This window comes from Sorex araneus, chromosome 3 (assembly GCF_027595985.1).
Source record: "Sorex araneus isolate mSorAra2 chromosome 3, mSorAra2.pri, whole genome shotgun sequence".
Taxonomy (NCBI): Eukaryota; Metazoa; Chordata; class Mammalia; order Eulipotyphla; family Soricidae; genus Sorex; species Sorex araneus.
The window spans coordinates 122,985,959-123,242,313 of record NC_073304.1 but is presented as its reverse complement, the minus strand read 5'-3'; the positions used below and the strand labels follow the sequence as shown (position 1 = coordinate 123,242,313).

The 256,355-nt window shown below is 48.5% G+C and overlaps 10 protein-coding genes across 16 annotated transcripts in view; 3 read left to right on the top strand and 7 right to left on the bottom strand.

Annotated features, from left to right (window-relative positions):
* The first annotated feature begins 15,776 nt into the window (after nucleotides 1-15,776).
* On the top strand, nucleotides 15,777-17,436 carry AVP (arginine vasopressin). Its single transcript, XM_055132739.1, has 3 exons — nucleotides 15,777-16,016; nucleotides 16,872-17,073; nucleotides 17,204-17,436. Exons 1-3 carry the CDS (start codon nucleotides 15,897-15,899, stop codon nucleotides 17,374-17,376), a joined length of 495 nt encoding a protein of 164 aa, XP_054988714.1. The 5' UTR covers nucleotides 15,777-15,896; the 3' UTR covers nucleotides 17,377-17,436.
* Nucleotides 17,437-21,608: 4,172 nt separating this feature from the next.
* Nucleotides 21,609-22,298, bottom strand: OXT (oxytocin/neurophysin I prepropeptide). The gene is made up of 3 exons (XM_055132894.1): nucleotides 22,163-22,298; nucleotides 21,812-22,013; nucleotides 21,609-21,717 (listed from the first exon to the last, which is right to left on the bottom strand). The coding sequence occupies exons 1-3, from the start codon at nucleotides 22,280-22,282 to the stop codon at nucleotides 21,662-21,664; spliced, it is 378 nt and encodes a 125-aa protein (XP_054988869.1). The 5' UTR covers nucleotides 22,283-22,298; the 3' UTR covers nucleotides 21,609-21,661.
* Nucleotides 22,299-32,237: 9,939 nt separating this feature from the next.
* Nucleotides 32,238-34,369, bottom strand: MRPS26 (mitochondrial ribosomal protein S26). The gene is made up of 4 exons (XM_055131486.1): nucleotides 34,121-34,369; nucleotides 33,894-34,040; nucleotides 33,639-33,762; nucleotides 32,238-32,477 (listed from the first exon to the last, which is right to left on the bottom strand). Exons 1-4 carry the CDS (start codon nucleotides 34,330-34,332, stop codon nucleotides 32,358-32,360), a joined length of 603 nt encoding a protein of 200 aa, XP_054987461.1. The 5' UTR covers nucleotides 34,333-34,369; the 3' UTR covers nucleotides 32,238-32,357.
* A 215-nt stretch (nucleotides 34,370-34,584) lies between these two features.
* Nucleotides 34,585-37,678, bottom strand: LOC101544793 (progonadoliberin-2). Of its 3 annotated transcripts, none has more exons than XM_055133564.1 (4): nucleotides 36,931-37,678; nucleotides 35,963-36,129; nucleotides 35,721-35,857; nucleotides 34,585-34,659 (listed from the first exon to the last, which is right to left on the bottom strand). In XM_055133564.1, the coding sequence occupies exons 2-4, from the start codon at nucleotides 36,120-36,122 to the stop codon at nucleotides 34,612-34,614; spliced, it is 345 nt and encodes a 114-aa protein (XP_054989539.1). In that variant the 5' UTR covers nucleotides 36,123-36,129; nucleotides 36,931-37,678; the 3' UTR covers nucleotides 34,585-34,611. The 3 variants fall into 3 exon arrangements, with proteins under 3 accessions (XP_054989539.1, XP_054989541.1, XP_054989540.1); XM_055133566.1 differs by having other exon boundaries at nucleotides 35,721-35,854; XM_055133565.1 differs by having other exon boundaries at nucleotides 34,596-34,656.
* A 2,753-nt stretch (nucleotides 37,679-40,431) lies between these two features.
* Nucleotides 40,432-181,426, bottom strand: PTPRA (protein tyrosine phosphatase receptor type A). 4 transcript variants are annotated; one of them, XM_055133227.1, is made up of 24 exons: nucleotides 181,213-181,426; nucleotides 146,703-146,772; nucleotides 130,111-130,215; nucleotides 110,009-110,087; nucleotides 109,143-109,466; nucleotides 98,519-98,545; nucleotides 82,715-82,799; nucleotides 80,569-80,642; nucleotides 80,226-80,362; nucleotides 63,715-63,805; nucleotides 62,912-62,988; nucleotides 57,196-57,232; nucleotides 54,270-54,367; nucleotides 52,745-52,864; nucleotides 51,587-51,753; nucleotides 51,001-51,136; nucleotides 50,186-50,335; nucleotides 48,549-48,642; nucleotides 48,151-48,227; nucleotides 47,641-47,775; nucleotides 44,707-44,832; nucleotides 44,477-44,628; nucleotides 42,203-42,338; nucleotides 40,432-41,045 (listed from the first exon to the last, which is right to left on the bottom strand). In XM_055133227.1, exons 2-24 carry the CDS (start codon nucleotides 146,727-146,729, stop codon nucleotides 40,971-40,973), a joined length of 2,529 nt encoding a protein of 842 aa, XP_054989202.1. In that variant the 5' UTR covers nucleotides 146,730-146,772; nucleotides 181,213-181,426; the 3' UTR covers nucleotides 40,432-40,970. The 4 variants fall into 4 exon arrangements, with proteins under 4 accessions (XP_054989202.1, XP_054989203.1, XP_054989204.1 ...); XM_055133228.1 differs by lacking the exon at nucleotides 130,111-130,215 and having other exon boundaries at nucleotides 181,213-181,367; XM_055133229.1 differs by lacking the exons at nucleotides 130,111-130,215; nucleotides 146,703-146,772.
* Nucleotides 181,427-189,112: 7,686 nt separating this feature from the next.
* VPS16 (VPS16 core subunit of CORVET and HOPS complexes) lies at nucleotides 189,113-216,229 on the bottom strand. The gene is made up of 24 exons (XM_004610959.3): nucleotides 216,057-216,229; nucleotides 196,471-196,559; nucleotides 196,136-196,233; nucleotides 195,919-196,047; nucleotides 195,692-195,836; nucleotides 195,471-195,586; nucleotides 195,247-195,369; nucleotides 195,062-195,117; nucleotides 194,259-194,348; nucleotides 194,067-194,161; nucleotides 193,903-193,979; nucleotides 193,335-193,466; nucleotides 193,116-193,243; nucleotides 192,764-192,799; nucleotides 192,373-192,481; nucleotides 192,078-192,212; nucleotides 191,869-191,977; nucleotides 191,677-191,774; nucleotides 191,486-191,593; nucleotides 190,784-190,861; nucleotides 190,519-190,688; nucleotides 190,343-190,439; nucleotides 189,508-189,611; nucleotides 189,113-189,392 (listed from the first exon to the last, which is right to left on the bottom strand). The coding sequence occupies exons 1-24, from the start codon at nucleotides 216,227-216,229 to the stop codon at nucleotides 189,248-189,250; spliced, it is 2,640 nt and encodes an 879-aa protein (XP_004611016.2). The 3' UTR covers nucleotides 189,113-189,247.
* Nucleotides 216,230-216,523: 294 nt separating this feature from the next.
* Nucleotides 216,524-220,992, top strand: PCED1A (PC-esterase domain containing 1A). Its single transcript, XM_004610961.2, has 8 exons — nucleotides 216,524-216,658; nucleotides 216,994-217,147; nucleotides 217,716-217,795; nucleotides 217,905-218,143; nucleotides 218,227-218,377; nucleotides 218,493-218,739; nucleotides 220,045-220,317; nucleotides 220,612-220,992. Exons 2-8 carry the CDS (start codon nucleotides 217,024-217,026, stop codon nucleotides 220,848-220,850), a joined length of 1,353 nt encoding a protein of 450 aa, XP_004611018.1. The 5' UTR covers nucleotides 216,524-216,658; nucleotides 216,994-217,023; the 3' UTR covers nucleotides 220,851-220,992.
* Nucleotides 220,993-237,004: 16,012 nt separating this feature from the next.
* TMEM239 (transmembrane protein 239) lies at nucleotides 237,005-237,695 on the bottom strand. Its single transcript, XM_004610963.2, has 2 exons — nucleotides 237,676-237,695; nucleotides 237,005-237,527 (listed from the first exon to the last, which is right to left on the bottom strand). Exons 1-2 carry the CDS (start codon nucleotides 237,693-237,695, stop codon nucleotides 237,005-237,007), a joined length of 543 nt encoding a protein of 180 aa, XP_004611020.2.
* Nucleotides 237,696-238,187: 492 nt separating this feature from the next.
* C3H20orf141 (chromosome 3 C20orf141 homolog) lies at nucleotides 238,188-238,788 on the bottom strand. The gene is made up of 2 exons (XM_004610999.2): nucleotides 238,520-238,788; nucleotides 238,188-238,425 (listed from the first exon to the last, which is right to left on the bottom strand). The coding sequence occupies exons 1-2, from the start codon at nucleotides 238,786-238,788 to the stop codon at nucleotides 238,188-238,190; spliced, it is 507 nt and encodes a 168-aa protein (XP_004611056.2).
* Nucleotides 238,789-249,236: 10,448 nt separating this feature from the next.
* The window catches only part of CPXM1 (carboxypeptidase X, M14 family member 1), a 7,266-nt gene continuing 147 nt past the window's right edge, over nucleotides 249,237-256,355 (top strand). Inside the window, exons 1-14 of one of the 2 annotated variants that reach the window (XM_055132489.1) lie at nucleotides 249,237-249,589; nucleotides 251,300-251,446; nucleotides 251,553-251,662; nucleotides 251,749-251,888; nucleotides 251,972-252,062; nucleotides 252,595-252,745; nucleotides 252,825-252,913; nucleotides 253,162-253,285; nucleotides 253,361-253,557; nucleotides 253,651-253,830; nucleotides 253,914-254,148; nucleotides 254,374-254,513; nucleotides 256,001-256,103; nucleotides 256,207-256,355. The exon at nucleotides 256,207-256,355 is cut by the window's right edge and continues 147 nt beyond it. In XM_055132489.1, coding sequence (XP_054988464.1) covers nucleotides 249,421-249,589; nucleotides 251,300-251,446; nucleotides 251,553-251,662; nucleotides 251,749-251,888; nucleotides 251,972-252,062; nucleotides 252,595-252,745; nucleotides 252,825-252,913; nucleotides 253,162-253,285; nucleotides 253,361-253,557; nucleotides 253,651-253,830; nucleotides 253,914-254,148; nucleotides 254,374-254,513; nucleotides 256,001-256,103; nucleotides 256,207-256,355 — 2,025 coding nt within the window. In that variant the 5' untranslated portion in view covers nucleotides 249,237-249,420. Of the gene's footprint in view, nucleotides 249,590-251,299; nucleotides 251,447-251,552; nucleotides 251,663-251,748; nucleotides 251,889-251,971; nucleotides 252,063-252,594; nucleotides 252,746-252,824; nucleotides 252,914-253,161; nucleotides 253,286-253,360; nucleotides 253,558-253,650; nucleotides 253,831-253,913; nucleotides 254,212-254,373; nucleotides 254,514-256,000; nucleotides 256,104-256,206 lie in introns of both variants that reach the window. The other variant, XM_004611000.2, reaches the window with a different exon arrangement.

The window sequence follows — 256,355 nt, the reverse complement described above, 5'->3', positions numbered from 1 at the left end:
AGGGAGCACACCCGCCAGTGACCCATGTCTCTGTCCTGTATTTTATCTTGGGGTTCCCCCAAGGAAGGAGGCCGGTGTTCTTTCTGGCAGAGGGGCACAGGGATGGGGAGGGAGGCACGTGCTAAGAGTTAGATGCCCAGGGACTGGAGTGATAATACAGTGGGTAGGGTGTTTGCCTTGCACATGGCTGACCTGGGTTCAATTTCCAGCATCTTATATGGTCCCCTGAGCACTGCCAGGAGTAATTTCTGAGCACAATCCCCTGTGCATCGCCAGGTGTCACACACACACACACACAAATTAGGCGCAAAGCCAGGAGTATCCCCTGTGCATCGCCAGGTGTCACACACACACATGAATTAGGTGCCCAGGCTGCCCACCCAGGAATCAGCCTGAGGAGTGGGTTAGGCAGCTGGGTAGCTGATGGGGGGTCAGTTGTGGTGCCCAGGACCAAATCCGGGAACTCTACAGTGAGCCGCCACCAAGGCGCTGTGGAGAAGAGAGGGCCGCCTGGGGCCTGCACTGGCCGTCTGGGCCCGCTGCCCTCCAGCCGTCTTTGCTGGTGCTCTTGATGCCCCGCTCCGCAAGGTGCCAAGCCTAGTACCGCGACACAGCCCGTGCTCGCCAGCAGGTGGCGCCCTCTGCCCTGCCTGGTGGCCACCAGGCCACTGTGGAGGCAGAAGGAGCAGAGCTGCCCAGGTTCGGTTGCTGCAGGGGGAACAACGGGGCCCAGGAGCCCCTGGGATGGACAGGTCTGCCCTGCATCTGGGTGGCGTGTCCCCCACAGCGATGGGACCCCAGGCCGATTTCCCCTCCAAAAGTGGTTTCTCTCTGCCCCTGCCTCACCACACGGAGGCTGCTCTCCCCGTGGTGCCTCTCCCGGAAGTGGGGGTCAGTTTTCTCTCACTGCCGGCCAGGGCCCAGGGCGGGTCACTTCCCAGCAGAGCCCAGACAAACCGCGGGGCCCCACCGTGAGGCAGAGGCCCTTCTCTCGCCCCCCTCCGGCAGCCCTGGGTCCTCGGCAGGGCGGCCTTGAGGCACTGTGCCCTGGTCTGGCTGTGGCCCCCAACCTCCAACTGGGCCCCAGTCTCCGCAGGAGGGTCACCTCAGAAGTAGCCGGAGAGATGAGCCGTGTGCCATGTGGCCAGGAAGAGGAGCTGCTGTGTCCCCCCCGCCCCCCCCTCCGTGGGGCCTCCCAGCTGCAGGGAGCTTCTCCTGCCCTGGAAACGGGGCTGCTGTAAGTAGGTCTGAGACACAGGCCTGCCCTGCCCGCTCTCAGGCCACTGCCCTCCCGTCGGGCCACTGTGAGGCCTCCCAGCGGGCGGCTGCCTGGCCGGGCTGCCTCGCTCCGGCCCACCTCTCGCCTTGGCTCACTGGCAGACAGCAGCGGGCCGGAGAGAAGGGGCTGGGTTGGGAGGTGGCTGGGGCACCAGCATCACGCACAGCCCACACGTGGTGCTGCAGTGACCCCACGGGCGCGTGTCCTGTGCTAGGGTGCAGCCCTGGCACCACTGACCTCCAGGGCGCCTCCGACCCCTGAGCACCCAAGCGGTTGACCCAGGCCTTCAGCACCGCACACGCCCTCTGGCCTCGCACTGCGCTGCTGACACACTGGGCCCCGTGTCACCGGAAGGGACCCGGGCCGCCCTGTCCCCCACCGCGCCCAGCACTGCTTGGAAGGATCAGGACGATGGAATAGGAAGGGAATTTTAAATGTAGCTTCTCCGTCACCCCAGTCACAGTTCAGTTGCTTAGTAGCCACAACACTGATTGTGGATATTTTCACCCTTCCAGAAAGTTCCACCGTGTAGTATAGGAACAAAATAGGAACTTGGGGACTCTGCCTCGTGTCCCTGATCTCTGTGGAGCACATCCCTTTGGAGAGCAGGGAAATGGGAGCAAGGGATGCCGATGACAAAAAGTCTGACAGTGGGACCCAGAACCAGACGCGATAGCACAGTGGGGAGGGCGTTTGTCTTGCACGTGACCAACCTGGGTTCGATTCCCAGCATCCCATATGGTCCCCCGAGCACTGCCAGGAGTAATTCCTGAGTGCGTGCGCCAGGAGTAACCCCTGAGCCCGGCCCAGTGTCACCCAAAACGGAAAAAAAAAAAATAGAACCATACGCTCTGTACCCAGGGGCCAGAGAGCTAACACAAGTGGCTTGTGGCTTGCTTTGCACATGGCCCAAATTAAACCTCCATTTTAATCCCCAGTACTACATGATTCCCCAGCATCACTGGGGCAAGCCCTGAGCACTCCCAGGTGTGGCCCCGCCCCCCTCCCCAAGCCAAAAGCAGGTGTGTGGGCTAGAGCCATCGAACAGTGGGAAGGGGGCTTGCCTTCACTTGGTCAACCCAGGTTCAATCCCCAGCATCTCATATGGCCTCTGAGCGCTCCCAGGAGTGATTCCTAAGCACAGAGTGGGGAGTAACCCCCGAGCATCACTGGGTGTGGCCCAAAATCAAAAAAGGAGAGTTTAAAAGGAAAGCCTCTTAGATGGCCAAACAAGGCCAACTACTCACAAATATCAAATCACAAGCTGGGAAGTACGTTGGTTACTTGTATTCCGAAGACAGAGCTTCTAAAAAAGAGCGACCAATGGCCTGGCCTTGCCTGTGGGAGGCCCGAGTTTCCATCCCAGGAGCGGCAGTAAATAGCCACAAGGAAATGCAAATGTTTCTTTCAGCAGGTCAAAAGACACTCAACCTCGTATACACACATGCTCTGCATGAGGGAGCCGCTGGTCTGTCCCCAGCACCGCACGGCATGGAGCAATGCTAAGAGTGACCCCCGAGCACTGTGCTGGGAGCAGTCCCTGACCACCACTCGGTGTGGTCCCCTAAAGCATCAAACTCTGGGGGGCCAGAGGATAGTATAACAGGTAGCGCATTTGTCTTGCACTCGGCTGACCCGGGTTCAATCCCCAGCATCCCATAGGGTCGTCCCAGTATGGCCAGGAGTAACCTCTGAGTGCAGAGCCGGGAGGGACTCATGAGCACTGGGGGGTGTGGCCCCCAAACTAAAACAAAACAAATTGTAGCAGAGGAGCAGAAATCTGAAACTATGTCCCCAGCCAGCCAGCCTCCTTTCAGGATCCTAGCAGATGGCACAAACACCGAACTAATAACTGCCGTGGCCTGTGGGGCCATACTGTCCCCCACAGAGGGGCCAGCTGTGCCAAGCTGGCAGGCCAAGAAAGCTGATTCACACTGACATGATCTTGCATATATTATCAAGACAATTACTGAGGCTTTGGAGGCCGGCCATGTGATTTGCTTTAAAGGAGAAAACTGGGCTGGAGAGACAGCAGGGGTCCAGGCCCTGGCCATGCCGGGCTGACCCAGCTTTAACCCTAAGCACTCACTGCATATGGTTCCCTGAGCCCGCCAGGGGTAATCCCTGAGCACTGAGCCAGGAGTAAGCTTTGAGCTCCACTGGATATGGCCCCCAAACAAACAAAAAGTAAGAAAGAAAGAATAAAAGGAATCCTAAAAGGTCTTTTAAGGTTATGAATTGGGGGCTAGAGTGACGGTAGTAGGTGAGTGAAGGCACTTGCCTTGCTCACAGCTGACCCGGTTCCACCCCCAGCAGGACTCACGGTCCCCATTCTCACGTGCACCCCCAAATCACCAGGAGTAACCTGAGCACAGAGCCAGGAGTCAGCTCTGAGCCCGTTCAGGTTATGGCTCAGACCAGAATAAATAAGTACTGACATACAGCCTGAGCTGGTGCAAGGGGCTTTGCTGGTCTTTTTGTGAAACTTTCATAAATCTTGCAGAGGTGCGGAAGTTGAAACTCTGTTCCCTAAGTTGCTCATCTGACTGCAACTCGGGTAGGGACTGGGGGGAGCTGGGAACCGCCCCGGGACCTCCCACCCTACCACTGGGCCTCATCTTCTGCCTTCAGGGACCAGCATCTCTTTTTCTTTCCTTTATTTTTGGGGGCTTCCCCCCATGCAGTGCTCCAAGGGTCCCGCCACTATTCCAATGATGCTTGGACGGTCTGTCCAGACGGTTCAGTGCTCGGGTCAGTGATACGGTGCTGGGGGCCCCTAGGACCCCACCCAGTGGTGCTCCAGGGGACTGTGCAGTGCCAGAGACAGAGCTCGGGGGCCTTGGGCAGCCCCTGATCCTTGCGCTAGCTCACTGACCACCAACTCTTGTTCACTGGGCCTGGGGGCCACACTTGGTACTGGGGGCTTCTCTCAACTTGGAGCTCAGGGGTCCAGCACAATGCTCAGGGGTTGGTTGAGGGGCTGGCAGGGAGGAGACAGCTATGTTGTGTCAGGGATGGAGCCCAGGGCCCACATGCAAAGCTGGAGGAGCCCTTGAAGCTATCCCGGATCTAAGCCCCTACGACCCTTCCCCACCAAGGGCCTGTTGGGCTGCACAAGTGGGGAAGAAGCAGACTGTCCCCGTGGCAGGAGTGGCCACTACTGGGCCCCCAGCGTCCCTCCCTTGAGCTGGAACACACACACACACACGCATCCCCCCCTTGATGCATAATATAGCAAACCTCTCCTCACACACACACACACACACACACACACACACACACACACCATGCATAATATAGCAAACTTCTCCTCACACACATGCACACCCCCCCCCTTGATGCATAATATAGCAAACCTCTCCTTTCACACACACACACACACACACACACACACACACACACACCCTCCCTTTGATGCATAATATAGCAAACCTCTCCTCACACACACACACACACACACACACGCACCCCCCATGCATAATATAGCAAACTTCTCCTCACACACACACGCACACACCCCCCCTTGATGCATAATATAGCAAACCTTTTCTTTCACACACACACACACACACACACACACACACACACACACACACCTCACCCCCCTCCCTTTGATGCATAATATAGCAAACCTCTCCTCACACACACACACACACACACACGCACCCCCCATGCATAATATAGCAAACTTCTCCTCACACACACACGCACATACCCCCCCTTGATGCATAATATAGCAAACCTTTTCTTTGACACACACACACACACACACACACCTCACCCCCCTCCCTTTGATGCATAATATAGCAAACCTCTCCTCTGGCCCAAACCCTCCCCAAAGGCCCTGACTCTGGAATCATAGCTCAGGGTCAAGCTGCAGATTTTGAAAATCCACCATCTCACTGTTCGAGAGTAAATAAAACCAAAACTGTCCCCCCTTCCCCGCAACCAGGAGGGGAACTTGAACCCCGGAAGATCTGAGGTCAGAGCGAGAGTACAGCGGGGAGGGCACTTGCCTTGCACGCGGCAAACCTGGGTCCGATCTCCAGTGTCCCATATGGCCCCTCGGGCACCGCCAGGAGTGACCCTGAGTGCACAGCCAGGAGTAGCCCCTGGGCATCGCCAGGTGTGGCCCGAAAGCAAACAGAAACGGGAAGAAGACAGAGCGAGGGAGATGCACCTGTGCCTCGAGCCTGCCGCTCCTGCATGGCAGCTATGCCGGCTCGGGAGAGGCCAAGGACACCCCCCACGTGGGTCCAGGCTGAGGCAGTGAGCCGGCTGTGTGGCGTCCGTCGCTGAGAGGCCCAGTCTGAGGGAGAAATGGGTTGTTTGGGAATTAGGCAGCCAGTGTGGGAAAGCCTGAGAGACGGGCACAAGAAACCCTGACTCCTCCAACACAGGTTCCTTCTGTTTGAGGGGCTGGCCCCCCAGGCTGTGCCAGGGCTTACTCCCGGCTTGGGGGACCATCGGCAGAGCTGGTGACCAAACCCAGGTCAGTCCCTTGCGAGGCTGACGTCTCATCTCCTGTGCTAGCTCTCCAGACCCAAAACACACAGATTTTTTTTTTGCTTTTGTGTTCGAGCCACACCTGGTAGTGCTCCAGGTTTACTCCTGGCTCTGCACTCAGGGATCACACCTGGTGAAGCTCGGGGCCCAGACGGGGTTCTGGGGATAGAATCTGGGTCTGCTGTGTGCAAGGTAAGCGCCTCACCATATTATCTCTCGGGCCCTTTTGTACTTAAAACTTCTCACCCCTTTGGTCTTAGCTTTGTCTGGTTTTGTTTGTTGTTGTTGGGGTTTTTTTTTTTTTTTTTTTTTGCTTTTTGGGTCACACCCGGCAATGCACAGGGGTTACTCCTGGCTCTTCACTCAGGAATTACCCCTGGTGGTGCTCAGGGGACCATATGGGATGCTGGGAATCGAACCTGGTCGGCCACATGCAAGGCAAATGCCCTACCCGCTGTGCTATTGCTCCAGCCCCTGGTTTTTTATTTTCTTTCTGGGATTTCTTTTCTGAGGGTGGAGGGTGTGTCTGGGGGGCAGGGGTTGGGCCACACCCGGCTGTGTTCGGGGCTTCCCCCAGCTCTGCACTCTGCAGTCACTCCTGGTGGAGCTTGGAGGACCATACAAGACCAAACCCAAGCTGGTCCCTCGCAAGGCGAGTGCCTGACCCGCTGTGCACAGAGGAGGATTTTCGTACATTGTGTTCTGGGGTTGAGCCTGGAGAGGGCGGGGGGATAGCTCCAAGGGCTGGAGAACAAGCCGGGCATGTACAAGGCCCCAGATTCTCTCCCCAGCACTCCACGGCCACTTGGGCATCACTAAGAGTGGCCCTGGTGGCCCCCCGAATTGCCAGGCCCAAGCATCTAAACTTAGGGCCTGGCACTACAGGCCAGTCTCATGGGGAGTGGCCCCGGGCTTCCGGCACTGCTGGAAGAACCCCAACCCACCCAGGAGCGACTGTTGTGGAAATTCTCACCCAAAGCCAGTGGGAAAACCCTGCAGCATATTTCAGGGGCGGGAGACTCGGTTTACCACGCCAGGTTTACCACGCCAGGGAGCTTTGCTCCAGAACTGGGCTCAGAGCAAAGGCAAGAACTCTGCTATAGAATAGCTGATAGGGCTTCGCAGGCAGCTGGCAGGGGAGAACAGAAGCATAAATTCCAAAGCATGTTACTTTGCAAGGCCAAGCAACGTGGACCACCTCAAGGTCAAGAGCACGTTTGGGTAACGTTCCTGTTCCCGGACCTCCTGAATGCACTTAAAGGTCACGTCTCCCAGACTCAGCTGCCCCTGGCAGCTCCTGCCCTCTGAAGTTAGCCCGTCTGAAACATGGGCAGGGGGCTCTTCTTCATCACAACAGGAGTCTTTTGTTTCTGTTGTTGTTGTTGTTGGGGGGGGGGCACACCCAGCCATGCTCAGAGCTGACTCCTGGCTCTGCACTTGGAATCACTCCGGGTGGTGCTCCAGGACAGTATGGGATGTGGGGACCATTGAACCCGCCCTGCCTGCTTTACTATTGCTCCAGCCCCACAACCAGGACAGTGAATGGAAAATAAGGTCCCGCCACTGGCTGCCCTGGAAGAGCTGTGAAGGCTGCCCGCAGGCCATTGGAGACAGAAGGTGTGAAAGATTTGCCCAGAAGCTGAGCAAACCTCGGGGCACTGAGCCCCTTCCCACAACCCCTCCCCTGTACCCCAGAGGAAGCTGGTCTGGGGCCCCCGCAAGCCCCCAGGGTGCCAGCCCCTGAAAGGTTTGTTTTTTCTCTCACCAACTCTGGTCTCCTGTGTTGGGCTCCAGCCAGCCGTGAGCCTCCAACCCTTGGGTCCTGTCTCCGGGTGTTGGGAAGCAGAGGCAGGAGGAAGATGGAGGGGTGCTGCCCCCCGCAAACCAGTGGGGAGGAACTGGGTTTGCAAAAGGGAATGTGGGGCAGGGGGAGGCGTGGAGGCGCAGGCTGGGCGCCCTCCCTCCCTCGCCCCCTCCCTGTGGGCCCAGAACCAGACTTCCGCCATGATTCAGCTCTGAGCACGCCCCGGACGGCTGGCTCGATCTTTGGGAAGTCAGTAATTAGCCCATCTCAGGAGTCAGGGTTCCCCCAGAGAGCGCCCCCTCTCAGCTGCCTTGCTCTGACTCCCGCTCAGAGGATGAGATCAGCCTGAGGGGGGCTCTGGCCCCTGGGAGGCAGGGCGGGGAGCTGAGGGGGATGAACACCGGTGCAATGAGATGCAGGAACACGCAGCCACACTCTCACGCAGGCAAAGGCCCCGGGTAATTGACCTCTTCCGTAATGAGATGATGGGATAATGCTGCATCTCAAACCCCGAACATTGCCTCCACTTAAGAAACAGGGGCGGCAGGGGAGGGGGGTGCCCCCCTGGGCATGGCTTGGCTGATCTGTGTGACCCTGCGGAACGGTGAGCCATGTGGCTCAGCTCAGAGGGAGCCAGAGCCACATCCCCAACACGCGAGCATGGATGCCCCTGAGCCTCCCGTGCAAAGCCTGGGGCTGGGGAACAGGACAGGGAAGAGAACTACAGCAGCGGGGGACGGGGTGGTCAGCCGGCAGGAAGAGGGGAGCGGAGAGGGGCTCAAGTGTTATGCACGTACCCCTTCAGCCCTGCACAGTAAACCACAGTGCCAAGAGCTTGTTTAAAAAGTGCAGGATTGGGGCTGGAGAGACAGCACAGCGGGTAGGGCGTTTGCCTTGCCGACCTGGGTTTGATTCCCAGCATCCCATATGGTCTCCCCAAGCACCGCCAGGAGTAATTCCTGAGTGCATGGGCCAGGAGTAACCCCTGTGCATGTGATGTGATGTGACCCCCCCTACCAAAAAAAAAAAGTGCAGGGCCAGGGCTGGAGCGATTGTATGGTGGGTAGGACATTTGCTTTGCATGCGGCCGACCCAGGTTCAATCCCTGGCATCCCATATGGTCCCCCAGCCAAGAGTGATTCCTGAGTTGCAGAGCCAGTAGTAACCCCTGAGCATTGCCAGGTGTGACTCAAAAGCCAAAAAAAAAAAAAAAAAAAAAAAAAAAGCAGGGCCGGAGTGATAGTACAGTGGGTAGAGTGCTTGCCTTGCACACAGCTGACCTGGATTTAATTCCCGCAGCCCATATGGTCCCTCACCAAGCCTGCTAGAACGAAGCTCTGAGCTCGGCCAGGAGTCAGCCCTGAGCACCACCAGCTGAGAACCAAGCTCTGAGCTCGGCCAGGAGTCAGCCCTGAGCACCACCAGCTGAGAACCAAGCTCTGAGCTCGGCCAGGAGTCAGCCCTGAGCACCACCAGCTGAGAACCAAGCTCTGAGCTCGGCCAGGAGTCAGCCCTGAGCACCACCAGCTGAGAACCAAGCTCTGAGCTCGGCCAGGAGTCAGCCCTGAGCACCACCAGCTGAGAACCAAGCTCTGAGCTCGGCCAGGAGTCAGCCCTGAGCACCACCAGCTGAGAACTAAGCTCTGAGCTCGGCCAGGAGTCAGCCCTGAGCACCACCAGCTGAGAACTAAGCTCTGAGCTCGGCCAGGAGTCAGCCCTGAGCACCACCAGCTGTGGGCCAGGAGGCTGTTAGGGACAAGCTGGTGGGTGGGGGAAACTGGGGGCAATGGCAGAGGGACGTGACACTGGTGAAGGGACGGGTGTTGGAATGCCTGAATCCCAATCGTGAATGATTTTGTAATTCACAGTGACTAAATAAAAACACAAAGAACAAAAAGCGCCCCAAACCCCTGTCCTCGCCTGCTCCTGACGCACACTTGGCATCTCTTCCTGGCATCTGCTCACATGGCCCGTCTCCCACCGCCGCCCAGCCGGCTGGCACCGGGCGCAGCCAAGGCCTCCAGTCCCGCGGGAACACTCTGAAGCTCTGAGCCACCGTGCACGCCTCACCTTCCCGAGGCCACCAGAAACGCAGAGGTCACAGCAGCCGGTGGGGCACAGCCCACTCCGGGTGACTCCAGCACGGGGCCGCAGAGCAGGCGGCCCTAGCTGCTGACCAGCAGAGGTGGACAGCAGGAAGCAGTTCACAGGGCTGCAGCGACAGCACCAGGGAGGGCTCCTGCCGTGCGTGCAGCCAACTGGGCTCTGTCCCTGGCACCACGGAAGGTCCCTGAGCCCTGCCAGGAGTGAAGCAGGACAGAGCCAGAGGGCCCTGAACACAGAACACTGAGGGGTGTGGCCCAGAGCCCGCCTCACGTACACCCCCTACACACACACACACACACACACACACACACACACACACACACACACACTCTGGGACAGGCTGAGGCCTTGTTCCACTGCCCGCCCCCCCAGAGGCCCCGCCTCCGTCCCCCCCTCCCCCCCGCAGCACAGGCGCCCGCTTTCCTCATCTGGGGCTCTCCAGGACCCTTTACGTTTCCAAGACTTTCCTCTCACCTCCCAGTAACTTCCTTTGAAACAAATTTTCCTGAACTTGAAAAACATGGAGCTGAGCGTGGAGGGCTGGCCCCCAGGTCCGTGACAGGGCACGGGAGGGAAGTTCTGAGCTCAGCCAGGAGTCGGCCCCGAGCACCGCCAGCTGTGCGCCTAGAAAAAAAACGAAAAAGGAGCCACACACACACACACACACACACATACATTCACACACACACACCATACACACATTCACACACACTGCATCCACACACTCACACACACTCCACACACACACTCCACACACACACTGCATACACTCACACACACTACATACACACACTCCACACATGCACTTCGTACACACACACTCCACACACACGCACTCCATACACACACACACTACATACACACACACTCCACACACACACTCCACACACACACTGCATACACTCACACACACTACACACACACACTCCACACACACACACTCCATACACACACACACTCCACACACACACACTCCACACACACGCACTCCATACACACACACTCCACACACACACTCCACACACACTCCATACACTCACATACACTACATACACACACTCCATACACACAGACTTCATACACACTCACACACACTTCACACACTCTCCATACATACACACTCCATACACTCACACACACTACATACACTCCACACACAGACTTCACAGGCACTCACACACACTCCATACACACACTCACACACTGCATACACATATACACACACTCACACTACATACATACACTCGCACACAACTACATACACACACTCACATGCACGCTACAGAGTAGACCCCTTCCCAGCAGCCCCCCCCCAGCTTCTTCCCTGAATCGCCCACTCCCCATTGCCCCCCCCAGAGCCCCTGCCCAGCCCCTCCCCGCAGCCCCCGCGCGCTCATGCGGCTCTCAGCATTCGGGGCACAGCCCGCCCGCCCCTCGTCAGCCCGCGGTCGTGCGCCCGGGCGGCGCGGCCCAATTTGCGCGGCTCCCGGGGGCGGGGGCGCTAATGTGCGGCTCCCGCCCCCCAGCCCGCCGCGCTTCCTCCCGGCCTCTCGGCCCTCGCCCCCGCAGCCGCTGTCATCCGCGGGGCTCCTGCGGCCAGCAGAGCAGGGGGCTGCGGGCGTGCTGGGGCAGCAGTCCTTTTTCTCTCCTCTGGTTCGGGGGTTACACGCCGCCCTGCTCAGGGGTCGCTCCTGGGGGCGGTGGGCGCGTACTTGGTGCCGGGAGTCCAACGGGCCGCTGTGTGCAAGGCCGGCGCCTTGCTCTGGGCCTTGGGTTTCACAAGGGACTCACGGGGGGGAGGGCCAGGCCACAGCTGGCCTGCAGATGCCCACAATTAGGGCTTTCACCGGAGAGGGCTGGGGCCGGGGGCACACCTGGCACTGCTCAGGACTGAAGCCGGCGGGTGGAGGGGCCGTGCTCCCCTTCTGCACGCTTCACAGCACTGCTCAGCCCCTTCGGGTTTACCTCAAGCTTCAGTGTGTCCCCTCCAGGGACCTGACATACGGCCTTGAACACCACCCGCCATGGCTTTCTAGCTGCTCCTCATCGCATGTGCTGTCCCTCCCCCCCTCACGCCACACCCCAGAGCTGACTCCTGGCTCTGTGCTCAAGGATCACTTCTGATGGGACTCAGGGATCCAGATAGATGCTGAGGGTCGAACCCCGGGTCGGCTACATGCAAGGCAAGCCCCCTACCCACGGGGCCATCGCTCCAGGCCTGCACCTGCTCCCTTTTGTGCTTGTCTGCCTAGGCTGAATTGGTATCTCACCTGCAGGTCGAGCAAACTCTGGTTCAATTAAGTGAGCAGGTGTTGGGGCCCTGCAGCTCTTGTTTCGGCTTGTTCTTCAGTTCACAGACTGTGCCCGTCTGTCCTGCTGAGGGCCAGCCAGTGGCAGTGACGGAAAGGAGAGGAAGATGTTCCTGCTGACCCAGGGTCTCCTGCGAATGAGGGCAGCTCCCCAGCGCAGAGTGGACCACAGGCCCTGGGCAGATGCTGAGATGGGAGGGGGCAGGACAGGCAGGACACCCCTCAGGGAAGGTGGTCTGAAGGGTAAGCAGGCACTGCACAGAAGAGTTCAAGAACTTCAAAGATTGTTCTAGAACATTCACAGAAGAGTTCAAGAAGTTCAAAGACGGTTAATCTGGAGGTTTAATCTAGTGCTTTCCAGTGCTTTCTCGTGCAGAGTTCAGAAAAGATGAACCCTTCTAGAATTTTCACCTATTCCCTTAAGAGTGGATGGGGCGGGAGAGGGGTCGAGAGAAAGTACAATGGGTAAGACATTGCCTTGCATGTGTCCAGCTAAGGTTCAATCCCTGGCACCCTTACAGGTCTCTGAACTAAGCCGCGAGGCATCTAATGATCTGTTGCTGAGCTACTTCTGTGTTTCCTGCAGTTAGTGATGGCCTTCATTTTCATTGTAGTCGCTTGGCCTTTTATTCCCTATTCCTTCCCTGCGTTCTTTCCTCTTTATTGATTTTTTGGGGGGTCAGGGGGAACACCTGGTTGTGCTCAGGGCTTACTCCTGCACTCAGGATCACTCATAGCAGGCTCAGGGGACTATATGGGATGCCGGGGATCAAACCTGGGTCGGCAGTGTGCAAGGCAAGCACCCTACCCATTGTACTGTCTCTCTGGTTCCTCTTCATTATGCTACCGATGCTGTTAGCAGGCTGAGCAGTGCAGCACACACACATGGCTCGGTGCGGTGCTCACACACCTTGGTTGTGGTGCTTACTGGGCATCACACTCTTTACTCCAGGCACACGGTCCTGGTTATGGTGCTCAACCGGGAAAGCAGTGACTCTCACAGTGCTCCCTGGGGTCACAGTTCTTGTTGAAGGTGCTCACTGGAGGGCCACGCCCCTTTGTAGTGCTTATACACACCTGGCTAAAAACCACTTGTAGTTTCCAGGATCTCAGACAGCAGGACGGCCAGGTTCCTGTTTGCCACATGTGGTGATGCTAGGATTTGAACTCATGACCAAACACTTGCAAGCACGCACCTCTGGAGGTGGCCCCCAAATGAACAAACACACAAAATAAATTTGTAAAAACTCCACCACCCCGGGTGATCTTTACCAGTCCTCTTTACAGGCTCTTCCTCCCCACACCCTGTGGTGCTCAGGACTTACCCCTGGCTGGGTGATCCGGGATCACTCCCGGCAAGTTTAGAATGGCGATGCTATCGGGCAGGGCTGCAGGACTGGGTGTCCCGAGCCCTCGCCCAGTTTCAGATAATAACTAAGAAAGCTGGAGTGTGTGGGGGGGAAGCTGGGGTGCAGGCTGAGGGCACGTGGCCAACCGAAGCCAGACCTCCACCCCTTCCCAGACACCCCATCTATACTCCATCTGACGTGGTGAAGCCCCCCCAAGTCTCAGCTGCATCTACACTCCCCCTGCGGCACCCCCCGTCTGCAATCACCCCACCACCCAACCAGCTGCTCCCCGCAGCCCTTGGGATTCAGCTGCCCCCCTCTTCCCCTCTAAATCACCCTGGGTGGGTCCTCCAGCTCTGGCTCTTGGGATGTCTGAACCCGCTGTTTGCTGATCCTAGGATCCTGCTCCCGCCCCCACCTCACCCCCACTCGATCCCCAGACTCACCTGGCGGCCGTCCGAGTGATATCTCCAAAGAGGAGCCTTTCCTGAGTGCCACTCGCACCCTGCCCCCAGGCACCCTCACGCCCATCCGGGTGATCGCTAACCTGAGTGTTGCTGACAGCGCCGGCCACCGTAATCTGCAGTGCGTTAGTCTCTGTGTGGCCGCATATAGCCAGACCCCCTATCCATATGGCCGGACCCCCGTATGGATCCCACTCTCCAGATGGTCCCGACACTGAGGCTCCCCCTCCTGGGACAATGCTCACACTGAACCCCAGAGGAAACCCTCACACTGGGTTTCCCATATAGGAGAGAAAAGAGGGGGTGAAGCCTGGCCTGGGCACCAGCCTCTGCCCTTCTCGGAGTAGCTGTGACCTTGGGCAAGGCCCACCTGTCCCTGGGTTTACCTGCTTTGCGCACTAACCGCCGCTCCCACCCGGGTCTGAGGGGAAATCAGAGGGGACTCAGGGGCAAGTGCTGGGATCAAGGCTCGGCTCTGAATCGGATGAAAACGACCCTCTGGGGTTCACTCAGGAAGCTGCTCTGTGGAAAAATCTCTTCAGCTCTTAACAAGAAAGATGGGATCAATAACGCGATAGTGCTATAAATCAACATCACAGCTCTGCAGACACATTTCTAAAGCTTCCCTAGGTTACTCTTTCAGTCCTGTCAACCCTCAGGGCTTCTAGAATCTTCTTTACTTTACATGGAGCCTGGAAAACTCAGAGGGCCTACCATGAAATTTCAAGCAACAAAGGCCGGGTTCAAACAGCCCCCAAGAGGAGAGTGTTCTGGAAACGTCTATTGTTTGGCTTAGAAGTGGGGGGGGGGGGCAGCGGGTAGCAGGGAATGTTGGAGAGATGGCTCAGTGGGTAGGGCACTTGCCTTGCATGCAACTGGCCCAGTTCAATCCTCAGCACCCCAGATGGTCCTCCAAGCCCTCCAGGAATGACCCCTGAGTACAGTGCAGAGCCAGGAGTGCACCCCTTCATAACACTGAGGCGGGGGACGGCAGCCAGGACCTGGGGGCGGGCAGAGCTGGAGTGAGCTAGCCTGGGCACCAGAGGGAGGCTGTGGACCCTTCACATGGGCAGCCTGAGGCTCGGAGCAAAGGCTACTGGGGCCTAGCTCCCCCCCGACACCTCCTAGGCCTCCCCACCTGGGACGGTCAGAGATGGGACTTGCCCTCCCTCCAACCTACGGTCCTGGAGGGAGTAGGAATTGGGACAGATTGGTTTCTGGGGCTCCCCTAATCTCTCCCGGACCCCAGGACTTCAGGCATGCAATACTGTGCTCTACGCTGAGCTACAGCCCCCCACGCCCCCTCCCACACAGAGGCCTAACTTTTCTTTCTTTCTTTCTTTTTTTTTTTTTTTTTTTTTTGCTTTTTGGGTCACACCTGGAGATGCTCAGGGGTTACTCCTGGCTCTGCACTCAGAAATAAGCCCTGGCGGTGCTCAGGGGACCGTATGGGATACTGGGAATCGAACGCGGGTCGGCCGCGTGCAAGGCAAACGCCCTACCCGCTGTGCTATCACTCCAGCCCTGAGGCCTAACTCTTCTCCCAAGGAAGCACCCCCATCCTCACAGTCCAGCCTGGGAGGGAGCGGTGGGGGCCTAGAAATGTCCCCAAAGCCCCCAGTAGCAGCATCCCTGGCTTCCACTCCGGGTGTGTACATGGCCTGGGAGTGCCCCCTCCACCCCCTACTCCAACCCGGACCTGCCCATTGTGGAGACAGGAGCAGTAGGAAGGTGGGGTGCAGCGACACCCCCAGTCTCTTCTGCGCAGCTAGAAAGCTCGGGGAGAGCCTCCAGGTGACCCTCCTCTGTCTGTGTCCCTCTCTGAGTCCGGCTCGTCCCTGCAGCTCCTGTCTCATCCAGCCATCACACCGCCACCGGTGACAGCTCCTCCCCCACGCCCCCTGCACCGGCAGGCCCACGTGTGTCCCCAGACGCCTGATTCACCGCTGACAGCTCAGGGACCTGGTGGCCCTGGGCTCCTGGGGAGCCGTTGGGGAGGGGGGCGCGAGCACCTGCCGGTATAAATAGCCGGCGGCCGCGGCAGTGAGCAGTGGCCTCCCCGCACCATCCCGCACCACCATGGCCCTGCCCGCCTGTGCCCTCGGCCTGCTGGTGCTCACCTCCCTCGCCTCCGCCTGCTACTTCCAGAACTGCCCGCGGGGCGGCAAGAGGGCCGTGTCCGACCTGGAGCTGAGACAGGTACAGCCCCCCGCTGGGAAAGCGGGGAATGGGGGAGCAGTGGGGCTCCAAGGGAGGGTTGTCGGGGCAGGCCGAGGGTACGCCCTGCTCCCGGCCACTGTCCCTGTGGGTGCGGGGCCCCAGGAACAGGTGGGAACAGGACCAGGGAGCACGGGGCCCCCAAGAGCTCTTCAGCCTGGCTTCTCTCCCAAAGCCTCTCTCCCTTCCCCCCGAGTCTCATCCTACCCTCCATCTCTTAGCCGTCCCCTGTCTCTTATCTGTCCCCCCCAGTGACCCGTGCTGAGTTCAGCTGAGTTCAGTGGGCTCCCCTAATACACCCACAGGACAGTCCTGCAGGGTGCCGGGCCCAGTTTCCCCCTCTGCGTGCCCCGTCCAGCCCCCTGGTCCCCAATTTTCCAAAGAACAGTCAGTGGGGACTGGGTCAGCTCTGAGCCCCTAGTAACCCCAAGTCTTGGGGCGTCCCCCTTCCTCACTCCTTCTGCTCACTCCCCCAACGCCCCTCCCTGGGGAGCCTGGGCCCCTCCAGGGCTCAGAGCCTACCTGCTGGGCAAGCAGAGGCCGGGGCCTGGGTGGAGGTTGGCCTGCCGGTGTTGGGGGAGAGGGGGGCACCTTGAGAGGGGTGTTGCTAGAAACCCAGCTGACAGAAAGGGGACAGGAGAGGAAGCCAGCCCTGAAGAAAGGAAGCTGGCCAGAGGGGCGCCTTGCTGTGGCCGGGGAGACCCTGGTCCCAGATACCCCCTGAAGCACCAAGGGAGCGAGTCTCAGCCCCACGCTTAGGACCAACCCAGCACCCCGCGCCCGCCGCCCCAACCCCCACACCCCCACCCAGCGCGCCCTCACCCTCCCGCCCCGCAGTGCCTGCCCTGCGGCCCCGGGGGCAAGGGCCGCTGCTTCGGGCCCAGCATCTGCTGCGGGGACGAGCTGGGCTGCTTCGTGGGCACGGCCGAGGCGCTGCGCTGCCAGGAGGAGTCTTTCCTGCCGTCCCCCTGCCAGTCGGGCCAGAAGCCGTGCGGGAGCGGGGGCCGCTGCGCCGCCGCCGGCATCTGCTGCAACGAAGGTGCGGGGCGCGGGGAGCCGGGAGTGGGGTGGGGGGCTCGCGGGGCGAGGGGGGCGCTGGCCGCGGTCTCGGGCACGTGCCCACCCCGGCCCCCCGCCTCGCGCTCACGCTCGCCCCCTGCCCCCCGCAGAGAGCTGCGTGACGGCGCCGGAGTGCGAGGAGGACGAGGGCCCCCAGCGCCGCGCGCGCCCCGCCGAGAGGAGCAACGCGACCCAGCTGGACGGGCCGGCCGGGGCGCTGCTGCTGCGCCTGGTGCAGCTGGTGGCGGCGCCCCGCGAGCCCGCGCAGCCCGGAGGCTACTGAGTCGGCACCGCCCGCGGCACCAGGAGCCCCAGAACCCCAGAAACCGCTGCCCCAATAAACCTTTCCAATGCACCGTCCGTGTCCGCCTCTGATTGGGGGATGTGGAGGGAGGGAGAGGGAGGACAAGGGACGCGCGCGCATCTGGACCTCCACCCCCAGCGAGGGCAGGTCTGGGGAAGTCCCTCGGACAGAGCCGGCCGCAGGGACCCCACTGAGTGCCCTGGGCAGTGCCCCGCCCTGGACTGCACCCGGCAGTCAGCGCCTGTCTCTTGCTCAGTGCTCAGGGATCAATCCTGGCTGGGCTCAGCGGACCCTATGGCAGCGGGAAGAGTCACTGTCAACCTTGTCCCCGCCCTGGCTCAGCCACAGTCACGCTGGTGGGTCCAGCCACCACTTCACGGTCCCAATCCTGCTAGTGCCCAGTATGACTCAATCTGGGGGCTCGGGGAGGGGAGGGCAGAGTCGTGAGGAGACGTGATAGAGGCAATTATCAGGGTCACCAAGCAGACAGGGGGTGGGTCGAGACAGGCTCTGGACATCAGGCTGGATGGCTTCAGGGGGACACCCAGGCCTTGGTGTCCTGGTGCAGAGTCAGAGACCCCCACATCTGTCAGGAGTGTCTGCCCTTGCCAAGGCACTCCCCCCACCCAGAGACCCTCCACGCCCTTCCTCCGCCGGAGTCTCCGACCGTCGGGGGTGCTCTGTCTGCTCACCTCTCCCCACCAGGTTCGACAATGCACAAAACTCAGCCTGATGCATCTTTGCTTCGAACAGCTGGAAAATCTCTTTTTAGGGGCTCCCAAGCTGCGCCCTGGGAGTGGCACTTGGCCCTCTGGGCAGGGGGGTGGGGTCAAGGCTGGATCCTAAAGGTGTGAGCTGCCTGGGCCCCGCCATGCTGGGGCTGCTGAGGCCTCCCCACTGATGCTCTGGTCTCCTGGGCTGGCCCTGGTGGTGTTGGCGGGCCGGCAGGATGCTGGAGTTCAACCCAGCCCCTAAACTGTCTACCCAGCCCCTCAGTGAGAATTGGTGTTTTGGGGGAGGGGGCACTCAGCAGTGCTCGGGGATTATTTATTCCTGGCTCTACATCAGGAGCTCAGGGGACCGTAGGAGATGCCGGGATGGAACCTGACCCACCGTACTCTCTCCAGCCCCCGCAACGGGGAATTCTTGGTCGGCATCTCCCAAACCTTGGAGGCTGGCTCAGAGCGTCATTTTCAGAGGAGATGCTGCTGTGTGTGCTGAGGGTCACAGCCAGGGCCCCCCAGAGGAGAGACAGGCAGAGTGTTAACCAGTGCTGCCCCAGGCATCTGCTGGGAGCCTAGGGCATGGCACTCTCCCGATTGGTCTTTCCCAAAAGCTTTTGGCTGTTTTAGCTCCTTTGTCATTTTTCCTGCGAGTTTTAAAGCAGTGTTGTGATTTCTGCACCACAACTCCTTCTGGGTGTTTGACCGCAATCGTGTTGAACTTAGAGATTAATTTAGGGGCAAGTGACCTGTCTGCTATGATGGGTCTTCTAAACTTTGTCTTTTTTTAAGACACAGAAGAGAACTTTGATCCTCATGCCTTTTCTACCTTTTCTTTTTCTTTTTTAAATTATTATTTTTTATTTGTGTGTGTGTGTGTGTGTGTGTGTGTCACCTGGTGATGCTCAAGGGCTACTCCCGTGAGTAGCACTCAGGAATTACTCCTGGTGGTGCTTAGGGAACCATAGTAGATGCTGGGGATCGAACCCAGGTTGGCTGTGTGCAAGGTAAATGCCCTCCCTGCTATATTATCACTCCAGCCCCTCTATCTTTTATTTTCCTTCTCACAAGGAATGGCTCCCGATATTATTTTCTTATATTTATTCAAAGCAGGTGACTTTAGGTGTGGATATCACACTGTATAGACTTCTCTGTTTAGTTGCTAATTAGAACATTGTCATTATTGTGTGTGGTTTTTTGGCCACACCCAGAAGTGCTCACGGCTCACTCCTGACTCTGTCCTTAGGGCTCACTCCTGGCCGGGCTCAGAGGACCCTGTGGGTGCTGGGGATTGAACCCAGGTCTGTTCTATAAAAGGAAAGCACCTAGCTGCTTTCTTGTCCCTCTGGCCCTGTTACTATTTTGTAATAATTTTCCTTTTCTCTGTGTCATGACTAAGACTCCTAAGATTCAAAAGCTTTTTGAAGCGATGAGTAAATGGGGCACATGATCTAGCTGCTTTATTTCCCAACTCCTTCCAAAGACACAGCCAAGAATCCTTGCTTTGGGCTTGGGAACAAGGACCCAAGCCCTTTGGTTTTGGAGTTACACCCAGAGGCACTCAGGGCTGACTCCTGACTCCGTGTTCAAGGACCACTCTTGGTGGGCCAGGAACTGAGCCCTACTCCCTGTACTACCCCACATCCCTTCGGAGGCTTCAAGGGGCCAGTCTAGTGAGGACCCTGGTCAAGGACTGTGGGGGAAGAATAAAAGGTGAGGCCAGAGATAAAGCAGGACATAGGCTGCCTTGCCTGTGGCCGACCCTGGGTCAGTCCCAGGAACTGCATGGTCCCTGAGCACTGTGGGAGCAATCCCTGAGCACAGGGCAAAAAGTAGCCCCTGAGCACCCCTGGATGTGGTGGTTCAAACCTTCCCTGGCAAACAGAATAAAGAATAAGTGCACCCCCCCAAAAAAAAAGGGGGCCAAGAAGAGAGGCCAAGTGGTAGAGTGCATACCTAGCATGTGTGAGACCCCAAGTTTGATCCTGGACACTGCCTGGTCCCACCTGCACTGCTGGGTGTGGCCCTGGTGAGCCCTGAGCACTGACCTGCTGGGTCCACACTGCTAGGCGGATACTGGAGCACTGCCAGGGAGTTCTCCCAGCCCCTCCCCACCCCGAGGACAGCTGCAGTTGGGGGTGGTCCCCACAGGAAAGGAAAAAGAATTCAGATGTGATTCAGTGGAAAGCCAGAACTTTACATGCATGAGATCTTGGTCCTACCCCTGACACCAGAAAGAAAGTTAAAAAAACAAACAAAAAAAAAACCAGAACGAACAAAGCCTGCAGCTTCCACCCCTGGCTGATCACCCCAGCGGCACATCTGACTTCCCCCTCACCCTGGGAACACACTCCCGCCCCCTGCTGCCCTGGGACCCGAGAGCAGGAGTGGGCAAAGAGAGGATGAGGCGAGGGGACTCCGGACGCCACCCCGTGGCAGGGAAACTCAGGCTGCCACTTTCTGCTGAGTAGAAGCCAGAGGGGTGGGAGGCAGAGGGCTCTCGGGAGACAGAGGGAGGTCAGGGGTGGGTCCGCAGGGGCCTAGCACCAGTCTCTGCCCGGGCGTGGTCCTCCAGTTTAGGACCCCAAGGCTCTGGCTGCCTCTGTGTACGTGGTCACAATGGATCGAACACAACCGGCTCTGCGTGGGCCTCACTTCCGAGTCCACCCTGCTCACCCCCCCAGGATGAACACGGGGAGGCTGGTTCTCCCAGCCACGGCGAGAACCTTGTCCTGGTCTCTGATGGCCTTTCACGAGTCTCATCTCTGCCCTCTTCATCTGACATGTGATGTGGGGACACTAGGGAAAACTCCCCCTCCCGCCCCAGGGTCTTCTAGCCTGGGCAGATGGACAGATGGACATCAGACAGGGCCAGAGAGAGGGCGCAAAGGACTGAGTGTGGGCTTTGCGCGTGGACCCCTGGCTTTGATCCCCGTACCACATCCTCCCATGAGCACTGAGCTCAGAGGGAGTGACCTCTGGGCACTGCTGGACATGGTCCCTAAAGTAAAATGAAATGAAAATCAGACAGATTAGTAGGAAACTCAGACTAAACTTGGGGCCAGAGAGACAGTAAGGCAGGTAGGGCACTGGCCTTGCATGGCATCCCGTAGGGTTCCCTGAGCCCTGCCAGAGTGACCCCTGAGAGCAGAGCCAGGAGTGACCCCTGAGCACCGCCAAGTGTTACTGGGCTCAGTCTGAGAAGTAAATCCAGAACCCCGACATGCAAGGCACGGAGACAGGTCCGCTGTCCAAAGCAAGTCCCACTGCTGTCCAGCCTGCTGTGGCCCCAGCCCTGAGACATCGTTGGACACTAGGGTTTTCAGTGTCACCCCTGGGGAGCAGACCCAGGCACTTTTCTGGGCATTTTCTTGCTCTGAGCTGTCCCTTTCGAGAATTCCAACGCAAAACCAGGCGCGACCTTACACTTCCCTCTCCCCTCCCTGCGCCCCCCCCCCTATCAGATACAAAAGACGCCAGTCAAGTGGAGGGGGAGATACGGGACTTTATTAGCATCATCTCAGGGTGCCTAGGGCAGGGGTTCAGCGCTGTGAGAAGGCGGCTTCGGGGTCGCAGGCGGGATCCATCCGGCAGCCGTCTGGAAGGGGAGGCGCTGGGTCAGGGGCGGCCGCGGGCCCTCGCGCTGCCCTCCGTACCCGGACCCGGCGCGGGAGCCCCCACCCCCGGCTCACCCGGGCTGCAGCAGATGCCGGCGGCGGCGCAGCGGCCCCCGCTCCCGCACGGCTTCTGGCCCGACTGGCAGGGGGACGGCAGGAAAGACTCCTCCTGGCAGCGCAGCGCCTCGGCCGTGCCCACGAAGCAGCCCAGCTCGTCCCCGCAGCAGATGCTGGGCCCGAAGCAGCGGCCCTTGCCCCCGGGGCCGCAGGGCAGGCACTGCGGGGCGGGAGGGTGAGGGCGCGCTGGGCGGGCTCGGGGAGGGGGGCGGGTTGGGAGACCAGGGCCGGGGCGGGGGTGGGGGGCCGGGTCCCTGGGTCGGGGCCGGGGATCGGGGTCCGGGGTCCCGGCAGGCTCCCTGGGCTCACCTTGCGCACGTCGAGGTCCCGCGCGGCGCGCTTGCCCCCTAGCGGGCAGTTCTGGATGTAGCAGGCCGAGGACAGCGCCAGCAGGGCCAGCAGGCAGCAGGCGACACGCGGGGCCAGCATGCTTGCGAGGGCGTTGGTCCCGGCTCTGCCACCCGCTCCGCAGCCCGGGCCTTTTATGCCCGGGGGTCCGCGCGGGTGGGGGAGCGTCTAAGAGGGCGACTTGCATGGCTGGTCACAGCAGGTCGCGGCGGGTCAGGCTCCGTGGCCCCGCGTCTGGCCAGCTCATTTGCGGGGTCAAGGTCAGCGCGTGGCTCAAGGGGTGAGAGCGGTGAGCGCTGCCTTGCAGGGGAGGAAGTCCGCGGGGGCGAGGAATATGCAATGGGACAAAGAATACCCGGCGTGGGGAGGGTGGGGCGGCAGGGCAGCTACTGGTGTGTGTGTTTGGGGGTGGGGGGAAGGGGTTCTCCATCTGCTTCTGCCCCCTCGACCTGTCCCCTCTGTTAAGAAGGTCACATATGGCCCAAGCAATAGCACAGCAGCTGGGGCGTTTGCCTTGCGCTCTGGTGACCTGGGTTTTATCCCCGCTATCCCGTATAGTTCCCCTAACACCACCAGTGAGTCCTGAGTGCAGAGCCAGGGACAACCGCTGAGCATCGTCGGGTGTGGTCCAGAAACAAACAAAGTCACGTTTTCCTGATTCTGAATTCCTTGGAGCTCTGTCTGGCTCCCACTTTGCTCCAAGCCCCTGGAACCTGCAGAGGAACAAGATCTTTCTTTTCCCCACTCCCACCAGCTCATTCCTCAGTGATGAGGCAGGCACAGCACAAGACTTAATAGCACCTGTGCCTTTGTCACATCTCAAAACGTTCGGCGACCTCCCATCACTTCACAGCTACCGCAAATGTCACGGAGTAAAAATCTTTTAAATTAGACTCATTACTAACTCAAGTTCCAGTGCTGACCACTTTTGAAGGCCAGTCAGGCAAGGACAACCTTTGATGCAAGAAATCATAAAAATGGTGGGTTTATTCCAGTGCTAGCAACCCAAGAAGATGGTAGACTTAGCACCAAAATATCTTACTGGGCTGGAGAGACAGCGGGAGGGGTTCCATCCCTGTCACCCCATATGGGCCCCCGAGCACCTCCAGAAGTAATCCCTAAGCACAGAGCCAGGAGGAAGCCCTGAGGGTCCTCAAACAAAACAAAACAAAAATCTTATTCTCGGGGCTGGAGCAATAGCACGGCGGGTAGGGCGTTTGCCTTGCATGCGGCCAACCCAGGTTCGATTCCCAGCATCCCATACGGTCCCCTGAGCACCGCCGGGAGTAATTCCTGAGTGTAAAGCCAGGAGTAACCCCTGTGCATCACCAGGTGTGACCCCCCCAAAAAAAATCTTATTCTCAGGTCGGGGCTGGGGCTTAAATAGGTCTGCCTGGGAGGGTGAGGGGGGAGGAGTCCTACACAGGGGTGGGGGTTCTGCATCAGTGGTTAGCAGTTGAAGGATGAGGAGTCCTGCTCCTTGAAAAAATTCACACAGGGTCAGAGAGATAGTACAGCCTGTATCCCTATGTAATTGGCATCCCATTTGGTCCCCTGAGCACTGCCAGGAGTGATCCTTGAGTGCAGAGCCAGGAGAGAACCCTGGGCACTGCCAGGGGTGGCTGCAAAACCAAGACAACAAGAGGAGGAACTGCCCGCTGAGCTGCAGGGGTGTGCCGGGAGGGCGGGAGCCCAGGCCTAGCTGCCCGGGGCAGCTCACCCGCACCTCTTCCATGGGGCTCTTGCCGGTGCCCAGCCGCTGGGTCATTTTAGCTTTCCACCTCCCTGTGGGGTTCAGCCGAGGCCCGCTGGCAGCCTCCTCCCTGCCCCTCCCCTGCCTCCCCCCCCCCCCCGGTGAGATAAGGTGCATGATGATGGCCTCCGTGGGGAGGCTGACTTACAGCCTTACTGACTTACAGGGAGAGTTCACACTCGGGGACATCCCTCAGTCCCTCTGTCCCTCAGACCCTCCATCTCTCCATCCCTCCGTCTCTCTCTCTCTCTCTCTCTCTCTCTCTCCATCCCTATCCCTCTGTTCCTCTGTCCCTCAGTCGCTCTGTCCCTCCGTCCCTCCATCCCTTAGACTCTATCCCTCAGTCCCTCCATGTCCCCGTCCATTAAGTCTCTCCGTCTCACCATCCCTCCGTCTCTCTGTCCCCCCATCCTTCAGGCCCCCAGTGCTGCCCTGGGGAGAGGAGGGCAGGGAGGGGCTCAGGCTGGTCCTGCTGCTCTGGTGAGCCGTGGGCACTGGCTGTGGGACAGGCTGACCAAGCGTCCCCCTGCCACCTCGCCCAAATCAGCTCACTCATCGGCATTTCCTGGCTGGGAGGCACACTGGCCTCCCTGGAGAGAAGGGCAGAGCCAGCCCTCAGCACTGTGCTCCCTGGCCGGCTGGCCTGCCTCTGCCCACCCCCCATCTGAGGACGGTGTTTCCAGGCTTGGTACCCCCAAGCCTGGAAACACCGACCTAGGCCCACCACAGTCCTGCCCTCAGAGCGGGGATCTTCTGGGCACTCATGTAGGAGGCGGAAGTGCCAGGCAGAGAGGGGGCACAAGCAGCTGGTCTTGGGATGCTGGCCTCTGGGTGGAGATGACCCCTGACAATAGGTGGGAGGTGAGGCCAGAAGTGGGGGGCTGGGGTGTCTGTGTTCTCTGACTGTAACAGATGGCCTCAAATCTGGCTGCTTAAAGCCACCCCCACTCATCCCCCCATCTCTGTGCTGGGGTGTCAGGGGGCTCCCAGGGCCCTAGAGCTCCCTGTTCATTGGAGAGCACCGAGGGCACTGGCCAGAGTCACTGCCTGCTAACTCGAGAGGGGCGGGCAGAGGGGCGGGCTCCCTTCACAGCCCCAGCAGAGTCCGATGCTTCAAGTGGGGGAGACGGATCTCTCGGGAGGGTTGGGCCACGCAGGGCGCAGGTTCTCCTCCTGGCTCTGTGCTCCGGACCACTCCTGGCAGGGGCTCGGGGGGACACCCGGGGATGCCAGGGATGGAGGCTGGCTCAGTCACACGTGAGGCAAGCACTTCTATCCAGTTCCCCAGCCCCTTACAGAGGCTTTTATCCCAAGCCGGGGGAGGAGCAGAGCTGTCGCGGGCTGGGCTGAGGGTGCTGAGGGGACACGGATATGTGTCATGAAGGACAGCTCAGCACGGGCTACGAGGACAGAATGCCCACTGCCCTCTAGAGGAGGCTTGGCCCTGTCGTTTGCCCAGGGGTCCAAGCCAGGGCCTCATGCATGCCAGGCATGTGCTCTACTGCCACGCTGCCTCCCTGCCTGCCAGGCCCTCACTGAAGGCTCAGTCCTGGGAGTTTGTGTAGGGAAGCAGGGACGGAGAGAAGAGTGAGGCTGGAGCCTCTGAGGTGGGAGAAGATGAGCATGGAGTGAAGACAGGCTCTAGGGGCCAGAGGGAGAGTATGGGGCTAAGGCCTTGTACATAGCTCGAGTCTGGGTACCACCTGGTCACTTGTGTACTGCTGGGAGTAAGCCCTGAGCACATATCCAGGAGCCCCTAGCACCACTGGGGGCAAGCCATCCCACTCCTCCATCCCCCAAGAAACAGAGTTTCAAAAAGAGGCATGGAACCAACCTGCTGAAAAACTCAGGTGTGCGGTTTGGTGACAGAATCTCCAGCTTTCGTGGGCTACCTCCCCCCATCTCCCTGAACTTCTGGAATCCCAGACAGTCATGCTCATGAACCATCTTGGTGTCATGTAAGTTCCTTCACCAGTTATGATCCAGAGACTCACAAATAAACCTCGAGAGAGATCAACAAGTACCAGAAGACTCTCCTGGATGCCTGTGTGAGGCTGAGTCATCTGGGGCCCCGCCCAAACAGAGCTCTGACAGCCAAAAACTCCCACACTTCACAATTGCAAGTTATGTTTCCGACTGGACCCCACTGCTTGGGACGAGCCTCACTCGGAAATTAACCTGCGGAAAAACTGGTGTGAGTTCACAAGGTGTGGGGGTGTGAGGTTTGCATTTGGTGGTTGAGAGCCGCTTCCCCATCCTCCCCAGGCCTCCCCAGCAGAGGAACAAGAGACAGGGGACCACAGACTGATGGCAAAAATGGCCCGTTTAGTGCAGAGCTGTTAGCAGGCCTACAGCACATCTGGAGGGGTTCGAGGTACAGGACTGCACATGGGTGTGATTGATCACTCACAGAGGTAAAGCGTTTTGGTGGAGGCAGTTCTCTTGGGGTGATTAACTCGAGGAGATGCCTTGTCTCTCAGAGACATCTATATTGCCTTTCTCTTTCCCTATAGCTGTACCTATTAAACAATTAAGTTTACTTCCTATTAATACTTACAGTTATTTGGATAAACAAAGTAAAAGATACAGGTTCTGAAACGTAGTTCTCTGGGTTCTGAGAGTAAGCAAGGCTTTTATTTTAAATCCCAGACTAAGTCCTCAGAACAGTTCAGTTGCCCTTCCCCAGGGGGTCCTGCCTCTTAACTCATAATGGCTTGCATCAAGACTGTACTTTCATGCTTTCTAGGCTGTCATTTCCATGCCTGGGTAGCTTTGCTGCTCACCTCGGGTCCATCCCCGCCCCCTTTTGGGGTGTTAGGACCTACAGCAACCAAAGCCTGAGTTAAGTTATTATGACGGATGCTCAGGAGTAGATGCATTTCAGAGTCAATCAACTCCCAAATATTAGGAGCATAGCATTAATGGTCTTTCTGTAATGCTCTGTGGCAAAATATGAAAAGGCTATAGGGGAAAGAGAAAGCGGTAATTCACTTCAAATACAAAGCCCAGAGTCACCTAAGTTTTGACTTATAAGTGACAAAGACTGCCTTGGGGAGCTGTGACAATGAGAGGTAAAACACAAAGGAAAGGTTAAAGATAAACTCAGGGGACTAGGGGTGCTCACAAGAGCACTATAAGCTTCTCTGGGAGGAGAAAAAAGGGCAATTCTCTGATGAAGCCTAAAACACAGGGTTAATATCCAACACTCTGCTATGTTGGTTTTGTGACTGATATCTCCAGGTTTTCCCAGAGTTGGGATTGGCTACTTCCCCCCATTTCCCTGTACTACTGGGAAGCCCTCTCTCTCTCTCTCTCTCTCTCTCTCACACACACACACACACACACACACACACACACACACACACACCAAAGCCTCCCTCCACTCAGTCAAAAATTTAACTCCAGATGTACCACTCTTCAAAACTCTTTAAAAAATTTGAACTTCCTGGAGGAAGTTTGTGGCCGGACAACATCTCAAACTCTACAACACTGATAAACTAGTAGTAGCACACTAGATTGAATGGGATGTAACCGATTAATATAAACACGGAAGGCTTAACAAGTAACAGCACGTTAGTAATCTCTCATATGAGGACTTAATGGCTTCAAGATGAGCTACAACAATCTTCACTAACTTTTTTTTGTGTGTGTGTGGGCATCACACCTGGCAATTCTCAGAAGGGCAATTCTCCAGGCTCCGCGCTCAGGAATTACTCCTGGCAGTGCTCAGGGGACCATATGGGTATTGAAGATCAAATCCAGGTCACCTCATGCAAGGCAAATGCCCTACCCACTGTGCTATCACTCTGGCCCCACTCTCTCTCTCTCTCTTTTTTTTTTTTTTTTGATTTTTGGGTCACACCCAGAGATGCTAAGTGGTTACTCCTGGCTCTGCACTCAGGAATTACTCCTGGTGGTGCTCAGGGGACCATACAGGATGCTGGGAATTGAACCCAGGTCGGCCGTGTACAAGGCAAACACCCTACCTGCTGTACTATTGCTCCAGCCCCTAAGAAAACATTTTTGATCATTCTTCTTAGCAAATTATTGATAACAAGCACTATTAAATAAATTATTGATGACCTGCTATAGGAGCACGTGTAAGGGGTGGTTGGGAAAACTGGAGATAGTGATGGAGGGGAGGTGTAATGGTGGTGGGATTGCCATTAAAATATTGAATGCCTACAACAAATCATCATGGACAACTTTGTAAACTACAGTGCTTACATAAAGTGTAAAGGGCACATTGGAAGATATAAATAAATTAAATGGCAAAAAAAGAAAAGAAGGGGATGGCGTGGTGGGAGGTGGGAACACAGCTGCTGGGTCACAGGAGAGGAAACTGCAAGGTCAGCGCTTTGCTTTAAGCAGCTCCAATAGGTGTCATTCCTCACAGGAAATACAGGCAGTGTGGGGCTGGAGCGACGTACAAAGTCTGGGGCACTTGCCTTGCTAGCAGCTGACCCGGCTTTGACCAACACCACTTAAGGTCCCTGGAGTCCCACCAGGAGTGACCCCTGGGCGGTCCCTGAGTGTCCCGCCATCCCTGACCAAAAAAAAAAAAGTGAGAGGGTTCAAATTCAGAGAACAACCAATTTAAGGGACAGGGAGACTTTATTTGTTTGGGGGCCACATGCAGTAATGTTCGGGGGTTACTCCTGGCTCTGCACTCAGGAATTACTCCTGGCCGTGTTCAGGGGATCAAACCCAGGTCACGAGCAAGGCAAACGTCCTCCCCTCTGTACTACCAGTCCGGCCTCCAAAACAGGGTGATTTTAGAGACAGACTGAGATGACCACCACAGGGACTCCTCCTGCCATTACTCTTTATTCTTTCCTTTCCTTTAGAAATAGCTGATTCACCAGGCTCTGCTCTAGGTGCCTGGGCACCCAGCCACTGTCTTGGAGAGACTGCCCCCTGGAGGCCGGCAGAGCTGCAGCCCTTCTGGTCTCCAGCTGTTTCTGACCTGAATCAGTATTCCATCTGTGCCGAGAGTTTGGTGTTACACGAATGACTCCTGGAGTCACCTCAGTAATTTCAGGCACAGGGACCGGGAAGAAGGTAAGACACTCGGCCACTCGGCTTGCATGCAGTCGAGCTGGTTTCAATCCCCAATATCCCCCCAATATGGTCCCCTGAGCACTGCCAGGAGTCAGTCCTGAGCACAGAGCCAGGAGTAAGCGCTGAGCACCGCTGGGTGTGGCCCCCAAACAAACAAAAAATTTCAGCCAAAGACACCAGCACAATCCCTATTTTGCTTTGTGGAAATGGGTGTAGGCAAACTAAGAAATGTTCCAAGGACGCTCAGAGCAGGAGACGCAGGGCTGAGCTCCGGGGGGACACACTAGGCTAGTGACCATGATGCTCTACGGCCTCACGGTCTCCTGTTAGAGAACTCAGTGATGCCCGCCTCTCCTGGGGAACTGCAGCCGATGGTATGTCTGTTGCCAGCTCCCAGAGGGCCCCGGAAGTTAGGAGGCGCCAGGCCATCATCAGCCTGTGGCCCTCCCATCCGTCTTCCTTGCCAGCAGCTAACAGTCTTGCAAAGATCATCTAAAAACAAACACAATCGCAAGTTTTGCCAGGTCAGGAAGTAACTGAAATACTAGGAATCTGTTATTACATTTTTACCCTAAGTGCTGAATGTCACAGGCAGCAATAAAATATTCAGAGGGAAAAAAAGAAGCCCCGTGTCTTCCGCAGGAAGCGAAAATCCTGATAAATGATGATAAAGAGGATATAGAACAACTGCTTATAAGTAGCTGCTTAAAAAACAGGCTTTAATGGTAATTTTTGCCCCATGTCACGGAGAGGTATTTTAAAATAAAACTTTGTTTTCTATATATAAACATATTGCATTTTACTGATGCATATATGAAACATAGAATGTAGTAATGCAATGCTACTTCAATAACACATGAATCAACAAGACGGTAGAATTAAAGTAAAATTGTGCTAACTTCAGGTAGTATATTTAACAGCCGCAACTACATCCTGTTGTGATCCTGGTCTGATTGGTAGTAGTTTAGGTAGTTCTAAATATAAAATGAAGCTTGAACAGCTTTATATTTCAGTAAGAGGGGAGTGATATATTCTCTTAATGTGTGTTATTTTGTGGCATACTGGGAGTTAGTGAACCCAGCACCATTACTCTTCTGTCATCTTCGAAAATCTCAAAGTTTGTATTTAAAAAAAAGTTTGTTTTTTTTTGGGGGGAGGACTGAAAGATTTTTAATTTTTCTTTTTTAATTAGTGAGGGTACTGTCACAGATTTACACATTTTCGTGCTTGTTTCCCTCATACAGTGCTCGTGAGCCATCCCTCCACCAGTGTCCATTCTCCACCACCAATGAACCCAGTATCCCTCCCACCCCCCCAAGAAAACGTTCTTGACAAATACAATTTATTATAAAACTGTCATTTTATAGACAAAATAATCATTAGAAGCGTTGGAATGGGTTTTCAGTGTAAAGGTAGGTTGGTGCTCACACATCTTTCAGTTGAGGTGCTGGCTGGGCTAACCCCTTTGCTCTCACACCTCGCAGGCATGTCCTACAGGGCCTGGGTGGTGCTGGGGACAGACAGCAAGGCAGCAGCGTCGCATGCCCTGGCATGGTATCGTGGTGGTTCGGGGGTTCGTGACTTCCTTCCAAGCTGCTGAGCTAGACCCAAGGGCTGCAACTTCACTTCGGTATCAGACCATGGGTGCATGTGCTGGGTGCTCAGATAATGGCGTTTGTGAAGAGAAGGCGCTTCTCACTGTAAGCTCCACCACAGTGAGCTTAGACCCCTGGGGTTGAACTCCCTGTTTCTTTGTGTCAGGAGCCTTTTTTAAGAACAGAGGTGAGGGGCTGGAGCGATAGCACAGCGGGTAGGGTGTTTGCCTTGCATGCAGCCAACCAGGGTTCGATTCCCAGCATCCCATATGGTCCCCCGAGCACCACCAGGAGTAAATCCTGAGTGCATGAGCCAGGAGTAACCCCTGTGCAGTGCTGGGTGTGACCCAAAAAGGAAAAAGAAAAGAACAGAGGGGAGAGGTCAGGAATGTGGGGATCTCAGCCTGGCAGCTTCTGATTGGTTCAACCCGTTTCCTCCTCTCCCTCCCCACCTTTTGCCAAGGCCAACTCTGTGGCACCAGAAAGGGAGAAAACCAACCTCTTTGGCACAGACACCTCTGCTGTGCCTGCATTTCCTCAGGCCAACACGGGTGGGAAGGCCAGGCCAGGAGCCAGACACGCTGCGGCCACTGCCTGGCCATGTGGAGTCTTGTCACGGGGCAGTGGGCACACTGGCCACTACGGCAGACACTCCGGACCTCTGCCTGTGCCAGCCTGAGGGATGGAGCTAGGGACGGGGGGTGGGGGGGGTGCTCCTTCTTGGCCTCACGGTGAACTTGCTTCCCAAGTCACTTCTCCCTGCCCTCTCCTGTCTCCTACTCTCAGGGACGTCTCATCTTGGCCTGCTGGGACCTTGCCATCTTGCAAGAAGTCCACTTTGTTTTGGTGCCCAGGGATCACTCCTGGCGGGCATGAGGGACTGATTGTGCCAGGTTTGGCTGTGTGCAAGGGAAGGGCCCTATGCACTGTACCATCGATCCGGTCCCATGACTCCACCTCAGCAGGGAGATGCCCAGGGGTTCTCCAAGCCGGGAGACGAGGGGCTCGGCGGGACTGTGCGGGGGGAGGGCAGGAAAAGGGCCGCAGGACCTGCTCTCTTTGGCAGAGAACTCGAGTCCTTCATGGTCCTCACTATAGCACTTTTTCTAGCATGTTCTGAGGAATCAGTCCCTTCCTCCGTGTGTGCGGTTATTTGCCTTTTGGACCACACCTGGGGGTGCTCAGGGCTTACTCCTGAGGCTGTGTTCAGGCATCACTCCTGGCAAGGCTCGGGGGACCATATGGGATGCCCGGGACTGAACCCACATAATGGCCAACAGCCTACGGTACTATCTGTACTATTGCACCGGTCCCCAGGCCGGTGGTTTTTGCTGTAAATGCTCATCCCTGTTGGAGTCTCACTGAGTGAGTGCAGCTGTATTCCAGTAAGCCTGATTTATAAAGAGCAGGCCACACTCGGACCATGGGCTGCATCTTGCCCACCACAACCCTTGACAATACCTGGGAGGCGACCTAAGGGAGAGCGAATGAACCTGTCTGCTCCCCTGAGACGGATCCTTTAGCGTCTGGCGTTACGCCGAGAGCTGTACACGGGGCTACACAGGGCGCCGAGGGTGGGAACTGGTGCCCAGGTGGTGAGGGAAGGAAAGAGACTCTGAGGCCCACACAGGATGTAGCTTATTTATAAGAAATACCGACTTTACTCCCGGTCAGGCTCAACTCGCCCACCCCAGACGGTGTGGCCCCAGGCAGGTGCGGGCCGGGTGGGCCGCTAGGAGCCCTTGTGCTAGGGCCTGACCACCTGGCCTTCCTTGGTGATGGCCCAGTTGTAGCTCTTCGGGGAGTCCAGTGCTTCCTGAATCTTCGCCTCCAGGTTCTCGTGGGTGATGAAGTTTTTTGCCTCCTCCTGTTGGGAGAGCAGCAGCTGTTGAAAGGGGCTCGGGCACACGAATGTGGACAGGCTCCAGCACTCCCTGGGGAAGACGTCTGGACCCCGTGACCTTCCCCTGAGAACACTGGGGGGACCTGCCACATTTTCTGTTTTTTCTTTTTGGGTCACACCAGGTGATGCTCAGGGGCTACTCCTGGCTTTGCACTCAGGAATTACTCCTGGCGGTGCTTGGGGGACCATATGGGATGCTGAGGATCGAACCCGGGTCGGCCGCGTGCAAGGCAAACGCCCTACCCGCTGTGCTATCGCTCCAGCCCTGCTTACTCCTGGCTTTGCACTCAGGAATTACTCCTGGTAATGCTCAGGGTACTATATGGGATGCTGGGAATCAAACCCGGGTCAACTGCATGCAAGGCAAATGCCCTATTTGCTGTGCTATCGCTCCAGCCCCCAGCCCTGCCACATTTTCTTATTTTAGATGCCTCAGCCAGGCCCTCCATCTGACACAGCAGCCCCGACCAGCCTGGCCCCACCCAGCAGAGCCAGCCCCTTAATGCTGCGAGGCCCCTCTTGCTCTCTGGAACCCAGCACTCTACCCACATTTTTTCTTTCCTTTTTGGTTTTCGAGGCACAGTGGGTGGCACTCGGGTAAGCGTGAGGTGCCAGGAACAGGAAACAAACCTCAGGCATGCAAGCCTTGTTCCTGTCATGGAGATCTCCCTCCAGCCCTGTGGGATTACTTTGTGTGTGTGTGTGTGTGTGTGTGTGTGTGTGTGTGTGTGTGTGTGTGTGAGAGGTCCTGCAGGGAGAGGGAGAAGCACCTGGGGTGCTCAGGGGTCACTCATGGCGGGGCTCAGAGGGGCATAGGAGATGCCACCACTGAATCCGGTCTGCCAGGTGCCAGGCAAGCGCCTTACCCACGGTCCTCCCTCTCCGGCCCTGTCAGATTACTGGAATCCTGCCACCTGCCACCCTGGCCTGAAGTCACCCTTCCGATAACCTGACCACGGGAGCAACAGAAGCCGACTCCCCCGGAATGTGCAGCCGGGCCCACGTCCACGCTGCCTTCCAGGGGGCGGGCCGGTGGCTCTAGCCCTCGCAAACCCTCCCCCAGCTAACGCTGTGCCCGGGTCCCCGCGGGGCAGCTGCTCCACCCCCGACCCCCACGATACCCACCTGCAGCTGTTGCACCTCGCGCTCCTTGAGCTGCGCCCAAGCCTGCGCCTCCTGGGCCCGGCGCGCCGCCTTCTCCGCCCGCCGCTGCTCCAGCTCCTGCGCCTCGCGGAGCTGCCGGGCTATCCTGGGGGCCGCGGGGCGGTGAGCACGCGGGACGCGAAGGTGGGGCGGGGCCCCGCCCCCTCCGCCCCGCCCCTCGCCCGGCCCCGCCCCTCGCCCGGCCCCGCCCCGCCCCCGCCCCGCCCCCCGGCTCACCGCAGCTCGTGCAGCCGCTGGTTCTCGGCGCGGTTCCAGGCCATGAGCTCGCGGTGCTCGGCCGCGTCCTCCGAGGCCTTGCGCTCCGCCTCGCTCCCGACGCGCGCCTCGTGCAGCTTCCTCCGCACCTCGGTCACGAACTCGTGCCTGGGCGCACACGCACCGGGTGGGCTCGCCGGCCGCCCCCCGCCCGCGCCCCGCGCCCCGCGCCCCGCGCCCCCACGCACCGGAGGGCGCCCACGGTCTGCCGGTACAGCCGGTAGCGCTCCGTCAGCACGTAGAACTCGGCGGGGTCCACGGCGGGCGGGGTCGCCACGCGCCCCGCCTTGGACTTGGCCGGCGGGTCATGGCGGGACTTGCGGCCGCGCAGCTGCTGCACCTGCAGGGCCCGGGGACTGCACGCGAGCCGCGGCCCCGGGCAGCGCAGCGCGCCCAGCATGTCGGAAGCCGCCGGGGCCCGCCCCGCCCCGCCGCGGGGCATCACGGGAGCCCGGTCGGCCGCGGGGCATCACGGGACTTGTAGTTCGGGATCTCTTTCCCTCCTCCCCCCCACCCCCCGGCTGGGTTGGCTCTGGCTGGACCATACCTGCCAGCTCGGCTAAGTCCCCTCCCCGCCGGCGAACCTTGAGTCCCCGCCACGGAGACGGGACTTTAATGGGGATGGGAAAGGGAGGGGGAAAAGAAGACAACTCGGGCAACGACTTCGGAGACCGCATCTTTATTGGAGGGCCGAGGGGCGTCGGGGGACAGCTCGGGCACGGCTCTGCTGCGGCGGGGGCAAGGAGGGAAGAAGGAGACGGTTATTCCAGTGCGTGCTCCGGCTCGCCGGCTCCTGCCTCCTGCGCTGACTCCCCTCTTCCCCCGGATCCCCTTCCTCCCGCTCTCTTTGGGCTCGCCCTGGGGTGGGGGGTTTCCAGCTTCCTGGACCTGCAGTGTGGCCCGCGCTAAACGGAGTTGATAACATAAGGACTCGAGTTCACGTCCCTCGAATGAGATAGGTTTTGCCTTCTGGGAATGGATCACTTTCTCCTTTATAGAGCCCCCTGGTGCGCTTTCTTATTGGGGCAGTGCGGAGATCAGCCCAGGGCCCCCCACACGCAGAGCAGTGCTCTGGCCCTGCGAGCCAGCTCTCCAGGGAACCTCTGCTGCACCTGAAGTCCAATTTGTAAGTTAGTGATACAACGTCTCTCCACTCCCTTTTTTTTTGGGGGGGGGGCGGGGCGGTGTAGGGGCACACCCAGCGAGCGCAGGGGTTACTCCTGGATCAGGAATTACTCCTGGCTGCTGGGGACCAGGAATGTCAGGAATGTCAGGAATCGAACTGGGTGGACTGCAGCAAGGCAAACGTCCTCCCCGCTGTACAATTGCTTGGGCCTCCACTCCATCCTCTTTCCTTCTTCATGGCCTTGGGGAACACGCGATCATTCCTAGTGCACCTTTTTCTGTTGACTATTTTTTTGGAGGATGGGGTAGGCAAGTTGGACCGCAACCGGGGATGCTCAGGAATTGGAAACGGCCTCAGCCATGTGCAAGGCAAGCACCTTACCCCTGTACAATCTCTGCCCATGCTACCTGTTATGTGAGGCGGCAGCCCTCACTTCTGTCCATTGGCAGACTGAGGGCTGCACTCTTAGCTTTTAGTCTAACCACCTCCTGTTCTGTTAGTGACTTCTGATCATTCGCACAGCATAAGTGTCCTATCACAGAATCCTGGAAGTGGGAAGGCTATCGAGATGGAGATGCTGTGGCAAGGGGATCTCATCCACCTCCCACTTCAGTCCCAGCCCTCAGCCATGGTGCCCCCTGGTGGCTCCTCACAGCACTTACCAGCAATGTCTGCATCAGGCGCTGCTTCTCTCGGAGGGGCCCCAGGGCCATGGTCTTGCCCTCCCAGAGCTCCACGTCCTCAGGAGGTGCCAGGGCACTGCTTGGGAGACCCTCTGCAGTCTGGCCCGGGTTGCCTGCTGCAGGGCCCAGCCAGAGTAAGTCACGGTGGCAGCCTGCCCTCCGTGCTAGCACCCTGGGCTCAAGGTAGGGGACGGAGCAAGGTGGGGAGACCCATCACCCACCTGGGAGCCTTGGGGCAGGCAGAGGGTCCTGGGGTGAGTCGGAGGCTCGCTTTCCTCCAGGGTACCAACCGTGGGACCAGTGCTGAGCCGTCAGGGGTCCCGGGTGGGCTGTCAGCAGCAGCAGCAGCAGCAGCAGCAAGCCTTGCCCAGTGCTGGCCATGGCAGAGCTGCCCGCGTGGACAGGGGACGGCACTCAGGGCACCTGATTCGACGCTACACACCCGTTTCCTCTTCTCCCGGGGCCCCTTTGAACTGGCACTTTAGGGGCAGACTCAGTGTCTTCTGCCACTGCTCATGCCAGGACTACAGGCATCCAGACCCTGTGTGTTCCCAGAGCTCTGGGACATAAAGATTCTGCAGCCTGTGTAGCTGCGTGCATGTGTGTGTCTGTGTGTGCGTGTGTGTGTATGTGCACATACACCCACATGCATCTCACATCCAGCTGTCTGGCTTCATAGATTACACCTGGCTCTAAGCTCAGGGATCACTCTTGGTGGGGCTCAGGGAAACGTGGTGCCAGGGATAGAACCCAGGTTAGCAGCGTGCAAGCAACCGCCCTATTCACTGCACCATTTCTCTAGCCCATCTTCCAGATCTGGGACCATCCCGCTAGGTGAGACCCAATCTCTGCTTCCCTTTGACTCCAGTGAGTCCCAGAAGTGGAAGAAGGTTGGGGCGGAGAAGACTCCAAGCCCATGGCTGAGGGGAGCCCTCCGCCAGAGACGATGTGGGGAGCCCTCCCTCTACTTTCCCCTTCCCCCCAGAGCGTGGGGATGTGAGGGGCTGTCTGGTGGTGACAGTTGCCTCATCCTTGGTCCCTCCTGCACTTAGGGCAGCACGTCCAGAAATAAAGTCGGGGAGAGCCAAGGGAAAGGTGGCATTGGGCGTCATGCTGTGGGAGTCAAGGGGGGATGAAGGCAGGCACCCAGGATGCAGCCCCAGCCTTGGAGGCCAGCCTCCTCACTCACCTGGGCAGGATGTGGACGAGGCGGCTCCCGAGACAGCAGTGGCAGCCCCGAGACCGCCTGATTTATTGGTCAGGCGACTCCGCCCTCTGCTCCTCGTCCAGCTCCAGTGACGTTGCAGAGGGGAGGGGAGCCGCTGGCCACCCAGCCCAGGGGTCACCAGACATGCACCCTCCCGTCCTCTTCCCAGGAATCTGAAGTCTCCTTAGACCAGAGGGAGGACTCTTGCTCATCCTTAGATCGGAAAGCCCTCACTGCCCCCTCAACCAAAAAGGAGACAGAAGCTTGGAGGGGGGAGGCAGAGAAAAAGCAGCGGGTAGGGCACTTGCCTTCCACACTGCTGATCCCCCAGCATCCACATGGTCTCCGAGCACTCAGGAGTAGTTTCTGAGTGCAGCGCCAGGAGTAAGCCCCGAGCACTGTCAGGTGTGACTGAAAAACCGTAAAAAAAAAAAAAAGCCTGGAAATGGAGGGGTGCAAGGCATCATGCCTCAGGACTTCCTGAGCCCCAAGCGCTCAGGTGGGAAGCAAGAGGTCTGTGAACGAGTGGGAGCGCGTGAGGCTGTGAAGAGGCAGAGGGAGGCTGTGCCCACCTGCAAAATGGCTTGGGGAGTGTTCTTTAGTCTGTGTCACTCCAGGTGGAGGTGGGTTGGGGAAGGGCTTGTTCGCCCACTGCCCAGGAGAGGGTCCAGCCAAGGGTCAGAGGCGCTGGGGCTGAGAGCAGGAGGGAAATAAGGGTGCTCTCGAATTCCCACCTCTCCCCGCCCGGGCTCAGTTCAGGACTAGTGTGGGATTGCGTCATGGCTGTTCAGGCTCCGCTTTCCACCTCCAGCCATCAGCCTGGGGTCGGGAAAGACACAAGTCTGTCGACAAGGTTAACAGCCAATCTCCGCCGGAGGGCTCAACAGCGAGTCTGAGGGCCAGGGTCAGGCTGGGCATCCTCGTGGCCAGCTTCTGGGTGAGTACGTCAGATCCTGTGGCAGACAGGAGAGGGTGTAACAGGCGCCGGTGAGAGTCAAGGGCAGCCCTGCTGGAAAGGACAGGCAGGAGATTTCTAGATTTCTTCACCAGGACATCTGCAATGAATGTGTGGGTTTACCTGTTCAGTTAAATTGTTTTGGGAAATGGGTTTTATGTTTCTGTACGCACCGGTGAACCAAATAATTAAAAATTCTTTAAAAAAATTTTTTCTTTTTTTCTTTTTGGGTCACACCTGGTGATGCACAGGGGTTACTCCTGGCTCTGCATTCAGGAATTACTCCTGGCGGTACTCAGGGGACCATATGGGGTGCTGGGAATCGAACCCTGGTTGGCTGCATGCAAGGCAAATGCCCCATCCGCTGTGCTATCGCTCCAGCCCCTAAAATTTTATTTTTTGTTTTTGGACCACACCCAGCCGTGCTCAGGGATCACGCCTGGCAGTGTTCACGGGGCCATGTGGGATGCCAGGGATTAAACCTGGGTTGGCCGCATGCAAGGCAAGTGCCCTACCCGCTGTGCTATCATCGCTCTGGCCCTGCAAGTAATTACATCTTAACATATTCCCTTTCCCCTCCTGTTGTGATGATTGGGGGGGAGATGAGTACTAGGTTATGGGGCTGACACTTCTGACAATACAATTTGTCAGAATTGTATTCAGGGGGCCAGAGATTCCCAGCACCTAGAGGGTCCTTTGAGCTGGCCAGGTGTGATCCTCGAGTGCAGAGCCAGGAGTAACCCCTGAGCATCGCTGGGCGTGGCTCCCTAGCCCCCAAAACAAATAAACGGAAGTGTGTTCAGTATAAGTGATGCCGGGGATGTCTCAGGCTTCCAAGCCAGGACCTCTGGTCACTGAGCCACCCTTAGGCCCAACCAAACCATTTTTGGGAAAACATTTGCTTTGTGGTTTAATGACTATGAGTTCAATAAACCAGCTCAGTTCTGGTTGGGTTTTACAAAATGTTTTACTCAAAGTCACTGGTGTTTATTTAAAAGGAAACAGGATGCCCTTTTTTTTTTCTGATTTGACTGTAACCCAAGCCAGAAGGACTAAACTACTAAGCGTGGGCTATGCTCTGGTCCCTTTCCTTCTGGCGACACATGTTAGCTTTTTGGTGGGGAGGGGATACCTGTCTGTACTCAGGGATCACTCCTGGCAGGCTCAGGGCACATTATGGGGTGCTGGGGCTCGAACCTGAGTCAGCCGTGTGCAAAGCAAGTGCCTTATTTGCTGCAAGGGCTCCGGCCCCAAGCTTTTCAGGAAAGTGTGGTCCCCTTCTAGAGCATAAACTCTAGAATTCATCTTCTCTCTCAGAACACAGAAAGCCATTTCTTCACATCTTTCAGCTTCCAATAGTGCTCCGCCCCAGGACCCAGCACCTGACAGTCACTTGGGAGAATAGAGGCTTCGAGTTGAGTGCTCAGGCGGTGTTGGGGCAGACTTCTGACTGAGATGGAGATGCTAACAGAGGACAGGGGACTCTGGGAACTCCCGGGTGTGGGAGAGGCGAGGCTGGTGCTTCTCTGGAGTCATGTGGCAGGGAGCAGACTCTGGTCCTGGGGCCCCGGGTCCACAACATGCACTCGGGGATGCCCGAGAAAGGAGACCAAGGAGAAGCAGCTGAAGAGTGGGGCTGAACGTCAGGAGGGAGCGACAGCAGGGGGGGCTACAGGCAGACAGTGGGTTTCTACGGCTTGGCCACCTTGGTGAGAAGGGGGAGAGAGAAACGTGTGGGGGTGAGGTGAAGCGGGACGAGTGAGAGTATGCATCTTCTCAAGAAGTCCAGCACAGTAGAGGAAGAGCTCAGATTTGGGGGAAGTGTTTTGTTTTTTTTTTAAATTTATTTTTTACATGAAAGTCTGAGTGCTTACCAAGAGGTTTTGATGAAGGAAACGGAAAGCCCAGGAGAAACGGAGTGAAGTGAGAGCTGGGAGAGTGGCCAGCCCAGAGCTTCGGGGTGCAATGGGCACTGGACTCTCCTGAGAATCCCTGGCCCCAGATTTGGTCTTCTGGGGACCCAGCAGGCGGGTGGTGGCAGGACTGGTGCGCCCCCCCTGCAGGGGCCACACAGCCCCCAAACACTTACTCCCTCAGTCTAGAGCTCCATTTCTTATGGAAGAGGTTTGGGCCACACCTGGTGCTGACCAGGGCTTATTCTTGGCTGTGAGCTCAGGGGTCACTCCTGGCAGGTCTTAGGGGCCACATCGGGTGCTGGGGCAAGCGCCTTACTTGTACTACCTCTTTGGACCCCAGTTCTGCGAAGCTTCTACTGATTTCTGTATCCCTTGGAACCTTGTTAGCCCTGGCCTACACACGAGAAAGGGATGGGGTGATACCCTGCACACTGAGGGGAGAAGGGAGGAGCTGAGGAATAATTCTCGTTAAAGAAATGTCCAACAGGGGCTGGAGCCATAGCACAGCGGGTAGGGCGTTTGCCTTGCACGCAGCCGACCCGGGTTCAATTCCCAGTATCCCATATGGTCCTGGTATGCAAACCCACCTCAGACAAAGGGAGAGACACTTCCTCAGGGAGTCAAAGCTTTTATTACCTGATAATCCCTAGTGTGGTGCCAGAGATACCGCTCTGGTCCCTTTCATCCCCGTGAGGGTGGTGGAGTGGGGGAGGGGTGAGGGATTATTTACAGAGCAGATGGGGAACATGATTTGAGGGGGAGAGGGTGGGGCCAGGGGACAACCAATTTCCTCAAGAGCTCAGAGAACTTGTGCTTTTTTTCACTTCCTTGATGATGAGCCACCTGGACAGGCTTTGCTTCTTCTTCAGGAGAGGATGTATGAACCAAAGAACAATGCAGCCCTATTTCCAGGCTGAGGAGTGCACGATATCAATCCAAACATCACACTATTAATTCTCCAATAAAACATTGGAAAAAGGACTATCAGTGCTAACACATTTACATAAAAAATCTCCACCTAATAGGTAATAGAAGCCTATGTACCAATTTCTAAAACAGTTATAAGATATATACACAATTTTGGGTATATTAACAAAACAGAATATTACAAAATATTAAAGGCAATTCTGTCCACGGGGTCTTGTCGCCTCTTACTTGAAGTTGGCATAATCTGAGAACGCGTCGATATATTCCTGCACCACCTTGTAGCAGAATTCGTACTGTTCCTGGAGAGGAAGTTGTGGGGGAGAGGTCAGTTATTAAAGAGCACAATATCCCTGGAGCTCCTAATAGATTAAAAAAGAAAAGGAAACTGAGGGGAATGTTGTGGGACCTCCACGGGATGTGTGCCCGCGATCCTGTGTAATCTCTCCGGGGCGGGCGGGGGCTGGGGGAGCAGCTGCTCCGTGCAGTGGTACCATGTGGTGCCAGGGGCTGGAGGCGGGCTCGAGCTCAGCCAAGGAGCTCGCTCCCAGCCCTATTGCCAAAGTTTGACAGCTTTTTCCTGCAGGGCCCGCTGAGCACAGCCAATTTTCTAAGCGCTCGTCCCGAAGGTGCTGGCCCCAGGCCTGCAGGCCAGGCAGCAGGGGGAGGTGGCATCTGGCCCACACCTCACTGTGCCCGCTTAGGCACCGGGGCTCACAGGCCACAGCCACTTCCGAACTGTGTAAAATGCACTTTTCTTTCCCTTCCAGACGGTTAACCCTAGCTCCGTGGAGTCAGGACTCTCTTGAATGTCAGTCTGTTCCATATTCAGTGCTAACTGCAAAGACCGTTGATGTTCTCTGGGAGAAGGGGAGGAGTTCCCTGAGTGGAGATCAGGGGGCCTGAGGGTCACTCTCAGCCAACCTGTCCAGGCAGTTCAATGTGAGGCCCGAGTCCTCATTGCCGTTTTATCCCCTGGCTCAAGACTGCAGACGACTTCTGTTATTTGGCCACAACTAGCTGTGCTCAGCACTTATTCCTGGCTCTGCACTCAGGGATCACTTCTGACAGGGCCTGGCTGGGCGGGGGGCCCAGACGTGGTGCCAGGGATCGGACCTGGGTCGGCTGCATGCAAGGCAAGGGTCCTATCTGCTTCGCTACCTCTCTGGACCCCCCCCACCCCCCGTCAGCCGTAATGGGGGGCCTGAGCAGGACTCTCAAGTCCCCACCCAGCGCTCTCTAGGACAAGGGCTCCCGAGAGGTAGAGGCACCCAATTCTGGCCTAGAGGGTCACTGCACCTCTTCCTGCGGGTGGCTGTGCTCCCACTGATGTCCTGGGGAGCTCAGGACAGGGCGCGTCTGTGGTCAGTGTCTGCAGGAAGAGCCTGCCCTGGGCTGGTCCTGACAGCGGGGCAGACGGTGTGGTGTGGGGCCGGGAAAAGCGCGTGGGGCAGCATACCAGTGTCTGGACCATGTGTGGTCTCTGCAGCCGTAGGCTCTTGACGGTCTGGAAGACATCCAGGATCCCCTCTGCTTTCACCCGTTCCAGGACTGTGCTGAGAGCACAGAAGGTCCCCGTCCGTCCTGCCCCGGCGCTGAAACAGAGGACACACACTGACCGCTCCAGCCACAGGCTCAGTGCAGGGGGCGGGGGCGCGAGACTGTGGCAATAAGCAGAGGGAGGGCTGAGGCGGGCGGCTCCTGACACAGGCACCCCATGAACGGATGCCCCCCCACCTGGTACTGCCCACTTGGCCTGCTGGCCTGCACCTGCTGTGTGACCGTGAAGAACCTCCTCTCACCTTCCCAGAATTGCACCTGCCCCGCACTCCCTCACAGCAGAAGCCTCGTCTCTCCAGCCCCGACAACCCTGCTATGTGAGTGTGGACCCAGGGACTCTTCTCAAGGCCTCTCACTCCGCTTCTAAATCCCGGGAATCCAGACCTGACCGTGGCACTACTCATTCACTCTATATCTCCTGGAAGACCCTTACTGAGTACCTGTGTGTAAGGCCGGGGCATGGAGACATGCAGTCTGGGAAGGGAAGACAGAAACAGGAGTTGCAGGTGGGGCAGGAAGAGCTGCAACTGTCAAAGTGTCAGGGAAGGCTCCCGAACAGGGTGCCAAGAAATACCCAAAGCAGGCGAGGGCCAGGCCCAGTGGCTACCTGGGGCAGGAGCACCTCAGGAACAAGGCTGAGGCCGGGCGGTGGCCCAAGCAGGGAAGGGAGAGTGAGGTGGGGCTGAGGCGAGAGCCCTCGGCTCATGTGGGGCCGAGGGAACTGTCACTAGGATTCTGAGCAAGAGACAGGCCTCAAGTGTGAAAGCCGCTTTCTGGCTGCAAGGCTGAAAAGAGATGACGGGGAAATAAGTGGGGAGTGGGGCAACCAGTGAGGCCCATATGGATACTGGACACAGGGCTCTGGTGAGGGGCGTGAAATGCACTTGATGCCAAAATGATGGGGCGTGTAGGGCGAGTCCATGCATCAGGGGCACACGTGTCAGAGCGAAAGAATAGGTTGGCTCAAAGATTTCTTGAATGGGTTCAACAGATGTCTGAATTGCCTTTTTCCCCTTCTTTTGTAAGTCCTGCAGTTCTCAGGGCTCACTCTTGGCTCTGTGCAGACGGATCACTCCTGACAGTGCTCGGGCGACCATATAGGATGTTGGGGATTAACAACATCCTGTTTGTTGTTAATATAGGGTCAACCACCTGCACAGCGAGCACCTCACTCACTGTGCTATCTCTCTGGCCCCACAGTCCCCCCAACCCATCCACTTTCTTCCCTCAGCGACACCAGTACTGGTAGCGGCTTTGAGCCCGAGACATCCTTGCTCCTCTTTCATGGCTGGTTTTGGTTTTTTCCCTGGCACTCCCTGTCCTTCCCTTCTGCTGTCCCATGTCTCAGTCCCCACACTTGTCTGCAGTATGTGCTCGCTGGGCCAAGGCAAGACAGTGCCACTGGGGTCTTATTTGATGATGTGGGGAGGTGCCGGGGATCAAATCTGTGATCTCATGCTTCCAAGGCGAACATTTTACCACTGAGCCACACACACCCTCAAGCCCCTGACTACAGTTTGCTCATTTCTCTCCAGATTATGTTCAAATCAGTTCTTTCCTCTCTTCCAGTTCCTCTTCTCTCCTTTTTGTTTTGGGTTACACCTGGCAGTGTTCAGGGGACCTTATTTAGACCAGGGCTATGGCCTCAGCTGCATGCTAGGCAAGTACCTTAATCTGTTTTTGGGCAATGCTCAGGGGTTACTCCTGGCTCTGTGCTCAGGAATTACTCCTGGAGGTGCTTGGGGGATGATATGGGATGCTGGCGTCAACCCTGGGTTGGTGCCACATGCAAGGCAAGTGGCATGCCTATGTATCACCTTTCCTGTCCCAGCAAAAACCCTTATCTTTGGATTATCTCTTGGGCACTTTCTGGTGTTTCTTTCTTTCTTTTTTTTTTTTTGGACACACCTGGCTGTGCACAGAGCTTACTCCTAGAGCTACGTTCAGCAAGGATCACTCCTCGCAGTTCTTGGGAGACCATATGGGTGCTGGGTTCAAACTTGGGCCAGCCACTTGCAAAGCAAGTGCTCTACCTGCTGAACTCTCTCTCTGGCCCCTTCTAGTGATTCTTAAGGAGGCTTACCTAATACGCTGTCCTGGTCCTCAAGCGAGGGCCGTGCTCCTGGCCCCTCCCAGCCCGCTCACTTCCCTCGAGAGCTTAGGCCAGCAGTACCTGCAATGCACAGTGATGGGGTGGTTCCCTGACTGCTGCTGCTGCTTCTGCACCGCCGCGATGATGCTGATCATGCCCTTCCCGTCACTGGGGATGCCCACTTCAGGCCAGCCGTGGAAGTGGAACTGTCGGATCTGCCGGCTCTTATTCTCCTTTAGAGAAACAGGGGTCAGCGAAGGGAAGGCCACCTGCTTTCCCCAAGGAGGCAGCTACCCAGCCGACGGCTTTACCCTGGTGTTGGTGACCAGCAGGTCCCTGACAGTGTAGCTCTCACATTCCTCTTCCTTCTTCAGCTCCACCGTGATGTCGCCATAGGACACCAGTCCGTCAGAGGGCCAGTACTGAGCACATTTCTCCTGGAGGGAGACATGGGGGGAGGGAGGTGAGACTCCAAATACCATGGACAGAGAGGCAGTGCTGCCCCATGGTACTTGGATGAGAAGCCTCTCAGCACAGCACCCGCTTACCCCAGCACATTTCATCCCCCGGGTGAAAAACTTCGAGGGTCCTTCATTCATTTGTCTTTTTGAGGGGGGGAAGACAGCAGTCGGGGCTATTCCTTCCTGGCTCTGAGCTCAGGAACAACCCCTGGTGGTACTTGGGACTGTATGTGGTGCCAGAGATCAAACCAGGGCTGGTCAAGTGCAAGACAAGTGCATCAACCACTGTACTATCTCCCCAGCCCTGGCCATTGTTTCCTTTCTGGTGGTTATTCTGGACTCAGTGATACTCAGGGCCTACTCCTGGCTCTGAGCTCAGGGATCACTCCTGGAGGAACTTGGGGGACCATGTGGGGTGCTGGGGATTGAACCTGGGTTGGCTATGTGCAAGGCAAGTGCCTTTCTCACTGTACTATTTCTCAGGCCCCTCTGGTGATTATTTTATAACACGACTTCAATTGATTTTTCATCTTCTCCAGGACACATATATTTAAATACTTGATCCCACTTTCAGACACGACCACTTTTTTTTGGTTTTGTTTTTGTCACCATCTGGCAGTGATGACCCCTGGCTCTGAGCTCAGGGATCACTCCTGGCAGGTCTGAGAGGCTGTATGTGGTGCCGGAGATCAGCTCCTAGTAATCACATTTCTTGTATTATTTATTTACAATCATTTACATTATTAACAGGGTCTTTAATATAGTCCTGACCAATGGTCATAGCTACTATAATCCTCAACAGCAGAGCTGAGAGAAAGGAAGAGAGAATGTCCCAATTCCCTTTTCCCCTCGGGGAGCCCATCATGGTGGGGCTCGGGAGAACATGCAGGAATAAAGAATGTATTCCATTCCTTGGAGCCACCTGCCCAGAACCTTTCTCCTTTGTTCTCCCTGGGGTTGTTTCCATTCCACGTTTCTTTTTTTTTTTTTTTGGTGGTGGTGGTGGTGGTCATGGTGAGGCTCACACCTGACTGCTCAGGGCCTACTCCTGGCTCTGCACTCAGGGGTCACTCCTGGTGATGCATGGGAGACCATGCAGGGTGCCGGGGATCAAACACAGGCGGGCTGTATGCAAGATAAGAGCTTCATCCGCTGTACGGGCTCTGGCTTCTGTTTTCAGGTTTTCCATATGCTTTCCACACATCATTTCCCTCCGAGGCCAGAATCTCCTCATCCCCTTTCTCTTGACCCCAGTCTGCAGAGCACCACATAGTCGCTGGGACCCACATTCTCCCTGTGCCCGTGCTCGGGAGCAGGTGCTGATTTCTGGTCTGCTGTTGCCGCAGGAGGTTCAGTTCCCTCCACTGCTCTCTAGGCAGAAACAGCCTCTCTTCATCTGTGTTCTCAGACCCTTGCTCACTGCCTGCATAAAGCAGGCTCTCAGCATGCGTCTAGTAGATACATTTGTTCAGTGATGCTGAACACAACAGTATAAATAAAACAAAATATATTCCCATTTCTTTATAATTAAAGAAATTGTATATATATATATATATATATATTTTTTTTTTTTGGAGGGGGAGGGGTGTGCCCGCACACGGCAGTGTTGGAGCTGCTCTTGCTCTGGCACCACCACCACAAAACTGAACGGATCTGATATTTTTAAGGGCTCTTACACTACTCTGTAAGGTGCAAACTCTTAGGACCTTTATCACGAGAGCCTTCTTGGTTTCTCTTGGCTCATTCTCTTGATTATCTCCTGATACACTGTGTACTAGGCATGAGGAAGTGCCTATGCTGCCATGCAGAATCTCAACAGTTTTAAGATAATAGGTACTTGTCTGAACAATAACTGGGCCACCCAGTAACACAAAACAGGGATGGGGGGAGATTCCTGAGACTGAGTACTCAGTAGAGGCAGCAAAGTATTGACTCAGGAACAGAGCTGAGACTTCCTATAGTAAGCAAGGGCTGACTGAGGGAACAACACTACATTTTAAATGACTTGAGGTCTTTTTCTCTCTTGAAACAATTTTGTTGTTATTTAGTGTGTGCGTGCGTGCGTGCATGTGTGTGTGTGTGTGTGTGTGTGTGTGTGTGTGTGTCTCCCCCATCTTTGACTCACACCTGGTGGTGCTCAGGGATCACTCCTGGCAGAGCTTGGGGACATATGTGGTATCAGCTTACTTATTATACTATTGCTCTGTTCCCTGTTTTTGTTATTTCTAATTCCACTCTTTTGTGTAATCAGAAAGAGGCGACTGTGCTCACAAGCCCTGAAGCTGATTGCTCTGTCCTGGGAGGCCTCCTTTTTAGGGATATTTCTATCAATGCACTGCTTGGAAACGGCTCTGCGGATAGTTTAAATGAACCCCACCTTCTGCTCTCTATACCATCCCCTTGCCGTCCTGTCTCCCAGGAGTTCCGTATCAGAGCCTGGCTCTGGCTCTGCAGCCCTAACCCAAGTTCTGCCCTGCCTGACTGAGCAGGCTAGGGAGAAGTGGGTGTACATGAAGGGGGGCTGGGACTGGAGCACACATGCGAGGACAGCGTGAACTAATCAAATGGAGGTTCAGGAACATATTCGTCTTCCAGTTCTGAGAAAAGCTACTGCTTGCTTATACACCAACTTGCTGGGCAATATTGCCCAGAAACAGTTCCTTGAACAACTTAAGTCAAAGTGAAAACAACTTAAGTCAGTTTAATCCAGAGATCTAGTCCCCACTTGCAATCCCTTTTTTTCATGTTGTCTATCTCCCATGGCCTAGGACCTTTGGGGCTCACCTGGCCTCTCTCCTCCAGTTCTGTCAGCATCACGATAGAGCAGGATTTCCACTCCCAGATCATCCTCCAGAAGTCCTCAATGGTGTGGAGAAGAGGGCCCTGGCTGGCAATGTAGGAATCTTTCTGGCGGTAACCCTATACACCAGGTCAAAGGAACAGCGAAGTGGTTATCAGAACAGGCTAGTGGACAAGCCAGGCCTCTGAAAGACATGGCAAGGCTTGGAAGCAAATCCCTCCCAGGTAGTGCTCCCCTAAGGACCAAACTTTTCCTGACCAGCCTGAGGAAAATGGGGGAAAGAGGTTATTAGGGCAAGGATGAAGAGAGTTGAATGGGAAAGACCAGGACTCAAATTTTCAGTATTTGGCTATCATTAGTTTTGGGGGAATGTGCATTACTGAGGGTCAAACACAATGGAAAGCATGCCCACTTGTATAAACACTTTACAGACTTAAAGAAAATCCGCCCAAGTACGAGATTCAGTTGGAATGCTAGGCACAGTTACCACTTACATCAATGAAGGAAGCATTCACGTAGTCTGTGTTTTCCTCACCCCTCTTGACTGGAATGATCACCCTGTTGAACTCATCTGCAGAAAGAATAATGGTTTGTGGCACCCTCACACCATCTGCTTTCTCTTGCCTCTCTTTTCATCTTTCTCCCCCTGTCCCTACAATTAACACCAGGTGGCAAAAATATGACAGTGTCCAGCCCAAGAGGGAGAGAACTTTTTGCTCTTCGTGCTCTTTTAGTGGCTCTCCTGGAAAGAAGCCATTAAGGAACTGGGGCCAGTACGGTGTACTGTCACAGGACTTGTTTCTAGTATAATCAGTCTAGTACTGACATACGGAAAGGTGGAGGGAGGGGGGATGGGAAACTTTGGGGTCTGGGGTAGGGAGAAGGCTCTTACATGGAATGATCTGTAAAACCCGGTTCTTCTTCATATTGGCCGGGAGGTTTCCAGTTCGCATCTTGTCATTCTGGATTTTGATAGATGTTAATTTCTGATTTTGGGAGAGAAGGAAAAATGTAACTGAATTTGACAAGATAATCCGTGTCACTGGACCTGTGTTTCTAGGTCACTTTTTTTTTCTTTTTGGGTCACACCTGGCTATGCACAGGGGTTACTCCTGGCTCTACACTCAGGAATTACTCCTGGCGGTGCTCAGGGGACCATATGGAATGCTGGGAATAGAACTCGGATTGGCCGCATGCAAGGCAAACACCCTACCCACTGTGCTATTGCTCCAGCCCCTCTAGGTCACTTTTACTACACATTGCTACCCTCTCCAGAGCCTGGTTCTCCATTTCCACATGTTTTTGCTGGGACACTGCTGACTCTGCCATTAAGCTCAACACAGAAGCTGAAAGAATGCTAAGTATGGCCATCTGTGTTTCTACAGACTTGTCTGAGTCTTTTGGACCTGAACTTCATGAGGACTGCAACAAGGATCCCAGTTCCACAGGAAGGAATAGGACTTTCCTCCATTCTCCCCATAGTGTTCCATGTGGCTCTCTGGAAAAAACTCCTGTTTGGGGAGGGGGGGAGGGGAGAAGGGAGGCAAGGCAGCAGCCTTCAAGTAGTGCTCAGGCTCCTGAGAGGCAATACTTGGCCCAGCTACTGGTCTCAGCATTCACCACACAGGCCTGGTGATGTGGGTCTGCTTGGGCCCAGCTGTGCTGAAGTCCCAATTTTGCTCTGGCTATGTCGATGGCCTTGAGGGACCAGAAACTGAACTTTGGGTCTAGTGAATGCAAGGCAGGCATCTCAGCCCTTTGAGTGATCTCCTGGGCTCCTATCAGACTTTTATGAAGTATTCTTCAAATATAAATTCTCTTCCCTTAATTCAGGTGCCAAAACATGCCATAAACCAGCATAAACTTCATCTTGTTAAAAATGGAGAGTCTCAGGTCCTACTAACTCAGACCTGACTCAACCTGTGTTGTCAAAGGATCTGAGGTACTTCCTATGAACAATGTTAGAGAAGAATTACTTTAAGTGAAGCTTTCCCCAAGCTATCTTGCTTCTGGAAGCGCTTCCATTGGTGAGACATTCCCTAGCTGTGCTGAGAACCAGTTTAAGCACATACCTCAAGGACGAGCAATCTATGGTCCATGGAGCAAATGTGGTGTTGCTATCTGTATAAAAATCTTACAGAAATACAGCCATGCTTATTTGTTTTATGTATGGCTATTTTTATGACACAACAATAGTATGAAGTAGTACTGAACGAGATTGGATAGCCTTCAAAATGTTAAATATTTACTATCTTAGGTTCGTTTTTGTCCTACACTAGAAACACTGGGAGGGGGTGGAATTGGGAGATTTTAAGAAATAACTTGCCTGCTTATCCCTCCACCCAACACCACCCAAGTGATTCTAGTGCACAGCATGGGTTGAGGAGACTAGGGTTTGGGTAAAAGGTTAGAGACCCACCTCCTTAACCACTTACAGCTCATAGGGGTTTGCGGTAAAGTCAAGCTCCCCACTTTACCCAGATCACACAGACTGTTTAAGCTGAAAGAGGTGATTCAGTTCCAACTCACCTTGAACTCTTCCTCTAGCCCATTGTTGCTGGTCCCTGGAATTTTGTTGTAAATTTTCTGCAGGTGTGTTTCTAGAGAGGTCACTTCCAGTTCCGTATCTCCGTAGAGATAATGCTCTAGAAGGGCTTGGTATATGAAGACATACTGCATCTGAAATGTGGATGATGCCCGAGTTTCCAGTTATACACAGCATGGCTCTTGGGGTACCCAGACCATTGCCCCCCCCCCCCAATTCTTTCCAGTTCACTTCTCCTCTGACCCTAGTAGGGATAAAATGATTGGCTCTTATCCCAGTCCACTCAGGAGGGAATTAAAATGTCTGAGACCCCCTGGGGGTGGGACCCCTTGGGAGGTAGGGCCCTATTTTGGCACCCATCTGGAGCGTAATCTGGAGTGGACAAACTCAAGTCCTGATCACTCCAAGAGCACAAATCCAACAGTCTGTAGACATTTCCTGTCTGTTGAAACACCAAGGCGTGAACCCTTGCCCTAAGCACACAGTCAATCTGTCTGCTGTTCCTGAACACGCTCACCTGCGTCACACTGGGCAAAGAGTAGGTACAGCTTCTCTCGGCTGCCCACACGCCTATTTCCCTAAGGGCCTGCTGCTTCAAGTCCAGAGCAAATAAATGACAAACACTCTTTCAATTCTCCTGACACACCCTCCTCTACGCTTGGTTAGTTTTAATACATAATTTACAATGGCCCTCTATCATACCGCATGGATATTTACAATAACCTGGGACGCTGAGTAAGCCATGGTCGGGCAGACGTCCTGGAATGTCCCTCCCTCACTTCACCCAGAAATCACTCACATCCGTTTGCACCATCTGGCAGCGCTGTGCCCGGATCCGGCTCACAAAGCCATATACGTCGACCTTCCGCTCTGTATGCATCATGTCCAGCATGGCATCGATGACGACAAAGGTGCCAGTACGCCCTACACCAGCACTGTATCAGAGAGCAGGGCAGTTACCAGGATGGACAGAACTTCTTGTGGGAATACAGAAAGAGGGGTAAGTACAGGCTGAGGCTTTCTTTTGGCTTCCAGCGTTTAATTCTGACTAGGGTAGAACTCAGTACACCCACCGCCCCACTGGACCTTGATCACTTTACCTCTAGCTAACAGTTCTGGAGGTTCCAAATTGTACAAGGCAAACTTAACCTAGTTTCTTGGTTTCACAGCTGCAGACCTCCCACCCTCAATCCTTTCTTCCCTTTTTCTTCAGGAGCTCTCGACCCAGCACTGGAACTTGAGGAGTCTCTGATAGCACTCCCAGAGGCTCCAGAAACTCCCCTCTCTGCTAATCTCATAAGCCAGAACTTAGGGGTATGCCCTCACTTTGGTCATGGGAGCAAAATGTTCTATGAGTGAGAAGCCAAGAGTTGGGCCACACTGACCTGCAGTGGACGACGATGGCCCCTGCATACTGCGGGTTACAGGCCTTCACCTTCTTGAGGAACTTGAGCATGCCGATTGGGGTGAAAGGCACTCCGAAGTCTGGCCAGCTGGTGAAGTGGAACTGAGTGATGAGGCGCTGTGGTTTCCTGTTGGTCATGTCACCCACCTGTGAAGTGAGGAGATTCTGTGTGTTGACCCGGGAAGGGTGAAGACAAAGATGAGGAGTAGGGTCCAAGGTCAGTGAGGAAGGGAGAATATACCCAAGAGAGCTTTAGCCATGGACAGAGGAGCGTCCCAAGAACCCCACGGGAAGGCACTGTCCTACATTTACTACGTGAAACTCAGATGTTAAATGAAATGAACTAGTAAATGGCAAGGTCAAGACGAAAAAGCATAACTTCTGATTACAGGTAAGCCCCCCTTTCACAGCATCAGGCTGCTCCTTGGCTGACGGTGATCTTTGCTCTAGTCTGCTGGGCTGCCCTGGAGGGGCAGGACCAGGGCCTACTGCAGTCTCAACAGGGGAGGCTTTGGAGTAATGAAGCAGGAGTGGTGAGACAAGTCCTCACAGATTATAACTGAGGCACCAGGTTTATACACAGAAATTCCATTCTCTCCTGGTCATAAATATACTGATCCCTCATGGTTTCTTTCTTTCGTCACATCCAGTGATACTCAGGGCTTACTCCTGACTCTGCACTCAGGAATCACTCCTAGCAGTGTTCAGGGTTCCATATGGGATGCTGGGGACTAGACGCGGCTGGCCACTCCCCACTGGACTGTCTCAGGCCCTGTTCCTTCAAGTTTTGACAAAGAAGTTCCCTAGAAGCCCAGGTCTCAGGATTCAGAATACACAACCACAACTTACTGAATCTTGATCACTTTTTAGTTAGTTTTTGGGCCATACCAGGTGGTACTCAGGGCTTACTCCTGGCTCTATGCTCAGGAATCACTCCTGGAGGTGTTTTGGGGTTGAACCTGGGTTGGCCACAGGTAAGGTAAATGCCCTTTCTTGTATACTATCTCTCTGCAACCTCCCTGCACCCCTACAGCCTTCACTCTTGAATAACGGGGTGACAGGCACAGACTGGGAAATGACAAGACTGCCCCACCCCCTTAGTATAGCAGAATCCTAAGGAGAACTAAAAAAGGGGTACCTGCTGAATGCAGAACTTTCGCACTGTGTAGTCCACAAGAACGGTCACATCCTCTACCGACACACGAATATTCCCGTAGGTCCAGCAGCCTTGGTCTGGCCAGTACTGGGCACACTTGCACTGTAAAGGAACAGACACACATTCCTTTACCCCAGATCTCCCACGCATGGCACATGCAAAGGGTCTAAAAAGAAAGGAGCAGGTGAAAACCCCAGAAACCCTGACTATCTCTTATCTCATCTCAGCAAGGGGCACAAATTATTTAGAACAATCTCTTAAACATATGTGGTTCCAGCCCTATATCGTTAGCTCTTCCCTTCTACTTCCTCAGATGAGGGCAAAACAGAAGTCATTTTACCTTCAAAATCTGTACTTTCACCACTCATGCTCTAAGGGCACGCCTATCTGAAACTTGGCAACCTGCTACGAGGAGTCACCAGGTAATCTGATGCAGGCCAAAACTGCCATCAGAGGTTCAAGGCCTTGTCTGGTGTCTTCTAAGTATCAGCGGTCTGGTTGGAAATGACCTTAAGTCCAGCCCTACAAGACTCTCCTTATCATGTTGCAGTTGCTGATCAACACACCCAATAACCTTGCGCTGGGATCAAGGTGATGGAAGGTCCTAGACTAAGTCCCAGAATGGGAACTCCTCTCTGGGACACAGTCCAGGACTCAGGACCCATGCTAGCTATGGACCAGTGATGGAGCTGCCAGACAGGATGTAGCACCGTTGTCCCACTGTTCATCGATTTGCTCAAGCGGGCACCAGTAACATCTCCATTGTGAGACTAGTTGTTACTGTTTTTGGCATATCTAATACGCCATGGGTAGCTTATCAGGGATACTCTTGGTAGCTTGCCAGTCTCCCCGAGAGGAACGGAGACATCGAACCCGGGTCAGCCCCATGCAAGGCAAATGCCCTACCCACTGTGCTATTGCTCCAGTCCAGACAGATGTGTAGAACCACAACAATAAAAGGATCAGTTAGAAGGCTGTCTGCAGATCATGCTTGGACCTTAGATGCCCTTGTACCCTGATGTCAGTTCATATAGCTCCTTTGCCAAGTCAGAAGGATCAGCAGGAAACCAGAGGAATGAATGTCGAGACACTGGGGGGTGCGAGTAGGATGGGGGGTGGGGAAGCTCCGTTGTGTTTTGGACTTGGGTAAAGCCCCAAGTCCTTTCTTTCAGTTGGGGGGAGGCGCAGTGTATGTGTGGGGGCACTGCTAGTGGTGCCAGGAGGACAACGTGGGTGCCAGAGGCAGACTCTCAGTAGCATGCACTCCAGCCTTCCCACACTCTCTGCCCCCCAGTCATTCAGGTTTCTCTGGAAGCAGAGTGCCAGACACAGGGAATGTGTACCTGAGGGCCACTGGGCATTTTGAGGTGTGTAGCCTGGCAGGCACACTGCACTCAGGTTCTATCTGGATGAAGGTGGCATGGTAGTCACAGGGTAAACAGCACAGCTCAATCTTACTCCTTCTGCTCATCAGGTCTATGGGCCTGCATAGAATTTTTCCACTCACCTCCTTTCTCTCCTTCAGGTTGGTTACCATTACAATGGTGGCTGTGTTTTGCTCCCAGATCATCCTCCAGAAATCATTCACTGTTTCTTCTTTTGGTCCTAAAGCAGCCCAGACAAAAGATGAGGAAAACATAAACCAAAGCAGAGAGAGATGAGAGGAAATTTGGAACACTCATTCCTGACTTTGAGATCCATGTGCCCCCAGCTACATATACAATCCACTTATCCTAACTGAACATTTCTTTTTCTTTTTTTTTTTTTTTTGGTTTTTGGGTCACACCTGGCGATGCACAGGGGTTACTCCTGGCTCTGCACTCAGGAATTACTCCTGGCGGTGCTCAGGGGACCATATGGGATGCTGGTATTTGAACCCGGGTCGGCCGCATGCAAGGCAAATGCCCTACCCGCTATGCTATCACTCCAGCCCCTGAACATTTCTTATACATCTATCATACACAAGGGTCAGAGGCTGTCAAAATATAAATAATATACAATGTCTCCCAAGGATGTTTATTGTTGAACATTAGACGTCATTAAAGCTCATGCAATACTTAACATGGGCCAGACAGTGAGTTGAAATTCTTTACATCTTTTATTTGATATAAAAAATTTGGGGGAGAGGCATAGCGGGTAGGGCGTTTGCCTTGCATACAGCTGACCTGGGTTGATTCCCATCATCCCATATGGTCCTCCGAGCTCGCCAGGAGTAATTCCTGAGTGCAGAGCCAGGAGTAACCCCTGTGCATTGGTGGGTGTGACCCAAAATGCAAACTGAAAAAAAAAAAAATTGGGGGAGGTTTTAGGCCATACCTGGTTATGCTCAGAGCTTACTCCTGAGCCTGTGCTCAGGGAACTTATGTGGTTCTGAGGATTGAACCCAGGTCAACTGCATGGAAGTCAAGCACTATACCTCCTGTACCATCTCTCCAGCCCCAAAGTTCTTTATATTTTGTTAGTCGGCCCTACCATGCTCTGAGACTGTCAAAAGAAATACTGGCGACCTGCTCAGGTTGCAATTTAAAACCTATGTCTCCCAATATTTTCCGGAGACACATTAGAATTCTATGTATCTATTCTTTTTCTTTTTCTTTCTATTAGGGATGCTGGGGATCGAGCCTGTGTTGGCCATGTGCACAAGGCAAGCACTCTACCTGTTATACTATCTCTCTACCTGTTATACTATCTCTTTGGCCCCAACACTACAGATTATGAAGTAAAAATGAGGGCACAAACACAGAGAAAACTGGGGCCTGACATAGGAGAGAGGCTAACAACTCTCAAGGTATTGTTTAAGGGAAGACTCAGGAAGATAACTCTATCAGAGGCTTAAATTCAACCAATTCAGAATGGAGAGATGTTTCTAGAACAATTCCCAAATAAAAATTAAATCTCATGTATGTGAAGGTACTCAAGAGGATATGCTTACTTTTAAACTATAAATTTTGGGGAAAAATTATTGCTGTTTATAAAATACTAAGAGGATAAGAAAAGGGCAATGATTAATTTCTTACAAAGAGAAAAACTTTTTTAAAAAAAGGAATATAGGGGCCGGAGCGATAGCACAGCGGGTAGGGCGTTTGCCTTGCACGCGGCTGACCCGGGTTCGATCCCCGGCATCCCATATGGTCCCCCAAACACCGCCAGGAGTAATTCCTGAGTGCAGAGCCAGGAGTAACCCCTGAGCATCGCTGGGTTGTGACCCAAAAAAAAAAAAAAAAAAAAAGAATATATAAAAAGACAGTATTCGGTGCTTCGGCTGATTAACATTTGTATAATCATAATAATGTACATAACAAACCTTCTCTGAGGTGGTGGGGTGGTTTGGGCCACACCTGAGTGGTGCTCAGGAGTGACCCTTGGTGGTGCTTGGGGGACGACATGTGGTGCTGGGGGATTTAAATCAGGGCCAGTGGGAGGCAAGGCAAGTATCTTAACCTCTGTACTATCTCTCCATCCCAATGAACATTATGTTAACCCCAAATCTGACTTAACTTAATCATAGTGTTTTTAATAGAATTTTAGAGGTGAAGACATCTGTTAGCAGGCTATGAAATGAGTGCTGAGTGTGTACAGGATCTAGGGATCCTGCTCTAAGGGTCCCTAAACTACTTAGGTGTGACTGAAAGTAGAACTCAGGTAGAGGGAGATGAGTCTGGTGGACCTGGTGAGGATCCTTTCTGGAGACTAACTCCAAGTGGTGCTTTGGGTCTGGCAGTGCCCAGGGGCCACCAAGGCTGCATCCTGTGATGCTTGGGAGACCATGTGATGTCAGACTTCAAACGGAGTTGGTCACATGTAAGGCAAGTGCTTTAACCCCATACTATCTCTCTAGCACCCTGATTCCAAACTATACTCTGAGTAGCCTGACTAGAAGTAAATGCTCCTGAAGAGTCCCAAGACATAGGGCCTTTTCAAACCGTGTGTGCACTTAAAGGAAAGAAGACTCTCCAATCTTTTTTGGTAGCACTGTAGCTCTGTCGTCCCATTGTTCATCGATTTGCTTGAGCGGGCACCAGTAATGTCTCCATTGTGAGACTTCTTCTTACTGGTTTCAGCATATCGAATATGCCCTGGGGAGCTTGCCAGGCTCTGCCATGAGGGCGGGATACTTACATAAAAGAACTTCCCACCCCATACATTCCGCTGACCTTACCTCATCCCAGAGAGAGCCCAAACCCAGAGCTAGCACACACAACAGGTGCTCTCCCAAGAGGCCAGAAACTCCAGCCCCCAGAAGGATTTCTTTTCAAGGATTTTTGATAGAGGCAGGCTCTCAGCTCTAAACCTGAAGAGAAATCATATTTCTTTCAAGTGGTATGAAAACGGAACAGCTATTGCATTCTTATTAATCTCTTTAGCATCTGGAAGGAAAAACTCAAAACCACTGGGAGTTAAGCCCAAGAGTAAAAAATTTTTCATTACTTTACCTTGTGCAGCAATGAATTTGTTCTTTTCTTGGTATCCCTGCAAAGTGGGAGAGGAAAAGAGGTGAAAACAAAAAAACTCTTTAGAATTTTTTTTGAAACAGAAAAACTGAAAACAAGTTAACAAAGACTTCCTTGTAAAAAAAAAAGTTCAGGCAACGAGCAAGGATTTCCATTCTAGAAATTTCCAGGGATTAGCTTTGGATAACAGTAATCAAAGATAACATGACCTAGGCAGCCCCTGCTCAAAGTAATTCTGTTTTTTTTTTTTTTTTTTTTTGCTTTTTGGGTCACACCCAGCAATGTACAGGGGTTACTCCTGGCTCTTGCACTCAGAAATTACTCCTGGAGGTGCTCAGGGAACCATATGGGATGCTGGGAATAGAACCTGGGTCGGCTACGTACAAGGCAAATGCCCTACTCACTGTGCTATCACTCCAGCCCCTCTCAAAGTAATTCTTTTGTTGTTGGGCCATATTCAGTGGTGCTCAGGGTCTATAAACATATGCTACAGCCACACCCCATACTGCTTTCTCAAAGGAAATTAATGAGCACTGGTACAAAATACCTGAATATTAACTCCTAGCTGGTCCCTGTTTTGACAACACGGGCTTTAATGTGAATGGAGAACACACTAAGGTAGCCTAAGGAGTATATGCAGGAGTATAAGGGTGAAGCTGGGTTCACACTAGAAAGGAAAAGGATTCTTTTTCTCTTTTTTTAAGGATTATTTTTAGTTGTTCATTTGACATTTTTTTTTTTTTTTTTGCTTTTTTGGGTCACACCTAGTGATGCACGGGGTTTACTCCTGGCTCTACACTCAGGAATTACTCCTGGTGGTGGTCGGGGGACCAGATGGGGTGCTGGGAATTGAACCCGGGTAGGCCGCATGCAAGGCAAATGCCCTACCCGTTGTTCTATCACTCCAGCCCCTAATTTTTAGTTTTTAATTTTAAACTTTATTTATTTTTTGTTTTTTGGGCCACACCCAGCAATGCTCAGGTTTACTTCTCACTCTGGATGCAGGAATTACTCCTGGCAGTGCTCAGGGAACAACGTGGGATGCTGGGGATAGAAGCTAGATTAGTGGCTTTCAAGGCCAGTGCCTATCTACTGTACTGTCCTTCCAGCCCTCTCCCACAGACACTGCAAGCTACCCAATTAACAGATAATAAAATCCTTTTGCTTAAAAGAATAAATTTAAAAAGTACAGTGTTTTTTTTTTTTTTTCTTTTTGGGTCACACCTGGTGATGCATAGGGGTTACTCCTGGCTCTGCACTCAGGAATTACTCCTGGCGGTGCCCAGGGGACCATATGAAGTGCTGGAAATCAAACCCAGGTTGGCCATGTGCAAGGCAAACGCCCTATCCGCTGTGCTATTTCTCCAGCCCCCAAAAAGTACAGTGTTTTCTGCAACAAAGAACCCCAACAAATACATTTAACATTTAATGCCTTCCAAGATCAAATACCTATCAATTTCCCAAAACCTCACCTCTTTCAATTTCCCATCTTATACTTTATAACCTAAGACTGCTTTTTTCCTGGACTTTGCTCAGGCTCTTCTCCTTTTTACTCTGAAGTTTTGGACTATCTTTCTTCTCTTGAACTTGGATTTAGTCTTCAACATCAAGCCGTATTAGGTCACCAGGTTGGCTGAATGTTTCTTTGTCTAAGCCCCACAAAACCTGGCGATCCTATCCACATACTTCACATTCATTGCGCATTACAGGAAACAACGGAATGTGTTGTTACCAGGACCATATCTTCTCTCTGTAACATCTGAGCATTTTCCTTCATTGGCTTGGAAGAAGATATTTCTAAGAACTGGGCAATACTAGTACCCAAGACAGTGACAAAAGTGTAAGCATGGGGTAACTTATGGGCTGTTGGCCCTGAAGGCACTGGAGAGACTTCTGGGAAAGATCATGCTCTTTATTTCAAAAACTTATTATTTTTGGGGGTGGGGGAGGGTTTACCCATCTGGCGATGCTCAGGGGATCCTGTATGAAATGCTGGGGTTCAAACTAGCATGCCATAAGGAATGCAAGCACCCTCCCCTCTGTACTCTCTCCAGTCCCAGGTCATGTTCTTTAATAGATAAAGGTATATGCAAAAACTTCTTTGCAATGCATGCTGTACTGATAAGAAATGCTTAAAACTGCTACAACCCTCTTGTAACAAGACTTTGTTAATAGGCTCAAGTTATCCAAGCAGGAAAGATGGAAGTATCTGGATTCTATTCATTTTGGGGGACCATACCACTAGGGCTCAGGGTCCAGCAGTGCTCAGGTGACCATGGGGACTAAAGAACCACAAGGTATCAAAGCTCGAACTCAGGCCTGCATGCAAAGCAAGAGTACCAGCCCTTTGCCTTCTCTCTTGGTGGAGCTCTTCCTGGCACAGCTCCCTGACCAGCTTGGCTGCTGTGCTCCTGTGGGGAACCCTGAGTCTCGGCCTTGAGGAGGCTGAGCTGTTGCCAGGGGAACCAGCATTCCCCGGCGATTAGCATGGCTCAGTGGCCTTGCAATTGTCTGTGGCCAGGGTTTGAGATTAAGGAGTGTCAGCACCTGTAGTGTCTGTAGAGTTTATTGTTGCGCCTCTGTGTTAGCTCATAGAAATCCCGTGACACCTCGTCATATGTCCCATCTAGCTCATGTAAACTATAGATTTCACCTTCCTCTCCCCGTCTTGTGATCTGCACATCATGCATCCCTTTCCTATCTATATCTATCTACCTAACCATTATCCTCCCCAATAAACTTTGTCACATAACCAGTCTGTGACCCGAGTGGATGGTATCTCCCAGCTAATCCATGGAGTGTATCTTTGAGCCATTAGCCATCGATTACATAATAGTTTCTGTATTGCCAGGTCTTGTAGCTGCGAGGAGAGCTCCATCTTTGGTCCCCAGATTTCTTTTTTTGTGTTTTGAACCACAGCCAGGGGTACTGGGCTGGAGGTGGTGCTCAGGAGACCATGTGGGGTTGGTTGAACCAGGGGCTCTCACATGCAAAGCAAGAGCTCTACCCCTTCAAATCATTTGGATTTTTGGGAATTGATTTTAGAGTCACAAACTCACTAACCCTAGAACTGACCTCTACCTGCATTCATATTATTAGATACATAAACATACTGACATATATCACTTTCAGTTTAGCACTATCTGTAGATTGCAACATTCCGATATACCCTGCCTCATAATGCTGAAACCAACCTATTTCCCGGAGCCCGTCATAATCCTTGATGGCAGCAGTCCCAAGCTGACCACTCACCATCTCATTTCTTTACCAAGGTTCTCTCTTTCAAATTACAAACATGACCATCACTGTGAAATATATACAGGCTCTCAGGAATGGGCTGGGGGAGATAGCTCAAAGGGCTGAAGCACATGGTTTGCACGCAGGAAGCCCAGTTTGATCCTCTGGCAGCACTGGGTCTCCTAGGCACACAACAAACTAGGAGTAGCCTGAGCACTGCTGATGTGGTCTGCCCCAAACACAGCAAAATCAGACACAGAACAGTTCACCAAATTCATTCTGGTGATCTTTCATTCACTGGCTCCACCTAGGCAACAAATACACACACACACAAGGACCCGATCACTGGCTCCATGTAGGCAACTAATACACACACACACACACATACACACAGACCAGATCACTGGCTCCACCTAGGCAACAAATACACACACACACACACACACACACAGACCAGATCACTGGCTCCACCTAGGCAACAAATACACACACACACACACACACACACACACACACAGACCAGATCACTGGCTCCACCTACGCAACAAATACACACACACACACACACACACACACACACAGACCAGATCACTGGCTCCACCTAGGCAACAAATACACACACACACACACACACACACACACACACGGAACAGATCCAGCCGTGCTCAGTCAGGGCTTCCTGCACCTGATGCAAGGCAAACATTCACTGGCTCCACCTAGGCAACAAATACACACAGACACACACAGACAGACAGACAGACAGACAGACAGACACACACCCAAGATGGGGGACCAGATCCAGCAGTGCTCCAGCAGTGCTCAGACAGGGCAACCACCCTACTAGCCCTAGGTAATGGTTAAGACTACCCCTCCGGAACTTTTTAACCAGACTCTTGTACCCATTAGATAATTATTCCTCATTTGTCTGTCCCCTTCACCCCTGGCAAGCACCATTTGTACTTTCTATAGATTTGACTGCTGAGGTATGTAAGTGAAATCACACATTGCGTCTTTTGTGATTGTCTTATTTCACTGAGCATAATGTTCTCAAGATTCATTCGTGTAGCAGCATGTGCCACAATTTCCTCCTTTTTTAAAGGTACATATCAGTTTTTGCTCATCTATTCTTCCACTTATGGATATTTGGGTTGCTTTCACCATCTGGTTGTGATTAATGCTGCTATATACATGGGTGTAGACATAAATCTTGAAAGACATCAACAAATTGCAGAGATGCTCCTGGACCCTGTGCAAGGCTGAGGTTGTCCAGAGCACCCTGTAGGGGGTGGGGCAGGTAAGCCCACCATCTGCACAAACAGGAGCTGAAAACCTCCACAGCCCACAATCGCTGCCATGTTCATGGCCAGTGGACTTTGTGACTGGAATCTCCAGGCACTCACGGAATTGGGGATGGGCTACCTTCCCCCATCTCCCTGTACTTCCCAAAGCCTCGGTAGTCACACCTATGAACAGCCTTGGGTACAAAATATGTACATGAGTATACAAATTCCATCAGTATTCTCTTCATGCATCCTGCTCTAGTAGTTAGGCTTGCTCTTGCCAGCTTGCTTTCTCTTTGAATACTCTCTATAAGCTCCTTCCCCTAGTGCACACAACATATTCAAGTTTACTATGCCTTCTTCATAAACATTTTCTAAATTACCCTTACACTCCATCCAGTTCCCCCACCCACCAATTTTACTTCTGCTTTCAGGTCTTGGTTCCTAGGTCTTGGTTCCTAGTAGAGAGAAATAACCAAATTTACCTGGTTTTAAAAAGTCATGTCCTGTTCTCTCTTATTATAGAAAGCAAGACCTGCTTTTGTTCTTAGTTCTTTGAAACAAACTTAATAAAAGATTTATCAATTCTTGGGGCCGGAGCGATAGCACAGCGGGTAGGGCGTTTGCCTTGCACGCGGCCGACCCGGGTTCGATCCCCGGCATCCCATATGGTCCCCCAAGCACCGCCAGGAGTAGTTCCTGAGTGCAAAGCCAGGAGTAACCCCTGAGCATCGCTGGGTGTGACCCAAAAAGCAAAAAAAAAAAAAAAAAAAAAAAAAAAAGATTTATCAATTCTTACAGAAAGTACACTTTTTTTTTTTTTTTTTTTGCTTTTTGGGTCACCCCCGGCGATGCACAGGGGTCACTCCTGGCTCTGCACTCAGGAATCACCCCTGGCGGTGCTCAGGGGACCATATGGGATGCTGGGAATCAAACCCGGGTTGGCCGTGTTCAAGGCAAACGCCCTACCTGCTCCAGCCCCCAGAAAGCACATATTTAAGCTCATATTTCTGCATTAGGAAACTTTTAGAAATGATGATACGATAAACACAACAATATACTTAAAATTATCCACTTGATCTTTAAAACTGAAATAACAAAATATGCTTCCTAACATGCAGTTGGATGAGGAGAGCATCCAGTGGTCACTCAAAGTAATGAGGAAAGCTCATGTTCCTTACATTTATGAATGAAGCATTGATGTAATCAGAATCTGGAACTCCTTCAACAGGTGTTAGGTGAACTCTAGAGTGGTCGTCTACGGAAAAAAAAAAGAGCACTGGTTAAATTTCATTTACATTCAATTTTATTTCTTACTGATCCTGATGCAACCCAAGTCAGAGGAGATATCTATGTCTACAGCTACAGAGGCATGTGTGGATTTTACATATATAAATAAAGTCATTGCAGCACTATTTGACAGCAGTAAGTTGGATATATCTCAACCATCACTAGAGAACAGTGAAACTGAACCCAGGGGCTTTTATGTACTTGAAGCATGCATTCTACCACTGATTGTGGACATCCTCGACCCCCTCCATACCAGAAACTTTGAAAGAAAGATAGTCCTTGGGGCCCTTCAGGACTGTGTCTGGTGATGCTTGTTGGATTATATGGAGTTAGGGTCAACTGTACACAAGGCGTGTGCCTTAACCCCTGAGCTATCTCTCTGGAACCTCAGTCCCAAAGCTTCAACCTGTTCTTTTTTTTTTTTTCTTTTTGGGTCACACCTGGCGATGTACAGGGGTTACTCCTGGCTCTGCACCCAGGAATCACTCCTGGTGGTGCTCAGGGGACCATATGGGATGCTGGGAATCGAACCTGGGTCGGCTGCATGCAAGGCAAACGCCCTACCCGCTGTCCTATCACTCCAGCCCCTCAACCTGTTCTTAATAATAATCTTTCTACCACACACAAGATTCTTTCTATCCTTAGAAAATCTGCAGTTTCAGGAGATATCCCAAGAAACCCTATAGACACTCACAAGGCAAGATGTTCACATATCGATTTTTTTCCTTATTTTCCTCCTTGGAGGCAGCTTCACAGGTGGCCTGAATAGGACAAGCAGGGAGAGCCTGTAAAGTTAGGAGAAACCAGAGAAATTAGTACCAGGCTACGCCCAATCATGCAACCTGATGTACCAAATCCTAACTTGGCAGTTAAGGTCTACCTTTTCTTGAGGTGGGGAGGAACGAAGACCAACCCCGGATAAATACTTTGAGCCTAACACAGAGTGCCTCTCCTCCACATAGCCTGCCAGTGCTTAGGGAAGTGTTTCTCAATGTTTTTCTGACCACAGCCCTCTCCTAACCTTGTTTCCTTCCTGTGGTTCCCCTCCCTATCCTATGCTGGTCCCTCAGCCTTGTGCCATGGTCCCTCATTAATGAGATTTTTCACCTGTTGGATCCCTTGGAATATCCTGAGGGGACTTGGCTGAAAAAGGCCGGCTTAGAGTTTAAAACCAAGAATCCCCAAGGAACAGGATGTCTTTCATGTCACTTCTTAAGTCTAGCGTGATCTTTATAGGATTACTGTAGGTTAAGGGAACTATTACAATGCTACGTAAAAATGAAGCACCCTGTTTTTTTTTTTTTTTTTAAAAAAAAGGGAACACAATAGAAGGGATGAACATTTACTCAATGCTAACTACCAAGCAAATGTGAACTAAATCTTGTAAACCACAAAGTGGGCCCTAAATAGTCAACTGAGTTAGGTCTTTTTTAGGGGTCTGATTATGGGTTTGACGAGAGCCTGTCAGCCTCAAGACACAGATGGGTAGAAGGGTATTCACACAGATTCAGAAGCCAGGAAGCCAAGGGATTAGATGAGGTGACACTGAGCATGCAGCAGTTCTGGAGCAAAGTTAAATGTACTAGTGCTGGAGGTATGTGGATGAACACAGAACAGTTTGACAGAAGACAGTCTGAGGTTACATGATTTAAAAAATTTGTTTTTGGGCCACACCCGGCGATGCTCAGGGCTTACTACTGGCTTGTGCTCAGGGATCGTTTCTGGCTTTGCTCAGGGGACCATATGGGATGCTGGGGATGGAACCCAGGTCAGCCACATGCAAGGCAATCACCCTACTGCTGAACTACTGCTCCAGCCCCTGAGGTCACATGATCTTTAGTAAATCTGTTAAACTTTCTAGGTCCATGTTTTCTCATTTGTAAAACCAGGATAATATTAGTCACAGAAGGAATAAGATAAACTCATATATGGCAAGAGTTCAATAAATTAGTTTTATAAGAACAGAAAGCTTAGTTTCATTGTTTTAAATATCCTCTTTCGATGTTTTATGTATTATATATATATATTGAAAACGCAGAAAACAAAAAGGGACATAGTTTTAGATTATAACCAGACTAGTTTTCTATTTGGATACATTTTATAAGCTTCAGAAATATTCATACTCTCCGACTAAGCAACTGCACTCCTGAGAATTTAACCTAAAAGAAATAAAAACCTGTATACAAATTATTTTACTTTCATCATTGTTTAAAATGATTCCAAGCCGAAAAACAATCCCACTATTTAGCAGTAGGGAAATAAAGTTTCTGTATTACTTCTCAGTCACTTTGCCAATAAATTCACATGTGTATCCATAAGGTACAGAGTAAAATATGGTGAATCCATCATATACAGTCATTATTTTCATGGATAATACAAATTTGTGGGCAATACCAAGACAGACATTATACAAATACAACAAAAATTATAGTCACCTAGCATGACAAACGCAAGGAAATTATTACAGAAAATATCAGATAGTCCAAGAAATATCCAAAAATACATATTTGGCAGATCTCGATGAGGAAGAAAGTGTGTGGAAAATAGTATTCTGAGTATTGAGATCAGCATGTGATAATCCAGAAACGAGGAAACTGTGGCTTGTATGAGGAACTAAAAGGTCAATGAGGGTATTACATAGGAGTGGTTGGAGGGATGGGGAGACAAAGTGGGAAAACAGTCTGGCGAGACTAACTCCTATGTTTCCACACAGATCCTTGAACCAGGTGTTTAATTTTGGATTTTAAGTGCATGAGTGAATCATCCAAGATTTTAAAAGTGCAATATAATTTACATATTGAGTAATCACTCTGGCTGCCAGGCAGAAAATGGACTTGGAGGAAGGCAGAGGAAGGCAAGAATGTAAATATGGGAAGAGGATAATACAAAGAGTAATAATACATTAGAATTACTAGGTTTGAAGATAAAATGGAGGGAAGGTGAATTGGGCAGAAAGACATAAATGAAGACAGGTTTCTGACTTCCAGTATGAAAATTTAAAGGAAATGCCAACCTGAACAGAATCAGTGCTGTCAGATATAAACAAAAGCTTTATGGAGGGAGCAAACAGATTTTATGGAAACCAGCAACACAAAGGTAGGAGAAGTTAGAGTGAAAGACTCGAAGATAAAGAGAGTCAAGGACTCCATCTGCTCTCATTTGCTCAAGGATGTCCTTTTAGAACTAAAATCCTGTTGGCTCAGCATGTTATCCTGAGAGGCAATTTCCTTACTCGGATGCTGTCAACACACAAGATGGGTAGGATGGAGAAAAGTTTTCTGAGCTACACTTTGCACATGGAACTGAGACAACACAATAGAGTGAAATTTCACAATTCACCTGTTTTTCTTCATCCATAGAGACTAGATTTTCACACGTTTTCACCAAGGGCAGGATGAGTTATACACACTCAAACCTCTTAAAACTGGTGCAGAGGAATTATTTTTCCTGTATCTATCCATTCCCCAAAATGATGTAAAACAGATGTTGTAACAGCAAGACATTTAAAAGTAGTCCTCAGAAATAATGACCACACCTTACAGTCCTCCCCACAACCACCCCAGGCTTTTGGATCACACCTGGGTGATGCTCAGGTGTTACTTCTAGCTCTGCACTCAGAAACTACTCCTGGCTGGGCACAAGGGACCATATGCGATGCCAGGGATCAAACCAGAGTTGGCTGTGTGCAAGGTAAACACCCTAATCACTGTACTATCACTCTGGTCCCACACCTCACAGTCCAATCAGCACCTCTAGTCATGATGAAGAAACACTAGAGATTCCTAGTTAGGATGAGAATCCTAAAGGAAAGATAGGAAGAAGAGGAGCCACCATTTGAGACGGGAAAGGAAAGGACCTGTTAAGAGAATATATGTGGAATATAACAGCAGGTTTAAGCCACCAAGCAAGCAAGGGGGGCCTTGGAGGACTTCACTCTTCAGGCTGGGGTTCTCCCCTGAACAGGTACCCTGCTTGTTAGTCTCCGTATTTCTCTGCGTGCTTCTTTCCACTCTGGAGAAGCCTGTGTTCTCTCTCAAATACCTACTTCTCCCTCTCTGTAACCTTGAATCTTTCTAGATAAGTTTCAGTAAAAACTACTTTTCTTCACACACACACACACACACACACACACACACACACGCACGCACACACACACACACACACACGCACACACACACACACACACACACACACGCACGCATACACATATACATACACACACGAAAGAAAAATCTAGAAAGAGAGAAAAGGAAAAAGAAACAAGGAGATCCCTGCTTTGAGTATTTATTCTGAGCAGCTGGACCAGAGGCTGGGCCTTAATATATGAAAATCTCTATAAACACTAGGTGGCATCAAACACCATTGAAGCCTTTATAGGCAGCAAGATTTTTAAAGATGTCAGTTACAATTTTTTTTTTCCTATTTCTAGATGAAAAAAGTAAGATACCTATCACCCATGTTTACTAGAAGCCTTTTGGTTTTTGTTTTGGGCTATACCAGAAGATGCTCAGGGGTTGCTCCTAGCTTGCACTCAGGAATTAGCTTGCACTCTTGGAGGTGCTTGGGGACCAGATGGGATGCCGGGGATTGAACTGCACTACCTCTCCAGCCCCTTGGTTGACCCTTTACCTCCTTCTTTTTCCTCTCAAGAGGAACCTTGGGGTAGTGTTCATCACTATCTTGCTTTATTTTAGCTTTTTAGTTATGGAGCCACACCCAGAGGTGCTCAGGGATCACTCCTGGCAGTGCTTGGGGGACCATTATGTGGTGCCAGATATCAAGTCTGGGTCAGCTGTGTGAAAGGAAGTGCCCTACCTGCTCTGCTATATTTGTATCCTCTATGTTTTGTATCCTAAACTATATATAAACACATATACATATATATATAGCATATATATTAAGTTTTGTTTTGAGGCCAAAACCCAATAGCACTCAAGGCTTATTCCTCTTGGCTCTGTGCTTAGGAATCACTTCTGGTAGGGATCAGGGATCATATTTGGGGCTGGGGATTGAACTGGGGTCAGCTGTATATAAGGAAAGTGACCTACCCACCGAACTAAGTCTCCAGCTCTTTATATGCAAATTTTTGGTTTGGGGTTCTCAAAAGGCAGTTCTGGAGGTACTGGGAAGATGACTATGAGGTGCCAGTGATCAAACTCAGAGCTCCTGCAGGCAAGGTATATGCTCTTATGTCTACTGAGGCAGCTCCCTGGCCCTTTAGCAATGTATTTTCATTGTAAATCTTTTTTTTTTTTTTAAAGCAGTGACTTGGTTCATGTAGACAAAGTTCAATTGTTCACATTAACTATACTGTAATGCCCCACTTTGTAAAGGAAAAGCTGTGACAAACCAAAAGTTATTTATCCACTCCACTACTGACAGGTAATTTAGGTTATTTACAATTAACAATTCAATTTTAAGCACCAATTTGTGTTTCCTCATGCACACATGCAAGAGTGACAATGGTTAAGTATCTTTAGTTCTACCAGATAAAGTTATTTTTCAAAGTAGCTGTACCAATTTACCTGTCAATAGCAACGCAAACTATTACAATTGTTCTGTATATAACATTTGAAAAGCAGATTTCAATTAACCAAATGTAATTGCTTTAATTTATATGACTGCAATTATTGAGGTCCATCATTTTTCATAGTTTATTGATAAACAGGGGTCCCTCCCTGAAGTACCTAGTCATGTTACTTCCTCACTTTCCTGCTGCATGTTTATTTTCTTATTGTTTTGTATTCCTGGCGGGGCTCGGGGACCATATGGGATGCTTGGAATGGAATTCGGATAGGCTGTTTTCAGAGCAAGCTCCATATCCACTGTACTAGCTCTCCAGCCCCAGTCTGTTGCAGCTCTTTATATATTTTGGATACCCATCCTCTTTCGTATCAGTTGTTCTATAAAAATAATTTATCAAGTTCCTGAAATGTTCTTTTGTTTTATCTGTTTATGCAAAAAAGTTCTATATTTTAAAGGAGTCAAATTGGGGGCTGGAGCAATAGTATGGCGAGTAAGGTTTTTGCCTCGCTTGTGGCCAACTCAGGAATTCTGGCATCCCATATGGTCCCTTGGGTATTGCCAGGAATAATTTCTAAGTGCAGAGCCAGGAGTAACCCATGAGCATCACTGTAAGTGGCCCCCAAACCAAAACAAACAAAAATAGCCAAATTATTCTTTTCCACTGAGACATCACAAGTATAGAGTTCTACATCACTGTCTCTATGTTTTAACATTTAGCCCTTCACATTTCAATCAATTCAACTGGAACTGATTTTTGTGTTTGGTATGAGAGAAGAATTCAATATCATTCATTCCCTTAGGGTCACAACTGTCCTGGCAGTATTTATTGTAAAGGCCATCTTTCCCCCGCTCCAAACCACTATTTCTGTCATAAAAAAGTTCTCACACATGAGTCTGCTTTTGGACTTCCTATTTCACAGGTCAATCCATCTATCCCAGTGTTAACACATAACTGTTTTATTTACTAAATTTTGTAATAACTCTTTATATCTGGTAAGGTAGGTCTCCTCACCTTGTTCTTCTTCTTCGGGAATGTCTTGGCTATTCTTGAATCTTTTCTCCTCCATATAAATTTTAGAATCAGCTTGTCAAGTTCCACAAAAAAACCTGTTGGGATTTTTATTGGAATTGCATTGAATCTACATATCAGTTTGGGGAGAAATGACATCTTTACAATAGTGAGTCTTCTAAGATACTGATCTTATCTTTTCACTAATTTAATTTAGGTGTTTTTTCCCTCTAGTCTTCAAACATTTTTATAATTTCTTCAAAGATTTTCTAAATTTTTTGTAAATTTAATCCTAAGAATTTACAGTGTATATACATTTTGGATGCTATTGTAAATGGCATCCTTTAATTATTCAATTTTTGACTGTGGCTTATACATAGAAAAGCACTGATTTCATTCTATTTTTATCTCTAACTCTACTAACTTATTAATTCTAATAATTTGGTGGTGGGTCTCTGAATTTCTGAGATAATATAATCCTCTACAAAAATGTATTATTTTATTTTTCCCTTTACAATCTTTTCACTTATTTTCTTTCCACTGTTTACTCTGCTGTCTAAGGTATACAGCCCCCCTCATTCACTGTTAAGTTTGAATCCCTTTGCAAATACTCCCTCCTAATAGTCACCAGTGCTGGGACACTCAAATGGGGAATCTATTGCCCTTCCAAGGCAGTCAGTTCATCTCAACTTGGAACATTTCTGTCTAGAAGGACCCAATACCTAGATAAACAACTTCTCTTGTATTTCACTTGTACTAACTAGCGTAAAATCCAAATTAGCAGTTACAGTTTTCCTTACCATGTGCAAAGTCTGAATCTCCAGTCCCCTGAACTACTGGATACCAAAGCTCTTGACACAGTTCTTGCTAATTCCTATAGAACTTGGATTCTGAGATAAATTATCAATGTAGAGGCCAGGAAGATAGTACAGTGCGTGGGGTGTTTGCCATGCATAAGGCTTACTCAGGTTGGATCCCCTGGCATCCCATATGGTTCCTTGGGCACCACAAGAGTGATTCCTAAGCAGAGCCAAGAGTAACCCCCAAGCCTTGGGGTGGCCCCCAAACACAACAACAAATTATCAATGTACAGGCTGTTTTGTCTCTCCACAACTCTGATGCCACATTGTCCTGTTACCACATTACATATATGTGCATTATTCACCTGAAAATCCAAACTCTCTCTACTAAAGATGTGGAGTCCTAAGGAAAGGAAAGTTTATACATCACATCTTGCAAATGCAGGTTTTCCAGCTCTTACAGGCTTCAATGCTATCTCTTTCTGGTATCCGAGCCTCTTCCTCTCAGGTGCCAATTAAAAAAAACGTAAGCCTTGAACATGTCTTAGGAACCAAACTGTCATTTGAAAGTGATTCTTCTTTTTTTTTTTTTTTTTTTGCTTTTTGGGTCACACCCAGCGATGCTCAGGGGTTACTCCTGGCTTTGCACTCAGGAATTACTCCTGGCGGTGCTTGGGGGACCATATGGGATGCCGGGGATCGAACCCGGGTCGGCCGCGTGCAAGGCAAACGCCCTACCCGCTGTGCTATCGCTCCGGCCCCTGAAAGTGATTCTTCTAAATAAATTCAATACTTCCTTCTACAGTAAATGCTGGTGAATAAAAAAGTTTCAATTTGTAACTCTAAGATGAAAACTTAATTCACTTAAAACTTTCAACCACTGTGGGGAGTCACAAAAATGCTAGAGTCCTTGTAGCCTATCAAGTATCTGTAAGCAGCTGTTATGCCCTATTGCCTTCCTTCAGCTGCTCACCCCAATGGTCCAGTGTTTGTCCAGAACAAATTCCCATTTAGTGACATTCATTTTCACAAAGACCTGACCACAAGGTTCCTGGCACAGTTCAAACTGGGAACATCCACTCTTTATTCTACATTGTATGTGTCCATTAAAGCATAACAGATACTATGCCAAAGCTAAGGTCCATTAGCTTTTATTACCATATTAAATTTGGCTTCAAAAGTGTCCTACGAAAAAGCTTGTTAAAGGAAGTCAAATAATTTGGTATAAGGTAGAAATTCTATCGTGTTTCTTCTATCTCTGCACCCTCCTTTTGTAGGCCATGCTCATAGTACTCCTCTAAAATAAAGTACTCTTTTAAAAATGGTGCTAACTCTCAAACACAGATACTGCTTTATTTACTGGGCCACCCCCAGTAATGCTCTGTGGTGCTGGAAAAAAAGCATTATCATGGCATGTGCTTTACACTTGAGCACACCCCACTCCCTGTGCCCCCAAGCCCCAGTTTATTTTTTGTGGGAATCATGCCATGCATTGTCCTTTGTTTTCTCCTCTAACAAGATGGCTTGAAGAATATTTGAACACATTTATTTTAATGACAATAGAGAAACTAATAATGGATGCAAGAAATCATTTAAACATTTTTCTATGTAAAAGACACGGCCTTTTATTTCCCTTTTCTTCTATTATAATACAATCATGAACATCCTTGCACAAATACATCTTAGTGCAGACGAGTTCTCTGTCCAGTCTTGAAAGTTAGGTCAGAAAGAGTAAGCATTTAAGACCTGCCGCACCTTCCTTCCCACTGTACAAGTCAACCTCCCTGCACCTGAGCACATCTATGTCTCTATATCTTTACCAACCTGATATCTTAAAGTTTTTTAAGGTGTATGTATATGCTGCCCCTGCCCATGTGCTGTTTGTGCCCATGTGGCCGAGCACCTGTGTGTCTGAGCACCTGTGTTGCCCACATCTCCCCTCGAGATGTGTGCTTTTGTGCTTTCATGTCTAATGCCGGGGTGTGCGTAGGGGCTCTCTCCACTCTTGGAGAAGCTCGAGTTCTCTCTCTCTTCTTTTTTTTTTTTGGGTCACACCCGGCAATGCACAGGGGTTACTCCTGGCTCTTCACTCAGGAATTACCCCTGGCGGTGCTCAGGGGACCATATGGGATGCTGGGATTAGAACCTGGGTCGGCCGCGTGCAAGGCAAACGCCCTACCCGCTGTGCTATCGCTCCAACCCCTCGAGTTCTCTCTTGAGGCATTACTCTCTCCCCTCTCCACCCCCACCCTCTTCCCCTCCACACTTTCAAAAGCCCTCCAAATAAAATCTATTTACTTAATAAAAGAAAAAGTTTCTTAATCCGATAGGCCCTAAAACAGGGTGAGTTTTAATGTATATATTTCTGGCACTACCACTATCACAACAAATCGAACTTTTTTCTTTAAACCATTTCTTTTCTGAGAACTACAAATTTTTCTACTGCATTTTTCCTTTTAGTTCACAAATTAGTAGAAACTTTTTTTGTCTCCCCACACCTGCAATAACTTGTATGGGGGCCACACTGTGATGACATCTGTGACCAGGGGCTACTCCTGGCTCTGTACTTAGAAATTACTCCTGGTGGTGCCTGGGGAACCAGATGGGATGCCTGAATAGAACCTGGGTCTGCCATGTGCAAGGCAAGTGCTCTCCCCACTGTGCTATCTTTCTGGCCCTAAAGCTCTTTTATAGTATTAAAAATTCTATGTGAAAAATTCTGTTTCTTCCAATTGCCCATTATTCTTCAGCATCTTTTGTCAGAGACATTTAATATTTAAGTGTATTTACTATCTTGTAACTATTCTGGTATCTGAACTCATGTTCTGCTTAGTTTCCATAATTGTAAGATTATTTTGTGATAGAAGCACAAACTGGGAATATTTGTTCTGTGTTATTGTTACTCTTTTCCTCTCCCAGTGCTGACTGATTCAAGCATAATCAATATTTGACCCCAAACTATGACAAATAGATTCTATTTTCCAGGATTTTGAAATCCATAAAGGCACAGGTTTCCCTCGAGAAGCCTGGGTGCGGCCTGCTCTCCCCAAGGCTGTGTGGTCTAGAACAGTTTCTGGTTCTGCCAGCCTGCCTAGTGTTTTCCCCACTACACCACCTGATTTTGTGCTTAACTTGTCAACTTCTCTTGTTTTCATATGAAAGATCTCAACCAACTTAGCAGCTAGTACTATCACAGAGAATGGGCTGCAGTTCAAAGTCCGTTCAGAAAAATGCAGGTGATATGAACTTATTTGGTTGGGTTCAGATGATGGGAAAAGAACTGTTAATTTCCAGGACGAGAAATGTAGCTCAAAACTGTGTAACACACACTTCAGATATTGCTTATATTACTTGGGATGTGTTGTAATAGGTAATAAAAGGGGGAAGGAACTCCTAAAGAAAGGATGAGAAACATTGAAACCAAAGAGGATTCCTCAATACTAGATAACAAAGCTAGAAAAAGTCCAGCTCCGACCACCGAGATGTGATCCCGGGGGCCACACGCATGTGCGGCCTCTCCGCAGCTGTACAAGCGTGAATCCAGACCCAGCAAAACCTCTTTCGGCGTGGGCAACTCCTCGCAGAATGTCTCCACCCTGAGAACTAAGCCTTGGCCCCGTGCCCGCCCAGGAGGGGAAAGGTATTTCTCTCTCTCGCCTCTTTCTCTCCGGGGATGAAGGGCGCGGTGGCCGCCATATTAAGACGACCACAGATGGGATTTATGACAAAAACTGCAGCAAAAGGACACGAGGGTGCTCTTGGGAAGGTGGGAGGCACCGGCCCCTCTCACTGCCGAGATGTGATCCCGGGGGCTGCACGCATGTGCGGCCTCTCCGCAGCTGTACAAGTGTGAATCCAGACCCAGCAAAACCTCTTTCGGCGTGGGCAACTCCTCGCAGAATGTCTCCAGCCTGAGAACTAAGCCTCGGCCCCGTGCCCACCCAGGAGGGGAAAGGTATTTCTCTCTCTCGCCTCTTTCTCTCCGGGGATGAAGGGCGCGGTGGCCGCCATATTAAGACGACCACAGATGGGATTTACGACAAAAACTGCAGCAAAAGGACACGAGGGTGCTCTTGGGAAGGTGGGAGGCACCGGCCCCTCCCACCGCCGAGATGTGATCCCAGGGGCCGCACGCATGTGCGGCCTCTCCGCAGCTGTACAAGCGTGAATCCAGACCCAGCAAAACCTCTTTCGGCGTGGGCAACTCCTCACAGAATGTCTCCAGCCTGAGAACTAAGCCTCGGCCCCGTGCCCGCCCAGGAGGGGAAAGGTATTTCTCTCTCTCGCCTCTTTCTCTCCGGGGATGAAGGGCGCGGTGGCCGCCATATTAAGATGACCACAGATTGGGTTTTCAAGCCTGCAATTATCTAATATCTGGAAGAAATCTCCCTGGACTTCTTGTTAAAGTACAGAAATTCAAAACCGCGCGGCTGCTACTGCGGCCGCGCGACCTGATTTGTCTTCACAGTAGGTCTGAATCTAGTGGGGTACTCCTAACAACAATAGTGAGGTTTGTGTTGAAATATTGAATGTAATCAAAGTAAACAGAATGTAAAATGAAACTTATCAGTTACAAGGTAGGGGGTGGGGAGACGGGATGGGAGGTGTACTGTGTGGGTTTTTTGTTTTTGTTTTTTTTTTTTGGTGGTGGTATATGGGCACTGGTGAAGGGATGGTTGTTTCAGCATTGTATAACTGAGACCTAAGCCCGAAAGCATTGTAATCTTCCACACGGTGATTTAATAAAATAATAATAATAATAATAATAATAATAAAAAAGAAAAAGTCCAGCTCCAATATCAAACACTCATTTCCAAAGATAGCAAAAGATTTAAGTCCCTCCACCCCATAACCTCAGGGTCCAAAAAAAATAATGCCTGAGCATCACTGCATCCTTGGCCTTTCCAATATATACTTTTATTTTATGGTTTGGGGGCCACACCCAGAGGTGCTCAGGGATTGAGAATTCAGTTAGTTTTAATATCAATTGCTTTTTTTTTATTTGCTGGATTTGATATTTTGGTTTTGGGCCACATCTGGTGGTGCTTAGGGGATCATACGTGGTGCTGGGGATCAAACTCGGATCAATTTTGTGCAAGGCAAGTGCCCTACCTGCTATACTACTATCTCTTTGGCCCCTGTTTTCCTGGACTTTATACTATCACTTGTTTTGGTATTGATTTGCTAGATTTTAATATCAATATAATTCACATCTTCCCTACATTTAAATTGCTCATTGAAAAATAGCTTTAAGTTAGACAACTGAAATGATATGAAAAGGAATTTGAAAAAAATTAACTTCTAAAAGTGTTTACTATGTTCTGAAACATATCTAACTTTCACATTAAAACTGTTGGCAATTATCTTTCTTTTTTCCTTTGACTTTTGCTTTCTGAGTCACACTAGGAGGTACTTGGGGAATTAAATGTACTGGGATCTCATCAAGGGCTACTGCATGCAAAACAGGCCTTCAGCCCACTAAGTTTATCTGGCCCACACCCATATCTTATCACTCCTGGACGATCAGGATATACAAGCATAACCAGACTGGGCTGGAGTAATAGCATAAGGCAAGGTAGGGCTCTTGCCTTGCATGCAGTCGACCCAGGTCTGATCCTTGGCATCCCGTATGGTTCCCTTATAAGAACCACCAGGAGTGATTCATGACTGCAGAGCCAGGTGTGCGCCCTGCCCCGCCGCAAAATAGAAAAAAGAAAACAAGCATAACCTGATCTTCAAAGTTACATACGTAAACAAGGTAGAAAAGTAAAGAGCTAATGCCTAAAAGAAAACACAGGAATTTACTGACTTGGATCATTAAAAATTACAGAAATAAGCTATTGATATAGATTTAGACGATATTATATCAAAAAGGGCAGAGCATATTTTTTAAGTTAAGGCCAACATATTGGTTATGGTATGGTGAACAAGGCAAGCCCAAGGAAACCTGGAACGAGGCAACTAGGCCACAATAGAAAAATAGAAAAATTTTTGGCATGTTAGGAGAGCAGTGTTACATGGGATCTTTCCGACTCGACTTTTCATCATATTCCTAATGGAACCAACATGTCCTTTGATTACACTGGAGAGGAGAGCACGGACTTCAAAATAGGAAGATTTTTTCAGGGATGGAGTAGGTGGATCAGACCACATCCAGCGGTATTAAGGATCTACCTCTGGCTTCAGGTTCAGCGGACCCCAGGAGGTGCTGGGAATTAAACTGGAGGCAGCCGCAAGCAAGGCAGATACTTTTTTTAAATTTTTTTTTTTGCTTTTTGGGTCAGACCCGGTGTTGCACAGGGGTTACTCCTTGCTCATGCACTCAGGAGTTACTCCTAGCGGTGCTCAGGGGACCGTATGGGGTTCTGGGGATCGAACCTGGGTCGGCTGCATGCAAGGCAAACGCCCTACACGCTATGCTATCACTCCAGCCCCCAAGGCAGATACTTTTAACCCCTGTACTATTTCTCTGGACCCTAATACAGGGTTATTTATTTTAATATGATGGAAGAAACCTCAGAAATGACAGTCATCAGGGTTCACATAATTCAGGTTGTAAATAACTCAGTGCTACCAGAAATGAAAGAGGTAGGCAGTGAGGCGAGGCACGCCGAACCAGCCCAGGTCAGGTCTGATTAGACTGTATGGTAGAGAAATGGTCACTTCTCATCCAGGTCTGGGTGAGTTCACAAACCCAGAGCTTTCAATGGTGGGTGATTAGAATGAAGTGTTCCTATGGCATAGGAACACTTACGTACATGAAACCTTCTTCCGGGGCCGGAAGATAGGACATCGGGGAGGGCGTTTGCCTTGCACATGGCCGACCCAGGTTCGTTCCCCAGCATCCCATATGGTTTACCTGAGCACCTCCAGGAGCAATTCCTGAGTGCAGAGCCAGAAGTAAACCCCGGGCATCACTGGGTGTTACCCAAAAAGTTAAAAAAAAAAAAAAAAAAAAAAGAAATCTTCTTCCTCATCATCCCTAAAATAATCGACAGCCATTTATCTTGGTGAATCTGAAAATATATCTTTTGGTGTCTACTGGGAATCTTGAGCTAATTTGCGGTAATCCCAGATGCCACTCATCTGAGCTGGTTAGAATGGAGTCTTTGTAGACCAATCAACGGCAGGGAATTGGCTTCACATTAGGAACTGTGTTTTTCCCACTATATGTTTGGAATAGATCTCTGCAGCAAACAATTGAATACTCATACCAGCTCCACACCTTATAATGGATAAACAGCAGGAACAAATAAAAGTGGTTTAGAACAACTGCCTAAGTCCCTACCTAAGTAAAGGAGATGCTAAGTGCTATCGAAAATCAAAAGTTACACAATAATCCTGAGATAATTTAAATACCTGTGGTTAGTTAGTGATGGTTTGTTGAGAGTTATCAAATAACTGTTGTTTAGCAAAGTTATATAATTATACAGCAAAGAACACCAGACATTCTATTTCCTACAGATTATGATAGTGTTCAGTATCTAGAAAATAGCTTTTAATGGAGGCTGGAGAACTAGTACATGTTCCTTGCACACTGCCAAGTGCACAGCTTAGAGCACCACAAGGTGTGTCCAAAGCAAACAAAAACAAAATAGCTTTTAATGAGATAAATACAAAGTTTCTTCTTTATGTTATACAAAGACTGAATGAAACAGTTTTTCTTTCTCACTCCAGTGATATAGACCTTGATACCTATTTGCTGAGACCTGGCTCACTGGGATTTTTATTTCAAATGAAGTCATCCAACTAGGCTAATGATGTCAAACTGACAGGACTTGAAGAGTAGGAAGGTATAAATCTTTTTTTTTTTTTTTTTTGCTTTGTAGGTCACACCCAGCAATGCACAGGGGTTACTCCTGGCTCATGCACTCAGGAATAACTCCTGGCAGTGCTCAGAGGACCATATGGGATGCCGGGAATTGAACCCGGGTCGGCTACATGAAAGGCAAACGCCCTACCTGCTGTGCTATGTCTCCAGCCAGGAAGTTGTAAATCTTACATGCATACATTAAATTTAGTAAAATAAACAAACAAAAAGGTCTGCTACCTAAAGTTTGCTGAAAGTCACAGTCCTACATCAAGTCATGATTTCCCCTCTGAGATGAAGGTTAAGTTGCTGCTATCTGAAACCTCCATCCAGAAAGGTGTGGTATTTGTTGAGCCATTTTGGAAATAGCATATATAACATGCTGGAATCCAGTGCCAATTTATTTAAGTGACCAGAAAGGGCTCCTCAGTTGACAGAATCCACAGGAAAACTGGCCGTGGTAGGAGTCTATGAGTTTCTAAATGTCTGTATTAAGGCTGAGCAGGAGAAACATGATGAGAAACTTTACATTTGGGGACAAGATCCTGATCCAGTTAGCATGAGAAAATTTCCTAGTTTAGCACAGAGCTTTAATGGAGATTGTAAGCCCCTGGAAATTAGATGTTAAAACTGACTACAAATGCCCATCACCAACTGTTAGGGGATTCCATAGCCATAACTCTGAATATACTGCTTCAGTCCTTCTCTCTATTCCCCATATCACAAAAAGTGATTTTTGTCAAAATGCAAGTTTTACTTCATTACTCTCTATTTCTTTGAGCTATTCAGTGGGCGAATAGATGTAAATGGCTTCCTCTTTTCCTTCCTGCTATTAGGGGTCTCCTATTCTGTGGGCTTGTATGCTTATCCACATGACTCAGAAATAATCTGGATTGGTAAAGCCAGTTGTAATCCTTCAATTGCAACAAGAAACAATCTATATCTCACTTCTATGACTGACTTAAGATGGAATATGTGACAGAGGAAGTCTCCAAAAGTGTTTTTGAGTTTTCCTCACCAATAAAAGGAAACACACAAGAAAAAAAAAATTACTGCCTATATTCACTGAATCTATTCTGGTCTCCCCAGATGTGATTCTCAAGAGATAAGCCAGAGCCATTTTGCTCCAAAATATAAATCTGACTGGTCTGTGGTTTTCTAATTCTCTCATGACAAAAATGAGATGAAGGCCTGGTCCAATCTTCTAATTCCACTTCTAACTACTCCAATGGGACTCTTTGCCCTTCAAACACACACAAGCCTGCTTTAATTTTTTTGAGTGTGCATGTTCCTCACCTATCCTCATTACTGATTAAGTCTGCTTCTGCTATTTCCAGTGCCTGGATTGCTCCCCATCCACTTTTTCCTGGTGCACTTGCCGATAATTAGGTCTCAACTGAAATAAGATTTTCTGATCTGGAATCAGAACTGGCTGGCTGAGATCACCAACTGACAGAATAACAATCATGTTCTACTTTACAACGGGCATTACATAACTGCAGGCTTAAACACCCAGGATGAGACCAGTTCTCTGCAATCACTATGGTTCGCATTTTCCACAATGATCTAATTTACTCCCATTGTCCCTGCCCTGGACTCTAAAAGGCCACCTGCTACCAGTGCATGACAATTCTGTGTCCGGTGACTGCTGCTTGAACTTAAAGTTACTTTGTTGTTTGATGGTTTTCCCTTACTGACCGGTGAATTCCTGAGCAGGAACTGGATCCATTTTTAATCCTCATCAAATTCACAGTATGTAGAGTGCTACCTGGTAGATATTAGAGATTTGATAAGAACTTTAATCAAACAAAAGAAATAACATGAGATGATGAATGGATGGATGCATGAGTGGATGGAGAGATAAGCAGGTGAGGAAGGTGAGGCGAACAGTTTTTTCACTTCCTGTCAATGATCACACAGGAGAGGAGTCAGATACCCCTGGTAAACATTTCTCACCTTTTTATCTGTTAGAAACTTGTTTACTACCGCATGACTTGGTAGTGAAAGGTCTGACCTGGGTTTGCCTTCCCCCTGTTGGTATACCAATAGACAGAACTCACGTTGAATTCCTCTCTGAAGAGCTTATTATCATCTGCCATTCGCCGGTTGATTTCTTCTTCCAACTTGTCCACAGGCAGGGGTGGGTACTTCCTGTTGGTGCTGGGGGACCTGGCCAGAAGTGGTACACTCTGGGGTTCTGCGGTGTACAGAGAGAAGGTATGTTAAGTATCTTCAGGGGTCCAGCTCTTTCTCTAGAGATTAAATCTGAAATTCCACCTCATGGAACAGGACTTCCAAGAGCTAGAGATGCTCTCTCCAATTTCTTTTTTTCTTTTAAATGGACAAGAAATCCCCTGATTTTCTTTCCCATGAAGGTTCCCCATGCTTTAGTGAGTGGCTTACCCACATCCTCAGTGCGACCGTTGGATAATCGGAAAGAATTAGAATGACTCCCAGCTTGCTTGTATTTCTTAAACCTAATAAGAAAAGGTTCACAGTGATAAACTAAGCATAGAGGCAGAAGTCAATCACTGACTTTATAGTCCTACCTATTAATTCAGCTTTTTAAAATCATCTTTATCAAATAATCTGGATTGTTAAGAGACAGGCCCTGCTGAAGCAGCTCCATTTTATGGTGGCTGAGTGCCTCAGAATGTTCCTGCTTACCCTCAGAACACAAAAATCCCAGCCCAGGAGCCACCATGCAGTCTTCGTTTCGGGACCCACTGGAAATTATAGCAACATCAGGTGAGAAAGGAAGAATAAAAGAAAATCAGTGGGAAGAGACAGGAAAAGCACATCAAACAAAAATTCTGCTATTTCCTAGTGCAGCCTGGTAGCCCGGGGGAAAAGCCCAGAACTTAAGACTGAATAAGCATAGGTCTGGCCAGAATTCTCCTGGCAGAGACACATGCCAAACTACAGAAGTAAAAAGATCCCCCTCTTTTTTTTTAAAAATTATTTCTCCAGGAGAAAAGAGAGTACAAAACAGGTGGATCCAAATATATGGAAGGCCAGAGTTAAACCCAATCAATAAATGCACCACCTCTTCTCCCTTGGGTTCCTTATCCTTGTCTTTGCTCCCGATTTTGAGCAGGGACAATCTCAGAGGACCCTGTAATGTACATGACTCACATGGTTATGTTTAGTACCCCAGGCTGGGGGCCACCGAGGGGGGTGGGGAAGTTTTAAGTAGGCCTGGTTGAGCATGTAATCTTCACTGGAGCTATTTCTATTTTCTTTTCTCTTTTTTCTTTTTTTAAATTAAAACACTGTGTTTACCAAGTTGTTCATAATACAGGCGTTTCAGGCATTCAATGTTCCAAAACCAATCTCACTTCCCTCCACCACTTGCCCCAGTTTTTCACCCCTCTTAAGTCTCCCCCATAGCAGACAAAGGCAAATTTACTTCATATTGCTTGTTACAACAAAATAGCAAATGGAATTACCAGAAAACAGATTAATAAAAGTCAATTTTTGGTTATTGTTATATCTCACAACAATGTTACTAGAGTCACTGTCTAAGGATTCACTGAGCTAGTTGGTGCCAGCTGAGCCTTCTGTATTAGTTTTTGCTCATTGAGCTTGGTGGTCTTCTATGCAATTTCCCCATCAAATTTGCTGTGATTCTACTGGGCTGAAGAGGCGGTGTCCCCTGGCTGTGCATGTGGGCCTGTGCTGCAGGAGTGAGGAGTCTGGGCTGTTTGTATGCTGGGGGAGGTTAGGTGTGGTGGCTGCTGCTGGGTTAGCAGGGAGAGAGGGAACTTGACTGTCCCCATTCCGGGAAGGTCACAGGATTTTCATCCTACAAAACCTACTTGGTTTTGTATGGAGACTTGGTGGTTTGCTCTATTTTTTGTTTTGTTGCATTTTCTGGGTCACCCTGACATTGCTCAGGGCTTACTCCTAGCAGTGCCTGGGGGCCATATGTGGTACCAGGGACTGAACCCTGGTAGGCTGCGTGCAAAGCAAGCATACTACTCACTGTACTGTCGCTTTTGCCAATCTACTGGGGCATTCTCAGAGCCTGCTTCAACAGTGTTAGACTAGAAGATTTTGAAACACCCATCTGTAATCACACAGACTGTGGCTACTCATCTCAGTTTCCCAACCATCATCCTGGACTGCAGCTGCACTGGAACTGAAGAACAGGGGCTTGGATAGATGGGAAATAAAAGGGTGGGGCAGGATCTTAGGGAAGAAAATACAGAATTTTATTGTTTTGTTACTGGACCACAACATGTTGTGTTAAGGCTCTGACTTATTCTTAGCTCTGTGCTCAGGATTGCTCCTAGAGGGGCCTGGGGAACCATTTGCAGTGCTGGAGACTAAAGTGGGATTAGCCACATACATGACAAGTGTCCTAAACCCTGTACTGGTGCTTCATCCAGAGCTTCCATCTTCCTACTTCTAAGCATAATTTTAAGCATAAATAGATTAAAAGTGACTGCACTAGCCTTTCCTATTCATTGTTCTTACACTACTGAGAAACTAAAGTAGTACTGAAACAAAGTATAAGATAATACAGATTAGGCATTTACTCGCTTACCTTAACATGTATAGCACTATGATAATGAACACAATCACTAACAGAGAGGACAGGGCCACCATCACTGCAATAATTGGTGTCTCATCTGAAATCAAGAGAAGAAACATGTCTGAATTATCATGTGCAATGGAGGGCTAGAACTGGCAGCTCAGGGAAACATCCTGATTTAGCAAAAGGGTTCAATTAATACTTTTTTCATGGCAGGACATGGACAAAATGACAGTGACACAGAGTACAAACAAAATCTCCCACTGCTAGTCACCCCCTGGTTAATGGAGGAAAGCAGTGTTAGGACTTAGAAAGATAGACCCACCCTATCTTTGACTTACACATTTCCCTCCAAACCATGAAAGCTCACTGTAGGCAGAAGCTTTTCTTTACTCACTGTTAAAGAGCCTAGAGCTATGCCTGACACATAAAAATCATCAAAATATTTTAAAGCATGAAATATATTCAATCCTAATGGCAAGCTGTGTGCATGGGAACAATCATCTATTCTCTCTAGGCTAGATTCCATCTAGAAGAAAATGGGAGAGGAAGAGAAATGGACAAGTGCCATAAATATATACCCCAATGGTTTTCTGTCAGAGAACCCTCTTCCCTATTTATCTACTGGTTCTGGGTTGTACCTGGCAATGCTCAGGGGTTACTCTGATGTTGCAATCAGGCATTACTCCTGGTGGTGTTTGAAAACCACATGAGAAACTGGGGATCAAACCCGAGTTGGCTGCATACATGGCAAGCACCTACTTCAATGTACTATCTCTCCAGCCCTATCATTCCTAAGTTAGACAAGGAGACATTACTAGGGTCTTAGGTAACATGTATCCAAAAATGCTGTCTATTTTGTCTTTTCTTTTTTTCTTTCTAATTTCCTTCCTTCCTTCCTTCCTTCCTTCCTTCCTTCCTTCCTTCCTTCCTTCCTTCCTTCCTTCCTTCCTTCCTTCCTTCCTTCCTTCCTCCCTCCCTCCCTCCCTCCCTCCTTTTCTTTTCCTTTCTTTCACATCCTGTGGTGTTTGGGGGCTACTCCTGATGGGATGTTTAGGGCTTACTCCCCAAGATGCCAGGGTTCAAACCCAAGGCACCATATGCAAATTATTAACCTCTAGCCCTTTAATTTACTCCTTGTAAATTTATTCTAACTTTTCCCACTGCTACTTTTATCATAACCCCAACTAAGGCAATACCTGGCTTGGAGATACAGCGCCCTTCCCTCCATCCCACAGGACCTAGCTCCATCTCCAATCAGTACTCAAGCCTTTTTCACGGCAGTTCCCCAGGTACTGAGTTCTCTTTCTCCACTCTACCAGCTCCCTGACCCTGCCACAAACTATACCACCAGTCTGAGCTTGAGATGATCTCCATTTGCATCCTGCTGAAAGGGGTGACCTGGTCCTCCATGCAAAGACCAATCCTGCACGTATGCTCTGGGCTATAGCCAATACTGTGACCTCAATGATGTCTTCCAGATTTTATTTTCCCTATTCCAATAGCCCAACGCCTCTCCTTACAGCTAACGCATCAGAACAATTATCTTATAAAACAGTTGTTTTCTCTAACCCAAACCTCCTGGTATTCTTTTTTTTTTTTTTTTTTGCTTTTTGGGTCACACCCGGCGATGCACAGGGGTTACTCCTGGCTTTACACTCAGGAATTACTCCCGGCGGTGCTCAGGGGACCATATGGGATGCTGGGAATGGAACCCGGGTCGGCCACATGCAAGGCAAACGCCTTACCCGCTGTGCTATTGCTCCAGCCCCGCCTCCTGGTATTCTTAAATCTATTTTGCTTGACTCCTATACTCAGAGCTCCATTTAAACTGCCCATCAAGGACACCAATGAATGACAAATCTAACGGGAAACATTTTCATACAGTTTAATATCATGTGATTGGAAGGTTTTGAGCAGGAACACTGGATATACATTCTTTTAAAAAATCAGTTTAACTGATTCAGAAGCAGCAGTCATGAGGTAGGATGTCATCAATGTGGTGTCATAAAAGCTAAGGAGAATAGTAGTTTAAGAAAGAGAATACCAACTAAAATACTACCAACAAATTAAGTAGGACGCAGATAGATGAAACAAAATTTGACAAGACAGCAATTACTGGTGACTGTTTCTTTTTTGCTGCTCTGCACTCAGGGAACCATATGTAGTGCCGGGGATAGGATCTCCGTAAGGTGTAAGCAAGGCAATCAATCACCCTATTACTGTACTATCACTCTGAACCCCCTACTGCTCTGGACCCCTAGTGGTGGCCTTTTCAAGAGTGGTCTCAGTTGAGTAGTGAGAAAACTTAAGTGGAATGAAATAAAGATAAAGGAATCAGCGAGATACCAATTTCTTCTTTGTGGTAAGAAGTTTTACCATAAAGGGACACAAACAAAGGAGATCAACAGTAAGACAGGCAGATATGGGGTAGAGGTTGTGGATTTTTTTTTTTTTGGGGGGGGGAAGGAGCACACCCAGCAGTGCTACTATCTCTCCAGCCCCAAGGATTAGAGAATTAAAAAAAATATATTATGAGGTGTTACTCCTTGTCTTTGCTGATGGCAATTTTCAAACATAAGATGCAGCTCATATTAACATGAGCAATAACACTGACTGACTAAGCACTCTTCTAATTTTCATACTATCTCTTGGCAACTTTATCTGATTGCTTTTACTATCTGTTCCTTTTCCAACTCTTGATTGATGTCTGAATCCCTCAGGACTAGGTCATGACATTTATCTTTATATCTAGTTGGTCAGATCAGACAAATGGCTGAAGTACAAATGATATGCTAGCAATTCTCACATTTTTATTAAGTAGCAATATCTCTTTTCTGATCTCACTTTCCAATTACTTATACACAACTTCCACTTTAAATTTCATAGGCCGGGCAGGAGCAATAGTTCAGTGGGTAGGGCATTTTTGCCTTGCACGCAGCTGACCTGGGTTCGATCCCTGGCATCTTGTACAGTCCCCCAAGCACTACCAGGAGTGATTCTGAGTGCAGAGTCAGGAGTAATCCCTGAGCATCCTCAGGTGTGAACCAAACAGCCAATAACAACAAAAAAAATTAAAATGTCACAATCAGGGGCCAGAGAGATAGTAGAAGGCTTAAAATGCATTCCTTGCATGTGGTTGACCCTGGTTCAATCTCTGAGATCACATGGGTGATGAGCACCACTGGTTGATGACCTAGAGGTACCTGAGCACTCCCTAGGTTGGCTCGGGGACTTCCTGACACTGCAGGACTCGAGCAGGCCCATACAGCACCATTCTTCATGTCCTCACACTGAACATAGGTCTGGTGGGCTGAGGATCACTGAGAAGGGCCCTGGATTTTCTGAGCACTGCTTGGAGGCTACCCCACCATCACCAAAAATCTTCACAGGTAGTGAAACAACTGTGTCTAAAATCTTTCTTCACCTTTCAATATCTAGCATCTACCTTCTCTGCTAAAGTAAAATATGTAGAAATTTATTTTCTTTCTCCTGCTTAACCTCTATGTCTAATCCAGCTGCACCACCTCAGATTTGCTGCCGGTTTTCCATTTTGTTTCACTTTGTTGGACTACCAATGTAGTTCAAATCTTTGTCCACTCATAAATGGACCACAGTAAGTCAGTCTCCTGAAAACTCATTCTCCACAAAGAAGAGTAATATATAAGAAAGCAAATCAGATCCTATCCCCTCTTACTATAAAACCTCTGCATGGTTTCCCAAGACTCGGGAATAAAATCCGATACTCTTATCCTGGCTGACAATCTCCCACGTTTAGTCTCTTCTTACCCTATGCCTTCTGCTTTTTACTAGCTCATGGACCTTTAGTTAGTGGCATTCTTTCAGACTGAGTTCATTCCCTCCTTAGGCCTTTGAATATATTCCTTTTGTTTTACATAATCATCCTCTTTTGTTTGCTTTGTTTCGAGGTTACACCCAGGGATGCTCTGGGCTTACTCCAGGCTTTACACTTGGGAATTACTCCTGGCAGTGTTCGAAGACCATATGGGATGCTGGGAACCAAACCCAAGTCAGCCATATGCAAGGCAAGTGCCCTACCCGCTGTACTGTTGCTCCAGCCTCATCCTCCATTCTTCGCCTGGCTAACTGCTAGTCATCAGCTCCCAGTTTAGGTGTTATTTTCCCTAAAGAGGTCTTTTCTGACTCAATACTAAATTAGGACCCTCAGTCTTAGTTTTTCTATCTGTAGACTTAGTTATTCTAAAGCTTAAAGAGAATATCCATATAAAACTCTTGGTACAGTTAACTAACATTCATTATGTACTTAGTCAAAGCTGGCTATTTTTTAAAAATTATTCTCACAAAGCACTGTTGTTCTCCTTAGTAATGTCTCTCATACTTTGTAACTATATATTTATCTGACTGTTACTGATTAAAGATTGTCCCTTCCTTGTAAATGCTACGGTGGCAAGAATTATGTATATGGGCCTACCCAGGTTGGATTTCCAGCATCCCATATGGTCCCCTGAGCACCGCCAGGACTAATTCCTGAGTGCATGAGCCAGGAGTAACCCCTGTGCATCGCCGGGTGTGACCTCAACCCCCCAAAAAAGAATTATGTTTCTGCTTGCTCACTACATACTTAAAATTAGCACTAAATACTGTATTATACTGAATAACAGAATTAAAAATTTATCACTAAATATGCGTTAAGTGTCAGTAACAGTACATTGAAATGACAAAATAATCTTTTTGGAGGGGAGGGGGTTGGTTTCTGAGCCATATCCAATGTTGATCAGGGAACCATATGGGATCTTAGAGATCAAACCTGGGTCAGGTTCATGCAAGGCAAATGCCCTACTCACTTTATTATCGCTCTGGCCCCAGAAATGGAAACATTATTAATATCAATATCAATAGCTTACCTGGAAGGTAGCAAAAAGTAGGCTTTGTGTTCAGGGGCCACTCAAGGTGGTGCTTCAGGGACCATATGTGCTACTGGGATTTAAACTGGGGTTGGTCCCTTGCCTGGCACGTGATCAACCCCATGTTCAATACCCACCACATATGGTCCCTGAAGCACTGCACAAGTTTACTTCTTAGCTGGAGGCAGGAGTCTGAGCAGAAGTCTGAGTCTGAGCTGAAGCCCTGAGCAGTGTGTCCCCAAATAAAAAAACAAAATTTAATTGCATATATTTTCAAATTCTGTTACGTGAAACTTTCTTTTTTTCTTTTTTTGCTTTTTGGGTCACACCCAGCGATGCTCAGGAGTTACTCCTGGTGGTGCTTGGGGAACCAATATGGGATGTCGGGGATTGAACCTGAGTCGGCTGAGTGCAAGGCTGAGTGCACACGCTACCCACTGTGGTATCGCTCCGGCCCCAAACTTTCTAACTTGTACAGAAGAGGCCACAGCATTCAAACCCTATACACTTTTCATTTCATTTCAGAATTATCACTATATGCCACTGCTTTCTTTTTCTTTTTTAATTTATACCGGGGGTTATTCCTGGCTCATGCACTTAGGAATTATCCCTGGCGGTGCTCGGGAGACCAAATGGGATGCTGGGAATCGAACCCGGGTCGGCCACGTGCAAGGCAAACGCCCTCCCCGCTGTGCTATCGCTCCAGCCCCTGGGATCTTCAATCTTGCATAGGTCATTTTAGACTAGATCTGTTAAGGGTGGTTACTGTGTGCACTAGGCATATGCACTAGGCACTTAATCTACTAAATCCTACTAGCGAATTTCTAACTGGAACAAAAATCTTTTTTGTTTTGGAGCCATACCTTATGAGGCTCAGAGACTACTCCTGGCAGTGCTCTTAGGACCATAGGCATGCAAGGGATCAAATCTGGATGGGTTGTATAAAAGGCAAGTGACCTACCTACCCACTGTATACTGACAAATACCTCAGGAAAAGAGGGTAGGGAATAGTTTGAGTTAAGAACTACTGGGTCTAGAGAGCTGAAGTGACAACGCAGCATTGTAAAGCATTTGCCTTACACATGGCTGACCCAGGTTTGGTCCCCAGCATCCCATATGGTCCCCCAAGCCTACCAAGAATGATCCTTGAGCACAGCTGAATGTAGCACACCCCCACCCCCCACCAAAAAATATATCAAACAAAAGAACTATTGGTGTCCTATATTTGCTATCTGGTACTACCTGGTAACTCACATAGTGGGGGAGAGGGGAGCAACTCCTGCATCTCAAACTGGAAGTACGCCCAAGCACAACCATGTAAACCCTCCAAGAAACAAAAAGAATCACTGATCTACACTTTCCTCACTGGATTATTTTTATTATCATTTCTGTTGTTTTTTGGGCCACACCTGGCAATGCTCAGGAATCACTTCTGGAGGAGTTCAGAGGACCATGTCGGGGTGGTGGAGGTCAACCTGGTTAGCTGTGTGCAAGGCAAGTGCCCTGTCTACTACACAAATGCTCTGGCCCCCCACTTTTCCAGTTTTAGTGCTCACATATACTGAATGTCAGAAGTTGCTTGCAGTGCTGCGGACCACAGAGCAGAGCTGTCACGATTGCACCTGATACCTGGGCAGCACCAGAGGCTGAATTTGTCACATTGTACTTGCAGGCAGGTGTTCTAAGTTAGCTATTCCTCTGGATCTCCCTCCCACTAGATTATTTAAAGAAAATCTTAAAATAAATAATTTCAACTCAGTATGGATCAGAGAGAGCTAAGAATTAAGAACACAATCACAATGCTGTTAGTCAATTAACAAAAGCAGGACTAATTCATTAATATCATCTAACATAGCTACTATTTTTTTTTTTCCTTTTTGGGTCACACTTGGCGATGCACAGGGGTCACTCCTGGCTCTGCACTCAGGAATCACTCCTGGTGGTGCTCAGGGGGCCAACTGGGATGCTGGGAATCAAAACTGGTTGGTCACGTGCAAGGCAAACACCCTACCCACTGTGCCATCGCTTCAGCCCCACATAGCTACTATTTAAACACCTCTAATCAGGGACAAAGCAAAAACAAAAGTGGTGCCTGACGCAATTCCAGGAAGTCATAGAGATGAAGGGGGAAAAAATGGTAGGTTTGTCTATAGGGTAAGAGTCCCAACTTCCTAACCTATGACTGGATCTTGGTTTACTATATGCTCTTCTCTGTCCTCCTGAAGGGACAGCTACAATAAGCATATTCCAGTTCCCTGAATACTCCAGTTCAACCAGAGTTCTGAAGTGACTTTCACAAATACCAAGGTTAGCAATGGGAAAGAGGTACTTGCCAAAATGGAATAAATCTTTAAAAAATATACATATATATTACAATTTGGACCAGATCTATAATATAGCGAGTAGGGCATTTGCCTTGTATGTGGCTGATCTGGGTTTGATCCCCGGCATCCCATATGGTTCCACAAGCACCACCAGGAATAAGTCCTGAGTGGAGAGCCAGGAGTTACCCCTGAGCATTACTGGGTGTGGCCTTAAACAAAAAAACAAAAAAACACTCCCCCAAATAAATAAAATATAGCAATTTGTGCAGAGGAATTGTATTTTTTTTTTTTTTTTTTGCTTTTTGGGCCACACCTGGCGATGCACAGGGGTTACTCCTGGCTCTGCACTCAGGAATTACTCCTGGCGGTGCTCAGGGGACCATATGGGATGCTGGGGATCAAACCCGGGTTGGCTGCGTGCAAGCAAATGCCCTACCTGCTTGTGCTATCGCTCCAGCCCCAGAGAAACTGTATTAATAAAAATCCCTGATGAAGAACATTGGGGTGCTGAGGACCGAACCCAGGTTGGCTACATGCAAGGCGAACTCCCTATCAGCACCTACCCACTGTACTATCTCTCTAGGTCCAAAACTTTTGAAATTTTAAATTGAAATTAACCAATTAAACAGTTCCAGCAGAAAAAAGAGGTTTTCCTAAAGAGAAACAAAAATCAGATACACATGATTGCTCATTTGAAACAGCACTATTCTAAGTCGATGGCACACTGTCCAACAAACGTTTAGAAAGGATTTTGAACTTAAAGAGTTATTTATCTACCCAAACACTTTATTATGGGGTTAAAAGAAAGCTGTGTCAGGGTTTGGGGACTATCTTACTCAGCAGTGTGACAATCTCTTAGAATGCTTTACAAAATACAAATGTATCATTAGGTTTTGCCCCTCAGAGTTAATGAAGATGTAAAAGAGGCAAGAGTAGGGATTGGGGATGGACTCAGTGGTAGAACTTCTGCTTCAAGTGTTTGAGGCTCTGCGTTTGGTCTGAGAACAAAGGAGAGGAGAGGGGAAGGGAGGGGGGGAAAAAGGGGGAAAAGGGAGGAGAGGGGAAAGCAGGAAGGGAGGATAAGGAATACTGGGGGGTGAGTGTGTGAAACAGATGACAGTGGTGAACAGGGACAAAGATTTTCCCAGGCACTGTAGAACAAAAAACAAACAAAAGAAAAAGGATGTAATCTTCTAGTCATAAGTCATGGGAATGTAATACATGGCAGCTACAGTTAACAATGCTTTGTTAGATATTTGAAAATTGCTGAGAGTAGATCTTAAATTTCTTTTTCTTTTCTTTTTTTTTTTTTTGCCTTTTAGGTCACACCTGGAGATGCTTAGGGGCTACGCCTGGCTGAAGCACTCATGAATTACTCCTGGCGGTGCTCAGGGGACCATATGGGATGCTGGAATCAAACCCGGGTTGGTTTGGTGCAAGGCAAACACCCTACCTGCTGTACTATCACTCCAGTCCCTTAAAATTTTTTCACTGCAAGAAAAAAAAACACAAACGTAACTGTACGCAGTGATGAACACCACACATGGTGATGATCATTTCTCATTAAAAACAAGTATCAAATCATTGTCATAATCAAACTATTATATTCTATGCCTTAAAACTAACATGATGTCAATTATAGCTCAGTTTTTTTTTTTTAAAGGCAACATTTGCAAAAGATGATGTGATGGTAAAAGATTTGCTCTTGGCATCTAGAAGCTTACATGCTAAGCAGAGAACCTCAGTCCAGTGTCTTTTTTCTCTTTTTTTTGTCACACAGCAGTACAGGCAAAGAGCTCTGAGCCATCTCTCAAGCCAGCTTCTTAGTTCAGAAAGGTACCATGGTCTAGAACTGGGAAACTACAGTCTAAATGTAGCCCACTGCCTGTTTTTGGAAGTAAAATTTTATTGGTACACAGGCAATGTACCAATATTCATTTCCATACTATGCTTTTGCTCTGCAAAGGCAGAGCTGAGTAATGCACTGTTTATGTAATTGCTAGCAGAGCTGACAGCTTCAATCAAAATAGTAAGAACCAGATAACTTAGACATTAATTTTTATTAGTAGTTATTACAGCTGACATTTGAGCATTTAGGCAGCAGGCACAGAGAAAAGCACCTTATGCCTATTAGAGCATTCATTTATTTTAATACCCCGATGTATTTGAGGTCTACATTTGATAACCCTATTTTATGAATGAGGAAACAAGCAGAGATTAAGTGCCTGAATTACACAGTGGTAATTTGGTAGTGGTAATTAGGTTTAAGTGGTAAACCTAAAGCAAGAACACAAAGTTACACTATTCTAAAGACGTCAAAATTAAACAACTTTTACCTTACCAAGATTTCAAGCCAGAATAGACCTCTATTATAAAGTCAGATTGGACCTCTTGAATGCTCAATTACCTTTTTTTTTTTTTCTTTTTGGGTCACACCTGGCCATGCACAGGGGTTAGTCCTGCCTCTGCACTCAGGAATTACTCCTGGCGGTGCTGAGGACCATATGGGATGCTGGGATTTGAACCCGGGTCGGCCGTGTGCAAGGCAAATGCCCTACCCGCTGTGCTATCGCTACAGTCCCCTCAATTACCTTTTTAGTTCGTTTGTTTTTGGGCCACACCCAGTGATTCTCAGGGCTTACTTTTGGCTCTGCACTCAAGAATTATTCCTGGTGATGCTTGGGGGGACCATAAAGATACCAGAGATGGAACCCTGGTTGGCAGCATACAAGGAGAACACACTACCTGCTATACTATTACAATAGCTCCTTGAGTGCTGAATTATATCCACTAATTTAGATTATAGCTAAAGAATAAATATAGTGAAAATGACCCCTGGTTTCATTAAGGGAAGAAAAATCAGATATATTAAGAAAACTGGAGGGGTCAGAGAGAGGTGGTCAACCCGGATTTGATACCATATAGTCCCTGGGGCCCTCTGGGAGTGATTCCAAAGTTCAGAGTCAGGAGTAAGCCCTGAGCATCACCGGGTGTGGCCCCAAACCAAACAAAAAAATTGCAGAGAATTTACAGATCTCTGTGCCAAATCTCAGACGTGGAGATAAGAAGCTCAAGTTCAAGTCATCTTCCTAGGGCTCCTCCCAAACTAGACAGACTTGTCTCATTATGGTTAACCTTGTCCTGCTTTGGAAATGTGACACTGTACGATGGAGACTGGTACAGGTAAGCCAGGGACGATCTAGTGCATACACCCCCATCCCTATCCTTCATCCTACCAAAATTTTATCTCTTAAACTCAGTTTCAGAGGCAACATTTCCAAATTACTAAAATTACTAAAATGATATTTTGGAAAAATGTTTGCTTGCTATACTGTCTTTTACAAGCAAAAGATAATAACATTCAATGGGCTCAAGTATACTCAGATATGAAGATATAAACACAATTTGGCCAAGTACAATGTAACGGTGAAGTAAAAGTCATATACCTCTAACCTACATTCCAGAGGTCCAGTTATTAGTACTGCATTCATACTTTCTTGTAAAAGTACTTACCCCTTTTCTGAATTCTGAAAGGCAGAATTCAATATGGATTTAAGCACTTCGTATTGGCCCTAAGAACAGCGAAAGTTAGCATGTTGTTTCTAATGCCCCGCTGGGCTGAGCTCACTGTTATTCTGAGACATTATAATTCAGAAAACTTAATGTCTATTACTCATCTTTCTTCCTTAAGGTGCTTATTTTTTAATTTTCATTTTTGGTTTTTGGGTGACACCCAGCTGTGCTCAGGGCTTACTCCTGGCTCTGCATTCAGGGATCACTCCTGGCAGGCTTGAGGGATCAGATGTGATGTCGGGGACCAAACTCAAGTCGGCTGTTACGCAAAGCAAGGGCCCTGCCTGCTGCACTATCTCACCTGGCCCCAGAATTACTGCTTTAAAAATAAAATCCAGACCATCTCACTTCCTTGCTTTCATCAGCAGGAGAGACAGTGACTCCTGAGCAACCACGCCTATTCTGATTATCGCCAGCCACACCCCATCTTATGTCTGTTCACTGAGCAAAGCTCCTCCAACATGGAAACTTACTGTTTTCATGACGCCTTGCTTTTACTCTAATTACTGAGTTCTCATTTTCCTTAGATAATTTAAACTGCTCAAAGTTCACTTCCATGCCTCCTTTCCACTCCCCAAGTACAAGGAGGTCTTTCAGCTTTCTTCAGCATTTTGTGTGGCATATAAAGGCAGGAGGGCTTTTGGGTCACATCCAGCAGTGCTTGGTGAATTGCTCAAGGCAGTGCTTAGGGAACAATGCAGTGTGGAGACTGAACCCAGGTCTCCTGCATGCATTGAGAATCTTTCACACACACACTTCTTGCTCTTTCCCTCCTTTCCTGCGTCTCTCTCTTCTTTTTCCTTTTCTTTTTTTTTTTTTTCTTTTTGGATCACACCCAGCAATGTTCAGGAGTTACTCCTTGCTCTGCTCTCAGGAATTACTCCTGGCGGAGCTTGGTGGACCACACGGGATGCTGGGGATCAAACCCAGATTGGCTGCATCCAAGGCAAATGCCCTACCCGCTGTACTACTGCTCTGGCCCAAATATTTCTTTTTCTTCTGCCCCACACTTTCAACACAAAAATACTGAAAGAATATACTATTATAGGCACTAAGGGAATATCATCATAAACAGAATTCACAATAATAATATCACTTATTATGATAATCCAAAACAACCCGTTTGAACATCAGGAATATCAATCCTATTCTGGACTCCAATTTTCTCAAAGTATACAAAGGTAGAGGAACAGGAGAGCTGAGAAAATTAAAGCAGGCTCAGGGGTTCAAGTAAGAAGGCTTATCTTGGAGCTGGAGCAATTGTACAGTGAGTAGAGTACTTGCCTTACACTTGGCTGACCCAGGTTTGATAAACAAACAAAATAAAATGTTTATCTTCTCTGGTTCTAGAAAGATGTAACTCTTCAATGACTACTCCCCTCACCCCCAAAAAAGAGGCTACTGCTTATCCCAGGGGCTGGAGCCATAGTAGAGTGGCAAAGGCACCCAACAACTTCAATCCCTGACACCCCTTATGTTCCCTTGAGCCTCGCCAGGAATGACTCCTGAGTGCAGAATCAGGAGCAAGTACCATGCAGAACTGGGCGTGGCCCACTCACAGTTACTATTAAAGTTACTATTACCAGATTGCAAATGGCAAAATGAAGCAAGGGAAATTAGCAACAGTAAGTAAATAAAAGATCCAGGGCACAGAACCCAGGTGGTCTAGTTCCAGAGCCTACACTTTTTTTTTTTTTAATTTATTTATTTTTAATTAGAGAATCACCGTGAGGGTACAGTTACAGATTTATACACTTTTGTGCTCATACTTCCCTCATACAAAGTTTGGGAACCCATCCCTTCACCAGTGCCCATTCTCCACCACCCGTAAACCCAGTGTCCCTCCCACCCTCCCCAATCCCATCTCCCCCCCACCCCACCCTGCCACTGTGGCAAGGCATTCCCTTCTGTTTTCTCTCTCTAATTAGCTGTTGTGGTTTGCAATAAAGGTGTTGAGTGGCCGCTGTGCTCAGTCTCTAGCCCTCATTCAGCCCGCAACTCCCTTCCCCCACATGGCCTTCGACTACAATGTAGTTGGTGATCGCTTCTCTGAGTTGACCTTTCCCCGGAACGTGAGGCCAGCCTCGAAGCCATGGAGTCAACCTCCTGGTACTTATTTCTACAGTTCTTGGGTGTTAGTCTCCCACTCTGTTATTCTATATACCATAGATGAGTGCAATCTTTCTATGTCTGTCTCTCTCTTTCTGACTCATTTCACTCAGCATGAAACTTTTCATGCCCATCCACTTAACTACAAAATTCTTGACCTCCTCAAAAAATTAGATATTGAATTCCCATTTGACCCAGCAATACCACTGCTGGGAATATATCCCAGAGAGGCAAAAAAGTACAATCGAAACAACATCTGCACATGTATGTTCATCGCAGCACTGTTTACAATAGCCAGAATCTGGAAAAAACCCGAATGCCCCAGAACGGATGACTGGTTGAGGAAACTTTGGTACATCTATACAATGGAATGCTGTCAGAGCCTACACTTTTAGCTTACCTACAACTGCTTCTCGAAATACCTTCTATGTCATTTTCTTTCATTTTAATACATATATCAAAATCGATATTCAACCGCATTATCTTAGATGGAAAATTATCCATTTAATGAAAATATGAATGGCAGCATACACAGCAATATTAGTGAATGTTATAGAGTTCCCTTCAGGACCAAAGATTCCTTCCCTCCAGCTGCTGGGGAAAGCGAGCAACTCCCCAGGCATTACGCCATGCTCTTCCTTAGGGACTCCCCTGGGTCTGAAGAACAGCCTGGCCCACAAGAAAGGCTCCACTCCCCATTTCAGCTGCAGAACTCCCAGTGTGAGTGGCTGAGATCTCTGCTGCATTTGCTCTGACTACTGTGCATCTCATTTCCTCCCCCCACTTAATAATACCGCCTTGGGGCTGGACAGATAGCACAGCGGGTAGGGCGTTTGCCTTGCACGCGGCCGACCCGGGTTCAAATCCCAGCGTCCCATATGGTCCCCTGAGCATGACCAGGGGTAATTCCTGAGTGCAAAGCCAGGAGTAACCCCTGTGCATTGCCAGGTGTGACCCAAAAAGCAAAAAAAAAAAAAAAATAATAATAATAATAATAATAATACCGCCTTTACTGTTCCTTAGATATGGCAAGGAAAGAAAAAAAAAAAAACAACCAAAAGCTTGTTGCCTGTGAATCTGTCTCCGAGTCTGTTTTCCCTAGAAGAAAACTAGTAAGACTGAACTAAAGAACTAAGAAAGCCTAACAATTGGGGAGTATATTCATGATTGATGCCTTCCTGAGACATCTGGTAGACAAAACTACAGAATACTGAATGTATTACTACTTATTACACAAACTCAGAGTTAGTATAAATGCTTTAAAGACAAATTACCAAAGGACAAATACTGGAGGAGAGAGGAGGGGGGAGGAGAGAGAGAGGGATTAAGAGACCAGCAGGCTGAGAGCATGCTTTCTCTGTAGGAAGTCCAGGTTTGATGTCTAGCACTGGCATGGCTAAGCACAACTGGGGCAACCCCTAAGGAATTAATTTCTTGGACTCCAAAAGAAGGAAGCAAAGTTGTCTGCCTCCTTCCTCTGTTATTCTCTCCTGTTCTTCTGTCAAAACATTAGTCATTATGGACTGGAAAGACAAAACTGGGATTAAGGTGCTTGCCTTGTGGGTGGCTGATCCCAGTTTGATCCCTAGCATCACATATGGTTTCCTGAGCAGTGCCAGGAGACAGCCCTAAGCACCTCTGGGCCTGGCCCCCAAAACAAAACAAAATAACAAAACAAAAAAACACTAGCTGGTGCTGTATAATTGTATTTTGTATAAATGCCATTGATAAAAGCATTAATCCTTAATTCATCTGCAGCTAATATTATTTAGTAAACACATCTCACTACTACAATATAAATCTATCAAGCTTTTCATTTTGGAGGAAGAGAGGTATATCCAGCAGTGCTCAGGGGACCATACAGGATGCTGGTAATTGAACCTAGGTTGGCTTCATGCAAGGCAAGTGCCTTACTTGCTGTACTATCTCTTCAGACCCATTGAACTACACTTGACAGTGAGAAACTGGTAAGTGAATTTGGTTTCTGAGCTTTGAAAAGTTAGACAACTGAGGGAAATCTGAATGTGGTATGCTAACCCTTTATTGCTTTGAAAAGTTAGACAACTGAGGGAAATCTGAATATGGTATGCTAACCCTTTATTGCTCATCACATGTGGACAATTTATGAAAGATCACAGCACTCAGTTTTATAATTCAAATGCTTCCTATTATTTAGGACTTCAAGCTTTCAAATACTTCATAATCTAATTATGCAAAAAAGACTGTCATGGTTAATAAAATCATTAATAAGAAGAATCTCAAATAAATTTGATAAAATGAAAGATGATGAAAAAAACCTGTTAAACAGACTAACATTTTTCAAATTCAAATGCAATGAACATTTCTGATCACTAGAATGCTGAATCATCACTTTCCCTCTCATGACCTTTGATGATAATTTTCCTTAGCAATATGTGTAACTTAGGTTCTTTTTTATTTTGAGGCTATATCTGGAGGTGCTCAGGGAGCCATATGGGTCTCAGGTATCAAACCCTAGCTGGCGGCATGCGAGGCAAGCACCTGCCTGCAGTACTATGTCTCTGGCCCCACCACCTCTATATTTTATTGTTTTTGAGCCAGAAATCAAACCCAGAGTCTTACCAATGCAAGGCAAGCACTCTCCCACCGAGTTACATCCTTGTTCCCTGTGCCATTTTTATATCAAGGTTTTTTTTTTAATCACCTAAGGGTAATATTAATTTATTACTTGTAAAAATACATCATAATTATTAGAACCCAAAGCCTGCATTTTAAAACATACCGAATATTTTTCTTACTCCCTTATTAGGATAGTTTGTAAATAACTTAAGGGAAGTTAACACACAAGTCACAGATGCACAATGCCACAATAGACTATGAGCAAAGAAGACATGGGTCAATAATATTTATTGGATAAGGGAAAACAGACAAGGTGAATGGCTCACCTCTTCTGTCCTTCGAGTCAGAATTACCTGTGTAGTAAGCGAAAAAATAGAAACATTCATTCAGAATAAAGAAAAACATTACTGTTCAATCTAAGGAAAGATGAAACAAATTTCAGGAATACAAATATTTTCCTTTGTATACAGGTATCTAGAATGAGGCACCCTCCAACAAATGGGAAATAGGGTTACCTGTATATACAGTAAACCTGCCTGAGTGGGTGGTTTGCTATTCTCCCTGATAAAAAATAACACAGCAGCAATATTTATGAAAAGTATAAAGATGCAAAAAGAAAAATAATCACAACGATATTAAATGTCTCTACATTTTTGAGGCAAAAAATGTAATAGGAGAAAATTAAGGTGATGTAAAGACCTAAATAATAATGTTATAAAATTTAATAATTGAATATATCAGACTCAGAGAAAATATTAAGGCATGTGAAATACTGTAAGTCCATATAAATTTTTCATAATAGAGTACACAATATTCTTTTATCATGATGCAATAAAAAAGTAGAAATCAGTAAAATATGAAAACACTTTAACATTTCAAAATACCAAAATCATAACAAGCTCACTTTTATGGTAGACTTCCTACCCAGTACCATTCTCTCCCTCTTCCAGTCTTTGATACTGAACCTAGTTTTTTTTCAGTTGAGCACAAAAGCTGTCAGGCTAGAACCTCAATTTCTTTTTTTTTTTTTCTTTTTGGGTCACACCCAGCGATGCTCAGGGGTTACTCCTGGCTTTGCACTCAGGAATTACTCCTGGCGGTGCTTGGGGGACCATATGGGATTCCGGGGATCGAACCCGGGTCGGCCGAGTGCAAGGCAAACGCTCTACCCGCTGTGCTATCGCTCCGGCCCCCTAGAACCTCAATTTCTGAGACTTTGTGCTAGATGTAGTTATACAAGGAATTCTAGTTAATAGGTTGTGATCAGAAGTGAAGAAGAAACTTCTGGGTCACATCATTTAGAAAAGAAATTTGTCCCCATTTCCTATTTCTTCCTTCCTGGAATTGGAACCAGAACCCAACATGAAGTTTCATTTCTTTCCGAAGTTCATGAGGGTAATTTTGTCAGAATGGTAGGACCAAAAGAGGAAAGGAAAATAGAAAATGCACAAAATATATCTCTGAAGTGTTAAAAGAACAGAAAGAACATTAATGAGGGGCCGAAGCGATAGTACAGCGGGGAGGGCGTTCGCCTTGTAAGCGGCCACCAGGGTTCTATCTCCGGCATCCCATAGTGTCCCCCAAGCACTGCTAGGAGTAATTCCTGAGTGCAGAGCCAGGAGTAACGCCTGTGCATCGCTGAGTGTGACCCCAAAAAAGCAAATAAAAAAAATAAAGAATATTAATGAAAGAGAAATTGAAATGAAAACTGAAAGAAACCCGCCAGAGTAACTACAGAGCAGTAGGTTATTTGGAAGGAGAGGCAGTAAGTCAAATAGAGATACGATTAGTCAACCTCAACAAGAAAAAGGAATATGAAGTAAAACCTAACATCCACTAACTGTAGAAAATTAATGATTTTCTCTCAGATTAAAATAAATGTGAATGTGAAAATGAAGCTGAAAACATGCAACACTGATGGTGCAAATTTACAACACTACAAGAAGCAAAAAATAGGACCGAGGCAAATGACATCTGACATCTGACATCTAACATGATCTGTGAAAAAATTTTCCTGCAAGAACAAAGACAAATATTGGGTTATTTCATTCATAAATAGAGCATAAAGGAACAAAAGAAAGGGATAAGACAATTTCCCATGGAAATATACCTCAAGATATTGTCAAGAGAATGGAAAACAGAGATGGCCAAATAGAAAAGAAACAGCTGAACAATAGTGGAGGGATACTGACACTCTCTGTTGGTGAGTGGGGTGCAGTTGGACTGTGAGCATGCAAGGCAACAGCAATACTATTGTAAACTGTGATGCCTCAATTTAAAAATAGAACAAAACTTTTTCCTATTAATAAGTTGATTTTAATGTTCATAAGGAAATAAATCATAAATTACTAGTAAACATTCTTTTTTTTTTGCTTTTTGGGTTACACCCGGCGATGCACAGGGGTTTCTCCTGGCTCACGCACTCAGGAATTACTCCTGGTGGTGCTTGGGGGACCACATGGGATGCTGGGAATTGAACCTGGGTTGGCTGAGTGCAAGGCAAATGCCCTGCCTGCTGTGCTATTGCTCCAGCCCCACTAGTAAACATTCTGAAAAAAGGTATTATATGGAATGATTTATCTTCATCAGATACTAAAATACAACTTTAAACAATAATTCAAAACATAAAAAGTTTCTCAATTTCACTCAGTAAAATGAAATTAAAGCTACACTGAGTGGGCTGGAGAGACAAAACAACTGCCCCCGTCTGATCCCCAGCATTGCATATGGACTCCAGAAACACTGCCAGGAGTGATCTCTGAGCAGAGTGTTCTGGAGATAGAGCAGGGGGGCACTTGCCTTGCACGTAGCTGACCCGGCCTCAATCCCTGGCACCACAGCATCCCTGAGCTCCACCAGGAGTGATCCCTGAGTACTTCTGGGTAGGGCTCTCCCCTTACCTCCCCCCCCCCCGCCAACAAAAATACCCTAAAGAATGAAAATAGATGCAACCAAAACCCAACAGAATTTAAGATCTAGGAACTGGAGAATCTGATAGTACAGCAGTTTAAGCACTTGACTTGCATGGGGCTAACCTGGGTTTGATTCTCCGCACCCCATATGGTCCCCCAAGCTCCAGCCAGAAGTGATCTCTGACTGCAAAGCCAAGAATAAGTCCTAAGCACCACCAGGTATGCCTCCCCTCCTCCTGCCCTGCCCCCCTCAGAAATAATGAGAAAATATAGGAATTATAGGAGAAAAAAGTGAAAGAAGAAAGCAATTTTCAAAGAAATACAAGATTCACAAAAAATAAAAAATTTTCAAGAACTGAAGGATCACAATTCCAAAGATTTATCAAGTGCTCAATTACGGGGGGGGGGGAGGAGAGGAGGGGAAAGGCCATACACTTTAAGACACATTTCTGAGTTTTGAGGACACCAATGCTAAATAGATAATCCTGAAAAGCACACACAAAAAAACTAATAATCAGGACAACAGTAAATGCCTCCAAATGGTAATCATGAGTAAATGAGGACAATGTTTTTGGTAATTCTGGGGTCGCAGGGGACAGATAACACAGTGGCTCATAGTGCCTGCTTTGCAAGCATAAGGCACTGAGCTCAATCGCTGGTGCCACTTCATGTGCCAAGAGGGACATAGAACAGTGGTTCTATTGCGTTCCCTGCAACTAAAGGATGAGACCCCTGTGTGAGCACTAAGGTCAGGAGGGTGACCACGGGGCATGCAGGTGTGGGAATACCACAGTGACCCCTGGCAAGCACTACAATGAAACGGTGCAAGCATCAGAGTCAGGTGGAGTGTGTGCATGTGTGTGCATGGGTGGTGGTATTTCCGTAATTCTAACCACAGTCCAAAAGATAGTTTTAGATAGGTATGGTGCACACACATAATTTACATTATCTGCATCTCGTTCTTGGACAGCTCCTGGAGAATATATTCTATCAGAAGATGGGCAATCCAAGAAAGAAGATCATACAGAAATCAGGAACAATACAGGGGATCTCTAGGATAGTAAAAAGAGAAATTCCCGGCTGACAGACCTGTGCAGCAACTCTACCTATCTTACTTAGATTTGAGTAAGATAATAAAGGGCTCAGGAGAGAGAGATCTCCTGGTTCTTTTTTTTTTATGGGGGGGGGCACATAGTGGGGCAAGAAAAACATTCTGTAACAGGTCTGACATTATAAAAAAACTATTGGGGCCGAGTGATCTTACACTGGTTAGGGCATTTGTCTTGCATGTGGTGACCTGGGTTTGATTCCCAGCACCACAGAGGTCCCCCCATCCCCACCAGAAGTGATCCTTGAAAACAGAGCCAAGTGCCCTGAGCACCACTGAGTGTGGCCTCAACCCAAAATAAATAAATGAAACAAATTAAAAAAAAAATGTATTGAGGGTCAGAGAGATAGTACATGGGTGTACGATAACATAGCCTCAGGTAGTTTAGGTTTATTGGGTTACTCCCATAACAGTGCTCCCATTCCTCTGCGTTTATTTGTAGCTTCTTAATGTTCTATTGACTTGTATATATTTTTCTCTTCTCCTTGAGTCCTTTGCATAGTTTATTCAAAGCTATGTCCTTTTTGTATAGACACAAGAAGACAATATTATGCTTTTGTAACTTGGGATTTAATTGGCCTCGAATATTATTCCCTCCTGGGCATCTGCTTTCTCCACTTAAGCCTCAGTTGCCCTCAGTTCCTAGCACCCCAAAAGCAGGGTCCCGACGAGGGACGGGACGGATCCAGGGCAAGCGGTGACTTATGTGCTACCCTGGCATCGAGATGGGCCTGGCCAAAGTGCCTAATTCTTAACTATAAGTTAAGGGCTTGATCATAGACAAATGCTGTCATGATCCAAAAGTAATGATGAGACTAGGACCCTGCTAGTGATAGGAAAGACTGATCCGGCCTGAGCACTGTAGTCTGAGATCGAGATGGCCCCAGGAGAGCAATTCTATAAGCTTTAATGCATTTTTTTTTTTTTTTTTTGCTTTTTGGGTCACACCCGGCGATGCACAGGGGTCACTCCTGGCTCATGCACTCAGGAATCACCCCTGGCGGTGCTCAGGGGACCATATGGGATGCTGGGATTCGAACCCGGGTCGGCTGCGTGCAAGGCAAACGCCCTACCCGCTGTGCTATCGCTCCAGCCCTTTAATGCATTTCTTATTGTGTCCATACAAAATGATTAATATTATGAATTCTTATATGAGTGTTTGGAATAAGGAGAGGAAAAAAAAAACAAAACCCTTAAGAGGTATCTTGCCTACTGGCAGTCAAGAAGGACTTTGGAATGCCCCTAGGTTGTGTTCCCTTTGAACCTGACAGCCCTCAGGAAGGGCTTTGTTATGTTGATTTTGCTACCTGGCAGTGGGTAACCTAGGGGCAAGGGAGAGAGAGGAAAAGGGGAGGAGAGAGATGAGAGAGAGGTGGCAGCAGATCCAGAAAGAGGATTGAGCTGGGAGTGCGGGAGATGAGAAAGATGGGAAGATTGAATAAACGGTAACTAATCAGCAACCAGCTTGGTCCTTGTTCTTCCTTCGCCTGTCCTCGGCCAACAGCTGTCCCGATCCAGCCCATACACAGCAGTTCCAGAGCACCGAACGCAGGCGGTGAGACAGAGCCACCCAGAGAGCCCGCAAGTGCACACGCCCGTCAGCGTGCTTTAGTTTTTTACACATAGGTTAAAGTGTTTGCCTTATATGCAGCCAGTCCTGGTTCAATGTTCAACATCAAATAATGTCCCTTGAGCACTGCTAGGAGTGAACCCTGAACAGAGAGCTAGGAGAAAGCTCTCAATACATCTGGTGTGGCCCAAAAACAACAACAACAAAAAAACCCCAAAGTCCCCAAGATTCTGATTTAACCAAAAATGTTGATTAAACAATTACTGGAAAAGATGGCAATGATAGAGCAAAGGTTTTCTTATATTTTGCTATACTGAACAAAATTTGTCACTAAAGATTTCATAACTAAAGTTATGGCAAGTGGGATATGCGGTTGAAAGGTTGAATGTGGTAAGAGATAGTGATACTTTGATGCCAGGTATGGAGTGGTAACATACACTTGAAGAGATGTGAAACTGTACCCCTAACACATATACAATCTCTGAAACCTATTGCTTCAATTAAAAATATTACTTCAGCTAAAAAAAAAAAAAAGGTTATCAGCAAAGTGTAGTCTTTTTTTTCTTTTTCTTTTTCTTTTTTCCTTTTTTGCTTTTTGGGTCACACCCGGCTCATGCACTCGGGAATTACTCCTGGAGGTGCTTGGGGGACCATACGGGATGCTGGGAATAGAACCTGGGTTGGCCACGTGCAAGGCAAATGCCCTACCTGCTGTGCTATCGCTCCAGCCTTGTACTCTGTTTCTTAAGACATGAAATAAATTAACTGAATAATTACTGGCTTCTTAGTTAAGTCAAAATTTGGACCTGGTAGGTAGGGCTAGGGGTGGGGGGGGCTAGGGGTGTGGGGGGACGGGGTGGAGCTACACTGCGATTCTTGGTGGTGGAATATGTGCACTGGTGAAGGGATGGGTGTTCGAGCATTGTATAACTGAGACTTAAACCTGAAAACTTTGTAACTTTCCACATGGTGACTCAATAAAAAAATTAAAAAAAAATTGGACCTATGGAAGATTATATAAATACCACAGAAGTGAAAATCAGGTTTAATCTGCTACTTTATAGCCCTGAGATCTCAGGTAAAATATTTAACCTCTACAGTCTTAAACTAAGCAACTATTTTTTTAAAAGTAGACAATTATCCATGGTGATCTCACAGTACTGGGGGCGTGGGGGGAGCTCCCAAGTAAAACTGAACACCACAAGGGTGATACTCGGCAGCGCGTGGGGATGGGCTGGGCGCTGCTCAGGGGTTCCTGTGGTGCTGGGGCATCTGAGAGCCAGTGCATGCCAGGCATGTGCTCTGGCCCCATTTTAATGAATTCTTAAATAAAGGCATAGCAGATGTTAAGAACACAGGCTATGAAGTCAGTCTGACCTGGGTTACTATCTTTTTCTCACTTATTTATTAGTCTTTCCTACCTAAGCAGTGGTCATAATTCACAGCATAAATTTGTATAATTTAGTAGTAGGTGACACATTTATTTATTTAGGCAGGAACCAATTTTTAAATTTTGCTTATTGCCAGAACCTGCATAGAGTTGGCAATAGAAGGTTAGTATTTGCTGGTTTTGTGTAAGAGTCCGTGAACTTTTAACAATTTGAAGCTTCCTCTGAAAATTCTGGATATAGACAGGCTGTATCTTCCCACAAGGAGAACAGCATCACATTCATCTTGAAAATGTGGATTTGGGACTTAAATATCAATTCTGCCAGTGACTTGCTGTAAAACTTTTAAGTTCAGGCAATTTGAAGCCTTGGAGTATTTGCTTCCTTCCTTCGTAATGGGAATAATAATACATTCTACACAGGGTGAAGTAAACAGTGTACAGTGCTTATCTCATGTCTCATAAATTATTAATAAAGTACTCAGTAACTGTTAGCTAAATACATAAACATAGTCATAGGAACATACATTAGAAAATACTATCAGAACTTTGAAACACAATCAGAAATGAACTGGTGAATATTCTGATTGGAAGATAGGATCACATCAAAACTTACAGATACAAAATTGATTATAAAACCCAACTAATGCAGGTAATCTAGCCACTTGGGGCCCTACAGAAATCTTCAAAACCCAGGGGAATTATTTTTTTTCCCTTTTGCTTTTCTATTTTTCCCCATTTATTTTTTTAATTGAATCACAGACATATACACATTTACAAAGCTATTCGCTATTGGATTTCAGTCATATAATGGTCAGTCGTTATATGATGTCATCATTACATGATGTTCACCCATATCATGTTCCAGTGTGACTGCATTTAACTGAAACAAAAGTTTCACAAAATGATTGCAAAGAACACGAATGGAACAACACCCCCTCACCCCACCCCCATTATAGAAACAAAAACAAACAAGGGGCTGTAAGAGAGAGCACAGGGGCAGGGCACTGACTTGGATGAGGCCAACTGGGTTCCATCCCTAGCACCACACTGTGGAAACCAAGCACTGCCAGGAGTCACCTCCCGAGCGTGGGGCAGTTCCTGAGCATCACCAGATGTGACCTCAAATCCAAATTTTAAGAAGAAAAGAATTGAAGGAAATACAATCCAAAAACCTAAACTCATTCTTTCTTGTTGTTCTGTGGCTACACCTGCTAGTGCTCGGATCCTGTAGTGCCAGAGACTGAACCCAGGCATCCTGCTTAAAAACAATGTGCCCTTTGAGCTGTCTCCTTGATCCCAGACCCACTCTGTTTTACCTGAAAAGCATGAAATAGAACTTACTAGGATTATTCTATAAAACTCTTGGTACAATGCCTAACACTTAAAAAATAGTGGTTAAATGTATGGGCACCACTATAAATGTTTTGAACACATTAACTTGTTAGTCTTAATAGTTTCTCTAAAAGTTAAGCAATATTATTCATTCTTTTTTGTGGGGACATACCCAGCGGTGCTCAGGGGTTACTCCTGGCTCTGCACTCAGGAGTCACTCCTGGTGAGCTCAGGGGATCATATGGGATGCCAGGGATGGAACGTGGGGTGGCCATGTGCAAGGCAAACACCGTACCTGCTGTACTATCGCTCTACCCCCACATTATTGATTCTTTACAGATGAAGGCAACAGGGCACAGAAAGATTAAACTTGCCTATCATCACACAGTTAGAGTATACCAGAGCTGAAATTCAAACTCAGGTAGATACAAATGTTGTATTGCCTTTATTGTAGAAAATATGGGATTGAAACAAGCAGATATGGTGTCTAGGTTTAAGGCCTAGCTAAAATATGTCATTGGCTTTATGGGATCTGGGTTCCAAGACCTAGCTAAAGTATGTCATGGACTAGAGCAATTAGTACAAGTAGACAAGGCATTTGCCTTGAAACCGGCCGACCCAGGTTTATCCCCAGCACCCTATATGTTCTCCCAAGTCCTGCCAGTAGAGATCCCTGAGCACCATTAGGTGTGGCCCAAAATACCAACTCCCACAAAAGATGTCATCTACAGAAGTAAGCACAAATTAGATTGAAGGGTGAAAGAGAAGAGAGGTCTGGATCCCGTGTGGTGCTCAGGGTATCATATGCAGCATCTGGGATCAAACAAGGGCAAAATAAGAGACTCTGTACTCTCTCCAGCTACCAAATACTTTCTGATGTCTCCCCTCTCCCAATAAGACAGTGTGAATTTACTAGGGAGGGGGCTTACCATCCAACATGGAGGGGAACCCCAAAAGTGGGAACAACAGTTTTTGCTCAAAAGAGTGACATAATATAGCTGTCAGGGAATAATTATTTCCTTTCATCTTCACAGAAGCTGTTTTAGGAATTCCCCATCTACCGCCAGTTCTTTCATAAGCTAGGAACCAGAAGCTTTAAGAGATCAGAAAACACCGTTCTCACCTGGATTCATACCCAAGCAAGGAGTTTTTAACTGGTGTTATTTCCACTGTAACCAGGACCGATTCCAGGAGAAAAGTGATCTGTGCTGAGATCCTGAACAAACTGACTCTGTAAGTTAACTGATTCCACCCCTGGTGACAGAATTCTCACTTCTTCTTACCTCACTGTTAGGGACCATTGGATAACAGTGGTTTGTCCTTGCTCCTCCCGCAGGGAACTTAGGTTTACTGAGTTACACCCATCACAGTGCTCCCAAGGTACATCCAAATCCATCAGGCACTCTTAATCATATAATGCTTTTGTCTTTCCTTTATTATGTCCTTTGCATGGTTCATCAATGTCCTTTTTGTATAGATAGGAAGACAGTTGATGCTATGCTTTTGCAACATAGGAGTTAACTGACTCTGAATAATATTTACTCCCGGGCATTCATCATATTTACTTGACTTAAGCCTCAGTTGCCCTTACTTCCTAATGCCCTCGAGGGACTTGGATGGACCCAGGGGAAGCAGCAAGCTACTCTGGCATTGAAAAGGTTTAAGCTAAGCACCATAAAAAGTATAAAAGCATGGTCATGGAACAAACTCTGTCATGATCCAAAAAGAAGTAACTGAATAAGGACCCTGCTGGGGTTAGGAAAGACTAACCTGGCCTGAGGACAGTAGTCTGAGGTATATAGTGAGATGTGCCCAGGAAGAGCCACCTTTAAGCTTAATATATCTCTTGCTGTGTCCATACAAAATGGCTAGAGATATTATTAAGTAAATTTAATATGATTGTTTAAATGTATTACTAGCTAAGCAAAGAGGAAAGCAATATGCCCTTAGATGGAATTCAGCCCTTGAGCGAATTTTCTAGTAATCTAGAGTGCTGAACCCCCAGATGAGATTCTGTCCTTGAATTAATCTCCTAGAAGAACTTCTCCTGAAGGAAGGGCTTTACATCTATTTATTGTTATGATAATGTTCAACCACACCTACGTGTTCCACCACCCTTCTATATGACTACACTAAAAAAAAATAAAATAAAGTCACTGATTACCAACCCCCCTGTGGCACCTTTTCTTTGTTTGCCTGTCAGTGTTGGCCAGCAGGCAGGGGCTGTTCTTGGCCACAAAATGCACCCACATTTGAACTAACAAAGGACATGGAGATCAATTCTTCCCATTTTCTCCAGGTATCACTTCTTCAATGCTTAATTCTATTACCCAGTTTCTGTATGTTTTCACTTTCAATCATATATTATCAATGACTTCCTCTTTCTCTTGCATTTTCTCTTGTACATTTAAGCCTCCCCAATCTAATCAGAATCCCATTCAAAGCAAGATATTCTCCAGAGTCATTCTTCTTTATTCTACTTTAACCAGATACTCTAAGAATTCCCCTATATCTAGGCTTCATTACCTTGCTTGGGCAGTAATTCCAAGAAATTTATGGCTAGAAAATACAAATATAATAAAAGCGTAAATAAACTCAAAGAGCAAAAGGTGGAATAAATAAAAACCATTTCTAGTACCTGAAGGAGAGAAAGTTTCTGGAGTGGTTGCTGCAGTGCTGGAATTCCCCTCCCAAAGTTCTGTACTGGCATCTGTAAGCCATGTTCCATTTGGTGAAAGTGTAGTGACTACAGAATAGGGGTTTGATGTCCTTGTGGTCCCGTTGTCAGAGTCTGAAGAATTGACACTGGTTACATAGGTTGGCTCCAGAGTTACATTTGGGCTGGAAGTTGGTGCCACAGAAAGAGAAGTTGCTGAAGGAGCAGAATTTGAAGTTTTGGTCTCTTTAACAGATTCTATTGTTGATGCTTTAATTGATCCCGTAATGTTTACAGAAGGTGAAACTACAAACATAAAAGAATAAGGAAACATCACAAGAGGCACACAATAGCTCTAAAGTTCTGAGGCACAAAACACTAAGGCTTAATAAGTCTGAATAAGTTTTGTCAAACATTGGAAATCAAACAAAACAACATACTTCTATCTAATTATGGATCCGTGTTACCAGATCCAGTAAACTACTGTCTTAAGGTTGAAAGAAACTGAATTTTGAATTTATTGCCTTAAAATTAATATATGAGTCTTAAACATCAATGTAGTTTTTTTTGTACTCTTTTTAAGGAACAAGCACATAATTTCTTTGATTTATTTACAATACTCTGTGATAAATAGAACAATACTAAGCATTCAATATGACTCAAAGATTTTCAAAGATGCTTTTATGTTTCACCATTGAGCCACTTCATTCATTGCTTTTAAATAAAACTTTATTATTTTTCTTTCCTTAATGTTACCTAGGTCTTAAAAAAATCAGTCATAAATATGAAAGCAAAATTGTTTCAAACAACTTTTGAGAAAAAGCAACTTTTCTCAAATGACAATTTACCTGTGGTAGCATTGTTGGCACTGACATGTATCAGACCACTGCTAAGCAGAATAAGAATGAACCAGGAATCCATGCTGATCTGGAAAACAGAGAATCAATGTCAGGTGAAAGCCCATAGATACGGCCAAGCTACTCACCAAGGAATTTGTTTGGGGGCCACACCTGGCCATGCTCAGGGTTTACTTCTGGCTCTGTGCTCAGGATCACTTCTAGAGGGCTTGGGGGACCATATGGGGTTCCAGGGATTAAAGAATACAAGACAAATGCCTTATCCACTGTACTATTATTCTGCCCCACTAAAAAAATATTTTGGGGAGAAGTTTCCCAGCTATTGCAATGTGTATGTGGGACCAATGTTGTTTTGGGAGTCTAACATTAGATTTAACAGGAATTCAACTACCAAACTGAACATATACACAGTAATGAAATTTATAAGAACACACATTTTAGAGCAGTGATTTTTCAACCTTGGCTGCACTTTAAAAATACCCAAAAATCATTAGAAAACTACCAGGCCTGACTGCATCTCTAAGGAGAAGTGTTAAGTAGTTCTTTTTAAAAAGATCCTCAGATTATTGCTATGTACAGCTTTAGAATCTTCAGAATAAGGAATATGTTTGTTTTTATTTTGTTCTGTGGTGCCACGGACAGAACCCAGTTCACCACACATACAAGGCAAGCATTCTACAGCTGAGCTACATTCTTGGCTCCCAGAATGACAAGTATGAAGACAGTTGGCAGACTTTCTTTCAAATATACTACCCTTCAGAGCAGACACTATATAAATGGTCTCAACTTTTTTTCTTCCTCAAACTGTATTAGAGGACTGTGACACATTCTCACCAGCAATAGTGGCTTTTCTGTCCAATTGGATTTGCCTTTGTTTTTACTTTTTACAGTAGAAATAGAACCTAGAGCCTCATGTAGGCCAAGTGAGAGCTTTATCATTAAATCACATGCATGGTGAGCAATATACTTATGAGAAGTTATTTAATGAGGAAACAACACCTAGCAAGAGATGTCTCCCAAAAGCTCATAAAAGAAATACTAAGGCAAGCTGAGAAGATGCAGACTATTCAGACCTATCCTTGAATCTTGCCTCTGGCATCAGCAACTATGTTTAGTAGAGAAATCAGCCAGGAGGTGCTCTTTCCAGGTATACAAGATCTGGTCACTTAAACACTCTTCCTACCTGACCATAGTCCAACACTGATGGTCAGTTAAAGTAACAAAGAGTATAAAACACTGGTCACTTTTATGCTCTTCCTACCTGTCATAATTCAACATAGGGAAAGCACACAATTTCCTCCACAAGGGTCTGGAAAAACTGGTTATTTTATATTAAATGTCTGTTTTTTTCTGATAACTATACTGAAGGAGGGGATTATGACATTATTTCACTCCAGATATCAAAATAAATTCTAGATAAATAATTAAGTACTGAAAAAAGACATGAGGGGGGCGAGGTAAATGCACATTCAGTGGTGTTTCCAGGGGCTACTTCTGGCAGTGCTCAGGGGACCATATGAGGTAGGTCACATGCAAGAAAACATCTTAAACCATTTACGAAGTTTCTTACTCCTATGCAAGACACTTTAAAAGGAAATTAAAAAGGCCCAGGAAATAGCTCAAAGGGGTTGAAGGCATGAACTACAGGCTTGCGGTCCTGATTTAAACCGATGGCACCACACTGCAGGGCCAAGTACAGGCACAGATAGGCCCTGGACCAATCTGAGAATATCCCAACAAAAAATAAAAATTTAAAGAAGCATAGAATAGGTAAGTAAGGAAGAAGGTTCTAATCATAAAGGCAATGTGAAGAATTCACGAAAGTGGGGGCCAGGGATGTGGCTCAAGTGGCAGTGGGAGGGTGGGAAAGGTGGGGGTATACTGAGGATACTGTGCACCCTGGTGGAGGGATGGGTGTTTGATCATTATGTGATTGTAACTCAGACATGAAAGCTTGTAACTATATCTCATGGTGAATCAATAAAATAAAATAAAAAAGCAATGAAATTAAAATGGAGTATCGTCTGATGATCAAAATCTATTAAGTGTGAAAGAAACTCAATATAGTATTAGCTAATTTGTGAGCATTTTGCATTACATATAAAAATCACTGACTATACACCTGAAATGAATATACCATATGTAAATTATAGCTCAATAAAAGCAAATAAAAATAAAAATTCTACAAAGTCATTTTGTGTGAAATGACAAAGTAGTTCTAAGTTTATAAAGAGATGTGAAAGACCAGGGGTCAGAGTGATCCAGGTTGGATCTCCAACACTCTTGTGGTTCTCTGAGCCCACCAAGAGTGATCCCTGAGTGATCCTGCCAGGAACAAGCAGAGTCCAGAGTAAGCCCTGAGCACTGCTGGGTATGCCCCCCAAGTGAGGGTGAGAGCTAGACCTAGGGGTAGGGGGGTGGGGGGATAAAAGACTGAAAATAATCAACTTTAAGAGAGCTCACTATGGGGGCTGGAGAAACAGTACAGGACGGTTAGGGAACTTGCCTTGCATGCTGCCAGCCTGGGAAATAATACGTCAGTGTCGGCTCATCAGCTGTAACAAATGATCCACTGTTGTACAAGATGTCTACAGTGGTGGGAATTGGAGGTAGGGACAGTAAGTATTTGTAAACGGTACCTTCTGCTCGATTTTGCTATGAGGTACTCTAAAAATATTTTTGAAAGAAAATGAACCACAAAAATGTTTATAATTAAAAAATAAAATTTTATCTAAATGGAAAAATTTGTTACTCTAACTGAAAAATCTGAAGAATCTGTTAAACAATTTACAGAAAAGAAAAAAAAACTAAGAAAATACATGAAAAAGTACTAACCTCTCAACTGACCAAAGAAATGTAATGAAATGAAAACTACCAAATCAGAGACCAATCATATGAAATGAATGTGATTTAGAGTCATAGAAAAAGGACTAAAATACTGATGGAAATGTCAACTAAGAAGCAATATCATCCTTTCCAGAAAGATTAAACAGATATTTTTTTACTTTTGGTTTTGGAGCCACAACCTGTAGTGTTTTTGGTTCTGCGCTCAGGGATCATTCCTGGTGGGCTCGAAAGACCGTATGGAGCGCTGGGGACTGAACCCAGGTCAGCTGCATGCAAGGCAAGCAAGTGCACTATTTAGTTACACTATTGCTCTGGCCCCAGATTACACGGAAATTTTAAGGCAATCCATACTGCCTTCTAAAATTCCACAATTCTATTCTTAACTACATGCAAATAATGTGAAATTAAAACTAAAATATACAAATACATTAAGTGGAAAAATAAAAATGGAAATACCCAGCAATAAGAAAAATGGAAAAAACTGAAATATATTGCTATTTAAGAGAGCATGTTGTTGCTATTCAAAAGTTAATATCTAAAAACTAACCACTTGGGACAACGGGTAGAGCGTTTGTCTTATACATGGCCAACCTAGGTTCTATCCCAGGCATCCCATATAGTTCCCTGAGAACCACCAGGAGTGAATTCTGAGTACAAGCCAGGAATAACCCCTGAGCATCGCTGGGTGTGACCCAAAAAGACAAACAACAACGAACCCATCTACTTTATTTTTGGCCACACCTGGTAATGCACAGATGCTCAGGGTTACTCCTGGATCTCTGAACTCAGGAATCATTCCTGACAGTGCTCAGGGGATCTGTATAGGATGTCAGGGATCGAATCCAGGTCGGGCAACCAAGTTCCCTACCTGCTGCACTATCTCTCCAAGTTGAATGCACAAAATTCAATCACTAAAATGAAATTTTTTTTCGAGGGGGGGAACACCCAGTTGTGCTCAGGGCTTACTTCTGGAGGGTTTGGGGAACCACATTGGTTGCTGGGATTAAACCCAAGTTGGCCTTGGGGAAGGCACGCCCCCAAGTCCTTGATTTTTAAGCTTAAAATATTGATTTTAAAACTGAATAGAGCGCCTAGAGCGATCATACAGCAGGAAGGACGTTTGCCTTGCACACAGCCAACCTGGGGTTCGATCCCCAGCATCCCGTATGGTCCCAAGTACCACCAGGAGTAATTCCTGAGTGCAAAGCCAGGAGTAACCCTTGTGCATTGCCAGATGTAACCCAAAAAGTAAAACAAAAACAAAAATCAAATAAAACTGAAAAGACTCATGTTCTCAACTAATCTTATATTGTGTACATGAACGTATATGCATGAAAGTAAGATGAGAGGAAAAATCTATACAGACATTTTGGTCTAAAACTATGATTTTATTAGTCTTTATATTATTTTCTAAATTTTAAAAGGTATTGTACTTTAAATAATACATGCTTAAAAGGATATAGATTTTATTACAGAGCATGAAAATAAGAAGCAAAACTAAAAGGAAATTGCAGGGTTAAAGCCATTTTCTCAAGTATAAGAATGTGAGAAAAGAAACTTTGAGTGAATGCCAAGCTGAACAGGATATGCTCACTAGGGAGTAAGGGACATGTCAGCATTTAAGATGGTCTATGTCATCAAGGTATATACAACTACATACACTGTAACTAGGAAGACCTAAATGAAGGACGATTTCTTCCCAGAGGCTATAAAAATCCTCAGATCAATTCCCTGGACTTAATGGCCATCTGACTCAACTACAACCACACCCATCCTTATGTCCCTTCAATCCAAGTCATTCACCCTAGAGCTGCAAGTCCGGAAGTAGGGTCGGGTTTCTCACTCCTCAAGGATGCCTTATGCAAATCATTTCCTCCCTCTCTCTAACATTCCCAGTGGTTGAAGACTTGATTGCCTTATGACTTCCCAGCACTCCCTAGCTACAAAGATCCTGCAATGTGTCCCAGTTTTCTTTCCATCCCAAGTCCTGATATTCTCCTGGTAGTGCTTAACATCCACAGAGATAGATCACAGCCAATGTCAAAGTTTCCTTACTTCCTCAAACCCAAAGATCTTCCACCTCTACACTACTTGGCACCGGAGACAATGGCTACCCTCTAGATTTGGTTATCACAGGAAAAGCTCTCATACTGAACTTCAGTATGAACTCCACCCTCCAACCAAATACTCCTAGTCTCTGCAGTTCTCTCTCTGCTCCCTTGTGTCCCTCTTGAATTTCTTTTCAATATATTTCTCTAGTCCTTACTTCCTTCTTTACCCAACTAACGAATCTGGGTGTCAGTTCAATTGCTCCCTAAATTCCTTTGCTACATTGCTCTTCTGTTGCACCTAGGCAGAGAAAAACAAAATCCTCAATCCTGAATTAATCAACTATCAGTGCTCTAACTTAAGACTGAGAAATGCTGTTTAAGAAAAACAGCCAGAAGGGATAATATCATAAATTTTCAATGAAACTCCAAACACTTCCTGCCATCTTTATGTATTTTCCTCTCTATCTCTCTCCAATTCTCCAGTGGTGATTTTAAAGAACATCCTCTCCTTTCAAACCATCCCCTCCCACACTCTTGGCTGTTGGCCTTGTCTTCACATCAGGGAAAATAAGAGTCTTTGGACTGAGATATCTGCAACTTTCAGTCATATCTACAAAGTTCTTTCTCCTCTGCAATTCCACAATCTCTTAGGGATCTTGCCCTTGTGGATCCTCTACCAATACTTCCTTGCTTTAACTACCCTTCTTTCATGACAGAATTTAAACACAAGAATTTCTCAAAAGAAGGAAAATGCCTTTGACTCTATCAATTCTCTTCACAGCCAAATTTCTAGGAAGAGATGTCTCCATGGTAATCTGGCTTTTTTTCCTCACTATTCTACTAAAACAGTTACTTCCATGTTTAAAAAGAATGAGCTATTTTATTTTATTTTATTTTATTTTTTTTTTTGCTTTTTGGGTCACACCTGGCGATGCACAGGGGTTACTCCTGGCTCTGCACTCAGGAATTACCCCTGGCAGTGCTCAGGGGACCATATGGGATGCTGGGATTCGAACCCGGGTTGGCCGCGTGCAAGGCAAACGCCCTACCCGCTGTGCTATCACTCCAGCCCCAAGAATGAGCTATTTTTAAAAATTCACAACTTGTTCACAAAGGAGTGATTACATATAATCACTGTACTGTAGTAAATGAATACAGAATTCCTACAGAATAAAAAAGAAACCAACAATGAAAAAATAGGCGAGAGATATGAGACAAAATTCACAGAAAACCAAACATTCTCTTAAGATGCTCAGTCACGCTTGTTATGGGGAAAAAAAATTGAAACTACAATGTGGAGTTGGAGAGACAGAATAGAATTAGGTGCTTGCCTTGCATGCAGACAATCTTATTTGAGCCCCAGAATCACATATGATCCCACAAACACTGCCAGAATTGACAGCTGAGGACAGAATCAGGAGTAGCCTACGCACCACTGGGTGTGAACCCGAAATCTAAACAAACTATACTATGGTGTCATTTCTTAGCTATCAAACAGGTAAACTGAAAAAGCTAGCAAGAATGCATTGATAAGGGTCTGAGTAAATTATAAATTACTCTTATACAACCTATAAATATTTATCAGAATTATAAAAAGCAAAACTAACAATTTCAACATGAGAACTTTACAGATATGACTTTACTTCTGTGTGTGTGTGTGTGTGTGTGTGCGCGCGCGCGTGTGTGTGTGTGCCCATACTAGCAGTGCTTGGAGAGCACCTTGGTGTTGGGGATCAACCCCAGACCTCCTGAGTGCAGAGCATGCTTTCAATCCACTGAGCTGTCTCTCTGGCCCACACCCTAAGCATTATTTCCAACAGAAAAAATACCAAAATAACCTAAATGGTTATCAATGGGAGAGGGAACAAATGGAAAAAAAAAAACAATTTAAAATCATAGTGAGCTTCTCTGAGGATCATTTTGATTCAATATACAAGGAAACTTTTTATTTTGAACCATCTTAGAAATATCTTTTAGGCTGCTCAGCTCGGATTGGGAGATGTGAACCGAATGTAGACTAGAGATTGAACACAATGGCCACTGGATGCCTCTAGTCCAAACTACAACACCCAAAAGGAAAGAGAGAACAAAAGGGAATGCCCTGCCACAGAGGTGGGTTGGGGTGGGGGGGAGGGAGCAGGGGTGCTGGGAGGGATGCTGGGATCCTTGGTGGTGGAGAATGGGCACTGGTGGAGGGATGGGCACTCAATCATTGTATGACTGAAATGTAAGCACGAAAGTTTTTTAAATCTGTAACTGTACCCCACGGTGATTCACTAATAAAAAATTTTTAAAAATCTTTTAGGGGTCAGGGATGTGATTTAGTGGTACAGCATATGCCTTACACATGTGAGGACCTGTGTTTGATCTTGAGCACTGAAAAAAAAATCTTTGAAAGCTGAGAAAAGGGCAGGGTAGAGAGTAGGCAGAGGCTGGCCTGGAATGGAGGCCAGAGATGGCATCTACTCACAAAGGTGCTTAGCAGGCCTGGGTACTAGAGTGAAGATACCAACAGGAATGTTTCTTATTCTTTTGAGGTATGTTGTCTTTGAGAAGAGTTTGATGGCATACACTACTGACTCTATTTTGGAGTATAGGTTATTGCTGGAGGAAAGCACAGTGGGTAGGGTATTTGCCTTGCACGCAACCGACCCAAGTTCGATTCCTCCACCCCTCTCGGAGAGCCCGGCAAGCTACCGAGAGTATCCCGCCTGCACAGCAGAGCCTGGCAAGCTCCCCGTGGTACATTCGATATGCCAAAAACAGTAGCAATAAGTCTCGCAATGGAGACGTTACTGGTGCCCACTCGAGCAAATCAATGAACAACAGGGTGACAGTGACAGTACTTTTCTTGTAGAATTTGCCTTAGTTGTGAAGCAAAAGCAGGTGTCTAGTGTAACCATCTGAATCTACATTAATGTGGTTTGGAGAAAATCATACAGAATGGACTTTACAGAACCGGTATACTTAAGGTAGTGTGTATCTCCCTGGCAACTATGCAGGAAGGAAGTGGGAACATTTGGTATTTGATACTCTGTCCTTCACACTATAGTCAATCCCACCTTAGGTGAACTGGATGTGAAGAAAGCACTTACAAAATTGAAATGAAACCAAAACCATATTTGGGGATTATTAATGTATGCACAGAGAGTTTTCTACAAGGCTGACAGAGCAAGCTTCCTATATCCACAGGTTACACAGAGAACTATACAAAATATGATGTTCAGCCTTTTCTTTGGGTGTTTGAGCCACACCTCGCAGTGCTCTGGGCTTACTCCTGGCTCTGCGTTCAGGGGAACATATGTGTGATACTGGTCAACCACATGCAAGGAAGTGTCCTACCTGCTGGACTATCTCTTCAGCCAGTCTTTTTTAAAAGATCTGCAGCTTTTAAAAAAACAAAGTAGTTGATGGTATGAAGGTATGTACTCATTTGTTTGACCAACTTAAAACAGAACACTCAACAAACAAAAAAACAAACCAAACGAAACACTCCTATATGATGAGCTTCTTTCCATGGAGTCCATTTGAATATGATAAAGACAGAGAGATAATTCTGACTCCCCAAAAGCTGAAGAGAAAAAAAGGTTTGTGTTGTTGAGCTGTCATAAGTACACCTGGCTCAGTACAACCTTTCAGATGAGAACACAGCAGTAGCTCAAGAACTGTTAATTCTGTTAATTTCGAACCCATGTAAGGCTGAACAGACCGGGGTAGATCAGAGGGCAGAGGCTTAGCCTGGTGCCCACCCAAGCAGAGCCCCTGGCAGCTGCTTGCTTCCACAATCCATAATTGCCACCATGCTCTGGCCAGACTCCACCGTATCAGGATGAACCTCATTGAGACATAATATGCTGAAAATTTGGGTATGTGGGTTTTGTGACTGAAATCTCCATGCTTTCTTGGGGTCAGGGTGGGCTACTCCCCCATCTCCCTGTACTTCTGGAAGCCTCAGTGGTCATGTCTACACCCGGGTCAGTCGAATGCAAGGCAAATGAATTATCCACTATACTATTTTTCAGTCCCCTGATTCTTAAGTCAATCGTTCGTTCCCGTTCCACATAAGTTGGGACCTGGAGAGGACTGAGAGAAAGTAGTCTCAATAGCTTTGAAAGTGCTTATTAGGGGTTGAAGAGATAGTACAGCAGGTACGGCGCTTGCAACTCACCCAGGTTCAATTTCCAGCATCCCATATGGTCACCTGAACACCACCTCAAGTAATTCCTGAGTGCTGAGCCAGGAATAACTCCAGGGCTTTGCCAGTGTAGCGCCAACCCCCACTCCCGCCCTCAAAAAAACAAAACAAAGCAAAAAAAAGCACCCCAGTGCTTATTAGCATTTTTTTTTCTTTTTTGCTTTTTGGGTCATACTGGGCAATGCACAGGGGTTACTTCTGGCTCATGCACTCAGGAATTATCCCTAGCACTGCTCAGGGGACCATAGGGGATGCTGGGAATCGAACCCAGGTTGGCAGCGTGCAAGGCAAACGCCCTACCTTGCTGTGCTATTGCTCCAGCCTTTATTAGCACTTTTAAGTCAATGTATAAATCTCAAACTTCAGCCTACTGTCTTACTGATTTACAGACCAATATTTACAAATATCACTAGAGAACATATTAGGTAGGTGAGAAGAAACCAGAATACCTGATGATTTTTGTTTAAGGCAAATTAATGTATTTCTGGCAGGAAGCAGAAAAAGTGTTAAAATTATTTTTTAGGAAGTCAGATCACTTAAATGATGGAAGACTAATGTGTTTGTGTATATAAAATAAGCCAAGAAATCTTTCAGAAATCCTGTGCAATGAATCTAAAATTGGGAGGAAAAGCCCACTGATACTTCTTCCACTCCCTACTTTATTATTAAATCCCTGTCTCTTAGTCTTCCATTCCTATCTTCATTATTAAATCTCTTAACCTCTCCTGCTCATATCTGATTAACAACCACACACTCTCCTACATTCATTTCTTCCCTACAACTCTCTGATCTGAAGACTTGAAAAAGTTGATTCTACAACAACAGTATAGCCTTGATAGAGATGAATGGCTGACTCAAGAAAAATATGTCCTATTAAATGTCAGCTGCACAGAGCCTTGCCAGCTGTAGTTTACACTAGTGTTTCCTCAACCCATTTTTGATCATGGCCTGCTTCTGACCGTGGTTTCTTCCTGTGTCCTCCCCTGTCCTACCAGTTAGTCTCCTAGTAGTGTCATGGTCCCCATTATCAATTTTTAACTGTGTCTTGCATGAGACAGAGTCCAATTCAATCCCCAATGCTGCATATGATAGTTACTCTGAGCACTACCAGGAGTGATTCCTGAGAAAAGAGCCCAGAGCTTAGGAATAAGCCCCGAGTACTGCCAGGTATGACTGAACAACCAAATATACCAAAACCAAAACAAACCCACATTGTAAGTTTATGTATATATAATACATACACACCCATATATATGTAGTATATATATAAACCACACATAAACACACACCTATTTTGTGATCTAGTTATTTCATTTCTACATATTATCCAGAAGAAATAAAAGCATATGTTTATAATAACAAAAATTTCAAAAATCCAGGTTATCAATATGAAAAATAAACAAAATTCAAGACACTTAAGGTATGTATTATACATACATCATGTATTCACTGGTACATACTAAAAAAGGACTTTCCCGTAACTAGCTAATGAAACTATTTGTCACTCCAGACTCATCATTTTGGGAGTAAGATCTTTTTTTCAGGAGGGAGATCGTCACAACATCATCATCATCATCATCATCCCGTTGATCATCGAATTTCTCGAGCAGTCTCATAACATCTCCATTTGTCCTAGTCCTGAGATTTTAGCAGTCTCTCTTTACTCGTCCTTTCCAATGGTGCCGCATTGGGGGCTCTTTCAGGGTCAGGGGAATGAAACCCACCATTGTAACTGTTTTTGGCAGATGAATATACCATGGGGAGTTTGCGAGGCTCTCCCATGTGGGCAGGAAACTCTCCGTAGCTTGCCAGGTTCTCTCAGAGGGAGAATTAGGCTATAAGATGTTGAGTGGCCGCTTTGCACTTCCAGGGGCTTGGTTTTATAGTCACTGGATGTTGGCCGTTGGTGGGACTACATGGTGCCGAGGGCAGTCCCTGGGTGTGACCACCTAGCTACTGGAAAATGGAAGATCTGGGAGGAAGAGGCCCAATCCCAATCTGAGCAGGCTTGGAGATCTAAGCCTCGGGTCCCACACACCTGGGTTCCTCTGCAGATTCTTTCATGCACGAGGCTCACCTGAACGTGTGGAGAGGGGCCTTGAGCATGGCTGTGGCTGGGCTCCGGAGGTCTTCAGCTGTGGGGGCTCTGCTTGGGGTGGGGAGGGAAACTGAGGCTCACCCCCTCTGAGGGGCCCCAGTGAAGACAGCCAGGTGCGGGAGCAAGAGACTCTCATCCAGTGATGCTTGGTGGTTACTCCTGGTTCTACCCTCAGGCAGTGCTTGGGGATACTGAGGTCAAACCTGGGTAAGCCATGTGCAAGGCAAACACCCTACCCACTGCACTATAGCTCAGAACTTTAAAAGTTCTGCTCTTGGGGCTGGAGCAATAGTACAGCAGGAAGGGCATTTGCCTTGCACGCAGTCAACCTGGGTTCGATTCCCAGCATCCCATATGGTCCCCTGAGCACCGCCAGGAGTGATTCCTGAGTGCAGACCAGGAGTCAGCCCTGAGCATCGCCGGGTGTGACCCAAAAAGCTAAAAAAGAAAAAAAAAAGTTCTGCTCTAATCAAATTTTAATAACTGAATTAATAATTGTCAATATGTTAATATTAACATCCAGAGAGAGACTTAAAAGCAAGCTCTCAGAAGCTTTAGCCTACTTCTTTAGCCTACTTCTCCCCCTGGGAGTAACTGGCAATCTTCTGAGAGTTTCCTGTCCACATGCGACAGCCTTGCAAGCTTCCCATAGTGTATTCATATGCAAAATCCAGTAACAAGCTGGATCTCATTCCCCTGACCCTGAAGAGCCCCCAGTGCAACATCGTTAGGAGGACCGAGTTGAGATGGACTTCTAAGATCTCAGGGAAAGGACGAAATGAGATGTTACTGAGCCCGCCCAAGAAATTGGTGATTAACGGGATTTCGTGATTTTGTGATATTAATATTAACAACTGTTAGCAGTTGTTAATATTAATATTGATTATTAATTAATTGATGATTAATAAAGTTACCATACAATCACCACGCTTTATATTAAGACTGTCAGACCTATCAATCTTATAACTGAACTGAATGGAATATTTTAATGCTATTAAAAATAGATTTTAATCATCTAGGGAAAAAATTCGGTATTCCTCCTCTCCATTGCAATTACAAACTTCTTTAAAGGAAAATGTACTCATCACATGAAATACAAACTGAACACAGGGATATAAAGCAAAATATAAGTCTCATTCACCTCCTACCAGCCCCATTTCCCATGAAAGAGACCGCTAAAACTTTTCTTGAGTACCTTCAAATTTTTTTTCCATTTTACATCATTTACCCCATAAATAAAATACAAGAGCTAAAAAGACAGTACAGCAGGTAAGGTGTTTGCCTTGCATGAGACCAAGCCCAGAATCTATCCCCAAACCCACCCAGTAGAATGCGGTACAAACATAAACAAATAAACAAACAAACAAACAAACCCAGCAATAGGAGCCTTTTATATATACTGTGCTTGCCTTTGTACCTAATCTTACATATCTTCCGTATCAGAAAATCCAGCTACTTTTCAATAGCTGCAAGTTTCATCATATGGCTATACTGCAATTATTTATTTCTGATTTTTTGGATCCGAGCTCAGGGATCCATATGGGGTACTAGGGCTCACACCTGGGTTGGCTGCGTGCACGGCTGTACTATATCTCTGGCTCTATTTTTAAAAAAAGTCTTATTTCACATAAAAGTTAACTGTATTATGATTTCCTCATTTATTTTCTCTACACACACATGTGCACACACATACACACACAGACACACAGACACACACATATACACCCTGGGCCTCACACAGACACATCTCTGGCCCCCTTATACTGTTTTTGACTCGGCAGCAATGACCTAAGACACTATAAACCTTTATTTATTACCTTTTTGGGTCACATTTGGTGATGCTCGGAGGACCATTTGGAACGCCAGGGACTGAACCTGGGTCAGCTGTGCATAAGGCAAGTACCCTCCCCACTGTACTATTGCACCGGCCCCAACACACTAAAGATTCTTGAAAAAACAACAGAAGAAACTCAACTTCATATATAGTTCATTTTTCAAAAAGCACTTGTGAATCATAAGGTTGACTGGGAATCTATAACCAAGCAGGGAGGCTTTGGGAGATGAGTCATGAAGTCTGGCTAGTTCCCTAATTTATGGAACACAATGGCACACACATTGTGTTCTTTCTTCTACCCCACCACACCCAAAGGGTCAATATGCAGTCCTTATTTCATTACAAAAACATTTGTTACTTTTTAAAAAAAAAGGCTGCTCCCATTGCATATATAGTAGGATGCTGAGTCAGTTTAACATTCAAGAGCGGGAAAACCAGATAAATCCTAATTTATGAATCCAAATTTTACATTCAAGCTTCCCAGATTTGATCTCGGCACCTCCTAGAGTGGCCCCAAGCACCACTTAGTGTGCCTCCCTGAAGAAATCCCCAAAACAAAAGACCAAAGAGGGAAAGAAAGTTCTGAAAAATAAGTGTTTCTCTGATATCTGAGTGTTTAAGAATATTTCTTAAATGTTCCTAAAATTTAAATTCAGTATAGTGGATCCAAGACACTCTCCAGGAACACATGGGTGACAGGCAGTGCCCGCTGGCTGTGTTCACTACCTTCCCATCTCAAGTCCCTGTAGCCTCCTCTCACCAAATCTATGGAATATGATACAGGTGTTCACACAGCTTGTGTACTTTTGGTGAGCAGAGTCTTTTTTGAATTGTAGAATATGTGAATGTTAAATCTGTAATTCGATTATACAAAGTTGATTAAGTGCAGATTATACATGTACAATGTATATGCATATTTCAGGCATCATTTATCTGAAATATATATCCTATACCAAAGATAAATCACTCACAGACATACTAAGTATCTGCTAAGAAAGAATCCTGTGGAGCTGGAGGAGGGTAGGGCCTTTCCCATGCACAAGATGCACGTAAGTTCAATCCTGGCACCCCATATGATTCCCCCAAGCACTACCTAGAGTAATTTCTGAGTGCAGAGCCAGGAGTAAATCCTAAGCACATCCGCAAGTGGTGAAAAAACCAAAAGACTAAATTTTCTACACCACTGAACTGCCACAATAGTCCCGGTTACTTTGAGGTTTTGTAGATATGAGAAGAAATACACCTATTTTAATTTTGTTTATGTAACCAAAGCCCAATCCCAATGATACAGCTAGTTGTAGGTAATAAAAACCACAACTCTGAATGCTATGACCTGTATGATCTAGGAATGGGAATGATGAGGATGCTCAAGAATGCATTTTTTCTCAGTCAGGCCTCTCATTACAAACACTTGCTAACAAAAAAAAGATTACAAAGAACCAATATTACTAAATTTGCCAATCTGCACATTCCTTCGAGATTAGACACTGGTTGTGATAGCTTCTACTTAGAATTCTTCCCATTTTCTTTTACTTAAGTTTTTTTTTTTTTTTTTTTTTTTTTTGCTTTTTGGGTCACACCCGGCGAAGCACAGGGGTTACTCCTGGGTCTGCACTCAGGAATTACTCCTGGCGGTGTTTGGGGGACCATATGGGATGCTGGGAATCGAACCCAGGTCGGCTGTGTGCAAGGCACACCCTACCCGCTGTGCTATCATTCCAGCCCTTTGATAACTGTACAGCCATTCTGTTATAGCCAGCAATATTAAAATAAGTTATTTAGGGACTGGAGTGATAGTACATCGGGTAGGGCATTTGCCTTGCACACAGCTGACCTGGGTTCAATTCCCAGCATCCTATATGGTCCCCCGAGCACCACCAGAGCAATTCCTGAATGCAGAGCCATGAGTAACCCCTGTGCACTGTCAGGTGTGACCCCTCCCCCCAAAAAAAAGCAAAAAAATAAAAGTTATTTTGTGCCTGCTAAGGGTACAGGCTTGGGGGGTAGTTGAGAAAATGGGGACAATGGAGGAGAGAAGGTCACATTGTGGTGGAATTGATGTTGGAAAATTGAATGCCTGTAACCAATGCATTACGAACAACTTCGCCAACCATGGTGTTTAAATAAAAGGGGGGGCGGTGTGGGAATAGGAGAAGAGATGAACAGAAACTTCCTCAAAAAAGAAATAGAAATGGCCAAAAGGCACATGAAAAAGTGTTCTACAACACTAATCAGGAAGGTGCAAATCAAAACAACAATGAAATATCATCTCACACTACAGAGACTGGCACACATCAAGTGCTGGCATGGATGCAGAGAAAAAGGGCCTCTCATTCACTGCTGGTGGGAATGTTGACAAGTCCAGCCTTTAAGGAAAATAATATGAACATTACTAAAGAAATCTAGAAATTGAGTGTCCATTTGACCCAGCAACTCCACTTCTTGGAATATATCCCAAGGGCTCAAAAACAAAATGGAGAAAAGACATGTACACCCCTGTTCCTTACAGCACTATCTACAATAGCTAAAATCTGGAAACCCAAATGTCCACGAATAGATGATTGGATAAAGAAACTGTAACATTTACACAGTGGAATATTACTCAGCCATAGAAAAAGATGCAATCTGCAAAAAATCATTCAATTTGCTGCTCCATGGAAGGACTCAGAGAGTATCATGCTGAGTGAAGTCAGAGGGAGAGGGACTGGCACGGGATGATCTCTCACATGCGGGATATAATATCATAATGGTGGAATAACGAATACCTAAAGCCAATGGAAACAATGCCTGTCCTATGCCACTTCTTGACAGGGCCGTGGCATAGACAGGGAGGAGGCAATGTCTATGGTGGAGGAAGCATTAAACTGGGAGAAGGTGGTGCTTTCTGAAAGGTGGCAAAACACTATGTATAAATCCTGATTAGCAACAATACTGCAAACTATAGTGTTATATATATGACTATGAGCCTCTCATAGAAGCAGACTGATGGGAAGGAGGTAAATGATGGGGCGGGGGGAGTAATGGTGGAGGGAAGTGGACACTGGTGAAGAGTTCAGTGTTATAAAATTGTAAGTATGTGGGGCTGGAGCAATACAGCAGGTAGGGCGTTTGCCTTGTACGCGGCCGACCCGGGTTCGGCTCCCAGCGTCCCATATAGTCCCCGGGGCACCGCCAGGAGTAATTCCTTAGTGCAAAGCCAGGAGTAACCCCTAAGCATTGCCGGGTGTGACCCAAAAAGAAAAAAAAAAGAAAAAAACAACCTTATTAGCAACAATACTGCAAACTATAGTGCAATATATATGACTATGAGCCTCTCATAGAAGCAGCTGATGGGAGGGAGGTAAATGATGGGGTGGGAGGAGTAATGGTGGAGGGAAGTGGACACTGGTGCAGAGATCAGTGTTATAAAATTGTAAGTATGTGAGGCTGGAGTGATAGCACAGTGGGTAGGGCGTTTGCCTTGTATGAGGCCGACCCAGGTTCGATTCCCAGCATCCCATATGGTCCCCTGAGCACCACCAGGGTAATTCCTGAGTGCAGATCCAGGAGTAACCCCTGTGCATGGCCAGGTGTGACCCAAAAAGGAAAAAAAGATGGAAGGGTGAAACCTAATTATGAATAACTTTATAATTTCAGTGACTAAATGAACAATAACCATATTTTTAAAAAATGGGGCTGGACAACAAGTAGGGTATTTACCTTACATATGGCTGACCTGAGTTCAATCTCCAGTATCCCATATGGTCCCCATGCACAGCCTGGAGTGATTCCTGAGTGAAGGGTCAGGAATAAACTCTGAGCACCACTGGGTGTATCCCCCACAACCAAAAACCAAAAACAATGACAACAGAAAAACCCACAAAGGTCATGCTCCTTTCTACATCTCTACCAGATATTAGGAATACACAGATAGATTAGATATGGGCACTGTCATCAAGTATTTCACAAAACAATTGTGAGACACCAATAACTTACTCAAATCCTGAGGGCAGGGCAATAGTAAAGCAGGCAGGGCACTTATTTGCCTTACATATGGCTAACCTGGGTTTGAACCTGGCATCCCACATGGTATGCCAATCACCACCAGGAGTGATCCCTGAGGGTAGAGCCAGGAGTAAATCCTGAGTACAACAGAGTGTGGTCCCCCACCCCCCCCAATTATTTAAATCTTGAATTATCATGCCATATATGTTAGCTTATTAATCACTGAAGTGAAATGGCGAAACTGTTGATCAGAGAAGGAATTTTTAGGGAAGGTAGTGCTTGAGTTAAACTTGAGGGACAGAGCAGTTAGCCAAGAGAAGGGTCAGAAACTATCTTTAAGGCAGAGGACACAGGGAAGCTTGAAAAAACCTATCTGGTTCCAAAATGATGATGATAATGGCAAGATCATCAAATAGTACCTAAAAATTATCTGTTAATGAATGTGAAAAGAGGGGACTTGAACAACTGGATCTGTGAGGCTACTTGGAGGAAATATAGGAGATGAGCCTAGAGAAAAAGGAAACTAGAAGCAAGACCATGAAGGGGACTAAGGTGACAATAAAGTTTTTACTTTCCACAAACACAATGAAGAACTACCAAATACTTTAAACACAGAGAGGTAGAGCAGAATGAGCCGGATTTTAAAAGCAATGATTGACAGCAGGGTGGAAGACTTATCGTGGGATTTGAGTTTGGAGGAAGGATTCCTGACTAAAGCCTTCTGAATCAATCTAACCAGGATGGCCTCTCCGGCAGAGATAGCTGGAGGAGGCTAATAAGAAAAGGTACAGGAATAGAAGTGATGACCAAACAATAAGGAAGGTCGAGGTGTCTTGACTTTGGTGAAGAACAATGTTATAAAGACAAGAGGTTGACTACTTTGGAACATACTATGGGAAAAGTGAGGAGATTATAATCTGAATATTAGAAATGTGCAATATGACAGTACATGTTGTTTATACATGGGGCAGGGGAGGGGAGTGAGAGAAGGGGCAGAATGGCAGAAAAGCAATAGAAGAGCAGCTGCCACGGAAGTGAGGCAGTAAGCCAAGGAAAAGAAAGAAGACAGCTGGAACAGTGATAAAAGCGGCAGTGAGTGTGCCAGGCAGGAGACATCTGACAAGCACAGGAGGCAAGACTAGGTGGGTGTTGATGAGTAGAAAACTGATACACGCCATGGAAGGAGGGAAGAGCAGAAACAGCACACTGAATAGATATGTGCCAGTGAGGAAAAAACTGCTGTAAAACTGCTGATGAAGCCGAGGAAGTCCTAGAACACTAGAACACAAAAAGTCAATTTTTATCACAGGTCTTCTCTTGATAAACGTGTAGAGCTTTTTAATTTACAGGAAGAGGACCCCTGAAATGAGTAGGAGTCAGAGGCCTGGGAATCAATTCAGTTCCATAGATGAAATTATGCAGAGAATGAAACAGGACAACGAAAGCTTGTGAAAGAGACTATTCAGTTCTATTGTCTTTAAGTTGCATATACAGCCAGATTCAGTTTAGGGCCTGGAGAGAGATGAACTAGACCAAGGTAATCATATTATTTCAGACTACTTCAATAAATAAACAACATAATTTGGTATGAATTTACATTGCAGACTAATTACAAGAAAGAAAACTATCTGTTCTGCTTGAAGTATACTTTGAAATGAACTGCTAAGCATACAAGACCAAAGAATTCTACAAATTATGTACATATAATAAACAAACCAAGGACAATTTTGAAAAAATAAAATGGTAAAAATTATTTTGCCTAATGTCAAGGCACAATATATAACAACCACACTTTATGAAATTAAGAAAGGGATAAGCACACAGATCTATGGAACAATATAAAGAACCAGAAACAAGCCCACACAAATACGCCCAAATAATTTTTGACATGAGTATAAATGTAAATAAAAGGAAGTGTATAGGGGTCAGAGTGATAGCACAGCGGGTAGGGCGTGTGCCTTGCAAGCGGCGATCTGGGTTCAATCTCCGGCATCCCACATGGTCCCCCAAGCACCACCAGGAGTAATTCCTGAGTGCAGAGCCAGGAGTAACCCCTGAGCAACGCTGGGTGTGACCCAAAAAAAAAAAGCAAAAAAAAAGGAAGTGTATAGCCTTTTCAACAAATGCTGGGGAAACTGGGTATCTATATGCAAAAGCATTTAATTGAACTTCTACCTTATACCATTTGCTAAAAAATTAAAAGGAGTCAAAGACCTAAATATAAAAGTTAACAGTACAGTGATTCTTGGTGGTGGAATGTGTGCACTGGTGAAGGGATGGGTGTTTGAGCATTGTATGACTGAAACTTAAACCTGAAAGCTTTGTAACTTTCCACATGGTGATTCCATAAAAGAATAAATTAATTAAAAAAAAGTTAACAGTACAAAAATGTTAAAAGAAAATTTAAAAGTGGTTGACAATAAATTTGGCAATGGTATTTTACTGGGGGAGGGCATGCACCTGGCTATTCTAAGGGTCTATTTCTGGCTCTGTACTCAGGATCAACTCCTGGCAGTGCTTGGGGATTGAACCTGGGTCAGCTGCATAGAAGGCCAGTGCTTTACCTGATGTACTACCTTTCTAGTCCTGGCAATGATTTTTTAAAAATCAGTCACGAGGGCTGGGGAGATCGTATACCAGGTAGGGTATATGCCGGCATGAGGCTGTCCTGGGTTGATCCCTGGTATCGCATGTAGTCATCTACACACCTCCTACCCTAACACTGCCAGGAGAAACCAGGAACATCCCTGGGTGTGGTCCTAAAACCAAAATAAACAAATCAGTCTACCAAAGCAAATCTAAAACTATCACGGAATAAAATTTGAGACATTTAAAAATATTACACAAAAAGCACAATAACAAAATAAAAATCAATTGGCCCATATCAAAAGTAAACATCTGTGTATCAAACAAAAAGGAAACCCACCGATGGGAGAGAACATACATGTCACTTACATGATATGGGAGTATGTACAGGTGAGGATGTATAAAGAACTATCAAAAAAAATGCAACCACATTTAAAAAATAAATGAATAAAAAGGTAAACAGGGTTGAAGAGAAAATGTAGGACATAAGTCATTTACCTTGCATGAAGCTGACCTCAGTACAATCCCCTGGTACCACATATGGTCCACCAAGCATTGCCAGAAGTCACTCCTGAGCGCAGAGTCAGGAACAGTCCCTGAACACTGCCGCAAAAACCAACAGTAAAGAATAGGTAACGGGTCTGAACAGACATTCTTCATTAAGCACATAGACAAAATGACCAAGAAGCACAGAGAAGATACTCAGTATTGCTAATCATTAGGAAATACGAAAATCAAAACTATACAAATACCACTTCACTTGCATTCAGATGACCATTTGTGTGTGGAGGGGGTAAGGATGCATAAAGCAAGGAAAAAAGTAGAGGCCTTGGAAGGCTTAGGGGGGAAGAGAGAGAGAGAGAGAGAGAGAGAGGGAGGGAGGGTGGGGAGGGGGAGAGAGAGAGAGAGGGAGGGGGGGAGAGTGAGAGAAGCTCCCCAGCAAGACTGCTGGGTATGGCTCTGGTGGTCCCTAAATACCACCACCTCCTACAACAATATACACATATTGGTTTTTTTTTGGACCACACCCAGCAATGCCCAGGGAACCATACGGGATTCTGGGGTTGAAGCAGGGTCACTCCCACACACAAGGCCTTACCCACTGTACTATCTCTCCAGTCCCTCCTACAACAATATTTAAAACCCAAGAGGCAATAAGAAGCACTGACAAGGATGTGGAGAATTTAGAATGTTATATTGCTGGCAGGATTATAAAATGGTGTGACTGCTATGAAAAATAGTACGATGATTCCACAAAAAACTAAACATAGAATTACCATATGATGCCATTCCATTTCTGGTAATATACCCAAAAGAACCCAAAGCAGAGATTCATATATCTGTACACCCATGTTCAAAATAGTAGTATGCTCAATGACAAATGGTGAAAGCAACCCGTTTCTACTGATGGATTAATATGTGATATATACATACAATAGGATTATCCAGCCCTAAGAAAATTATGGGGCTGAGAGACAAGATAGGAGTTAAGACATCTGCCTTGCATGCATTCTACCTCCTTTCGATTCCCAGCACATGTATAATGGCCCAAGTACTGCCAGGGGTCACTCCTAAGCACAGCCAGGAGTAGCCTCTAAGCTACTGCCAGGTGTTACCTAACCACTCTTCCCCTTCCATGCCCCACGGCCCCAAAATAAGTATGGTATGAAGCACGCTACCTTAAGGATGAGCACTAAAGATAGTGGGATAAAATTTAAAAGGTCAAAAGAAGGCAAATACTGTGTGACTTCACTCATACAAATTTCAGAGTAATCAAATTCGTACAGCAATGAAGTAAGGTGGTTGCTTGGGGCCAGAGGAGGGAGGAATGGGAATTCCAATGAGGAAGACATCAATTTTGGAGAGGGACAATGGTAATGGTTACCCAAAAATGTGAATATACAATTTTGTTTATTTTTGCTCTGGGGCCATTACGGTGATGCTCAGCTGTTACTCCTACGTCTGCACTCAGGGATCACTCCTGGAGATGCTCAAGGGATGCTAGGGGTTGAAGCCCAGACAGCTATATGCAAAGTAAACATCCTAACCACAGTATGCTCCAGCCCCTGTCAATATCTATTTTTTAAAAAACTTGTAGCTGAGGTACATGGTTACAATGCCTTTAATATCTGTTTTTGGAATACAGAGTTACTGCACCTCCAAAGCAAATCTAAAACCATCATGGAATAAAGTGCTTGATATAACGTGAACCAACTTCAAAGCTTGTTTCTTTACTAGTTCATTATTTACACAGAGAAATGCAACAGATTTTTGTGTGCTGATCTTGTAGTCTACTACTTCATTGGTTTATTGTTTCTAACAGTTTTCTTTTTGTGAAGTCTTTAAGGTCTTCTATCTACATTATCGTATCACCTGCAAGTAGAGAGTTTAACTTCTTTTCCAATTTGAATGACTTCGACTTGTGTGACTGCAGTGGCTAGGAATTTCAAAACTACATTGCATAATTGTAAAAGTGTACAACCGTGACTTATACTTAAAACTTAGAGAAAAGAATTTCATTTTTTTGCCGAGAATGATTGCTTGCTGTGTGTTTACTGCATATGGCCTTTATTGTTTTGGGTGTGGTCTTCCAAGCAATGCTCAGGGGGGTCCAGGAGTTACCCCTAGTGACTCTCAGCTAACCAGACAGGCAGCTCAATGTAAGAGCCTGAGAAGTACTACTTAAACCCTGTGGTGCCAGAGACAGCCTGGGCCACCTCAGCACTGCTGAGGAGTCTCCAGAGTGAGAACTGGTAGTACCCAGGGGCCCATATGGTCAGTTGCATGTAAGGCATGCATCTTAACCCCTGGACCCTTTCTCTAACATTGGTTACAGTGTTCACTATCTGAAAGTAAGTTCTTTTAATCCCAATTTCATTGAGTTTGTATGATGAATTAGTGCTGAGTATTGTCAAAAGCTTCATCTGCATCTATTGGTATGGTTTTACTTGGGTTTATTTTGTTTGGAATGCCTTGGGTCCCCTGGATCAATGTACATGGCTCCCTCAAATCATGAAAAGTACTCGGTACCATTACTTCGTCCACAAGCAATTCTTGGCCTTTCTTGTTTTTTACCTCTTCTACTTTTCTTGATATCATGATATGAAGTTTGTTCCTTTGAATGATGTCTCACCTATCTCTTTTAATTCTCTAAATCTCTTAAATTCTCTTTCCATTTTCCTCTACTGAAGATGTCGTGTACCTTGTTTTTGAGGTCACTGACTTCAAGTTTCAGCTTCTTCCATTCTGTTGCCATGTTCAGCTAGTGGACTTTTTAGCTTATTCATTTCTGCTTGAACAAGTTCTTCGATCTTTTTCCCCATAAAACTATTTATTTATTTATTTTTTTGGCCACATGGTAATGTTCAGGGCTTACTTCTGTCTCTGTGCTCAGGAATCACTCCTGATTGGTGGTGCTCCAAGAACCATATGGAATGACAGGGATAGAACCCAGGTCAGCTGCATGCAAGGTAAGTGCACTACCTGCTGTACTATCTTTCTGGCCCTATGCTTTCTTCGTGCTCACTGATTTTCTTCTACTGTTTTCATTAAGCATCAAGAGGAATGTTTCTCTGAAATCTTTCTTGGACAGTTTCAGCAGTTCTAAAATAGAACCCACCTATCAATGTGGATGAATTCTTTTCCTTCTTTATTCCTGGGCTTCTTCATGGAAGCCCAGGAGGAGAGGGGGCCGGGGGGGAGAGTTCCTAGTACTAGCTGGTCCAAGCAACAGACTGGAGCTCCTGTTTGCATAGGCTGGTGCCTATGGCTTCACTGATTTTTGGCAGCCACAGATGCCCATAGTTAAGATTCTGGGCAGCTGCAGTCAGAGAACTCGAGACGTGCCAGGCCACAGTTAACTGTGAGCCAAGTTGTTCAATCTTGGGGGACAAAGGGTCATGTTAGCAGTGTCCCAAAGTGCTTGAGCTACCTGCCAGGAGGGTCTGATTTACAGGTAGACTGATCTGTGTGCAAGTCTGCCTTCTGGGTACAGGCAACCTGGGAGGAAAGTTCTACAGTGTTGTTGGTCCTGTCCCACACCTGGAACTGAGGAGTGCTCCGTCGAGATTAGTCAGCTTCTACATTACATTCCCATCCAATCTGGTGTGCTCCTACTGGGATGTTAGAGTTTGGAGATGTTGCGTGTCCACAAATGCAGCCACACGCTCCAGAAAATCCAGAATATTTAATGAGACAGTTTAACAAGAGGCCTGGTGGAAGCAGTTGGGATGTGAGTGTGGCTGCCAGGGCTTTGGTGGGCTTTCGGCCTGCCCCACCTCCCAAGATCACCCTGGAGGTCTCAACCAGGAAATTTTGAGAAATTTTTGTGGCTAGTTATCTCTTTCATGATGTATTTATGAGTCTCTGGAGCAGGGCCGGTAGGTGAGCTTACACAGCAGCAGCAGTGGGTCTCGGGTGTGGGTGTGGCTCTGGGGCTCCTGAAGTATGGGGAGGTGGAAGAAGATTGCCCATCCCAACTCTGCCGAAGAGCCTGGGCTTCACTACAGCATCGCAAACAACCTTGGAAGAAATGCCAAGCCATGGAAGTCACAGGCATACCGGTCTTCGGGCTGAAAATTCTGGGGCCTCCTTGGGAAGGGGATGGGCTGGGTCCCTGTCCTGCTCAAGTCCTGACAGCTACATCCACACCCGACAGACTGCCACACAAATGGCTTAGATCCACTACTTCACAACTAATCTCGGAAGCCTGACAAAACTCCCTGGTACACCAGTCTTTGGGCTGAAACCTCTGAGGCCTTCTCAGAGTGAGGGGTGGGTAGCCTGTCCCCAGATCCCCACCCCCACCCCCACACTGCCAGGAGTCTTAGCAGCCACACCACATCCCACAGCTTCCACCATGTAAGAGACCCAACTTCAAAACTAAACTCAGAAGAGACACTAAGCTGATGAAAGTCACAGGCATACTGGTCTTAGGACTGACAACTCTGGGTTCTCCTCGGGAGGGGAGCAGGCCAAGAAATGTCCCAGTTCTATGGCTTCTGGAGCATGCAGTCACATCTGTGACAGCACAGCAGCTCCATATTCCACCATATTGACAGCCCAGTAGGACACAGCAAAATAGATGGAAAAACAGCAGAGAAGCCCACTAAGCTCAACAAGCAAAACACAGAAGGTGCAACTAGCGACAAACAGCTCTGTAAATGCTCAATGACTTTAGTATCAGCATTGTGAGATATAACAATTTTCACAAATTTTCTTTTATTGAATATGTTTTTATAATTCCACCTACTATGCTATTGTAACAAGTAATCAGAATTCAGAGTTCCTGCTAAACTGAAAACTAAAGCCGGGTAGACTCTACGAAAGAGTCCATGAGACAAGCAGTGGGGGGAGGGCAGTTTAATTCTTTCACAATGCCGGTAGAGAATCTGGCAGTGGTGAAAGCCTAGAAAATGCATGAAAGGCTCTTTTATAATTAGGATGAATGTAGAGCACAAAAGCAAAATCAGATGACCTACTTAAAGCTTTGCTTTTACTGATGAGAATTAATTCTTATTCCAGATTAGTCTCTTTCTAGAAAAAGAAGACCTTATGTAATGGTTAGAAAATTAAGACACAGGAAAAAACATCAATTTTAAAACTTAACCTATTAAATATTGGTTCAAGATTTAGAATTATAGTTAAAAAATAGCATACTTCATAAGATTCTGAGCTATCTTCTTGTTTACCTCAGTATAATCGTAGGTTCTTTAGCTGCTGGGCTCTAAGGAAATTTAAATTCTATAATCCTTCAATGAGATCAGAAGTTTGGGCTTATTATATTATGAGAAGAAATAGTTTCTTTCCCCCACTGGAACCCATATAAAGCAAATTATCATGAACTGTCTTGGAAGTTAAGGACTGATTAAATTCCCTCCAAGCCTTAGGGAACCACTCAGCTGCTCAGTGAACCAACCAAGTTCCTCTCTCGTATCAGGTAGTGAGGCAAAGACAGAAACGCTCTTGCCCTTGAGGAGCTCACATCTCAGATGTTTACTCATAGAGTTTTCTACATGTTAACTAAGTAAAATAGTTTAAATTAGTCAATAAAACAGCATACAGGAGGTAAATATGGCTCTTCCTCAATTAAATGCATTTACTCTCCTTTATGCAGAAGAGTAAGAGAAAATTCTTATTTCAGTCATCTTTTCCATGATTAATTTCCTATTTTTAAAAATGACTCAATCTGCTCTCCCTGTGCCAAATCAAAGGTACTCACAGAATGCTGATTATAAGGACAAACTGGAAACAAAGAAGAAACTTGACATGGTTTATCTCCCAGTGGATTCATTACTTCCTATATCACTTCCTGGCTTGTACTTTTCATTCTCTTCCTTTGCCTTCCCACTCTTCATTATCTTTTTGCTTGTTTGTTTTATTGACTTTTTTGGCCACACCACGATCCTCGGGGCTTATTCCTAACACTGCACTCAGGAATTACTTCTGGCAGTACTCGGGGGAATATATGGGATGCTGGGATCAAACCCAGGTCAGCCAAGTGCAGGGCAAATGTTCTACCATTAACCTTTTTGGCCCATAACCTTTTGCTTTGAATGAATAATTAGCAAATAAACATCAGAGAGTTCTATGTAGAACCTAGAGTTACTGATTCCCAATTCACTAATCTTTCTGAAGGAAAAGAAGATAAAAATGGCAGGGACAAGGGATGTTTCCCAGAACATAATAATACATAACACAGTTCTAAATCTATTTTTCACCATCCTCCACTCCTCACTTTTATTGACATTTAGTCAATGAACTACTTTTGCTTAGAAGCTTCAGCAACTAGTTCACTCATATCAGCCAGGTCTCAACTTAAAAAATGACCTGGTTAATTACGTATAATTCACTCTCATCCTCTCCCCACTTCAATTAGTCTCTAACCACTGAAGCCTGTTCACTTCTTCCACAGAACTGCATATGTATTTACCACGAGCCAGTTGAAATAAAAATCCTGTGCTCCAGAGGCTAGAGTGATGTTACAGCGAATCAGGGCATTTGCTGTGTGCACAGCCAACCTGGGTTCTATCCCCAGCATTCCGTATGGTCCCACCAGATTTGATTCCTGAGTACAGAGCCAGGAGCAACCCCTGACCATTGCTGGGTGTGGCCCAAGAACAACAACAACAAAAAGATTCTGTGCTCCAAGTAGGTCAAAGACCACATCTAGGGGCTGGGGAGAGAGCTGAGGATGCACATGCCTTTCATGCTGGTGGCTCCAGGTTGGATCCCTGGCACCTTACAGTCCCTTAATCACTGAACTGGGAGAAACACTGTTGGGCATGGCCTCTAAGCAACAAAAAACCACATCCACAATGCTCAGAGAAACCACCCTGCGCCTAACAAGGTGCCCAAATATAACAAACATTAGTAGTATTGCCAAGTGTGCATTTAAGTCAGCTTCTCTTGTAGGCAAATTAATACTGTTGAAAAACATCTCAATTCCTGAAATGGGATAAAAATTCAAAACCTCTAGGCAAGGCGAGAAACATCTATAAATATATCATCAAAGGGGCCAGAGCGATGGTACAGCAGGTGGGGCATTTGCCTTTCATGCAGCCGACATGGATTCTATCCCCAGCATCCCACATGGTCCTCTGAGCACTGCCAGGAATAAGTTCTGAGTGCAGAGCCAGGAATAACCCCTGAGCATCACCAGATATGGCCCAACCACCCACCTTGTCCTGTCCCCACCCCCCAAAAAAATGTATTATATTTCGATTATTCCTACAAACTATTTATGGTGGTGCTGGGGGGGGAATCTAGCCCATGGTTTTACATATTTCACACATATGATTTATCAAACAGTTATATCCCCAGTCTCTATAAACTAGTGTGTGGGGGGTGGGGGTGGGGAAAGGGTTGTTTGTTTGCTTGCTTGTTTGTTTATTTATTTATTTATTTTTGCTTTTTGGGTCACACCCAGCGATGTTCAGGGGTTACTCCTGTCTTTGCACTCAGGAATTACTCCTGGCGGTGCTTGGGGGACCATATGGGATGCCGGGGATTGAACCCGGGTCGGCCGTGTGCAAGGCAAACGCCCTACCCGCTGTGCTATCACTCTGGTCCCAACTTACTTGTTTACTTTTTGGGTCACACCCAGCGGTGCTCAGGGATCAGTCCTGGCAGGGCTCAGGGAACCATAGGGGTGCCAGGGATTGAACTCCGGTTGGAATGCTTTCCCTGCTTTATTATCTCTTCTGACCCTCTACACACTGTTTCTAAAACACAATGTCTGGCTCCAGAGAAGAAAATGCGCAGAAGACTAACAAGAAAAGTACTACAATATAAAGAATTTCATCCACAATATAATCATGGATCTAAAAAAAAAAAAATCTAGAACTGAGAAACTATAATGGTTGAAAGATCAATGAATTACTTTAATGACAAACAAAATACAGTTCAGAATTAGTAACTAGAAGAACGATTAAGTCAAAGGGAATAATGACAATAGAGGAGGCAAGACGATAAAAAATATAGAAAGTAAGTGGTATACATATTTATAGTTAAGAGGATCTAAAGATACAGTTTTAGTCTCAGAAAAAAAGAAAAATAATGTAAATCACATACAAAATTATGAATTACTGAAAATTACTTAAAACAAAAGACTAAAAGAAGTCACAAGCTGAAGAAGAACCAAGTTCTTAGAATCAAGTGGATAATTAAAATCTGTGTAAGGTCTGAAGAGATGGTACAGTGGATAGGGAGCTTGCCTTGCACATACCTGACCTGGGTTTGATCCCTGGCACGCCACATGGTCTCCCAAGCACCACCAACCCCTCCCCCAAGAAAATCTATATATATTTAGCACATTAATACTTCAAAACATCAACAGTATTTTTGGTGAAGTGCCAGAAAGTGAACCCAGGCAAATGTGTGAAGCATTCACTCTACTGCTGAGTTATATCCTGGCCCAAAGCAAAGGATTAAACTTAACTGGGGGTGGGGATGAGGGGCAGGGAGGAGAAGGGATGGGAGGGCTTGGGGCCACAGAGATGCTCAGGGGTTACATCTGGTGCTAAGCAGGGGGTCACTCCCAGTGGCACTAGGGGGACAATATGTGGTGTCAAGGATCAAACAGGTAAGCCATATTCAAGGCAAGTGCCATAACCCCTATACTATTTCTCCAGCCCTAAAATTAAATTTTGGGGTCAGAGGTCTGGGGCCAGATCTGGCTGTGCTTAAGGTTTACTCCTGACTGTATGCTCAAGGATCACTCCTGACAGAACTCAGGGGGATCACACAACAGAACTCAGGAGGATCATATGTGATGCCAGGATAAAACTGGGATCAGCCACGTAAAAGCAAGAGCCTTAATCCTGTACCCTGTACTTTCTCTCTGGCCCAGACATTCTTGTTTGTTTCTGGGCCACACCCAGCAGTGCTCAGAGCTTATTCCTGGCTCTATGCTCAAGGACCAGACCTGATGGTATCAGGGATCAAACTGAGTCATGAAAGGCAAGTGTCCTATCCACTATATTATCTCTCCAGCCCTAAAATAAATTTTTAAGGGTTTTGGGAGATAGCTAAAAAGGTTGGAGTAAAGGAAACAGAAACAAAGAATATGAGAAATGGTCTTCCATAGAAAGCTTGCCGCTGGGTCTGTCTATAGGGGGTGCGGGGGACACAGGTCCAGGAAGGGAGCACTGCAGCATGGTGCACAGGGAAGTAGTCACCCTGGAGGAGGACGGGATGTGATACTCAAGATACCCTATCAGCAACAGTACTGTAAACCACAGTACAGAAAAGAAAAGGGGGAGGGGAGAATGAAGGGAAAAGTTTCTCCCATATAGGCAGTCTGGAGGGGGATTAGGAGTGGGGTGGGACACTGTGGAGGGAAGTGAACACTGATGGAGGGATTGTTTGTTACTGGAACATTGTATGCCTAGAACTCAATCATGAATAACCTTTTAACTTTGTAATTAAATGATTCAATAAAAAATTTAAAAACAGTGTAAATGGTAATAGGTAAAAATGGAGCGCGTACCTAGCATATGGAGACAAAGATAACAAGATTGATTCCTGGTACTGAATGGCATTCAAACACTTTCAGTGTAGCTGTCACAGTTTCCCAAGCACTGCCAAGTATTGGCCCTGTTGGCTACTGGGCACCACTGGGCCTCTAAGCATTGCTTGGGGAGGTCCATGGCCCCAAAGGACCTTAAGAGGTCAGAAAGATGAAAAAAAGATCTGGAGATATGTACAGGAGGTAAGGCACTTGCAGTGTACAAGACACAAAACCCAAGGTTTTTTTGGTGTTTGTTTTGGACCAAACTCGGAGATGTTCAGGAGTTACTCCTTACTCCGTGCTCAAAAATCACTCTTGGTGGTGCTCAAGGGACTGTGTAGTATGTTGGGGATCAAACCCCATGCAAAGCAAGAACCCTATTCACTGTACTATTTTTTTTTTTTAAAGAAATATTTTATTGAACCACCGTGAAAACAAGAAAAAAAAAAACAAAGCTTTCAGGTTTAAGTCACAGTCAAACACTGCTTAAACCACCATCCCTTCACCAGTGCACCCGTTCCACCACCAAGAACCCCAATACACCCCCCTCCCACCCCACCCCCCATCTAAGTAGCTGATGATATTCCCATTATTCTCTCTATATATTGAGTACATTTCATATTTCCATACAGAACTCACTATTGTTGATTGGAAATTTTCCCCAACAATCAGGCCTGCTGAATAAGCATCATCTAATAATTTCTCTTCCTTGGTAAGAGTGAAGACTTTGAGTTTTGGGTTTCTAATATTTTAGCTCAGTTCACAGTCAAAATGGATGGCTGCAAGAATCTGCTCTGGTGCCAAAATGGGTTAGGAGACCTCAGGATCACAGTCAGTAGGCGGGAGGCTCTGCTTCTTGTGCCGCGGCTCTTGGTTCATCTCTGGGCGGAAGGCGCGCCGGGAACACCTCCCCTCCCAGGATCACCTACAGGCTACGTCACTAAAGAAAGTCCTACCTCCTGGTGGAGGGGTCTTAGAGGGTGGCTCTCACCGCGTGGCTGCTGCCGCTGCCGCCATTTTCGCTCAGAAAAATGGGGTGGAGAGGGAAAAAAATCCCTCCCCGGGCTGCACGAGGTTGTAGTTCAGTTCACAGTCAAAATGCATGGCTGCAAGAATCTGCTCTGGTGCCAAAATGGGTTAGGAGACCTCAGGATCACAGTCAGTAGGCGGGAGGCTCTGCTTCTCGTGCCGCGGCTCTTGGTTCATCCTATTCACTGTACTATTGCTCCGTCCCCACCAACCAGGGTTTGATCTTTGGCACTAAATATGGTCTCATAAACTCTCCTAGGAGTGAACCCTGAGCACAGAACCAGGAATAATTCTTGAGTTCAGCCAGGTGTGGCCCTAAAACAAAACAAATCAAAAAAACAAAGCACCAAGAAAAAAAAAAAGTTGATAAAAATAAATTTTAACAAATTTTAAAAGAAGAAAAAAAAAATCATGGTAGATTATTTGCAAAGATAGCTACAAAAACTCCTGTACCCATACTTTTTATTCTAAGACTTTGGTATGCATATCAAAAGATAAATGCCTCCACCCCTTGAACTTGATCAGAACTTGAGACTTGCTTTAGTCAATAAAATCCTTTTCAAAGTTGACACCCTAAGAGATCTAGTGGCTTCCATTCTGCTCTGAGAATCACTGCTGCCATACCTCAAGATGATCTTTCTATACAAAAAGAGAGGTGTGGAAGACCAGAACAATAGACAGCAGGTGGCACCTACCTGACACAGACCAATCCAGGTTCAATCCCCCACAACATATATGGTCCCCCAAGTCCTGCTAAGGACTACTTCCTGAAGGCCAAAGAAGGAGTACGCTGTGAGCACCGCTGGGTGCTTTTGCCAAAAAAATAAAACCCAAACAGACAAAAACAGAGAGGTCAGCAAACACTCACACTAACTGGCAGACCTGTTTGAGAAAAGCTCAGGCCCAAATAAACCAATAGCTGACTATAGCTGCATGAATGACTTTAGTCAACACCAGTGAAACACCCCACAGCTAATCAGCAGATTGCTCATTCAGAGAGTCATAACCTGTAAATCATAAATGGCTGTTCTTTAAATTACTAAGTCCAGGGGACCTTTGTTTTGCAGTAATAGAGCAAATACAGAAATATTTTCTTTATTCCCCTCCCTCCCACAATTTTTTTTTTTTGCTTTTTGGGTCACACCTGGCTCTGCACTCAGGAATCACTCCTGGCGGTGCTCAGGGGACCATATGGGCTGCTGGGGACCGAACCCGGGTCGGCCGAGTGCAAGGCAAACGCCCTCCCCGCTGTGCTATTGCCCCAGCCCTCACAATTATTTTTTTAAGGGAAAACATACTGTAGAGAATCATAGTACTTAGGCATTATTAATGTTACATCTTAGTATCTAAGTTATAGGATACCAAGAAGAAAAATAAACATTACCTGGAGGCTTTACATACTCCTCTGGGAAAATAAAATAGTTTTTGGTTGCATGCAGAATAGCTGTATCAAATTAAGCATGGCTTTGCAATTGAAGAAGAGTTAAGTGTCAAGGAGATTAAGGAAGTGCATAGAGGGACAAAGCTGACAAGGAATAGATTTAAGATTTTTCTCTCAGTTTGACTGACCACAGCATCCATATACTTCATCAAATATTGTTCTGATACTATGAATGTGTTTTTGGATAATATTTACTTTTCAACTGGTTGACTTTGTTCAGTTTTTCTGAGGTGAGGGTTGGGGTATGGAGGCATATATCCTCTGGAGCTCGGGTTACTTCCAGTGATGCTCAAAGGAACCAGGGATTAAATCCAGGGTTTCCATACGCAAACCTTTCACTCCAACTCTCAAAGCCAACTCCCCGTCCTTACTGTTAGACATGGAATAAAATATAACATAGGCAGGTTGTATCAAACCCAATGAAGGCTTGAAAAGTAAAGGACCTCCCTCAAACCAGAGGTAAATCTCAATCAAACTCCCTAAATACAATAGTTTGTTGTGTCTCTAGTCTTCCGATTGAATTTTAGACTTGCCAAGTTTCTACAATTATGTGTCAGTTCCTCAAAATAATCATCTTTCTAGATATGTACACATGTACATATCTTATTGGTTCTATTTTTCTGACAAACACAGAAAGAAGGCACAAGACAACAGAAGAACTGTCTTCAAAAAGTAAAATAGTTGCCAACCCAGAAAGACTCTAGCTCCCCCAGCAAAACAGTCTAGAAGCAGGGGCCAAGGAGATATTCCAAAGGCCTGGAGCATGTGCTTCATTCACATGCTGGAACTGTGGGTCTGTTCCCTTGAACCACATGGGCCTCGAAGAACTACTCTGAGTAACAACCAAGCAATGAGCTGGAAATATCCCTTGACTACCACACAAGGTACGGCAGGCATCCCTCACTCCTAAACAATGAATCATCTAGCAGTAAAAATATTAAAACATTTAGACCAAGCCCAGCAAACAAAATTCAATACCAGAAACACTAAGAAAGGACTAGAGGGCAGGCAAGCATATGCTACAACATATGCTACAATATAAAACTACAATATAACCAAGTAAAATTTACTTCAGAAATTTAGCCATGATTATTAGAAAAATATATATAATAATTCTCACAAAATTAATTCAAAATATAAAAAGTCACAGGATAAATAATCTGAGCTTCACCAGGAACGCCCCTGAGCACAGAACCCAGAGTAAACCCTAAGCACCTCAAGATGTGGACCAAAACTCAGAAACAACGAAAAAGCCACAGGATTAACCTGGCAAATGCCAGAAAGACTGCTAATAAAATGCCAAACATATAAGAAAATGAAGAAAAATGATGATGCACTTGCTGTGTACCAGGTCCTGTCCCTGGTACTGGAATGAAATAGAGAGCAAAACCTAATTGAATTTGTAACTTCATGAAACCTAAGAGCACAGGAGCAAAACACTAATATTAAACAAAGTAACTCAGACAAATGTGGGGGGCTGGAGCAAGTAGGTAGGGCAGGTAGGGCAATTTCCTTGCACATAGCCAACCTGGGTTCAATCCCCAGTAGCACCCCCCAAAAAAAAACAACAAAAAAAGTCACACACATAAATATGGCAAGTAACAGAAGACCACAACTCTAAGAGCCTATAAGAACATTTGACCAAGTCAGGAGCCCAGCCAAGACTTCTATGAGGCACTGGCTCCTGGGCTGAGAAGGATAAATAAGAGTTAAAAGGGAGTTGAAGTAATAGTACAGTGGGCACAGAGCTTGCCTTACACACTGCCAGTCCAGGTTTGAACCCCAGGACCATGTATGGTCCCATGACGACGCCCCTTGGAGTCATCCCTGGGTGCAGAGCCAAAACTGGATTCAATCCCCGGCATCCCATATGGTCCCCCAAGGAACGTCAGGAGTGATCGATCCCTGAGTGCAGAGCCAGGAGTAAGCCCTGAGCACCAGCGTGTGTGCCCAAAACAAAAACAAAAATAAACACAAAAGGCAGGGGCTGGGATGATAGTATAGCATGTAGGGCACTTGCCTTGCACACAGCCAACTAGAGTTCAATTCCCAGCATCCCATATGGTACTGAGCCCCGCCAGGAGCACAGAGCCAGGAGTAAGTTGTGAGCACCAAAGAATGTGACCCAAAGTTGAAAAAGGGGAGTGGGGTTATAACAATGGATACCATAGACATTAAAATGACACAAAGGTGTGGTAACTCATACAAAAAAGTAACATTTTAGACAAAATGAACAAATTCCTTTAACAATCATGAACTAGAGGTCAAAGATATAACGGCATGTAGTGTGTCTGCCTTGCACGCAGTAGACCTGGGTTTGATTCCTGGCATCCATATGGTTGTCAAGCACTGCCAGGAGTAATTCCTGAGTGCAGACCCAGGAGTAAGTCCTGAGGCTGCCAGCTGTACCCGCATCCCTCCCATTCCCTTGCAGAAAAATGAAATTAAGGGGGCTGGAGCGATAGCACAGTGAGTAGGGCGTTTGCCTTGCACTTGGCCGACCCGGGTTCAATTCCCAGCATCCCATATGGTCCCCTGAGCACTACCAGGCGTGTAATTCCTGAGTGCAGAGCCAGGAATGACCCCTGTGCATTGCCAGGTATGACCCAAAAAAAAAAAAAAATGAAATGAAATCATAAACTATCAAAACTCTTGAAGCTACAAAATGTTTATTTCTAAAAACAAATCTTTATACCCACCTAGCTCCACTGATGAATAGCAACATCAATTTTTTATTTCTTTCCGAAACTGAAGGTAACTACTAGACTCACTTTTTCTTTTTCTTTTTTTTTTTTTTTTGCTTTTTGGGTCACACCCAGCGATGCACAGGGGTTACTCCTGGCTCTTCACTCAGGAATTACTACTGGCGGTGCTCAGGGCACCATATGGGATGCTGAGATTCGAACCCGGGTCGGCCGCATGCAGGGCAAATGCCCTCCCCGCTGTACTATTGCTCTAGCCCCATAGACTCACTTTTTCTATCAGCACTATCCTGATATCAGGGCAAGTCAGATCAAACTCTTCTACTCTGAATCTCAAAGTGCTTTTTACACTCAGCAAATGACCAAAATAGCTGAAGAACATAGCTTGGTGCATGATGTATTTTTCCTAGAAAATTAAAAATTTTCTAAAATTAGAAAATAGAAAATTTCCTAGAAACTTGAAAATCAATTATCTTCTTAGCAGTAAAGGCCAGAGTGAAAAATCATATTGTAATAGACAAATGTACATTTCAGTCTTAGTTCAGTCACTACCATAGCTTAGACAAGCTATTTCTCAGTATTTAAGTATTTAGGGAAGAAGGGGCCTCCTAAAGGGTACTCAGGGGGGCCACTCCTGGCATTCTCAGCCAACTGAGGTGGCAGTTCAGTGTAAGGGCCTGAGGATGCAGCACTGTTCAGGTCCTGTGATCCCTAGAGCCTGCATGGCTACACCTGGCAGGAATTGAATCCTGTACCTCCCTGGCCTAGTATATCAAATGTATGATATCATATATGCAAGACAAGTACCCTACTACCTGAGATATCCAGAGCAACCTCTCCTACTAATTTAGAGGACTGTTTTGAGCACTAAAATATAGCAAGTGTAGGGGCTGGAGCAATAGTACAGAGAGTAGGGCGTTGGCCTTGCACATGGCCGACCTGGGTTCGATTCCTCCTTCCCTCTCAGAGAGCCCGGCAAGAGGGCAGAGCCTGGAAAGATACCTGTGGCGTATTCGATATGCCAAAAATAGTAACAAGTCTCACAATGGAGGCATTACATGTGCCCACTCACACAAATTGGTGAACAACGGGACGACAGTGCTACAACAGCGCTTTCTAAATAAAAGCTTCCTTCACCTTTAAAAACAATCTTTAAAGATAAAACAAAAACAGAAGGCAACTTTACACACACACACACACACACACACACACACACACACACAGTGTGTTCAACTTTTCAACACTGACTAAATATATAAATGAACAGGTCTGAACAGATAGATAAACAGAATGAATGAACGCTTTGCACTGGGTTTTCTTTAGAGGTGGCAGGAGGGGGTCTCATCCGGTGATGCTCAAAGGTTACTCCTGGCTCTGCACTCAGGAATTACTTCTGGCGGTGCTCAGGAGTAACCCCCAAGCACACAGCCAGGAGTAAGCTCTGAGCACCGCCAAGTGTGGCAAAAGTGATGCCGAGGATCGAAGTCGGGTTGGCCATGTTCAAGGCAAAGCTAGTGCCCTATCCACTGTGTCATCTCTCTAGCCCCCTGCTTTGTATTGTGGAGGCCTAGTTTCAATCCCCAACAACACATGGTCCCCCAAACACTCCTGGGAGTAACCCCCAAGCACACAGCCAGGAGTAAGCTCTGAGCACCGCCAGGTGTGGCAAAAGTAAAAAAAAAAAACAAAGGTTGGAGATGTGCATAAGTGGTAAAGAACCTGCCTAGCAGAGTCAAGGTCCTTCCTTTCCTTCTGAGCACCCACCACAATAACAGCAAAAATCAAAACAAAAACTGCTGTTCTTATAGCTCGTAAATAAAATGGAGTGGAAGAGAACTTAGTTTTAGCTCTACTTTATGAGGACACTAGCTGGAGTGACAAAGCCTCCTTATAGCTTTATGTCTCTTACCTCCGTTATTTGAACTGTATCATCCATCACCACTTTTGGAATTCCATAAATACCTTTTTTATTGTGGCACCTGCAACCAAAGAAAAAACTCTTTAGAAATAACAACAGTCCTATTTAAACACTGTGATCGTTCTTGGGGAAAAAACAATCTAACTAGATATATCATAAAGTTACATGCTTCACATTTCAGGAGCCAGACAAGAAAACTGTGGGGAGCCCCCCCTCCAACTAAGTGGTGTTCCAGAGATCTGGGGCCCCCTCCTGGCGAGTCTAGGCCTGATTGGCTGGGAGTTCACCCAGGCCACCCCAGCAATGCAGTAAATATTTGGCCCTACAGCTATGACTTTGTCTGTAGGTGGATGCATATATATATATATATATATGACTACTTAGACTGAGCTGTACAAAAATGTCAGCTGGCTAGTTTGTCAATTCAAACAAACTATGAACAGTCTGTCAATTCTAATCTACCCTTCTCCCAAGCCAGAAGTCCCAACTGTCCTAACACCTTTCTCTCCCTTAACCACCAAAGTCAATCACAGAAAACTGCTTGTCTCAAACTATAATTGCTATGGTCTTGACATTAAGATTCCTGGGGTTCTGTAACTGGCTAACAAAACCTTAGGGCTTGGAGAGATGGTATAGCAGTTAAGGTGTTTGCCTTGGACACAGACAACCCAGGTTTGGTTCTGGGGACCCTAGATGGTCCCCCAAGTCTGTCAGAGTGATCCCTGAGCTCAGGGACAGGAGTAAGCCCTAAACACTGTCAGGTCTGGCCCCCTTCCAAAAAAAACTTTTTTAAAGTAACCTAAAGACTAACAGAGTCCCTAGAATACTGTAAGCAATTTAAAATGTTTTAAAAGCTTTCTAAGTCATTTCTCAAATTCAATAATCACAGAATTCCACCACAATAAAAGTTAATATTAAGCCCTAGCAATTTGTAATCTTTATTCTCTAAGACATTAAGCTTTTAATTTACTCTTTTTTTTGGGGGGGGGAGGCGCTGCACTTAGGGGTGTGTTTTGGGTGTAAATGCTGGGGATTGAACCCAGGCTGACTATAAACTAGGTAAGTGCCTTACCTGTTATACTATCTCTCCAACCCCTATTTAGTTTATTTTAAAAAAATGTAAGGATCGGGACTGGGCCTCCTCCGCCCAGATTTTCCATTTCCCAGTAGCTAGGTGGTCACATCCAGGGACTGCCCCCGGTGCAGTTGGTATAATCGTGTAATCCCACCAACCACCCACTCCCAGAGACTTAAAACCAAGCTCCAGGAAGAGAGCTACGCAGAGAGTCTCTTGCCTGAGTGCCTGGCTGTCTTCCCTGGGGCCCCTCGGAGGGGGTGGGCTCTAGCTTCCCTCCCCACCCGGAACAGCGCCAAAGACAGAGTCAAAGACCTCCGGAGCCTAGCCACAGCCGTGCTCAAGGCCCCTCTCCATGTTCGGACGAGCCTCACGCACAAAGGTACCTGCAGAGGAACCCAGGTATGTGGGACCCGGGACTGAGACCTCCAAGCTTGCCAGATCGAGACTGGGCCTCCTCTGCCCAGATTTCCCATTTTCCAGTAGCTAGGCGGTCACACCCAGGGACTGCCCCCCCCACCCAACGGCCCACACCCAGAAACTATAAAACCAAGCTCCCAGAAGACATCTTATAGCCTAGTTTTCCCTCTGGGAGAACTTGGCTAGCTACCGAGAGTTTCCTGCCCACGTGGGAGAGCCTCGCTAACTCCCCATGGTGTATTCATATGCCAAAACCAGTAGCAATGCTGGGTCTCATTCCCCTCGCCCTGAAAGAGCCTCCAATGCGGCATCCTTGGGAAGGACAAGTAATGAGAGGCTTCTAAAATCTCAGGGCTAGGATGAATTGTGATGTTACTGAGACCACTCGAGAAATTCGACGGTCAATGGGATTATGATGATGATTTAAAAAAAATTATAAGCACAGAGATTTAAAAAGTTACACATATTTGTGGGGCTGGAATGATAGCACAGTGGGTAGGGCATTTGCCTTTCATTTGGCTGACCCGGGTTCGATTCCCAGCATCCCATATGGTCCCCAAGCACCGCCAGGAGTAATTCCTGAGTGTAGAGCCAGGAGTGACCCCTGAGCATCTCCGGGTATGATGCCCCCCCCAAAAAAAAGAAAGAAAAAAATGTTATTCATATTTGTGTTTTAGACACCCTCTGTTCCAGCATTAATCCTACCACCAGAGTCTTCTTCCCACCACCAGGGTTCCCTGGTTCCCTCTCACCCACTACCACCGGCCCCCTTCCCAGCCTGCCACCTCCACAGCACATTTTTTATTTGGGTGCATGATCTCGGGGTTTGGGGCTTAGCGGTCGAGTGCATACACTGCACATGTGAAGGCCTGGGTTTAATCTCTGGTACTGCAAATAATAATGATGATGATATGATTATCTTTATTATCGTACTTTCCTAACATTAATTTCAGCTTTTTGAGACCAAGAAATACTGCTTGGATCTTTGACACAATTGACTTTGTCAAATCTTAGAAGATGCCATTAGACTTGTTATTACCAGTTAGAAATAACCAGACAGATAAAAATAAAGTGCAGAAGCTTTTGATGCTTGCCTTACATGTGGCCACCCAGGTTCTATCCCTGACACCACACAACATCCCTTTAAGAACCACTAGGAGTGATCCATGAGTACAGAGTTAGGAATGAGTCCTGAGCATAGCTGCAAGTGACCCCCAAACAAAACATAACCAAAAAAAGGTAGCGGCTCCACAGCACATGTGACCTCTTCTTGCCATTTGAGAGGCCCTAGGACTGCAAAAGAAATAAGAAAAAAGAGGAGAAAAAAAGCACTTTCAATAAGAATTATAATAATTTCTACCATTAAGGGTTTAACACTAAGTGTCAGGCACTATGCCAAACTGAATAATATGTATTATTTGTATTTTACATTATCTTTGAAACAAGACAGGAAATAAATGTTTTTGCTGATCTTACAGATGAAGAAACTGACAGCAATAAAATAACTTCTATGGAGTCAAATAACTGCCAAGTGTCAAACCCAGTTACAAATGGTTCTCAAATATTGATATGAAATGCTGTCACCTTCTGGTCGAACAGAATCTATAATAACCAATAAACACAGGAACACATCAATAGCCACATGAGGAAATGGATTTCCTACAGTAGGAGCTGAATGAAAAATTTGAAAGCCTAGCTGAAATATGCAATAGTTTTCATGTAATAATATCTGAAGCATGGCTCAATGTACACTGTCAGTGAGGCTTTTTAGTTATCATCTGACTTAAGGAATAAGATCAAGTGGAAGAATAAAATCTGTGACTCAGCAGAATCACCTTCTTCAAGATCAGAAATAAAACATTATGGCAATTTAGAAAGATGTCATAGTTCTAGTTCCTACAGTTAATAGAGCCACTACCAAGTGACTCTGGCTTATGATAGCAACCATCAGTCTTGCTATTCACCAAGTTTCTGCCTTTTCATATGTAGACAGGAAAATTAGATTCCTTAATTCTCTTAAAGAGAAACTACTACTTAAAAATAGAAATAGAAATAAATTAATATTAAAAGTAATTGTATAGTTTGATACCTAATGTTTCTGTTTGCTAAATTCAATCTTTAAAGCAGATAGTCTTACTTTTTAAAATCTTGCAATACAGTAATCTATAACATTTATTAAGGTTCTCCAGTTAATAACGAAAGAAAAATCTTGGGGCCACAGAAATAGCACAGCAGGTAGGGCGTTCGCCGTGCACTTTACCAACCTGGGTTCAGTATCTGGTACCCTTTATGGTCCCCTGGGACAACCAGGAGTGTTCCCTGATCACAGAACCAGAAATAAGCCTTGAGCACTCACTGCTGGATGTGCCCCCAAAACAAAAAAGCAACCAGTTTATCATGTACAAGGAAAAACCCAAAGCAGCTAACAGCAGACTTTGAAACAATTCAACAATGAATGGCTTTGAAATTTAGATTTAGTCACAGATTTCATGTTATTTAATAAATCTAACCTAAAGTTAAGTGGCAGATCAGAAGTAAATATGAAGCTTACACTACAGATATAATAATCAGACAAAAATGTCTGATAAATGACCAATGTAAAGACCCTGTGTAGGTGGGGCCAGAATGACAATACAGCATATAGGGTGACTGCTTTGCATGCAAGTGACCCAGGTTCAATCCCTGGCATTCCATCCCATATGGTCCCCAGCCCTCTCAGGAAGAATCCCTGAGTCCAAAGCCTATGCACCACCAGGTGTGACCCCCAAAAAACAAACAAAAAACCAAAAACAATGCTTTGCAGGGGGAAGAGACAGACTACAGAGTAAGGCACTTGCATACACTTGACCCTGGGTATATTGTCCCCAGAATCACCAAGAGTGACTCCTGAAAACAGAGTAAGGAATAGCCCCTGAGCACCGTGGTCTGGCACCGACACTCCCTGCTTCAGACAAAAGATGCTTCACTAAGCCAGAAAGATAGCTCAATAATCCAAATGTGTTCTTTAACAACAGGAGTCCAGGTTTAATTTCTGGCACCATAGTCCCCCAGAACCATAGGGAGTGACCTGACTATAAAGCTGGAAGTAGTCCCCAAGAACTGCTAGTGTGGCCCAACACTCAAAATAAACAAAAAAAAATGCTTTATACACACTTCCATGAAGTGAAAAAGCTAAAATAAAATGTGAGAACACTGGGGCTGGACTGATAGTGCAGTGTGTAAGGTGTTTGCCTTGCATGTGACAAATCCAGGTTAGATCCCCAGCATCCCACATGGTCCCAAGTACCACCAGGAGTGATTCCTGAGTGCAGAGCCAGGAGTAACCCCTGAGCATTGCTGGGTGTAGCCCAAAAAACAAACAAAAAAAGAAAAAAATCAATTTAACTGTACAATTTTGAAACTTCCATCTAACCTTAATTAATCTACAATGCAACGACATGCTAAAAGGTTATTAAAAAATTGAATCTACAAATGCTTTCCAGGCAATTAATATGCTCAATTAAAAATTGGAGCTGGAGCGGCGGCACAGCAGGTAGAGCGTTTGCCTTGCACGCGGCCGACCCGGGTTCGATTCCCAGCATCCCATATGGTCCCCTGAGCACCGCCAGGAGTAATTCCTGAGTGCAGAGCCAGGAGTGACCCCTGTGCATCATCGGGTGTGACCCAAAAAAGAAAAAAAAAAAAAAAGGAGCTGGAGCTATAGTACAGCAGGCAGGGTGCTTGTCTTGCACACAGCCAACCTGGGTTCAACCCCCGGCATCCCATATGGGCCCCCAAGCATTACCATGACAGAGCACTGATAGAGGAATAACTCCTAAGCATTATGGGTGTAGCCAAAAAAAAAACAAACAAATAAATAAACAGAATCATAGGCTGTGGACTTATAATGGTATTTGGTCACACATCTACATAAAGACATTTCCAAAGAGAAAATACATAGTATTTCATTATAAAAAGATCAACAATTGGGGCTGGAGTGATAGCACAGCGGGTAGGGCGTTTGCCTTGCACGCGGCCAACCCGGGTTCGAATCCCAGCATCCCATATGGTCCCCTGAGCACCGCCAGGGGTAATTCCTGAGTGCAGAGCCAGGAGTAACCCCTGTGCATCGCCAGGTGTGACCCAAAAAGCAAAAAAAAAAAAAAAAAAAAAATCAACAATAGTAGATGGACAGTTGTATCCAATTTTGACAGGAAAAACTATAAATATAAAGCAAAATGATTCACCCAAAAATAACTCCATTTTTCTGATTACGGTATCTGTAGATATTATACTAAAGGTTAGAGAGATGGCTGACAGGGCTGGAATGCAGGTTTTGCATGCAGAAGCCGTGGGTTAGACCCTAGGCACTAACAGGTCCCCTAGCACTGTCAGGTGTTTCCCCCATGATCAGAATTAGTACAACTATAATTGTTTTATAGTGATCATTAAATTTTATTTTCATGTTTTATATAATTAAAATATAATAATTTCAACTATCACACTTTAATTACATCCATAAGAAATTTGTGGAAATGTTTCTTCTTATTATAAAAGTAGCTACATAGGGTCTATTTGCGGGTTAGGGTGTTTGCTTACATGTGACTGTCTCCAGTTTCCATGCCCAACAGCACATAGGGTCCCCTAGTACTGCTATGAGTGACCCGTAAGCAGAGGCAGGAGTAGTCCCTAAGTACTACTTAGATGATCTCCACCACCCAAAATAAGGGGCCTATATGAAAGATAGAAAGAGCACAAAGGGCTGGAGAGAGCAGGAGCATGCAAATCTTGCATGCAGAGCTCCTAAGAGCTATTCCAGAACCAAATGGACCCCCAGAGCGCCACCAGTGTGGTCGTGGTAGTTCCTAGCAGCACTGGACCAAATCAGCACCAGCAGCACTGAACCCAAGCAGCACCACACCACACCACAGCACCAGCCCCAAAGCACTGAGCCCCATCAGGCCCACAGTGGGCAGAAAACAGTCAGAAGTGGCCATAGCTGCCCGAGCACTTTTGGGAAGGGGATCCTTTAAAAAATACATACAATAGAGGCTGGAGCGATAGCACAGCAGGTAGGGCGTTTGCCTTGCACACGGCCGACCCAGGTTCGATTCCCAGCATCCCATATGGTCCCTTGAGCACCGCCAGGAGTAATTCCTGAGTGCAGAGCCAGGAGTAAACCCTGTGCATCGCCAGGTGTGACCCAAAAAGAAAAAAAAAATACAATAGGGGCTGGAGCAATACTATAGCAGGTAGGGTGTTTGCCTTGCACACAGCCAACCCAGGTCTGATTCCTCGCATCCCATAGGGGCCCTCAGTCCACCAAGAGTGATCTCTTATGGCAACATCTATAGTGGAATATTGAAATATTACATACCTAAAACACTATCAGCAGTAACTTTAACTTTGTAATTTCATGGTGACTAAAACCCAATCATAAATAATTTTGTAATTTCACAGTGACTATATTAATAAAAAAAAAGTAATCCCTGAGCACCACCTTTTGGGTGTGGCAAAAGATTAAATTTATATATGTATATGTACATATGATATATACACAAGCATGTGTGTGTATACATATATATATAAAACACAATAGCCTTAATTTCACTTTTTGATCAACAATGTTTAGAATATTTAATCTCTGGCAATTTACAGAAAAAAATTTTAATAAGCCCTTTTGTTTTCTATTTTAGTTTCTTTTTTTAAAATTTTTTTAATGAGGGGGTTGGAGAGATAGTACAGCTGGTAGGGCGTTTGCCTTGCATACGGCTGACCCGGGTTCAATTCCCAGCATCCCATATAGTCCCCTGAGTACTGCCAGGAGTAATTCCTGAGTGCAGAGCCAGGAGGAGCCCCTGTGCAGCGCCAGGTGTGACCCAAAAAGAAAAAAAAATTTTTTTTAATGAATCATTGTGTGATATACTTACAAAGCTTTCATGATTGAGTCTCAGTCATATAATGATAGAACACCCATCCCTCCACCAGAGTATATTTACCACCATCAATGTCCCCAGTATCCCTCCTGCCACCCCCACCCCAACCCATCCCTGCCTCTATGGCAGACAATTTCCTTCTTATAGAGATGTTACTGGTGCCCGCTCGAGTAAATTGACAAACAATGGGATGACAGTGATACAGTGATACTCCCTCTCTACTTTTAGGCATTATGGTTTGCAATACAGATAATGAGAGGCCATCATGTTTGGTCCTTTATCTACGCCCTTTTGTTTTCTTAAAATCTTAAACTAAATCTCCTCTCTTTCTTCAAAGACTGGGAAAAATTCCTTACCTCCCATACTATTAGGACCTAGAACTAGATGGTTACATAAAAACGTATAGTAAATAAGGTAACCAAAAAAATCTATAGATGTAACTAAAATATTTGACTTTTACTTAAATATTTTGGTGCAAAGTCCAGGACTCCCTTCTGAGTATGCATCTACTAACAAAAGCTTCATGTTGATACATCTGTGATTTCTATATTCTACTTAAAAGGGGGCTGGAACAGTACGTACAGCAGGTAGGGCACCTGCCTTGCACCTGGCTGAACCAGGTTCAATCTCCAGTACCCCATAGGTTCCCCCAAGCCCCTCTAAGAGAGAGGATCCCCAAGTGCAGAGCCAGAAGTAAGTCCAGAGTACCACTGGGTGTATCCCCAAAACAAAAAAGTAGATAAGAACTTAGACTCTTAAGCAGAAAGGTAGTATAGAGTAAGGTGTTTGCCTTGTATGTGGCCTACCTAGTCTGATCCTCTAGTTTGATCACAGCACATGATCCCCCAGCACCACCTCCTGAGCAGAGTCAAAAATACTTCCTGAGCACCAATGGGTGTGGTCCCAAACTCAAAACAACCCCCCAAAAAGAACTTAGGTAATTATGAGATAATCGCAGTTTGTCTTTCGGTTTTCCTTCTTATCCTTTAAAAGCTTTGAGGGCTGGAGACAGTTCAGGGTTAAGGCCCTTGTCTTTCATGTGGTCAACCCCAACACCATACCCAGCCACAACTGTTTCCTGTGCACAGTCACAACTAAACCCTGTGAACCACTGGGTGTGGGCCTGGAACAAATCAAAGTGTTCACACCCATAACTAATAAGACAATAATCTGAGGGAAGTAGAACTTGCATTTATCTATTCCCTTCAAGATGTTCAACATTAATTTTCTTACAAACAATTCTTCCTAGGGGTTGGAGCCAGAATACAGAAGGTAGGTCGTTTGCCTTTGCACAGAGCTAACCTGAGCTTGCGCCCAGGCACTCCCCCAGAACCACCAGCACTTACCCCTTCGTGCACACACTACCAGGTGCGCCCCTCACCAAAACAAAGATTTACTTGGATATTGAGATGGGGGAAAAGGGTTATGGTCTCAAATGAACTTTAGTAGTATTTGCTCTATATCCTTAAAAACCAGAATTGGAGGGATTGATAGTACAGCAGGCAGGGTATGTCTTGCGAAAGGTTCAATCTCCAGCACCCCAAGTCATCCTCTGAGCCTGCCAGAAGTGATGCCTGAGCACAGAGCCAGGAGTAAGCCCTGTGACCACCAGGTGTTGCCCACACCACCACACACCATAAATTAAAATAAAAAGGCAACCGGAATTTTGGCAGGAACAGTACTGGATTTATACAATGCTTTGCACAGTGCATTTTTTCTCCTTTTTGTGGGGAAGGGGACTAAACCACACATATCGATATCAAGAAGATATTGATCGGGCCGAAGCAATTGTACAGCAGGTAGGGTGTTTGCCTTGCATGCGACTGACCTGGGTTCAATCCCTGGCATCCCATATGATTTCCAAGCACCACCAGGAGTAATTCCTCAGTGCAGAGCCAGGACTAACCCGTGAGCATTGCTGGGTGTGACCCAAAAAGCAGGGAAAAAAAAAAGATATTGAACCACCAGGTATAATCCTGGTGGTCCCTTAAACACTGCCGGGCCATACATCAGATATGACCCTGGTTGTCTCCAAGCTTCTACCCAAGTGTGAGATCTTACAGGGTCGTGGGGGGGAGGGAATGTGAAAAAGTAATAAAGATACTAAAAAAAAAATATTGATCTTCTTGTCATATTTTTGCCTGCTTTTAGTATCAGGGTATAATATACTTATTAACTTAACTGTGCTCTTGCCCATCTCCATCATCTCCATATCATTAAATTTTAACAAACTTATTAATAAAACGCTTAACTAAACACATAAAAAATTAAGTTTTGTAAAAAAATATCATTTTCACTTCTTCACCCTTTTCAACTCATAATTCTTCAAACAGGGAAGAGGATGTGTTTTAATCTCCTTTGAGATTCTAATTACTTAGTATGCAGCAATCAGTGTTTCCCAAATTGATAAATACATGACTAAGTTTGTAAATCTGATACTAAGTCTTTAAAGGGAAGACAGATAATACAGTGGGTAAGGCAGTTTGTCTCATATGCAGGCGATCTGGGTTCAATCCCTGGCATCCCCTAAGGTCCCCTGAGCACCTCCAGGAGTGACTCCTGACTATAAAGTTAGGAGTAAACCCTGAGAACAGCTGGATGTGCCCCAAAAACCAAATAATAAAACAAGCAAATGCTGTATTTGTTGGTTTCAACATATCTTTTTAGAGAAAAAGAAAACATATGTTTTATTCATTTGGGATAGAAGATTCCTAATTCTCACCACTTGTTAACCTAAAAAAAAATGTTGTGTCAAAATATTCTTCTTCCTTTAGAGACAAACTTTGTTTTATTTTACTAAAACTAATCAGTAATCCTATTCTTTGTGTTTAAATGGAATAAACAAAATCTGTTTAGTTTTCCCTGAAAGGTATGTTAGAATGTGATTCCTCCATGAGTTGGATGCATGAGGTTATTATCCATCTGAGGAAGTAAAGTAACTTAACCAAGGTTGCATATAAATATGTAGAAGAATAGGAATTCAACCAAAGCAATACACTTTCAAATCTACCAATTTAAAGATCATGGTATTTTATATTTTCATTAGTATGTCTAATGAAATCTACTTACAAGAGAGTCTCTTGCCTGCACGCCTGGCTGTCTTCCCAGGGGCCCCTCGGAGGGGATGGGCTCCAGCTTCCCTCCCCACCCCGAGCAGAGCTCCCAGTGGCCGAAGACCACCGGAACCTAGCTGCAGCCATGCTGGAGGCCCCTCTCTAACGTTCGAACAGGCCTCATGCATGAAGGTACCGGCAGAGGAACCCAGGTGAGTGTGATCCCATCAACGGCCAACATCCAGAGAGACTTAAAAGCAAGCTCTCAGAAGCGGTATCTTTAGCCTACTTCTCCCTCTAGGAGAAACTGGCAGTCTTCTGAGAGTTTCCTGCCCACATGGGACAGCCTTGCAAGCTTCCCATGGGTAATTCATATGCAAAATCCAGTAACAAGCTGGATCTCATTCCCCTGACCCTGAAGAGCCCCCAGTGCAACATCGTTAGGAGGGCCAAGTCGAAATAAACTTCTAAGATCTCAGGGAAAGGACAAAATGAGATGTTACTGAGCCCGCCCGAGAAATCGGTGATTAACAGGATATTGTGATTGTGATTGATTGATTGATGTCATCTACAGAATTCAAACAGTTAAAAACAAAATTACAATCTCAAATTATAATTAGAAATTTTTTAAAAAAAGTTTAAAATATGGACTAAAGAAATTAGACATAAAAATCTTAAGTTAGTGAGAGAGATAGTATAGTGGGTAGGGTACTTGCCTTTCACTCGGCAAATATGGATTTGACCCCTGGCATCCCATATAATCCCCGGAGCCCACCAGGAGTGATTCCTGAGTGCAGAGCCAGGAGTAACCCGGAGGCACCACTGAGTGTGATCCAAAAACAACAACAAAAAATCTTTAGTTAAATCTCTTTTGCAACCTATTAATACTTCAATGAATTCTTACATCTATTCAACAGCATTCCCAACACCCCTCTGGGATGACCTGGAATCATTTGGCAACAACTTTCCAAAAATGTATTATTAAAGAATCTCATGCTTTTCAAAGAAAGGATCAGACCAGGACTTGCAGCTGCCAAGAATGAGTTTAGTGCTAGTTTCCATGACTGCATCAATCTGAGACCAACACTGGTATCCTTGGAAACCAACTCTTCGCTTCCCTCAATTAGGAAAAAGAATAGGGCAAAAAAGAGAAAATCTTCAGAATGATTTAACTTGTATTTATCGTGCCCATCACACTTGATAATCATCATGGGTCCAAGTCCTACCCCAGTCAAAATGGTGAAAAGTTATGTGGTATCTTGCAGAAAATCTCAAACTGGTTTACAGAGATTATCTTGATTCATAAACATATTTTTATTTCAATCTCCTTTTTAAAAAATCCAAAAGTGAAAAATACCACAATCAAAGTTATATTTGTAAACAACAAAAACTTCAGGGCCAGAGGAGATAAGGTGCTTTCCTTACATGAGCACAAACACCCAAGGGTATACCCCACCTCCGAAAAAGAATTTCACGAGTAAAGAAAACAATATTTAATATCTTCAGAAGTTACTATAAAACTACATGCTACCATCTGAATCTCCACACAGATTTTGTACATTCTAGAAGAATCTTTTTAAGTGTTACAAACTTTTAAATAAAAGACTTTTTAAAATTCAGAAATAAATTGAACATACTTATAAAAAGACCTCTACTTTGTAACATGTTACAAGTCCATGCATCTAGACTACTAGACTACATCTATAAAGGAAGAACTTCCCATGGAGTACAAATAAACCTTAATGAAATACACAGAGTACAGCCTATCAAACTTTTCAAACCAGGAACCATCCCACCCCATCTTCCCTTTAAACCAGGAACCATCCCACCCCTTCTTCCCTGGAGCTATTAATATACTTCCTGTCATCAATAGCAATGGCTAGAACAACTCCTCTGTTCAAAAGAACTAAAAATACATTATTGTACATATCCTCTAGGCTACCCACCCACTCACTATTCTGATAGGAACGGCAGAAGGAAATGCAGAATTATGTGAAATTCAGTAAGAGGCAGAGAAATTTTAGGAGATTTTAATTTTTTTTCTTCTTTTTCAGGAGGGTTCAGGGTCACACTCAGATGTGATCAAGGGCTTTCTCTCCTGGCTCTGTGCTCAGGGATCACTCATGGCAATGCTCTAGGGCCATATGTGGTGTGATTAAAAACCAGGGTGGGACGTGTGCAAGGCAAGTGCCTTTACCCTTGCACTATCTCTCCTTCCTTAATCTCTAATTTAGAATTTGTTTTCCTTGACAATTAAAAAATACTACCTACTTACTACCTTTAAACCCTGGCAACAAAAATTTATGCCTATTGGAACTGTGCAAAGACCATAAGTATACAAAGATGGTTCATATAATCAGAGAGGGCAGCTCAACAGTACTTCTAGTGAAGCTGAATCCAAAAAAAAAAAAAAAGAAAAAGCCTAGCCCTCAAAGTCAGGAGATTGTTACCTGGAGGATGGGTCAAAAAGGAGACGCCCTGATCCTCAAGATCATAGAGTAAGGACTAGAACAAATAACTGCAGTGTTAAAACTAAATTAAAATTAAATCAGTTTTCAGTATCTACAGATATGTGTGTGCACATTTATACAATACATGTGAATTGTATAAAAATATTACAGTTCCTCCAACCTCTGACATCTGGGTTTCACTTCCTGCCCAACAGGAGACATTCCTACCTATCAACTTCCTGTCACTAGAGAAATAAAGGCTCTGACTGGAGACATAGTACAGAGGTAACAGTATTTTACAGTATTGCTTTGGTTGGAGCAACAGTACTTGCTTTGCATGCAGCTGACCACAATTCGATCCCTGGCATGCCATATGGTCCCTTGAGCCCTACCAGGAGTGATTCTTGAGCACACAGAGCCAGGAGTAAGTCCTGAGTACTGTCAGGAATGGCCCAAAAAACAAACAACAGGAGCTGGAGCGATAGCACAGCGGGTAGGGCATTTGCCTTGTACTTGGCCAACCCTGGTTTGATTCCCAGCATCCCATATAGTCCCCTGAGCACCGCCAGGAGTAATTCCTGAGTGCAAAGCCAGGAGTAACCCCTGTGCATCGCCGGGTGTGACCCAAAAAGCAAAAACCACCACCACCAACAAAAAACAACAACAACAAAAAAAGTGAGTAAGACATTTCCTTCGCACATGCTGACCCCATATGGACCCCCAAGCACCACCAGGAGTGATCACTCTGAGTGCAGAGGCAACATGCTCTGATCACTAACCAATAAGGCATAAACACACACTCCACCACAAACCCCCCCAAAAAAAATTAGAAATAAAGTCGCTCATCCACACTTTGCCTTAGTTCCTTCTGTCTTCTGACTAAACCTGGAACTCTCCTACCTAGTCCTGCACAGCTAGGTGTGTTCCTGCCTCTAGGGAACTATAAGTAATAAATTTCCTTCAGACCAAGCATGATGGCCTCTTCGTATCTGTATTGCAAACCATGATGCCCCAAAGTAAAGAGAGAGTAAGAAGGAAATTGTCTGCCATAGAGGCAGGGGGTGGAGAGAAGGATACTGGGGACACTGGTGGTGGAAAATATACACTGGGGGAGGGATGGGTATTCCATCATTGCATGACTGAAACTCAAACATGAAAGCTTTGTAAGTGTAGCTCACGGTGATTCAATAAAAAAATTTTTTTTTGGCACTGGCTATTCTTTATAATTCAATTATACCTATAAGTAAATCCCAGGTAAATTTTTTAACAATATCCTCTACTTCTGACCTCTAATAGCATCAAAGAGCAATGACATCCAAGTACCAAAGAACAAAATTGGCATCCAGATCTTATTTTCTAAAAATTTTCTCTACTACAAAAACCCAAAGTTCTTTTTTTTTTTTTCCTTTTTGGGTCACACCCGGCAATGCACAGGGGTCATTCCTGGATCATGCACTCAGGAATTACCCCCTGGCGGTGCTCAGGGGACCATATGGGATGCTGGGATTCGAACCCAGGTCGGCCGCGTGCAAGGCAAATGCCCTACCCGCTGTGCTATCGCTCCAGTCCCGAAAAAAAAAAACCCAAAGTTCTTGATGAAATTGTTGATTCTGAAACTGGGTAATGAAAGAAGGTAAACCAAAAAAGAAAAGACAGGGCAGAGAGGTGCTAGCCTTCAGAGCAGCCAATCCTATTTAATCCCTGGCATCACTTTCAGGAGTGATACTTGAGCACAAAGCCAGGAGTAAGTTCTGAGCAGTTAGGTAGGGCTCAAAACAAAAGAATAGGAAAAAAGTAAAAGGTCAGTAATCCTAAAGTGACAGGCACATGATAAAAAGGAATAGGTGTCAGTTTAGCAGTGTTCCCAAAGACTAAATCGACGACAATCTGAGCAACAATACAAATGAAAACATTAATAACATAGAATCCCAGAATTTGTTCTGAGGTTTTATGTTTTCTTTTGTTTTGTTTTGAAGCCATATACAGCAGTGCTCAGGACTTACTCCTGGTTCAGAAATAGCCCCTGACAAGGCTGTGGGAACCACATGGGATGTAGGGGATTGAACCTGGGTTAACTATTTGCAACCATCTTACTTGCTGCATTAACTCTCCAGCCCCTAAACGAGATATATATATATACACATATATATTTGTGTGTGTGTGTGTATATATATATATATATATATTTTTTTTTTTTTTTTGCTTTTTGGGTCACACCCAGCGATGCTCAGGGGTCACTCCTGGCTCTGCACTCAAGAATTACCCCTGTGCTCAGGGGACCATATGGGATGCTGGGAATCAAACCCGGGTCGGCTGCATGCAAGGCAAATGCCCTACCCGCTGTGCTATCACTCCAGCCCAAACAATATTTTTTTAAATATTTGTAGCAAGATTTTCCTTATACTAAGATGCCAAATGACAAATACAGAAGGAATGATGACATTTTAAAAATTCACCATCTGCGGCTAGAGATTTAGGACAGGGACTTAGGCACTTGTCTTGCACACAACTAATCCCAGATCTGTCCCCAGCACCAGATATGGTCCCCTAAGGATCACCAGGAGAGATCCCTAAGCAGAGACACAAGTAAGCCCTGAGTACTGCTGGGTATACCCAAAACCAAACACAAACAAAAGTATTCAAGCCTAAAACTAATAAGACAGTACCTTAGGAGAAGAGGCAACCTGCATTTATCCAATCCCTTCAAGATATTCAACTTAATTTCCTTAAAAATAACTCTAGGGCTGGAGCAATAGTATACCAGGTAGGGCGATTACCTGCACTCAGCTGACCCAGGTTCCATTCACAGCACCCAACATGGACCCCCAAGTCCTCCAGGAGTGAATACTGAGTGCAGAATCAAGGGTAAGCCCAAAAAACAAAAAACACCTTTCTATTCATATTTTATATAATGTTTAATTGGGCTACAAAATTACACCATAGATATCAGTACATAAACAAGTATAAAATTTGCCAACCTTGGAAATATAAAATTTAACAGCTGCAGAAGATGAGACAGTCAAGAATGTAGTCTACCAATAATGTGTTCCCAGATTTTATTATTTAGTTAGGTTTTGGGTCACATTCAGCAATGCTTAGGGCTTACTCCTGGCTCTGTGCTCAGGGACCAATGAAACTACAGAACAAAAGCAAAAACACACACAAAAAAATGAAACAAATTAAATTCAAAACAACTGATAACAATATATTCAAAGCTAAAATGAAATCACCATTCATGAGTGTGATACTGACAACCTTAACAGTTTTTGTTGTTTTCTAGCTTGGCATGTCTAATTGTCAATGCATATAACACTAATTCTTCCACCAGTTCCCATTCAAACAACTGCAAAGACATTTCCCAGTATGCTCTGCACTATATGGTGTTCCACTGTTCCCTCAGATAATAGAGACACCCATAACCCATAATCCTAAATGTATACGCAAACATGGGCACTAACAACATCAAAATATAACATAAGGAAGACAGTTTATATGCTTATATGTCACATTACTAAAAAGTTTCAATGAGTACTTTCTACTATATACCTAATCTTAATTAGGTATATAGTAGAGTGTATACCTAATTTAGAGCCTTTAAATAACAACCACCTTTGTATAGTACAGCAGGGAGGGCAATGGCCTCGCATGCAGCCAAGCCAGGTTCAATCCCACTATCCCTCGAGCCCACCAGGGGTAATGTCTGAGTGTAGAGCAGGGAGTAAACCCTGAGCACTGCTGGGTAAGGCCCAAAACCAAACAAATAAAAATAAACAACTACCACCTCTATACTAATAGCCCCAGGTCATCTCTCTCTTACCCTGAAACCTAACTTTACCCTGGCTTTATGTTTATAGCTACCTATTAAAATCTTATCTTTTTTAAAAGATATACAAGATTTTAATTAATTTAGTTTAGAGGGGCAACACCCCACAGTGCTCAGGACTTACTCCTGATGTGTTCAGGGATCACTTCCAGCAGGGCTGGAGTTGAAGGATCAAACTCTGGTTTGAGGGATCAAGCCCAGATCAAACCTTGTGTTCAAGGCAAGCGCCCTGTTGTACTATATCACCAGTCTCTTAAACTTTATCTTATTAGGTAGGTAATTGAGATCATATAAATTCCAGGGACAGATAGACAGTACAGGATTAAAATGCTTGCCTTGCATTTGGTCAATCCTGGCTTGATTCCTACCACTGCATATGCACTGCCCCCTTGCTTCTAAGCACTGCCAGGAGTGACCCCTGAGCACTGAACCAGGAGAAGCACTAGGTAAATTTAAAAACACACACAAAAAAATCAATATAAAAGAAAGGCCAGGGGCCAGAATGCTAGTACAGCAGATAGGGAAGGAAGGAGGAGGGAGGGACGGAAAAACCAGAGAGACAGTACAGGATTAAGGTACTGTCTTAATAGAACAGCTGTCTTTAGTTGGATCCCTATACCACATATGATCTCCCGAGCATTTCCAAGAGTGATCCCCGACAGAGTCAGTAGTAAGCACTGAGCACCACCAGATGTGGCCCAAAGACACACACATACAACAAAAGAAAACAGAGCAAATGGGCAGTATCCTTCTTACCAGTTATTCAGTTCCCCACTGCACCAAGAGGTAATTATTACCTTTTATCATTATTTTTCAGTATCTTTCTAGAGCTCCAAAATAGTCTCTAAACTCAGCCATAAGTGCATAAACAAATGCACACTATGAGCTATATGTATGTATATAAATTACTTCAATCTCTTCAAATGAACTATATCATAAGAACTTTCTTCACTGGTCTTATATTTTAAAAATTACAGTACTTTAGAATTAGGTAATTTTAGGGAGTGAAAGATCTTAGACTATCAAATATCTTATCACTTTACATTTGGAAAAACTATGAGCCAGATTCCCTTCCTTCCATCTGGGTTCCTGAAATTTCCCTGCCAGGCCTCTGATGCCACTGCCGGTCCACATCCACACCCTATGCCCACAACTCCACTCAATGCTGCTTGAGCACACCTCACATTGCTCATATGCAGATTCCCCCCCCCCCCCCGTGGTGAACCCACAGACTCAGGGGTGGCTCTGGTTGCCACCAAGGACTTCATTCTACTAATAAATACCTTATTCTTTGTTTTGTCCACCTAGCCCACAATACATCCTCACAGGGCAGTGGTGGTGGTAAGAAATCACAGAGCCGTGGGGGCCAGAGTGTAGAGAGTGTACAGCAGGGAGGGCGTTTGCCTTGCACTTGGCCAACCTGAGTTGAATCCCCAACATCCCACAGGGTCCCCTGAGCACCGCCAGGAGTAATTCTTGAGTGCATGAACCAGGAGTAATGCCCATGCATTGCTGGGTATGACCCAAAAAGGAAAAAAAAAACAACAACGAAATCACAGAGCCTTGTATCTCAGCTAGAGGAAATTGATGATGATGGTGGTATCAGCACTGCAATGCTGCATGCCTAAAACTCAACCATAAATGACTTTGCAAATCACAGCGTCATAATAAATTTTAAAAATTTTAAAATATAAAAAATTTTAAAAAACAGCTTTGGGTGCCAAATCTGGTTAGAATCACTGAACAGTTAGCTAAGTGAACTCATCTGCTGCAACCAAATTCAAAGTGTAAGTAATAATGATTTTTCCACAGCAAAACTACATTATTACTACACTCTAGGTCACCAGGACCCTTTTGAGACCATTTGTCTTCACATGACATTGTGTGTGGATTACCAGGCAATGTATATGAATTATCAACTACATGAAAGAGAATGACAGAAATAAGCATAGACTCTACACCAAGATCAGAGTAGGGAAATGCAGACTGGCGGAATTAATTTCTGACCTAAAAAATTATAATGCTAGGTACAGGAGGAAATGGATAATCCAAACAGAAGATCTGAAAGAGCATGGCACAGTCAAAGGGAAAATAGAGGGTTAAAACGGGTAAGAAGGGTCTGATCAAGGAACTTTGCTCTGATAAGAAATTTGGATTTCAGGGCTGGAGCAACAGCACAGCGGGTAGGGCATTTGCCTTGCATGCAGCTGACCCAGGTTCGAATCCCAGCATCCCATATGGTCCCCTGAGCAGTGCCAGGAGTAATACCTGAGTGCAGAGCCAGGAGTAACCCCTGTGCATCGCCGGGTGTGACCCAAAAAGCAAAAAAAAAAAAAAAAAAAGAAATTTGGATTTTATCCAGAGGATTTTAAGTTGTGGAGTGCAATAATTAAATAAGGAAGTCAAAAAGATCACTTTTGGCAGGAACATGATAAATAATTCAGAACTAGGAAGTAATACTGAGCAGACAACTAGGGAATCTGCAATAATCATCTGCACAAGAAAAAACCTGAACCAAAAGAGAGAAGAAATAGGGAATTGCAGGGAACTTTCAGACAAAAACACATAACCAACCAGATGAACATGACATCCTCCAAGTTTCTAGTATGGGTTACTCATTAAGATAGAGAGCATCATCAACAACAACAAAAGCCCAAACAATAAAAGTACTTTTAAAGAGAAGAGAAAATTAATTCTGAGCCTGTTGTGGGTACCTGGCAAACAGCTCACTGGAGATGACCAATAAATTGTGGGCTATCCTCCAGGTCTGTATTAACAACTTTTCTCCTCAATAACAAACAGATGGAAGCTGAAACCATAAGCACAGGCATGTGCTTCCAGGAAGAATGTTTAGGATGAAACCTAAGAAGGCTAAGGATGGAATCTTTGGTGAACCAAAGAGTGCTCAAAGAAGGAGCCTCAGGGAAATGAGTGGCCAAAGAGAAATACAGAAAAACCAGTAGAGCCAGGAGTGAGCCCTGAGCACAGGAAGCTGTAGCCCATATACAAAACAAAATTATTTACACACAGAAATTAACTTTTAGGGCTAGAAAGATGGTACTTGCCTTGCATTTGACTATAGCAGGCACAGCCCTGGTTAGAATCTTCACATCACACATGACCCCCTGAGCAGTGCCAGGGGTCACTACTGAGCACAGCACCAGGAGTTGTCCCTGTGTACCACCAGGTGTGGCTCACACCCTCTGCCCAAATAAATAAATAAATAATAAATTAAATTTTTGTTTTTTGGGTCACAGCTGTTAATGCTCAGGGGTTACTCGTGGCTCTTGCACTCAGGAATCACTCCTGGCAGGGCTCAGGATGAGATGCTGGGATTGAACCCTGGTCCGCTACATGAAAGACCACGCCCTCCCCACTGTACTATCACTCCAGCCCCAAGAAATTAACTTTTTTTTTTTTTTTTTGCTTTTTTTGGGTCACACCCAGCGATGCTCAGGGGTTACTCCTGGCTTTGCACTCAGGAATTACTCCTGGCGTGCTTGGGGGAACCATATGGGATGCCGGGGATCGAACCCGGATCAGCCGCGTGCAAGGCAAACGCCCTACCCGCTGTGCTATCACTCCAGCCCCGAAATTAACTTTTTAATACTGCTGAAATGATTCTATTTCAAACATCCAAGGTAATTTAATGAAGGGGCATAAACAAAAATATTTTAGTAAATGGTTTTATTTAGGAAATAAGAGAGAGTGGTATAAAGAAAAGAAATAATGCATTCCAAGTTGGGATGTGCCAGAAACTCTAATGAGCACAAATTTAATCTATTAGGTTTAACAGAGAACTGAAAGATGAGTGAAAATTGTTATTTCTAAACAAAATTCACAATACATGAAACTATAATTACAAATCTGAAAGTGAGCTTTATTTGCTACTTAAGTAAACAAAATATTAGTTAACTCCAAGTAAGCTGAAGTATATAGTTCTTTCCGGCACAAAGTCCCTCAGACATTAAAAATTTCAGAGATAGGGACCGAAGCGTGGTTTTCACCCTAAGCATCCCAGATAACCCCCTGAGCCTGCCAGTCTCCTGTGAGGCTGTGAGCAAAGCCAGAACTAAGCCTGAGCACCACTGGGTGTGGCCCCAAAACCAAAACATTTCAGAGATAAGGAGCAAGGAGAGAGCTCAAGTGGTTGAACAGGGACCTGAGTTCTATCGCTGGTACTGCAGGCACAATGAACATCATGGGTATGAACCTTATAAAAGAAAATTCAGAGATAACAGATTAACAAGAATTCCATTAACCACCACTTGCTCTAAAGCAGCTGTACTCAATTAGTTGAACCACATAAAACATAGAAAGAACCACAAAAAAGACAAGTAAAAAAATTAAATAATAGAATCATATGATAAATCCTTACTTAACTATTACCCAGATTTCATAATTATGCATAGGAGCTAGAGAGATAGTACAGCAGATAAGGAACTCGCCTTGCATGCAGCCAACACAACTTCAATCCCTAGCATCCCATACATCCCCTGGGACCACCAGGAGTGATTATTCCTGAGCACAGAGCCAGGAATAACCCCTGAGCACTGCTGGATATGACCCAAATGCCAAAAACAACAGCAACAACAACCAAAAAACATCAATATATATTATGATATATATATAAACATATATTAGATCTTATTTGCAACTCTTCAAACAACTTTTAAATCAAATTCCAGACAGCATGTAGTTCTGTCCATATTTAGTATCCTTTGTTTCCGTGGGGTAGGCACACGTGAGGCTACACCTGCAGGCGCTCAGGGACTATTAGATGTCTATTCTCTGTAACTGTCAGGAATTGGAACCATGGTCAGGAGAAGTGCTGAACCTCTGGTATTCTCTCTCCAGCTCATCAGCACTTCCTTTTGGGGGTTATACACACTCAACTGTATACCCAACTGGACTCTATACTCAGGGATCACTCCAATCTATGCTCAGAGGACCGTATGTGGTTTTAGGGATCAAATCCAGATACGTGCATATGAGGCAAATGCTTTAACCTCTGTATTATGAAAAAATATATATATAAAACAAATAAAACTTATCTAATATGCAGGTGGTATTCAAATTTCTCCTAACAGGTTCTCACAAACAACTTTTACAGTTTTTATGAAATGGAATCCGAAATATGAGTAAAGTTTATACATAAAAGTTAATGGCTTACATTTTCAAATCTGTTAACAGCACTTCACTTTTTTTTTTCTTTTTTTACTTTTTGGGTCACACCTGGAGATGCACAGGGGCTACTCCTGGCTTTGCACTCAGGAATTACTCCTGGCGGTGCTCAGAGGACCATATGGGATTCTGGGAATCGAACCCAGGTCGGTCGCGTGCAAGGCAAACGCCCTACCCGCTGTGCTATTGCTCCAGCCCAGCACTTCACTTTTTATTTTATTTATTTATTTTTGGTTTACATCCCTCCACCAGTGCCCATTCTCCTCCACCAATGTTCCCAGTATCCCTCCCACCACCCCCACCCTGACCCCCACCACCCCACCCTGCCTCTACGGCAGGGCATTCCCTTTTGTTCTCTCTCCTCTTGGATGTTTTAGTTTGCAATAGAGGTATTGAGTGGCCATCATGTTCGGTCTATAGTCTACTTTTGGTACACAGCTTTTAACCCGAGTGGGTCCTCCCAACATTCTCTACTAGGTGTTCCCTTCTCTATCTCAGCTGCCTTTTCCCCCAGCATGTGAGGCCAGTTTCCAAGCTGTGGGGCAGACCTCCTGGTTCTTATCTCTACTACTCTTGGGTGTTAGTGTCCCATTCTGCTACCTTATATTCCACATATGAGTGTGATCTTTCTATGTCTGTCTCTTTCTGACTCACTTCACTCAACATGATACTTTCCATGTTGATCCACTTATATACAAATTTCATGATTTCATCTTTTTTCACTTTTCATTTTATTGTTTTTCTTTGGCGGGAGGAGGTATATTTTTGAGGAGTTTTTGGATTGTGTTTTGCTCTGTTCTTTTGGACCATATCCCACAGTGTTAGGGCTTACTCCTGGCTCTGCATTCAGTATAACTCCTGACAGCGTTGGTGGAACCATACATATGGACTTCCAGAACTGAATCTGGGTCGGCTGCATGCAAAGCAAGTGCCCTGTCCACTGTAATATCGCTCCTGCCACTCTCCACATTTTTCTTATCATTTATTTGTAGCAACTAATTTCATCTGATAGAAAGAACTTCACAATGAGGTGTTTTGGAGGGTGTTTTTTTTTTTTTTTTTTTGGTGGTGGGAGGAGGGGCTGCTGCATATGAGAGGCACTACATTAAATCCTCAACACAAAAAAGAAAAAACAGGAGATTCACGTCCTGAGGTAACTAATCACATTCTGTAAACTGGTTACTAAATACAAATCTTCAATCAGAATCAGATTTGACCTTTTTTTTGCTGGGGGGGTGGCAAGAATATTTAATGAGATCCCAGGAGATAGCTCCAAGGAGATAGTGTACATGCTTTACATGCAGGAGGCCTGGGTATGATCCCCTGCAGCACAATTCCCCAATCACTGCCTGAAGTGACCACCCTGCTTTTATGCATCACACTTGGAGTAGCTCCTGAGCACGGCCACAAAACCAAAGGCGGGGGGGGGGGGGAGGGAAGACTAATAAATAATGTTATAAATTTTCCTATTGTACCAAATGGAGTGGAGTGACAGCACAGCGGTTGGGCGTTCGCCTTTCATGCGGCCAACCCAAGTTCAATTCCTCCGCCTCTCTAGGGAGAGCCCGGCAAGCTACCCGTGGATACGCAAAAAACAGTAACAATAAGTCTCTCAATGAGAGACGTTACTGGTGCCCACTAGAACAAATTGATGAGCAACGAAATGACAGTGACCAAATGGAGTAATGAGAAACTTGGCTGTACCCATTTTAGAGACGGTATGACTGATCAGGAGATAGAGGGCCCTGATTCTTCTAAATTAAAGTCCTCCTGAAAGAGGTCTCTGTTTGTTTGTTTGGGGGCCACACCCAGTAGTGCTCCGGGATTACTCCTGGCAGTGCTCCAGTGCTCTGGGTTGCTCAGGGTAGAATCTGGGATGCTGGGGTTCAAACCCGGGTGTGCTACATGCAAGGCAAACACTCTACTTGATGTACTATTGGTCCAGCCCTCCTCTGCAGAGTTTTAATAGTCATTAACAGTCATTGATAATTGCTGTCTGGGTCTCTTACTTCATTGAATCACCTACAAATGGTTTTAGAACTGTATTTGGAGATTTTTTTTTTTTTTGTATTTGGAGATTTTTGTTTGTAAGTTTTCATGCTGTTTTTGTTTTGGGTTTTTGAGCCATACTCAGCAGTACTCAGGAGCTACTCTTTGCTCTGTGCTTAAAGGTTACTGTGGCAGTATCTGAGGGACCACATAAGGCTGGGAATTGAACCTGAGGTTGGCTGCATGTAAGACAAATGCCGTAACTGTGTCTCTCGGCCCTGGTTTCAAGTTTTTAACACATAAAATTATTAGTTATTATAAGTGCAAAAAAATGACAATGAGATGAGTCATTAGGGAAATGTAAGTCAACCATAATAAGATATCCCCTTATGAACTCACTATAATAAAATCAAAAGATACTAAATAGCTATTCCCCAGCAGCACTGGACCCTTGAAGCAATGCTGCCAGGTCAGAGCACTGAAACTTCAGGCCGAAGAGCCAGGTAAGCTAAAAGTGGCCCCAGAGTCCCCTAAACACTGCTTTGGAGACCCTTCCCTCACAACATTCAGCCAAAAAAAGGTAGAGATAGTAATTGACAAATGTTGGTGAGGATGTAACTGAAAACTAGTACCCTTATGAATTCAGCAATGTTTTCTATGCATCTTCCAAGTATTTGCTGACAGAGGACTGCATTTTGGTTTCTTGACATACTTTCCATGTATGACATCAATGTTTTTTTAAATATAAATTTTTTTATTTTACTGAACCATAGTGAGAGCATTACAAAGCCGTTTATGATAGGGTTTCAGTCATACAATGTTCCAATACCCATCCCTCCACCAGTGTAATTTCCCAGCACCCAGGTTCCCAGTTTCCTTCCCACCATCCCAAACTGTCCCCCACCCCAGCCTGCCTCTATGGCAGGTATCTCTCTCTTCTCTCTCTCCTCTTTCATTTTAGGCATTATGGTTTACAATACAGATACTGAAAGGTTACCCTTTCATGTATATCCCTTTACCTACTTTCAACACTCAGGTCTTGTCCAGAGTGATCCTTTTTCCAACTAATGTTGTCATAATGGGCCCTCCTCTATCTTAAACCCTCTACTCCTCCACACCCTTGTGGTAATTCCCAACCACTGACCAGTCCTCCTGGCCCTTTCATATTTTTTTTTAATCCCACAACTGAATACAGTCATTCTATATATGTCCCTCTCCCTCTCACTCATTTCACTCAGCTTGATACTTTTTATATCAATGTTCTAAAAAGAGAACCTCTTCATGGGTCAAGGAGATAACTAACGTGTGTAGAGCACATCTCCCTTATGCAAGAGTGCCAGGTTCAATATCCAAGCACCACTGTGCTCTGAACAGCAACAAAAGAAAGCCTTTTGGGAAGGAGAGGAAACATGAGGAACCTGCCAATAATATGAGCTTTTTTGTCTTTCCTAAGTACAAGAAACTTCAACATATGCTTTCATCATCATCATCATCCCGTTGATCATCGATTTTCTCGAGCGGTCTCAGTAACGTCTCCATTCGTCCTAGCCCTGAGATTTTAGAAGCCTCTCTTTACTCGTCCTCCCCAATGGTGCCACATTGGAGGCTCTTTCAGGTCAGGAGAATGAGACTCATCATTGTTACTGGTTTTGGCATATGAATACGCCACGGGGAGCATGGAAGAACCTGGCAAGCTTCCCGTGGCGTAGTCAACATATACTTTAATCATTAAAATGTTGTATAGCATCTATTTAATAGCACATCAAACATCATGGAGGTGCAGTACATAAAAGAGGGTTTTTTTTTTTATGTTCCAGATGCTTAGTTTTAAAATGCATCAGTGATGGCCTCACATCTAATATCACAATGCTCTACACATTCTTAAACAAGATTCCTATTAATGATAGAATATGTAAGTCTGTCTTTCAAATAGTCTTTGCGATATTTACCAACATAGTAACAGCTAACTTATTTAGCCTGATTTAAAAGCCCACCAACAGGGGGGCTGGAGCAATAGCACAGCGGGTAGGGCGTTTGCCTTGCACGCGGCCGACCCAGGTTTGAATCCCAGCATCCCATATGGTCCCCTGAGCACCACCAGGACTAATTCCTGAGTGCATGAGCCAGGAGTGATCCCTGTGCATCACCGGGTGTGACCCAAAAACAAAACAAACAACAACAAAAAAAGCCCACCAACAGAGAACCAGAGCGATAGAACAGTGGCTAAGGCACTTGCTTTGCAATGCTGTCAAACAGGGTTCCATCCCTGGCATCACATATGGGGCTATGAGGCATAGCTTATTTGCAGGAATCTAAATTTTAAGTCTAAATTTAGGAATCTAAATTTTAAGTCTCTTATCCATTTTAGCAAGTTAAGTTTAATGAAAACTGTATAATACAAATTACTATCCATACTATCCAAATTCTGCCATAAACTGAAAGCAAATGATCAACATGGCTAAGCATGCTCACAGCAGAACTTCTTTCTCTTCTTTCAGGACACCTATGGTTCTGTCATTAACACACTAATGCTGGTTGACCTACAAACCCAAGAGAATGCCAACAATAATCCCTAAATTTACCGTTTGTTTCTAAATATATATTTTTAAGAAGTACAAAGTTTTTAAATTTCAGTGAATTTATAAGGTAACATTTACTTCACTTCGAAAACTAATGCTCTGAACTGCATCCACAATTAACTTTTTTACAACTGCAAATCAAACCAATTCTCTAATTTTCTTCAATGGCTGGCTTACTCTTCAAGCCCCTGTTCTTCCTTGAATGTGAATCTTGTTTATTGCTATAGTTCTTTGCTTATTTCACTTTGGAGAAGCCTGTGTTCTCTCTCAACATGTATTTCTCACTTTCTTTCCCTTCACATCTAAATAAATTTCAATTAAAACTATCTTGCTTCTCTCCTACATGCAAATTCTCTCTCTCTCTCTCTCTCTCTCTCTCTCTCTCTCTCACACACACACACACACACACACACACACACACACACACAAATTCTTCTATGCCTTAATTCACCTTCAGGATAAAGTACAAAATCTTGGGTTGGAGAAATAGTACAGCAGGTAGGGTTCTTGCTTTGCACACAGAATCAATCCCCAGCATCCCATATAGTCACCTGAGCACTGTCAGGATTGATTCCTGAGTGTAGAGTGAGGAGTAACACTTGAGCATTGCTGGGTGTGGCTCAAAACAAAAAGTACAAAATCTTGGTAAGGTACATAGGACCATCAACTTTGCCTGCTTCTAGCCCAATGGTTTTCAACCCCAACCACACATTACAATCATCAAGGAAGTTTATACATATATACAAATCCTCATTCTCAGGTACATCTAAGGGTGGAATATTTGCATGCAGGATATTCTTAGTTTTAGAAAATGCCCCAGGTGAGGGGCTGGAATGAGAGCACAGTGGGTAGGGCGTTAGCCTTGCACGAGGCCTACCCAGGTTCAAATCCCAGCACCCCATATGGTCCCCTGAGCACCACCAGGGGTGATTCCTGAGTGCATGAGCCAGAAGTGACCCCTGTGCACTGCTGGGTGTGACCCAAAAAGAAAAAAAAAAAGAAAATGCCCCAGGTGAACCTAAAGTAGAGTCACCTAATGCCCCAGGTGAGTCTAAAGTGCAGTCACCAATTCACCAGGGTCAGTTTGTCTCTGCTGCTCAGCAAATTCTTAATTAGGCCTTTTACTCCAAATGTGATCTACCCACGTGTAGCATCTGCCTCAAGGGAACTGGTTAGTAATACAGATTCTCAAGTCAGACTCCCCAGACATACTGAATCAAGAGTTGGCATTTTAACAAGATCCTCAAATGGCTTATTCAAGAATATTCAAGTTAGAGATTCACTGAGACACCAAATCCATTCCCAGTTCAGGAGCTTTGTAAAATGTTGTTTTAACTGTTGAACTTCTTTACGCACTTAAAATTATTATCCCCCTCAGATCCATCTATTCTATTATCCCCCTCAGTTCACATCACATTAATATATATTATTTAGGGCCTGAGAGATAGTACAATGGGTAGGAAGCTTGCCTTGCACATGGCCAGTCTAGGTTCAAACCCCTGCAGCCCATATGGTTCTCTGAGCCTTGCCAGCATTGATCCCTGAGCACTGCCAAATGTGCCCCACCACCAAAATGGTTAATATTTGTCTACTGCAACTGTACATTAATGTCAGTAGGAGACTTTGTATCCATGCTACTCTGGGGTGTCTATCCCCAGATTCTGGCATGTCTAGTATCTTAAACTGAACAGCATCCAGTCTTGTATGTCATACCAATATGATGTAATCTTAAATTTTAACAATATTTCTGCACCATCAGTCATGTCTTTCTTCAAAAACAAGTTGGGGCAAGCATGGAAGTGTCTAGGAAGACAGCTCAAAGGAGGTGAATTTAGTCTTTGACATTCTGCAATGGCCACCAAGCACCAATGGGATGTAGCTCTTGTGTCTCCCAGAAAGGTTTCCTGGGAGTCTGAGCTTGTGTGCAGTGAACAGATACAGAAGTAGTACAAGATGACTTGGAGCTAGAAGAAACACACTGTCCTTGGGGGAAGGGGAGGACAGGAGATGAGATCAGGGTCAGCTTGAAGGCGCTCTGCGGAGTGCTGAGAGAGTTTGGTCTTTGCAGTCTCTGGCACGATATGGTCCCCAGCGCACTAGAGGCACTCTCAAGCACAGAGGTGGAAGGGGAGGGAAGGAGGGAAGAAGGGAGGAAATGGGCTTTGGAGAGCCACTAGCAGGGTTGGTTTGTTATTTTTTTTCCAGGTTTTGGGTCATAACAAGCAGTGCTCAGGGTTTCATCACTTCTGGTGGGGCTTGGGGGACCGACCACCTGGGAGCTAAGAACCCAGGTCAGCAGTGCACAAGTCATGCACCTTAACCTCTGTACTATCTTTCTGGCCCCACTGGAAAGTTTTAAGGTAGTCAGGAACTTAGGCTCACTGGACGTTGAAAAATTCCTTTGGGAGCTATGAAGGAGATTTTAGATGTGATATTCATACAGTTTAGAAGTCAGTGGTGAGGCCCTGCAGAGGAGAATCACAGTCTCCCAGGCCAACAAGATCCTGCTCAGTTTCAGGAAGACAGTAAACACAATTAAGAAAATTCCAGTTGTACAAAAGGGTTCATAGAGAAAAATAAGTCTGTCCTAGCCTGATCTCCTCCCCAGAGATGACTGAAGTTTTTAGTTTCTGCGGCCTTACAGACACTGTTCCTTTGTAATGTGTCTACCTATCCATACACACAAGCCGCACCTTGCTTTTTTTTTTTTAACTTAATGCATTTAGGAAGTCATTCCATATAAGTACATAAAGAGCCATTCATTTTTTTAAACAGACATCTTTTACTTATTGTATGACTGCATTCTAATTTGTAGCATATCCTCTGGTCAAACAACACTTAAGTTGTTTACAGGTTTTTTTCAATTACAGAGTTATTAATATATTCTGGTAGATACTTTGTTGTATTTATGTATAAAACTATCTGAACAATGAGTAGAAGTGAACTAGATCAAAGAATATGCCCATTTAACTTTGAGATATGTAACCAAGTAACCATAGCTTCAAGGAGGCTATGTACTAACTCATCCTCTCCCCTGAAAATGGGAATACGACTTGGATGTTCATCAGAGTATGCACAGGATCATCACCTGGAATGCTTATCACAAGCCTACCTTTTCCTCACTTAACCACTACCTCCCATTTAATCCCAGTCTATTCCTCCTGGTTTGCCGAGGGAGACACTGAGGCCCAGAGGGATAGAGAGACTTGTGTAAGACAGTCACTGTGGGTGGAGGTTGTTTTTTAAAACAGCTCTGGTATTTGTATTTGCTCAGCACCTTTCATTGGAAGGGCCTGGAGTCAATTTGTAAACATTGTGGCATTATTTTTCTCTACTTTCATGTGGAAAAAATGAGATGCAGGTGAAATTTGAGTTATAAGGAGGAAGCTGGTCAAATATAGAATCTTGCCTTTTTATTTCTACTGCAGTAACTAATAAATGTTTCTAAATGCCAAGGCTGACTTTTTTAAAATTGAGTGTAAGTACAACAAAAATAGCAATAATGTATCACTTAATGAAACTGAGCAGCTTACCTATAAATAACCAACATTGAAATTTGTTTTAATGTAGGCTTTATAGAAAATAATCTTTTACACAGAGAACTGTTATTTCTTCAACTCTAAAATCAGTGGATCCCAGGGGCCAGAGAGAGGGTTCAACAAGCTAGAGTGCATGTTTTACACGCAGGAAGTCCGAGTTCCATTCCTGGACCACAGTACTCAATATTCCTGAATATTGCCAGGACCACTCTCTGAGCACAGAGCTGGGAGTAACCCCTGAGCTCTGCTGGGTGTGGCTCCAAAATTAGAAAAAAAAATTATTTGGCCTATAGCTCTCTTTCCAGAGGGGGATGTGGGGGAGGGATTACTCCATGCGCCTCTGGAAATCTACAATCTACCTTCTTTAAGGAACCGAACAGGCTCAACCCATGCCCCTCAATTATTCCAGTGCCCCGTCCCTGAAAGTTGGTTACCAACTTTGGGAAACTTATGCTCTAAATTCACATCCACTTGTGAGTGTATACAGGCATAAATCTTGCTTTTTAAAATTAAAAAAGCTGGGCCAAAGCCATAGTACAGCATGGAGGGCACTGGTCTTGCATGCTGCCAACCAGGTTCCATCCCCAGTACCACATATGGCTCCCTGGGAACAGAGCCAGCAGCGATCCCTGAGCACCACTGAGTGTGGCTCCAAGGCTTTCACCACCAAAAATTAAAAAGAAAAAAACAAACAAAAAAAAAACCTTATAAAGTTAATAGGAGTCATGCTCAACAGAGCTCAACAGGGGTACACTTGGCTGTGTTCAAGAAGGCATGCAATACTGGGACTGGACTCAGGGTCTTACACATACATGATGATGCTCCATTGGGGAAGTGCAGTGCTGTCCTGGGCCCAGTGGTGCCTGAGTCCACCGTGGCCACCCCAACAGTGCTTGGGCATGCCATGTATTGCTGGCAATTCAACTTAGGCCTAGTATATGCAAAGAATGCATTCTAGTCCCTTCTCTCCCAAAACAGTGTTTTTGGCCTACCTGGTAGTATTCCAGGTAGTATGCATGCATATTTGCTCTGAAGATTTGGTACTTGGGCTGGATAATGTGGTATTATTTGGGACCAGTGGTGTTCAGGCCAGAAGGGGGCATCTCTGGAGGACACCAGGGATATACCCAGCATTGCTTAAGTATTCAAGAAGTGCAGGCAACAAACTCTGGGGTCATGCAACCAAGGCTTGCACTGTCTTTCTGAGCTATATCCCTGTTTTAGACTTTTTATAGGGGCCACCCCGAGTTGATGATGCAGGAGACCATCAAGGTCACACTTGAGAGTAAGTGCTAGGGATTGAACTTAAGGACACTTAATCTAGCTCCCTAACACCAAGGCAAAGACTTTATGGCTGTAATCAGTAAAATGAAGAATTGGATTGTTTTTGGAGTTTGTTACTGGGACACACTCAAGGTGCCACAGCTTGAACCCAGAATGGCCATATGCAAGGTAAAGACCTCATCTGCTGCATTACCTTTCCAGCCCCAAAGATATGACTTTTTTAAAAGAGTACGAACCATATTGTACCTATTTATCTTTATTATTTAAAAATCACAGGATAATATTTTGTGTAGTGATAAACCATCGCTTATGCAATTTGTAATTTTTTTTCTTCTTTGAGAAGGGGGATGTAGGCAACAGCCAGCATAGCTCAGGTGCCACTTCCCATACTATTCAAGGGACAACAAGGTACCAGGAATTGAACCTGAGACTCCCACATACAAAGTATGCACTCCCACCCTTTGAATTATCTCCTCAGTCTATTTTTATGCTATTATAAATAGTATTTCTGTGTATCCTTGTTCAAATACTTTGTGATTATTTTCTTGGATTTTTTCCCCTAAAGTGGACTCACTGAGTCAGGGTATAGCTGCAATGCCAAACTACTATCTAGACAGGTCGAATTAGTTTATAACACTATCAACAATTTATATGGCTCTATTTCCTTTAACAATGGGCTGGAGCAATAGCAATGCGGTAGGGCGTTTGCCTTACACGTGGCCAACCTGAGTTCAATTCCTCCGCCCCTCTTGGAGAGTCCGGCAAGCTACCGAGAGTATCTCGCCCTTGGCAGAGTCTGGCATGCTACCCGTGGTGTATTTGCTATGCCAAAAACAGTAACAACAAGTCTCAAAAAGGAGATGTTACTGGTGCCCGCTTGAGAAAAATCGATGAGCAATGGGATGACAATGACAGTGACATTTCCTTAACAATATGGCCAATGCTATTATAAATAAAAGCTAATAATTGATTAACTTAATATAAATTTAATTTCTATTCTGGGAAAAAAGCAGTTCATTCAAATTTAAAATATGTACAGTGCTACAATATCAATCATAACTAATAATTACGTAAAGTCAACTTGGGGTTTTTTTTTAGGGGGCAGGGGGTTGAGGGCTCCCCAGCTGGGCTTGTGAAACCCAAGAACCATACTTGGAGATAAAGCATTTCAGCCCAAGATTTTGACTATGACTAGGGAGATGCTCTGAAACAAACTGCAAAAAAGAGGCAGGATGGCAGTGATAGCCCAGGGTCTGAGTGCATGATGGAGACCCAGGTTCAATTTCTGGCTTCACATATAGGGCCCCAAGTACCTCAGGGAACAACCTCCAAGAACTGAACCAAAAGTAGACACTGAGTATCACCAGCTATGCCCCCCAACACAAACACAGACAGCCAAGATTTTAATCTTTACAATACCCTCATCTGTCCACTGTATTGCTTGCTTCCCCCTCCAGGAAAGAATAAGCCCTTATGTAACCACTGAAAATATTAAACAAAATAATTCATAGGAAACTTTATCACAAAGCCTGTTGCAAAGCAAACAAAAATAGCCATTATTACTTTCATGACACCTGTGATGTGAAGAATCTGCACCTACTGGCTTTCATTAGACTGTGAGCTACTCAGAAGTAAAAAATGTGGGGCCAGAAAGATAGTACAGAGGTTAAGGCACTTGCCTTGCACATGGCTGACTCTGGTTCGATGTCCAGCACCACATATGGGCCGCCGATCACCACCCAAAGTGATCCCTAAGCAAAGAACCCAGAGTAAGCCCTGAGCACCTCTGCATGTGGTCAAAAAAAAAAAATTTTTTTTTTAACATGAAGAATGTGACTTTCTCACTTTTTGTTTCATAGTCCAAGCAGTTCATCTAGCAAATGGAAAGCACATGAATGTATCGAACTCAGACGATTGACTTTTCTGGTTCTAAACTTCACCTGGATGGCAAATAAGAGGCTAAAAGGCACACAATCATACAGTCACATGTATCCCAGCATGTCTAGGCCTGCACACATCAGCCAGGCCAATTTTGGAGGCAAAGCTGCAAAAAGACCGTGAGACTCTGGGCTAATGGGAGTGGACTGGAGGCCGGCGGGACCAACATTTCGGTTTCTGCCTGCTGACAGCTTAAGGCAGTTGGATGGGAGGGGCAACAGCGAAACCAGGAATCAGAGACACTCTAAGTCTTTCCAGGCAGGCCTCCACGAAACTCTGAAAAGATCCAGAAGAATGGTGGTACCTGGAAGTAAACAGGGCCAAGATTTGGGGAGTTTGGAGGCAACCAACAGGCAGAGCCAAGCCGGCACGGGATATGGGGAGATGAGCAGGACTCGCTTCCAAGACAGAGAACGAGCGGGGCAGGGAAAGGTGAAGAGGAACGCGGATCCCTGCGAGCAAAGACACGAAAACATGCGGACCGGCTGCGCGCAGGGACGGAGGGGAAAGGGCGAGGAGGGCGCTGAGGAGTGGGAGCGAAGGCGGCAGGAGGTCGCCGAGAGTCGAGCGGGCAAGAGAGGCTCGGCACGGCGGGCTTCCTTCCTCCCGGGGAGCAGGGGCGCGAGGGCACGTCCAAGTCAACAGATGACAGCATCGGCTCCGTGTTTCTGAAAGGAGTGGCCAGGCGGGAGGATGCTCACCCATCTGCCACGGCCGCTCCTTTCCTCACGCCAGGGGGCCCGAGAAGCGCGGCCCCCACCCCCAGAGGGGCCTCCTGCCCCCCCAGCCCCGCGCTGGGCTCCAGCAGGCCTCTCCCCTGGCCCGCCGAGAAACCCCCCGCCCCCCGCCCCACCCAGGGCCGGAGCCCGCGGAGACCCAGGTTCGATCCTCGGCCTCCCATCGGGTCCCCCGACCCCGCGGGGGGGGGGACTGCTGAACGCCGCCCGGTGGGGCCCCCCAAAACAAACAGATACATACAAACATACACACAAACATACATAAAACCACCCCCAACCCCCGGGACTCGGTTCTCCCTTGATTTTTTTTTTTTTAAAAAAGCTTCGGGAAATAAGATGAGGAAGGACTTCCCGGCCCCCTCCCCTCCCCCTCCCTCTCGGCGGCACCCAGAAAGGGCCCAGGGAGCGCCCCTCCGCGGGGCTCCGCGCCGGGAAGCCCGGCCCGGGGGGGGCGGGGGGCGGCGGCCGGCGCGAGGCCCCCCCCGCCCGAGCCCCGCGCGGCCGCCCGCACTCACCGAGCCCGGCGCTGGGCGGGGACGGCGGCTCGGCCCGCCACACGCCCTCAGGGCCGCCGCCCGGCCCGCGGCTCCGAGCCCCGCGGCGGCGGCGGCGGCCTCGCCTCCATGGCGGGCGGAAGGCGCGGAGGGGGCGACGGGGGCGCGCGCCCGGCGGCGGCGGCTGCGGCAGCGGCGGCGGTCCGGGGTCCGAGCTCGAAGGCGCGCGCGTTTCTGTCAGCGCCGCACTCGCCGCAGCCTCGCTCCTGACCGGGCCTGGGCTGTAAGGCCCCTCCTCATTGGCTGTTCAGAGACGGGCGCCGGTTGGCCCCGCCGCGGAGGGGGCGGTTCCCGGCCCGCACGGGCCCCGCCCCTGCGCGGGTCTCCGGCTTGCCCGAGCTTTTTGCCCACCGCCGCGCCTGGGGCCCTCGGCTTCTCTCCGCGGCCACGCGTGCACCTGAGACTTCCACAGTCTCCTGAACCTGGGCTTCCTTCCCAACTTACAGATGCAGAAACTGAGGTCGAAGACTAGCTTAGCCCCTAGGGTCTAGCGACCAGAAGGGCCTTGAACTCGAAAACTAGCTTTCTAAATTCCCTCCGAGCCAGCCCTCTCTCCAAAGGCTGGGGGTGTAGCTCCATGGTAGAGCCCATGTGACGCAGGCATACAGCCCTGAGTTCCCTCCGTGGGTGGAACCATCGGAGAATAACGACAAACAAAATTTTGGTTTTTTGCTCACTGCTGCCAGGTTCTTAAAAGGACGAAGAAACTCGGGAGGGGGAGAGAGAAACCTGCCAAGCCCCTAGCACGGGCCTGGCACCGCGGGTGCCATCTTTCGTCAAGTCGGCCCACACCGTCCCCACCCGAGCCCCAGGGAAATCTCCCCCACTTTTACCAGATGGCCTGGTAAAATTGGCTAGAATCCTGGACACGTGGCGCTCTGATGGGGTGCCCTGAACAATGGGTCTCTGCGGCTCTGGGAGCAGTGGGATGTGTTCTGTGCATCCTTGGGTAAGGGTCTGTGACTGGTGCACTTCCTAGCACAAGTGGGGACGTGTCAGCCCAGAAGGTGCCCACATCAGCTGTCACCACCTCCACCGAGTTGATCTCCCCACCACTTCCAGTCCCGAACATTCCCTGTAGTGGGGTGCTCACTTAGGACGGCCTGGACATCTCTGCCCTCCAGTCCCTGTGCAGAGAGCACAGTCTGGGAGGAGGAAGACGGGGTGTGCTGGACCTTCGCGAGTCCAGCCCCTTCCCAGCAGGAAAGCCCCTCCCTGAGTGGGAGTTGTATCTCTCTCCCCCACTCTGCAGGCCCGGAAGTGTCCTGAACCGGCCTAACCCAAGGTGTCTTGGCCTGATAAGCACTCCAGCGCAGAGGCCACTTGCCCAGTCTCCTCTCAAAGCCCCCGGGGGGGCAGCCAGAGAGGGCTTCCTCACACCCGCTCTTCACGGTTCCCAGGAACTCCAAATTCACTCTATTCACAGGTGGCTCGGAAAGGTGAAAAGTGCTGGGCTGCACACACCCTCAGCTCACTGTGCAGGCTGAGTTGACCCCCTCTCTCCACTTTCTCTTAGAAATCGGGGACCCAAATTGCAATTTAAAAAAAGCTTGAGTCTTCGGACTCATCACCAAAAAAAAAAATAAATTAAAAAATGTGGGGGCTGGGGAGATGATTCAAAGGACTGGATCACAGGCTTGGGATTTGATTTCCAGCACCACATGGTGCTCTTAGCATCTCCCTGAGTAACTCCTGAGCACAGCGGGGTGTGACCCCAAAATAGGTAGGAAGCAGGAAAAACCTAAACTCAAAAAATTTTTAGAAACCCTGAAAAGGGATGGAGATATACTAAGAACAGGAGTTAAAACTCATGAGCCAAAGAGATGGTACAGTAGGTAGGGCATTTGCCTTGCACACAGCCGATCTGGGTTTGATTCCCAACACTCCATATGGTCCCCTGAGCCCTGCCAGGAGTGATCCCTGAGCACAGAGTCAGGAGTAGCCCCTGAGCACCAATGGGTGTGGCCCAAAGCCCCTGCCCCCAAAAGAAAAAGAACTTCTAAAAATAATGATTACTATCACTCTTATTTTTATTTTGCTTTTTGGGTCACACCTGGTGATGCACAGGGTATACTCCTGGCTCTGCACTCAGGAATTACTCCTGGCGGTGCTCAGGGGACCATATGGGATGCTGGGAATCGAACCCGGGTTGGCCGCGTGCAAGGCAAACGCCCTATCCGCTGTGCTATTGCTCCAGCTCCTATCACTCTTATTTTTAGAGTGTGGGGGTACCTAGGGTAGCCACATGCTGGCACCAAAACCCACCAATTTTGTTTTACTTATCTACATGTCTTATTAGATTTTGGTATTCCATTTATTTTAGTCTTATATTACAACAAAGGGATATCTATTTATACATATAATTGATGCACTTATATATTCTAGCATACATAAAAATAGCTATTAAAAAGTGCACATTCTGGGGCTGGAGTGATAGCATGGTGGGTAGGGCGTTTGCCTTGCACACAGCCGACCCGGGTTCGATTCCCAGCATCCCATATGGTCCCCTGAGCACCGCCAGGAGTAATTCCTGAGTGCAGAGACAGGAGTAACCCCTGAGCATCACCGGGTGTGGCCCTAAAACAAACAACAAAAAGTGCTCATCCTGACAGATACAACCTACACACACACACACACACACACACACACACATACTGAAAAGGAGGAGAAAACGCCTCTGCTGGGTGTGGTAGGCAGAGCCCTGGGTTTCGGATCCTGCCATTGGCTGGGTGACTGGATTCTCAGTGACTCTTCCTGGACCCTCCCATACAACTTGGCCAGTAACCCACACGCTGTTCCTTCTCTTTCCTGAAACACCTGTGCTGTGGCCAGGGAACTGTGTGCCGGCGTGTAGATCCAGATCGTCACACCAAGGAGAGGCCGGGTCATTAGACATTCCACTCTGGGAAGGAGAGAGCAGTGTCGCAACCCCAGCGGCAAGGTCTAGAGCAACAGCCCATTCTCAGCTGCCCACTGGTGAAAACCTGTCCAACCTCCCATTCTACTTCATGCAAAGGGTGTATCTGTCCACAGCCTCGGCCCGTGGTCACAGATGCCTGTAGTTAGGCATTTGTCAGCCACCTCACAAGCGCCTAAGAATTGCAGAGTTCATGCGAAAAGGGCTCCTATTTCTTTAGACAAATCACTTCCCCTCTCCAGCCTCCTTTCCCCATGCAGCAAATGGAACAATGAGTCATTCACTCAACAAATGCTTATTGAGTACAGACCAAATGCTGGGCACGGCAGGGAGTAAGACGGAAAAGGTCTCTGCTCTCAGGAACTTACGTTCTGGACCAGGAGACAGACAATAAACAACGCGTACAAGAAAATTTCCCAAATGCTGTAATGAAAATAAAGCCAGCAGTGAGATAGACTGTTGAAGTAACTGACTGAGGGTCACAGGTCTTTTCAGGCCACTGCTCCACTCCTCAGGGCACTGGCCAGAGTTCTGTACCCAAGAGACCGCAGTGTCTTTACACCGAGAGAGGGACTGGAGAGATAGGACAGTGAGTACGATGCTTGGCTTGCACACATTGAACCCTGGCTCAAGTGATCCTTGAGCCGAGAGCCAGGATAAGCCCTGAGCCCCACCGGAGATGGCCCCCAAACCAAAACAAACTGAGAAGGTGACTGTAGATGCTGTGCCCCCAAATCTTCTCCCTGGGCCACCCTGGATGGCCTGAACTGACGAAGAGATGGTTTCAAATCCCCTGTCCCCAGTCCCACAGTCCTGGGCCTGGATTTAATTCTAGCCCCAACTTTGGCAGGCCTCACAGAAGATGGAAGATCCAGGCCTGCTGGGAAAATCATTTAAGGTAAAAGGCACTGTACACTAATATTAAGCAAACCTGTACACTGTACACTAATATTAAGGAATTTGGGGGGAAAAATTCTAGTTTATAAAATGCTATCTATCTATTGTGCATGTTAAAACTCAGCAAATATAGATGGATTTTGCATAAAAGAAAAAAATGAAAAAAATTTTAGTTAATAAAATGCATTTTTGGGGTTAAAGCGATAATACAGTGGGTAAGGCATTTGCCTTGTGCATGGCTGACCTGGGACCCATCCATAGCATTCCATATGGTGCCCTGAGCACTGCCAGGAGTGATCCCTGAGTGCAGAGGCAGGAGTAAGCCCTGAAAACTGCCAGGTATGGTCCCAAAACCAAAAAAGTGAAATAAAATGGATTCTGATGTATTTAGAGGGAGCTGTACAAATACATATTATTATTTGGTTTGGGGGGGTCACACCAGCTTACTCCTGGCTCTGCACTCAGGGATCACTCCTGGCAGGATTCAGGGGATCATATGAGGTTCTGGGAATAGAACCTGGTTCACCATGTGCAAGGCAACTGCTGTACCTGCTGTACCTCTCTCCAGCCCCCAGCAGACATCTTACTATAAAATGTTATGGACTCTGGGTAGGTATTAAAAGTTTTTATTTTGGGGAAGGACGAATAGGAGAGTGAGTAGGGTGTTTGTCTTGCCTCTGTGGTCCCCTGAGCACCTCCAAGAGTGATCCCTGAGTTCAGAGCCAGGAGTAAGCCATGAGCACCACCACGAGTGGCCCAAAGATGTTTTTATTTATTTATTTTTTTGTCAGGGGAGCTTTAGGAGCCACACCCAACTGTGTTCAGAGATGCCCGGCGCCACATACAGTGCCAGTATTGAATCTTGGTTGGCTGTATGCAAGGCTTTAACCCCAGACCGCCCAAAATAATAAGTAAAACCTATTTCTCTGGCTAGGGCTATAGATAGCTCAGTAATACTTGCAAGATGAGTACTGTCACTCTGGCTGAAAACTTGGTTATTTATTTTGCTTTTGTTTGGGGGGTTCCAGCTGGCAGTGCTCAGAGGTTACTTAGGAAAGCATGCAGTGCTGAGGAGCAACCCCGGGTCTCCTGAATGCAAAAGCATGTGATTAGCCTGTGAAGCTGTCTCTCCTGTCCTTTGTGTTCTAAAGTTTTAATGATGAGATGTTGAAGGGGAAATCAGTGTTTAACCAAACTATACACAAAGCTGTCTTCAACTTTCAAACAACTCTCACGAACAATTCTAGCGCTTCCTAACACTCATAAATACAAATACCTCTTAATAACTTGTAACACTGTTTATAAATAGCATCACTGTTATTTCTCACTTCTAAAACCTCACGTGGAGGCCAGAGCAACAGGACCACAGGTCTAGTACGTGTCTTGCACACACCAACCCTGGTTCAATCCCCTGCACCCAACATGTTCCACCAGACCCACCCGGAGTGATCACCGAGTGCAGAGCCAGGAGTAAGCCCTGAGCACTGCTGGGTGTGGCCCCAAACCAGAGTAATTAATAAGACCTCATGTACATGCAGTGCTTAATGTTTGCATGTAATGTGAGTGAATATGTTGTATGTTACCCTGTGAATATTTTTTTTCCTTTTTGGGTCACACCCAGCGATGCACAGGGGTTAACTCCTGGCTCTGCACTCAGGAATAACTCCTGGCAGTGCTCGGGGGACCATGTGGGACGCTGGGAATCGAACCCGGGTCGGCAGCATGCAAGGCAAATGCCCTACCTGCTGTGCTATCACTCCAGCCCCACCCTGGAGATATTTTTTCTTTCTTTCTTTCTTTTTTTTTTTTTTTTGCTTTTTTTGGGTCATACCCAGCAATGCACAGAGGTTACTCCTGGCTCTGCACTCAGGAATCACCCCTGGCATTGCTCAGGGAACCATATGGGATGCTGGGAATCGAACCCGGGTCGGCCGCATGCAAGGCAAATGCCCTACCTGCTGTGCTATTGCTCCAGCCCCATCCTGGGGATATTTTTAATTGTGTATGTTCTAGATATGCCCTCAGTATTCTACTTTTTCACTGATAAGTAGAAAAGCTTGAGAAAACTATATATATGTATATTTGGTTTGGGGGCCACACCTGGCTCAACGTTTACTCTTGGCAGGGCTTAGGGAACCAAGTGGGATGTCAGAGATAGAACCCAGGTCAGTTGCATGAAAGGCAATCCCTTACCAATTGTACTCTCTGGTCCTCAAACTTTTATTTTTTGGTCACACCTGGTGGCACTCGCAGCTTCTTCTTGGCTCTGAGCTCAGAGATCGCTCCCGTCACTGCTTAGGGGACCATACGTGGTGCCAGGAATCAAACCTGGATCAGTCACGTGCAAGGCAACTGCCCTACCTGAGTTACTATTGAGAAAACAAATTTTATAGGTGCTCTAGGTGTTATTGTGAGCCTAAGACCCCTACTGGCAATGCTCAGGAGTCACACTCTGCCAGGGATCAAACACAGGGCCTCAAACACACCAAGTGAGACCAGGCAGGCAAAGCGTCAGGGGCTTTAGAGCGAACTCAAGGAGCTCCATTTTTGCTCCCCTTGTCAAGAGGGAACCCGGCCCACAAAGAGGGGCATGCTGCCAGTCAAACACACTAGGCCTGTGCTTCACCACATCTATCGCCCTGGCCAGATAAATTGTTTTTATTATTTTAGGAGGTCTGGGGGCTACACCGTAGCAGTGCTGAGAGGACTAAACCAGGGACAGCTCCATGCAAGCCAGGTGCCTGAAGCCCTGCACTATCTCTCCAGCCTCTAAGAAACAAACATTTTTTTTGTTCTGGGTTTTTTGTTTGTTTGTTTATGAGTAATGCCTGGCTCTGCATTCGGGTATCACTTATGGCACTGCTCAAGGAACCATATGGGTTGCCGGGGATGGAACTCAGATCAGCTGTGTGCAAGGCAAATGCTTACCCGCTGTATTATCTCTCCAGCCCCCTCAAAAACATTTTAAAAAGAAATCAAAAGCTACCAGGACAATGAGTAATTGTGAGGCCACGACTGGGAACTCTTTTCCTTTCTCTGGGGGTGCCTGCTTCTGGAAGAGAAGGCTGATGGGCTGGGAAGACAGGTCCATTCCCAGCACCTGGCTCCTCCCCTGTGAGTAGATCTCCCTCTCAGAAGGGCTGGGCGCTCCAGGTGCCTCCAGAGACTGGCAGGTATGTGCCAGTATTACTCCCTAAGACAGTGAGAAGGGCAGCTCCCCCCTGCTTCCTGGAGATGCTGAACCAAGAGAGCCAGCGGCAGGGCTACAGCCCCACAGGTGTTGGGTAACAGCCCAGTGGAGGTTCCTGTCAACGGTGTCCACCTGTGAGTTAACAAGCCTGCAGGGGCCAGAGCAATAGTAGAGTAGATAGGGCACTGGCCTGGCACACGGCTGACCCTGGTTCAGTCCCTGGCACTGCTTATGGTCCTGAGTCCATTCAAAGTGATCCCTACGCACAGAGCCAGGAGTAAGCCCTGAACACAGGCAGATATGGCTCAAAAAACTTGAAAAGAGATGGGGCTGGAGCAATAGCACACGGGTAGGGCGTTTGCCTTACACGCGGCCGACCCGGGTTCAATTCCCAGCATCCCATAGGGTCCCCTGAGCACCACCAGGAGTAATTCCTGAGTGTAGACAGCCAGGAGTAACCCCTGTGCATCGCCAGGTGTGACCCAAAAAGCAAAAAAAAAAAAAAAAAAAAAAAAAAACCACCTTTAAAAGAGCAATAATACAGTACAGTGGTTCTTTACAATGATACCTGGTTCCAGTGTGTATGTCTCCAAAAAAGGCTTTTCAGACCAATTCCTGATGAGCTGGGACTTAACAAATTTTGAGCATCTTCCCCTATAATCTTCCTATGGGCTAGGAGCTTACGTGGACTTGCCCTGGTAACTGGGCAGAGGGGCAGATTTTCTGTAAGTCTGGCTGGAGCAGCATCCTCTCCAACACAACACAAACCAGCACATTTTCCAGGGCTTTGTGGTAATATGTGGATGATCTTGCCCCAAGCTTGCTTTAGCCCTGGCTAGACTGTTTAAGACACGCACTCCTCTCAAATGTTTCAACTTTATTTACAACCACAACCCCAATCCTACCCACCCCTGCTACACAACTTTGTTCTGGATGGAATAAGGCCACTTCTGTCAAGCCCAGGGCTCAGGGAGATGTTCAGGGTGGCCGTCTCACTTCTTCTGGGCTTGCGCCCTGGCCCGCTGAATCTTGTCGCCTGTAGCCCCATCTGTGGCTCCAGTGCAGTGGGACAACACAAGACTCATCTCTGCCTCATTCCGGTGCTCAATGGCCACGTCTGCCGCCTGAGACACATCCCTGGGTGACGTGCAGGAAGGAAGTGGTGTCAGAGCTGCCCTAGGGCGCAGATCACACGTCCCCTCCTACCGCTGGCTCAGCCATCCAGCTCTCACGGGATGTTCTGCCAACTCACCCGACAAGAAGCAAGGCCTTGACCTTCTGCTCAGGACTCACGCGGGACGTGTACTTCTTGGCCTCGTATTTGTTATGTTGCTTCATGCAGATTTCCACAAAGGGCTAAGCAAAGAAAGGTGGCAGAAGTGGAAGGTAAGGCAGAGCCCTTCTATCCTCTCTTGTATTAGCAAGAGCCCAGTGGACACAATGTCCCTCGATATGTTATAGACCTTTTCAGTGAGTATAAATAACCTGCCCCCTAGGACTGCTACAATCACCCCATCCTCCCCCACCACCCAGCCCTCCTCCTCCTCCCCCTACAATCTCCACATTCTCAGGGCAGAAATGACTGAGAGTAAAGAGAGTAAAGATCCGTGAGGGTCCGAGACCTCTCCTTCCCCCATGCCCACACAACAGGTGATTGCTGCGCTTTAAAGCCTGAGTCTTCTCTCTCAGCTGCCCTTACCCCAATACCCACCAACCCTCTGAGCACCCTGGCACACACAAAACCCCAACAACCCTTCCAACATCCTCACCACCTCAAAGATGTTCCTGTCCCCGCCTCTCTCCACACTCAAACAGGATTTGTTCTCAGGCCTGTGAGGTTCCCTGGAGGGTGCCCTGGTGCCCCACCCCCCAGCGCCTGCACCTTGGGGAATGAGGCTCATTCTCCTGCCATCCCCCTCACCTCCCCCCACCCCAATCAGGGATACTCAAGCCGATTCTCGTCTGTCTGTGGCTCACAAACAGGCTCCCAGGAAGCAGCCACTGTCCCCACAGGCTAATCATCCTGCATCTGGGACCTCGCCTCTCTAGGGCCACCCTTGCAGCAGATGGAGAGTGTCCTGCCTCACCAGGTAGCCGATGGGTGATTTCTTGCTCTTTGAAAACTTCTCGAGCTCCTCCCAGTCGCCCAGATCGGCCAGGGCTGTCAGCTTCAGCCACCAGAGCCTGTGGGAAAGCGGGGCTCACAGTCATCACAGGCCGGACGTCACCCTGCCGCCTGCTAGCCGCCAGGGCCCTCCCTTACCTCTTGTCAGGGATGCGGAAGTCGCGGGCCAGCTGCTCCGAGCGCTTGCTGTGGCCGCCCAGGATGAGGGCGGTGACGGTGTCGTGCAGGGACAGGTTCAGGAACCGGCCGCCCAATTCATCTTCCAGGCGCCGCTGTAGCCGGAGGAGCCGCATCTGATCCTCTGTGGCCTGGGGACACAGGTGAGTCGGGACAGGGATGAGGGTGAGGGAGGAGGCCAGCAGCGGGCAGGGGAGGGGGAAGACTGAGAAAAGCTCCTCCGAACCTTGGCTGCAAACTCATTCTTGGCCTTGTAGAAGGCGTCAGCGGCTGTCTGCAGAGCAGCGACTCGGCCCTCGATGCGCTACAAGGACAAGAAGGGGTGCCCCGAGCTCAGCGCCCTCTGCCTGGCTGAAGCGCTCTCCCCGCTCCGGGCCTGCCTGCTGGTGCTCTACACTGCAGTTTAGTCTGGATTTGGGGAACAAATCCAGGTGTGCTTGGGGCTTGGGGAACCATATGTGTTGTCAGGGATTGAACCCTGGTCAGCTGTGCCAAGGCAGGCATGTGGCCCACTGTCCTACTGCTCTGACCTCCTGGTTCACCACTTTGGCACACGAGGGGGGACAATGAGCATCTCTGGTACTAATCCCCCCAATACACAAACACACACACACACACACACAGAGGCCCCAGATACACACACAAATACACACACACACAGACACACACACACACAGAGGCCCCAGATACACACACACACACACACACACACACACACTGAGAGGCCCCAGATACACACACACACAGAGGCCCCAGATACACACACACACACACACACACACACACACTGAGAGGCCCCAGATACACACACACACAGAGGCCCCAGATACTCCCTCCACAATGAGGCCCATGGGGGAGTGCATGGTCTATAAGGCCTTGATTTCCGGGGACGAAGGAGCCCCGGGCCCCAGCCCACACGGGCTCACACCTCCTCTGCCGTGTAGCTGGCTCGGATGTGGAAGCTACCCAGCTCCTGGTGGTTGTCGTCCTGGTTGTAGAGGTCCTTCAGCGTCTCGAGCTCCTGATGCTTGCAGAACTGCAGTGGCAGGTGGACCGTTGGCAGCAAGGTAGGAGGCTTCCCTCCTCCCACCCCCCCCAACCCCCACCCACTGCACTTACCTGTCGGTACAGACTCAGGGCCATAGGCTGGTTCCGAAGGGTCATGAAGAAATCGCCTCGGTTCAGCTCGTTCTTCAGGTGCAGCAGCACAGTGAACACTGCGGGGCAGCAAGGCACATGGGGACTTCAGCCCGGCATCCCACGAGGCCCCTGGGGCCCTTGGGCCTTGCCCGCACCCGAAGCCCTGCTCACCCAGGTCCGTGTCCCCACTCTCGATAGCCTTGCTCAGGGCCAGTTTGCTCCGCTTCATCTTGAGGAGAAGGGGTACCTGCTCCCCAGAGCGCGGCTCATACTCCAGCAGCTGTGGGGCGTGGGGAAGGGGGAGGGGGAGAGAGAGGAGCTGGCCCAGGCACTTCCCAGTGCCCACATCCGAGACGGCAGGGAGGGCTGGGCACCCACACCTTGATGGCCAACTCTGTGCGGCCACAGCCATAAGCCCGCGCAGCAATATCTGAGTAAGAGACGCCAGGCGTGTCCCCCAGCTTCTGGTTAATGGCCCGAGCGACGTCCTCATCAGACACATCCTTCTGCTGCACCTGTGGAGCACACTTGGGTCGCATCCCTGAGTCCCCTCCAACTTGCTGGCCCTTGGACAGGAGCCCCCCGCCCCCGCATCTCTTTACTTCCTTCTCCCTCTCCTCCCCCGGACCTGGGTGCCTCAAATGCCCACAGATGGGCCCTGTGCTCCAGCCTCACCTTGTAGCAGGCCCAGTGGGCCAGGATCCGGCTGACACCCTGCACTTCGGGAAGCCGCAGGTACTCGCATATCTGGATGGCCAGTGGGTAAAGCCTCCGCAACACAAGCCTGGGCAGCAGGGAGGGCAGTGAGCACAGGGCACGAGGGCATTGGAAGGTGGAGAGAGGGCAGAGGGGCCCTGGCCTGTAACTCAGGGTCCCAAGCCGTGGGGAAACTGCTGGGGATCTAGCATGGTGGTAGAGCAGTCTTGCTTGTCTCAGGAGGGGTCTTCAATTCCCCCTCCTCGCCCCCAGGGCAAAAGGAAACAGGTCAGACACAGTGATCCCTAAGTCCCCACCCATCACAGTGAGGCCCACCCCCTGGGTCACAGGCCTCCCTGGGCTCCTGTACCTGTCCAACAGCACCTGGATGGTGAGCTGCTTGTATCTGTATGTCACGCAGTTCAGGATCCGTGTGGGAAAGGTGTTTGTCTTGCACGCGGCAGACCCAAGTCTGAGCCCCTGTATCCCACATGGTCCCCGAGCCCAGCAGACAGTAAGCCCTGAGCACCGTCAGGTGTGGACCAAAAAAACCCCAAAACAACACACACAAAAATAAAACCCAAACACACACACACAACACCCCAAAAGGATCCGGTTGGGAACAAGTGTCATTCCCAGGGATCTTCAGACAATCCTCCGGCCTCCCACCTCCCCTCCCCAGCGGCAGCGGCCCCCTGCCCAGCACCCCCGGGTATGGATACTGGCTGTAGGTGAGCGGGATGCCGATGTGGTAGTCCCGGACCGCGTTGAGCACGCGCAGCTCCTGGCACATGCGCACAAAGCTGTCGGGGGGGAACCGGTCGAGGAAGCACTTCCCGAAGGAGGCCGCCTGCAAGAAGAGAGCAGGTGAGGGGGCGTCAGCCCTGCCAGCGCCCCGGTGCCGGAGCCCCGCCTGCCCCCCGCCCGGAGCCCAGGCCAACCCGGAGCAGGCTCTTCTGCATGTCAGGCTGGTGCTCGTGCCCCGCCGCCTCGATGCACTGCTGCACGGCCTGGCTCAGCTGCCCCAGCTCCTGGATCTCCCGCAGGTACTCGTCCGCCTTCTGGCTCTCTTTCTGGGGTGGGGGAGGAGGATGGCAGGGAATGAGACATCAGGAAGGAAAAACATCGCCACATCTGGCCTCCCCCGGCTCTGGCTCACGTGGACGGGTTTGGCGGGGCTGCAGAGGGCACTGCCCAGCCCTCGTCAGCACACTCAGCCCACCGGCTTTGGTTTGGTTTGGGGGCCACACCCGCCTGTGCTCAGGACTTACTCCTGGCTCTGCGCTCAGGGATCACTCCTGGCGGTGCTGGGGGACCACAGGGGGATTAAACCCAGGTTGGCCATGTGCAAGACCCTACCCAAGTACTATCCCTCTGAGATTGCTGGGGACAGTGTGGGCGCCTGAGCTTGTCTCTCCCCAGGGAAAGACACCACATCCCTTCAGTCCCCCAAGCCAGCACCCCCCTGCCAGAGCCCAGTGGGGAAAGGGCAAGGGGGCCGGGTGTCACCTCATACTCCTTCTGGGCCTCTAACAGCAGCGCTCCAGGGGCCATCGAGGCGATTTTGAAGATCTCCTCACTGGCCGCTGTGGGAAGGAGGGGGTGAGTGAGGGCTGTGGGCCCCTCAACCCTGACCCCACACTGGGGGGGAGCCATGTCATATGCTGCCTCACCTGGAACCTCATGCAGGAACTCGTGGGTGCTGCGAGAGAAGATCCGGACCCCATCCAGCTCAGGCACCAGGTAGGAGTCCTCATCCAGCACAAACCTGAGCTGGTCAAGGCTTGTTTCCAAGAGCAACAAGGCAGGGGCAGGGCAGGTGACGTCCCCTCCCGCCACCCCCCCCAGCAGCCCTCCAAGGATACTGGATGCTCTCGGGTGCATCACCCACCACCATCAGCCTCTTCTCCCAGGCCACCACGACGGCCCGCTCCTTGCTCCGAGGACGGCTACACCTGCAAGCAACACACACACGTTCAGACATGCACAGACCCTGGGGTCAGAGCGATAGTACAGCGGGTGGATGTTTGCCTTGCACCCAGCTCACCTGGGTTTGATCCCTGGCATTCCATATGGTCCCTCAACTCCGCTAGGAGTGATTTCTGAACACAGAGCCAGGACTAAGTGCCCCTAAACCAAACTAAACCCACTTGCTGCCTCTAGCCTCATTCCTCTGGCGTGCCTGCTCTCTTGTCACCCGGTGCTGTCAGTTCCTAGGGGCATCTGGGGCCCGCTGTGGTGGTGTGTGGGGCAGTGGGTACAAGCAGGGGTTCTCTCAAATATGCACTGGCAGAAAAATAAAAGTGCAAGTCCCAGGGAGTCCAAGAGGTTGGAACATACTAGAAACAGTTGTTGCTTCTGAGATTTCCCTGGCATTGCACAGCCCAAGCAGAGACACACTGAACTGCTGGACCAATTGTCCAAGAATCACCAGTGGGCCCCAGAGGCACTTGTCTCCCATTAAAAAAAAAAAAAAAAAGTTAAGCCCTGGCATCATAGGGTCCTAGTACCTCCAGGAGCAATGACAAGCACTGAGCCAGGATAGCCCACACCACTGCCACCCCTTCCAAGAAAAACAAGATGCACGTTCCAGCAGACAGGATGAGTCAACATATCCCAGGAAACAAAGCCCCCACCCCCGCTCTGGTACAATACACTCGCTCCTCACCAGACCATCTGCTTTGGGGGGGCGCGGATGTTGCAGTTGAACTCGCACAGCTTCTCCTGAAAGGGGGACAGGCGCCATCACAGCCCTGGCCCGGCAGTCACCAGTCCGGTTACAAAGCCCTGCCCTTCCCCCCAGCGCATTTTCCCTGGGCAAGCACTGGCGCCCGGGTTGTCCCCAAATCTCACCTTGAGTGACGCTGTCCCCATCCAGACGCAGCCGGTGTCCGTGAAGAGGGCCAGGTGGCGGTTGGTGAAGGAGACTGCCATCTGCAGGAAGCTGCTCACTCCTGGGGGCAGGCCTGGCAGCGTCTGGGGCAGGGCCGTGGAAGACGCCGGAATCCCGACTTCTCAGGGCCTCCCCCGCCCTCCCCGTTCCCAGCGCCTCCCCCTGTGCCCACTCGGGGCCTCACCACTGCGGAGCAGGCGGCATGGTCCAGCAGGTACAGGTCAGGCCCCACGGCCAGGAGGACGTGCACCACGCGCTCCTGGAACAGCGTGGTCCAGCACGAGGGCGCGCTCTGCAGGCCTGCACCGGGACGGGGCCGGGCTCAGGACTAGCAGGGCCCAGAGCCTCTGCCCCCACCGGTCCCCGGGTCGAGTGGCCCCTCTGAGGGCACCATGGGAGGCTCACCTGGCACCTCCGGCATCCGGCGCAGTTTGAGGTCGCCGACATTGGCGCTCAGCGTGAAGCGGTGGGCCCCAGTGAGGATGGCCACGCCAGAACCGAACTCCGTATGAAAGATGCGGGCATCGAGAACCCGGTTCTGGAGCACCTCCTGGGGAGAGGAGAGGGCCCGTGGGTTGCGGGGTCGCAGGTCCCACTCCCGGCCCCTGGCCCCAGTCTCCTGTGGGCCCTACGTTGCCCATGCTGAAGTGCCTCCGGAAGTCCCCGTGAAGCCCGTACACCAGCACCACGCCGTCTTCCTGCACGCACAGCAGCTCCTCCTCAGCCGACCAGCCCAGGGACACCACCGGGCCACTCTTCCACTGCGGGGGGAAGAGAGGTTCCTGCGGCCACGCTCCAGATGCAGAGGTCCTGCCCGGTCCTCTCCCCGGGGCTGGTTAGGGCGCTCACCAGCAGATTGGCCAGGGGCATGCCAGAAGCTGAGTAGATCTCCAGCACCGGCCGGATACTGACAGACTTCTCCTTTCTCCAGGGGTTCCTGAGCAGCGCTGCCGTTTGAGGAAAGATCTGCCCTAGTTCTCGGGCCGTCCCTCCTGGCCCCCACGTGGAGGCCGCCAACATGAGTGCCAGAATTCAAAGCATTTGGGGGGTACAGGGGCAAGGGGTGCAGTGTGTGCCTCAGATTAGGGAGACAGATGCCAGCATGCCACGCCCAAGGCCCGGGAATCAAAGACTCTGAGTTCACGGCACAGTCCAAGCATGTGGCAGCAGAGGGGTTGACATACCGATGGGGCCCCCATAGGGCGCAGCCGCTACCAGGCAGTCCCGGAGCTCGTCCTTCAGGTCCCAGTCCATGCTGTACAACTCATACTTCCTGCTCACACAGGAAAAAAAGGACATCAGTCTCCCGTGCTCTGACAATGGTCAGGCCCAGGGGAACATCCCAGAGTCTCCACTGGCTCTCCCCAGGCAAAGAAGGAGGTGGGGAGGGAGCCCTGTGTTAGCTAGAAGCGAGACCCCTGCAGCCTTTCTTCTCTCTCCCCATTTTCTTTCCTGGTTCTTGGGCCATGCCCAGCAATGCTCAGGGGTTACTCCTGGCTCTGCACTCGGGAATCACTCATGGCGGTGCTCAGGGATCCCTATGGAACGCCGGGGATTACACTCAGGCCGGCTGTGTGCCAAGCAAACACCCTCCCCACCATACTATTTTTTTTTTTTTTTTTTGCTTTTTGGGTCACACCTGGCGATGCACAGGGGTTACTCCTGGCTATGCACTCAGGAATCACCCCTGGCCGTGCTCAGGGGACCATATGGGATGCTGGGATTTGAACCCGGGTCGGCCGCGTGCAAGGCAAACGCCCTACCCGCTGTGCTATCTCTCCAGCCCCCCCACCATACTATTGCTCTGGCCGCTGTTTCCTTCTTGACAGGGAATCGAGCTGTGGGCTTTACGCCCTGGGCTCTAGCCCAACACTGGTTGACAGTGAATCTGGTGTTAGGGTTTCTGAGTTAGCAGTGCCAAAGAGGTAGAATCCTGCAATGCATCCCAGGCTGAGGAATGAGTCCTGAGGAGACCCCCGATCTGGACGCTCAGATGTCCCGGAGACAAGTGAAATCACAAAGCAGCGAGGGGGCTGCTCTCGGAGACATGCCAGCATGCCATGCACCTCGTCCATCTTGGGAAGGGCACTGTGGAGACGGACAGCGCTGAGACATGCCGCCACTGCACATGGAGACAGAGACCACGCCCCCAAGATGCCAGGACAAGAGAGTGTAGTAAAAGGGAAAGTGTCTACGAGAATCGTCCCAGGGGCCTTCGCTCTGTGCGTCAGGAAGACACACGTCAGAACCTCCACTTGACATTGTTTCGGGGCTTTGGAGATATAAAATTGCTGTTACAAGTAATGAAATTGTCTACTCAGAAAATCCAAAGTAGTCTAAGGAAAATCCAATAGCAATTTATGAAAGAGCTTAGTAAGGCTCCACCCCTCAGAGAGCCCGGCAAGCTACCGAGTATCCCGCCCGCACGGCAGAGTCTGGCAAGCTACCCCTGGCGTAATCAATATGCCAAAAACAGCAAAACAAATCTCACAATGGAGACATTACTGGTGCCCGCTCAAGCAAATCAGTGAGCAATGGGAAGACAGTGCCAACAGTGCTTAGTAAGGCTGATGATTAAGAACCATCCGGAGAGATAGTACAAGGGGAGGTGCTGGCCTTGCACCTGCCAGAACCACGTTTCACCTCCAGCATCCCATAGGCTTCCCCGAGCCCGCCAGGAGCAATAACTGAGCACTAACTGATTAATTCCTCAGCACTGCTGGGTGTGCCCTCCCACTCAAAAAAAAGAAATATATAGTCTTAAAAAGATCCTAATCATGACTAATCATGATATAACATTAAAATGAACCTCGTGTGTCTGTGTGTGTGTATAACATTATTACTTTTGCAAATTCGAGATAGAAGATAGTTCAAAGGACTAGAACTCACTCCCCGTTCCTGGAGGTCCGAAGTGGGACCCCCAATATAGTGCAAGCCGCACTACCAGCTGCAGCCCTGTGGCTCCCAGCACTGCTGCACCCAAACAGCACCTACCCCGATGACCTGTACAGCTGGTTCAGTACTGCCTAGGGGGCCCAGGCTCCAGAGCACTGTGAGATGCTCCTTGCCACCCCTACCCCCATCCAAACCAAAACGAGGGATATAAAAGACATGGAAAAAATACTTCCAAGTAATCTAGAAACATTTTCCTCAATGAAAACCACCCCCCGCCCAGGGTCAGGAGATGCCACAAGTCATAGGGTAGAGAGCGAGTGGGGGCAAGGCCTTAGCGTAAGTGATACCCAACACTGCATGCCCCAAACAAGGCCTGGCAGCCCTCAGTACTGCTGGCTCGAGCTTGCTATGGCCAAGCCCAGACTACTGGGCTGGCTAACGTGCAGGAGTGGCCCCCAGCCCCTGGAACAACAATGAGCGCAGCCACTGTGGAAGACAAACCGGTCCCTATCCCGCAAGAGTCAGGAGAGGCCGTACGGCAGGTAAGGCACTTGCCTTGCAATGCCCTGGTGTGGTCTCGAGCACTGTATAGGGTCCCTCTAAGCACCCCCAGAGCTCAGTCCCGGCACAGGTCCAGGAATAGCTCCAGCTCTCTGGTGGGTATGACCCCGAACCTTCCAAGTCACCTCTTAAATGTGTGTGTGTGTGTGTGTGTGTGTGTGTGAGAGAGAGAGAGAGAGAGAGAGAGAGAGAGAGAGAGAGAGAGAGAGAGCTGGAAGAGAGTACAAACTGATCCAACAATTTATCTGGGGTGGGGTTATCCGAAAGTAAATACTAGAAAATATGTAATAATAGCATTTTGAAAATATGAGAACAGATACATAGTAAATACTAATATAAATGTGAGACCAATTAAAACTGCTGCTTTGGCAGAGGAAGACAAAAGCAAACAAAAGGAAGACAACAGAATTCAGGAAAAGATCTGGGAACTGAGCATGTAATAAAGATGGCATTTCAAACTGGCACAAATTGATACTTGAAATAATGGGTCACAAGGGAAGATTCATAACAAATAATATTTCATTACTTAATTTTGACAATACAATATTTCCCAGATGGAATTAAGCATTTAGATGTTAAAAAATAAAACCCGGGGTTGCTATTTTTACAACCTGAAAGTAGAAACAATTTCTAAGTATGACACAAATCCAGAAGCGTCTGTCTCTCTCTCTCTGTCTCACGCACACACAATTAATGGGTCTGAAAAAAAATTAAGGACTTCTGTATTCTTCTGGGTAAACAGAACAGAACATGTTTTTTTAAAACATAATTATATTGGCTTCAATCTAAAAAATGAAAACTCTGAAATGATTTTATTTTCAGTTTTGGGGCCACACCCGGTGATATTTAGGGGTTACTCCTGGCTCTGTGCTCAGGGATCATTCCAGGCAGTGCTGGGGGGAAGGGGGGTGATCATATGGAATGCCAAGGATCGGACCTGGCACCAGCCACATGCAAGTCAAGCACTAGCCACTGTACTATCACTTCAGCCCATTCTGAAATGATTTATAAGAATCTAATAACAGTAGGTACTTGTAGCTGAGGAATAAAATCAGTTGACCAGGGGCAGGAATGGAAATAAGATTTTGAAATGCTCAACTACATTAATAACTGTTGCTAAAATACTTAACATTAGGGACCAGGAAAATAGTTCAAATGGATGGCGCACATGTTTTTCTTTCTAGAACCCCGGGCTCAATACTGCAGGGAGGTAGTCCTAGCACTGAGCAAGTAGTAAGCCCAAGCACCACCAGGTGTTAGCACCCACAACCAATAATTAATTAAAACTTTTAAAACAGGGGCTGGAGCGATAGTACAGTGGGCAGGGCACTTGCCTTGCATGACCCAGATTTGATCCCTGCTACCCCATAGTTGTCCCCTGAACACCACCAGCAGTAATTACTGAGTTCAGTGCCAGGTGTGGCCCAACACCACTTTCCTCCAATAAATAAAAGTTAAAAAAAGAAAAACAACTCGAAACTTTTTGCTGGGGGTCATAGCCAGCAGGGAGACAGGATTCAGAGTCTGGCACATGCTATGGAGCAAAAGTACAGCAGGAGTGTGCTTGCCTTGCATGTAGCTGATCCAAGTTCAATCCCAGGCACCACAAATGGTCCCCCTGAGTCTCCCATGAGTGATCCTTGAGCATCGCTGGGTATAACTCAAAAACAAAAAAAAAACCCATTAAAAAAAACCCATAAAGGGGCTGGAGCAATAGCACAGTGGGTAGGGCATTTGCCTAGCACGAAGTCGACCCAGGTTCGATTCCCAGCATCCCATATGGTCCCCTGAGCACCGCCAGGAGTAATTCCTGAGTGCAGAGCCAGGAGTAACCCCTGTGCATCGCCAGGTGTAACCCAAAAAGTTAAAAAAAAAACAAACATAAAGCCCTGAAAATTATAAGCTACTATTTCAGAAGAGACTTTTTGAAGGAACAGAGAGATAGAGTGAGTACAGGGGCCCCAGTGCTTGCCTGCATGCGGCAGAAACCAAATCAAATCTCCGGAGCACTACCTGGAGTGAACCCTGAGCACAGGGCAAGAAATTGAGCCTGACTGTGGCACAACGATCCCCAAAAGGAAAAACAAAATAAGATTTTCAGAGCAAGCTGAAATTATCCAGAAATTATCAAAGAACAAAACTGATAGTTCGTGTTATATAGCAATGGAAAATCTGCACATCAAACACTCATAAAACAAAAGCCAAGAGGCCAGAATGAGAAACTCCATAGAATATCTGTCATAAAGGATCAAGATGGAGAACGTGTAGAGAATTCCTTAACAAGTGCACAGAAAAAACACAGCAGAAACGCAAAGGGCAGAAGCAAACAAATGCAGTGACTGTGAATGACGAGTTGATTCTGGGGAGGGGGATGTGTTTCTTGTGGTGGAGCATGTGCCTTGCCTGTGAAAGGTCCTGGGCGAGATCCCTGGCACTGTATGTCCCCACCATTGCCTCCCAGGGTGGTTCCTGCCCCATAATGATTTTTTTTTTTTTTTTTTTGCTTTTTGGGTCACACCCAGCGATGCTCAGGGGTTACTCCTGGCTTTGCACTCAGGAATTGCTTCTGGCAGTGCCTGGGGGACCATATGGGATGCCGGAGATCGAACCCGGGTCGGCCGCGTGCAAGGCAAACGCCCTACCCACTGTGCTATCGCTCCGGCCCCCCATAATGATTTTTTTAAAAATAAACAAAATTTGTTTTTCTGTTTTTGCCATCTGGATAGCAATAATTGAGTGGCTAATAATATCTAATATTACTGAAGATGTGGGGGAAAAACACCTTATGCCCACTGGTGGGAGTGTAAATTGACTCAACCTTTGTGGCAGAAAAGTACTCTCTAGTCAATTTAAATGCGCTTAAACTCTGACCAGCAATTTCCTTCAAAAGCTCTCATCTGTAAAGCTATTGCAAGAGTGCACAAAGATATAAATGTGTTGCAGCACCTGCTTTAAAAAAAACCGGGAAAGGTAGTTTGGGGCCACACCTGGCAGTGCTCAGGGGACCAAATGTGGTGCCAGGGAGTAACTGGGACTGGCACATACAAGGCAAGAGCCCCACCTACTGAACTATCTCTCCAGCCCAGTTAAAAAAAAAATTATTTTTGCAGGCACTCTTGTGATGGGTGTGGTGTAGGAATGATGTATGCGTGAAAAGTATAATTCACAGTATTGTAAATCCCAGTACCTCAATAAAAACAGATTATAAAAAATAAAAAATAAAAATGGTTTGTGTGTGCTGGAAATGAAACCCTGGGCCTCACCTATGCAACACATGCTCTGACAAGCCACGTTCCTGGCCCAAAATATTTTTAAAAACTCTATAAAAAGTGGCAAACCCCCGCCACCTGCAGATCCACCACCCCGGATGGCCCCGTCCCACCAGGACAGCCAATGAAAAAGCCTTTGGGGGCTACTTTTGGTGTGGGAAGTGAGGGGCTCTGCATGGCCAGAGATGTCCTGAGGGCTAACTCTGGCTCTGGCCTCAGGTATCATTCCTGGAGTTCTCTGGGGGCCACAGGGATGCAGAGGAGTATCCTGCCACACAGCAGAGCCTAGCAAGCTCCCCGTGGCTTATTCGATATGCCCAAAACAGTAACAACAAGTCTCACATTGGAGACATTACAGGTGCCCACTCGAGCAAATCAATTAACAAAAGGACAGTGATCTATAAAAAAATGGGCTGTTTTTGGAAAACAATATGGACGATTCTCAAAAAACTAGAGGTTGAGCTCCCATTTGACCCAGCAATACCACTGCTGGGAATATATCCCAGAAAAGCCAAAAAGTATAGTCGAAGTGACATATGCACTTATATGTTCACCGCAGCACTGTTTACAATAGCCAGAATCTGGAAAAACCCCGAGTGCCCTAGAACAGATGACTGGTTGAAGAAACTCTGGTACATCTATACAATGGAATACTATGCAGCTGTTAGAAAAAATGAGGTCATGACGTTTGCATATAAGTGGATCAACATGGAAAGTATCATGCTAAGTGAAATGAGTCAGAAAGAGAGAGACAGACATAGAAAGATTGCACTCATCTGTGGAATATAGAATAATAGACTATAAGACTAACGCTCAAGAATAGTAGAAATAAGTACCAGGAGGTTGTCTCCATGGCTTGGAGGCTGGTCTCTCATTCTGGGTAACTCAGGGAAGGGACCACCAAGTAAAATGTGGTCGGAGGTCATGTGGGGGAAGGGTGATGCGGGCCGAATACAGACTAGAGACTGAACACAATGGCCACGCAACACCTTTATTGCAAACCACAGCACCTAATCAGAGAGAGAGAACAAAAGGGAATTCCCTGCCATAGTGGCAGGGTGGGGTGGGGGGAGACGGGACTGGGGAGGGGGGGAGGGATGTTGGGTTTACTGGTGGTGGAGAATGGGCACTGGTGAAGGGATGGGTTATTGAACTTTGTATGGGGGAAATATGAGCACAAAGATGTATGGATCTGTAACTGTACCCTCACGATGACTCTCTAATTAAAAATAAACTAATAAAAAAAATGGGCTGAAAAAAAAAAAGTGGGCTGTAGAGACACCACAGGTCAGGCACTTGCCTTGCACTGCAGCTGCTGGGCCTGTGACCAGTCTGGGTCTAAATCCAGGCATCATGTTTCCCTGGGCATCACCAGGGGTCACTCCTAAGCACAGGCCAGGAATAGCCCCTGAGCACGCCAGGTACAGCCCCCAAATCTAAATCTTCCCCCCCCACCAAATAAATAAACTCTGGAAATACCTCTTTAAACATCCACCAAACCAGAGTGCTTAAATAAACTATAGCTTGTCCGTTCTGGGAACTATTATGTGGCCCTTCCTAAGGCATCACTGCACTAACATTTTCAAAACAATCTCTAAGATACTGTAAGTAAAGCCAGGGCGGAGAGATAGTGCAGGCAGAGGTCAAGATACTTGACCCTATTTGATTCCTGGCACTGCATATGGTCCCCAGAACAGACTAGGAGTAGGCTCTGAGCATCACTGGGGTGACCCAAATACACACGCGCACACACATCACTGCAGGTCAATATAAACCGTAAGAACCCAATTGCAAGCCCGTGTGTGTGTGTGTGTGTGTGTGTGTGTGTGTGTGTATAACCACATATATGTGCGTAAGTATATATAAAAATGCCCACAGTCAAACCCCACTATAACACTATAAGCTGGGCAGTGGTGAGCTCTGGGGAGAGCAATGAACAGGGGCGGGGCATCAGGGGAATATCAGCTTTGTTGTTCCTGTCACAGCAGAGTGTGTGTGTGGCAGGGGGGAGCAGTAAAGGACGTCACACCTGTTTCAGGGTGCAGGAGTTACACGCTTTGGACTTGGGCATCACACTGGCAATGAGGGTAGTGCTGAGCTCCAACTCCACACACACAGGGTGGGTGCTCTTCCACCGGGTTACATCCCGGGTCCTGGGGATTTTTTTTCCTAGTAGGGAGCTTTGGGTTACCCTGGCACTGCTCAGGGGCTCCTTCTGGCGCAGTGCTCAGGAGACCACGTGGCTCCAGGGACTGAACTCAGGTCTCCTAAGTGTGACGCGTGAGCACTAGCCCTCTGAGCCCCGGGGAGCGCCAGGTTTTAGACTCCATACTTTTGCATTATTTGAAATTTTGACAACCCCATCTGCATTTCTTTTGACATTTTTGTTGCTAAAACTGGATGAAAATACAGTGTGAAAATGGAGGCTCACACGGACCCAGCATGCCAGTGGTCAATGTATGTACTGCCTCTCAGCTCTAAACTCAACCTCCACCACCTGCTGTGAAAACGGACTGAATTCCTTTAGGCCTTTCTCCTTCCCCAGAGAGCGACAGCGATGTCGAGCTTCCCCAGTAGGTGGCACTGGAGGGACACAGCAGGAAGCAGTGGCTGTCCTGCTGCCCCAGTGGGCGCCGGGAGTGAGGATATCTGCACACGCTCTGTTCCTGGCAGGCAGCGACCTTGCAGGCCCACCCAGAGTGGTGATCTGCTCCGTGAACACACACTTGCTCCTGGCAAGTCAGGACACCAGGTCACTTACAGCCCTGTCTCCACCTGAGTGTTTCCACTAACCCCTTTCGCCCAGGCTTGCGACCAGCCACTAGAGGTAATCCAATCTCTATACACCCCAAACCCCAGGCCACTTACCTGCACCAGTCCCGACTCTCCCTACACACCCCTGCCGGCAGTTACAGATCTCCTGTGCCTCCATCTCCCTGGAACCCTCGAGGGCCGCTTCCTACAAGCCTGCCACTGTGAACCAACTCTGGATTAGGCAGACCAGGGAACTTCTCTGCCACCCAGTGGATGACAAAGTTAATTTTCTCCAACGACTCCAACATGGGGAGGTTCCCCTGCTCAAGCCTGTCATTCCTTGGGCATGGTTTGAGTGCTAGGCTGACAATTTAAATTTCTTGTATCGTAATTTTTTTTTTAATCACAGATGACTAATTCTTTTTTAAATTTTGCTTCCCCCTCACCCCCTTGGCCACACCTGGTGGCACTCAGGGCTTATTCCTGGCTCTGCGCTCAGGGAATCATTCCTGGTGAGGTTCGGGGAACCAAATGGGATGCTGGGAATGGAACCCGAGTCAGCTGCAGGCAAGGCTAATGCCTTATTTGCTGCACTATTCCTCTGATCCCACAGACAATTCTTTTTTTATTTGTTGTGATTTTAGGCCACACCTGGTGATGCTCAGATATAACTCCTGCTCTGCACTCAGGGAGCCTTATGGCGTGCTGGGGGACCAAACCTGGGCTGGCCATGTGCCAGGCACCCTACTTGCTGTGCTATCTTGCCAGCCTCTGGTTAACTCTTATGTGTATTAAGCTCTCCCAGTTTAAGTCTCCTTTCAGGACCAGACAGCAACAGACACGGCACAGGACGTGACCTCAGGAGTCCCCGAGAGTGGAACTAGGGGACTGGGGTGGGCAGGGGTTTGGAACTGAGTGCAGTGCGGAGCTCCCTGCCCAGGGAAAATAAATGCTAGCAACTTAGTACGCAGAGGCATTACAATCCAGCCCGCGGTTTGCTGTGGAAAATGTCAAGTAAAACATGTATGTGCTTTGCAGGGTGACTTCCAAGCTTAACCTGAATGTTTACAGAGAAGAAACTTGGGTCCATTAACTTTCAACTCAAATCAAGGTCTCAAGGCAGGGATGGTTCCAGTTCCACGGCTCTGGGGAGCAGAAAGTTTCTCTAATGGGCCTAAAACAATCTCCTATTTTGTTTAGTCACATAGCTGCCACTATTAAAAGTCAAAAACAAAAAATATAATTGTGTGGGCTATCAAATTATAATAGATGAATCCACCAACATGCCCCCTCCTGAAAGTTAGGGTACCAGCCAGGAATGAACAGGATCCTGAAATATGGTCAGAACTAGGAGCAACTAAAAATCTTGTGTGTGTGTGTGTGTATGTGTGTGAATAACTTGGGGATAGGAGCAGTTTGGGGCAACTTCTGGGGGTGCTCAGGGGCTACTATTACTATTACCTCTGCACTCAGGGGCCTACGTGTGTTGCTGGAGATCGAACCAGGATTGCCTAGAGTGGCCATAGGCAAGGCAAGTACCTGGCCTGTTCTGTCGGTCCAGCCCAGACACTGACAATCCTGAGGCCCAGAGGCTCATCCCAAGTCTTCTGACTACGGGAAGGGCTTGTCCTACTGTGTCCAACACTAACCTTGCTGTGCTTGAAATCCTAAGAGTGTGTGGCTCATGGGTAGGTGCCTGCCTTGCACTGTGATAACATCAGTTCGACCCTAGGCACCACCCCATGTTGCCAAATGTAGCTCTCCACCGGGGTCACAACCAAGGGTGCGATCCTGGTGCACCCCAATCAGGTGTGGGGGCACCACAACCAAGCCTCTGCGATGACTTTTGGAACAACAAAACCAATTATGCGAGAATCACACCTAAGGGTGCAATTCCCAGTACGCTGTAATGACAACAGCAATAAGAACAACAACAAAACAGCTGTAGTAACCTCCCTTGGCATAGATATTTTAGGAATCCTCTCCCCAAGGCTGACCTGACCATGCTACCCTACAGCGGAGACCAAGACATCACCCCCATATACACCATTTGGGGGGTAGATGGGTGAGGGCACCACCCTGCTTCTATCAAGGGAGCAATGACTTGTCCTCACTGGAATTAATACACATCTGGATGTGGATTTGGCTTTCCCGTCTACAGTGCCTTCACCAGACCCATCACCTGTGGACTAAAGGGATATCTCCCAACAGTTGTTCTGTTCTGCAAAGCACCTACCTCTAATCAAAGAATTCATTCAACCTTTCTTTTTGGTTTTTGTTTGTTTGTTTGTTTGTTTGTTTTGGGGGCCCAGTCAATAGTGCTCAGGTCTTACACCTGGCTCTGCACTCAGGGATCACTCTGGCAGGACCCTGGGGACCACATGGGGTGCTGGTCATAGCACCCAGGTCAGCCATATACAAGGCAAGCATCTTATTTGCTGTACTGTCACTTTAGCCCCCTCATTCAACATTTATTTTACTCACATCAAAGAAAGTGCATTAGGGGCTGGAGTGATAGCACAGCGGGTAGGGCATTTGCCTTGCATGCAGCGAACCCGGGTTCGATTCCCAGCATCCCACAATGGTCCCCCGAGCACTGCCGGGAGTAATTCCTGAGTGCATGAGCCAGAAGTAACCCCTGTGCATCAATGGGTATGACCCATAAAGAAAGGAAAAAAAAAAAAAGAAAGTGCATTAGTGCATATGCTGCCTAGCCCATGTGCTCCTTGTGCCTATGTGACCAAGCACATGCGATTGCCCGAGCACATGTGTTGCCCGCATCTCCCCCCTTGAGATGTGTACTTTCATGCTTTTGTGTCCAGTGCTAGGATGTGTGTAGAGCTCTCTCCACCTTTGGAGAAGCCCGCGTTCTCTCTTGAGCGCATTATTCTTATTCTTCTCTCTCCCACTTATCCCTTCCTCCTTCCCTCAGAAACCTCTAAATAAAATCTATTTACTTAAAAAAAAAAATAAAGAAAGAAAGTGCATTAGATTGAGAAGACAGAAGAAGGGTTCAAGTTATCTGCCTGATACGCAGCCCACACAGTGTTTGATCCCTGATCACAGAACCAGGACTAAGTCCAGAGCACTACTGGATATGGTCCCCTCGCCCCTGAAAACAAAGAGAAGAAAGTACGTTAGGGGACTCTGGCCCATGGAATCATCTGAACTTACCACACACTCATCACACAGAAATAAATGGCCTAAATTTATCCAAGATTCAATTACAGCACCAATTGGGTGACACTACCCTAGAAGGCCAAGGCTCTGTCTTAGAGACACCGCTTATACTTTGTTATTTTACGTGATTTCATTTCTAAGTTAGAATACAGAATCAAAAAAAAAAAAAAGAATACAGAATCAAGAGACGGAGGAGTGAATCCACTCCTCATGGTTAACCCCCCTGACAGAGTCACTGCCGGGCTGGGGAGGGGCGTGCAGACTGGAGTGCATGGAGCTGCTACCCCTGAGAACCACCAAGGGAGGAGCCCCAGATACCATCCCGTGTGGCCAAACCAAGACCAAAAAACCCACAAGACAAACAGACACCTGCTTTTAATTCCGGCAATTCTGAGTTCTATTGTTTTACAGAATTTAATCTCCACAGGAGGAATATTTTCCACCCGGAAACACAGCAATGAAGTAAATGAATTGTGTGTTGTTTTGTTTTGTGTCACACCCAGCAATGCTCAGGGGTCACTCCTAGCTCTGCACTCAGGAATTACTCCTGGCGGTGCTCAGGGGGACCATATGGGATGCTGGGGATCGAACCCAGGTCTGCTGTGTGCAAGGCAAATACCCGACCCACTGTGCCCTGCTCCGGCCCCAAACTGAATTAGAAGATTCGCACATCGCTGTGTCATTCTGGGCTCCTTCTGCCACTGAATCAACTGGCAATAAGGAAGTGGGATTTACCCAAGCAGAGCACCCAGCAATCACCTACTTCCACAACCCAAAAGTGCTGCCATGCCCCTGGCCGGATTCCACCGTCTCAGGATGGACCCCACTGAGATATGAAAACTCAGGTATGCGGGTTTTGTGACTGAAATCTCCAGGCTTTCTCAGGGTGGGGATGAGCTACCTCCCCCCCACCTCCCTGTACTTCCAGAAGCCTTGGCAGTTCCATCTACACCCCAAAGCTGCCACTCAGTTAAAAAGCTACTCCAGTCTTACCATCCTGATAAAAATACTGGATGCCCTGAAGAAACATGATGACCTCTTGGTATCTGTATTGCAAACCATAATGCACAAAAGAAAAAGGTGAGAGAGAGAAAGAAGGAAAGCGGCCCCCCCCATAGAGGGAGATTGGGGGTGGAGGGTGAGGTGTGGAGGGATGGTGAGAGGGAAATGGGGACACTGGTGGTGGGAAATGTAGACTGGTGGAGGGATGGACGCTGGATCATTATATGACTGAAAATCATGAACAGCATTGCAATGGTCTATCTCATGAATATTCAATAAAATATTTTTTTAAAAAGTAATGTGGAGTTCATGCCCATTTCAGTCCGCTTAATCAGTGGCTGAATAAATAGCAATACTCCTACTTTTTTTTTTCTTTTTTGGGTCACACCCAGCGATGCTCAGGGGTCACTCCTGGCTCTGCACTCAGGAATTACCCCTGGCCATGCTCAGGGGACCATATGGGATGCTGGGAATTGAACCCGGGTGAACCTGCTGTGCTATCACTCCAGCCCCGCCCCTCCTACATTTTTTAAAAGAAGAAAAAAAGAAAGTGTGATTAACTTATTGTCTGTAGTGATTTCCTGATTACCAAAGGAAAACAGAGTTTGCAACATAACAGAGGTAAATAAGACTCTGCTGGGGCTGGAGCAACAGTAGAATGGTTAGGGTGTTTGCCTTGCAAGCAGCGGAACTGTTCGATTCCCAGCATTCCATATGGTCCCCCAGCACCGCCAGGAGTGATTCCTGAGTGCAGAGCCAGGAGGAACCCCTGAGCATTGCTGGGTGTGACCCAAAAAAGAAAAAAAAAAAAAGACTGCCCAAAACCCAGGGATCCTCCGGGGTCCAACAGTGAAGGCGGATAGAAAGAGTGTGGCATGAAGGTCATGACTGTGGAATAAAGGTATTTATTGGGCCAGGTCATTACAGAGAGACCCGGGGGGCAGTGGCGGCTCTGAAGAGCAGAGGGCAAGGAAGAAGCTGCCTGTCCCAGCCATGATCTCATTACCAGTTATTGGAATGAAATGTGGAATCGCTCGCATACTTTCTCTGTGCTTGTTACGGGCACTCATTCATCTACTATCTACTACCTTCTCTCTCCCTCCCATTAAAAACAATTTTTTCTTGTGGGGGATTTTGGGGTCACACTCAGCGGTTCTGGGGGCTACTCCAGCAGTGCCCAGGGGGTGATGCGGTTCTGGGGGACTGAATCTGGGCCTCCACATGCAAAGTGTGTGCTCCAGCCCTTTGAGATACTCCCAACCCCCATTTTTAATTTATACATGAATTATTGGAGGCTAACTTGAGAATTTCATTTTTATCTATTTTTTTGGTTTTGCTTTAGAGTCACACCCAGGGGGTGCTCAGGGGTTGCTGCTGGCTCTGCACTCCGGGCTCACTCGTGGTGGGGCTCGGGGGATCATATGGGGTGCCGGGGATAGAAGCTAGGTCTGCTGTGTGCAAGGCAAGCGCCTGACCCACTGAACTACTGTTCCAGCCTCCCTTCGTGCAGCCTTTCAGAAGGAAAAGGAGAAGATACAAGAGACAGCTGATGTGGCAGAGCACATGCTGAGAATGTGCAAAACCCTGAATTTGATCCCTGGTACGGCCTAGTCTCTGGAGCACTGAACCCCTCGGGCTACTGAAAGTGGCCTCTAGTTGAGAAAAAAAAAAAAGAAAAGGAAGAGAAGAGCCTTGTGGGGAGTGGAGGGTAAGAGGACCAGGAATCTACAGTCACCCAACCTGTCTGAGCGGGACTCTCACAGCAGTGCTTAGCATCCTGGGCACAGGTCTCTGAGACGGTGACTAATGTCCCCATCAGGCGACCAAGGGACAAGGAAAAAGGTGCTCAGGAGAAAGCAAGGAACGGGAATGACCGACAACGGCTACACACACAGTTGGACAGGGAAGGGGGTCTGCACAAGGACGCCGAGAGCAGGGGGCCGGCAGATGGCATGTCGGGAGCCAGCACGCTCACAGGAGACGGTGGCCGAGTCTGACGTTTCGGAGCCGAGCCCAGGAGGAGGAGGTTGAGGTTGGCTCGCACACCTGAAGTTCATGGAACCGTGAAGACAACTGGCCACTTAAGGGACCTAAAACGTGGCAAGCACAGGGATGCCTCTGGAGGCCGTGGGTCAAAGAGTCGAGTGGGACAGGGCGGGGCGAGGTCCGAAAGGCTGACAGGACACAGCAGGCGGGAAGGAGGCACTGTCCCTGGGGGAGGTTCAGAATCTAGGACCAGGGCAACCGAATCTGGGCCGCCGACCCACGTGCTCAGGGTCAAGGTTTCTCAGGGACAGTGAGGTGTCACAAACTAGGTGAGACCCAGGCGCGCAGAGCGGAGGGCAGCGGGGATGCTGGCCTCTCGCAGGAATGCAGGGGTGAGCACTCTGAGGCCAGACAATGCCTCCAGCGAGCCAGGCCAGGAGCCCTGGCACTTCTGTCCAGGCCCAGGGAGTGGGAATTCCCTCAGCAATAGTGAACAGACCTTGGATTCTCGTACCAGGACGTCACAGAGCCTAGATGCTCTGGTGGTCTCAGTTCCATCACTCACCTGACCTGGGTTTGATCCCTGGTATCCCACATGGTCCCCTGAACACTGCCAGGAGTTAATTCCTGAGTACAGAGCCAGGAGTAACCCCTGTGTGGTGCTCCCCTCTCCCCCATCCCAACACCCCCACTCCCCCCTCCCAAAAAAGATCAAATTACAGGGTCCTCCAAGTGGGGTCACAGTGAAAGGAAGCAAACTCACCTTGTCTGGCCCCTCTAGTCTGTGGCACTTAAGACAGACACATCATCGCCACTTGGGGCATGGCCAGTGTTCCGATCTTCCTACCTCAGGACCTGAGCAAGGCCACCCCATTCCCCTCCCTGCACCCACGTCCACTCATCCCGGGATATCATTTCCTTCGGTTTGTCTGCTCCCCAGCTCAAAGTGGGCTCCCTGAGGACTAAGCCTCTCCTTTACAGTTACACCAGTATCACAAATACCTAGTCCTCTGCTGGCTCTAGGCTCCACAAAGGCAGGCCAGGCTCCTTTTCCTGGCTGGGACCCCCAGGCAATGGGGCTGTCAGGATTGCGGTGGCACATGCAGAGCCACCAGAGATGGCACTCCCTGCTTCCTGCTTGCCCCAGGTGCTTTCCAAGGCAGAGTCACCTCCAGGCCCTTTGGCACCAGGGAGCCCAAGTAGCAGAGCTGTCAGGAGTGTCCCAGAGGCTGAAGAGAGGCCAGGCACTTGCCACAGTGGTGCTTAAGCCACGAGGCCATCTCCCAGTGCCCAGGGTCCAGGTTATTTCACTGGTTTCATACACACCTGGTCTGGCAAAGGATTCGGTACAATGAATTAACAGGATTAGCCAAAGTTAATTTTTCAAGAGAAAAAGGCTAAAATTCTGGAGCCCCATAAGAAGAGGTCACCACTCATTCTTTCTTTCTCTCTCTGCCTTCCTAAGTTCTGTGCGTTTTCCAAAACACTGTTTCTATTGCAAAAGAACCTGTCCTGCCACTAGGACAATGCCCGCCACCACCTGCTGACCATTCACTCACTTACACAAACATGTATTAAATCCCATGTATGATCTAAACAAATAGAACCAGAAGCCTGCACTACACATTTCTGTCTAGGTGGAGAAACTGGAACAATTCTTTATTATTCTTCATTTAAAATAAAAAGCAGGGCCAGGGAGCTAGAGAGTGTGCTTTATAAGCAAGAAGCCCAGCCAGGTTCAATATGGTACCACATAGTCCCCTGAACATCACTGGGTGTGGCCCAAAAGCCAAACAAACACTTACACACAAAAACCAATAAAATCCTGGTTCTTTGGTGGGAGTGTGTGGTGTGGTGTTGGAATGTTGTATGCACAAAACCCTATCATTGAGAGTATTGTAAAATTATAAAGCACAGTGAATGAAATAAATCCTGGCCCTACCGCTAACTGTGTAATGTGGTCACAACCACTTTGTTCTTCCTTGTTTCCTGCCCAGTATGATACGACCAACTATTATATGATGGCGTTGTGAGACCTATACAAGCCCATACCTATAAATAAACCAGCAAGCTGTCAGAACCTAGAGAGCCTCACGCTTGTTACCAAACAAACCAATCTTCCCCAGCAAGGCTTCGCTGTCTCAGTTTTTGCACCAGACAGGGCAGAACAGGCTACCCAAGAAGGTCATGTCCATGGCCTTTAGTACAAGCACTCAAGCACTAAGGTCATTTAAAATTTTATTGGGGGCCAGAGAGATAGCTTGATGGCAAAAAAACATTTTGCATCTTGGAGATCTGGGCTTGACCCCTGGCACAGTCCCCCAAGAATCACCAGCAACCCCCAAGCACAGAGCTGAAGTATTCCCTATAAACTCTGGGTGAGGCCCCCCAAAACCATTACTGGCTAAGGGTCAGAGACCATGCTTTGCACACAGGTCTAGGTTCAACCCCTAGCACAGCATGGTCCTCAAAACTGTCAGGAGTGACCCTGGATATCAAGACAGGCGTCGGACTTAGGCACCACCAGATGTGGCCCATAAAACAAATATGGGGGCCAGAGTCATAGTACAGCAGGTAGGCCACTTGCATGCCACTGATCTGGGTCGATTCCTGGAACCCCACATAATCCCTGAGCTCACTAGTAGCCAGTCCAGAGTAAAGAGCCAGGAGTAAGCCCTGAGCACCACTGGGTGTGGGCCCAAACCAAACCAAAATAAATAAAAGCCCAGGTTGGAGAGATAGACAGTAACTCTTGCATGCAGCTAACTGAGTTTGATCCCCAGCACCACATACAGTCTGCTGAGCCCTGCCAGGAGTGATCCCTGAGCACCATTAGAAATGCCACCCCCCAAAAAAAAAGCAGGGTAAATAAAGGCCATAGAACTTTATTGGGGGGACCCGAGAGATAGCCCAGTGGTTGGATGCTAGAACCACAATACCACGTGCCCAGGGGAGCTCTGGTGGTCCTCGACACCAGAGGGGCTGAGCAGCAGAGCACCCTAGGGCCCAGCACTGAACCACTTGACACGTCTGGTCAAATGTCATCAGGAGAGGCCTCGAAGGGGCCTTTAGCACCATCGAGGAGGAGTTTCCCAAATCTTTATTCATATGTCCACAAAACTAAAACTTTATAAAAAAAAAACCCAGAAGCACTAGAGTAATGACACCATCATCTTTAATACACTTAAGTAAAAAAGACAACATGGGTCTTCAAAGAACAGTAATTTAAAAAATGTATGAGGGGCTAGAGCAATAGTACAACAGGTGGGCATTTGCCTTGTACTCAGTCGACCTGGATTCAATCCCTGGCATTCCATATGGTTCTCCGATCACCATCAGGGGTAACTCCTGAGTGCAGAGCCAGGAGTAATTCCTGAGCGGAGCCTGAAGTAAGCCCTGAGCACTGCCAGAGTGGCCCAAAAGCCAATAAATAAGTGAATGAAATAAAAAGTGTATGCTGTATGTGTGTGTGGACTGTCAAATAATATGGCCTACATTTGTCAATGATCCTCTGGCTTCACATTTCAACAACTGAAAAGTTACCTCCTCCTGATTTTACACTGAACCTTTTCAACTTTTTCATGTTGTATTGACATGTTTATGAGATGAAAATAACAGACAAACAACAAATGCCAAAAATCTCTATAAACAATGCCAGAAAGAGGTGTCCACCTTGTAAATGTTAAGGGATATTTCATGAATCAAAATTATAGTTTTTGGGGGCTGGAGCAACAGTACAGCGGGTAGGGTGTTTGCCTTGCACGCTGCCAACCCGGGTTTGATTCCCAGCATCCCATATGGTCCCCTGAGCACCACCAGGAGTGATTCCTGAGTGCAGAGCCAGGAATCAGCGCTGAACATCTCCGTGTGTGACCCAAAAAGCAAAAAAAAAATATATATATATATAGTTTTAATATGTAAACACAGATAGTGTATAGTCCCGCTAATACAAAAGAGTGTACTCTTGAAATAAAACCACAATACAATGCCTTTGTGATCTTTAGCTGTGATCAATAAAGACTGGGTGGGGACCCACAGTGACTATGCTCAGGTTCTAAGTTCTCAGATTCTAACTCCTGGTTCTAAGCTCAGAAATCACTCCTGGTGATGCAGAAGGGACCACATATGGTGCCTGGGATGAAACCGGGGTCGGCTGCCAGGCAAGAGCCTTAACCCCTCGACTATTTCTCCAGTCCCTCAAAGTATTTTTCAAAACTTAACCCTACAACTACTACTCAGAATCATTCAAGTGTAAATATTCATTGAAGATAAAGGAATACAAGGCCTTGTTTCTCAAGGAATTCCAGTTAGAAGAATTATCTACAATGCATGACCTTACCATGCATCTATAACAGACCCTATCAGGCCCAAAGGTAAGTCAGAGGATTCGAATAAGTTGGGACGGGAACGTTCCAAAGAAGAACCCCGAAACTAGCACCACAAAGCCGAGCAAGAAATCTTCCGTGAAATCAAGAGATGAAAGGCAGCGCGCAGAGAAGGAACGGCAGACCCATGCTGGCCTGGGAGGGGGGGGGGGGCGAAGGAACACCACGTCGATGCCTCGTCATTCTGTGCAAGTGGAAAAGCTCTGGGGAGGAGAAAGGCACTGCTGGGCAGGTGGCGGCAGGCTGACAGGTGTTCCAGGGGAAGTTTTGCAGTACGCGTACACAGGGAAAGCTACTGAGAAATCTTGATGGGGGGGCGACGCTGGTTTAGGGCTCTGCTCTTGCCAGGCGGTAAAAGAGCCAAGGGACCCGGCACTTCTCCCCGCCTGGGTCAGCACTATCAGCGCGCCCGCTGCCCGGCGATCCCGCCCTCCCTCGGAGGGCCCCTGGGGTCTGACTTCAGCAGCACTTCCCCGCAGGAGACCCGGCGGCCGGGCCCGCGGCGATCTCAGCATCCCGCGCGACGCGGGCCGGGGACGCGGGGCCCCAGTTTCCTCCTCCGCAGCTTCCCGGCCAGCGGGCAGCGGCGCGCAAAGTGACAGCCCCGGGCCAGCGCCGGCAAGGGGCGGACCCCAGCGCCCGGGCGACGGGAGCGCGCGCCGCCGGCTCCGCCCGGAGACCCGTGACCGCCGGGCGGAGGCGTGAGTCGGGCGGGGGCGAGGAGGCGGGGCGTCTCACCGGTAAAAGGCCGAATCCCCCAGCGGGTTCCAGTTCGCCGTGTAGCAATCCATCGCCACGGCAGGCGGCGGCCGGGCAGCAGCGCCGAGGGTACGCACGCCGCGCGCAGGTTGCAGCCGGCACTTCCGCTTCCGCCCATCCGGGTCACGTGGCGAGGCCGTCGCCACGGCCATCACCACTGAGGGCAGCGACGCTCGCCGCGGCCGCACCCCCGCCCGGGCTCAGTGCCCGCCCGGGTGGGCCCGGTCCTGGCGCCCGCCTCCCAGCGCGGCCATCCCCGCCGCCTTCCTGTCCCCTCCGGCCCGGGGGGTCGCGCGGGGCGGGACATGGGTGACCGGAAGTGGGCGCCGTGAGCGTCGCCGCCCCGGGCACCGAGGCCCGAGGCGCCGTCGGGGCCGCCGCGACGCGCGCATGGAGAGCGCCGGGCGCCGGGCTGCGCACCGTCGGCTCAGCGGGACGCGCGGGCTCTGCGGGGCGGGGGCTGTGCACTACCGGCCGCGCCGCCGGGCCATGCCGCGAGGCCCCGAGCTCGCCGCGGACGAGGCGCGGGGCGCGCAGGCCGGCCCGGCTCGAGTGTGAAGCGCGCGGAGCCCCGGGACTCGGTAATTGGCGCGAGCCGGCGCGCGCGCATGCGCGCGGCCAGGGCGACGGCGACGGCGGGCACGTGGCGGGGTGCTGGGCGCGCCGCGCGGGAAGCGCCTCGGTGCCCGAGAGGCCTGCGGACCGGGAGCCCCGCGTGTCTCCCCCCTCCCCCCGGCCGCCAGCCGTGTCCGAGGTGCCAGAGCTGGCGTCGCCGAGGAGCCCCGGCCGCCCGCCGCGCCGCCGCCCCCGGCAGCCCGGGCGGCGCTGGCGCGCCTGTCATTCATCCCGGGGCGGGTCCCGGGGCCGAGCGCCCCGAGTCCCCGCCCTCCCCCGCCTGAGCCGCGTCTCCCTGCAGCCCCACGTTGGCGGCGTTGGCGGCGGCGGTATGGTCTTCTGCCTGGAGAACAAGCCGGGTCGCCGCCCGCTGCGAAGCGCCATGGTCCGCTTCCAGGCCTCCGAAGTCCAGCAGCTGCTACACAACAAGTTCGTGGTCATCTTGGGGGACTCAAGTGAGTGCCCCTCTAGGTCCACGCCGCCCGGCCCTCCGTGTCGTGGTCGTGGTCTCGTGTCTCGACGTGTGGTCTCCATCTCAGACGGCCTCCGCGCCCCTCTCCCCCCGCGCCCCAGCCCCTCCCCGGCTTGGGCCAGTCCAGCCGGCTTCCTCCTGCCGGTCCCCCGCCCCGCACGGACCTCGGGCCAGCGGCCCCGCGAGTGTAGCCTGGCCGTCTGCCTAGCCCCTCCTCGTCGGGCATTTCTCCCTGCCGAACCGTGCCCCCTAGTTGCGTTTCTGCCTTTCGAGCGACTTCACCCACCGACTTTGATCGAGTGAACTGGGGCTACAAATGTGTTGGGGAAGGGGGACGAGGGAACAGCGCCCCCTCCTTCGCCCCTCGCCCCGCCCCCTCCCAGCTAGCGGGGACCAAGGCAGTGCTCGGAGCCCTTCACGTTTTCTCCTGCCTCTAAAGCCGCTGCCATGTTGGGTAACGGCAGCTTCGGGCGGATGGACCCTTCAGCACTCGGACGGAGCCGGGGTGGGGTGAGGCCCGCATTCCCCTCGGGATCTCTGTCTCCCTGCAGTCCAGCGGGCTGTGTACAAGGACCTGGTGCTCCTGCTCCAGAAAGATTCACTACTCACAGCAGCCCAGTTGAAAGCCAAGGTGAGGGGAGCCTGGCTGTGCCCGTGGTGGGCGGGCACAGTCCCTGGCCTGGCAGGGCCCCCTCTCCCTGGCGTGGATCTGACAAGCTGGGTGGGCCGGGGGCGGGCAGGGGGAGCTGAGCTTTGAACAGGACCAGCTGGTGGCGGGGGGCCAGCTGGGCGAGCTGCACAACGGGACACAGTACCGGGAGGTCCGCCAGTTCTGCTCCGGCTCGGGCCACCACCTTGTGCGCTTCTACTTCCTCACCCGCGTTTACTCTGAGTACCTCGAGGGTGTTCTAGAGGAGCTGGCCTACGGGCCCACCCCGGACCTGGTTATCATCAATTCCTGTCTCTGGGATCTGTCCAGGTTGGAGCAAGGGCTTGGGGGTGCTGGGTTGGGGGGGGGCGGGCAGCCCGGCCCCCGTGCCCATGCTCCCTGGTGCCTCGCAGATATGGCCGCTGCTCCATGGACAGCTACCGTAAGAATCTGGAGCGGGTATTCGTGCGCATGGACGAGGTGTTGCCGGACTCCTGCCTGCTGGTTTGGAACATGGCCATGCCCCTGGGGGAGCGCGTCACTGGGGGCTTCCTCCTGCCCGAGGCAAGTGAGAGCAGGGCCCCTGAAAATGGGGCCAGGGACAGCCTTGTGGAGTGGAGGACTCTTGTTTCGTCCCGTGGCCCTTAGCTGCTGCTTTTATTTACTTGCTTTCCATTAGCTGCAGCCCCTGGCGGGCTCTCTGCGGCGGGATGTGGTGGAAGGGAACTTCTACAGTGCCACACTGGCAGGCGACCACTGCTTCGATGTCCTGGACCTCCACTTCCATTTCCGGCACGCAGTCCGGCACCGGCACCGGGACGGTGTCCACTGGGACCAGCACGCCCACCGCCACCTCTCCCACTTGCTTCTGGCTCACGTGGCCGACGCCTGGGGCGTGGAGCTGCCCAAGCATGACTACCCCTCTGGTGAGCCTGAGCCCAGGGGCAATGGCAGGGAGGCCGGATTCAGGACTGAGAAACCCAGTGGGACTGAGGTCCTTGGGGGCCGACACCCCTTGAGGAGCTCTCGTGGTCCCTGGGTGCTCCTTCCGCAGCCTGGGAGAGTGAGATCGTGGTACGACATCCTGGGACAGGTTTTGGTTCTGTACAGAGGTTCCCAAACTTGGCTGGCCCATAGCACCCCCGGAAAACTCCCTTTTCAGGCAAACAGAGTACCCCCAAATTGTCCCAAGGTTGCTATCGCCCACCCCCCACCCCCCCGTGGTTCCTTTGCCCCTGGAGGCTGGTATCGCCTACTTTCGAGAAACACTTGTAGCCTTACAGTCACTTGTGTATCTAAGAATGATCTACAAGCATCAAGCGTAGAAGGTACGACAGGATGCCCAGTCCTGTAGAAAGGCAAGGAGAGGGGGTGCTGCAGCACTGGAGAAACTGGGGATCGGCGAGCGGAAGGGAGAAGAGGCCTTGCAGCCAGTGTCGTGCTGCTGCTTCCCCGTCCCTGCTGCTCTCAAAGCGGGCATTGTGGCTCATTGTGGCGTCATCTGCTCCCGTAGATCCTGTCCTCAAAAGGCAGGGTTCCTGCCTTGAGCTCTTAACAACTTAGCTCAGTCCCCCCCCCCCCCAACAGTTCTCCTGTAGATAGTGCCCCCAGGATTGTATATATGGAATCAGTGGCAGGAGTCAGGTCAGATGGCTGCATGTGGGCACGCTGTTGGAAACCCCGTCAGGGCCGTCAGAGATGCGAGGCCAGAGTGCAGCAGGTAGCTTGGCTTTCACACAGCCAGCCTGGGTTTGATTCCTGGCACCTTGTGTGGTTCTCCAAGCCCTGCAATTGGTGAGGGAGTGGAGAACAGCTAACTATTCTTCAGGGACGTTTCAAAGGAGAAGGACCACTGGGAAGAGGGAGAGGCGGGACCTTTGGTATTTAAGAGGCTGATTATGCTCATTTTTTGAGTCTGTGGCGAGGAGCTGGGGAGAGGAGAAAGAAGAGGGAATGGGAGCTGGGCACACAAAGGGATCGGACTATGTGTGTTGGGGGTGTGTGTGCTTGAGGTCAGAATAAGGGCAGATTCACATGTGGGAAGGTCAGAGAAAAAAACAGTTCTTGGGCTTGAGCTGAGAGGAGAGGGTGTGGGGGGAACGGTGTGGCGAGCAGAGGTGCTTCCACTGGGGGTCCTGTTCTCAGAGGGGGGGAGTAGAGGTGTAGAGCACCCCAAGTTCAGCTTCACATCGGGTTCCCCGGCATATCTAAGACAATCATCCCATTTCTAGACCCGTGGAGTGAGAACTGGTCGGAGGCGGATCATCAGTTCCACGAGAGCCACGGGCAGTCCTCAGAGTTCGGGAAGCAGCTGGCCCTGCCTGCACCACCGTCCACGCCCGTTCCCCTCCCCATTCCTTATCCCTATCCACTGCTTCAGCCCTCGCCGGCTCCCCTGTTCCCGCCTCAGCCCCAGGATGCCTTTCACCCAGGCCAGCCCTACCCGCCTCAGAAACTCTTCAGTTTTAAAGCAACGGAGGGCTTCTCGGCACCACCCCAGCTAGGTAGGTGCCTCCACGGTCTCCTCTCGTGCCTCTCCCAGCCTGGCTTCCAGTGCGGTTTGCGGCTGGGCTGGGAGGAGCTGGGAAGCCCCTGGGGCCACCAGGCTGGGGTCTTGTCAGGCTGAGTCTGGAAGAGCAAGACTGTGGACCTGATACCGTTTCCCCGCTTGGGAAGTTGGGGATCTGCTAGTGCAAACCGGAGCCAGAAGAGCCTGGAGAGGGCCAGCACTGCCCTGAGGAGCAGAGTGGGCTCACCCTGGCCAGAGCTTGCGCCAACAATGACCGGTTTTCTTATAGGATGTGGCCCTGGAGCGAATTATGTGCCTGGCCCCCTTCCAGCTCTGGTCTCCAGCTCTCTCCCCCATGGCCAGCACCGGGGCCCGGCGGTTCACCGGGGGATGCCACGCTGTGTACCTAACGGCCCCTACCATGTGCCAAGGACAGGGGCACCCTGCAGACAACGGCTCAGAAATTCAGACAGACTGCCCCACTCATACAAACTGGACAAACGGCCTTCTGCCCGTTCTGGAACGTGACCTGTGTAGATAGGGTCGAGCTGGGGCTCGACGTGCTGATGGCCCCACTGACCCTGCTTGACACCCCAAGTGCTGAGCTGCGGTGTCTGCCCTGCCTGGTGTTCTTGTCCACTGCTGTCACCAATAAAGGCATGGAAGAACAGAGTGGCATCTTCTGTGTGAAGGCGTGGGTCTCCCCAGGGGCCCCTGCTGTCAGGAGCAGTGTGGGACAGGGAAGTATCAAGGGCTGGGTTCCTGCTGTTCTGTTTAGATTTAGTTCTCACCTTTCCCAGTGTCATACATTCTGTGTACATCCAGCATTCATCCCCTCTTGGAGATGGAAGGATAAAGACCTTCTCTTGGACAATGTTTGGTACATGGTAGACAGTAAATGGAAGGAATTTAACAAAAAGCTCCCAGTCCTAAGCGGGGGAGGGGGGTCGGGGGGGAAAATTAGAATCCTGATTTTTAAATAGATGTCGAAACAATGGAAGCAAAGGGAAGACAGACCAACTTCTCAGGGGAGCTGGGGTCCTAGTGGAGGACCTCTTCCTCTTTTGGGAGGTTTCCAAAATAGGGGGCAGGGGGCCAGAGCACTAGTACAATAGGTTGGGATTAGCCTTGCAGGTGATCGACCCCTGGCACTGCCAGGAGTGAGCACTGAGCCAAGAGTCCTGAGCATAGTCAGGTGTGGCTCCAAAACCAAAATAGGTAAGGAGTTGTGCCAAACTTTGTAAAGAAGTTAGGGGAGTGGTCTGACTTCTAACAACTTTGGCAAGCACTCGACCCTAGAGTCCTGCCCCTTTTCAGCATGAAGAGGGCTGAAGGGTGGCATGAGTGAGAGATGGATCAGTGGGGCAGGGAAATAAACAGGTCCACTAAATAATTTTTACTTGAAATGGGATGGAAGAACTTTTCATGTCTGTTACTGAAATTTTGTCTTAGCAAAGGATATAAAATTTAACACAAAAGGAGAGGGAAATAGAAGACCAGGAAAGTATTGAACCAGGTCCGGAGAGATGGCACAGATGATCAGTCTCTTACCTGGCACACAGCCTACCTGGGTTTGATCCCTGGCATCCCATATGGTCCCGTGCCTGCCAGGAGTGCAGAGCCAGAAGTAAGCCCTGAGTACCACCAGCTGTGGTCCAAAACCCCAAACCTGGCTAGTCAGCCTAGTGTAAATGAAAGCTTTTAAATGAATATGCATTAGTAGTGTACTGTGTGAGTTAAAACTCTTGATGGGCAGTTGAGAATCAAATGATAGTGCATTATTTTCAGCACTGGAGCAAGTTTAGATTTCTTTGGCATAGACAAAAAGACAATTATACAAAAATGAAAGAAAGCCTTTCGTTAGGGAAGTAAAATTTTTAATAATTTTTTTACAAAAGGTCATTTTCCTATTTACAAAACTATATCCTTAGCTCTCCTGCTGCATCTAGTATGTTAAGCCCTCATTCAGTCTCTCCTGTCTGTCCACCAAGTCTGTTCTCGGTTCAGAACTACATCTCTGATTCTAGAATGTCTGTATTGTTACAGAAAAGCTGTACACCTATACTAATTTACAGAAAAAAAATAATGCTACCTAGCCTCACAGGGCACACAGGTTGCTTGCCATCCTATTCTCTAAGAATTGTGACCTTCCCTATGAAGCCATTTTTAGGCTTTTAAACAGTCTACCCTAATGTAGGCTTTCTTCAAGGAAACGTGGCTACTGCTCAGTTGCTTTATATGCGAGTCCTTCTACTTCTGCATCTCCTATTGCTTTGTGTGTCTCCTGTTGCCCACGTGAGGTTTCATAGCATTATCCGTCTTACTTCAACATGAGATTAGAAAATCTGTCACAGGGGCTGGAGTGAGAGTAAAGAAGTAAACTTTGTAAAGAAGATAGGGGAGTGGTCTGACTTCTAACAACTTCTAGCAACTTTGGCAAGTACTCTTGACCCTAGAAAGTGGGTAGCGCCTTCGTCTTACACATGGCTGACCTGGGTTCAATCCCTGGCATCCCATATGCTTCCTTGAGCACCACCAAAAGTAATTCCTGAGTGCAGAGCCAGAGTGACCCCTGAGCAACACTGGGTGTGACCCCAAAAGCCAAAAAAAAAAAATCAGGGACAGAGAGAAAATTATTTTACTAAGTTTTTAGAAAGATGCTAGAAAGTTTGACTCGGAGGTTTTATTCTGTCTTAACTGGGACACAAGAATAAAAAAGAAAAAGTCACATAAGTAAATATGGGCACTTTCATTGTTTACTGGCTTTTGAGATGTAAAATTAATGAAAATTTTTCTCCAGAATGTGGGAGTACTAGCAAAGCATGGTGGGACTCAAACTTCATTGTCCAAAAAGCCATTCATAGGGGAAAAAAAGCCTTTCATGCTTGGCATTGACATCACCTTACCCTCAGTACTAGTCATTCAAAATGCCCCAGGAAGAGCATTTCACAATCATCTCATTAGAAAGTTTCTAAAGTTTCCTACCTCCCGGGACCATCACTAACTTGAACACCTTTTGCACCACTGATGTCACAGTAGAAGTACTAATGCTTATCTTCCTCCTCTCGGGAGTATCCTGGTGGGATAAAGAAATGGAAGCTAAGACCATTCCTTAAAAACAGCGAGTTCAGGGGCTGGAGCGATAGGACAGCAGGGAGGGCGTTTGCCTTGCACGCGGCCGACCCGGGTTCTAATCCCAGCATCCCATATGGTTCCCTGAGCACCGCCAGGGGTAATTTCTGAGTGAAGAGTCAGGAGTAACCCCTGTGCATCTCCGGGTGTGACCCAAAAGCCAAAAAAAAAAAAAACAGCGAGTTCATAAATGAGAGGGGGTGGAGGTCAGATTAATTTTATTAAATGATATCACTCTATCACTGTAACTGTCATCCTGTTGCTCATAGATTTGCTCGAGCGGGCACCAGTAACGTCTCCATTGTGAGACTTCTTGTTACTGTTTTTGGCATATTGAATGCACCACAGGTAGCTTGCCAGGTTCTGCTGTGTGGGTGTTACTTTCAGAAGCTTCCCAGGCTCTCCAAGAGGGGTGGAGGAATCGAACCCGGGTCGGCCGCGTGCAAGGCAAACGCCCTGCCTGCTGTGCTATCGCTCCAGCCCCAGGCAAACCATTGGAAAGTTTATATATTTTCAAGTGAAGTTGGTTTTTTTTTTTTGCTTTTTTGGGTCACACCCGGCGATACACAGGGGTTACTCCTGACTCATGCACTCAGGAATTACTCCCAGCGGTGCTCAGGGGACCAAATAGGATGCTGGGAATCGAATCCGGTCGGCCACGTACAAGGCAAACGCCCTACCCGCTGTGCTATCTCTCCAGCCCCAAGTAAAGTTATTTTTAGGGATGATTGCTCTCAGGTTAGGTGCCTTGTCATCAGCAAAACTAGGGGGTCTGTCAGACATCGAGAGGAGTGGTTTTTGTCAGGCTTTCCCCAAGCCATGTTTATATGCCTTCACCTTTGGGCTAGCCCCTCACCTGACTGCAGTTCCAATGTAGCCATCTTCTTATAGCACCTTTGATTTTATTAATAGGGAATATACAATCAATTTTGATATGTGTCATTAAATACAATCATTATAGGGCAGGAGTGATAATACAGTGAGAAGGGCGCTAGACTTGCGCACGGTCAACCTGGGTTTGATCCCCAGCACTTCATATGGTCCCCTGAGTTCCACCAAGACTGATCCCTGAGAGAAGAACCGGGAGTAAGCCCTGAATACTGCTGGGTGTGGCCCCCCAAAAAAAAACACAAAAAAATGAACCATCATCAGAATTCAACAAAATGAATCCTATTTTTTTTTTTTTAGCTTTTTGGGTCATACCCAGCAGTGCACAGGGGTTACTCCTGGCTCTGCACTCAGGAATTACTCCTGGCAGTGCTGGGGGACCATATGGGATGCTGGGAATCGAACCTGGGTCGGCCGTGTGCAAGGCAAACGCCCTACCCACCGCTCCAGCCCATTGAATCCTATTTCTTTGTAATCCTTCATCACCTTCTCTATCCACAATCTCCTCACATCTTGCCAGCCCCATCCGCAAACCACCGCTACTACTGATGGGCTTTCATTATAAATGTAGTCCCCAGAATTTTCTATAAATGGAATCTTCAGTGCATGCTTTACCCCACCTGGCTTCTTTCAGTCTGATTAGTGGAACATTAAGGAAATTCGTGTGTTCTGTGTATGAATGGTTCATTCCTTTTATGGAGTAGGCCACACCCAGTGAGGCTCAGGTCTTACTCCTGGCTTTGCACTCAGGAATCACTCCTGGCAGAACTCAGGGAACATTCGGGGTGCTAGGGATTGAACCCAGGTCGACTACATGCAAGCAAGTGCCCTATTCACTGTATTATTCTCTCTGGCCCAATAGTTCATTCCTTTTTTATAACTGGGTGGCTATGCCAGTGTTTACTTGTGTTCATCTATTGAAAAAAAAAAACGAGTGGGTTATATGGTGTGTGTTTAAATTTTAAATAACTGTCTCTGGGCCTTGCATACGACCGACCCAGGCAGCACACAATGGTCTTCTGAGCTCCACCAGGACTGAACACAGAGGCAGGAATAAGCCCTGAGCATCACCAGATGTGGCCCAAAAAACTCCCAAATTTCCCCACAGTTGTTATCTTTACATTTCCATTTCCACTAGCAGTGCGTGAGGGTTATAGCTCCTCCATGTCCCATCAATACTTGGTAGTAGTGAATCTTTTTATTTTAGTTTTTTTTAACTTTTCGGGTCACACATGGCAATTCTCAGGGGTTACACCTGGCTCTGCACTCAGAAATTACTCCTGATGGTGTTCAGGGGGCCATACAGGATGCCGGGAATCAAAGCTGGGTCGCCATGTGCAAGGCAAACGTCCTTCCCACCATACTATCTCTCCAGCCCTGATAATAGCTATTTTAATAGGCGATTTGTATGGTTTTAATTTGCATTTCCCTCATGACTGGTGATGTTGGATCTTTTCTTGTGCTTGTGATGTATATATCTTCTTTAGTAAAATTCCTTTTTAAGTCATTTGTTTCTCTCTGTTCCCACACTCCCTTCCTCACTTGTAGAAACTTCGTCAGACTTTCAGAATTCTTTATTCCAGATCCAAGTCTTTATCAGATAAGTGACTTACAGACACTTTCTCCCAGTCTGTGGATTCTCTCTTAACAGCCTTTTGAAGAACAGACACAGTAACTTTCAATGAAGTGCAGCTTATCCTATTTTCCTTTTGGAGATTGTATTTTGGCATTGTATCTAAGAAATCCTGTCTAACCCAACATCACTATTTTCCTGTTTTTTTCTAGAAGACTTCGTTTTAGGTGATCTCTGTTTTGTCATTTTTTTGGAAAATGATGCAGTATATAATTGCAGTAAATTTTTGGCATATAAACATTTAATTATTCCAGTACGTCACTGTCACTGTCATCCCATTGCTCACCAATTTGCTCGAGCAGGCACCAGTAATGTCTCCATTGTGAGACTTCTTGTTACTGTTTTTGGCATAATAGAATACGCCACGGGTAGCTTGCCAGGCTCTGCCGTGCGGGTGAGATACTCTCGGTAGCTTGCCGGGTTCTTCGATAGAGACGAAGGAATTGAACCCGGGTCGGCTGCGTGCAAGGCAAACGCCCTACCCACTTGGAAACTTCCCTTTACACCTTTGTCAAAAATCAGTTGTTCATGGTGCCAGAGATATATTATTGTAACAAACTTCCCTTGCAAGCAGCCCAAACAGGGTTTGACCCCCAATACCACATGTTTCCCCAGCACTTCCAGAAGTAACCCCTGAGCACAGAGCCAGGAGCAAGCACTGAGCACTGCTGGGTGTGGCCCCAAAACAACAACAAAAACCAGCTGTGCATGTATGTATGGGTCTATATCTAGACTGTCCTCAATTCTTCCATAGATCTCTGTCTCTGACTCTATTTCTCTCTCTCTCTCTCTCTCTCTCTCTCTCTCTCTCTCTCTCTCACACACACACACACACACACACACATACACACACACATACGCACACACATACGCACACACATACGCACACACGCACGCACGCATGTGTGCACAAGCTTTTTTTTTAAAAGCTACTGGAAGGCATTCGGCCACACCCAGGAGTGCTCAGAGGTTATCCTGGCTCTGTTCTCAGGAGTGACTCCTGACGGTGCTGGGGATATCTGTGGTTCCAGGACTCAAACTGGAGTCAGCTGCATTCAAGACCACTAAGTTAGCACCTGTACTACTTCTTTAGCCCCCGATTTGTCTCTTGAGACCAATATCACCCTCAAAATGACCAAAGCTTTATAATAAGTGTTTTTGTTTTGGGGCCACACACAGCAATGCTTGGGGACACTTCTGGCAGTGCTCAGGGAACAATTGGTGGCCCCAGGGATTGAACAGAGACCAGTCACAGGTGAGGCAAGTGCCTTACACTTGAGCTATCGCTCTAGCCCACTAAGTTAAAATCAGGTAATGGTCATTCACAAAGTCTGTCCTTTATTTTTCAAAGTCTTTCTGTTTGTTTTATTTTTGCTATTCTAGATCCTTCCCATTTTCTTTTCTTTTTTGATTTTTGGGCTATACTCAGTGATGCTCAGGGACCATTCCTCTGTGCTTAGGAGTCAGCCCTGGTGGTCCCAGGGATTTGAACCCTGGTGATATGCAAGGAAAATATCTCTTTGGCCTGTAGGTACTTTATATTTTCATGAGTTTTTTTTCATTTTTTCAATTTTAAGCACTGATTTATAAGTGCCCCCAGGAGTGATCCCTGAGGACAGCAAGGCATAAACCCTGAACACTGCTGGGCGTGGCTCCCCCAAACAAAAACAAAAACAAAGTACAAAGAATGGTGTAGTTTGAAGGTAACGGACTGGAGATGGTATTTCCTTCTCCTGTCTCAGAAATCACTTGGGGGAAGTAAATAGTGAAAATTAGAAACAGAAGTGCCAGAGCAGAAACCCCAAACACTGAAATAGGTAGATAGGCTGAAAAAAGCAGTGGGTCATTGGTTACACAAATCACTGGAAATTAGTTAAGCCACATTTACTAAAGTGGAATATTTACCTACTCCATGACCCAACAATTTCACTTCAAGGGAAACAAGTGCTTCTGTCTAGTAAAACTTCTGTACAAGGCTGTCCACAGAAGCTTTATTCATAATGGCCTAAGCTTGGGAGCCAGCCCAACACCCATCACTGAGACTGAATAAATTGTTTTCTTCTTATCAATAAAGAACAGACTCCTGGTAGCTGTAACCATGACAGGCTTCACAAATGTAACTGGGAAAGACGTTAAAATTCATTTCCTATGGCTTTGTTCTGAATTATTTAAAGAACAGATTGATCTGTGGTGGTTACCCTGGAGGGACTGACTGCCAGGGGAGGAGGAGCTTCCTGGGGTGACAGAACAGGCGTTTATCTCTAACGGGATGGTGATTACCTTCTCGCCCTGGCCACACACATGCATGAAAAGTCACTGTGTTCTGCATTTTACTTGCGTGTTGTGTGTATGAAGTACAGGTTAATTAAATGGAACTGGAGTGTTGTTTTCCCAAGAGTGTTTATCATAAAAAGATACCTAAGGGGGGGGGGGGCTGGAGTAATAATAGTACAGCAGGTAAGGCTGCACATGGCCACCCTGGGTTCGAGTCCCAGCATCCCATATGGTCTTCTGAGCACCACCAGAATGCACAATGCATCTTGAACGCAGAGCCAGGAGGGACCCCTGAGCATCATGTTTTGTTTGGGGTATGGCCCCAAAACAAAACAAAAAAGACATGTAAGGGGCCAGGGCCATGGTTCAGTGGTAGGGTCTCAGCCTTGCTGAAATAAGGCATGAGATGGGCTGGAGTGATAGCACAGCGGCATGGCGTTCGCCTTTCACTTGGCCAACCCGTGTTCGATTCCTCTGCCCCTCTTGGAGAACCTGGCAAGCTACCGAGAGTATCTCGCCTACACGGCAGAGCCTGGCAAGCTACCTGTGGCATATTGGATATGCCAAAAACAGTAACAAGAAGTCTCACAATAAGAGACGTTACTGGTGCCCGCTCGAACAAATCGATGAGCAACGGAGTGACAGTGACGGTGAGTTTGAAGGTTGGTGCCACCCCACGTGAAAGAGTGAGCCCCGAAGCATTCACCTGGCAGGACAAGTGGGATCTCCGCACACCTCTGTGAGGTATGTGGAGCACCACAACCAACATGGTGCAACCCTGGTCATTAAAACAGCCACGAAGGGGAGAGACGGTGCATGGATGTGAGGAAGGCCCTAAGAATGCAGTTTGAGGCTCTGGACTGTAGGAAGCTCAGTGGTACAGCAATACATGTGTGGAGCTCTGGGTCTGATCCTGGCACTGCAAAAGAAGTAAAGAAGAAAATTTAGATGCAATTCCCCATATTAACAGAATATAGAATTCCAAGTTGTGTATGTGTGTGTGTGTGTGTGTGAGTGTGTGGTGCCAGGAATTGAACCATGGGTCTCCTGCATGCAAAGCATGTGTTTACCACTGAGCCACATTGCTGGTTCCTACAATAAATAAGCGAATAGTTGTTGGAAAGAGATGCAGAAAAAAACCAAATTCATCTTTCAATATCCATTCATAACCAAAGCTAAACTAGGAATGCTTTTTTCTTTTTGGGTCACACCCAGTGATACTCAGGGGTTATTCCTGGCTCTGCACTCAGGAATTACTCCTGGCAGTGCTCAGGGGACCATATGGGATGCTGGGAATCGAACCCGGGTCGGCTGTGTGCAAGGCAAATGTCCTACCCCACTGTACTATTGCTCCAGCCCCCTAAACTAGGGATGGAAAAAAATTTATTGAATGGCATAAAGGATAATGACCAAAAACTACAGTAATTTATGTAATTATCTTATTTGTTGGTCTTGTTTTGGAGCCATATCCAGTAGTGCTTAGAGCTTACTTCCTGATTCTGTGCACAGGGATCATTCCTGGTGGAGCCAGGGATTGAGCTGGGGTCAGCTGCATGGAAGTCAAGTGCCTTAGCCCTTCTATTATCTATTTGGCCCCCAATTTACATAATTATTAGTCTTATTTAAAAAAAAATTGGGCCATGCGTAGCAGTGTTCAGGGGTTATTCATTGACTGTGTTCAGGGTTAATTCCCAATGGATTCAGGGGACCATATAAGGTGCTGAGGGTTGAACCAGGGTCAGCCACATGCAAGGTGAACGCCTTAACACCTGTTCTCCCTCTGGCCCTTACATAATGATGTGAGCTATGTGGTGAGATGTCCAATGCAGTGCTTCTCCCCCACCCCTGCCCCTAAAACCCTGTTTCCACACATTCTGGGTTGTGGTGCTCACCATGGGACACCTAATGGCAGTGCCTGCCTGCTCGAGCGTGTGTCCTTTCACTTCTACAACGACTTAGAAAATTTTCCTTTTAAATTAGGACCAAGCCAAAACAGGTGCCTTTGAGCAGCAGTTCCCTATGGAACTGTCCCAACTTACATGGGATGCCGGGGATCGAACGTTGGTCTGCTGCATGCAAGGCAAGTGCTTTACCCGCTCTGGACCTGGTTTTCAGCCTGTTAGGGCTGGGGGTCTCGTGCAGCAGTAGAGTGCTTGCCTTGCCCAGAGTTCCATCTCCAGTGCCATAGAGACAGAAAAATCCCCTGATATTTTCTCTTTCAGTTTGAAGGACTTCACAAGTTCCAAACATGTTAGCGATGTTCGAAATTTCTTTGTGGTGAGGGTGTGCTACATCTAGTGATGCTCGGGGCTTGCTCCTGACTCAGCTCAGGGATCACTCCTGGTGGTATTCATGGGACCATATGTGATGCCGAGAGTTGAACAAGCCTGTTACGTTTTTCAAGTATGCAGATTTCACTTATCAATTAAAATTTGGAGGGAGCCAGGGATATAGCTCAAGTAGTAGAGCATGCACTTTGCCTGTGTGAGTCCCTGGGTTTGAACACTACCATTGTGAAAGTATTTTGTTGTTGTTGTTTTGGCCACACCTGGTGGTATTCAGGGCTTACTTCTGGTTCTACATGCAGGGATCACTCCTGGTGGAGTTCCCTGGACCATACGCCGTGACCCGTCATCAAGGCAAGCACCCTACCCAGTCTCTCTCTGGACACTTGTTTTTGTGTTTTTTTGTTTTTGTTTAGACATTTGACGACAAAGGCCAGAGAGTTGGGTAAAAGCAATTGATGTTAAAACTTTATTTTAAAGATGCAACATATTAGGAAGGTTAAGAGTCTGTCCTATGAAGGAAGCAAGGGTAGATCCAGAACAGAGAAGACAGTGGTGCTCAGTAGAGAAAAAGGAATCGTGTTGAGAGTTGGTGGCATCAAATCCCGAATGCGCCTTACAAGGACAGCTCTTACCAGGAGGCGGGAGGGTCACGGCACCAGGGCTGGACCAGACCAGAGAATCCATCGCCTCTGCTCTGCCCACTTCCCGGAGCTGCCCCCAAGGTTTCAGGGTGTCTGGCTGGGGGATTCAGTCTGGATGTTTGAGGTAAGAGGAGACAGTCCACTAGTCTCCGCCGTGGTCACCGTGGGCCTCAGACGCCCTTCCTGGTCCCAGGAGCCTATGCTTGGCCCCCACGGGTGACCCCCACTCCCCCTGCTCTGTGCTCTCTCCCCGCGCCGCTGCGCGCCCTCCGAGCCCCAGCTGGTCTCCCGCAGGGGGCGCGCCCTGCGCCGGGTCACCGGCCACCCGGTGCGCCCGCAACCAGGCCCGGGCGAGCCGCTGGCGCCTGCGCCACGTGGGTTTCCCAGGCTCGCTCCGCCTCCGCCGCGCCGGATTCGACGGGGACCTCACCCGGCCCGAGTGGCCCCCCACGGTGGTCCGGGGGACCCCCGCTCAGGGGCTCGCCCACTCTCAGCCCCGCCCACCTCCCAAGGTGCCTGGCCCGACGGCTCTGCCTCCTCCCTACCCGGACCTGTGTTTCTGGGCCCCGGGGCCACGGGTCCTGCGCGGCTCCATGCGCGACCGCTTACCCCCAGGATCCACCCTCTCTCCGCACAGAGCCGGGCCCCTGCATCGCTTCCCGCGAGGGGTCCCCGCCGCCCGCATGTTCCCGGGGGCTCAGCCGCCTTAGCGCAGGCGGCCACGGGCCGGCGCGTCTGGTGACACCCCCCCAGCCCGCTGGTCTGCCTGGGCACTCCTCCTCCTCCTCCTGGGGGCGCGGCCTAGGTGCCCGTGTGGACCCCATCTCCGTTTTCCTAGCATCTCAGCCCCTAGCGGGCGACCCCTCTGACGCTGGAGGTCGCTGGGGGTCCCCGAAAGGGGTGCGGGGTGGGGTGTGGCTGCGGGAGACAAAGATCCTGACCTTGCTCAGGAAACTGTAGGCACTCAGGTCGGGTCTCCCCTCCTGGGCTATAACGGAAACACAGATTTGATTGCAAGGCCTTGAACTTTCTTTTCTTCCTTTCTTTCTTTCTTTCTTTCTTTCTTTCTTTCTTTCTTTCTTTCTTTCTTTCTTTCTTTCTTTCTTTCTTTCTTTCTTTCTTTCTTTCTTTCTTTCTTTCTTTCTTTCTTTCTTTCTTTTTCTTTCTTTCTTTCTTTCTTTCCTTTTTCTCTTTCTTTCTTTCTCTTTTTTTTTTTTGTTTTCTTGGGTCACACCCAGTGATGCTCAGGGATTGCTTCTGGCTCTGTACTCAGGAATTACTCCTGGCAGTGCTTGTAGACCATATGGGTTGCCGGGGATGAATCTGGGTCAGCCACGTGCAAGGCAAATGCCCTACCCGTTGTACTATTACTCCAGCCCCAAGGCCTTGAACTTTTAAAGTGATTTGTAAAAAATAAAGTGATTTCTGAAATTAAGTTCAAAGAGTTTTCCTCCTCCCTCCCTCCCTCCCTCCTTTCCTTCCTTCCTTCCTTCCTTCCTTCCTTCCTTCCTTCCTTCCTTCTTCCTTCCTTCCTTCCTTCCTTCCTTCTTCCTTCCTTCCTTCCTTCCTTCCTTCCTTCCTTCCTTTGCCACAGTGATGCTAAGGGGTTACTCATGGCTTTGCCCTCAGGACTAACTCCTGGCACTGCTCAGGGGACTATATACAACATTAGGAAATCAAACCCAGATTAGCTCTGTGCAAGACAAGCGTCATTCCCACTGTACTATCTCTCCTGCCCAAGATAATCACTTTTCTTTTCCCTTTGCAAAATCCTTCTCTTCATTCTCACTGATCTCTCACTTTATTTCCCATTTCCTGCCCAGTAGGGCTGCCCAAGTTATTCTATTGGGAGTTTTGTTGTTTGCTTTTGTTTTTGATTTTTGGGTCACACCCAGAGGTGCTCCTGGCTACATGCTCAGGGATCATTCCTGGCAGGGCTTTAAGGACCATTTGTGGGGACAGAACTGGGGTAAGACCGTGTGCAAGGCAAGTGCTTTACCCACTGTACTATCTTTCCTGCCCTTTATCATTTGTTTTGATGTGATCTTGCAAAACAAAACCAAAAAAAAAAGAAGTGTCTTGTTTCGCTGGCCTGTGTTTTCAGTCTGTGTAAAGGACTTGGATTATTTCTCAATTTCCTTCTCTCTCTGGGATTTCAAGATCAATCAGTGCAGCCTCCGCCCCTGCCCTCTCCCTGCCCTTGCCGCTGCCTGTCTCCTTGGTGCTCATCCATCTTGTTTAACCTTCCCCGTCTCCCTACTGCCACCTGCAGCATGAGCGTCCTTCTCAAACGTGTCCACCCCACGCAGCGATTTTCAAGCTCGGGCATGCGTCTCTATCGCTTGGGAATCTTGTTCAGGTGCTCGGCGGTGAGGGCACTTGGACAGTGGCATCTATCACTGCACAGATGACCGGGGTGGAGAGGCCTGATCTGGCTGGCTGTGCAGGCGGCCCCGTCTTTTCTCACCACCCACATACATCCCTCCTGCAGCTGCAACATCCGTCCTATATTTAAGACAACCATTCTTTGGTGACAGATGTTGGAGTATCCGAAGGGCCTTGCTGGAACCTCCAAACACGCTCCCAGACAATGGCTGTGGGACTCCGGGGTGTGGCTCAGGGGTGAGGGCACACACTTTTGGAGAGCTCTCCATTGTCACCTAGCCCGGCTACCCCCAACCCCCTCCTCCGACACAACTGGGAGCTGCTCTCGAGACCCCTGAGCACAACTGCCCCTCTCTCCCCAGAGCACCCCTGGATGGGCGTGGGGGCCAAGTGATGACCGCCGGTCCTGCCACCGCACTTTGAGAAGCAAGAGCCTCGCAGATCTCTGGGAGAATTCCTTTAGGATTGCGAGATCAGGGGGTGGGTTGGTCTAACCTCGTCAGCCTGGCTGCACACCCTTCAGCCCACAGAAGTAAGTGGAGGAAGGTGGGAGGTAGATTATTTTTATACGGAAGGCAAGGAGCTCTTGCCCCTGCTGCTGTCTCCATCCAGCACCCCACCCCCAGCGTATCTGGTCTTGGCCCAAACCTTCTTCCTCCCCCCCCAAATCAGAGTGGTCCAAAGCTCTAGAGTGAGGTCCCTGGTCACCAGCCTGCTGTGGTGGGCCCTAGGCTGGATTCAGGCTTTATCCAGCAGGAGCACTTAAAAACCTGCACTGCTGGGGCTGGAGTGATAGCACAGTGGGTAGGGCGCTTGCCTTGCATGCGGCCGACCCGGGTTCGATCCCCGGCATCCCATATGGTCCCCCAAGCACTGCCAGGAGCAATTCCTGAGTGCAAAGCCAGGAGTAACCCCTGAGCATCGCTGGGTGTGACCCAAAAAGCAAAAAAAAAAAAAAAAAAAAACCTGCACTGCTGAGGCCAGGGAGATAGCACAGCTGGTAAGGCGCTGGCCTTGCACGTGCCCAGTCAATGTTCGATCCCCATCACCACATATGGTCTCCCAAGCCTTGTCAAGAGTGATCCCTGAGGGGGCTGGAGCAATAGCATAGCGGGTAGGGCGCTTGCCTTGCACGCGGCCGACCCAGGCTGACCCAGGTTCGAATCCCAGCATCCCATATGGTCCCCTGAGCACCGCCAGGGGTAATTCCTGAGTGTAGAACCAGGAGTAACCCCTGTGCATTGCTGGGTGTGACCCAAAAAGCAAAAAAAAAAAAAAAAAAAAAAAGAGTGATCCCTGAGGGGCTGGAGCAAAAGCACAGCCGGTAGGGCATTTGCCTTGCACGTGGCGGACCCGGGTTCGATTCTAATTCCCAGCATCCCATATGGTCCCCTGAGCACCGTCAGGGGTAATTCCTGAGTGCAGAGCCAGGAGTGACCCCTGAGCATCGCCAGGTGTGACCCAAAAAGAAAACAAAAACAAACAAAAAAGAGTGATCCCTGAGCACAGAGCCAGGAATAAGCCCTGAGCACCTCCAGGTGTGACCCAAAAAACAACAACAAAAGCACTGTGAAGCCGTGAATCTTCATTTAGGCAGTATTTCCCCCACTGCCCTCCCTTTGGGAGCATGCATGACAAACTGGCAGTCAAAAAGCTCGGTCTTGACCCTGGCAGGTAACTGTCCCTCTAGTCTCTAAGACAGGACTGTCAGGCAGAGCGGCAGTCACGAGAGCAGTTATTCCAGGAAACTTCCCCCTGATTAGGACCCTCCAGGGGCCTCAGGCCTGCAGGTCTTGCCTTTATTTTATCCAGGAAGAAATGAAATTCTAGACGGTGCAGCAATTTCCACCAAAGCTGTAGAGCTGGAGGGTGACCGCGGGGTTTCAAGCCCAGTCTCCGCTAATCCCCCAAAGCCCCGGCCAGGCCACCTCCAGGTCTCTCCCTAGACTGAGTCGTCTTTTAGGGAGACACAGGAGGAGAGAGGCACAAGGTAATGAAACCAGGAGCTGTTCCTGGGTTTTCCAGCACTGCTGGAGGCAGTCTACCCAAGACCAGGCAGGGGATGGTGGGTTTGGCAAGAACAATCTAGGGTTGTAGGAGCTGGTTCCTAGACCCTCAGCATTTAGGTGGCAAGAAAGAGGGACTTTGGACAATTTGGGCTTTGGCTTCAGGAAAGGTATTTTAGAGTTTGCTGTATAGTGGGCAGGAAGAGGGTAAGGGTCAGAAACTGGGGCCTCAGGTGGGAGGATCTGACCTCTGATTCAGGATGTTGGCATCAAAGGATGCCACCTTCCCAGGCCCTGCTGGTGCCAGGAGCATCTGGTTTTAGAAGCTCATGGGCTTTGGGGCTGGGGAGCAGGAGGACGAGGGGGTAGCGCAGCTCAATTGTAAAGGAATGCCTCACCTGTGTGAGGCCCTGACTTTCATCCCTGGCACAAGACCAGACCGGGAAAAAAGCCACGGGCTCTATTTCCCCACTACTAGCTTTGCAAGCATCTCCTGGCCCCGAGCCCGGCCCGCAAGCGTTTCACAATGAGAAGCGTTTCTCATCTGCTCCTTTTGAGATTTCACAGCACATGGCCTTTTACAGCCTGTCCACACGCGTCCACCCATGTGTCCATGACACAGCACTCCTCTGTGGGCTGGAGGAGCAACTGACCTCTCGAGCCCTGCAATCTTCTTAGAGTTCAAGGAAAGAGCTTAGAGTTTGGGGGTCTTTGCAAAAGTAATTCACACAGAGAGGTGCTGTCTTTGACCTACAACTTCACATCACCAGGGTGGGGGCCCACTCAACACCGAGGCTTGAAAGAATTCATTGGCCGGAGCCACACATTGTGCAGGTGGATGAAATGGGAATTTCTTGTTATTTGCTTTTTCTATAGCAGACCTTGAGTCTGAAGCAGGAGAGGCTCCCCGGGAGCCTCGTTCCCCGGGTCAACTCTCTTCCCAGGTCTGGAGATGGAGACTGAGGCAGGGGATGGAGCTCTGGGGATTTAATCGAGGAGTGTCCTGGCACCTCTCCAGCCCTCTTCTGCCTAGCCTGTATCAGTGGGTGCTCTCTAGGTCCTGGGAAGGACCTGGAAGCAGGAATGAGACTTCCGGGTACACAGGTAGAAGTTCTTGACGAGTCAACGTGAAATGGCTGAGCAACCGCAAGAAAAAGTTGCTGCCTATTGCCAAGGGGACCCCAGGGGCATCACCACGTTCTGCCCCTGTCTAAGCCATCTGCCCTGGCCCCCATCTCCGCTGAGCCCCTGACCCTTCCAGCCAAGTCCCTGCAGCACTGGCTTGAGGGAGGGTGTCCAGCGGTCAAGGCCAGTCGCTCTCCCATCAGCTCCGGCAACGTCACACATGCCCAACCGTGGCTGTGGGCAGGGTGTGGGGTCCGCTGCCCCCTGGCCAGGGCTCAACAGACACAGGCAGAGGGATGGGGTCGCCCTTCTATTGGTCCAGCTCCAGAATGTGACCCTGGTGGGACATGGAGGTGAGGAGGCCCACGAGGCTCAGCAGGGTGGAAAACAGCAGCAGGAAGGAGGCGGCAAAGAGCAGGGCCGGAAGGGCGCTGAGCGCCAGCAGCAGGATAGCCGGCAGCAGGTGGCGCCACAGGGCGGCCACCACGGGCCACAGGGAGCTCAGCAGGTGGGAGCCGGTGGTGAAGAGCGCGTGGCACAGCATGAGTGCCAGCAGCAGGTAGAGGACCCCCTCCAGCCCCAGCAGCACGCGTTGCAGCGGCTGCCGCCAGCCCGAAGTGCTCCACCACTGGGTCCAGCTCCGGGGCACGTGGCAGCAGCACCAGCGAACCCAGTCCTGCCACGTGACCCAGATGGACCAGGGCACGGCCTGCTGCGGCCCCTCGCCGGACCCGCCGGCCCCGATGGCGTCTGTCTCCACGCGAGCCGGCTGCATCGAGGCGGGTGCACCTGGGGAGAGGGGCAGGCCGGCTGCAGGAGCTGCCCGGGAGCTTCTGGGACCCCAGGGCAGGTGGGGGATGCCCAGGTCAGGGGGCCATCAGCCCAGAGGGGAAGGGGCCCGGGGGTGCAGGGGGTCTTACCTCGGGCAGGGCCTCCTAAGTCATGTTGTTTCCTGTAGCCCCCAGGACGGCCTGACAGAACCGAGCCCCACTCTTGCTCATGACCCCCCACCCTCAGCAGAGGAGCACCATTGTGACCCGCCTGGGGTGGGGTTCAACCAAGAGAGGAACCGGCCTGCGTGAGGCTCCCTGGAGCCCCGGTCCCTGCACTGGCCGGGGGACCCTCAGTGGGATTGCTCTGGCCCACTTGAGGCCAGCCCTCCCCTGGCCCCGGCGCGTGCCTGCCAGCTGATGTCCAGCCAGTCCTCTCTCCCTGTCCCTCAGGTCTTCCCAGGCTCCCATTCTCCAGACCCCAGAGGAGGCCGGAGGGGCCACCCGAGCCCGCAGACCGTGTGTCAGCAGCGCCTGCCTGCTGCCCTGGCATCTTAGCTCATCTCTCAGTCTCAGACCCAGGAGCTGCTGCCTTGGGCAGGGCCCTGAGGGGGACCCTCCCTCCCTCCCTCCCACCCGGCTGGCCCCGAAAGGAGGAGAGGAGGCTGGCAGAAGCAGCAGAGCTGTTATTTCTGCGTTGTGCTGGGCGCTGCTCCGGCGCCCTCAGGCCCAGGGGTGGAGACAGAAGGCCAGGCCGAGCAGGGCCAGCGGCATGCCCTGGGCCCCCAGGAGCAGCCCGAGCCCCAGCAGCAGCAGGAGCAGCGCGTCCTGGGGGCGGATGTGCTGGGGGATGGCCAGGGTGGGCAGGAGGAGCGTCTGCTGCTGTCCCGGGCCCTCGCCGGCCCCCTGACTCTGGCCCCCCGTGACAAGGGGCTGCAGAGGCCGGGCAGGACCTTCCGGCCTGTGAAGAGAGAGGGTGGTGGCCACACCTTAGAAAGGGGCAGCAGCAGCTCGTCCCCGTCCCCTTGCTCATGCCCAGGCACCCGTCCACTTACCTGTGGAACAGGTCAAAAGCCAGGAAGCTGACCAGAAGAAGCAGCAGCAGCAAGGCCACGCCGGCGGTGGACAGGATGGCCCACGTGGTCAGGCTCAGCGCTCCCAGCCCGAGGACGCTGTCCAGGAGCTGACTCGGGCCGGGGCCGCAGGGGAGCAGGCACAGGGCCCCCCCAGGACTGCCGGAGCCCTGCCTGGCCCCGGGGCCCCCGAGGAGGCCTGGGAGAGGGTGCATGAGAGCTTGAGGCTTGAAGAAAGAGAGCTGGGCCATGGAGGGAGGGGCCCTGTCTGGAGGAAGGGGTGCTGGGGTACAGGGGTCACCCCGGGGGGGAAGCTCAGGGAGCAGGAGCTGAGCTTCTGGGGAGTGATCCCCTCCCCACACACCCCTCCACCCCTTCTCACCTCCTCACAATCCCCTCAGCCATTCTAGGCCTGGGTGGAGTGGCATTGTGACCTAGGGTGGGGAGGGGTGGGGTGCAGCCAGGAGTCCCTCCTGGGCTCCCCTTCCTCCTGCAGGAGCTAATCTGCTGGGAGGCCTTGTCCTTCCACCTACGCTCTCTCCCTCTCTCCCTCCCCCCCCCACCCTCTCTCTCTCTATCTCCCCACCCAACTGTCAGGGCTTGCTCCTGGCTTTGCACGTAATAGTCACTCCCGATAGTGCTTGGGGGACCATATGTGTGTTGCTGGGGATTGAACCTGGATCAGCGGCGAGCAAGGCGAGCGCCCTAGCCACGGTATCATCAGTATTATCGCTCTGCCCTCCCCCCCACCCCCGCTTTCTCTTCAGGCCGAACGTCAGGACACCACAGCCGCTCAGCCTCCAGGAAAGGAGCAAAGGAGCACACCTGGAGGAAAACCCCAGCAGCAGGATCCTGAATAAACTGGGCGGAGACAGAGGCTCCAGCCCAGCTCAGCTTCGGGACTTGAGAGGCAAGAGTGGCTATGGGGTGGGGGGAGGCTGGAGAGAGAGGACATCAGGAAAGTGCCTGTTTGCACCCAGCTGACTCCGGTTCAATCCCCAGCACCCAAGAGGTCCCCTGAGCACTGCTAGTTATGGCCCAAAAACTGAAAAGGAAAAAAACAACAACGAGGAAATGAGGGTGCCCAAGTGTACTCCCAGTCATTCTGCCACCAAGTTGTCTGCATCCAGAATACCACAGTCAAGAGATGTGCCAGCCGGGCATCACTGCCAAGCCTGAGAGGACAGAGGGCAGGGCTGGGGAACACACACAGGTCGAGGGTGGCAATGGGTCGGGGTTGTAAGAACTTGGACTTGTCATGCTTTGAAGTGTGCGTGTTGCAGAGTCGAGGTGGGAGGGAGGGTTGTCTGAGGAGGGGAGGAGAAGAGGGTCCTACCCCCAGGACAAAGGGAACAGAGCAAGTATCGGCCACCAGAAGTCACTGACCCTGTACAAAGTCTGGAGTGGGAGGATCTTGGCATCTTGTTGAGAGGGTTCAAGACCGCCCAGAGCAATGCCAGCAGCCCTTGGGGAGAGGGAACAGAAATTGTTGGGGGCCCCACCCCCACCGCAGCTAGCAAGCCAGCTGCTTTGAGCCTATCACCTCAAAAGGAAACTTAAGCTGAGCATGTGTCCTTGAGCTGCATGTCTCAAACAAAAACAGTGGGAGGGAGTCAGCAGAGCGAAGAAACTGGATTAAGCCACCCCATTATTGCCGCAGAGATGACCCTGCAGTGGTTTAGGGCACTTGCCTGGCATGCTGCTGACCCGGATTCTGTCCCCAGCACCACAATCTCCCCGAGTGATCCCTAAGCACAGCCCGGTATGGCCCCAAGCAAATATACAAACAAAAAGTAATGTTTTAACATAAGCAATAAAATATAAAGTCTCACATTTTATTCTAAAAAAATATAAAAAAAGAAAATAAATTGAACTAATGTATGCAAGATGGGGCCCAGTGCGGAGTTTTCACTGATTTTTCCTGTCATTTCACTTATTTTTACTTTTTTTGGGTTTTGTGTCACACCTGGTGAATACTCAGGGGACAGTGTGCTGCTGGGGACCAGGTCCAGCATGCAGGCCTCCAGCATGCAGACCCTGAGCACCAGCCCTTCGGGCCGTCTCCCTGGCCCTCCTCTCATTTTAATACTGAAAATTGTTCTGTAGGTGGAGGTGTAGCATCCTAACGAGACAGGCAATGCATGGTCTAGCATGTTCCATCCACACCATCTGCAGTTCTGCCCATGCTTACATAGATGTCACCTCTTCCCCATCTCTGCCCCTTAGAAGATTTCCCCACCCTCATCTTGGCCAGATAAAACACGCCTAAACCCAGCTTCATCCTCTGCACAGCATCTGGTCCCCTGAAAACCACTGAGATAAGCCCTGAGCTGTGTCAGGAGTAGCCCCTGAGCAGTGCCAGGTATGGCCCAAGCCCCTCCCCTACCCCTGCCAGAACAAACAGCCTTTCCCCACCTGTGCTCAGGGAGACCAGCTAAGATGTGTTGTCCTGTGTGTCTCCCATGCACAGATCTGCAAATGATGCAACCGAAATATCTTCATGGGCTGCTGTCCATTTCTTTTGTGTTTGTTTGCTTTGGGACCACACCCATTGATGCTCAGGGTTTACTCCTGGCTCTTCACACAGGAATTATTCATATGGATGCTGGGGTTCAAACCCATGTTGTCCACATGCAAGGCCTTGTATTAGCTCTCCAATGGTAATATCTTTCCAGCCCCTCTGGTGTTGCTTCTAGTTCTGTGGGGAGCCAAAGAACCTAGGGGTCTATGGCATTGGGGTTAGTCACCGGTTTCCTTTGCTCTGGCTCTTTCCAGTGAAACAAGGCCATGCCCCCAAATTCTGAGGAAGCCTACTTTCCAAACCAGAGTGAAATATCTGCCCAAAGGCTTATCAAGAATGAGGGTAGGAGAGGGACCTACGAGACCCAAGTGGGTGATCTCTGAGCACAGACCTTGGAGTAAGCCCTGAGCACTGTTGGGTTTGGCCTCCCCCCCAAATAAAGCACAGGAGAAAGACATTTTAAGCAATATGAGGACTCACACATTTGAGCTTGCCTAGACTCTTAGGAAACTGAAGGCTGTGCGTTAGCAAAACAAGAGATTCAACTAAGGACAATATACAATTCAGTAAGTGAGACACGGGAGAGAATAGGAGAGGCATGACGGGAAGGGCCTAAGACATCAGCTGTGTTTTCAGGTGAAGAAGGCAAGCAACCAAACATGCTCCTGAAGAGAAGAATCCAAAAGAAAGGGAAGTTGATGGATTAGCTGCTGTTTCAATACATTCAGAATAAATGTTCAGAAGCTGGGGTGAGAGTTCAGTGGGTCAAGTTCTTGCCTTGCATGCAGCTGATTTGGATTCAATCCCTGGCACCACATGGATTACTCCTGGAACCCAGGAAGAAGTAATCCATGAATAAAAAGCCAGAAGTTAGCCCTGAGCACTGCCAGGTATGACCCCAAAACAAAGCAAAGCAGAACAAAACACTGAACTGTAGCACTGTCATCCCGTTGTTCATTGATTTGCTTGAGCGGGCACCAGTAACGTCTCCATTGTGAGACTTGTTAGTATTTTTGGCATATCGAATACGCCATGGGTAGCTTGCCAAGCTCTGCTGTGTGGGCGGGATACTCTCGGTAGCTTGCTGGGCTCTCTGAGAGGGGCGGAGGAATTGAACCCGGGTTCTCTTGGAAGTTTTGGGACTGAATTAGCATTTGTTACCTAGAAATTCAATGAAATTATAAACTACTGACTCCAGGAAACAGAAAGTTGGGCAATAATATTTAGATGGTTGTAGTATGGGATATTGACTCCAAACGGCGATTTAACTCTTTAGGGGAGGATGAAATGAGGGAAACTCAGTATGTGTTTGGGTATTTGGGTATTTGCATATGGGCAGAAGGAGTGATGGCAGGAAAGCAAACCCCTTAGTTTCACAGTAGGAAATCCACACATCAGTCTAAGATACAAAAATCAAGAAATGATGATCGAAGGATGGAGGTACAATGAAAGAAAGACAAAAAGAATCAAAAGGGCTTACTTGAGAGTGGAGACACGTAGAAGAATCTCCTATTGCAAGTTTATATGTGATGTTCTTGAAAACTGCATTCTGCAGTATTTGGACAAAAATGATTTACCTTTAAAAAGCATCTTAGGGGCTGGAGCGATAGCACAGCGGGTAGGGCGTTTGCCTTGCACGCGGCCGACCCGGGTTCGATCCCCGGCATCCCATATGGTCCCCCAAGCACCGCCAGGAGTAATTCCTGAGTGCAAATCCAGGAGTAACCCCTGAGCATCGCTGGGTGTGACCCAAAAAGCAAAAAAATAAAAAAATAAAAAATAAAAAGTAGGGGCTGGAGTGATAGCACAGCGGGTAGGGCGTTTGCCTTGCACGCGGCCAACCCGGTTTCGAATCCCAGCATCCCATATGGTCCCCTGAGCACCGCCAGGGGTAATTCCTGAGTGCAGAGCCAGGAGTAACCCCTGTGCATCGCCAGGTGTGACCCAAAAAGCAAAAAAAAATAAAATAAAAAAAAAATAAAAAAAAATAAAAAGCATCTTAGTATAAGGTCATTTTGTGGGGATCAGGACTCTATCCTCCCAGGATGAATAAAATACGATTTTCCTAATGTCATCTGGATATAATCTTGTGGCTTCAGATATTATTTCCAGTGGCAACATTAAACACCATCATACTCAAAATGTGAGTCTGGGAATCTCATGCATTTTAGATGGAGGAGCTCAAAACCTCTCCTCATGTGTCTCAGCCTCTAACGTGCACATGACTCTCTGGGAACCTTTAAAATACAGATTCTGGGGCTGGAGCGATAGCACAGCAGGTAGGACATCTGCCTTGCACACGGCCGATCCAGGTTCAATCCCTGGCATCCCATATGGTCCCCCAAGCAGTGCCAGGAGTAATTTCTGAGTGCGGAGCCAGGAGTAACCATGAGCTTTGGTGGGTGTGACCCAAAAAAGCAAAAAGAAAATAATAATCAGTGTATCACTGTCATCCCATTGTTCGTTGATTTACTCGAGTGGGCACCAGTAACATCTCTATTCCTCTCAGCCCTGAGATTTTAGCAGCCTCTCCTTACTTGTCTTTCCCAACTATTGGAGGCTCTCTCAGGTTCAGGGGAATGAGATTTATCGTTATTGTTTTTGGCATATCGAATATGCCACGGGCTCTGCTCTTGTGGGCAGGATAATCTCGGTAGCTTGCCAGGCTCTCCAAGAGGAAAACCTATATGGAAAACCTATAAAGCAGAGAAATGTGTAATTAAAAAATTGAGAGACAGACATTACAGATAGAGCAGGTCTATGGACTGGTGCCACAGTACGAATGCAAAAAGGGTGAAAACCACTCGTCTACCACCTAGGTATAACTACTGGCCCACCGATATTATACAGAGGCCAGCCCTCGGGCATAGCAATTTTGTATTTCTGTAGTAAACATATAGTGGGGATGAGACATTTGTATTTTAGTAACTTTGTCATTTAAACATTTTTAATATTTCAAAAGCATAATAGCAATCTTAGAAGAAATGACGATGAAATAATAATTGCATTGTCATTTAAAGGTGTTGATTTTCCAAAGTTCCTCGTTTAAAAAATTGCTTCTAAGTCTACAGTAAGTTACTTAATAAAAATCATTGGCTAACAATCGTTGGCTAAAAAATGAGCCAAAAGTTGTAATACCTCTACCTTAATATTGCTACCAAAAATATATGTGTGGATATATATATATATATATATATATATATATATATATAGAGAGAGAGAGAGAGAGAGAGATAGCTTAGGAAACATTTAGAGCCTGGCACTTGTACGGCAGAGCCTAGCAAGCTATCCATGGCGTAGTCGATATGCCAAAAAACAGTAACAAGTCTCACAATGGAGACTCTACTGGAAAAAAAGAAACATAATAATAAAATAAAATACAGATTCTGATTTGGTGTTTCTGTGGTGGGCAGTCTAGCCAGCCCTCAGAGGACGTAGCTGCCCACGGCTCTAGCCAACAGACTGAGGAGTAAGATTCAAAGACATTGATTCAAAGCTAATAAGAGGTGGTGAGAAGAGCGTGAGCATGCGGGGAGATGCCTCCCTCTGTGGCCAGGTGCCACTGAGTCCCCAACAATGCTCACTTGGATCAGAGGAGACACGCCCCAGCCCCAGTGAAAGATTAGGTGACACAGGAAATAGGTCCCACTGTTGAGATAGCCAGGCAATGGCCTCCGCTCTTGCTAGATACTGTTCCGTTCCCTCCACTCGTGTGGGAGTGTGATGACCCAGCTAAGCCGTTGACTCCACCTTCATTTCATCTGGTTAATTTAGCCCCTCCTCCCCACCTCAGAACTGTTGCAGAGATTCCTACCAAAAGCCAGGGCAAAACCAAGCAGCATGGGGCTGGAGCAATAGCACAGCGGGTAGGACGTTTGCCTTGCAAACGCCCGTGGCCAACATGGGTTCGATCCCCAGCATCCCATGTGGTTCCCCCGAGTACCACCAAGAATAATTCCTGAGTGCAAGAGCCAGGAGTAACCCCTGAGCATCGTTGGGCGTGACCCAAAAAGGAAAAAAAAAAAAACCCAAGCAGCATGCCTTGAGAGTGGGAAAGCACTGTTTTATTTCACCCACCGGTGGACCCAGTGGAGCTTGTGCTCCAAAAATACTGACCCCCAGAACAAAGGTCAGAGCAACATTTTATAAATTATCTGATGGGGATTTTGCAGGCAGCTGGCAGGAGAATACAAAAGCAGAGATTCCCCCAGCTTGTTATTTTGCAAAGCAAGGTTTGTCACACTTCAAGGACACGAGCACATTTGGAGTACATTCCCAGGTAACCAAGGATACACAGCGAGACTGTGAGCGTCTCAAGGACACCCTGAATGCACTCCATGGTTGTGTAATGTCGTTGACTCAGCTGCCCTCGGGCATCTCCTGCTCTCTGGTGCCAGCCCGCCGGAAGCCAGCCTGTTGGAAATGTGGAAAGGGGTCTATTTTCCTTATCACTCCCACCCCCAAAACCATGTTATTTCATCACTGTGATCCTGGGAGAAAGACATCCCCTCATTTTTTTTTTTTTGTTTTTTGGTCACACCCAGCAATGCACAGGGGTCACTCCTGGCTCTGCACTCAGGAATTACCCCTGGAGGTGCTCAGGGGACCATATGGGATGCTGGGAATCAAACCTGGGTCGACCGAATTGAGTGCAAGGTAAATGTCCTACCTGCTGTGCTACTGCTCCAGCCCTGACATCACCCCCATTTTAAAAAGCATTTTTATTAAACCACCACCATGATTTATATGTTACTCATTTGGGTTTTAGACACTATGTCCCAGCACCAATCTGACCACCAGTGTCTCCTTCCTCCCACCAGGTTTCCCAAGTTCCGTCCCACCCCTGCCCCCCTCCCCTCATCCTCACCCTGCCACCTTGACAGGCAGCGTTTTTTTAAACTTGGCTGTTGTAGTTTGGATCTCTTGTTTTCAGTGTTGTTGACCTTGTGGTTTGGATAATTCGCTCTATCACTCCTTTACACCTTCCATATGCTCAGATCCCCTGAACCTCTGCTTCTCATTGCTTCCGATCTATTTCTTCTTCCCCACTTAGTGTATTTCCTTCCCAGCCCTTCTCCTCCCTCAACTCTGGGACCAAGGGTGATCTAAGCACCCCACCCTTTCAAACTTTGCATTGCTTTGTCCAGTTCTTCTATAGACATTGTTCCCATTTTACAGAAGAGAATCAGAAGCAGAAAGGGATTACTGTCCAAGGATATGCAGCAAAATAGTCCACAGAAACAGGGTGTGACTCAAAGGCTGTGTAGGGCTGATCTGTCCTCTCCAGCCACTGGACCAACTGGAGGGAAGTCCCAGCCCACCCGTCACACCCCCCTCTGGCAGGCAGCTGGGTCCTGCTCACTGTGCTCTGCAACGTACCCCCAACTTCATGGGGCCGTGAAAAACGCCTCCTCCTGATTCCTGCTGCAAGAGATTTGGCTGTGCAGGAATGGGGGTGCCACTCTGCTCCTAACCCCAAAGCGCTGACACCCTGAACCTGCTTCCCATATTGGGCACTTTTGCAGCCCAAGGACTAGTGGGAAGACCAGAGACAGCAGCTTGCTGGGAGCGTGAAGGCACGAGGAAGTTACAGCAGGCAGTGAGGAGGGCCGCAGAGGACACGAATGGGCACAAATGGGCCGTAGAGAGCACCGGGGCAGAAAGGCACAGGGCTGGAAAGGGGATGAAGGGGCCCGGGGACATGCAAGGTAGGAGAACCCCACATACACTCTCTAGCTTCTAAGGGAAGGGCCGGAGTATCTGCAAGTACCTTCCTGACATTGCCCTTTGGGTCTCCAGGGCACGCCCTGCCTTCTCCTCTCTCTGCTCCAACCCGGCAAGGTTGGGAAGGGTCAGCTCCCCTCCGGCCCTGTTGGTCTGCTCTGACCAAGAGTATGTTATACGCATGCTTTTCGAACACCAGTTAACAGGCAGACAGGCACCGCTCCAGGTCCTGGGTTGCAGCTGTGACCATGGAGAGCAAAGAGGGCTTCTGGAAAGTTCCGGCTGGGATGGTGGACCCACCTAACCAATCAGACAGGATCACTTCAGGGAGGGCTGAGCCCTTAGAAGAAGATAAGAGAACAGAAGGGCTGGAGACACAGTACAACAGTTTGCTTGTCTTGCATGTGACTGACCCAGGTTCAATCCCCTGCACCCGATATGGTCCCCCAAGCCTGCCAAAAGTGATCCCTGAGTGTGGAGCCAGGAATAAGCTCTGGGGTGGAGCCACAGTACAGCACACAAGGCATTTGCCTTGCTCAAGGCTGACCTGGATTCAATTCCCAGCATCCTGTATGGTCCCTCAAACACTGCCAGGAGTAATTCCTGAGTACAGAGCCAGGAGAGAGGATCCCTGAGCATCAACCGATGTGCCCTTCCCCCTCAAAAATAAAAAATCTGCTCTGAGCACTGCTGGGTATGCCCCCAGCTTAATTTTGTCTGGATGGTCAAGCAGGTGTCACTGAATGGTAACCTGATTGAGAAGACATGGATTTGGGGAGCGATGCAAAGGCCCTGAGGTTGGCTGGTACTGCAGGAACAGCTTGAAGATCTGTTTGGCAGGAGGAATAGGAACCACAAGAAGAGGCTGGTGGGAGGAGGAGACCAAAGAGTGGGTGGGCAACCTGGCCATGAGGGGCCTTGCAGGGAGCCCTCCAGGGACGCCCACTTGGTTGTTGAGTAACAGATGCACAGGAGACTGAGCACCACACTGGTGCTATCTCCTGCCCTGCAACCTCAGAATCTCAGATGAGCGCACCCTGGGAAACTGGAACCAGCTGGTGATCAGGGGCCAGAAGGGGCGGGCTTGGGTGGGAGGAGGGCTGCCTCCTTCAGACTCTATCAGGGTCCAACTGTCGGGCCGCACAATCCTGAGTAATCCTCTCCAAACCCTTCCTTCTGCACTTCGTCCCACCACACCCCCAGGACACTCTTCCGGCTTGCCTGGAGAGTGTCTGAATCCTGGGACCTGTGGATCCAGACTAAACCAAAGCTGCTGGAGTCCCGGCCCGGTTGGCGGTTCTCCCAGACCTCTCTATTGCGAGCGTGTGGAGTTGACCAGATGCCTCGGGCAGTTCTGGGGACACGGTCTATGAGGCGGTGGTTGTTGGTGGTGGGTGATGGGGGGGACAAGGGGGGCCAGGAGGGGGTCCTCAGCCAGCCGTCTTTCTTTGGAGAGATCTTGTAAGCTTGGGCCCCGGGGATGGCGCCGAGCCGCCGGCTTTGGGCGACTTAACGTGCTGATGGACACGGCCGGTGGCCGGGCGCGTGGGAGTCCGCTCAGCGCCGGCTTGAGCTGGGGTGGGGGCGGGGGGCTCGGCCGCCTCCAGACGCCGCTTCTCGAGGGGGGTTGGCGGTCGCGCCGGGCTAAGCAGCAGCCGGGGACGCTCGGCGGAGCGTGTCCTTCCTTCTGGGGAGGGGGACCGTGGCGCAGGGAAGCCACCGACGACCGCGGAGGGAAAGTGGGAAGGGTCTGGCGCCGGGGTGCGGCAGCCTCGTAAACACAGACCTGGGGCTGCCCGCTCCGGGAGGAGGGGGAGGCGGGCGGGGATCCCGGTGGCGAGACGCGGGGAGGGGTGGGGAGGCGGAGGGGGCGCAGGGGGCGCATCCGCACCCGCCGCTCCTCGTCACCCCCGGCCGCGGCGCGGGTTATGTAACCCCCAAACGTGGCAGCAGGGGAGCGGCGGGGAGGGGGAGGGGAGGGAGGCGGGCCCCGGGAGGGGGGCGGGGAGGGCGGGGGCGCGCGGCAGCGGGCTGGAAGTCGGAGTGTCCTGGAACATTCCCCGGGGACTCATCCATCCCCCCCCACCCCACCCCGTTCTCCGCCCCCATCCCCGTCCGGGCTCTACGTCCACTCGCCCGACTCTGAATGCATTTCCCATTCGGGGTGTAGTTGGGTTCCCAAAGTTCTCAGCTTCGCTCTCTCGGCCACGCGGAGCCTCACTTTACCAATCTGCACAGTGCGGAGTGAAAAGTGGAAAGTGTGACTAGGAGAAGGTGGGCAGGGCGGGTGTCCAGGGTGGGCCGGGACCCCCGGGACCCTTCGGGGAAATGGAGCATGTCCAGAGGCGCTGCGGGCTGGAAAGGGCAGCTCACAGCGGCCAGGCAGCTGGGGGCGGCGGCGCGGGGCGCGGGGCGCGCTGACCTCGGCGCCCCCTCGGGGGTTAGCCCGCGCGCTCCGCCCGGCCCGCCCCGGCCGCCCCCACCCGGTGGGGGTAGCGCGCGGGCTGTGGGCGGGCCGAGGGCCGCAGGGGGCGTGCGGCAGCGCAGGAAGGGGCGGGGGGCTCGGAGCCGCCGGCAGGAAGAGACCGACCCACCGACAGTCGCCCGGCCGCGCCGCCGCCCGCCTCTGGACCTCGCCATGTGGGGTCTCCTGCTCGCCTTGGCCGCGTGTGCGCCTCTGGCCGGCCTGGGTCTGGGGGCGCCCGGTACCTCTGTGCTGGATCTGGCGCCGCCCCTCCCCACTGAGGCTGGGGTGGCCCCCCCGGAGCTGAGCAGCCCCACGCAGCCGCCTGCAGAGAGCAAGAACGGTGAGCGCCTTCCCTCGGGGGTCCCTGCCCCGCAAGCCACCCCGCGCCTCCGCGACGACCCCTCCGCAGCGTGCACACACGCGGTCCCTTCCCCAACACACATGCACGTGCATTCACATGTGCGCACACACAGTTTCTGGGAAGACCTCCAGCACACACGTGCACACACACATGCACACAGACGTGCACACTCACGGACGGCCCCTTCCCCAACACACACACACACATGCACCCCATTCCTGGACTCTTTCCCATTACCACACACACACACACACCACACACACACACACACACACACACACACACACACACACACACTCCCCGGAACAATCTTCCCCAGCATAACACCCTTGCACACACATGCACACTCTCTGTCCCTGCAGTGGCTGCTGACTCAGCACCCGCAGGTTCCTGCCAGACTGAGTCAGCAAGTCGGCAGTTCTAGGCCAGCAGCCAGTGGGGATGCTGCCTCTTCCCGCCCCAGCGCTTCCCTCCTCACGGACCCGGACACGGAAAGGAGATCAGAGCTGGAGGAGGGAGACAGGAGCTAGACTGGAGGCGAGAACCTTGAGGGCCCTGGCCGGGAAGAAAGGAGGAGGAGAGAGGGGGCCACCAGGGGTTGCAGCTGAGAAAGGAGCGTGGTCTGGGGAGGGCGAGGAGCAGGCTCCCCAACCCTGGTCACTCCCCAGCAATATGCCCCACCTCCTGTGGAACCTCAGAGGAGGAAGGCAGGGAGAGGCGATCAGTGAGGTGAGGGGAACCGGGCCTGACAGGTGAAAATGTCTGAACTAAGAAGAACTCGAGAGGACAGCCAAGAAGGGAAACGTATGTACAGAGGCACCAGGTGTGACATGAACAGAATGTTCTGGAAGTGCCTGTAGGGCTCGGGAACTGGGACATGTATTGTAAGCAAGACACCAGGGGGTGAGCTGAACCCTGGACAGCCTGAGCACTGAGGCGGGCATGGCTCTGAGGACAGGAGCACTCAGGGACAATGGCCTAAGGACTGTGGGCACGAAACCAAGTCAGGAGCTACGGACATGAGGACTGAGCCTTACAGGAAGAATGGGGGCGATGAGGAGGGGACAGCCAGGGCCAAGGCCACACTCAGTTCCTCAGACTCTGTGTGTGTGTGTGTGGAGTGCTCAGGCTAGCAGTGCTCAGGGCTCAGGAATCAGGGATAGTGCCAGGGATTGGACCTGGGTTGTCTGCATGCAAGGCAATTGCCTTCCACGTCATACTCTCTCTAGTCCATACGCTTTATTTTTAAACATTTTTTTGGCTTTTTGAGGGGGATGGGTGGGTCACACTCGGCAGTGCTCAGGGGTTACTCCTGGCTGTGCACTCAGGAATTACTCCTGGCAGTGCTCGGGGGACGATACGGGATGCCGGAGATCAAACCCATTCAAGGCAAATACCCTTCCTGCTGGACTCTCACTCCATCCCCAAGTCCAGACACTTTAGAGCAATCAGGTGGTGCCTCGTGGCTGGAAGGTGGCACCTGCCGTGGTGTGCTGCACCCCCAGAGGTGGATCCGGAGCAGGAGAGCACAGAAGTGACTGGCAGGGTGGATGGGGTATGCCTGCAGCTCCGTGAGTCCAGCTTAGGCGCGTAGATTCTGTGCTGCAGTCTGCTGGGATGGGCAGAGCTTCTGGCGGGGGTTTTACAGTCTTCTTCCCTCCCCCGGCGATGCTCCTTCCTGGTCCCCAGGCACCTCAAAACAGCATGTCCGGCTTCGCATCACCAAGAAGAAGGTCATTATAAAGAAGAGAAAAAAACTCACGCAGCTCAAATCCCAGGTGACTGCTGGGCCCCCAGTGACAGCGACCCCTGACCGCCCCAAGCAGCAAGACCCAGGTACTGCCCGGTCCAGACCCACAGTCCGGGAACACATGGCACGCTGATACTCGCCTTCCCGTCTCTTGACACCCCATCTCTGGCTCTGTCCCTGTCCCCGCCCCAGGCTGTCCCCCTTTGGGTCTGGAGTCCCTGAGAGTTTCCGATAGCCAGTTCGAGGCATCCAGCAGCCAGTCCTTCGGCCTTGGACCCCACCGAGGACGCCTTAACATCCAGGTCAGCACTCCCTCACCCCTTAGCCCCTCACCCTGACCCACCCCCCGGAGTCCTCTGGGCCTGATCTTTGTGCCCCATGTCTGCAGTCAGGCCTGGAGGATGGGGACTTCTTCGACGGGGCCTGGTGTGCAGATGAGCAGGACCCCGAGCCGTGGCTGCAGGTGGATGCGAGGCGCACCGCCCGCTTCTCGGGCATCATCACTCAGGGCAGGAACTCCATCTGGAGGTGAGGCAGGCTGGCCCCCCACCTCTGGGCCGACTCCGGAGTCCTCGGGGCCACAGATGATCTCCCCCACCCCCTCCTGCCAGGTACGACTGGGTCACCTCATTTAAGGTCCAGTTCAGCAATGACAGTCGGACCTGGTGGGCCAGTAAGAACATCAGCAGTGGGATGGATGCGGTGAGTGTTGCCATGGCAACTGGAGTCCTCTATGCTGGGAATCGGGTAGCACTGTTGGGGCTGGGACAGGGGCTTCTTGATCATCCCCAGATGGAAGGGATTGCTGTGAGGATGGGTGGTACCTAGCAGGGAGCCCTGGGAGCCAGATTATATTGGCACTTGCCCTCATCCTCCCCAGATAGCTCCACCATGGGGTGGGCGCCACTTTGCACCACTGCTGGAACCTGCCGAAACTCCCCTTCTGACAAAGCACTGGCCTCACTTGGCACCTCCACGTGGCCCTGGCTTTCCCACCTCTGTCGCCACCTGGCCAGCTTTAGGATTGGTTGTTCCTGAGTCACATGGCCACACGGGGGCTGGTGAGCGGCCTCTGTGGATGGTCTTGTTGGCAGGGGCCGTGGGTGGGCAGCAGGCAGTGTTGAATACCAAGTGCCAGTCTCGGTGTCATCTTGGAACCCTGCACCCCTCCTCTGGGTCCTGGGCTGGGCTGCTGGGGTTCGAGCACCTCCACCCAAACACTGACTCCCCCCAGGTATTTCCTGCCAATTCGGACCCCGAGACCCCGGTGCTGAATGTCCTGCCGGAGCCCCAACAGGCCCGCTTCATCCGCCTGCTCCCTCAGACCTGGCTGCAGGGGGGCGCAGCTTGCCTCCGGGCCGAGATCCTGGCCTGTCCCGTCCCAGGTGGGCTAGAGAGGGCAGCGCCGGGTGCAGCAGCCCCGTTCTGAGCCCCTCCCATTTACCAGGAACCCCCCTTCCACAGATCCCAACTACCCGATCCCCGAGGTCCACACCCTGGGGTCCCCAGACCAACTGCACTTCAAGCATCACAATTACAAGGCCATGAGGAAGGTCAGACATAGCCCGGGACACTGGGTTGGCCTGTCCTTTTTGCTCCCCGGTGGCCCCTGGCCCCTGTCTGTCCACTTTTCCTCTCCATGATCTACCCCCAGTCTCCTTCCGTGGGTCTCTTGAGGCTCCTCTCTTCCCGTTGTGCCCCTTACCCTGACTTCTGGAAGCCCTTCCATGTCCCCCATGGGACCTGTCCTTTGGGTTTCCTGCTCCCGTCCCCCTGCCACTTGCCCCTCTCTGTCCCCCAGCTGATGAAGCAGGTGAACGAGCAGTGCCCCAACATCACCCGGGTCTACAGCATTGGGAAGAGCTACCAGGGCCTGAAGCTGTATGTGATGGAGATGTCGGACCAGCCCGGGGAGCACGAGCTGGGTACTGGCAGGGGTGTGGGGAGAGGTGGGCTCGGGGCAGGGCCCCGGGGCAGCTGTGAACCCCTGTTGGCTCCAGGAGAGCCGGAGGTGCGCTACGTGGCTGGCATGCATGGCAACGAGGCCTTGGGCCGGGAGCTCCTGCTGCTCCTCATGCAGTACCTGTGCCAGGAGTTCCTCCGAGGAGACCCGAGGGTGACCCGGCTGCTCACCGAGACGCGCATCCACCTGCTGCCGTCCATGAACCCCGACGGCTACGAGACGGCCTTCCGGCGGGTAGGGTGCCTCCGACCCCCAGCTCGCGGGCCACGCCCCCTCCCGCCCGCTGCCTGGACCTTGCTCGGCTTGACCCGGCTTCTTCCTTGCCAGGGCTCGGAGCTGGTGGGCTGGGCCGAGGGGCGCTGGACCCAGCAGGGCATTGACCTCAACCACAACTTTGCTGACCTCAACACACCCCTGTGGGAAGCAGAGGACGATGGTCTGGTCCCCAACACCGTCCCCAACCACCACCTGCCGCTCCCCGCTTACTACGTCCTGCCCAACGCCACTGTGAGTGGGGGTGGGGCTGGGTGGAGGGCGGCTCCCGGCGCCTCCTTTCTGCGTCCTGCCCCTCCTGACCTGCGCCTGCGCAGGTGGCCCCTGAGACTCGGGCCGTGATCAAGTGGATGCAGCGGTACCCTTTCGTGCTGAGCGCCAACCTCCACGGCGGGGAGCTCGTGGTGTCCTACCCCTTCGATATGACCCGCACCCCGTGGGAGGCCCGCGAGCTCACGCCCACCGCGGACGACACCGTGTTCCGCTGGCTCAGCACCGTCTACGCGGGCACCCACCGGGGGATGCAGGACCCCAACCGCCGGCCCTGCCACAGTGAGGACTTCTCCGTGCACGGCAACATCATCAACGGCGCCGACTGGCACACGGTGCCCGGGAGTATGTGCCCCCCAGCCCAGGAGTGGGTCCCCTCCCCGCGAAGCCACCAGCTGTGCCCCAGTAGCAGTCTCAGCTGCCCCTGAAGAAAGTCTCCCAGAATCGGGCACCAGCAGGGTGGGCTCCCCCCCCACACCCTAAGCTCTGGGCCCGCGGTACCCGCAGGCATGAATGACTTCAGCTACCTGCACACCAACTGCTTTGAGGTCACCGTGGAGCTATCCTGTGACAAGTTCCCCCATGAGAGTGAGCTGCCACTGGAGTGGGAGAATAACAAAGACGCCCTCCTCACTTACCTGGAGCAGGTGGGGTCTGTTCCCCAGCCCCCAGCCCGCCTGCCCATGCCCTTTGTGCTACTTTACCACCTTCCTTCGTCGTCGTAGTTGTTTTCTTCTTCTTTTTTTTTTTTTTTTTTGGTGTTGGGGGTCATGCACCATGCACTCTTACTGGTGCTCAGGGGTCTCCTCTGATGGGCTCGGTGAACCATAGGGGGTGCCAGGAATCCACCCGAGTCAGCTGTGCTCAGGACAAGCGCCCTGCCTTCTGTATTAGCTCTCCCCTTTTTTTTGGGGGGGGGTCATACCTGGCAGTGCTCAAGAGTTATTCCTGGCTCATGCACTTAGAAATTACTCCTGGCAGTGCTTGAGGGACCATGTGGGATGCTGGGAATTGAACCCAGGTAGGCCACGTGCAAGGCAAACACCCTGCCCACTGTGCTATCGCTCCAGCCCCTGTACTAGCTCTTCGGCCCCTTGGTTGCTCCTGTGCCTTTCACCAGGGGCTTCAGCTCTCAGTGCCCATCGGGCTGACGTGGAGGCAGAGCGGACAGGAAGTCCAGCTTGCCAGCAGGGTGCCTGCTGACAGTCCAGGAAGACCAATAGTGGTCGGGACCGTGGCCCTCGAGCTGCTGGTGATGTAGGCCGTCCTGGGCCGGGCCCCTTTGGGCTCTGCAGGAACTCAGGGCCCAGTGAGCGAATGGTCGCCTAAGTAGAGCTACTGAGGGTGGTAAAGCCACAAGCCCAATAGTGGGGGTCCTGGGTCTTGGGGGAAACCTTACCATATATCTTTGGCATTTATATTTATAGCCCTTGGGGGCCGGAGAGATAGTACGTGGATAGGGCATTTGCCTTGTGTACAGCCAACCTGGGTTTGATCCCCAGCATCCCATATGGTTCCCCAATCCCAGCTGGAGTGATCCCTGAGCACAGAGCCAGTAGTAGGCCCTGAGCACTGCCCCTTCCCCACAAATGCCCCATATCCATAACCCTCCCAATCCCCAGGCAGCTGCTAAATCAGTTCATTTTTGTTTTTGAAGCCACACCTGGAAGTACTTGGCACCATATGTGGTGCTGTGGTCCCCAGGACTTGAACTGGAACGTGCCCTTTGCAAGGCCAGCGCCTTAGCCCCGGGACTGACTCTGGCCCCAGGAGATAACATTTGTCACCAGCAGATAGGCCATCTTTATTAAGTTTGCAGGCGAACAGGGTTAGAAAACTCACTGCAGGTCACATACTTCTGCAGTAGGGAAGAGTTGGGTTTGGTTTGGGGAGGGTCTTCCAAACAGCACTCAGGGACCCTGGAGTCCACTGCTATCAACACTCAGCCACCTGGGCCAGTGCTTTGGTGCCGGGGCCCGAGGACGTGGTGCTGCCCAGGTCCGGTGGTGGCCGGGCTGCACCTAGTGATGCTCAGGAGAGTGTGCAGTGCAGGGGGTCGCACCTGCCAGCATGCGCTCGAACTGCTGTGCTGTCTTCCGGCTCAGGGGGGCTTCTGCCAACCTTCCCCACACAGGTACGGATGGGCATTGCAGGCGTGGTGCGGGACAAGGACACGGAGCTGGGCATCGCTGATGCTGTCATTGCGGTGGAGGGGATTAACCACGATGTGACAACAGGTGTGCGGGAGGGGGAGGGGGAGGGGAGGCAGTGGGGGGTTCAGGCTGGATCAGAAGCAGAGGGTTTCAGCGTCCTGACCTTGCTCCCTTCTGCTTCTTGCAGCCTGGGGCGGGGACTACTGGCGCCTGCTGACCCCGGGGGACTACGTGGTGACTGCCAGTGCCGAGGGCTACCACACAGCGACACGGAGCTGCCACGTCACCTTCGAAGAGGGTCCCGTTCCCTGCAATTTTCACCTCACCAAGACCCCT

What these genes read in the sequence shown, in the direction of transcription:
- AVP (XM_055132739.1), top strand. Translation starts at nt 15,897, where the DNA reads ATGGCCCTGCCCGCCTGTGCCCTCGGCCTGCTGGTGCTCACCTCCCTC. An exon ending in CCGACCTGGAGCTGAGACAG is followed by an intron (nt 16,017 to 16,871) that starts GTACAGCCCCCC and finishes CCCGCCCCGCAG; the next exon opens with TGCCTGCCCTGCGGCCCCGG. An exon ending in CGGCATCTGCTGCAACGAAG is followed by an intron (nt 17,074 to 17,203) that starts GTGCGGGGCGCG and finishes TGCCCCCCGCAG; the next exon opens with AGAGCTGCGTGACGGCGCCG.
- OXT (XM_055132894.1), bottom strand. Translation starts at nt 22,282, where the DNA reads ATGCTGGCCCCGCGTGTCGCCTGCTGCCTGCTGGCCCTGCTGGCGCTG. An exon ending in GGGACCTCGACGTGCGCAAG is followed by an intron (nt 22,014 to 22,162) that starts GTGAGCCCAGGG and finishes CCCGCCCCGCAG; the next exon opens with TGCCTGCCCTGCGGCCCCGG. An exon ending in CGGCATCTGCTGCAGCCCGG is followed by an intron (nt 21,718 to 21,811) that starts GTGAGCCGGGGG and finishes CTCCCCTTCCAG; the next exon opens with ACGGCTGCCGGATGGATCCC.
- MRPS26 (XM_055131486.1), bottom strand. Translation starts at nt 34,332, where the DNA reads ATGCTGGGCGCGCTGCGCTGCCCGGGGCCGCGGCTCGCGTGCAGTCCC. An exon ending in CAGACCGTGGGCGCCCTCCG is followed by an intron (nt 34,041 to 34,120) that starts GTGCGTGGGGGC and finishes GTGTGCGCCCAG; the next exon opens with GCACGAGTTCGTGACCGAGG. An exon ending in CAGCGGCTGCACGAGCTGCG is followed by an intron (nt 33,763 to 33,893) that starts GTGAGCCGGGGG and finishes CGCGGCCCCCAG; the next exon opens with GATAGCCCGGCAGCTCCGCG.
- LOC101544793 (XM_055133564.1), bottom strand. Translation starts at nt 36,122, where the DNA reads ATGGCCAGCACTGGGCAAGGCTTGCTGCTGCTGCTGCTGCTGCTGCTG. An exon ending in GCCTGCCCCAAGGCTCCCAG is followed by an intron (nt 35,858 to 35,962) that starts GTGGGTGATGGG and finishes TGGGCCCTGCAG; the next exon opens with CAGGCAACCCGGGCCAGACT. An exon ending in GCCTGATGCAGACATTGCTG is followed by an intron (nt 34,660 to 35,720) that starts GTAAGTGCTGTG and finishes CCCCCGCCGCAG; the next exon opens with CAGAGCCGTGCCCGAGCTGT.
- PTPRA (XM_055133227.1), bottom strand. Translation starts at nt 146,729, where the DNA reads ATGGATGATACAGTTCAAATAACGGAG. An exon ending in GCCATCGTCGTCCACTGCAG is followed by an intron (nt 51,137 to 51,586) that starts GTCAGTGTGGCC and finishes TCTCTGATACAG; the next exon opens with TGCTGGTGTAGGGCGTACTG. An exon ending in TGCTGGTCACCAACACCAGG is followed by an intron (nt 44,629 to 44,706) that starts GTAAAGCCGTCG and finishes GTTTCTCTAAAG; the next exon opens with GAGAATAAGAGCCGGCAGAT.
- VPS16 (XM_004610959.3), bottom strand. Translation starts at nt 216,229, where the DNA reads ATGGCCGTGGCGACGGCCTCGCCACGTGACCCGGATGGGCGGAAGCGG. An exon ending in GGCACTTCAGCATGGGCAAC is followed by an intron (nt 195,837 to 195,918) that starts GTAGGGCCCACA and finishes TCCTCTCCCCAG; the next exon opens with GAGGTGCTCCAGAACCGGGT. An exon ending in AAGGCCTTGCTTCTTGTCGG is followed by an intron (nt 189,393 to 189,507) that starts GTGAGTTGGCAG and finishes CACGTCACCCAG; the next exon opens with GGATGTGTCTCAGGCGGCAG.
- PCED1A (XM_004610961.2), top strand. Translation starts at nt 217,024, where the DNA reads ATGGTCTTCTGCCTGGAGAACAAGCCGGGTCGCCGCCCGCTGCGAAGC. An exon ending in GGTCATCTTGGGGGACTCAA is followed by an intron (nt 217,148 to 217,715) that starts GTGAGTGCCCCT and finishes GTCTCCCTGCAG; the next exon opens with TCCAGCGGGCTGTGTACAAG. An exon ending in CAAGCATGACTACCCCTCTG is followed by an intron (nt 218,740 to 220,044) that starts GTGAGCCTGAGC and finishes TCCCATTTCTAG; the next exon opens with ACCCGTGGAGTGAGAACTGG.
- TMEM239 (XM_004610963.2), bottom strand. Translation starts at nt 237,695, where the DNA reads ATGAGCAAGAGTGGGGCTCG. An exon ending in ATGAGCAAGAGTGGGGCTCG is followed by an intron (nt 237,528 to 237,675) that starts GTTCTGTCAGGC and finishes CTGGGGTCCCAG; the next exon opens with AAGCTCCCGGGCAGCTCCTG.
- C3H20orf141 (XM_004610999.2), bottom strand. Translation starts at nt 238,788, where the DNA reads ATGGCCCAGCTCTCTTTCTTCAAGCCTCAAGCTCTCATGCACCCTCTC. An exon ending in GCTTTTGACCTGTTCCACAG is followed by an intron (nt 238,426 to 238,519) that starts GTAAGTGGACGG and finishes CTCTCTTCACAG; the next exon opens with GCCGGAAGGTCCTGCCCGGC.